The sequence below is a fragment of the Callorhinchus milii genome, unplaced genomic scaffold, assembly GCF_018977255.1.
Source record: "Callorhinchus milii isolate IMCB2004 unplaced genomic scaffold, IMCB_Cmil_1.0 Scaffold2, whole genome shotgun sequence".
Classification (NCBI taxonomy): Eukaryota; Metazoa; Chordata; class Chondrichthyes; order Chimaeriformes; family Callorhinchidae; genus Callorhinchus; species Callorhinchus milii.
In genome coordinates this window covers 38548783-38827896 of record NW_024704743.1, presented here as the reverse complement: position 1 = coordinate 38827896, position 279114 = coordinate 38548783, and the positions used below count along the sequence as shown (strand labels likewise).

The 279114-nt window shown below is 41.4% G+C and overlaps 2 protein-coding genes across 5 annotated transcripts; one reads left to right on the top strand and one right to left on the bottom strand.

The window, feature by feature from the left end:
- Window positions 1-11903: 11903 nt before the first annotated feature.
- Window positions 11904-19361, top strand: LOC121852908 (ankyrin repeat and SOCS box protein 1-like). Of its 4 annotated transcripts, none has more exons than XM_042346921.1 (4): window positions 11904-11960; window positions 14548-15284; window positions 16645-16831; window positions 18987-19361. In XM_042346921.1, exons 2-4 carry the CDS (start codon window positions 14649-14651, stop codon window positions 19118-19120), a joined length of 957 nt encoding a protein of 318 aa, XP_042202855.1. In that variant the 5' UTR covers window positions 11904-11960; window positions 14548-14648; the 3' UTR covers window positions 19121-19361. The 4 variants fall into 4 exon arrangements, with proteins under 4 accessions (XP_042202855.1, XP_042202853.1, XP_042202856.1 ...); XM_042346919.1 differs by having other exon boundaries at window positions 11905-11965; XM_042346920.1 differs by lacking the exon at window positions 11904-11960 and adding an exon at window positions 12090-12146.
- Window positions 19362-65167: 45806 nt separating this feature from the next.
- On the bottom strand, window positions 65168-214082 carry fbxl7 (F-box and leucine-rich repeat protein 7). Its single transcript, XM_042346917.1, has 4 exons — window positions 214013-214082; window positions 189678-189767; window positions 68003-68614; window positions 65168-66514 (listed from the first exon to the last, which is right to left on the bottom strand). The coding sequence occupies exons 1-4, from the start codon at window positions 214047-214049 to the stop codon at window positions 65778-65780; spliced, it is 1476 nt and encodes a 491-aa protein (XP_042202851.1). The 5' UTR covers window positions 214050-214082; the 3' UTR covers window positions 65168-65777.
- Window positions 214083-279114: the final 65032 nt, after the last annotated feature.

Below are 279114 nucleotides of genomic sequence, written 5' to 3'. Positions count from 1 at the left end.
ACCGCTCCCAACAGTCAACAAATATGACATAGGGATGTAGGGCCAAGATATATAGGGGGAGGGTATGGGGATACTGGGAGAGCATGCTCTTAACTCCCAACCTCGCCCCCCCCCAAACGCCCATCCAAAACAAACAAACAATGAGTTTGAAAATGCTTTGGTGGTTCTCAAACATAAATGGTATAATTACTACTGAAAATCATCAGTGCAAATTTGCTACATCTTGTATGTAGTGTCAATGTGCTTTCAACTGCATTTACGTGATCACAAATACTGTAGTTTGAAAATGAGCTCAGAGTGACTAAGGTTGTATAATTGCAATAGGGGTATTTGATAGGTATTTTAATAGGATATAATGAACACTTGTGTAAATGAAACATCAATTAGACATCCCCAATCATCAAGAAAAATCCCATTTGTTGTTCTTGGTGAATATTTGTTAAGAGAGAATTGCTTTACTGGATATAATGAAGATATAAGTGTACATTAATTGAATTCGTTTTTAATGTTATGCTTTTCAACAGGCCTAATTGTTCATGAAGGAGCAGCAATCTATCGAGTGTTTAAGCGCTGGAGGGCTGTTAATCTGCACTGGATGGTGCTGAATTATGACAAAGCGAAAGATGTGGAAGGGCACAGCAGCAATGCAGAAACCTCAGCCAATCAGACCTTTTGGGCATCTCTGAACCGATTCAGAACAAGAAACACAGTTACTTCTCCTCGGTTAATATCTGAAGGATTTCACTGCAGCTATACTTTATTGCATTTATTCACTCGCTTCAGACCACACGATGAGGAGTATGAGGACAACAGTTCTGCTGAAGTCGTAATGAGGGTGACTTCAGTATGAAAATACATTCCTCACAATCTAATAAACAGCCAATGAATTACATTTCAGTTTACTCCTACATGTGTGCTGCTGTAAGACCAAGCAAGTATACAAGGATAAATAAATGTAATATATTTAAAAAAGTACTTTTATAAAATGCATGCACTTTTGATATTGTGCTCATTTGATTGCTACTGTAATATATATATTTTTAAGACATTAAAACATTTTATTTGATAGTTGTTTATAGTTTAATATTTTATGCACATGATTTAAAGAGGCAGTGTTTTTTCTATGGCATACTTTTACTGCAGTTAATATTTTTTAGAAGAAAACAAAACACCACCAACAAACCTTATTTAAAAATTACATTGTTTTCGGCAAATCTTCCAAAGCCCAAAGAAAACACTCTTAAAACATTCCCATTCTCATATAAAAATTGTATCTGCATATTATACATATAATTCAGAGGCAGTTGCAAGACATTCTTTTATGTTAAGATTTATGCTTATAATCTGCAAGAGTGACTCTTAAGTGGTTTATCTATTTATCTATGTTTTACTTAATTTGATGAATTTAAGATTGGGGATTAGGATAGAATTAGCATTTATTAATTTGGTAATTGGAATCAGGATGGATGGCTTCTTGGAGGACCAAACACCAACGTGAAATAGTTGGCCAATTGGCCTCCTATTGTGTCATATGGTACTAAGGTACATCCAAAGTCAGCCTCAAACATTCCTGTTCTCAAGTCAGATACAGCATGAGTTAGATGCAGGGTAAAGGTCCCACTATACTGTTTCAACAATAATGTGCCTTAACCCCAAACTCAGATGAACACCTCCTTCTGCACCAACCTAACAATTCAATTTCCTACTTTTGTGTCTTCTCAGAGTGTAATTGCCAATTTCATGGAATTCGTGCCAAACAAGGGCAGTCTTGTGCTATAGGTTTGAGCTCACCGGGAGCTGGTTAAATCCAAACTAATTTCATTTGGAACTCAAAACCATAAAAATGAGAAGCTTTTATCCCTTCAGCCTACACTAAATTCAAAGCAAGGCACAAAGGATGAAAAGGCAGTGTGCTGAGCCACTGTGTCATTGAGTACCTCAAATGTAGAAGTTTATAGAGGAAATCTGAACTCAGAGATTTGAGCTACAGGCTGCAACTTTCTCTGAAATGTTTCTGATATGTAAATATAATTATTTTCTAAATTGATCAGCAAAATCTTCCTTTGAACCAAATTAAGGAACCTTTGTAGAACTGTGAGGTGTGAATCTGGTGCCTGAACAAATCTTCTCTTCTAATACACATTCCCTTTAGCAAAGAGTGCCCATTAAAAAGCATGTTCTGTATAAACAAAGTATTTGTGTTTGTGAACATTGTAAACCTGGGTGCCTTACTGGTATTCAGAACTGCCTCACACCCCATGGAATGACACCTGATAGTGCAAGCCATCATAACATAAGCAAATGCATGATATTGATCATGTGACTGGTAGAAAGGTAAATTTAATTTATACAGTGGGATACCGGGTCATTTACTCACTTGTGTACATTATAATGTAATATTTTTAGCAGGCTATAAATAAAAATGGAAGCTGGATGCTGTACAGATGCTGACATCTTTTATTTCTTTAATTTGCAACATATGGCAAACTTACGAGTCTTTTTTTTCACATGTTCTGGAACTTTCTTTAACAAAATCAGCCTAAAGAATGGGGAAAGGACATCACTTTCTGTGGAACTTCTGAGAATTTACAACACTGCAAGTTCCAGCAACAAACAACAACAACAACAAGATTCCATTTATAAAGCGCCTTTCACGTCAGGAGGACGTCCCAAAGCGCTGCACAGTTGGGTCATGACCCGAGCAGGGGGGAAATGGTCAGGGTGAGGGAAGGGAAGGGAGGGAGCGAGGAGGGGGGAAATGGTCAGGGTGAGGGGAGGGAAGGGAGGGAGCGAGGAGGGGGAAGAGAGTCGAGAGGGGAGCTGAAGGCTCGGTCAAAGAGAAAGGTTTTGAGACCGGCCTTGAAGGAGGAGAGGGAGGAAGCGGCGAAGGCACTGGGGGATGGAGTTCCAGAGCCTCGGGGCTGAGAGGCTGAAGGCCCGACCACCGATGGTAGGGCGATTGGGGCGGGGGACGTGGAGCAGACCGGAGCCGGAGGAACAAAAACAACTGCACTCAAATAGTACATTTCATGTAATGCGAACATCTCAGATAGGAATTACAAACACTATAAGGAGAAACGACTGATACAATACCAATAGTTAGAAGGAATTAGTGATTAAAGAACCCTTAATAATAATAACAAAAACAACTTGCATTTATATAGCGCCCCTCACGCAGGGTAACATCCCAGGGCGCTTGAGATAATAATAACGACTTAATGATAATCCTTGCTTTTGATATGGCCCCTTACCACATCGTTGAGATGCCTCAAAGCTCTTCGTAGGATATACTGTAAAGTGGATTGACTGTGTATTTTGTGGAAAAACGTAACGGCAGGTTTGCGCATAGCAATGTCCCACAAACAGCTGTGGAGTTCCAATGTGAGGCTTGAACTCACAACCATCTGACTCAGAGTTGAGAATGCGACCACTGAGCCACAGGCTGACAGACGTACCTACAATATCTCTACATGTTATAGGAATGATCCATCTAATCTAGCTGTGAATAAAATGATGTGCTCCTAGATCAATTATATAAAGAGGTTTTAAAAAATGAGTCCCAGGTACAGTTAATTGAAAATGTGCAGAGAATATATCATTTTAACTCTTAAACTCTAATCTCACATTTTACACAAGTTTTGAGGACGAGACAAAAGCAAATCAATATCTCACTGGAATGTGGGTTATTTACAGCTACACATAGTTAAGGTCTCAACATCTCAATGGATCATCTTATGCGACTGTATGATAAAACCTGGTTATTAATGTTAACCATTGAAATATTAGATTATGATGCTATACTTAGTTACAAATATAGGACCTCCCTGATCAAGATGATAGATACCTGATGAACTGGTGTGTTTAAGCAGGGTGGTACAGGTGTTACGTCAAGTCTCTGGCCACTTCTGGTCATGTCATCTCTCCAGTCTTTTTCTTTAGGGTATCTGACATTACCTTACATATTCTTAGCAATTCAGTGTTCATCAATCTATTTCTGGGATTTCCATGTGTAGGTGGGATGGATGGAAATCTCAGCTTGGTTTGGATACTCTTAAGCATGGTGATGCTTAAGCGCCTTGGGACGTCCTCCCGACGTGAAAGGCGCTCTATAAATGGAATCTTGTTGTTGTTGTTGTTGATGGATTTCCATATGTGTCAGACACCTGGCTGACCAAAAACGAAAAGTCTTAGACTGACTTATTTACTAACTTCAATACCAGAATTCTATTACAGTACTCCTCAAACTTATCATACTGACTGCTCCGAATAACTTTGAACGATTGACCCCGATAGGTGAATGCTGCAATTTAAATACCGAAACGTACAGAATTTGGACATCGCTCAAATCAACTGGAAAAGGAATTGATATACAGTATGTATATTCCTTCCTGTAGAATATACCCGGTTCATAACAAAGATTGAATTACTACTGTCTGTCCATTTTATCCGAAAACTTACAATTTCTGTGTGTGAAGCTTTAAGGAGTGGGTGACACAGTACTTATCTAATGGTTCACTTTTCAACAGACTTAGTTGATAATTGACCTTGACAAGTAGCATTTGCTGTATTACTTAGTTACAGGAGCACATCACTCAGACTGGTATGTGACTGCAGTTCTCAGGAGAATGAAACCTGGAATATCAGGTTTGTTGCTGTTTCTGCCACAATGTCAAAATGTGAATGTTATTTTTGGAGTCAAAATTACTGGTGCAAAAGTGATACCTCTCTGACATATGACTAATGACAATAATATGACCAAAAACAATAATTAAATTGGTCATTTTCAATCTACGACTGTTTGTGGGACATTGCTGTGCGCAATTGGCTGCCGCGTTCGCCCACAAATATACAGTCAATTCACTTTACAGTGTGTTCTGTGAAGCGCTTTGGGACGTCCTCCTGACGTGAAAAGCGCTATATCGAATGCAAGGATTATTATTATTATTATTATTATTAATGAGAAAACACTAATATATCCAGTGTACATAACCCTACCTCTCTCCCCACCCATTTCCCACCACCGCCAATGCACACTGTCCCTCAGTTTGTCTTAGGTTCTCATCTTCAAAACCTCAGACTCCCTATAACAAATATTTTTAATCTTTACCTCCATTTAACACTGTTTTAGGAAAAGAGGTGGTCGAAATTCCACGACATGAACATAGCTGCCATAGAGATGTTTGGATGGTTGCAGTGCAAGTTTCTTAACACCAAATTGTTAAACCAGTGAAATTGTGGTTTGTGAGTACTAGTCTCTGAAAGATCCCATCTGCAACCGGTCGCCAGATATCAGAAGTCATTTTGGATTGAGTTTCTGGTGTCTGATTAACAAGCACAATAAGGTGCTGATGATCTGTTGGATGGGCTCGCTGTATATAACGCTCATTTCAACAGGAAATGGCGCCGCACTCAATGATTTCATTAATGAACAAGGAGCATGTGATGAGGGAGCCCAAGGAGGCTGAGGCTGTGCATCAGTCATGATTGCTATTGCAGAAAATGGGATGGCCTCAATGGCACAGTCTTCTTACCCTCTCTTTATCAATGTCAATGAAGTGCCAGGACCTGCTGCAATATTCAGGATGTGACATCGGTAGTAAACGGATGAATTGAATGTAAGCTTTTTTTAAGCACATGGAGCTTTCTGCACACAGCCAGTCTCCCCCACCCCACCCCATACGCACACATGAACATACACAAACCCATCATTTTACGCACAAAATATACAGTCAATTCACTTTACAGTATATTCTGTGATGCACTTTTGGAAATTCCCTCCTCATCAGCCTTCCCAACTCTTCCCTTCACAAGCTGCAGATCATCCAAAACTCTGCAGCTCATGTACTCTCACGCACCAGGCTCCGTGACCCCATCACTCCCACCCTCGCCCGACTCCACTGGCTCCCCATCCCTCAGAGGATCGAGTTCAAAATCCTCATCCTCACTTTCAAGGCCATCCATGGCCTTGCCCCCCCCCTACCTCTCTGACCTACTGACTCCCTACCAACCTGCTCCGTTCAGTGGGCTCCAGCCTGCTCCATGTCTCCCGCCCGACCCGTCCTACCATCAGTGGCCGGGCATTCAACCTCTCTGCCCCCACACTCTGGAACTCCATCCCACGGTCCCTTCACCTCGCTTCCTCCCTTGCCTCCTTCAAAGCCGGTCTCAAGACCCTCTTCTTTGATCGTGCCTTCAGTCGCCCTTCCACCTCTCTGCCTTCCCTCACCCCTACACTACCTCTTCCTCATGCTCGGGTCCTGACCCACTGACTGTCCAGCTCCTTGGGACATCCTACCGACATGAAAGGCACTCTATAAATGTAATTTTGTTGTTGTTGTTGTATTTTATGGAGACCTCCGACTACCTGAGCTCTATTGTGTGAGGTTTGCCAGCACTGGGTGAAAATGCTTTTTCTGTTAGTCCATTTATTGTTTATCATTATACCGCCTCACACCATATGACCGGTAATCCTTTTTCTTCATTCCATATAGTTTATTGCTATTATTAAAAAAAGCCCAAATGAAATTGAAATGTCACTAAAATACATAGTACCAGCACTAACAATAACCTCTTGTTAAAGCAACAGCTGCAAAATTCACAGCGAATGTTTCAATAGTGTAAAAATCCCACATATAGCTAATAGTAATCTGGCTATTATTTTCTCCTGGTTGGTAAATTTATTGACCCTTGACAGTAGCATGTACTTCATTTGTTGGTAAAATTGCCAGCAAGGAGATTCTCCACTGCTCAGCACTGAATATATAACATAAATAACACCCTGAGCAAAGTTTCATCAGGGAAGTAAACCCAGATCAACACTTTAGGATGCAACAATACAGTAGAACAAGACAACAGAATGTTTAGAGCTGTAAAGGGCAATTTCAGGACAGATACCGGGATGTTTTTCTTTATGCAGAGGGTAATCAACAACTGGCCAGGAAAGGCGGTAAAGACCAGGACGCTGGACTCACTTAAATAGCAGCGTGATACTGTGAAGGGCAACAGTAGGGTGGGTTTTCTGGATGGATGAAGCCCTTCTTCATCCAAACCAATCTTAGGATCCCAGAATCCTGTGAAATCTACAAAGCAGCCTGGCTAATCGTGTAAAACTTTATTTGGTTTCATGCAAATATTTTACAAATGGATTTTCAAATAAGCATTTTAAAAACCTCCAAGTTAATAAAACAATATGAGGGGTATATGGGGGTGGGAAAACATATTCCAATTGCCAGTTATAAGTTATTGTCCATTTAAGAAGGATTTTGTGCAGTTTAGTAGTCATTGCTGTTAACACTTTTTGAAGAGGTTCAGATTGTTTCAATATTATATTAGGGACTGTTTCCCCTGGTAGGAGAATCTACAACCAGGACTCACAGTCTTAGAACAGAGTTCAGGAAACATTTCTTCACTCAGAGGGTAGTGAATTCAATTCACTACCCCAGAAGGCTGTAGATGCTCAGTCCTTGAACATTTTCAAGGCTGAGACTGATAGATTTTTAAAAAGTAGAGGGATTAGGGGATATGGGGATAGGACAGGTAATTAGAGTTAGGTCAGAAGATCAGCCATGATCTTATCGAATGGCGAGGCAGTCTCGAGGGGCCGAATGTCCTACTCCTGCTCCTAATTCTTATGTTCTTATGTTCTAATTATGTTAATTCTGCTTCACCATCGTACCTCACTACAGGAAAGATTTGCCACATATAGGGGTATAATATAATGAAACACATCAATACTGAAACAGAAATATAACAGTGATGTCTCAACATAACAGCGATGGTGTTATTTATGTTATATATTCAGTGCTGAGCAGTGGAGAATCTCCTTGCTGGCAATTTTACCAACAAATGAAGTACATGCTACTATCAAGGGTCAATAAATTTACCAACAAGAAGAAAATAATAGCCAGATTACTATTAGCTATATGTGGGATTTTTACACTATTGAAACATTCGCTGTGAATTTTGCAGCTGTTGCTTTAACAAGAGGTTATTGTTAGTGCTGGTACTATGTATTTTAGTGACATTTCAATTTCAAGCCCTGTTGAATTATTGCATTGGCTATAGAGCACTTGCTTTGCAAGCGAGAGACCTGGGTTTGATTCCTCGCAGGGTGAAGCCTTGGGCAAGTTTCCTTACTCCACACGCCTGATAATAAACCCTCAAAAAAAAAAAAAATTGGTCATTTCAATCCACGACTGTTTGTGGGACACTGCTTTGTGCAATTGGCTGCCGCAATTCACCCACAAATATATAATCAATTCACTTTACTATCTATTCTGTGAAGCACTTTGAGATGTCTAGAAGACGTGAAAAGCGTTATATCAAATGCAAGGATTATTATTTTTATTATTATTATTATTATTAAACTGTTGAAATTCATCAGCCTGGCCTGACTGGCATATTTTCACATTAGCAGGAATTCATATCTAGTAATTAGGGATAAAATGGTGCATAACAAGAGGTCGCAGATCAAATATCATTGAGATTATTATTTTTTAAATGTTGAAACATGTAAAAATTGTTAATAACATACCCTAAAATTACATACTGTATGTAATGTTATTGCTGCTAATGTAAATTCATTTTAATGAATCCCACCAAATATTCCACTCTTGTGCATTCCACGACTCAAAGCGCTTCACAACGTATACCGTAAAGTGAATCGACTGTATATTTGTCAGCGAAACGCGGCAGTCAATTGTGCACAGCAGTATCCCACAAACAGTCGTGGATTGAGTGACCGAATTTTTTTTCAGGGATTATTATCCCCGGAAAAGCAATCTGCCAATCGACTAAAAACCGGGTTCCTACTGACTGCTAGGTAAACAGGCTTGTGTGGAGAAAGGAAACTTGCCCAATGTATTGCCAAATCGAGGTCCTCTTGCTTGCGAGGCGAGTACTGTAAACACTGAAGCTATAGGACTCCACAGCACCTCATTGACAGATGGTGGAGGGAAGCAGAATAGGTCTATGAATTTATGGCATCCTTTGTAAAATCTGAAGTGAACCTTTTCTTGCTGCAATATGAATTGATAAAGGAATGGCAATAACACACCTAAAAGACAATAAGCAATTCGCCAATATTTTTTTAAAAAGTGGCTATAATAAATAAAAAATGGTTGGAAATAAGTTCACAGTTATCACAATGGGTTTGTGTGACTTTTAAAATTATGTTTAGCTCTCAAGATATATGTAGATTTATGAATCAACTTAAATGTGTTTAACCTTGTAAAATACTCACAGTCAATGTTATTTTCTGTATAATACTCAGACTGATATGTAATAGGATCTCTTGCCTCAGAAAAATGTCATTTCTCATATTCATTGCCGTTCTAAGAATAGCTTGGCTGTCCTTCAAACACACTAATCCTCAATAACAGTAATACCATCAAGAAATGCCATAAACTAGCATATAAACACATGAAAAAGTTCTGTCAGTACAATTTTAAAGAAACCACACAGTACAAAAGAAGACAATTATCAATACTTACTTACTGAGGTTACAGTTAGAATAATTAAAATGTTTCATTAAAAATATTAAATCACTCACTGAGAATGGTTAAAGATCAGGCTGTGTTCTGGGAAGTTATATAATGTAGAATCAGAGAATCAGAAATTTATAGTGCAGAAGGAGGCCATTGAACCTATTGGGTTTGCAATGGCTCTCAGGGTAAGCTGTTCATCCTACATAAGAACATAAGAATGTAAGAATATAAAAAATGCTAGACGAAAAAAGACCAGGGTCCATCTAGTTCGCCTTCCACTTCTTGGTGGTCATATGCACATATATCCCAAAATATCTATGTACTCTATCCCATGTTATTTCCTTAAAGAAAACTATCTAACATTCCACAAAGTACCACAATGCTGTGAAAGATTCCTTCAATGAGGTCAGTGAGGATCAAGGACAAGACATGGGAATGGATTCAGAATTTTATTGCTGGCTCACATTGTTTTAACCTTCAAGATTTCTTTTAGCTTCCCCCCTTGACAAGTTCTGAAATGTTGTACACTGTCCAGCGCCTTGGGAAGTCCTCCCGATGTGAAAGACGCCATACAAATGTAATCTTGCTGTTGTTGTTCTATACCATCCTTGTGTTTCTAATTCTTGCATCATTTGTAGTACCTTTCAATTATCTCTATTAAACTTAATTGGTAAGTTATCAGCCTATGTGTTACCCTATTGAGGCTCTCTTTGCAAAATCTTTGGTACTTAGAATCATAGAATTATACAGCACAGAAGGAGGCCATTCGGCCCATCATGCCCATGCTGGCTCTTTGAAAGACCTATCCTATCCAAATCAATCCCACTCCCCTGCTCTCTCCCCATAGTCTTGCAAATTTGTCCTCCCCAAATATCTATCCACTCCTCTCTTGAGAGTTGTTATCGAATCTGCTTCCACCACCCTTTCAGGCAGTGCATTCCAGATCTGAACAACTCGCTGTGTGTTCCTCTGATTTCACAGTTTCATAGATTCCTCTAACTTGGTGTAATTTGCAAATTAAACTAACTGACACTGGCTCTGCGAATCCAGTTCATTAACTTATAACAACAACATCTTGCATTTATATAGCGCCCTTCATGCCAGACGGTGTCTTGGAGAGCTTAAACAAGGAAAAGGAGGGATTCGAGTACAAACTTCTGAGGCCCTCCGCTTAATATCTTTCCCCATTTTTTGACCTACCTCCCCTAATTAAATACCCTCTGCTTCTTCCCTTCAACCAATTCTGAATCCACTTGCCAGCTATATTGTCAAATCAGTTCAGATCTGCAGATGTCATACTCAAGCTGTGAAGTGCTCAGGTCAGACCACACCCAGACTATGGCAAACTATTCTGGCCACCTTAAGAGAGGAGAGCCACAAAGATGATCCCTCGTGTTAGAGGAACGACGATGAAAAATGATTAGCAAAGCTGGAGCTTGTCTCAGAGGGGCCTTGGAGAAGCACATAACATTTTAAGTGGAATTGAAAAAGTAAACCCAGAACGATAGGATTCACCAAGACAACAGAACAAGAGGACATAGAGACAATTTCAGGAGAGTCAGCAGAAAATATATTTTTTTACCCAGAGGTTAATTAATGACTGGAACAGGTTGCCGGGGAGGGTGGTTGAATTCTGGATTTAGGCAAACGATTCATTTAAAAAACAATACAGTTTTGATGCTGTGATGGGAAGAAGACAGGAAGGGTATTAGAGAAGGAGGAGGTCAAATGAGCCATTGGACCTTTTCCATCTGAACCAATCTTGTGATGTTCCTTCGAAATAGCTTTACTGATCCTCACGGTCAGGATCAAACCACTGCCTGAAATACAAAAGCTGTTGCTGAATGGTTTGTTTGTTAACGGAATGCATTTCATGGAAAATCTGCCGCACGCGATTTACTTTCACAGGTAAATAAATATAAAACGGGGCAAACAAACACTGAGTTAACAACAACAACTTGCATTTGTGCGTCAGCTTCATGCAGGGCAGCAGTGGGGGAGGAGCAGCGGTGGGGGCGGGGCGGGGCCGTGTGGGGGCGGGGCTGTGGGGGCGGGGCTATGTGGGGGCGGGGCTATGTGGGGCGGGGCTGCGGGGCCGTGTGGAGGCGGGGCTGTGGTGGCGGGGCTATGGGGGGCGGGGTTATGTGGGGGCGGGGCTATGGGGGCGGGGCTATGTGGGGGCGGGGCTGCGGGGCCGTGTGGGGACGGGGCTGTGGGGGGCGGGGCTATGTGGGGGCGGGGCGGCGGGGCTATGGGGGCGGGGCTGTGGGGGGGCGGGGCTGTGGGGACGGGGCTGTGGGGGGGCGGGGCTGTGGGGACGGGGCTGTGGGGGGCGGGGCTATGTGGGGGCGGGGCGGCGGGGCTGTGGGGGGCGGGGCTGTGGGGCTGTGACAGTTAGTGCTGTCAGCAGGCGGTGGGGGGGGGGGGGGAGGCCCAGCTCTGTTTCCATGGCAACACTCGCTGCCCGGTATTGGGGTGAGGTTTGTAGTGACTGTGATTTATTGTGTATTAATATCAATATAAATACAAACGTATAAACAATAACAACAGATTAGACAGAGCGGTATCATGTCGCTGTCTCCCGGCACTGCCCGGGGGGGGGGACAGGGCCTTTGGGGGTTTGTTTTGCTGCAGGAATTGGTGCCTGAGTCTGAGCAGAGGGTGAGCTGCTACACACACACACACACACACACACACAGAGAGACACACACACAGACACACACACAGACATACACACACACACACAGAGACACACACACACAGACAGAGACACACACACAGACACACAGAGACACAGAGAGACACACAGACATACACATACACACACACAGACACACACACAGACACACAGAGAGACACACACAGACACACACAGACACAGGCACACAGAGAGACACAGACACACAGAGAGACACACACACACAGACACAGAGAGACACACAGAGACACACAGACATACACACACACACACACACAGACACACACACGGACACAGACACACAGAGAGACACACACACACAGACACAGAGAGACACACACAGACACACAGAGACACACAGAGAGACACACACACACACACACAGACACACACACACACACACACAGACACACAGAGAGACACACACACACAGACACACAGAGAGACACACACACAGACACACAGAGAGACACACACACACAGACACACACACAGACACACACACACACAGAGACACACACACAGAGACACACACACATACACAGACACACACACACAGACACACACAGAGACACAGACACAAACAGACACACAGACACACACACACACACAGACACACACAGAGACACAGGGACAGACACACACACACACACAGAGACAGACACACACACACAGAGACACACACAGACACACACAGAGACACAGACACACACACACACAGAGACAGACACACACAGAGACACAGACACACACACAGACACACAGACACAAACACACACAGAGACACACACAGAAACACACAGACACACACACACAGACACACACACAGACACACACACACACACAGAGACACACACAGAAACACACACAGACACAGACACACACAGAGACACACACACAGAGACACAGACACATACACACAGAGACACACACACACAGACACAGAGACATACACACACACACAGAGAGACACACACACAGAGACACACACATAGACAGAGAAACACACAGACACACACACAAACACAAACACAGAGAGAGAGAGAGAGACACACACACAGAGACAGACAGACACACACAGACAGACAGCGGCCACGTAGCCAAACACTAATGACGTTTGTTGAGCTGAATCCCAATGTTGTCCTGAACCCGGTGCCAGACGCTGAGCTCCTGCTCTCCTCCCTGTCCAGCCCTCACCCCCCACTGTTGACTGGCCTGTTGTCTCTCTCTATCCCCACTTGGCCAGTGGGTGGCTTTTGCTGCCATTCAAATGGCGAGGGTGAATTTACACTAATATGAACACCATGGCATTCCTGGTCTGTAAACACTGACTTCCTTAGTTTTCTGGTTTTAATTTGAGATTACTCATTTATTTCTCAGCGTTTTGCTCGTTCCTCACCGCTCCTTTAAGCATGTTTTTCCCCAGGCGCGGATCAAATCAATATGTGTGTCAGCCTGGCTCAGTTGTAGCACGTTTGCCTCTGAGTCGGAAGGTTATGGGTTCAAGCCCCACTTCAGGACTTGGAATCACATAGTCTAAGCTGACACTCCAGTGCAGTGCAGCACTGGGGTGTTGGGGTGGAGGGTTGCATTGTCCGAGTGACGTCCTTCGGATGAGACGTTAAACAGGTCCCGTCTTCCCGTTCAGGTGGACGTTAAAGATCCCATGGCACTATCTGAAAACAGAAGGGAGTTTCTCCCCAGTGTCCTGGCCAATTATTTCCCAAATAAAATTGATCACTCACTCCATGGCTTTTTGTGGGACATTGTAGTATTAAAACTGACTGCTGTGATTTGCCAACAAAATACACAGTCAATCCACTTAACAGTAATCATGATACATTTCACAGTGAGTTTATATTCCTCTAGTTAAATCGTTTTCAGATTTTTTTCGGTATTTTGTCACTTTGTTTATTTTTGAGAATTTGCTTATAAATAGAGTATGATCAAAGTTTGATGGATCTGCTGTAATTGTTGGCCAATTATGAAGCCAACAGCCTTGAGGCAGCAAACCAGCCACTGCAACTTGTATTGGATTGAAAAATCTGTAACAAGTGACAAAGAGCTGAGCTTTTCTCTGCTTTATGAGTTTGTAAACGAGCAGTTATGTATGATACATGTGATAACAGCTGATGTCTTTAGTGTCAAATAAGTACAGTACTTTGCACTGAAGGCCAAAGGAAAATGAACCCAAAGTTTAAAGGACTCAAATCGGACTTTGTGGTAAACATTTCACACCACTGCAGTTGACCATGGAACAATGAAATGAGAGATTGTTCCAGGTTCATGTTTTATTATTAATGCAGATAAGTTTGTAAAAAAAATTCACCCAGTGAGAAGACCAATATTTTCTTTTATTTTTAGGATGTTCAACACTGCTCCGCAACACTTAGTATGAAAAAGCAAATGAACGAGCAGGTCACAAACTACTACACGAATACCAGCTCTTCCAATCTGTTGCAAAAATGCAAAGGAAGCAGGTGACCTGGTTTGCCAATTCAGAGATCTTCAAGGACATCCCACTCTCATTGCATGAGGCCGCCTTCAGAGGAGATGTGGATACATTGAAACATTTAATTGATGATTGTGGGCTGATCTCAAACATTGACAGACACTTGATCTGGTCTGGAGGATCCATTCCTTGCGCACCACTACTGTTAGCTGTAATAGGGGGACATGTGGACTGTATCAAGTTTCTCATTCACAAAGGTGCAAATGTAAACTGTGTGGATGACAGGGGACAGTCGCCTCTTTACATTGCCGCAGTGAATAGAAACTTAAACTGCATACAAATTCTGTTACAGGCTGCTGCCAAACCCAATGGGAGTGCTCACAATAGGTGCACTCCTTTGTTTTTTGCTACCCGGGATGGGGAAGTGGACATCATGAGAGAGCTGATCAACCATGGAGCAGATATAAATTCTGCAGTTCATTTGTCTCCAAAGTTGTACCCAAATACCTTGATCAATACCCCACTGTATATTAGTGTTTCATACAACAAACTAGATTGTTTCAAACTGCTTCTCCAGAGTGGTGCAAACCCAAACTTCAACTGCAAGCGACTAGATGAACGCAACAGATTGCAGAGTTTCTATGGAGAGGTCAGTCTAGTTTTATTTGCTTTATTTATTAGATATTCAGGTTTAAAATTGTGTGAAACTCAAGTGCTCTTTTGCACTGCTTTGAAAAACTTATAAGGAACAAGATGTGCATCTGTCATCATTATTATGCAGTTCAATTTGTAAATTCTGGGTATATGTTGCAAATGTTGATTAATTCCAATATTTATATCTGGCTATCCATGCAGTGTAGGGTCTGGCCTGCACAGATATGCTGTGCTGCAAGGAATCTCATTTAGAAAATTAATTTGAAGTTTCTATTCAAATTTTGTAAAATAAGACGCACAGCTGTTTGGGGATAAAACTGAAGACCTTTTATGAGGATAGTGGTGGAAAAATCTATTAACTTTAATGGAACAACAGTGTTGAGCCCTTGCCAGATCAACATTAAAGTCCTGTGACCAAAATCAATTTCTCATCCAACCTTAAAGCATTTTAATTTGCAGTTAACCTGGTTGTTAGTCGATTAGCGGATCACTTTTCCGGGGGTAATAATTCCTTCAAAAACACGATTTGGTTACTGAATCCACTATTGTTTGTGAGACACTGCTGTGCACAATTGGCTGGTACGTTTTGCCCACAAAATACAGTCAATTCACTTTACAGTATATTCTGTGAAGCACTTTGAGATGTCTCGAAGACTTGATAAGACGCTATATCAAATGTAAGGTTTACTATTATTATTTGTTACAGAGATGCTTCATGATGTTAATCATAATGTAACTGGTTAACAGTCCTTGCAGAATTTGATAGTAAAGTTCATTTTGGTAAATGGAACTCTACGATTTCTGAAATTCATCAATGTTAATGGCCCAGTGAATCAGAGCTGGCGCTAACATTAGAACTAGCCCCGCAAGTACTCACCCTGGTTTAGCACAGGTTCACTTAGAACGTGGGTTTACTGTGCACCCACTCTATACCAGAGGCTGAGTACACCCAGCTTCCAGCACATACTAAAAAATCGCTGACATTTGAGTTGTCAGATAATATCACTTCCTGTGTATTGTGTAGTGCACAACAAGTGACGTCAGCAGGGACCTGACAATCGGAAATCAGACATTTTTTTCTCAAAGCAATTCACAGGACTTACTATAAAGTGTAGTGACTGTATTTTGAAGGTGAATGTGGCAGCTCAGTACTTGTGTGCGTGTTGATCTCTTTTGTAATGGGGGTCTGCAATTTCTGCGAAAACAATGTTCCTCTTGACCTGCACTAAGTTTTTAAAATGTTACAGTTTAGCACATTGCATTGGATTTATATATGTGTATACATTGGATTCAATGGTCTCCTACTGTGTTGAAGGTAAATGGGCCAATAATATTTCTGATTACTACATTTATAGCGTCCTCTACCAAGTTCTGCTACAAGCCTTCTGGATGCAGTAGTGAAGATGAATTGTAGGGAAGAATTTGCAAAGTTGTTGGTGGAGTTTGGAGCCGATTTGAGTTTATTCAGTTGCAACGAAACCCTTGGGAATAGCCATTTGATTTTGAATAATCCTTGTGCACTTTACTTCCAAATGGCTAGAGGTACGTTTGCATTTTTCAGGATTTACTTAACAAACTGGTGTGTGTATATGTGTCTGCGTGTGTGTGGATGTGGGAGGACATGATATTTTTGTTGTAAAACATTATATGAAAAGCATAGCTGGTGCTTTTGTTTCAAGCTCTATTGGTAAATGTGCAATGTGGTGATAGCATCAAATTGTGATCCCATAATCACATCTCTTACCCTCGTGATGAGCAACAATACAAAGAGTGCTCTAGAACTGAACACCTTTATTTTAATGTGCCCTATTGGTGAGAATCCTCTTTTTAAAGCAAGATCCATACCAGTAAATTGAGTCAAACTGACTGATCTTCAACATACAACAACAATTTATACAAATACAGTGTCATCCAATTAGGGAGAATGTCCCCAAAGACTAAGTATAAGCCTGAACTCAGCTATGCGTAGATGGTCAAAGCGATAGATCTCCAACTGGGATTTGAAAGCAGAGAGGCAGAGGGATTTCAGGAGAGGTTCAGAGGATGGCAGCAAAGTGACTGAAAACCTGCCTGCTGATGGTGAGGGGGAGCCGGCGGGGAGTAAGAAGCAGGCCTACTAAGATGGTAGAGCAGTGGGAGTAGTTGTGGAAGTCAGATCACAGAAGGTTGCAAAGGCAGGCCGCCATGCCATTTGACAGTAATGACGAGAATCTTAATATTAATCTTCTGGGGAATTAACCCACCTATCTTCAATTTCCGAATATATTATTGGGTGTGTTGGTGCTCCACAGCCCTTATCTTAAGAACATAAGAATTTGCTAGGCGAAAGAAGACCAAGGTCCATCTAGTTTGCCTTCCACTATCCTGGCAGTCTCTTGACATGTGTCCCAAGATATTATTTTCTAGCAGATACTTATCTAATTTGTTCTTAAAACAAACAGCATTTACTGCTTCCACTGTCTCCCTAGGGAGCCTGTTCCATAAAGTTTACTACTTGCTCACTGAAGTAGTGTTTCTGCAAATTTGTTCTGAATTTATCCCCTTTCAATCACAGGCCATGTCCTCTGATTATATTGTTCAGTATAAGATAAAACAGCTTATCACGGTCTACATTATCTATTCCCTTCAGAATCTTAAAGACAGACCGCAATCATATCGCCCCTCAACTTGCTCTTCTCCAGTGTGAACATGCCCAGTTTATCTAATCACTCCTCATAGTCCAATCCCTCCATCCCCTCAATCATTTTGCTTGCCCTCCTCAATGCTATTAAAGCATTCCATTGCAATGAACAGTTTCCTCTCTGATAGTTTTAATAGTGTTACGTATCAAGGAAACATTGTTGTCAGCCGTAACATTAAATTTATACCATGAAAGTGTATTTGAAACTAATGAATGCTGCAGCATGATGTCTTTAACTGGTGATTTTAATGTCACAACTGCCCATGGGAAGTCATTTCTGCTACATAAGAATAGTCTTCAGTTAGAAAACTCAGTGACACACAGTACATAAAATTCTAATATGCAGCAATAACAACTTGCATTTATATAGAGCCCTTCACACAGGAAGAGTCTACGAGTATTGCATATACAAAAGTATCTAATTTGATTACCAGAAATATCTTGTTGTGCCTCATAATCTACTTCAACCTCACTGTTTGTAGATCACCCATTACATATTGTAGTCAGCCTTGCCCTGTTGGTTGCACTCTCACCTCTGAGTCAGAAGCCTGTGGGTTTATAACCTTTGCCAGAACTCTGAATTCACATAGTCTAGGCTGACGCTCAGTGCGGGGGGTGTGCTGCATTTTTGGAGTTGCTGTCCTTTCAACTAATTCAACTGATATCCATTCTGCCTGTTGACCATAAAGATCCCATAGTACAATCAAAAAAGAGAAGGGAGTTTCTCCCAGTGTCATGGCCAACAATCTTCCAAATAAAATTTGTAATTTATTTCATGGATGTTTGTGGGGCATTGCTGTGCGTAAATTGGCTGCCGTGTTCGCTTACAAAACACCCAGCTTCTACACTTTACGGTAAATCTTGTCAAGCACTTTGAGACATTCGCCCAACATGAAAGGCACTATATCAAATGGAAGGATTATTATTTTATTTTTATTGTAATCAGAGATGCCTCTCCATCAAAACCACAACATATCCTGTATCTTTTATTTAAGTGATTCACATTGTGTTTTGCAGCAAATCCAAGGATACTTCAAAGTGCTTGTCGGCTTCTCATTCGAAGATGTCTGGGTGTGACAAGATTAAACTATATCAATGATTTACCACTGCCAAAGTTCCTCAAGAATTACCTCTTCTATAAACCTGTTTGATACGCAGTAACTCAATCAATGAAATGTTGGTACACCAACTGTGTGAAAGAATTAAGTTCTGCAAGATGTAACTCTAGTTTGAACAGAAACAAATAAATTGATAACCATAATTATTGTATTTCAATTTAAAAGCTATTGAGTGGCTTCCTGAACAGACAAGATGATGATTCAAACAGTGTTTTATTAATTTTAAAGATATTTGTTTGGATGATCAGTCTCATACTTTTGGAGTCCTGCAGCTCAGTGGTTAGAGCACTCGCTTTGCAAGTGAGAGACCTGAGTTCAATTCCAGGCAGGGCGAAACCTTGGGCAAGTTTCCTTACTCCACACGGCCTAATAATAATCCCTCCAAAACAAAAACAATAATAAATTGGTCATTTTCAATCCCTGACTGTTTGTGGGACATTGCTGTGCGCAATTGGCTGCCGCGTTCGCCCACAAATATACAGTCAATTCACTTTACAGTCTATTCTGTGAAGCGCTTTGGGACGTCCTCCCGACGTGAAAAGCGCTATATCAAATGCAAGGATTATTATTATTATTATTATTATATAGACACTACAGCACAATTTTGGGTTTGATCTCTATTTGCTGTTAAATTTACCACCATTGTAATGTTTGCTTATCTAGGGATTAAGTGCATGTGGCTTAGGTCAGTACATTTATTGATAGGCAGAGAATAAAAAGCATTAGCTGCCAAGGATGGAATACTTACAAACAAACTGAGACCCATTTCCCGTGTGCCTGAACCAAGGGTTAGTACGATTACATTACTTTCTGTTTAAGATTAAGAAATGATTTTTATTTGGTCAATTTTGGTCAGCAGTCAATTTTGCAGATGTTCTGATGGAGAAAGTGAAGCAAAATTTGAAAGCAGAGGGAACTAAAAAGTGTTGGACTTGTGTGTAAATAGCATTGGTTTAGCAATTGTTCCCCACTTGTTTCATAGGAAAATAAATCAACACAAGCACACGCAATGTAGTATTTTAATTACTATATAAATATTTTAATTTATGACATTTATTGTGCTTTGGGGTTTAATATTTAATGGTGATTGGAATCACAGATGTTAGATGTTTTTTCCTATGGTCTCAGTGCTTTTCACATAGAGTAATTCATTGCAGTAATTCTGCAAGTTAGCTAATTACTATGCGTACATATATCTTAAGATTCTAAAGCTGTCGTTATGGTATTTCTTACTGTAATTCCTTAAGAATCCCGTTAGAATTCCTGTCAATCTATTGCAAATCCACCTCGAAGCAATTTATTTCCAGAGCAGGGTTGCACAGGTCGGAGTGACATGTTTATGATTCAGATTACTCTATGGAGAAATTCTGGTAAAAAATGCTGCAAATTAGTCCCTGTTTTTACATAATGATGCACATTAGTTGCAGCCCCAACCGAGTAACCACTTTGCAAACATTTTCCTTTTCTGTGGGCAAACATCTGGTGTGAACATGAATATAAACCATGAAATGTCTAGTTTTAGAATTCCATTTTGGAAATATCGTGAACACAAAGCTTTCCTCCTTATTCCATCAATCTTTAGTTTCAGCTCACTGCACTAAATCATGCTTTTATCTGAGTGACAGCCTGCACTCCAGTCTGAGTAATCAGCTTCTATGTCTGGATTGTTGCCATCAATGAAATGTATGCAGAATGTAACTTTTGAATTATAATATTTGGACTTATCGTTCAGTGATTCAAATAAAGACCTGTTATAAATCCAAACACTGAAAATGTGATCTTTTCCTCTTGAATTACAATATCTATTGAAATTCAATATTGTAATACAGGACTGTGGAGTCCTGTAGCTCAGTGGTTAGAGCACTCGCTTTGCAAGTGAGAGACCTGAGTTCAATTCCAGGCAGAGGGCGAAACCTTGGGCAAGTTTCCTTACTCCACACAGAGCCTAATAATAATCCCTCCAAAAACCAAAACAATAATAAATTGCTCATTTTCAATCTACGACTGTTTGTGGGACACTGCTGTGCGCAATTGGCAGCCGCTTTCGCCGATATAGTCAATTAACTTTACAGTGTATCCTGTGAAGCGCTTTCGGACATCTAGAAGACGTGAAAAGCGCGATATCAAATTAAGGATTAATATTGTTATTATTATTATTATTATTATCTAATACCCCACTGACAGACAAAACAACAACAACTTTCATTTATATACAGACCTTCACACAGGATAGTGTTTTGGAGCATTGCAGATATGCCTTTACAAAAACATCTGCGTTTGGTCTGCTTTACCAAGAGGAAGAACAGAATATGTAGCTCCTCTGCCTCAGCTACTACTTGTTGGGTTTTCATGCAGAACACCTGGGAAAAAAATGGCATTGCTTTGAATTGTTCAGTGCCCTCATGCCCTTCATGCCCTCGCACCTCCCTACCTATCCGATTTGCTCACCCCCCACTCTACCACCCGCTGCCTCTGCTCGGCCGGCTCCAGCCTCCTGTTCGTCCTTCACCCCCTCTGCTCCATTATCGTCGGCCGTGCTGTCAGCCACTCCCCTCCCAAACTCTGGAACTCTCTCCATCAATCCCTCCGCCTTGCCCCTCCTTCCCCATTTTTAAATCTGCATAAAGACCTTGCTTTTTGATCGTGCTTCTGGTCACCTCCCCACTTCCCCTCCCCCTGGCTTGTTGTCAAGCACTCCGGGACACTGTGTGAATGGCTGTATAAATGCAAGTTCTTGTTCAGTTCAGAAGTTGAAAGACCGGGGGGAGAGATTTGGATAATTTTTCTTTAAAGAATGTGAAAAGCTGTTTTTTACTTTTCATTTATTGAACAACACAAAGAAGGCCCAGATGCAGAGTATATCCCAGGGCCGCATGGATGGTCCTAATGTGGGCAGCTGGTGACCATGTTTGTTCACTGTTGCAAATAAATGTGGGTGTGGGAGCCATCTCGTGGCAGGACGGCGACAAAATAAAATGTCAATGCACAAAGTTTGCCAAAAAAACACATAAAATGCTGGAAACCCACAGCAGGCCAATCAGCATGTGAAAGAGAAATGTTTTGAACATGTCTTGTTCGGCATCAAACCAGGTTGTTGTTCAGTGCTTTGAGACACCACCCTTAATGAAGGGCGTGATAACATTACAATGTTATTGTTCATTTGAGAGCGACGGCAGATCAATGTGGAGTATTGATGAGAGGGCTTTCTGACAAAATCCTTCAAGCAATCGCTGTCTTGTATTATTCACAAAATCTTTACAGAGCTTATGGTTACAACAAACTTATTTAAGATTTCGGAGTAGGTGCTTCACAAACGATTTGTAGGATGGAATCTTCTCATTTTTTAACCAGGTTTTAGGCAAATGGAGAGGCTGTAGATCTGTTGCCAGGTTTCTGCAATATTGTTTTCTAGGAGGTGTGAGTGTATCTCACAATATCTGATAATGTTCTCCGCCCAGCCCCCCATCCCCTCACACACATACACACACAGAGTAGTACTCTCTGTTACATGCCTTCTCAAGAGCGTATGATGCAAGCCAAGAACAAGATATTGGCTTAAAGGAGAGCCCACCTGTACCAAGCATTGAAAAACTGAACCAGGAGTTGTATTGAGGCTGCTTGCAGAGATAGATAAACCTGGCAGCAGCTTTTTCAGACAGAAATTAGCATCAGGTCATACAGGGCCTGGGAGGAGAGTTGATCAGCCTGGTCTCTAATACACTTGAAACCCACACGTCACCATACTGAACAGTTTCCCAAACAGAGTGAGAGTTCCATTCAAGCCGATTAGAGTTGGAAATTTCTCTGCGTCTGGAATGGAATGTGCACTCTCTCATGGAAGGACTAGAAGGACTCACCTGGGAGTGGGATAGAAAATGAGACATCAAAACTCAAAATTAATCTTGGGAAAATATGTTTTACCTCATGGCAATTCAAACTACTGAGATCATACGTGCATTTAGAAAGAGTCTGCTCGCGTAACATTTACTGAATTAGAAATCATTTTAGGCCATAGTGACTTAAATTAAGTAATTATTTCTATCACTTTCTGATCCACTTTCAGACAAAATTCCTCATCAACTGCGTTCTCAAAGGAGCCATTACACAGCTCATTTGCTGGTTTAAAATTGTTATTGATCCAAAGACATCAAAAGCCTTCTTCCGCATCTACATCGATTACAGGAAGAACTTGACATCCAAGTCAAATTAAATGACAGCTAATTTCAGCTTTTGGCAGGCCTTAATAATATTTTTATAGTAACAAATTCAATCAATAGTTTTTTATTTGTCCTTACTTCCTGATGAGCTGCAAATTGTTGCTTTGCTGAATAAACAAGAACTACATATGGCTAGCTTAGCACAAATCCTGATAACATTCACTGAATAAAATTTATAAAATGATAAAATTAATGATTTCATATTCAAACAAACCAACAGTTTGAAAATATTGAAGAGTAGATTTATACTGCAGGTTTTGTAATCAATTTCTGTGAGTTTAGAAGCAATTCACCACCGTCCAAGCAGTATAAATTGGGTTTGACCCACGGCAAATCATGCTGGAACCCTGGATCTGAGACCACTGAGTGAGAAGATTTGGTTTCAGGAGCACTACAATTTATCCCACTACAGGATAAACATATCAGCTATGAACTTGATCTCATTCCTCTGTTCAATGATCCTTTGCAAGTTAAACTCTTTCCTACACAAACTGCAGACCCCCCAGAATTCTGCAGCCCATGTCATCTCCCCCATCAGGTTCCACAGGCCATCTCCCCCATTCTCACTCAGCTCCACTGGCTCCCCAAACCCCGGCATATCAAATTCAATTCTCAGCCTCACCCCACTTTCTCTGATCTCCTACAACTCCACCGCTCCAGCCACTCCCACTGCTCAGTGAACACTGCCAGCTTCATGACCCCACCCAATCTGCCCACCATCAGTGGGTGAGCTTTGAGACATTCTGCCCCACTCTCTGAAACTCCGTCCCAGAGTTGCTCGGTCTTGTCCCCTCCTTCACAATCTTTAAACGTTTAAAGCCTGCATTAAAGCCCATCTTTTCAACCGCTCTTGTGGTCACATTTCCCCTCACCCTCAGCTCCCTCCTCCCCTGCCCAAAATCTCCAGCAAGGGCTCATAGTCAGCTGTGTGAAGCACTTTGAGACATCCTCCTGATTTGAAAGGCAATATATAATTTGGGGTGTTTGATATAGCATCCTATCACATTGTACCAGGATTTGTTGTTGTGATATTCCCATTTTCTAGCTGTTGGAGATTAGTTGTCAGTCTGACTCAATAGGTAGCACTCTTGCCAATGAATTAGAAGGTTGTGGGTTCACAGCGCCTTGAGGTGTCCTTCCAAAATGAAGGCTGCTATATCAATGCAATTTGTTGTTGTTTTTGATGTTGAGATGACTCAAAGCACTTCACAGAATTTATTAAGTACAGTGACTGTGTATTTTGTAGACGAGCACTGTGGCCAATTTGCACTGTAGAGCGTCCCACATTTTATCTGGAGGATTTGTTGGCCAGGTCCTCAGGAGGAACTGTTGTTGTTGAATAATGAAAATCTATTACAGTTTGAATCATAGTAGAAATCCTCCATTCTTTATCAAGTAGAATTGAATCTAATAACAACAACAACAAGATTACATTTGTATAGCACCTTTCACGCCTGGAAGACGTCCCAAGGTGCTGAGAATAATAAGAAAAATATTAAGACAAACAGTTTGGAATCTCAAAATTTCATTAAAAGCAGCAACATGACTCAACACTATAAACTTTCTCATTCCTGTAGGGTCATGCTCTGTTTTGCATTTGACTACAGTACTATTATAACATGCTATGTTCCAGCACAAATTTGGTTATAATTCAACCTGCTCTGTGGACCATATTCACAGCACATGAGTAACAAAGTAGGAAACTATATCATTGGTGACCAATGACCCAGCATGGGAACTGGTTGACGCACAGGGAGCAAACTGGCCGGGGGTACGCTATTGTGCCTCACTATAGAGATTGTATGGATCCGAAACTCCACTGTACTAATGATTATTGTTTGTTTCCTTTGGTACAAATAGTACTTGAGTGCACAACCTGTGTGCGGTGAAGGAATGTACAACAGAATGTTTTTGTATCAGGAGAAAGGGGNAAAAATTGTAACAGGAGATGTTGTACATTGTGTTTGTTTAGGATTTCTGTTGCACCAAATATATTTATAAATAAATATAAATTTCCCCCCAAAAAATAGTACTTTAGTGTTGTTACTTTTTTCTATCAGTTTTAAAATGAAAATTGTGGCAAATATATGATTTTACCTCTCCTTGGTATTCTACAAATGGCTCTGTGTTTCATATTTGTTGGACAGATGACTTTTCTTCCTATTTTGGACCCTATTTTGTTGCACTGTTCATTTATCAGATCTTTTATACAGCATTTTGAATACTTTTTGGAAAATACTTTTAATTGCAAGTGACCTAGCACCTTGGGATGTCCTCCTGATGTAAAAGGCACTATACAAATGCAATTTTTTGTTGTTCTTGTTGATCGAGCATTTTTCTGCTAGATCTTTATAGTGGGGTCAAGTTTGCGAAATGTCTCAACCCGCTTCTTCATAAGAAATGTGTAATTATTGAATTTCTAAAACATGTATTGCACAGAAGCACATTTCTATGTTTTAGAAATTCAGCATTATATTTTTTCATTAAGAAGTGTCACAAAGTATCAGTCCATAATTCATTAAATTTAATGGTAGTTAGGCGAATGGTCGCGCCCAGAAAACAAACTTGCACCAAGTGTTTCGAACAAAAAAAAGGTTGTTTTTTAGTTAGATAAGGAAGCCATTGCTTTGCACAGCCATCTTCTACAGAGCTCTCTGACCTCCCTCTAGTACCCAGCTCAAAACTGGTGCTGATTCCTTAGCAGGTTGCTGGTGCCCAATTAGCAATTAAGGCTGGAAATTCATACATCCTAAGCCAATGCATTATAGAACTCTGTAGGTGAAACCACAGACAGACTGACCTTTCAATACATTGGTATCCAGTCACAATGACATAAGATGTGTTTGGCCTGTTAACCAGTATCCTCCAGGTTTACAAGCTTATTACTGTTGACTTCGAGCTGTATGAAATCCACAGCACAGTCCAAAACTATAGATAGCATCCATTGTGCATTCTGGAAATAATTCCATCAAGATGATGTCTGGAACAGACATCACATCCTGTAGCTGAATTTAACTAATCGTGTACTAATGCCACAGAAACCAGGGAGAAATCAAAATGGAATATGAGCCAGTCTAGAACCTGTTTTTTCACTAACGTAGTTGAACATTGACCACTTCTGTGCTGTAAATTTCAATGATTCTATGATTACTTAATGCTCACTGAGGTTAAAAAAATGTCAACAGCTCCAATGAGAATAGGGTGTAAACAATAGTGTGTATTCTTCACACTCATTTATGCCTAACTGAATGTTCTGCTCGCTGGACTTCCTCCACAGCTCTTCCCTCCACAAAACTGCAGACTAACCAGAACTTTGCAACTTCTATCCTTTCTGCATCAGGTCCATGAGACTATCATCTCATCCTCAAGTGGCTTCTCCAGGAGTTCAAGATTCTCATTCTCACCTTTACATTACTCCATTGTCTTGCCTGACCCTATTCTGTGACCTCCTTCGCTCCTCCTGATCTGGCCACTCCTTGCTCTCAGCAAGCAGCAGCCTGCTTCATGTCCTCCTCCCCGTTGGTGAGCATGCTTGTAGATATTCTGCCCCTGAATTCCATCACAGAACCCTCCGATAAATGGAGAATAAATGGTATTGCAAAAGTCAGGACCTGCCACTCTTGTATTTCTTAAAATCCCTCATTTTCTTGGAGAAGGAATAATCCTTTAACACAGCCTCTGATTTCAGGAGAGATCTTGCAGCAGGTTTGAACCAGTGATAATGGTGATAATAACCCTTGCAAAAGGTGAGAATAGATTATCTTTAGGACCACCCCGGTGACAGTGATGGGTCTGCAAAGCAATTCAGTATTTTTTTTTGTTTCTAGTTTTTAAAAAGAAACCATGTGTTGTGGTTTACAGGTCACTTTAGTTCAAAGCAAGTGAAGCCAGGGCATTTGTTCACTGTACGCCAAACTGTGGGATTGCTTTGTTTACAATGGAAAATTTAATTCCTGATAAGAGCAATTTGCATCAAAAGAAAATATGTTGGAAAATTATATTTTCTCCATAGAGGAATCAGCTGTAAACAACTCTGTGACTCGTTTACAATCACAATTAGGATGGAGCACAATCCTGCCACAGCCAAATCTTTAAGTCTAAAATTTGTGTTTGATCTACTGAGCTGAACATACTGTGAGAGAAAGACATTTCTTTGCTTCATCTTTAAACCAGGCTGGCGTTACGTGACAGGCTGTAATGCTGTAATAGAAAATTTCAAGAATATACGAAGATATCCAGCAAATAATTCTTCATTTTATAACTCTGAATTTATTTTGCTGTTAGTTTTGCTGGACATTCAATATACATTGTTGTATTGATACACACTGACATTTGATGATGCATGAAACACACAAGCCCAAATGTCTCCAGAGAGCGGTAGGAAATGGAGGTACAGCAATTATGGTCAATTAAGCTGTAATTCCTGGAAGTCCATTTGGACGTTTGCCTTGGAGAGCTGAAAGATCAACTGAGAATAACCTAACATCCTGCCTATGTGGGAAGCCTTGGCTGTCTGGCGCACAGACTATGAGATGTTTTAATTCTCCCTTGCTCAGTTCCATCTGTTTGTGGCACTCTCAAATATCCATAGTGAGCATGAGATACTATATATGAAGGCTCCATCATGTCCAGCAGTGAGATGTGATTAAGTGAGGCTGACCGGATAACTCAGAATGAATTTGTTGCTGGTAATTTATGATTCAATATTGATAACATTCACTGGTCTAATCTATTTTTGCCATAGGTGTCGATGCTCAAGAAATGGTAATTCCCAATTAGTTAATGTAATACATTTGAAAATTCCAAACTGTTTGTCTTAACATTTTTCTTATTATTCTCAGCACCTTGGGACGTCCTCCCGACATGAAAGGCGCTATACAGATGTAATACAGTTGGAATTATTTTCTGATCACTGATGCACACCAACTGAATTTAATGAATACAATACAAATGAACACAGTCTCTCAGCCTCGGGGATGTGTTCAAATTGGTTTCAGACCAGTGTGTGTCTGAACGGTGCAATAATTCACTGCTTGACATTGTTTTATTTTCTGTATAGTTGCCAACATCTCTGTCTGTCTCTCAACATAATGCCCTGAATCTGTTTTCAAGATATACCCTCATACCTTTCAAAGCACTTCATCAAGTTATTTCCATGTTACCCCCTTTAAATAATTTAGTGCACAGGAGCTAGTGGTGGGTTAGGGAATAACAGTCCACTTTTGATAGGCATAGAAGAACCTGAAAGGTGTTGATTGATTCTTATATTCTTATTTAGACACCTGGTGACAGAGAGTGCTCCTGACTATGCCAATTGAAAGTAAATTCGGGGCCTTATATGATATGAATTGTTATGACATTGCTGGGGGTGTAGCATGCGACGTTGTAGTGTTTCATTTCATCTAATAAAAAGTAGATTTCCCAAAACATAAAAGTGAAAATGTTATTTTTGAAAAAGTTCTTCCTCCTACAGTATAATTTTCCTTCAAAGAGATAAGAATTTGAAGGATTGATGGGTTAGTTCACTGTCCTTTTCATCTCTGTAATCTCTGGGTTTGTTTTGAACCCAATCCTAAATTGATGGTAAGAACATTTGCTCTGTCTATTGGCTATGTTGTGTGTGGATTTGGACAACTTTGACCGATTTCATAGTGGGCACATGTCCAGGCCCATGCAAGGTATATAAGAGTAACAACACATTTGAAAGAGCTGTGACGGTCAGTCCTGTGCTCAATACTATGCCAAAAACTAACGTTAATGTAAGAAGGCCACAATGTATTCAGAATTGTCAATCTCATTCAGAAAGACTGTAGGACTGAATGAATGGTGAAGAAAATGGACAGGTCTGGAAAGTTGTTTTTTCTAAGGTAAGGGCTAAACCATGTTGTTGGGTAGTGTAAAGCAAAGATATGTTCTTGTTTAAAAAAGTTATTATTTTTCCCTTCTACGGGCTCTCCCATATTGCACACCTTCCCTACGCAAGAAAACCGCCTGGAGTCTTGCTCACAGTCCTGTGACCATAATAATAATTATAATTTTGCATTTGAAATAGCGCCCTATCATGTCATTGAGATGTCGCAAAGCGCTGCACAGAATATACTGCAAATTGAATTAATTGTATACTTTGTGAGCAAAAAAGGTTTTAGCTGACCTGGGAGGTGCCTGAGACCTGGAATAATTAGTTTAGTTATTGCTCTCTGTCCCAGAGTATTGCCTCTGCTTCAGCAGCACAGCACAGTTCAGAAACTTGCTCTGTGGCTAACTGCAGGCACAATCTGACATCCCACACCTCCAGCTAGGATCATGTTACCCATTAGGGTTTTGGATTGCACAGTTAATGGGAACTGAGTGGGAAAAGTCCTGTCCCCAGTGATTGGCCTGCTCTTCCAAGTCTTTCCAATGAAGCAGCATTGCTGAACTGTCATCAGCAGTACCTTGGAATACAGTGGACCTGTCTGGCTCAGGAATCAGACCAAGACCTTCACAGAGGGTGAACTCAATTCTGACATTCCACTGCCAAATGTGTCACCATAGCACCAGTTCAGCTCCAAGGAGTCCTGCTTACCTCCCACCAAAGCGGAAAGTCACGAGTTGGTCATTTAACATCTGACCAGCACAGGTTTGAGCCCTTCCTAGGTGGATGGTAGGACCAGGAACTGCCAAGTGCTTCCTGTTGGATAACACAGCTCAGCACGGATTATGTGAGAGCATTGCCACTGTCTTCCTGTCTGCAACTTGGACACACAACCCTTCCCATTGAGAAATGGTTCCAACAGTTGGAGGCCTGTTTGAATGGATTGACAGGGAAGTATTACAGAAATGCGTGTAGTCCTGAATTAATATGGTAGCAATACATGTCCAATAAATCTCAGCCTGATCTTCCTTCATCCTCTGTTTAAAAGATGACATTGGCAGTAACCTTGGTAGTTTAGTGGTTTCCCTTTCAAAAGACTGCGGTTGTCTTGAATTACCAAGGTTTTTGGAAACGTTACGGGAAAAAGTAAAGTCTGCTTCTATTTTCAACACTTTTAAAGAAAATTTTTATCTGAAACTATTATGTGAAAGAAAATGTGTATTTTACCAACTGTTAACAATATTCAGTTACAAAATGAATAAACTAAAGAGGTTACATTGGCAGAGTGGGTATATTGTGGTATATCCTGGTTGAATAGGTATATGCTAGAAAAGTAGGTCTATTCTGTCAGAATAAGCTTCCTGATGTGAAAGGTGCTATACAAATTTAATTTGTTGTGGTTGTATATTCTGATAGAGTGGGTATTCTGAAAAAAGTGGGTATAGTAATACAATAACATACATCTATATATTGCCGTTCACATGGGTAGCGTCTCAGAGAGCTTAACAACCGCGTGGTGTGACACCAAACTGGAAAGAGAGGGGAGAATGCTGAAGGCACGGTTGAAGAAGTGTGATCTCAAGACAAGCATAGAGGGGGCAAAATGAAGAATTGAGGCAGGGAGTTCCAGAGTTCTCATTGTATCGATCACAAAATATACAGTCAATTCACTTTAAAATATATACTCCTCAGACTGCTCCTCTCTCCTCTCCTCTCACAACCTCTCCCTCCACATCCGCTCTGCTACGTTCACAGCCACCCGCTCAACCAGGTGATTACCCGGGGCCTCAGCATCTCGGATGTCACCATCACTGACAAGGCCATCTCTGACCACCATTTCATCTCCCTCAACTCCTATATCCCTCTCCCCACTGCCTCCAAACCCATCACCATCTTCTACCGCCAGTGGAAGAAGATCTCCCCGCAATCCCTCTCCACTGCCCTGGAGTCCTCCGAACTCCTCCCCTTCTGGCCACCTCCCGCACCAACCCATCCTCTGCGTTTACTTTCCTCCACAGTACCCTCTCCACCATACTCAACGTCCTTGCCCTCCTCACCTCCCGAACTGCCTCCTATTTCCGATCCTCACCCTGGTTCACCAGCCATCTCCGCTCGCTCAAGAGCCAGGTGAGGGCTGCCAAACGCACTTGGCTCAAATCCGCCCTAACGGTCCACCACCACATCTGGCTGGACCTCACCAAAACCTACCGCTCCGCTCTCGCATCGACCAAATCGTCCTTCTATTCCAGGTTAATCTAGGAGCCGAAGGGCAACTCCAGGCTCCTGTTCTCCACCACCAACCTGCTCCTCTGCCCTCTCTGCCACTCCTCCCAGATTCTTTCCTCCGACTCCCACTCTGAGGAAATGCTGGACTTCCTCGAGTCCAAAATTGAGGGAATCCAATCAGCTGCCACAGCCCTCCCAACTTCCATCCCCTCCCTACCCCCCCTCACAATCTGAGCATTATCCATCCCTCCTTCCACACAGCCACTATCACCCCCACCCTGAAGAAACCTTCCCTCGAGCTATCACAGTTATCCAGCTACCGGCCCATCTCACACCTCCCTTTTCCGTCTAAAGTTCTTGAGAGAGCCGTGGCCTACCAGCTTCGCTCTTTCCTCTCCCACTCCTTTCATGAGCCTCTTCAATCGGGTTTCCGTGCTGCCCACACGGAAACTGCTCTGGTCAAGGTCACATGTGTGACCAGGGCTCCCTCTGCCTCCTCATCCTCTTCGACTTCTCAGCCGCCTTGATACTGTGGACCACTCAATCCTCCTCCACTGCCTCTCCTCCCACCTCAATCTTCAAGGTTCTGTCCTTGACTAGTTCAGGTCCTACCTTTCACACCGCCTCCACTTTGTCTCAGCAAACGGCTTCTCCTCCAGCCCCCGCACCGTCTCGTGCGGCGTTCCTCAGAGCTCTGTCCTCGGTCCCATCCTCTACATGCTCCCCCTTGGTGACATCATCCGCAGACATGGTGTAAATTTCCATATGTATGCGGAGGACACCCAACTCTATCTCTCTGCCTCCACCCTCAATTCCAGGACTACTGGTGTCCTGACCGACTGCCTGTCCGACATCAAGTCCTGGACGAGGGATAACTTTCTCCAACTGAACGTCAGCAAGACAGAGGTCCTCCTGATTGGCTCGCGCCAGCGCCTCCGCACCTCGGGCACTGGCAGCATCAGCCTCCACGACTGCACACTCAACCTCACTGAGCCAGTCAGGAACCTGGATATCTTGTCTGACCCTGAACTGTCCTTTCTCCCCCACATAAGCGCTATGACCGGCACTGCCTACCACCACCTCTGCAACGTTGCCAGACTCCGCCACTGCCTCACCCCTCAGGCTGCCGAAACCCGCACCCACGCATTCTTCACAACTCTTCCTTTCACAAGCTGCAGATCATCCAAAACTCTGCAGCCCGTGTACTCTCATGCACCAGGCTCCGTGACCCCATCACTCCCACCCTCGCCCAACTGCACTGGCTCCCCATCCCCCAGAGGATCGAGTTCAAGATCCTCGTCCTCACTTTCAAGGCCATCCTACCTCTCTGACCTGCTGACTCCCTACCAACCTGCCCGCTCCCTCTGTTAAGCGGGCTCCAGCCTGCTCCATGTCTCCCGCCCGACCCGCCCTTCCATCAGTGGCCGGGCATTCAACCTCTCTGCCCCCACACTCTGGAACTCCATCCCACAGTCCCTTCACCTCGCTTCCTCCCTTGCTCCTTCAAAGCCGGTCTCAAGACCCTCTTCTTTGATTGTGCCTTTGGTCACCCTCCCACCTCTCTGCCTTCCCTCACCCCTACACCACCCCTCTCCATGCTTGAGTCTTGACCCCTGACTGTTCAGCACCTTGGGACATCCTCCCGACATGAAAAGCGCTCTATAAGTATAATTTTGTTGTTGTTGTTGTTGAAGCGCTTTGAGACATCTCGAAGATGTGATAAGGCGCTATATCAAATACAAGGATTATTATTATAAATGGATATATTAACAATATAATGGGGTGTGCATTCTGGAATGATGAGATTAAATAGGCCAAAGAACTTTCTTTGCCCAAACATGTCATAATTTTTTGAACCTTTTCTGAAGCCACAACCTTGAGACAGGCATTGATATCAGCAATATGTCCACTAGATGGCAGGATGATATCAGCAACCAAAGCTATTCAGTTTTCATTCTAATCCATAGAAAGGAAAGATTACAGCTTTCACTCTTGAATAATTTATCTCTCTGGTTAAAGCATTTTATGGAGGCTAAATGAGATCTGCTCCTCCACCCACACAATAACTATGAGGATTTCCCTTGGAGATCTATGAGGAATACCAAAAATAGCTATGTGCTCTGGATTACTGTTGAAGTTAGGCTTTTATACCACAGTACTGACGTACAAGAAGAAACAGCCGTTAAATGTGTTGCTACCCTTGCTTAGCCTGCATTTTATTCAGCATGAAGTGTTACGTGCTGCTGCTAACACATAGCAGCTGGAATGCTGTAAAAATGTTTTTCATTTTGCCATTTTCCCTCCGCACAGATACCAAACGTCTGCCACAATACTGTCCCAGTGACCATTCTCCACTTTTTGGTCACCCTGCATAAGCATCAGAAGTCGATTCAGCATCTGGGGGGCATCATAGCCAAACTCGATCCTGTCCTCAACTGACACTCTTACACATTCACATTTTTCAGCCCCCGAGGCAAAGGGGAGGGACGGAAACTAAAAAAGGGAGAGGGAGTTGTACGATCGTGAGTTAGGAATAAACCCCGACTAATTTTTTCCGTATTGCAGCCTCAGAATGTGAAGGACAATTAAAAATCTGTACAGATGAAAGTGATTAATTCCATATACATTGGTGATTAACAACAATAACAACAACTTGTGTTTATACAGTGCACTTCACGTGGGGTAGAATCTTGGAGCAGGAGCACTAAACAATTGATAGTCTGATGCTTCGCCGGGGAAAAAGGGGAAGTGACACAGGCACGGTGGAAGAGGAAAGTCTCCAGGTGCGATCTGAAGATGGGCAAAGAGAAGGCAAGGTGGATGGATTGAGGCAGAGAGTTCCAGTGGTTCAGGCATAGTAGCTAAAAGTACGACTGCTGATAGTGGAGCGGAGGGATCAAGGGACGTTCAAAAGGCCTGAGTTGGCTGAGCAAAGGGGAAATAAAACTTGAGACTTTGTCTTACCTTTCCAACCACACTTTTGCCACCTTCCACCCTCTCCCTCTCCTCCTAGCAGCTACGTGAATGTCTTTGAGACTCCTCCCAAGGTGAAAGGCACTATATAAGTATAAATTGCTGTTGTTTCTGGTTCATATGACTCTGGTCCATATTTACCACAATACTGCAATAGTAAACAATATTTCCAGGCCTTTAGGGGAATCTGGAAATATTGCTAACTATGGGAGTGTTGTGGTAAGAAAGGGGCTAGAGCAGTTTGGAAGGAGATGTCAGCATTTCTGATGAAAACTCACATCCCAGCTTTAATTGCAAAGAGTAGGGGGGGGCGGTTACCTATGTCTGTGTCAATATTTCTCCTGGATATATCCTGTATTTTTCAGAGCTCCAATTTCAATGATTGTGCTATTTCCTTGCCTCCCTACTTAAATAATTTCAAGTAAATAAATAACGCTAGGTCTGACAGGGGCTTTGTAATTTGATAGGGTACTTTACAAAATAAGCTTAATTTCCTGGTCCTCCCTGGCATATCCAAAAGGACATGAACACTCACAAACCCTTTTGGGCCCAATTCTCCAAATATCTTCTCATGCTTTGTTTTTAGTTTAATGCAATAGGTATTCTTGCCTCTTGTGCTGAATTGTAGCTAAAGTTATAATATTATGACAGAATGCTTTAAATAAGACAATGAACAAACCCTTAAATCCCAAATAGAAAAAAAAACTAGCATTTTTATACCACCTTGTTATGCCTTAATTGGGCTATTTAAAATAATGAAACAAGTTGACAAGTTAGATAGTCAATGACTCTAGAAAAGGGATCTATTATAAGGCAGCATAGCTTTAAAACCCAAATAAAGATGGTTAGAGTTGTAAAGATATGGAATGCTCTGCCCAGAAAGCTGTAGAGATGTTTAAAAGAGTGATAGATAGACAGAGATTTGGGTAGAAAGACCATTTAGTCCATAGTGTTCGTACTAGAGGTATTAAAAAGTATGGCAAATGGGTGAGGTATGGGATAAAACTATATGCCAAGATCTAATAAACTAACGGAACAGGCTCGATGAGCTGAATGACCTCCGCCTGTTTCTGTTCTCTTGTGTTTCAATGAAACATCTCAAAATACTATCAAGTGTAGTTTGTTGTTTGCAGGCAACTCATTTTGGTCTTTTTTTTAGTCAGCCGGGTGTCTGACACATGTGGAAACCCATCACCATGATTAAGAGTATCCAAACCAAACTGAGAATTTCATGCATTCCCCCTACACATGGAAATTCCAAAGATAAATTGTTGGAATAGAATGTGCACTCTCTCTCTGGGGGGATGCATCCTGCTTACCTAATACCAGAAAGTATTAGGCTCAGGTTGGCAGGAACCAAGCCTTGGGAACCCCATAGTGTGGGTTGGGCTCCTGCTGGAGTCTAACCCGCTAAAACCACATAGCTTGCCATCAATAGCACTGTCTGGTAAGCTTTCCCGCTGCTTGTCCAGCTACGATGACCCTACTCATTAGGGCTTTGGCTTACATGGTTAACAGGAGCTGAGTGAGAGGACTCCCTGCACCCAATGCCTGTTCTGCCCTTCCAAGTCCTGCCGATGGCCAGGCTGGCTGTGCTGTCATCAGCAGTGCCTTGGAGAATTGCAGACCCGCCTGGCATAAGACCCAGTCTACCAAGACCACCACAGAGAGCTGGCTCGATTCCGATATTCCGTTGCCAAACATGTCATCTCGAAGCCAATTCATCTTACCTGCCCCCCAATGAGGATAGCAACTCATTTTGCATAAGCAAAGATCCAACAAACATCCATGAAGCAAATGATCAAATAATCTGTTGAACAGCTATTGGGATTTGCTCCCCTTCTTATTTCAAACAGTTTCATGGTAACTTTAATGTCCACGTAACAAAAGATGGGAACTAGATTCATAGTCTCATCTGAGAGACAGCACCTTTGACCGGAGTGCTACCCCAGTATTATATTGGTGTGTCAACCCAGATTATGAGCTCAATTCCCAGCAAGCCGTTGGAATCCTTCAGAAACACTGATCGGTGAGAGCGAACAAGACAACACAGGAAGATTGTGGCAGCAAGATCTCTGGAAAGAGAAAGGAAGCACACAAAAAAATGTTTTTGTTTATTTCAAGATTAAACTTTTTTTACTGAAGTCAACGTTTATTCTTTACACAAACCTTTATATTCTGTGCTGGACTTTATCTTCTTAGTATACCATTAAATAATTCTAAGTGGGAAACAAAACCAATGAGATTACTGATATCTGTGTCTCTTATATAGGAGGCTAGTTTGCAAATTGTTCATTCTGAACGAATCTGGGCATGTCGATCGCACCTTAGAGAGAGCAGTACACAGCATTTGAGGCTCGAGGCTATGGAGGTCATTCAATAAACCGAAGACAGACAAAGATACAAAGCTGTGACACCTTCTGATCCACAGGCGAGAGTGTTAGTAATGGAGCCATAATCACCATTAGAACATAAGAATTTGCTAGGCTAAAGAAGACCAAGGTTTATCCGGTTAACCTTCCACCATCCTGGCAGTTACATGCACATTATGTTCCAAACTATATGCAGTATCCCAAGATATTATTTCCTAACAAAAATCTAATTTGGTCTTGAAAGAGTAAACACCTACATTTTCATCGACTCCACTGGGCAAGTTTCCTTAGTCCACACGTTTCTGTTTACCTAGCAGTAAGTAGGAACCTGGTTGTTACTCGATTGGTGAATCACTTTTTCGGGGGGTAATAATTTCTTCAAAATAAATAAAAATTATTTGGTCACGGAATCCACGACTGTTTGTGGGACACTGCTGTGAGCAATTGGCTGCTGTGTTTTGCCCACAAGGTATACAGTCAATTTACTTTACAGTATATTATGTGAAGCGCTTTGAGACGTCTTGAAGATGCTATATCAAATGCAAGGATTATTATTACATCCCTCCAGAATCTTAAAGACCATAATCATATCGCTCCTCAACCTTCTCTTCTCCAGCGTGAACATGCCCATTTTACCTAATCGCTCATCACAGTCCAGTTCTACTATCCCCTCAATCCTCTGTATCTTCTCAATTAATCTACCTAAGAAGAAGATGAATGCTGAAGAACATATCCATTTTTACTGCTGTCATGCTTCTCCTCTCCTAAACATCTTAACTCTTTGCTGGGTGGAGTTCTACCTTACCCATTCCACCTTAATCACTTGTGGGCCTGTGGTGAATTTGCACCTTGGAAGAAAAAGGCATTGCATCACATGGTATTTAACGGTTTGAAAATCCAAGAATCCCTTTTGTTGCTTTCGGATTTTTCAGAATCTGTGTGCTGGTTATGGCAAACCCAAAGGAATTGAAAAGGATGATGTTGTAGAAATAATGTGGGCATTTCACCAGCATAATATACAATCAATTCACTTTACAGTATATTTGGTGAAGCGCTTTGAGACGTCACAACAACGTTATAATGCTCTATATCAAATGCAAGGATTACAGTTATGATTATTATAAATAGAAGGTGAGAATTTGTTGGAAAATAGTTGATCTTTCAAATACTTCACATTTTGTATTTTCTGTTCTCCTCATAGGATAAGCAGAGATTGTTCCATTATCTTGGACAATTCTATAGGCTGTGGTGCCTATAGATTTTTTTCCATTTATTTTATGACTGTAGTATCCTGAAATGTGGCTGTCCCCAGATATGCCAAACCTCAAACTGACCATTGAGGTGGAAGGTCACAAACAGTATTGATTTGACTTTTTATTTTAATAGATTCTAGAACCAGAAAGTTAACCAATCCGATTGATTTTGGAAGATTTGGTTTAGGGACTGTAAGTTTTCTGGAAATTAAAAGGATTCTGGCTCCTTAGGTGGTGAGATCGATATGTTAAAGCAATCTTTTTAGAAGTTGGTAGGTTAGGACAGTCGGTACGTGAAGTACTTTGAGATGTTTATCCTATTTGTTCAATGGCACTTGACAAAATAACAGATGAAAGACTCCTTCACAATTGATGTCACAAAGTATCAAGAGCAAGACACGAACATGGTTTCAAAATTGTTTGAAAGGAAAGAAGCAGAGAATAATTTTGAAGGATGCAAGGTCTAAATAAGAGTGATATAGAGCAGGTGGTTCAGGTGACTATACTAGGACCCCTCCTGTGATCGCCAGTATTAGAGGAATGAGCTATGAGCAAATGATTAGGTAAGCTAGGACTCTTCAGTGTTAAAAAGAGAGGTCTCAGAGAGGAGCTTTTAGAGATATATCAGATAATAATAGCATTGAGAAAGTAAATCCAGAACAATATTTTCGGATGCATCAAACCAACAGAACAAAAGGATAGAGGTTTACAGTAGTAGACGGTAATTTCAGGACAGACACCAATAAGTATTTCTTTACTCAGAGCGTACTGAACCATTAAAACTAGTCACTAGGAAGAATAGTTGAATCTCAGGAAGAGTGGTTGAATCTCTGGACTCATTTCGATGCTATGATGGGAAACAGTGGGGGCTTAGAGTCCGAGGGTATTCTGGAAGGATGAGATCGAATGGGCTGAAGGGCATTCTTCATCTCGTGATTTTGTGATAAAAGTTGTTATATGGAATGAAATTTGCAACATTTCTTGATATGTGCTAATATAATTATTACAAGCAAAACATTATGAAATTCTATATATTTAATACAGTTCAATGATCAATGTTATCTCCCTTTAAGCAGTCACCTCCCTCTATCAGATCTCCAGTTACAAAGAACATGTTACAAAGAATGTACAGCACAGAATTAGGCCACTCACGTCAACCATTCCGTGTTGGTGTGTATATTTCACTCAAGTCTTCACCCATTCTTTACTCTCTCCCACACACTTCAATTCCACTCTCCCTCATGTGAAGTGTAGCTTCCCCTTGAATTTATCTATACTATCTGATTCAACCATTGCTTCAGGCAATGGGTTCCACAATCTCAATACCTTCTGCATGGAGTCTGCCTCTTAAATTCTCTTTTAGATTCCTTAGTCGCTTTCTTATATTTGTGTCCCCTGGTTACAGACACCCCAACCAATGGAAACAGCATATTTATGTTAACCTTATCAACCCTTTTATAATTTTAAACACCTCTATTAGCCCTGACTCTGAAATGTCTCTTTTCTAGTGAAAAAAAGCTTAAGCTATCCAATCTATCCCGATAACATTAATCTGCCAGGCTTTATCTGGACAGATTCCCTGTGTCAGAGACACAAACTTTGTTTTGTATCCTTCAACGCCTACTCAGATCTCCTGTCCTGGCACAATTGACTGACAGATTGTGAGTCAAGGAAGTAGATTTAATTTGGCTGGTTTCTGAACTTGCTGCAATGAAATGCTGATATTTAGCACTAATAACAATAATCCTTGTATTTGATATAGCGCCTCATTACATCGTTGTTATGTCTGAAAGAGCTTCACAGAATATACTGTGTATTTTGTGTGCAAAATGCAGCGCACATCAGTGTCCCACAAACAGTCGTGGATTGAGTGGCCTTTATTATTTTATTTCGAGGGATTATTACCCCGGAAAGCGATCCGCCACTCGACTAACAACCGGGTTCCTACTTACTACTAGACAAACAGAGGTGTGTGGAGTAAGGAAACTTGCCTAAGGTTTCGCCCTGCCCGATAATCGAATACGGGTTCTCTCGCTTGCGAGGTAAGTGCTCTAACCACTGAGCTACAAATTTGAGTAGGGAGATTCCCTTGGACTTTACTGGAGAGATCAAGGGTATTTCACAAGCAGATTCACAAGCAGATTGGGCAGTTTCTCACTAAGTGTTTGCAACATAGAAAAAAAATACCCTTGATCTGTTACTAAGTTCCATTACATTGGCAATCTCATTCAGAGAAGTAATAAGAATAGTTACTGGCGTTAATAGAAATAACTATTGATACTGGGTGTTCAGGTTAGCATTAAGAGAGTGAGTAGAGGTAACCATATCCAATATTAGAATGAGGGGATGATTCTCTGATCATTTATAAATGCATCAATTTTGTCAAATGAAAATATCTTATTCTCTCATGCACAGTAAATTTACCAACCTTGAATATATGAGTTTGTAATGGTTGATGGAACTAATGCAACAAGCTTCTGTTCCATTTTTCCTTCCGCTGCTTGAACCATTGGCTTCTACTCTTCCTTAAGAAATTCAGCACAACTGCCGCAGGTCTCCAGAAACTATTTTGTGAGTGCCAGGAAAGGAATACTGGAAGCCAGCAACATTGGGTTTGTCTCAAATAACTAAACCACCCACAGAGAAGAGTAACTACAGCAGAAGAGGAAAAAAAGGACTTTTGCCAGGTGAGACAGTATTCTGCTCTTGAGTAGGAGATGTGAAAATTAGAGCATGTAAAGGATCTAATTTATCAGAATAAATCTTAAGCAAACCACAGGTAGTGAAGTAAATGATAGGGCAATGGCACAGGATACTGAAGCACTGATGCTTGGAGAAATGGAATGGCTGTTGCAGTGCACTATACAGGGTCTGAACAATGAGTCCAGATGGTCAGAATTTGATGCTACAATACTGACAAGTACTTTAAAACAAGCACATGTGTCATATTTCATTTCTGCAAATTGGAATTTGAGCACCAATTCACAGTGATGTAGAACTCCAGGAACCTCTCGGAATAACAGTAACATACGATAACAGGACATAGGAAGAAATGGCATATATAAGAATATTTTTCAAATGTAGCTTTTCATGCTTACAAGCAGTCAATAACCTCCAAAGTTATTCATGCTTTTTGGCTACAGCTTTATCTTTCCCTTTCTCTCTGATCAAGAACTGTCAGATCGGGACTTTAAACTTATAGTTTAGGCCTGGGGTGCACTGCATTGTTGGTGGTGATGTCAAACCAAGATCTCATCTGTCTGCTCAGGTGGGTGTTGAAGATCTCTGGACATTATTTGAAAAGAGAAGGGAGTTTCTCCTATTGTCTTGCCCAACAATCCCTCAAATAAAATTAATCATTGATATCTGGCTGTTTGTGAAACATTGCTGTCCGCACATTGTTTGCCACGTTCTAGCTCAAATATACACTTCACTGTAAAATCCTTTGAAATGTCATCATGACTTGATAAGGTGCCATATCAAATGCAAGGATCGCTATTGTTTCTCCAATGTGTGTGTATTTTGAATCATTTATCTTCTCATCTGAGATGGGGAATGGAAAAAGTAATGGGCAACAGTGAAGGGCCATTGAGAAAGCGTTGGTTTATAAAGCATTAGATCCATATGGAATACATCTAATAATACTACAGAATAAAAGTAGAAGATGAAAGTGGCAGGAAATTTGTAAAGTTGTTTCAAAGTGGAGTTGAAGAGAAGTGGATGGTATCTACTGTAATGCAATACTATCTTTAAAATAAATCAGAAGTATGTTGCTAGTACATCTGTTATCCAAAAGTTTATAATGGGAAAAATCCATGAGCAGTCACCTCGCAAGTGAGAGGAGCTGGGTTACAGGGCAGGGCGAAACCTTAGGCAAGTTTCCTTACTCCACATTCCACTGTTTACCTAGCAGTAAGTAGTTGATTGATGGGTCACTTTCTGGGGGTAATAATCCCTTAAAAAATAATAATAATTTGGCCACTCAATCCACGACTGTTAGTGGGACACTGCTGTGCACATTTGGTGCCATGTTTCGTCCACAAAAAGAATTAAAAAGAGCAAAAGTAAAAAACAAGCCGTTATTTTAAGAAAAGACAGGTTAAGCCTAACCAGAAGGGCAGCAGAGTCGATGGCTGAGGGTAAGGTCGTCAACATTAAATATGGAATTTCAGAAATCATTCGTTAAGACTTCTCGTGTGCCTAATTTTAAACTGAAGAATCCAGGATGAAGTTATAACTTGGATTATTCATTGGCTAGATAATAAGAAACAGAAGGTGCTTTTCAAATGGTAACAGTTGAAAATGGGCATTTGATCAAAATAGGCCCACAGGGATTTGATTTTGGAACCCTTTCTGCATTTATTAATGACCTCAACACAAGTGTTGTGACTGGAATGTCTAAAACTTCAAATGATACACGACTTTGTGGGAAAGTAGGTGTTCCAATGGGATACATACACTTTGTTCAAAGAGATCTACAGATAATTAGTGACATGGCAGATAAATGAAGAATGAAACTCATTACTCAAAACTGCAAGAGATTTCATACTGATGCTAAAACTTACAAATGTAATTACATACCAAAAAACTTATCATTCAGTAGAGTACAGTACAGGGGAACTAACAAGCTGTGCAAACATCAAATTTGTTGTCCCATTATAGGACAGCAGTTGCCAAAGGAAATATAATGCTCAAGTGTCTATCCAGAATCATAGAGGACAATTCCAATAAATTATATAATTATTATATTAATGAAACCGTGGAGTGAAAAATGCAACATGTGATTATTTTTGGCTTCAGCAAAGGTGTTCCAATTATTTTTGTTCACTATCCATGTGAACATAAGAATAATCCCTACATGTGATACAGTGCCATTCTCATTGGGATGACATCTCAAAGTGCTCAACAGGAAATACTGTGAAGTGGAGCGAGTGCATTTTTGTAGGCCGACGATGCAGTTATGTTGCCTACAGCAATATCCATGAAGTGAATGATGAATTTTATTAGATGGGGAATTGTTGGTCAGAACACCAGCAAGCTATCTCTTTTCGAAAGTGTCATGGGTTCAGATCTTTAATGTCCACTTGAATAGGCAGATTGGACCTTGGTTTAATGTCTCATCTAAAGAATAGAATCTCCAAAATGCAACTAACCCCAGCAGTGCATTGAAGTGTCATCTTAGACTATATAATAAATAATAATAATAATAATCCTTGCATTTGATATAGCGCTTTTCACGTCGGGAGGATGTCCCAAAGCGCTTCACAGAACACACTGTAAAGTGAATTGACTGTATATTTGTAGGCGAACGCGGCAGCCAATTGCGCACAGCAATGTCTCACAAAAAGTCGTAGATTGAAAATGACCAATTTATTATTGTTTTTGTTTTTGGAGGGATTATTATTAGGCGTGTGGAGTAAGGAAACTTGCCCAAGGTTTCGCCCTGTCTGGAATTGAACTCAGGTCTCTCGCTTGCAAAGCGAGTGCACTAACCACTGAGCTACAGGACTCCAAAGTTATATATATATGAGTTCAAAGTCTCAAAATGAACCCACAATTTTCTGTTGCAGAGCTGAGAGTGTTACAGCTTGAGTCAGGCTGACATAGAGCTATTAAATGGAGTTAAAGAAGACAAGTATTGGTCTTGTTGTTCAAGAAGTGAGATAAGAAGAGATTCTTGGAAAAAAAGCTAACTCTGAGAATAGAACATCATCCAAGCTTTTAAATCACCATGAAGAGAGTTGGTGTGGTGAACTTCTCTCTCTGGAAGAAATCTGGGATGGATGCTTCTAGATATAGGATCTTGTTCAAAAGTAATGAAAATAATGACAACTTCATATTTGAAACTGTTACAGTTATTTAGACTTAATTAGATTCTACAAATACACATTTACCTGAAGCACTCAAAAACAAATTGATAAATGCTTGATATATAGATTTTAGCACTGTGCCTTATAATGTCACGCCTTGTTGCATATGTTCGCACTTGCCATACTCCTGGGTGAGAAACCAACACACACTTCTCCAAATCCGGGAGAGCCTCAAAAGATTTCAATTATTTCTCTCTTCTTGCTTTAATTGAGGGTATCACTGCTGTTTCCATCTTTTTCTAAAAGCCTCTTTCGATGTATCCTTTTGATTATCTCTGTCCCATGCCCCTTCCAAACTCTGTCCATTCCCCATCCTGCCTGGATACTCCTTCCGTCTCTGTGAAACACATTGTGAGTTTTAACTACACGGAAGGGCACCAAGTACAAGCTGTTGCTGTTGCACAGTGTTAGATGAAAATTTTGCCTTTGCTTTGGAGAACAGATAGGAAAAAGACATTCATTGTTTCCAAAACTCCCATTGCTTTACTTTGTGACACTACTTGTGATATTAAACTATTTATTGGTATTTCCATGTAACGACTAGAGAATGTGAATCACTATAATGTTAATTGGATTAAAACATTATGCATCTTTATAATCAACTGTAGACTCATGTCAGAAAAGAAACTGTGCCATTGAACAGCTCTTGAGATTAGGGAATTTTAAAGAGCAAGTTTGTTTGACTTATTATATTTTTTAATTTTTTTTTAAGATTGGCATGGCTATGCTGATTTGCTTGTTTGAAAATGAGCAGCTATCAATTGTACCTCAGAAATAAACTACCCAATTGCACTGGAGACAATTACATTTATTACCTGACTACAAAGAGTACTTTCCTACAGAACAGATGGTCCCTCTGTTCCCTGCCAAAATTGATACTGAGAATGTACCGTAGATTAAGAATGGATTTTAAATACTGCAAAGTTCTGTCGAGTATAGCCTCTCACAAGCAATGAAATGGATACAGATTGCTTCAGATAAATTCTATATATCTGTAGTCTCTGCAGCCTCAAAAAGGTCACCCCAGGCTTACCTCAGAAGAAATTCCTGTGCTTTGACCTTCTCTGCAAATGTGCACATGCAGATTTTTGAAGCAGCAATTGGAGTGATTGAGACAGCAGCGCATCCTGAAACTCAGGAACATAGAAACAGGAATATAGGCCATTTATACAATGGAGTGTGTCCTGCAGTTTACTTCCTTTATGGCAGCTCTTCATCTATTTAATCCTCTTTACCCATTCCTTCTCCATATCCATTAATGGGCTATAATAATAATAATCCTTGCATTATCACATCTTCGAGACGTCTCAAAGAGCTTCACAGAAGAGATTGTAAAGTGAACTGATTGTATATTTCATGGGCTATCCAGGCAATTCAAAAATGAGTAGTGAGACTGTGTGTTAGATAAGCTGTGAGGAATGATTAGATAAGGAAAGGCTCTTTAACTCAGAAATAAAGATAAGAGACCGTAAACACAGAACAGGTTCGGGGATGTAGGATAAATTTTAGAACATACACTAGGAAGTATTTCTTTACCCAGAAATTGACACCAGTAACATATTACTAGTAAGATTGTTTGAGAACAGAATATTGAACAGTTTGATACATGATAGACAATAGGAAGATCTAATAATAATAATCCTTGAATTTGATATAGTGCCTTAACAACAGCAACAACAAATAGCATTTGTATAGTGCTTTCACGTTGGGAGGATGTCCCAAGATGCTGGACAATCACAAGCTTTCACCCGAGTTGGGGGTTGGATTAATGAGGGGTGGGGGCCACGTGGGCTTGGGTGGGAAGATGATTGAAGAAACGGTCAAAGAGGAAGGTCTTGAGACAGGTCTTGAAGGAGGCGAGAGAAGGGAGAGGCAAAGTAACTGCTTGCCGGACTTCCCAACTCTTCCCTCCTCAAGCTGCAGACCATTTAGAACATTGCAACTTATGTCCTCTCCCGCACCAGGTTCCGTGACCCCATCACCCCCCACCCTCTACCCTTTTTGAATAATACCATGGGATCTTTCATTTAACAGATATTCAAAAAAATATATTCATTATTATATATTATTGTCTGAATCTCTCTGTGAATATCCTTACTTCCCAAACATATGTTCTCATTCTTATCACTTCAAGTATTCCTCATTATCACAAAGCATACACTTTTAATTGTCTTAAATAATAATAATTCTTGCATTTGATATAGCTCTTTTCACGTCTTCTAGACGTCTCAAAGCGCTTCACAGAATATACTGTAAAGTGTACCGACTGTATATTTGTGGACGAAACACGGTAGCCAATTGCGCACAGCAGTGTCCCACAAACAGTCATGGATTGAAAATGACCAATTTATGATTGTTTTGTTTTTTGGAGGGATCATTATTAATGTGTGGAGTAAGGAAACTTGCCCAAGGTTTCACCTCTAAGTTTAGGATATTGGAGTTAGTGTAAGATGTTCCTTAACTGTTGCCAGTGTTAATTAGCAACCATAGCAGTAAGTGGTTTGCCCTTTTAAGATCTCGCCATCTTTTATTTTCAAGTGAGTGTTTTTAAATTGTAAATTCTAAGCCTGAGTGACTTTTTTTGTTTGATATTTATTTTGTATATTTGATCAGTCAAGGAGGGGTGAAAAGTGCTCTCTCCCCCAAATGTGCTCTCTCCTCAACCAAAAATTAACTGCTTACTGATTAAGGTATGTCTCCACAGCAAAAATTGGCATTAAATTGTCACTCATGTTCAGAGACTCTATACAATATTTTGCAATTTTATAGCACATTTCACACACCCAAGCTAGAGGGGGAGGAAAAATTATGTAAGCATATGTGCTGAAAATTATCACTAGTCAAAAATTGCAACCAAACCTGTCAATGATTAATACCTCTACAATCTCTGTGACCCCAATGCCATGATCTTTTACTCTGGTCAGCAAACACCAGCCTGTTTCACATCTGCCGCCCGCTTCTTATTTTGGATGGGCAAGTCTTCAAGTCTTCCTCTGTTCTGTGGAACTGCATCTCAGAGTGCCTCCGCCTGGGCCCCTTCCTCTCCATCTTCAAACCTCCTTTATCATGCCTTCACCACGTCCAGGCTTGACTATGCTAACTCCCTGCTCAACAGACTTCCTTAATCTTCCCTCCACAAGCTGCAGATTATCCATAATTCTGCAGCTCATGTTCTCTCCTGCACCAGGCTTCATGGGCATATCATCCCTATCCTTTCCCAACTTCACTGTCACCCCTTCCCCCAGGAGATCGAGTTTAAGATCCTTGTCTTCACTTTTAAATCCCTCCATGGTCTTGCCTGTCCCTACCTCTGTGACCTGCTAGAACCTTACCAAGCTGTCCACTCGCTCCGCTCGCTGGGCACTGGTCTGTTCCATGTACCCCGTCCTGCCCGCCACAACATTGGCGGTCGGGCCTTCAGTCTTTCTGCCCCTATCCTCTGGAACTCCATCCTGGAGTCCCGTTGCCTCAACCCCTGCCTTGCCTCCTTCAAGGCTCTTCTCAAGACTTCCGGCATGCGAACACCTTTCCTCTCCCCTCCGCAGCTCCCTCCTCCCAAGCTTGGGGTCTCAGTCAGTTGTCTGAAGCACTATGAGAAGTAATTCCCATGTGAATGGTACTATATAAATGTAAATTGATATCACATTATTTGTTATAATAGGATATATTATATTATAATATAATAATATAATATAATAGGAATGAAAAATTGTTATCACAGCAGAAACAGAACAATCTGTACATGGTTTGGGGTATCAATATACCTGATGTAGCAGAGCTTGATAGCGGCAATGTGTGCCAAAAATGGAAAGGGATAACTAAACATCTTGTTTAGTTTCTGAACACCTGTTTACAGTACACAAGATGAATCCAACATGTGTCCAGTTTGATTCCAAAGAGAAAACAGCAGAGCAAAGAAATGGGTCATTTTATAACCCTTTTGCCAGTATTTGCATTTATGTGAAGGATTACACTGGGTATTTTCACTGTAAATAAATATTTGATTTTTTTCAGCAGACTATCAAGCTACATCTTCATGTGAAGTTAATTTTTAAAAATGCCAAACATATGCAAACATTTCTTGGATCCCACAGAAAGTAAGAAAACAAGAATGCAAACCAAAAGTGTAGGTTTTATTCCATCCAGAAAGCATTTTCTTCCAACCTAAATACAGCTTTGTGCCAAAGAATTGGATGTTACGGGTGTGTTTTCAGTTAACAGGCTCAGGCCATTTCCAAGGTTGAGTACTTTTGTTCTGATTAGTAGTCGAATCAGGTTTAATTTTTGAACAAAAAAGTTTTTTTTTTTACTGACATCGAAAGCTGCCTGAGCCACTACAGGAATTATTCTCCCTCACTGTGTATAAAACAGAAGTGTTGATCCCTGTCTGCACAATTCCTGATACAGTCTGTCTTATACTGTTGCAGTGATCCTCCTGACCCAAAGCTGGTATGTGCACTGTTCAGGTGGCCTATCTGAGGCCCAAAATTCCACCCAATCTCATTTAGTCAGGCTAGTTTGCCTAAAAATTTAATATCGAGTAGAATTGTGGAAAATTCTTGAATGCAGTCTTTTATAGTTCTTTTAAGAGAAGCAGTTTTCAAACAAGGACTGAATTGAAGATTTTTCCAAACCTTTCCTACAAAATACAGTCAATAGACTTTACAGTAAATCTCATGAAACCTTTGAGACACCCTCCTGATTTGAAAGGTGCTATGTCAAATCAAGGATTACAGCCTGTATTACAAACAATACAAGTTTAACATTCCCTGTCATAACCGAAGATAAATAAAAAAATCCCTGAGATGTAATCCTCACACTATGTGCCTGCAAAGTAAAACATTTACTAGCTGCTATGGAACGTGTAAATTGCCTTGCGTAGGAACATATGAATACTGGATCAGAAAGAGGCCATTCAACCTACCAAGCTTGGCATTTGCAGATCATTGCTTTTGGAAGAACACCTATTTGTTGGTAAATTATGGCATTAGTGATTGTTTAATGATGTTTGGTTGTTATTATTTTAAGGAGTTATTGGGCAGTGCAATAGTTAGTTTCATCCAGATATATAGTGAAGTTGAAGTTGCCGATGATGGTAAAGTACTCTGGGATGCTACCCCGAGTGAAAGGCGCTATTATATAAATGCACGTTGTTGTTGTTGGTTGTTGTAAAGGGGAAACAAAGTGCAGTTACTGGAACAGTTCAATGATTGCTCTTAGCTTATCTTTTGCAACAACGACAACAAATTACATTTGTATGGTGCCTTTCAAGTCAGGAGGATGTTTCAAAGCGTTGGACAGTCAGGGATCCACACCAAGGCTGGTGGTTGGAATCAGGAGGGGTGGAGGGCGGGGTGGCTGGGGTAAGAGGGTGACCGAAGGTACGGTCAAAGAGGAGGGTCTTGATATGGGTCTTGAAGGATGCAAGGGAGGGGGTGAGGTGATGGGACTGTGGGATGGAGTTCCAGAGGGTGGGGACAGAGAGGCTGAAGGCCCACCCACCAATTCCAGCCTTCACTAATATCTTGAACTGGTCAGTATCTAAATCTCTATTAATGATAACACCAAAGATGTTCCTGGGATCCCCTCTACCTCTGTCCACTGCTGGAATGGGGACGGGCCACGTTGTCTCCAGGTGTTGAAATCTCTACAATTTTACTGTAACACATGATACAGTAAACAAGCCAAGCTTGTTGAGTGTATCTCAGATTAAACCCTCCAAATACCAGAAATCAAGGCCCTTAAAGAGACTGGACACAAGTGAACATGCATAATGAAGGCATTGTATCTGTCTCTCACTGTGATAGACTGTAAGAGGCACATTGCTGTCTGGAGATTAAGGAACAGATAGCTCTTCCTACTGAAATAACAAGACATTTATACTGGGAGACCCTTTAGCAACATGAGTGTAATTTGTTAAGAAAGGCCATTTAATACACTAGTGGATGCTGCTGGTCATTGTGAAACTTTTCATATCTAGAAGTTTTGATGAAACAAGACTCAATGAAGCAGTGCATTCCTCACCTGCTCCAAATATATCCAATCAGGGTTTGAAAGAAGCAGACAGTGCTGGATAGATGCTGGCTCCCAAGGAGTTCTTGCTCAGCAATATAATACAAACTTTACAACTGCTCTTAGAAATTTGTGTACTTGCAGCCACTCCTCAGTAGCTGAGGTTAAATAACATCAACAATTTACTAACAATTACTGAAGCAAAGGGAATTGCACATAAAACACAAGGCTGTCTAAACTCAGGTCATTAAATGACCTGATTTAGCTGGTATAGACTGAATGAGCCAAACAACCACAACAAAAAAGGCACACTTGAAGCAAAATGCCAATTACATTTTTGAAGGGGGCAGAATAAGTTGATAAAGCTGTTTAAAAAAAGTATATGGGTCCTTGGGTTGATAAGTAAAGGCATAGAGTACAAAAACAAGGAAGTTCTGCTATATCTTTACAAATCACTGGTTAGGTCTCAGCTGATGTATTGTGTCCAATTTGGGGCACCACACTTTAGGAAGGATGGTAAAGCCTTGGAGAGGATGCAGAGGAGATTTACCAGAATGGTACCAGGGATGAGGGAGTTTAGTTATGTGGAGAGTCTAGAGAAGCTGGGATTGTTCTCCTTAGAACAGAGAAGTTTAAGGGGAGATTAATAGAGGTGTTCAAATTTATGAGGGGGGTTGATAGAGTAAATAAGGAGAAACGTTTCCACTGACGGGTTGGTTAGTAACCAGAGGACACAGATTTAAGAACCAAAAGAACCAGAAGTGGTGGAAGCAGATTCAACGAATACTTTAAAAGGGAATTGGATATATACTTGTGAAAGAAAAATTTGCAAGGCTATGGGGAAAGAGCGGGGAAGTGGGATTAATTTGATAGCTCTTTCAAAGAGCTGGCACAGGTACGATGGGCCGAATGGCTCATTCTGTACTGTAAGATTCTAAGATTCTAATTTAATCCATGTGTAAAACAGCATTCCCAATTTTTCCTATTAATTAACATCATCTTCCAAACTGAACCAAGACAAGATTAGGCCTGAGTTGGATTATTATAAGGATTGAAAGCACAGAAGCCTCAATATGGCTTCTGTGGAGTCCTGTAGCTCAGTGGTTAGAGCACTTGCTTTGCAAGCGAGAGACCTGAGTTCAATTCCAGGCAGGGCGAAACCTTGGGCAAGTTTCCTTACTCCACACGCCTAATAATAATCCCTCCAAAACAAAAACAATAATAAATTGGTCATTTTCAATCTACGGCTGTTTGTGGGACATTGCTGTGCGCAATTGGCTGCTGTGTTCGCCCACAAATATACAGTCAATTCACTTTACAGTGTGTTCTATGAAGCGCTTTGGGACGTCCTTCCGACGTGAAAAGCGCTATATCAAATGCAAGGATTATTATTATTATTAATATATCTTGTAAATGAAACAGAACCAGTGTAACTGCTGTTACACATAGATAATGTGGAAATATATGGACCAACAAACATTGGGAGAAACTCCGTTCTCTCCTTAAACATAGGAACAGGAGTAGGCCATTCAGCCCCATGAGCCTGTCTTGCTATTCTAGGAGATCATGGATGAACAATATATGATTAATGATCAATCAAGAACAATAATAAATCTTATATAATAATCCTTGCATTTGTCATATCGTCGAAATGTCTCAAAATGCTTAACAGAATGTTACTGTAAAACGTAATAACAATGTATATGTAGGCAAACATGGCAGCCAACTCATGCAATGTCTCACGTACAAGGATTATTATTGTTATTACATTTGTGCCCTGAGCCATATTCCTAACTACTTCACATTTTTCATCAAAAAAATTAAGTTAATCCAATACCCCCCACGACCCCTCTTTGGGGGGCTGGAACTTGTGTTTTAATTATCACTAACTATCACACCAAAGTTGCCTTTTCCCACCACGACCCCCTTTCAATTTGTTTAATTTTGTCTCTTTTTAAAATAATGTAATTGAAGTCACCATATGCAGAAAGTGTCTACTATTCCTCCGAGTATAAATATAGCCTTTTTACTTCGGCGCTTTGCAACTTGTCTTGCTGGTGTGCCGGTTGGTTTGTGAAGGAGCTGAAATGCAAGAAAATAGGAGGTTTATACAGTTTCCTATAGCTGGTTTACTTATTCATGTCCTCCCACTGACTCTTGAGGGTGTGAAGATCCACCAGTTTGAATGGGCTTCTTACACTCGTCAAGTGGCAGTTCTTCAGACGTAAATTCAGGCAGTGAATGTTGGGCAGATTATAATCAACCATAAGGACATCATAACCAAGGCCAATCTTGTACTAGGTTTGTTTAATAACAATAACGGCATTTGATATAGCACCTTATTACATCATCAAAACATCTCAAAGTGCTTCACAGGATATATTGTAAAGTAATGTGACTGTGTATTTTGTTTCTTTTGTTTCCAACCACTGGATAGTGATCAAAAGTGAGAATACTGTCTGATTTCACCCATTCTCCCCCACCCAACACCATTTCTTTTTAGCAAAAAGGTATTGAGGCAAATTTGTAGAACCTTGAAAACAAACAGTATAGCAATAAATATGTACTTTTTAAAAAAAAATCAAATTGTATCCTGTGATAAAATAATTGCCTAATAATCCAGTAATGGATGTGCATTTTGAAGTTAGGTAGTGACAGACTGGTCTTTATGTGCAGTCTGGCTCTGGGTTGGCATCCTAACATTTTTGAAATGTTCATTCATGGCCCTTTAGCAATTGGGAATGTTCTTCAGTTTTGTGGATATCAGAATTGTTGCTGTATCCATACCTGAAAGTGAAAATTTCTTCTTTGAGCATTATTAATTTACCACTTCATATAACCACAGAAACTAGATTCCACATTTCCTTTGGAGCGATCCATATCATGTTTTACATCAACGTAATTCATTTCAGGTTTACACACATTCCTAGCCATAAACCTGCTTTGCTCCAGACCAAATCCAATATTTTATGATGGATAGTTGCCACAGCCTTTTGTTGCTGAATTATTCACTCTTCCTAATCTCCGTTTATGCACAAACTATTCATTTCAATCAAACTTGAAATAAGTTCTAGGTCAAATATAACTGCCTACATATGATCCTGACTAAAACCCATTTTGATATATACCTTCCCAAGGGCTAATGTATAATTAGTGTGGCACAAGTTTCAAATTGGATCTTGCATCTATAAACCTTGTGTGTAATCTAAGGGAGAAGTGGAAAGTGTCGTTGGCTAAGGTCCTAGTCAGAGTTACCAACCTTCTTCCCCTGCAGCACTTTCGTTGATTCCAACTCAAAGAAAGAAGATACAGTATAACACAAAATTGCATTTGTGTAGCGACTTTCACATCAGGGGGAGATCCCTAGTTGCTGGACAGTCAGGGATTCGGAGCTGAGCGGGGGTGGGGGAGGGTTAGGATCAGGGAGGGAGGAGGGAAGAGAGGGTAGGAGGGTGGCCGAAGGTGCGGTTGAAGAAGAGGATCTTGAGACCTATCTTGAAGGAGGCAAGGGAGGGAGCGAGGCAAAGAAAATGAGGGATGCAGTTCCAACGGGTGGAATGGAGGCAGAGAGGCAGGGCAGGCCGGAGCCTGCTGTGCGGAGGGAGCAGACAGTTTCATATATGATGAATAGGGATATTATGTGTGATCCTTGTTCATTTATGGTATAAATGTGCAATGGGCTCGTCATCAATACAACATTGAGTTTTAAAAAAAATCTCAAGGAATATCTGGTTAAGAATCTGGCTAAGGATAAGGCTATTTGGAAATGATCAAATTCTCTTTGGAAAAAAATCTATTTTTGGTCTTGGAGTGCCAACTGTAGAATGTAACTAGTCAGGGTTCAATAATATAAAGTGTCATGGAAGACTGATATCCTGGAGCCTTGCTTGCTTATCTCTGGAGACCAGGGAGAATTTTTAGCTTTCTTTTCTTGATGGTTTTCTCTGTGGTTGTTCACCTCCCTCAAGAGATTGCATAAATGAGGGAGAATTCAAGTGGAAATTTATAGCTGACCCATTGAGATGCCCAAATAGTATTTTCTGATTCCATATGTCATAGGCTATTTATCAATCTATACTCTAACCCAGATTTTTAATTCTAAAAGTAATTGATGGTTTGCATTCCCAGGAGGTACAGATGTTGGATACTCAAGGAAGACTGAATCCCAGATTGAATTGATCAGTCTAATATGTTTTTAGGGGGCAGATTGTCTGTTTCACCTGAATTCTCTGGGTGCTGAAGGAAATCTACTCACAGATGGAGGGATCTTTTCTGACATTACTGCAGTATGCTTTCCAGCAAGTTGTCTAAGGAATCCTACTGATGTCTGTAGAGATAGCTGTGGACCAGTGTATACAAGGAACATAACAAGAATGTGGCAGACCAATAACGTTTTGAGAGTAGGGACAAAAATGAGAAAAAAACATTTAGAAAAGTAAATTAAATATTACTGCTCCAAAGTGCACAGCATCTGAAATGAGAATTTGATTCAGAATGTTCCACCTTTTGAAAAACAAATGCCTTTGGAATATGTTTTAAGCACTGGCGTAGAATGACTGAAGACAAATGAGTTCAGGAATACTGGAGGAAGGCAGAGAAAGTTTGGGTTGGCATTGATCAAGTAAGACCTTGGAGGGATTAGCTTTAACTGGAAATGCAGAACAGACATGGCAAGGAATGGAAATCATTCCTGAACATGCAACATATTTGGGGAGGTAATGAATCAATGGAAGTATTATACCACAGATGGGGTAGATCCAGTAGAAACTTTACTTTTGGAAGTTTGTTACTCATGAGCCACTGCTGGATTCCATTGATTCCATAAAAGACTGATTTATAGGTTGTGAATGACAGGTGAGCAGTTGTTGGCTGAAAATCACACAACCTGTGCAGGTAAAGAATGACTACTTCCAGTGCTTTATTTTCCCATCAGGACTATTTCAACGTGTGAATGAGTGATTTGGAGCACACCGTGTTAAAGTTATTGCTTCTCTGTCAGGATCTCCTCCTACTGGTCTCACAGCTTTGCTTCTCTCCCTGCCTCCTATCTGAAATACCAGTCTCATCCAACCTGATATCCCAACTCATACTATTTTGAATCAATCTTTTGAGTTTAGGCTTTTCTCATATGTCACCAACCTCTGCATTTAAATTCCTCAGTCTTATCTTCCTAGGCTCTTTGTCCATCGACGAATTTAGTTCTTCTTGATTTTAAATCCAAATCATATTAATTTGCCTGTAATGCTCAGCGCATCAGTCAAATAAATTGTAATAGCTTTCCAACTGAAAATTTGAAGAAATATGCACATCATGTGTCAGGAGCCTCAATGCTCTCAGGGCGCTTGTCCCATCTATTCCATGGTTCGTTTGCTCCAGATTCATATCCTCTCTGTACCTTCATTCAACTAGCCTTTATCCTGGTCCAAAGGTACAACAAACCAATGTCCTTCATATTAATCCAAAACATGATCAGATGTTCAACACACTCCATTGACTACATGAACTTGAGTCTTCCTGGCAATCTACATGCCAGGAATGCTTTCCTTCCTGTTCAACTCTGTTGTAACATAATAACCTGATGTCCTCAAATATGTCCTGAAAAATGATTGAATACACAGAATACACAAGTGGAAATAACAATTCAATTTCTGGCTATGTTTGCCAGTGAGGAAAAGTAGGCCAGATTTCAATAGTGGATTACACGGGAAGTAAATGTAAACACCGGTGTAAAGCAACATCATCTTTTAATCTCAATTTCAAACAATTTAATAATAATAATCCTTGTATTTGGTAGAGCGTTTTTCATGTCTTCCAGACATCTCAAAGCGCTTCACAGAATATACTGTAAAGTGAATTGACTGTATATTTGTGGGCGAAACGTGGCAGCCAATTGCGCCCAGCAGTGTCCCACAATCATGGATTGTAATGACCAATTTTATTACTGTTTTTTTTTCTTGAGGGATTATTATCAGGCGTGTGGAGTAAGGAAACTTCCCCAAGGTTTCGCCCTGCCGGAAATCAAACCCAGGTCTCTTGCTTGCAAGGCGTGTGCTCTAACCACTGAGCTACAGGACTCCACATTTTACACTTTATGCCGTGACACAATGTATGTTTTAAAGAAGGTCCTAATGTTAAGACCATGAAATACATGTATGGAAAATAGACTTAAGTCAGAATTGAGATATAATTAAAGATTTGTTCATGCTCCTCTTCATGCCTTCTCTATGTTTGTGGCTGACGTCATCCTGTAATCAATTCAGTATATGCTCCACTGTGCACCCAGGACACCCACAGCCAAGAGCTGATGAGAAGTGTCAGTTGACATGGGAATTACAGGTTACTGATGATCCTTCCCTTAACCAGCATAAAACCTCTGAATGCAGTTATTTTTCTGAATGATCACTCAAGCATGCCAACAACAACAAGATTGCATTTATAGAGCGCCTTTCACGTCGGGAGGACATCCCAAGGCTAAGGCCAGCACTCTGGTTTGTTTTTATATAAAGCATTCTGTGATTGTACGAAATGTTTTGTTTTAACAAATTTACTTTCACAAGTAAAACATACAGAGATAGTCAATACCAAACATACTAATCCCTAGGCAGCTGTTTAGGCATAAATATAAAAATACTTCATTTTCGTTTTAAAATAACCTAACTACTAATAAGCAGTTTCATATACTGAAAAAATACCTAATCTGATTACTTCAGTTTCTTTTCCATTGTGATTGCAGAATCTCCATAAAAGTAATACAGATAGTGTTTCACCGGTAATAAACCTACTTAAAATGCAAATAACTTTCCCAAAAGTAAATGATCTCCTATGTAAATGTTGAATGACACTCTTAGAGGTTTTAAAATTAGGGGTTAATCAACACCTGTATTCAATAGAGAACAGATCACTTACAACACCTTCAGACATATTTAGTGCACTAAGTGTGTTTTCATGAACAGAAGTCCAACTACATGTCATGAAGTTGCCAGTCAGGCAATCTGTTACAAAAAGTCTTTTGGCAACACGGCAAAGCCTGTTGTATAGATTCGTATCACAAAGAGCTGGAAAATCTAGCTTTTTTATATTAAGTTTTTATGAATGTCAAATAATTCTAACAATGAAAACCATGGGTTCCCTTGCCTTGGGAGGCTGCGTAGTGACTTAGCCAATGTTAATTGGAATATCGCTAAAACTCACCGTAGCCCATTCAGTCAATCAGGTGGTGGGGACATTGGAAATACCAAATGCTTATGCAATGCTTGTCACTCTTTTAGCCTCTTTTGGGCTTCTTAGTTTCCAAAATTTGTCTTAGTTTACAATACATTCTACAAACTCTTTGATACGTCTCAACAACATGATAAGGCGCAACATCAAATGCAAAGTTTATTATTATTATTAGAGAAAAAGGAAGCCAATCAATGGGTGAAAAGTGCAACATTTGTGATGCCATAATTATCAGTGATGGTAAGTATAGCAGTGAAGATAATTATAATAATAATAATAATCCTTGCATTTGATATAGCGCTTTTCACGTCGGGAGGATGTCCCAAAGCGCTTCACAGAACACACTGTAAAATGAATTGACTGTATATTTGTGGGCGAACGCGGCAGCCAATTGCGCACAGCAATGTCCCACAAACAGTCGTAGATTGAAAATGACCAATTTATTATTGTTTTTGGTTTTGGAGGGATTATTATTATGATAATGACTGTTGTATTTTTCCTTCTTAATGTGTTTATTAATAGTTTATTATCTAGTTTTGATTTCTTTGTCTGGATTCATTTGCTGGTTTGAAAGACAGAGCTCTGCTTCTATATCCGAGATGACACATTAAACAACAACAACAACAACAACAAGATTCCATTTATAAAGCGCCTTTCACATCAGGAGGACGTCCCAAGGCGCTGAACGTTTCTAAACATTCTGGGGTCTTGTAGCGCATTGGTTTGAGCACTCTCCTTGGAAGCGAGAGGACATGTGTTTGATTCCCAGGCAGGGCGAAACCTTAGCTTCCTTAGTTTCCTTACTCAGCATGCCTCTGCTTAGCTCGTCGTAAGTAGGAAGCCGGTTGTTAAGTCAATTGTTTGATCGCTTTTTCCCGGAGTAATAAGCCCTTAAAAAAAATGTAAGTAAAAGATGATAATAATTTGATCACTCAATCCACAACTGTTTGTGGGACATTGTATGCGCAATTGGCTGCCGTGTTTTTCCCACAAAATATAGTCATTCACTTAACAATATATTCTGTGAAGTACTTTGAGATGTCTCAAAGACGTGATAAAGCACTATATCAATTGCAAGGATTATTATATTATCATTATTTGAGGTGATTTTTTAAATTGTGGTGATATTTTTACTGAATGATATACTATAATATTCTCAATTATACAATAATATTTGCACAAGGGCAAATATTTAATTTATTATTTGCACAAGGGCAAGTATTTAATTCTAAGAAGTGGGATGTAATGGGGAATAACACAGTGCATTCCAGTAAAAATAATGCATGTGGAGTCCTGTAGCTCAGTGGTTAGAGCACTCGCTTTGCAAGCGGGAGACCTGAGTTCAATTCCAGGCAGAGGGCGAAACCTTGGGCAAGTTTCCTTACTCCACACGCCTAATAATAATCCCTCCAAAACCCAAACAATAATAAATTGGTCATTTTCAATCTACGACTGTTTGTGGGACATTGCTGTGCGCAATTGGCTGCCGCGTTCGCCCACAAATATACAGTCAATTCACTTTACAGTGTGTTCTGTGAAGCGCTTTGGGACGTCCTCCCGACGTGAAAAGCGCTATATCAAATGCAAGGATTATTATTATTATTATTTAATAATAATAAATAATCCTTGCTTTTGAAATAGTATCTTATCACATCATCGAGACGTCTCAAAGCGCTTCACAGGGTATACTGTAAAGTGGATTGACTGTGGATTTTGTGGGGAGAACGTGGCAGCCAGTTTGTACACAGCAGTGTTCAATTTTATTTGGGAGATTTGTTGACCAGGACAACTGGAGAAATTCCCTTCTCTTTTTGAATAGTGCTATATGTTCACCTGAATAGGCAGATAGGAACTCGGTTTAACATCTCATCGGAAGGACGGCACCTCTGGAATGCAACACCCCCCACTGGAGTGTCATCTTCGACCATGTGATTCCAAGTCCCGACGTGGGGCTTGAACCCACAACCTCCTGACTCAGAGGCGAGGATGCTATCATTGAGCTAGGCTGACACACTGTTTTCCTTTGAGTGTAATTTTCCTTTAAGTGCAAGGTTAATCCTTTATGCAACCAGATTAATGTTCTTTAAGTGCTTCCAGATGTTTACCTTATGTAAAAGGCTCTAAATAAGTGCAATTTATTATTGTTAATGAGACATTTACATCATTTGGTTCAGTTATAGTTGGTGATGCAACAATACTGATAGTGGAGCTCTGTAGCTCAGTGGTTAGAGCACTCACCTCGCAAGTGAGGTTCAATTCCTGGCAGGGCGAAATGTTGGGCAAGTTTCCTTACTCCACACCCCTCTGTTTACCTAGCGATATGTAGGAACCCAGATATTAGTCGATTGACGGATTGATTTTCCTGGGTTAATAATTCCTTAAAAAAAATAATACTTGGTCATTTCAATCCACAACTGTTTGTGGGACACTGCTGTGTGTAATTGGCTGCCACATTTCGCACACAAAATATACTGTCAATTCACTGTCAGTATATTCTATGAAGCGCTTTGAGATATCTCAAAAATGTGATCAGGCGCTATATCAAATGTAAGGATTATTATTATTATAAACATTGCATTTGATATAGCTCTTTATCACATTGATGGAACACCTGAAAGGATTTAGTGTAAAGCGCAAAGACTGTAAACAATATGTGAAACTTGTTCATTGAAAAACATTAAAAAATTTATTTTAAAATAACAAATGATTTGTTCCTAAATGCATCAATTATTTAAATTACCATTGGTCATTTGGAAGCTCTTATTTGTTTTTATGAAATGATTCCAAATTCTCAATGTCTTCATTAATTTACCAACAGTTGCATTAAACCCTTTTAACCCTACAAATGGAAATTGTTTCTAAGATCCTTCTGAAGTATTTCAGTCTTTGGAAGGAGAGTCCTTTTGTAAGAGATGCCCATGTCTCCAAATCCATTTAAGATCTGTGTCTCAATACACATTTATATTTATATATAGTGCCTTTCACATCGGGAGGCCATCCCAAGGCACTTGGCAGTTCTGGTTTGGAACCTGAGCTGGGGGTGAGAGGCGACGGGGTGGGGAGAGGAAAGATGACTGAAGGCATGGCCAAGGGGGCAGACATTAAATAATCCAAAGTAATTGAAGCTGTTGTTTCATATTAGACAATTTGGTTGCATGTAGCTGTGAGAGCAGAAGCTGTACTATGGTGTCCCATTGATGTGATATTTATAACCAACATAATAATGCAGGATGGAGATAAGATGGAGGGTACAGAGTAGGGAATCGCCAGTAAGTTCTGTGAATGAAGAGCACTTATTAAATCACAGATGAATCTTCTTCACAAACACAATAAGGTGGGCATTGCACTATTTCTTGTTGTGTATTCATACAATGAATTAGAAGATAAATGTAAAAATAGGCGTCATTCTTACTCTATTTTATTTCAACTGCAGAAGTCATTAGATTTTCCTCAATGATTCTCTAAGTTTCTTTTACTCTCCTTTCCGATGCGACTGCCCACCACCTAAAAAATCCCTAATTAATTAAGTATTGAATTCATGGAGTAGTTTATACCTCAAATACCTCCATTTTCAGCAGTAGGTATGAATGTTTTACTCCGTAATTTGGTATTATTGACCACTGGCTGTTAAACGGAAAGAAGGAATGTACTTAATTATTAAACTCCATACATATCGTGTGTAGTGTAACATATTGTGATGTACTTAATGATAGCACCTTTATTAGGAAAAGCTGACAAATGCGTGAATTGTAATGTAATCAAACAAGCAAGGGATGGTTTCCACATCATGCTCACGCATCATAATATGAGAATAGCACACCTAAAACATGTTGTTTTAGTAAAGTATAAATCACATGTGACAAGATACAAGACCAGGTACTTTCTAAGTCAATCATATAACAGTGACAGCGTTAAGTTTCCCAGAAAGTAGCACAACAACAACAAAAATTACATTTGTAAAGCGCCTTTCACGTCAGGAGGACTTCCCAAGACGCTGAACAGTCCGGGATCAGGACCGAGGCATGGGGGGGCAGGGTTGGGGTGAGGGAGGGCAGAGAAGTAGGAGGGCAGCTGAAGGCATGGTCCCTTGAAGGAGGCAAGGGAGGGAGCAAGGCAAAGGGATTGTAGGATGGAATTCCAAAGGGTGGGGGCAGAGAGGCTGAAAGCCCGGCCACCGATGATGGGGCGGGTCGAGTGGAGACATGGAGTAGGCTGACTGGAGGGAGAGGACAGGTTGATAGGGGGTCAGCAGGTCAGAGATGTAGGAGGTGGCAAGGCATGGAGGTCCTTGAAAGTGAGTATGAGGATTTGAATTCTATCCTCTGAGGGATGGGGAGCCAGTGGAGCCGGGTGAGGGTGGGGTTGATGGGACACGAGCTGCAGAGTTCTGGATGATTTACAGCTTGTGGAGGGAAGAATTGGGGCAAGCAGTTTACAAATGTCCAGTAAAATTACAATTTACTAAACCTTAAGGACGGATTGGACTCATCCATGCCCCTTCATACTGCAGAGTTAATGTTTTATGCTGACTTTGAGTTGCATTAAACTGGATATGTATTATAAATCAGGTTGAAAATGCATCGATTCAACAAGAACAACAAGATTACATTTGTACAGCGCCTTTCACATCAGGAGGACGTCCCATTCCATTCCATGATTCCATTCCAATCATTTCCTGAAACCAGCTCCCGATGGTGATTTCTTTATGGAATCAATGTGATTGATAAGTTAGGCTTAGAATTAAATGTAAAAATCCATGGTTCTCTGACTGTCTCTTCAATAACATGGAAAAATAGTTGGCTGGTGCTCACCACTGGTGAGTTGAGTTCTATGTGTGTGCAACTGAACACATGACCAGATCTCGTCTTCCCCCTCATGGGAGCGATGTTAGAGTAGGAAATATAAATCCAGTTTCTTGTTCCAAATTGCTCTATTACTGAAAGCGATGCCAAATTGCTCTAGCAATATAAACCAGATTTTAGAATTATCAGTTAATATTAGTACTACATATTATAGAGAGTTTATCAAAGATAAAATCATGTCTGTGTGACCTGGGGAAGGGGAGGGAGGATAAAGGCTACTGCAGATTTTATGTTAAGGAGCCTGGAAGTATCCTGGATGATGTCGAAGGATCATATATGTTATCAAGCTTTAGCTTAAAAAGTATTTCACAGGAACCTTGACTTATTTTGCACACAGCATATGTTTATTCTGTTACTTCCCAGTTGCCACACAGATGGGAAGCAAAAGAGTCCAGTCAAACTGAACCAACATTGTTACAGACTACTGATGCTTCACGTATTTTATAAAGAAACAGACTTAATAACACGTTGAAGAAGCCTTTACCTTTTCCCCAAATCGCTGGGGGGCACCTCCTCATGAGAAACAGTTACTTGGGAAACATCTCTCTTCTTTCCTCTGATGTTGTAGTTAGCATTGAAATGCATCATTCTGTTGCTTGCATACACGAGAGACGATGATAGAGGAGTATGGGAGAAGGATTAGGAGGGATGGAGGCAGGTGTGGAGTATAAACACTGGCAAAGACGAATTGGGCTGAGTGGTCTGTTTTTGTGCTGTATCACTCTATGGAATTCTATGTGTAATGAAAATTATGGGCATCTGTCTTCCCTCTCAAAAGAAGTTACTTTTGATGAGCAGCAACACAGCGTCTTTGTAAATGCAGTAAACATGCCAAGCCAACACGCTCTCCTCCCTTGAGCAAATTCAATATAGAAAAGGTAACATTGACCAAGTGGAATTGTTTGATTGTCATTTCAACAATGCAATTGCACACAGTAACACAGGTAAAACAGAGTCAAATGCTAAAACTCTTACAGAATTGCACTTTTTATTGATGACTAGAACCCTTTCAAAATATTCATCATCTGCATTGTAGACTCTAATATCTGAATCAACGTGGTCACCCAGGCTCAGGAACTCATACATCTTTCTCTCAATCCTGAACGGAAATCTCAGCACTAAAGTAACAATACTGGCCTGGATCCTGGGTGGAGACAACCGAATGTCCCAGATGCCAAATAACAGAAGATGGTAGAACCTAGTTTGAACGTTCTTGTTTTAAAGTGTTACATTAAGAAGGTAAGAACATGTTACACAAACCTGACCATTAATTACTTTAAAGGCTGTTCTAGAATCTTCTTTTTCAGTTGATATTGCCCGTAACTGAATATTAGGAATACAGGTATTGATCAACCCCAATGAGTAATGAATACAAAGATTAATACCGAGAAACAAATTTGTTCATCAATGATTGTCTGAATCAACTATAAAAGCAGCACCCAGAAGTTTTAAACAAGAAGATAGCACTCAATACAAAGTCATTGCATTGTCTCTTCACACAGGACTCATTGAGCTTAAAAATAAGTTTGTCCTCATGCAATCATTTTAATCTCCATCACAAACACAAACTCCAATATTAGGCATGGAGGACCTGGTTTTCCTGTACAGTGGCCTCGAAGCATTTTTTAAAAAGAATTTGTTGAAAGTACAGAATGATTAAGAAATTGTACTTGTAACATTCATGGGCACAAATTTTACAACGGTTTCCATTTCCCAAACTGCTCTTTTTAACACGTGAAAAATGCAACATGTCATAAAATTCAACGTGAATTATCACATTGAATCTGTTATGAAATATAACATTTCCCCACCTATCATTTATGCTCTTTTTTCTTCTGAAGAAGGTTTGGTCCTTTAAAGGGGTATTGTCTTTACTGAAAAGTGTGACAAACTTTATTTGCTTACAAAGTGATCCATAGCTGCTTTGCCTCCCCATGAAAAAGAGAATGTCTCTTATAATTGCTGCCTGAAATAGGCTTTCAAAATGCATACATAAACACACACAGACACACACAGTAAAAAAAGTGACACATTGCCTGGAGATAATCTGCTGCTTGCTGTCTTTATCTGCAAGTTAATTGTCAGTAATGATCCTTTTTATAAAGCCACATTAGGTAAAGGACCGTAAGTGCCACACATCTTTTTAACAGTAGACAGTATTTGGCCAGATGTTTTCTTTCCAGACTCCTCTTTAAACTCCTTAAAATGACGTATAAAGTTGTAATGTTAAAACACCCTTGATTGACTATAAAGGCATGAGTGTGAAGAAGCCTTCTGCGTTCTGCTAAATCCTGGTGTAACACAATTCTATTCCACTAAGCTGAAATGAAACACAAGAATGCAACCAAACAGGGAGCATATAAATAATCCCACCGGTGTTTTGAGGCTTACAGCAGTAGACATTGAGCACAGTATTAATATGACACGGGTGGCTGAGTCCAATGGTTCACTAATCATTTTGCACCTCGGTGTAACCTGACGTGGGTTTAATATCACTATTCCTCAGACAAGTTACAGAACCAATCTCAACTGTGCCATCAGGGGAAGTGCAGAGAAGAAACCAGCCATGCTTCCCTGCATGGAGAGAGGGAGAGTTAAAGAGAGAGTCATTGTTAACTCTTTCCTGCACATCTCAAATGACAGACTAACTGCTCCACTCCCAGGCTACATGTTCCACCAGTGCAGAAGCAACAATCCCTTCATGGAAGTAATTCCATTCTCTACATTTTCAAGTACTTTTCAACACACAAGATTTTGCTTTCAGTATGTTTTTGTGTTCTTCAAGGTGTCAGGAAATAAAGAATTTTCCCATTCTGAACAACCAGTACCAGAGTCAAGCATTCCCAGGTCTGGAACAGCACTGCTGGATCAAAACTAAAACTCCCTCTACTCTGCCCTCTGAATGATATGCTTAGTGACCCTCCACCCCCAGGAAAGCACTCACTACTTCACTACTAACATTTCCATTTCATTCACCAAGCCAGTTTGGTGGCCTCTCTGAGTGATGTTACCAGAGGCGGCACTCTGAGATGCTATGTGTGTGAAGGGCACTATATAAATGCAAGTTATTGTTACTTATTATCAGTGAGACATTAACAGCAGTTTGAGGGCTGATGGGCACTAGAAACCGAGTTAAAACAGCTTAAAGACACTTTGTAATGAGCAACAAAGAGAGAAGACATAGGTCTGAGAAATAAAAGAGCCCAATTAGGCACCTCTCATTCACACACACACACACTGAAGAAATATCAACATCTAAAGAGAGCAGTGATGGATTATGGAAACACTTGAGTGCAACAAATGTTCAAATGTACAATCAACTTGCCTTTTAGTATTATAGGATTCTTAAACCTAAAATCAAAGCATTGTAAAGAAACTCTATCAAGATCCTTCCATTCTATAACCAACGAAAAGTAATGGCGTCTATTTCACAGATTCTGATAATGACTGAGGGTTCATGCTCCTTTTTTATATAAAACTGGAAAATGAAGAGGCAAACAGTATATCAAATGTTTCCTTGTTATACCCAATTTATGGTTTTATGGAGTAATATGAAATTTGATCAATATTATTTTGATCTCAATTATGCCTCGAGACAGCAATTTCTGTGGGGAAATTTGGCAGCTAAAAACTTACAAGTATGTTATAGAGAAAGACAAGCAACATATTTTCATTACCATGATTTTCAATCATAAAAGAGTTATATTGCTTAGGCAATGGCATTTTACAATATGAAAATAAAGTAAATATTTGAATGAAGGTGGGGGAAAAAGGCAAATCAATTTTGAGGCCTTACAATCTCTGGTCTGTTTGTGGTGCTGATGAGCATCCCGTTAGAAGAAGGCAGGGTTGGTGTGCTCTATAATGCATCGCTTGCAGTGGCGCTTGACAAAGCGTAGTGCCTCGACAGAGATGTCGCAGTCCTGCACGTTCAACATCTGAAGCTCAAAGCAGTTGGCCGCAACGATCTGTAATCCACGACCGGTGATGCTCTCGCATGACTTAAGGCTTAGCCGTTTCAGATTGTAGCAGTTTAACGCTAAAAACTCCATCCCTGCATCCGAAACTAAAGGACACTTCCCTATATCCAGAGATTTGAGTTTTGTGCAATTTTTGGCTAGGTACTCAATACCATGATCCGTTATTCCTTCACAACCTCGAGCATTGAGATACCGCAGTTTACTGCAATACTTTGCAATATAACGGATACCCACATCTGTGATCCGGCCACAGTGAGCAATGCTGAGATACTTCAGTTGCACTTCCAGCTTTGCTACCTCTCTCATGCCGAAATCGCTCACCGCCCGACAGTCACTGACACTCAGCTCCTTGATTGATGTACAGTAAAGCATCAGGTAACGCAGGCCCTCATCTGTGACTCGGATACACCGGCGCATGTAGAGGTGAGTCAACTGGGTGCAGTGAGCAGCTATTGTGTGCAGCCCCTCATCTTCAAGTACAAAGCAATCCGTCATATTCAGATAGCGAATGGAGATCTGTTTTCCGTGCAGTGGGGAGAGTTTGATGGAGGCCTCTCGAGTAAGACTAATGCAGGTCACCTTGGAACAACCTAGAGAGAGGAAACTGGGATGTTAAATGGGAACACAATGCATTTAGAGGATTAAAATTTCAATATGTAAGATTTGTTACAACATATGGTCCAAAAATCACTTTATTAAAGAAACTCTTTCATTTCAAAGGCCAAAGCGATAAATCAGCATCCAAAGATGTAATACTCATAATTTCATTACTCTTTGACCGAGCCTTCGGCTCCCCTCTCGACTCTCTACCCCCTCCTCGCTCCCTCCCTTCCCTCCCCTCACCCTGACCTTTTCCCCCCTGCTCGGGTCCTGACCCAACTGTACAGCGCCTTGGGACATCCTCCTGACGTGAAAGGCGCTCTATAAATGGAATCTTGTTGTTGTTGTTGTTGTTGTACTTCCCTCTGTCGTGTTCACGCCCCTCCCTCCCAGACTGTATTAACACAAGTTCAGTTAGGATCCATCCCAGCTTGTGTCTAATGTAACAATATTGTCACGGGGTGGGGGTGGGGGGTGGAGTGGCGTCACCCAATGTCACCCAATATTGATTGCTTTTGACCACATTGTTTGGTTGGTGTGATTATCACCAGTGATAATTTTGGCTCCATATATATGGAAAGAAGACAACCTCAATCTGTGCACATGATGATCTAATCCATTCCATTAGTAGTGCTTTCCATCATTCAGTATAAACAAAACTATATTTATACCATAATTCAATTTTATTTATTTGACACTAGAAGAATTTGCAGTTTTATAGCATCTTATGTATTGAAACATCTGAAGGTGTTTAAAAGTAATTATTGTTACATGCAGTGACCGTTATTCATTAGTTGTCAAGGTTAACAAAATGTCAAAATACTCTAATTTTGCCTGCCACCAAATTATAATTTTTGTAGGACTTTATGTCACTGCTATTCTGTAAAAATTGCCATTGTTTCCCATAATGCATGAAGGGACACCGTTATTCAGTAAGGTCAGTCTATCTCAATTGGTAGCATTAATAGGATCTGTATCGTGCTAATGTGACTGCTTGTGCTAGCTACTAAATTTTGCAACTTTACATAAAGCTAAAATGAAAATTCAAATCAGGTTATAAAACTGCTAGTTCTGCAGCATCGATCTGTGCTGCTGTGACCTTTTGTTGTCAGCCAATACATTGGATGTGAATTGCAGTTTTAGACTAGGCTTGCATTTCTGTTTAAACCAGGGGATAACATATTTCTCCATCCAACCAATAATTAACAACTGGAACAGGTTACCAGGAAGGCTGGTTGAGTTGATAATTCCTGAATTCTTATTCTCCTCCTCATTGAAGTTTATCCCACGGATTCTAACTAACTGCCTTCTCAGCTCATTGTTGTTTGCAGGACTTCGCTTGCACATCCTAGCTGCCGTGTTTGCCTCCATAGCCACATTCATTCTATTTCTTATTATTCCCATTCTGTAACATGCTTTAACTTATTTACATTATGTGAAAGACGCTATTTAAATGTAAGTTGTTGTTGTGTAGTTACCTGAAACATCCAGATACTCCAGGTTGGGACACCGTGAAACAACATCATAGAGCGCTTCATTGGAGATGTTGTAACAGCCTGCCACTTCAAGTTGACGTAGCTCTGGACAGCACTGAGCAATGGTATAGAGGCCTCTGTCTGTAAGCCGCCTGCAGCCTTGAACGATGACTGTTTCCAACATGAGGCATACATTAGGTGTGTCCTGACACAACCTTCGGGTGAGCACCCGCAAGGCCCTGTCCACGTTCATTGTTTCACCTGTCAAGCGAATAGTCCTCCACAGACGGGGGTCCCAGCACAGGTTGTACCAGCGCCGACAAACACGTGCACATTGACACAACAGGTTGGTGGGCAGGTGCGAGAAGATCTGGATCAAGGTTTGGTCCAGTAGCGTGTCTACAGGGGCCTGTTCCTTCTGCTGTCTCGATGCCGGCCTGATGATACACTGGGATTTATGGAGCAGGGGCTGGGAATGGATCATAGCGATGGTTTCCCCTGTAATAGAGGAAGAGGAGGTGGAAGATCCTTGGCCATTCTGAAAGAGCTGGACATTTGGAGGACACATCAGTATAGGGCTTGGCGTGCTCAAGGTCCGCATACTCAAATCCGAATCTGGAAAATAAACAAAGGGAATTCATGTGAGTAAATAATAACAACAGAACACGTTTTGGAAAATATAGGTTTACTCTCCGAAACTCTCCCTAAATGTCTCTATTTAGCTTCCTTCTCCTCTGGTTTCAAAACTTTTCTAAAAACCTTTCTAACACTTTGACTATGCTTCCGCCATCTGGCTCCTATCTGGCTCTATCTACCACTGGGCTCACACCTCAAATCTGTAAAGCCCTTTGAGATGTTTTTCTGAATGAAAGGTGCTATATAAGTATATATTAGCGTTGTAGTACATTTTAACATAACTGAATTGTTATTTTATCCAATACAGTGATAGCCATCAGTCTAGCTTATTTGATAGCACTCTCGCCTCTGAATCAGAAAGTTGTAGGATCAAGCTCTATATTGGGATTTGAGCTCATAGTGTATGCTAACACTTCAATGCTGTGTGTTATCAGAGATACTATCCAAAGTATAAGATTCTAACCGAAGTCCAATCTGCCTGTTCAGATCCCATGGCTAGATTAGAAAAGAGAAGGGGTCTTGGCCAATAATCCCTCAGATTGTGATAATGAGGTAAAAGAGAAGTTATAGGCTTAATCAATGAGGTCACTAACAATACTGGTCATGGGTAAGAATCATCTGCTTTTGATTCCGTCACAGTGGCTGGACCCAGCTCCAACCTGGACCAACTGTCTTGCTAGATACTGGATTACTGATTGCTTGTGTTACATTAAGATAGCATCATACCAACCGATACTCTGACAGTATGCTCCATGATCCAGCAATCCAATGGTGATCGAGGACGTCTTCGGGACCTACCATTGTTCATAACCATGGGCAGTCTTATTATCGACAGTTTTGATCTCATTTATCAATGAAGTGACAATTTTCACCAGTAATAATTATTATCCCACATTGAAATATTAACCCTATTGTTTCCAAGCCTCTGAGAGGCAGAGTGTTGTCAGCAGTAAACCTTTGCCTGTGCAGAAAGTATGTTCCTATTTTTTTCTGTACTGCTTTGTATATTTCCCTGTCTTACTCACATTGAAGAGTGCAACTGGCTCATAACCTCTCACAAAAAAGTTCCATGAAAAGAAATTGCACCACATGATCCCAGGAAGGTTGAAATCATCTTCTGTGAATTGGAGATGGTAGTCTTAAGAATAATATTCCTTGCAATTGATATAGTACATTTAAAACCAGGAGGATGTCTCAAAGAGCTTTACAAGATATACTGTAAAGTGTAGTCACTATATACTTTGTAGGCAAACACAGCAGCCAATTTGTGCACAGCAAAGTCGCCACAAACAGCCATGAAGTGAATGACCACTTTTATGTGGGGGATTGTTGGCTAGGACATTGGGAAAAACTCACTTCCATTAATCGCATTGCCACTGCCACATACACATACCGAGTGATAGATCAAAATTAGCAACAACTCACTCCCTCACTGACTTTCCTGATGTAATTCTCAAGACACTACATCAGCTCTTTATAAGCAGGAGAAAAATACAGCCTCTTGTCGATATTGTATAACATTGCTACATTCAGGAGTAAATGCCAGCTATTGCCAAAAAAAATCCCCTGCTGATCTTTTAACGCAGAAAGAATTTGCATTTTATAGTTCCTCATACAAGATTGCCAAAACGTCTCAAATCACTTCACAAACAATAACTATCAAAATTAGTGACTGTATTTGTTAGCAGATATGGTAGCCATTTACATGCAGCAAGGACCTACAAAGAGCTATACGTGAATGAACAGTTAACCCAAACGGTTGCCAAACACACTGGGAGAAACTCAACCATAGTGCTCTTATTACTGCATTGACAACTGACAAAAACGTGCATGTGTTTATTAAGCTTCCAGGACCTGCACACAGGAGCAGCACACTCATAGAATAAATAGAAAGTTGCCAGTGAATTCACTTATGTTAAAGGACATCATAACTCACTCATGCCTGCAGTGCTCATGACTCCTTCCAACTCACAAAGGAACGGGTCTAATTCACTGTCGGTTATTAGCAATCCTGAATTGGGGTAAGTGTCATAACAACGATTGGTTATTGCTGGTGAATAAATTGAACAGAGATGAATTTAAATTGCACCACATGACAAGCTAGCTGTAAAGCAGAGAAGAGTCCTGTTTTTGTTTCAAGCTTTGACCGGTGCAAGGCAGTGTACATCAACCATTGAATCTGCCACTTATCCAGAGCTCATAGCCAACTTAATATGCATTTATACTGGAGCATTATGTTCTTTTCCCTTAAGACTGAATTTTACGCCAGGTTCTTCTATGGTTTCAGGAAAGGTTATTTCAATCCATCATTACCACAAAAAGCAACAGAATTTGCAAAAATCCATGAAAGTGTCTTAAAAACTTTCAGTCAGTTCAGGACTTTGCCCCTGTGAAACTTGAGTAAATTCAGATGGATTTTGTACAGCCAACCAGTTTGCATTCCTTTGGTTGGCCCAGAAATGTTGAACTTGAAAATGGTTAGGACAAAAACCTACATACAACCTTTCCCTTTGCCCTATCTGGCTTTGCCCGAGTTTGTGGTATTACAAAAGGTTTAGTTACAGAGTATACGGTAACAGTTATCAAAATCAAATTCTATGTATTAAAAAAAACCTGGGGTCTGAGAACCCAATAATAATAATAGAACATAATTGTAAATGGAAAGTCTTATAGCTCTGGAATGCTACCACGTGAAGAGCACTATATAAATGCAAGTTGTTGTTACTGTTTGGGGACTGTGGAAGCAGTTGTGCTATGTTTATGGAGAAGGAATTTTTCTGTGAGTGTTGACTCTTCCTTTATGCATTTGGTCTTTTTTCTCCCACAACAGCCTCCTAAGTGGTCTGAAGACAGTGGAGGCAGACACTCTGGAGACTCATATAAAAACATCCGTGAATGTCACTATCCTGTGATCTGCCGGAATGAGGGGATGACTCAAATAATACAATACAATGTACATTTATACAGCAAAACTCATATAAGTCATATCAGGCAGGCCCATAACAATCAATATGACTTATACAAAGTCTACGTTGCAGACAAACTGTAGAAGTTGTAGAAAATCCGATTTAATCAATAATCTACACTTCGCATGAGTCATTTAATGTAGTCAGTAAGCGCACAAGTGGTAATTTATCATTGCAGCCGGTAAGTGCTCATGCAGTGATGGGTTAAGACGACATTCCCTGGGATTCAATATGTCTTGACACATCATCGCATACACTTACTGGCGAAGGTTGGAATCGTTTTTCTGTGCGTGTGTCGACGGATAAAGACCAGGTTTCCCGCAATTCAATACAGCCGGCTGGTAAGTAGACATGCATCAACCTATTTGCTTCTTGAGGTAAGATGAAGACCCAACACTCCAGTTGGCAACAGCACCATTTCATTTGTATTACAATATACATAGTGCTGGCAAGATTTAGTGAGTGGCAGTTCTGTAAGTAATACCCAACATTGGAGCCTGAATTTTCCATTAGGATGGGGTTACAAATTGTCTTTTGCTCCAGCGTAAATGTTGCTTGTGCTTTTCTCAAGTAGAAATACTAGAGTCAAATATGTTCATGTTTTCTCCTCCCTCTTCCCATGTGTGAAAGAAAGAACTTTCTTTCTTATCGTATCTTATTTTAGAAATGTGTCAAAGCACCATACAGCAATGATACCTGAAGTGGCTGCTGCTGTACGAAATGAAGGAGCCATGTTATGAACAGCAAGGTGAATAATCATCCTTTTTTTAATCTGGGAGGATTGCTGATGGAGACACCCGGAGAAACTCTGCTAACAAAAATCCCAAATTGTCAACTTGTAATGTTTGCAAAATGGTTAACCAAGATTTACAAAAGCCAAAGTGCAAAAAAAAAAGGATGGAGCGCGAAACAGCCAATGACACTGGTTGGGCCTCAGCTAGAGTACTGTGTTTAGTTCTGGGTACCACACTTTAGGAAGGATGTCAAAGCAATGGAGAGTGTGCAAAGGAGATTTACCAGGATGGTACTTGGAATCAGGTACTTCAGTTATGAGGAGAGGCTACAGAAGCTAAGATTATTCTCCTTGGAGCAGAGAAGGTTAAGAGGAGACTTAATTGAAGGTTTTGAAATAATTTAACAAAGGGATTGAGTATGTTCATCAGTCTTACTATAGACTTTAAACAGCTAATGGATTACACGGGTATGTACCACTTCACTCCTGTGTGCTTCTTCATGCCTCACTGTTTTTCCAAAGTCGCTTGTCAGGAATAGAAACATTTTGTTTACATGGCCTTATGATAAATAGGTAAAATGAGTCATGCAGCGAGGCCTTGTGATTTCCTGACTGACAACTATCATAATGCTGAACCACAGTATATTTCAGGCTTCTGCTGGGTCTATGACATTGCGATTACTTTACATATCGTACAATATGTGGCAATTGTGGTTATGATTTTTTTCAGGTCAGCCGGATTTCTGACACATGTGGAAACCCAGCACCATGCTTAAGAATACCCAAACCAGACTGGGAGTAATACATGTGTATGTCACCTACACTTGAACATTTTCTTAATGGATTGTTACCCATGGAAAAAGTGTTTTCCAGTTATATCTGCTACGAGTATCTTGTATAAGATTGTCCAACAGCAATATGTTTTCCTGAAGAAAACCTCAAACAAGAAAACTGCCCTAGTGGCCACATTGCCTTCCTATATGTCAATAAGGTTGACAAGATACCAAAGCCTATATGCACCATTCGGCCTGATAAATTTTGCAGTGTAATTTGAGGCATTTCTTAATGGAATTCCTTTAAAAATCCTATTAGAATTCCCAATGGCAACAAATCAAAGCTTCTCTAAGGAAAGAGATTGTGATGAAGTAGACTTCATGTTGACCGGTGTGCAGTACTTACACTATTTGCATGACTTTAGTTCCTTATTAACGAATCACATCAAGAAATACCGCAATTTAGATCCCGTTTGTGATCTTTGTGCTATTGGACCAAAGATCTTACACACAAGTCAAAGACCAAGAAACACATCAATTGCATGTGTGGGTCCAAGTCCATCAAATGGTTATAGTATTTTCCTTATTGACAACAGAAGATTACAAAGGTACTTAAGGCGTAAGAAAAATCCTCCCAAATCGAAACTGCTCATTAGGAACTCAGTGTGATGCCACAGATATTCTGTCAGTCGATTAAAATACTAGTATAAGCTCAGAGAAACCACTAGTTGATGAGATGTAAGGAAAAGGAAAGTGAATGTAGCAATGTGTGATTCTTTAAACAGGGGTACAGTCTTCATAAAAAAACTACTTGGTAAAAGTTTCAGTGAAAGAGAGACCAAATTTCATGTCAAATCTAAATGCCCAATAGCACAAAGTGATTTACTCCAAGTGAAGAGTTGCCAACTTACCCTGGTCCAACTGGGAACCAAGTTGGAAAAGGGTGTCTGGCAGGTAAGAAATTCAGCATGAGGTCTGTTTCAGGGGCCGTCATGTACTTAATGATCACTGAACATCATTAGCTAAAGCCAGAAAGAAGCTGGCTGACTATTTATCCCAATGTAATATTATTACATCAGTAATTCAGTGCTACACAAATAAATATTTCAATGGGAATTATTTTTTGCTTGTTTGCCGGTTCTTAACAAAAGTGGCTACACGTATGGACTTTGTTTCATTGACATGTTTGGTGATCCATTACTTTTCTTCTTTTAAGCTTTCTGCGTAAAACAATGAAACTGGCAATGGAGCTACAAATGGAGGCTGTGGGTGGTCCTTGCATGAGAAAGCTTACAATGTAAGTGGGATCACCCACCAGGTGACCTGTGGGGCTGCAGTAATGCTGAAAGGAAGCCTGGGGATTGGACACTGAGACAACGATATGACCCAACAAAAATAAGAAGACATTTTACTGGTAACCTTCCTCACACAAGGTTAAAATCTACAATTATAATTTATGAGTTAGAAAGTCAGGCCAGTGAGAGGCCCTCGGTATATTTAGGAATTTTTGCTACAACAATATTTAGAAGAGAATTTATAGCCAGCAGTGCAGCTAGTCTCATTACGCTGAGTCGCATGACTAAATCTTCCAGATCTTTCTCATGAGTTGAATAAAACAAGCTTTTATGTTACCTCGCTGAGCCAGCCTGGAACCTTGGCGTCTTGTTTGACCCTCAACTATCCTTTCTACCCTACAACCGTGCCGTTACCCACAAAACATCCAGGTTCGACTACGCAAACTCCCTGCTTGTCGGCCTCCTCAACTCCTCCCTCCACAGGCAGCAGATCATCCAGAACTCTACAGCTCATGTCCTCTCCTGCACCAGACTCCGAGATCCTATCACAGAGGATAGAGTTCAAAATCCTGGTCCTCACCTTTAAAGCCCTCCGTGGCCTTGGTCCCCCCTACCTCAGTGCCCTCCTAACCCCCTACCATCCTGCCCACTCCCTCCGCTCAGCGGGCTCCGGCCTGCTTCACATCCCCCGCCTCGCTCGCCCCACCATTGGTGGGCGGACCTTCCGCCACTCTGCCCCCACCCTCTGGAACTCCATCCCACAGTTCCTCCGTCTTGCCCCCTCTCTTGCCTCCTTCAGGACCCGTCTCAAGACCCGCCTCTATGACCGTGCCTTCGATCACTCTCTTTCCCCGCCTGCTTTCCACCCTCCCCGATCCCGACCTCCAGCTCGGGTCCAAAACACTGACTGTCCAGCGCCTTGGGACGTCCTCCCAACATGAAAGGCGTTATACAAATATAATTTTGTTGCGACAATTATTTTCTTCATAACTTTCTTTACAACTAGAAACAAAAAGTATTGCGTACCATAGTATTGATGGATATAATAATATAATAATAAGAAGAAGAATGATAGTATCACAGTAATGAGGATATAACATTTAGTTATCTATCAAGCAGTCACATAAACAAATTTCCTGTCAAGGCTTGATATTATTTGTTGGCTACCTTGGCCCACACTGTGATGGTGGTCCAAAGTGTTTGTCATGGAGGGATAGCTCACTCCTTTATAACATTTATGCGAGAAATTCCGCTTGGGTCTAGATCTACTCTTTGTAGCATTTTAGAGTGCCCAGAATTTGACAAATTATTAAATTTAATTTTAACTTTGAAAACCGCTTTCTGTAATTAGGTCGTCAAGAAAATTCCAGAAAACTGACTTCAAATTTAAGGCTATAATTACGAATTTTGCCAAATTCTGGACGTTCTGAAATGGAATGTCATCTTAAACTATGTGAGTTCTGGGGCTATGAACACACAGCCGTCCGATTCAAAGGGAGTGCTACCAACTGAGTCAGGTATATTCTTGCATATGAAGCAATGATCATCTGTTTCATGGGTTACTCCTATTGAACTGCATTGAATGCACATCAGGTCAAGAAGAGAACCACAACTACACTGTGGTGATACTGAATGAATACTGCTGCATTCAGAGTGGGGCTTTTAATATCATTAGCAATTATTTTCAAAGCGTTTCACCTCAACATTGTGGAGTCCTGTAGCTCAGTGGTTAGAGCACTCGCCTCGCTTGAGATCTGGGTTTGATTCCCGGCAAGGCGGAAAGTTGGGCACGTTTCCTTACTCCACACGCCACTGTTCTAATAGTAAGTTAGAACCTGGTTATTAGCCGATTGGCGGATCGCTTGTCCAGGGGTAATAATTGCCTCAACACAAAATAATAAATTGGTCACTCAATCCATGATTGTTTGTGGAACACTACTATGCATAATTGGCTGCCGCGTTTTGCCCACAAAATATACAGTCATTTCACTTTGCAGTGTGTTCTGTGAAGCGCTTTGGGACGTCCTCCTGACGTGAAAAGCGCTATATCAAATGCAAGGATTATTATTATTATTAAGTGCTTTGAGACGTCTCGAAGACCTGATAAGGCGCTATATCAAATGCAAGGATTATTATTTTTATTATATGAAGTATTTTGAGGTGTCCTCCTGATGTGAAAAGCATTATATAAATGTAATTTGTTGTTGTTTAAAAGTAGAACCAATATTTATGATACTACAAGGCTTTAATCCAGCCTTAGAAAGGTCCATATCTCAGATATCCTGAGTTTTGAGTGTGTCTGTTACCCCAGTTTCCACTGGCTCTCTGGCTCTCAGCAGATTAATTTCATGGTCCTTGCCCTGACCTATAAATCCTTTCATGCCCTAGCACCTCCCTATCATTCCAATGTCCTCCTGCCACATTCCTCTGCTCATTCTCTCCTGTCAGCTACCTCAGGCTTGCTGAACTTTATGCACCTACTACTATTGGTGGCCGAGCTTTCCAATTCTACATCTCTAACTTCTGGATCTCCCTCCTTCGACCTCTGTCTTGCCCTTCGCTATCTGTCTTCAGGTCTTGTTTTAACACCTATCTCTTTCACCACGACTATGGTCACCTCCCCCTTCTCCCCTTCCCTGTTTCTCAGCGTCTGTCCCTGCCACTGTAAAGCTCTCCAAAGCAATATTCTACATGATGGCACTGTATAATTGCACGTTGCTGTTTATTTTTCTTTCAGCAACTGACTGGGTTGCAAAATAGCCTTGCAGGTGGTTGTACTTCATACTTTGTGCCAATTGGATAGAATGTTTTCATATTGATTAATGTAAACTCCGTGGTGTGAATGCAGATTCAAATGATTTGAAAAGCTTATCTGAGGTGGGGTGAGATCACTTCACAACATGTGTCAGCCTGGCTCAGTTGGTAGCACTCTTGCCTGAGCCAGAAGGTTGGGTGTTGGTTCAAGATGCACATTGGGACTTTGAACTCACATCGTCTAGGCTGACACTCCAGCACAGTGTCTGGGGGTGTTCTGAGTGTATCCTCCTGGATGAAACATTAAAAACTGAGATCCCGTCTGTCTCTTCAAGTGAACATTAAAGATTCCACGGTACTATTTGAAAAGAGAAGGGAGATTCTCCCAGTGTCTTGGCCAACAAGCCCCCAAATAAAATTAGCAATTCACTACATGGCTGTTTGTGGAACATTGCTATGTGCAAACTAGCTGCTGCATTTCATCTAGAAAATATAGTCCCTACACTTTACAGTATATCCTCCATTTAGGAAGTTCTCCTGACATGAAAGCCTCTATACTAAATGTAAGGATTATTATTATAATAACTGTTGCAGCTGTGTGTTGGCTATAGTATAACTGCAGTCTTCCCTCAAAATTGACACCAGTTGACCACACAATATGATGTGCAGAACCCATTAGAGTCCAGTTTCTGGTTGCATTCTGAAGAAACTGAAAAGTCCACCTATCTGGAGGCATTTTGCAACTGAGTTGTTTTGGTCTCAAAATTATTATTTCAACTACTAATCATGCACCTGTAAAACCAACCCATCCCCCAATAATCTTCAGATTCCTGCACTTTTGCTGAGAGCAGACCTTTGGCTTCTTTGCAGACAAGAAAATAAGCTCATTGTAAGTTGAATGATGCCTCTGTATGGAAGGATACAGGAGATGCCAGTCACTGTCATACTTAACCAGTCAAATCTAATCTTTCACATCAGTATGAAAAAAAGGATTAAAGAGTCAATTTAAACCATCTGTGACAGTTAGGCGGAAGCATTAATATTCCCTTCAGCAATGCAGGCTTCAAATGTTTCTATGGTGGAGCCAGAGATCCAGTTGCATGCGTTGGATGGTGGAACTATAATTTGCAACATCATTCGGTTTGTGCACATGATAAAATGGATGGAGGGTGTATTATTCTACAACTATATTCTGCCTGTATAGATCTTAAAATGAACCGCTTTTCATACTATGGATGTTACGAACCTGCCATCACCTGCAATGAATTAAAAAATACCAAAGGGGGAGGGAAGATATGCTGGAGTAAGGGGAGGGGGGAGTGGAGGAAACCAACAACAATTATCATCATTACATTTCCTTTTGTTTTGAAAAAATATCATACAGTCCAACTGGCAAAGTGAACAATGCTTCTTTCATCTGATGTTTAAATATGGGGGGAAATATGAAGAGGGAAAGTCAGGAACAACTCACAGCACAGATAGCAACAAAGCTCTTCTGACACACATTTTGTTTGTAATTCAGAACTGTAATGAATAAAGTAGGACTAATGACTAATCTGCAACACCCTGTCAACATCACACATTGACCTTGTAAAGCAAGGTAGCTCATAGCAATTCCCCAAGTCTTTAACTGTGACTAGCTAAATGTGCTTATCTTCTTAATAGAGAAGGCCAGTGGACACATAAACTAGCATCTCAGCAGACACAGGGTATTTGTTTTGCCAAATTATGCGTTTCGCCCACAAATACAGTCACTCCGCTTTGCAATATATTCTGTGCTTGAGACGTCTCAATGACGTCATAAGGCCCTATGTCAAATGCAAGGATTATTGTTATTATTATTATAAAAGCTGAACTTGAATATCTTAGCCCTTCAAAAATTATCTGTGGGGCAAAACGAACTCGTCAACCCTTGAGAAGATATACTTCTCATATTTTCCTGAAGTTAATTCAATTATATTTTCTGTGTATGCGTTGGAGTTATTAATAATATTAATAAAAAGTCCCAGTGTCTATTCTGAAATTGCCCTTTGCAACCCTAAACTTACATCCACATGTGCTACTGCCTTAGTGCATCCGAGAGTATCGTTCTGCATTTACTTTCTCAATCCTAATTTAATCTCAATTTAAAATCTTATGTACCTCTGTAGGGTACCCTCTGAAAAGTCTTTTTTCATGGCTTCAAGCTCTGATTTTATAATAATAATAATCCTTGCATTTGATATAGCGCTTTTCACGTCGGGAGGACGTCCCAAAGCGCTTCACAGAATATACTGTAAAGTGAATTGACTGTATATTTGTGGGCGAACGCGGCAGTCAATTGCGCACAGCAATGTCCCACAAACAGTCGTAGATTGAAAATGACCAATTTATTATTGTTTTTGGTTTTTTTGGAGGGATTATTATTAGGTGTGTGGAGTAAGGAAACTTGCCCAAGGTTTCGCCCTCTGCCTGGAATTGAACTCAGGTCTCTCACTTGCAAAGCGAGTGCTCTAATCACTGAGCTACAGGACTCCACTGAGCTACAGGACTCCACTCCATTTTGTTTCTTCAAACCCAAATTTACCCAGCACCACACTGTCTGGCACTGAATCTCACTTCATTCCATCCTGACCAGTGGCATGGCACATTTCTAGCCGGAGTCCTACAGAGTATTTCATTAGTTACATTGATAAATATTGCCTTCAATCCCATTTAGAGACAGAAATTCAGTGCTTTTCCTCCTCCTCTCCCCCCTTCCTCCTGAATTTTCTAACGGATTATTCTCAAGGCTAACACTGGAGTACAGTTTGTCAGTAGCTCAAGAGAACCATACAGCTCTAGATAGTTGTGGAATGCTGTGAAGTCTGCCTTCCCTGATATGACTGATCAGGAACATGTTAGAGAGCTTTCATCTGTCTATTCCCTCTCTGAAACTCTCTTGTTACATTACCCTATCATGCTCTTTGCCAAATACTGGCTATTTTTGTTTAAAAAAAGAATAATTTAAAGTTAAAAAGCTGCTTGAATGGCTATGAAAGAACAAATTGCTTCCTTCATCAGGAACACATTAAATTCTCTCCTGTCTTTTCTCTTGAGGGAACTCTCTCATTACATTACCCTATCTTCATGCGAACTAAACCACACTCCGTCTAAATTATTTAATCTTCAACATTAGCTATGATGAGAAGCCTGGCAGACTGAATTTATACTCCTTAGAGCAGGAGTTTTAACTGGTGATTTGATTAAGCTATTTAAAATAATGAAAGGAATTGGCAGGTTAGATAGCGGATAACTTTCCCTTGGTAGAAGGATCCATTACAAGGGTAGAACAGGCTCAATGGAATTCCTGATTTCCTATTTTTCTAACAATCCAGATAAAATTGGTCATTCACTTCATGGCTGTTTGTGGGACATTGCTGTGCTCAAATTGACAGCCGAAGTTTGCCTACAACAGTCACCACATATCACGGTAAAATCCTATGAAGTTCTTTGAGACAATTCAATGATGGGATAAGGTGCTACATAAAATCATAAAATGTAGGGATTAATATTAAAAATTAAAACATAATCAGGACATGTTTGATATTAAAAGGCTTGGAGTGAAAAGCCATTCTCCTAAAGTCAGGGGAGATGTTCAACCCCAAATCTGTATCTAGTTCATAAAGCCTTCATTAATTATCCCAGCAATAGTGTATGAACAATGTCTGGATTCACATTCGAAGGTTGCCTGGCTGGCTTGGTGTTTATTGGGGTCCTTGCTGAGATGCTGGTAATAATGGAAGTGGCGGATTTCTTTGCAAGTGCAGGAGTGCTTCAGGACATTATACTTTGCACATAACACTCCACTTCCCTCCTGCTTTATATCACTGGAGTCACTTATTTTTCTGCTGTTGCAACATCTGCCTAGAATTTGGAAACCACATGAGATTTTGCATTCCAAATGCCTGTACCAAGGAATCTGGTTTTGTCCCTTAGTCAGTAACTCCAGTCTTGTTCTTTAAAACAGAGGTTTCCAAACTTTCTGGGCTCAAGGCCCCCAGCCCATTAAATATCCTGACTGAAGATCGTCCCACTCGGACTGCGTGGGCTTTCTATGGAGCAGCGAGCCTTCCCTCCCCCACAATCTCCACAAAAGGCAGCCCTTAAGTACTTTGCACAGGAACCATAGGAACAGTCTTTCTCATCCCCTCATCGGGTGGCACGGGCTTCCATAATCCAACAAGGCTTCTATAGCTCCCGACGTGAAAGGCGCTATACAAATGTAATTTTGTATTGTATTGTATAGCGTTGGCGCTTCTGGTGAATCTTCCGGCTCTACCGCCCCCCTGGAAAGATCTTGTGCCCCCCGCCCCCCACCACCACCCCCAGAGATCTGCTGATCCCGGCTTTAAAATAATAATAATCCTTTATTTCACCTTTCACGTATGGAGGGCTCTAAAAGCGCTTCACAGCCTATAGGGTTAAGTGTATATTTTTAGGCGAACATGGCAGCAAACTTGCACACAGCAATATACCACAAACAGCCATGAAGTAAATGAACAATTTTATTTGAGGGATTTGTGACTAGAACATTGGGAGAAACTCCCTTCTTTTTTGTTTAGTGCCTTGAGATCTTTAAAGTCCACCTGAACAGGCAGACAGGATCTCGGTTTAACATCTCATCCTAAGAATGGCATCTCCAACAATATAGCGCTCCCTCAGCACTGTACTGGAGTGTGGATACTGGAGACTATGAATTCAAAGTCCCGACCAGGAACTTGAGCTTTCAATCTACTGATTCAGAGTGCTACCAACTAAGCCAGGCTGAAACACAAAGAGCGTTCCCCTCACTTGAGAGCTCACCCTTGCTAATTCTGGAGATACTGCCATCATATTCAAAGCCTCCAGTCTTGAGGCTTCCTGTTTGCTGCTCAGTGTGACTCATTTAAATACATTAAAAGAGGGTTTGCATCTCGTTCAAATCCCTCTAATACGATGGTTCAGCACAACAAAATTCACGCAAAGCGAGGTGGCCCAGAGAATAGAATGCTAAAGCTGTGCAACAACTCAAATACGTGTATATTGATGTAGACACTGCATTATTTATGCATTGACTTTACTACAAAGATTAAGAATTTAAGATCATGGTATTACTGTACTTTTACCGTGCTTTCTAGAACAAACTTAAGAATATATTATGGATCTGACAAAGAGAGGGCATTGCTCTGCATCAAACCATTATAAACCCACACCAGACTTAGGGCAGAATTGTACTCAGCCTCAATACCTTCCTCCATTCTGTTTTGGAGTCGCTGCTGTGAGGATCAAGGCAAGTAAATGTGGCTATTTTTAATTCTTAACAGTAAATGCAACAAGAACAACAAATTATATTTATAAAGTGCCTTTCACAACGGGAGAAGGCACAAGGTGCTGAGTGCAATATATAATTTAAATGCAATAATGAAGTAAAAAAAAAGACATGCTGTTATTTTGGATTCAGTGCTGTATGATATGCTTGTTCACCTTTCATCATTTTAATAAGTTTTGCTTCATTTAAAATTATGTGTGTGCTAAAATGTGCAACAAACTTCCTACTCCCTGCTCTTGCTTGAATTCAGATGGGGTTGCAGCCTGGTTTGTGTACAGTGAGTCAGACATGTCTCAGAGGGGAAGTCTAGGCTATTTTCCAAATTAATCTTATTACCACAATTACAACTGTGCATATACTGTAATAGTGCTGTTCACATTTTTAAAAAATGTACTGGGGATCTAATTTGTGGCACAGCGTTTCATTAAAAAAATGTGTTATATGGAACTCTTTGTGAAATAACTTAATAAAATTCTTTAATAAGGAACCCCAGCAGAATTCCAGTTAAATTATGGGAACTCCACTCGCCAAGTGGATCACTAAGAAGAGCATTCCCATAGGTTGGCATGATGTCTGGTTACTGGACAAATAATTGCACAAATTGGGTTCCTTATTAAGCAATTCCATTAAGAAATACTACCAACGACACCACATTATTAACAGTGCATTGCGAGGCATCCTTCATAACAATAATCCTTAATAATCTTGCATTTGTATAGCATCTTATCACGACTTCAAGACGTCTCAAAGCGCTTCACAGAATATACTATAAAGTGAATTAACTGTACATTTTGTGGGCGAAACACAGTATTGCTGCCACAAACAGTCAACAACAACAACAACAACAAGATTCCATTTATAAAGCGCCTTTCACGTCAGGAGGACGTCCCAAGGCGCTGGCCTTGAGTCCTGGATTGAGTGACCAAATTATTAATACCCCCGGAAAAGCAATCCACCAATCAACTAAACAGAGGCGTGTGGAGTAAGGAAACTTGCCTAACGTTTTGCCCTGCCCGGGCATCAAACCCAGTGTCCTCTCGCTTGGAAGCAAATATTCTAAACAATATGCTGCAGGACTCCACAAATACATATCATTGTACTGATACTAGAAGCCACCAGCGTTTGACGGGAAACGTATGTAACTAATGACTCTGGGCCAAGGCGCATTGGATTTAGGAGGTTTATTCCATAAATTATTAGGGGTGAGTTATTTTTTATAGTTTAGGATTTAAACAGATTTTTTTGTGTGTGTGGCTCTGCTGTGATTACTTTCTTTAAAAATTCGTAAAACTTACATCCAATTTGTATTTTATTTTACTTTCTTTTAACTTTATTTTTCTCCCCATACTTTATTTTGGTTTCTCCTCCAGTTACTTCCATGGATAATTCATTGGAGAAAGGTCTCGAGAACACCCAAATGATCTACTTTCCACTCTCTGTCAATGCTGCTCTTGATCTTGCTGTGCTGCACAATATGATTTTTTCAATCTATTTTCTTATCCTGTGACCCAGCACCTATCCTCCCGTTGAATATCTTTATACAGACAACAAAACAACAACTTGGACTTATATAGCACCCTTCATGCAGGGTGGCAATTTGGTACACTTAACAATGGTGTAGTTTGAAGCTGAGCAGGGGAGAAATGGGAGATGATTCTCATGGTCGAAGAGGGAATTCTTCGCGTTCAGTGTGAAACGGGCAAAGAGAAGTAAGAGAGAGGGTTTAAGGTAGAGAGCCCCCTTTTCTTTCCCACTTACTGTACCCCAAAGGTTGACCTACCATATAGGACCCCATGTTCTACTATTCTGTGACATAATACATTGGAGAAATTATGTTATACAACAACATTAATATACATTTATATACATTAATCTAGGGCTTTCACGACAGGATGAATTCTCAAAGTGCTTTACACAGCCAACTCCATGCCTGAGCTGGCGGTTGGGGAGGGTGGGGGGAGGAAAAGTGATCGAAAGTGCAAATGCAAGAATGGGTCTTAAGACTTTAAAGGTGGAGGGGAGAGTGATTCCAGTATGGAGTTCCACAGAGCGGGGGCAGAGTCGCTCAAAGCTCGCTATCGATGATGGGGTACATAGGGAGGGAGGCATGCAGCAGGTTGGTGTTAGCTGAAGGAGCCGTCAGGAGGATAGGACGAAATTGAGGATCTAAATTGTGGGAGTTGAAAAAGGGATTTGTATTAAGTGAATCCTGGATGTGTCACAGCTGAGGGTCGGCCACAGTGCAGCCAGGATTCCAATTGTAATTTCTTGAGCTGCTCCTGAAATGTAGCCCCCATTATTGCTGTCATTGGCATTCGGCCATCAGATAGTTAGTTCGCCTGCCTCCACCCCCGTATGTCTTTCACAGCTACTCTTATTAGCTGCCATTTCATAATCAATTGCAACCCATCTCCAGATAACAAATAACACATCTCCCTTTTGGCTTGTACATTTTCCAACAAGCTTTTTTTTCCAATGTGTTGATTAATAACCTACTCCATGTTAATGAGATACTGTGTACTTTAACAGCACTGTGATGAGGTTTCATGTTATAATTGTTTATAGGTTCTGCATCCATACAAAACAATGACAAGCTGTATGATATCCTGTGCAAAAATTCCCACAGTCTCCATTCCTAGTGTTTTAACAAACAGTTTCAGTGAAACGCCTCAAGTTCAGTGTAAATTTGGCCTACATGCGTAAAATACACACACTTCACATTATGTTGTCAGAAACAAGCTGCTTACAAAACAGATTTTTGTTTCTCTCTTAAATGCTTATGAGATGCTCTGGTATAAATGAAACATCCACTTAGTATTTTTTTCCCCTTAGTAATTTACAACCAGTTTTTGGAAGAGCTCCAATTGCCAATGGATTTTATTGTAATTGTTTGCATAACTACATTAAACTGTATTTATTCTCCTATGTAGGTCTCCCACTGGCATGTGCCATCCCTCAGCCAAGAGCACAGGCTTGAAACATGTTCCCAGGCCTCTTGCAATGCACTGTGTAATATAACTCAATCCAAATCAAGGGTGTGTTAGTAAGCTTCTTTATTTGTCAATCCAAACTCTCAAAAGTTCACCATTCTAAACCACACACCTTGTTACACTCTCCATGTTCTTTTGTACTTCCTGCCTTCTCCTTATTGTCCTTTTATTAATTATCAATTTACTCTTAAAGGAGTATTCAACACTGTGCTCTGATTATATTTGCCCTCTGTTTTTCACTCCCTGCCTGTAAGGAAATAGTGTAGTTTGCCTTTCCCCTATCTTCCCTCCACTTGACAGATACCCATCATTGAAGACGAGGAACTTACTGAGGAGAAAAACTATGGATGCAGATTAATGTCTGAACCCTTCGAGGCACAGTGCACCAGTAATATCTGACAAGAGGCACCAGGTATTTAACCAAACTTTGTTTTACCCTGTGTCCTAACATTCATATTGTTTGGCTCAATGCCACCTTTCAAAGGAAACTACTATAATTCTATTCAGTCATGCCAAGAATAAAGGTTGGTTGGAGTAAAGTATTGTTAAAAATAAAGGTCCCCCCACAGTAATTGCAGTTGCAGTACTTGCATGTAATTGCAATAATTGAATGAATCTAGTCAATAAGGAACATCATAAGGGTGATGTACCTCTTGCCACTTGGTGTTGGTGTTTGACAATGTGCACTTCTTTTGAGATGTTCTTGTTCTAAGTATGCATGCTTAAAATCACCACACTAAGGACATATTTCTCTACAGGGGAGGACAGACATAACTTGTAGCATTGACTTTTGTGTGTACATTGTTGGGTACTGAGTGCCTGAAAGCAGTTGACAACTCCTACCCCACCAAACTCCTACCTCACCAACAAGTTTTTTGGTTTCCTCTTATGGCTGTTAAAAATTCCCAGGGAAATTATGGTACCTTTAATAACATTTGTTCATTTGTTCACTTTTGCAAACATGCTTTAGAAACAAGCAGGATTAATGTGCTGTTGAATTGCTGTATGGGCATGAAATTCCACATTGCCTTACACTTTAAGACCATTTTTAAAATTTAAGACTAAATAGAATTGTGGAAAATTCTTAAAATTCAGTCTTAATTTAGAAGCTGTTTTTCTGCAGTTCTTAAACATAAATCAGATTCAAAATTGTGATTGAATTTAAGAATTTCCATTAATATTTTAAGACAAAATAGTATTAAAGACCAAGATTAGATGGAATTTCAGGCCAGAACAGCATACAGCAGTGTCCATATGTGCCAGCTACTCGGTTGACCATGAAAACACCCCTTTCATGACTATCACAAATTAGACTCCAATTTATAAATGGGATTATATTTACACAACAGACATAAACACAAAAATGCTCCTTCAATATATGAATGTCATCCTTATCTCTAAAGATTTAACTGCATCTCAATCTAAATTTTCCCAAATGTAATTTAAAAATGTAAGGTTTCCTCTGCATGGCAATAATACTTGTTATTGTCTGGGTAACTTTAGTTATGATTTATTTATATTCTTTTTTTCTGACTGGTTCCCACGCATGGTGCTGAGGTTGGCACTCATTTCACTGGAATTCACTGACACATTCCTGGTGGTATATTATTTGGAAACACAGAGACAGTCGTAACTGAAGGATGTCTTCAAAGGCAATTTCCTTTCTCTGAAAAGTAACAGGTGTGTCTGAAAGAAACAGAATACTGGTACCTAATTTGAACAAAGCAGCTGCCTCAGGCTCCAGACGATAGCCTCCTAACCTAATTCCCCGTGAGACCATAGTAGTCGACTACAAGCTTTCCAAGTTACAGCCACTCTGAAATGTCTAGTCATTGGGTGACTGAGAACAGTCGTCACGCCCTTTCAGCAGTCTGGCTGAATTAGCAGGATCCTCTACAATTTCTCTATGAAAGTTGAAAGGTGTTTGATAGAGAATGTTAACTCAGTGTAAGTGAAGCTTACACAATATCCAGCTTTTTGCACCAAGCTGAAAGGGTGACACAAGAGCAGTTTTCTGCAGATGTTTTAAATGCGCCTTTATGTAAGTCAGACAAATGTATTATTTTACTTCTTTTCCCTTCTTTTAATAATAATAGCTTGAGTGACCAATTTATTATTATCTTTTCTTTGAAGGGATTATTATCCATGGAAAGCAATCCGCCAATCGACTATCAACAGGATTCCTACTTACTGCTAGGTATACAGAGGCGTGTGGAGTAAGGAACCTTGCTTAAGGTTTCGCCCTGCCCCAGTACTGAATCCGGGTCTCCTCACTTGCATTGATGTAATCAGATTTTCACGTGTGCACACACACGAATGACTAAGGCCTTTGGGCCCATTTGATCTCAAAATATCCACTCTACCAACCTCCCATTACATCATAAAGCTATTTCTTAAATAAGTCTAGTGTCCTGGTTCAATCACCTGGCCATATAACTTGTTTCAGTTATTGATTAATCTGGGTAAACAAATGCTTTTTGGTAAAAGGCAAAATACTGCAGATGCCGGAAATCTGAAATAAAAACAGAAGTCGCTTCGAAAGGCCATCAACCTGAAAAGTTAACTCACTTTCCTCTCTCCATATATGCCCGACCTGATGAGTGTTCTCAGCGACTTCTGTTTCGATTTCAAATGTTTTTTGGTGTCTGTCCTGAAACTGCCCTTTGCAATTCTGACGGTGAGGTGAAAATGGGTGCCTCAGGGGTCTGTACTGGGATCCCTCCTGTTCCTTTGTATATTAATGACCTGAATCCAACCTGGATTGTGTAAAATAGTTAAATTTGCTCCAAGTTGGAGGGTATCAGAGGAGGCAGTAAAAGTTTTATAGAGATCAATGCGGTATGACCATGGGCTGATAATTGCCAAATTAAATAGAATACAAATAAATGTAAGGTACTAGATATAGTAAGTAAGAATACAAAACACACATATTCCATGGAGGGAATAGAACTTGCCGTGAGAGAAGCTGAAAGAGATTTAGGGCTGTTAGTTGACTCACCGTGTCAAAGCAGTGTGAGGCAGCAATAAAAAAAAAGCAATCAGGATACTAGGCTATATTGGCACATCAGTTGAGTTCAGAACCTTGGGCATCATACTCAAACCATATAGTGCTCTGGTCAGGCCACACCTGTATTTCATACAGTTTTGGTCGTTGTAACATAACCCCAGGCCCTAGAGGTAGAGCAGAGAAAAGCAACAAGGGTAACTTCCAGTGTAAGTGCAATGAGCAAAGATCAATGATTAGACAAGCTAAGGTTCTTCAATATTAAAAGGAAACATCTCAGAGGGAGCCTTATAAATCGGATTGAAAAGGTAAACCCGGAACAACCCTTTCAGATATATCGCCAATAAACCCAGAGAATATAGGTCTAAAGTTGCAAAAGGCAATTTAATAATAATCCTTGCATTTGATATAGCGCTTTTCACGTCTTCTCGACATTTCAAAGCGCTTCACAGAATAGAATGTAAAGTGAGTTGACCGTATATTTGTGGGTGAAAAGTGGCAGCCAATTGCGTATAGCAGTGTCCCACAAACAGTCGTGGATTGAAAATGACCAATTTATTATTTTTTTTTGTTTTTTTGGAGGGATTATTATTAGGCATGTGGAGTAAAAAACTTGCCCAAGGTTTCGCCCCGTCTGGAATTGAGACCAGGTATCTCGCTTGCAAGGCGAGTGCTCTAACCACTGAGCTTTAAGGACAGACATCAGAAAGTAATTCCTTACCCAGTTCAATGACTGAGCCCTTATTTACTACATCCCTAGCCTTTGGAGCTCCCTCCCTCTACTCCTCCATCTCATGCTATCTCTATCTGTCTTTAAATCCTACCTGAAAATCTCTCTCTGACCATGCCTTTGGTCACTTCCCCCTTCCCCCTTACTTTTTGCAACGAGCCATTATCCTGCATGAAAGGCACTGCATAAATGCAAGTTGTTATTGTTGACATTTAACATTGTGGTAGTAAAGGATACATTACTGCATCTGTTAGATATTACAAGATCATTTCGGGAAAAATTCTTTACTGGCATTGCTTGAATCTGATCCCTGGTTGCATTCATGCTGCAAAAGATTACTTAGTTTCACTGGTTAATTGGACCAAAGATGGATGACCAAGAATTATCACCATGTGGTCCGTGTGCAGAACTGAAATGTTATCATTTTGAAGATTGATGAACATTAGTGACATAAAATATTAGAGTTAGCTTGTAGTCACTTGTACCTTCAGTAAATTTGTCATGTCCTTATAGTGGGAGATCCCATTAAAAATGTATGACAAAATATTCATTATACCCAGTGAATAAGCACATTACAAGATCGCAAAAGTGTGTAATTGTTAACTTTACACTAACAATTAATGGGTTTACTTATTAATCCTAGACTTCGGTGTTCAATTTGTCTTCAGTCTAGAAGATGTGCACTGTGGCAAAGTCTATGATTTGTTTAAAGTCTCAAATATTTTAGAAATGCCACACTAAAATAAGTCTAATTGTGGCTTGGTAGCACTTGCAACATACAGAAGTTTGGCAATAGGCATACACTGTAATTGGACCAAATGTATCAATCTGAATTATCCTGTACCAATTAACTTCAACCCGAGGAATTTCTAATCATTTTTGGGATGTTGATATGGACCCACAAAATGTGCATGGCTTCAATCAGAACAGAGTTGTTTGTGTGGGAGAGACAGAATCTCTCTGGGTCACTGTGAAAGCAAAACTTCTAAAATGCAGATTCCCTCCTCATCTGACTGTTGTAAAAATCAAGACAGATCAGAATCATAATTTCCGAGATTGCAAATGAATAGGTAACGTAAGACACATACAACATTAAATGTGCGTACAACAACAACAACAACAAGATTCCATTTATAGAGCGCCTTTCACGTCAGGAGGACGTCCCAAGGCGCTGCACAGTTGGGTCATGACCCGAGCAGGGGGGAAATGGTCAGGGTGAGGGGAGGGAAGGGAGGGAGAGAGGAGGGGGAAATGGTCAGGGTGAGGGGAGGGAAGGGAGGGAGCGAGGAGGAGGAAGAGAGTCGAGAGGGGAGCTGAAGGCACGGTCAAAGAGAAAGGTTTTGAGACCGGCCTTGAAGGAGGAAAGGGAGGAAGCAAGGCGAAGGCACTGGGGGATGGAGTTCCAGAGCCTCGGGGCTGAGAGGCTGAAGGCCCGACCACCGATAGTAGGGCGGTTGGGGCGGGGGACGTGGAGCAGACCGGAGCCAGAGGAACGGAGGGTACGGGCAGGTAGGTAGGGGGATAGTAGGTTGGAGAGGTAGGAGGGAGCAAGGCCGTGAATGGCCTTGTAGGTGAGGATGAGGATCTTGAAATCAATCCTCTGGGGGATGGGGAGCCAGTGGAGGCGAGCGAGGGTGGGAGTGATGTGGTCCCGAAGCCTGGTGCGGGACAGTACACGAGCTGCAGAGTTCTGAATGACCTGCAGCTTGTGGAGGGAGGTGGCGGGAAGGCCGGCGAGGAGAGAGTTCCCATAGTCCAGCCTTGAGGTGACAAAGGCGTGAACCAGGGTTTCAGCAGCGTGAGGGGTGAGGTAGTGCCGTAATCTGGCGATATTCCGGAGGTGATGGAAGGCGGTGCCAGTTGTGGTGCGGATGTGAGGGAGAAAGGACAGCTCAGGGTCGAACAAAACGCCGAGGTTCCTGACTGGCTTTGAGAGGTGGAGAGTGCAGCCTTGGATGCTGATGGTGTCAGCGCCTGAGGTGCGGAGGCGCTGACGTGAGCCAATCAGGAGGGCCTCGGTTTTTTGCACGTTGAGCTGAAGAAAGTTGTCTCTCGTCCAGGACTCGATGTCGGACAGGCAGGCTGTCAGGACATCGGTGGTCGTGGAGTTGAGAGTAGAGGAGGAAAGGTAGAGTTGGGTGTCATCCGCATACATGTGGAAGTTAACCCCATGTTTGCGGATGATGTCACCAAGGGGGAGCATATAGAGGGTGAAGAGGAGGGGACCGAGGACAGAGCCCTGAGGGACACCACATGAGACAGTACGGGGGGTGGAGGAGAAGCCATTCGTTGAGACGAAGTGAAGACGGTGAGAAAGGTAAGAGCTAAACCATTCAAGGACAGTGCCTTGAAGGTTGAGGTGGGAGGACAAGCGGTGGAGTAGGATAGTGTGGTCGACCGTATCGAATGCTGCCGATAGGTCGAGGAGGACGAGGAGACAGAGGGAGCCCTGGTCACAGATGGTCAGGATGTCATTGGTGACCTTGACCAGGGCAGTTTCTGTGCTATGAGCAGCACGGAAACCTGACTGAAGGGGTTCAGAAAGAGAATGGGTGGAGAGGAAAGAGCGCAGTTGGGAGGCGACAACTCTTTCCAAGACTTTGGAGAGAAAGGGGAGGTTGGAGATGGGCCGGTACAATGCCGTACAATGCATTATGGAGTTTTAGATGCAGTGCAATAAATCACCCAGTAAAAGATTCCCATTCATCTATTTTCAGCTACCAATACAAGAAGCACAGAGAGGAATGGAAGCAGCACTGAAGTGAAAACTGTGAGGTTTAATTATCATTGGGAATAATTATCATACCACAGCAAGTAATTTTCGCCCCTATCTACTTTGCCATTTTACTACAAAATGGCATTTATAGACTGTTCACGGCCCAATCTTTTGGAGCCATTCCCTTGAACCCCAAAGGCTGCCCTGGGTTCAAAAAAACAAGCAAAATGACAGTTTACCTGCAGCACCGAGTTGCTCCAACACAAAGCTTTCTATAGAAAGACCCTGAAAAATAATAATAATCCTTGCATTTGATATGGTGCCTTACCACGCTGTCGAGCTGTCTCAAACCGCCTCACAGGATATACTGTAAAGTAGTTTGACTATGTATTTTGCAGGCAAAAGTATACTTGGACAGAGATCCTTGTCAAAGACTGATTTGTATCTCTCACACTGAGAAAGTATTCCCCTGCTGATTACATATAGGCTACTCGATCCTGATCTGTATCGAGTACGCTTTACACTAAGAACACGGAAAAGAAAATGTCAAAAAATGAGGTGCACCAGAGAGCATTTTAAATGATACAAGCCTTTCGCTGATTGCCACAAGCTCACTCAAAAGAAGCCTGCAACCAAATCGTCTAGCCTTCAGGATGACAAATGTTCCAAATAAATGTTCAGACTCTGGAAGACCATGAGGGAATAAGGCTTTACAGTTGTTCATACATGTTTTTGTTGGTACAGCCCTCCCACTGGAATTACCTGATCTTGTTATCCACAAAAAACTAAATGTGTTTTTTATTAGATTTTATTAAAAACAATGTACAGGGCAACACAAGTACAATGTCCAGAATCAAACTGCTCTATGTAAATACTGTACTCAGGCTATAAAGAACACAAGGGAATGGATAATGATTGACCTGTCACTCCAACTAAAACACCATGCCACCCTGCAGAACGCAGCTGATCAGAAGTGGTGTACTTTTAGCAGCATCTTTTACTGTAGTAAGAACTTCCACCCTTTAAAAATAAGGTGATTACACACACTTATGCTTTAAAGCTTACAAACTCCATGTAAAGTTCTGGGAAGATGTTTGTTTTAGGTCAGGAGGCAACCATCAGGACAATGCTAAAAAGGAGTGCCAGAAAACAGAATGGAAATATATAGTGTTACAGCCAAATATCCTCTAAATATAAATTGAAACAATTGAAAAACTTTCCTGCATACTCAAATAACTGAAGTCCTAGCTGTACAAAACCATGAAAGCTGATACACACAAAGCTGAATGACTTACAGTAAATTGGCCTGATTAAATTTAGCAAATTAACTGAATTACCATATCCTGCGCATTCAGAAGGGAATAGAAGGATATGGGAGGCAGTAAGGAGTAGGTGGAGACTCATGTGGAGAATGAACACTTTGGGACAGCGCTTTGGGACGTCCTCCCGACGTGAAAAGCGCTCTATAAATGGAATCTTGTTGTTGTTGTTGTTGAAAACATGATCAACTTCCAGGTTGTCAGGCCGCTACTGATGTCACTTCCCGTGCACTACGTGTATGCATTTTGATTCAGTGCCTATTTGCTTTTATCTCTATGTTGAAGGTGTTACTTTTGGTTTGTGTAACAGACATATTTTGTATTCGTGTTACATGGAAAATGCATAGAACCAAAGTCAAGTTGACTGGAAAGACATAGACTCTTCCTTCAGTGTAATGAACGTATGCTCAGATGCTGATTCCATCTCAGATCTGCTCTTGATAACAACAACAAAAATAAATGGCATTTATATAGCGCCTTTCATGTCGGACGTCCCAAGCCAATTATGGGAAAGCATTTGTACACAGAAAAACTGATAATTAAAGGATCTTTGTTTGCGTGTAAGAAACGGCTGAAGAAAAAATATATTTGTGATAATATTAAGCAAAAGGATATTAACAGTGGCCTACAAAGGTATGCAATCATTTATAATCATCGGTCCTCAGACAACAACAACAATAAATTGCATTTATACAGAACATTTCACGTCAGGATAATACCCCAAGGTGATGGACAGTCAAGTGTCTGCACCCGAGCTGAGAGTTGCATTCAAGAAGGGAAGAAGGGATGGAAGGCAAAGTGATGCGAATGGGAAGAAGACTGAAGGCATGGTGAAAGAGGAAGGTCTTGTGATGGGTCTTGAAGGAGGCAAGGGAGAAGGCAAGGTGAAGGTACTCCCGGATGGAGTTCCACTAGGTGGGAGCAGAGATGTTGAAAGCCAGACCACCGAAAGTAGGGCAGGCAGAGAGGGAACCTGGAGAAAGCCAGAGCCTGCTGAGCAGAGGAAACCGACAGGTCGGTAACATTTTTATAGGTTACAGAGATAGGGAGGGGCAAAATCATTGGATTTAAACGTGAGGATGAGGGTCTTGAACTGGATCCTCTGGGGCATACGGAGGATGGGGATGATCGGCTCACAGTCTAATGTGGGAGAGGGCATGAGCTGCAGAGTTCTGAATAAGCTGCTTCTGGAGGGAGAGTTAGGAAGCCCAGGGACCAGGGAGTCAGCGTGGTCAAGTCTGGAAGTGATAAAAACATAGATAAGGGTTTCAACGACCTGAAGAGAGAGATAGTGGTGAAGGCAGGCGATGATGCAGAGGTGGGGGAAGGCTGAACAGGTCATGGCATGGATGTGAGATTTAAAGGACAGTTGATAGTTGAAGAAGTACTGGCTTGGAGTGTGCATCCATGAATAGTGATGCTGTCAGCACCTGAGATGAGGAGGTATTGACGGGAGACAAGCAGTTGATCCTCCAACTTATCAATATTCAACTGGAGAAACATTTCCCCCTCAGTTAAAAAGCAGTAAGCTTTGTGGTGACATTGAGAGAGGCAACAAGATCCAGGCAATGATTCAAATGCTGAGGCAAATGCTAGTGTTTAAGCACCAGACCATGTCTTTGTGTCACACTGAGTATGGTACAGGCTTCTACCATAAACAGAAGGTAAATAAAACACAACTATTGTCTTCTCTCGAGTGTGTTCACTTTTAAGGTCACATCATAAGCCTTGTTTCAGGTCACTGCAAACATCTGTGTTTGCTATTTGTTGGCTTGTTTCTCTGGATTGTGCTGGCATGGAGACCATCTATGCAGTTCTGAGCCTTTCCATAAACAAACAAGTCACCCTTTCTATGAAAGCATCTGTAGACAAAGTCATGGTGATGGGACACTGGCCCTTTCTATTGAAACCAAACCTTCTATCAAAATAATACCTTACAAAGGGAGGACTTACTGAGTGTGTGGCTTGACCAATACAACAACAACAACAAGAGTCCTTCGTTCACATACACTGCAGAGCAATCCTTCCTGATTGATCCACAAAAGTGTATAAAATATTTACTTATGGTACAAACTGGCTGGAAAATGAGTTTAGGAGCTGGATTTCAGCCAATTGAAAGCCTAATTTGTAACAGTACTCCCACCTCCAAGATAAAGACAGAACAAGGGATGAAATAAAGGGTTATTTTTTCCAAGTTTTTTTTAATAAATAGAGTATTGTATATTAGATACAAGTTAGGTATGACTAAAGCTAAAATATTAACAAAACTACATGAATAAGGAGGTGAAGACAAAACTACAAATAAGGAAAAAGGATTTGAAAATTACAGAATATGCCATCAAAGAAGTTGGTCTTGAGATGGACCTTAAAAAGGCGAGGGAGTTGGAGGGCGAAAGTTCCAGGGAGTGGGGGCAGACAGTTTGAAAGCCTGACTGCTGATGAAGAGGTAAGTAAGGCAGGGGCATGAAGCAGGCTAGTAGCCATGGAACGAAAGTAGCAGCTGGGCCAGTACTGTTTGAGGAGATTGCAGAGGTCAATTTGGTTTGAGGAAGTTGCAGCTGACATTTATTATTGAATTATATTTCTTTGTAAAGGTTCCCCTCCCCATGGAAGCATTTGACTGGAGATGAGTGATGTTTGCATCCTGTTAGCACATCTATTTGCCAAGGCCCCTCCACAAGAGGACCTGGATTAAGCAGCTGATGCTGAGTAAACCTGGTACACAGCATTGAACATGAACCTCAAGAGAACATCAAAGTGGCTGGCATGTTGCAGCTGTCCTGTAAAGGCCCATCTAACATGCTGAAAGCAGATGTCTGTCAAATAGCTGACGAGGAAACTCTGAAGCTCAGGATGACAGCTGCTGGAAGGTGTTACCTGGAGTCCAAGTTTGTGAACACACGTTCGTACATCCACCTTGATTGGTTTGGAGAGAGGTAAAGAGCTGCTGTTTAAACTCTGCACCTACAACTGGTTCAACCTTTGCTCAATGGGAAAGAATGTGTGTCCTAGCTATGGGCAGGAAGACGGTGGCAATGCTCTCATACGTTTCATGCTGAGATGCATTATCCACCTGGCAGCTTGCTGGGAGCTCCTGGTACCTGCCATTCACCTAGTGAGGGCTAAAACCCATGCTTGTCAGATGTTAAATGACCAACTAATGACAATCCCCTTGGTGGGAGGTAAGCAGAGTCTCCTTGGATTTGAACTGACTCCAAGGTTCACATGTTTGGCAACAGATTGTCAAAAATTAACCAGCCCTCAGTCGGGTCCTCAGTATTCCAAGGCACTGCTGATGACAGCGCAGCCAGTCTAGCTCATCTGCAGGATTTGGACGAGACACAGGGGGTAGGGACACTTCCCACTCAGCTTCCGTTAACCCTCCAAGCCAAAATTGTAGCAAGTAGAATGGTACCAGCTTTACAAGTAATGAGAAAGCTTGCCAGACAGTGCTCTCAATGGTAAGCTATAGGGTTTTTGCTGGTTAACTCCAGCAGTGCCCCAACACACTTTCTGGGATCCGCAAGTTCTGAAGTTGGTTCTTGCCAACTTGTGCCTAAAACTTTCTGGAATTAGGTAATGATAATAATCCTTACATTTGATATAGCATCTTATCACATTGAGACATCTCAAAGTGCTTCACAGAATATACTATAAAGTGAATTGACTGTATATTTTGTGGATGGAACATGGCAGCCAATTGCCCACAGCAGTATTCCACAAACATGGATTGGGTGACCAGTTTTTTTGGAGAGATTATTATCCCCGGAAAACGATCCACCAATCAACTAACAACCGGGTTCCATTTACTGCTAGGAAAACAGAAGAGTGTAGAGTAAGGAAACTTGCCTAAGGTTTTGCTCTGCCCGGGAATTAAACCCGGGTCCTCTCGCTTGCAAGGCATGTGGTCTAACCAATACGCTACAGGATTCCACAGGTCCTATAGGGAGAGAGTACAGATTCCACTCTAATAAATATCTCTGGAATTTCTAAGTATGGGTGTGATGCATGGAATTCTCAGTTTGATTTGGATATTCTTACGCACTATGATGGGTTTCAACGTGTATTAGACACCCAGCTCACTAAAATAAAATTGCACCCTGTGCCTTTCAAGAGTGACAGGCAAAATGATCTCTCAGAGATTTGCTAAGGCCCTCTTGGCCAGATTGAGGGAGCTCATGATTGGTTTGAAATAATGTAATAAAATAAACCCATAATCCTCCAAAAACTGTTTACTGTACTTGAGCTTTTGGATAAAATATGCTTTCACTTCTCCATTACTTGAATCAAAGCAACATGTCTTTAATTTGCTTCGCCACAGTACTGCAGACGTAGCTCATTTTTTAAAACAATATTCATTGTCTTTTAAAGCATATTTTAACTAATGAATCTTGTTTACAATGTCTTGTGCAAAGCAACATAATGAAACACCATGTAGTTAAATAATAATCCTTGCATTTGGTATAGTGTCTTTCACTTCACAAGATTTGCTATGAAGTGGAATGACTCTGTATTTGTAAGGAAATATGGCAGCCAATTGCACACTGCAATGTGTCACAAACAGCCATGAAGTGAATGACCAAATTTTATTTGAAGGGTGAAAACAAAAACCGAAGTCGTTGGGAACACTCAGCAGGTCAGGCAGCATTTATGAAGAAAGGAAAGCGAGTCAATGTTTCAGGTCCACGACCCTTCGTCAGAACTCGGGCATGTTGGGAGGGAGAGACTTTTAAGGGCTAACAGAGGGGGGGAAGGGCAGGGCGAGGAAGACAACAGAGAAAATTGGGTAGAGGACAGGGGATCATGGATTAAAGAGTTGTTAATGATGCAAAACAAAGGGGGGGGATTGCAGCAAAGGAGGGGAATAGAGGTGTTAATACTGCAGAACAAAGGGGGGGAAAGAAAACTTGCAACAAAACAGGCTGATCAGGGAGAGAAAAGGTGTGTCTAGGACCAAGATGATGTGGTCACAGAAGAGGGGGAAGGTGAGCTGTTATAACAACAACAACTTGGATTTATATAGCGCCCTTCACGCCGGATGGCATGTCAGAGCGCTTACGGTAGATCTCGGCGCCGAGCTAGAGGGATGGGGAGGAAGGTGACCAAAGGCACGGTCGAAGAGAAAGGTCTTTATCTGAGACCTGAAAATAGGAAGAGAGGGAGCAAGATGAAGGGAGTTCCAGAGCCTCGGGGCATAGTGATTGAAGGCACGGCTGCTGAGGGTGGAGCGGAGGACTTGGGGGACGAGGAGGAGGCCAAACCCGGAGGAATGAAGGCAACGGGTACTGTTTTGAGGAGAGAGGAGGTCAGAAAGGTAGGGGGTGCAGAGGAGTGGAGGGATTTGAATACAAGGGTGAGGATCTTGAAGTCGATGCTCTCTGAGATAGGCAGCCAGTGCAGTCTGGAAGGACTGGGGTGATCTGGGAGAGGAGTTTGGTGTGGGTGAGAATGCGGGCGGCAGAGTTTTGAATGATTTTATGGATGATAGTGGATGGGAGACCGGTGAGGAGGGCGTTACTCTTAGTCCAGCCGAGAGGTGACACAGGCATGGACCAGGGTTTCAGCGGCTTTCGGAGAGAGGTATTTGCGGAGGCGGGCGATGCGTCGGAGGTGGAAGAAGACGGTGCTGGTGAGGGACTGGATGTGGGGAGGAAGGACAATTGGGGGTCAAACCTGACTCCAAGGTAGCGTACGGGTTCGGAGAGTTTTAGGGGAAGGTCGGGTAGATGGAGTAGGTGAGAGCCGTGAGATTTTAGAAGTTGACGAGTATGGCCTCCGTCTTGTCAACATTCAGCTGAAGGAAATTTGTGCTCATCCAGCCCCTGAGATCTGACAGAACATCAGGGGACTGGGGGTCGCAAAGAGAGGTGGATAAATAGAGTTAGGTGTCTCCGCATACATGTGGAAATGTACCCCATGTCTGCAGATGACATCCCCAAGAGGGAGCATGTAGATCAGAAAAAGGAAGGGGGCAAGGATGGATCCTTGGGGTATCCCACAGGTGACCAGGTGAGAGCGGGAGGAGAAGCCGTTTGTGCAGATGTACTACTGGCGGTTTGTGAGGTAGGACTCGAACCAGGCGAGTGCGGTCCCACTGAGGTGGATGATGGAAGAAAGGCGGTGGAGGAGGATGGTGTGATCGACTGTGTCCAGGAGGACAAGGAGGCAGAGGGAGCCCTGGTCACAGATAGAGAGGATGTCGTTTGTGACTTTCACAAGCACAGTCTCTGTACTGTGGGCAACTTGGAAACCGGATTGAAGGGGTTCGAAGAGGGAGTGGGAGGAGAGGTGTGCACGAAGTTGATTGGCAAGAACACGTTCTAAGACTAAGTTATGGTCTGAAATTTTTGAGACCAGAAGGCTGTAAAGTCTCTAGCAGATAAATGAGGTGCTATTCCTCGAGCTTGCCCTGTGGTTTATTGGAACTGCATAGGAGACTGTGGATGGAGAGGTCAGAGTGCAAGTGGGAGGGAGAGTTGAAATGGCAAGAGACCGGAGCTCAGGGTTGTGCTTGCGGACAGAACGGAGATGTTCGACAAATTGGTCACCCAATCTACATTTTGTCTCCCCAATGTAGAGAAGACCACATCATGAGCAACGAATGCAGTAAACTCCAGTACAACCCTGAGCTTCCGGTTTGTGTTTTGTTTATTTGAGGGGTAGTTGGTTAGGACACCAGGAGAATATTGCTTCTCTTTTCAAATAGTTCCATGAGATCTTTAACGACCACCTGGAGAGCCAGACAGGCCCTCAGTTTAACATCTCATATGAAGGACAGCACCTCCAACAGTGCAATACACCCCAACACTGCACTGTCCGCTTAGACTATGTGTGTTCAAGTCCAAGGTAGGGACTGACCCAAAAAGAGGTGAGAGTGCTACCACTGAGCCAGGCTAACACATAATGCAATGTAACAGAAAGCAAAAATAAAACATAATAATATGTAATATTTGCATTATTTATAAGACCTATAATGTTGAAATGTCTTCAGAAGTAATTGCTGTCCATTTTGAGGGAAGTCTAAATTAAGGAAACACAGATAACAGGGCTTCAGCCCTGAATATAAGCGACAGCCTCTTCAAACCTTCAAACATTCATTCAAAGCCACTTGTACATGACAGATTTGCATCCAGAGGCAACCCACAAAGTGAAACAGACAAAATTTCCTAGAACCAAATTATCCCATTACCTGTTTGTCAAATATGATCAGAGTAAGTTGCTTCCGTCTCCCAGCGAGAGCATGCATGGAAATAATAATGTAATTGTGAAAGTGGTGTGATAGCATCAGATACATTATGCCTATGGAATTATTGTGGGATTCCATCTTCCTGTCATCAGTACTAAAATAAAGGCAGCAGAACTGGTCAAATGCCTGAGAGAATAGACGCCTGGTTGGTCTTCAGATCAATCTTCTAGCCTCCGCTGCCAGTATTTAGGTATTATAGAATCATGGAAATTTGCATTACAGAAGGAAACCATTCAGCCCATCGAGTCAATATTGGCTCTCAGAGCAAGCTGTTCATTCAATCCCACTGCTCATTCAATCCCACTGCTCTGTCTTATCCCCATACATCTTCAAGCCTCTGTCTACGTCCATCTTGAAACCCACATTTGGACTCTGCCTCTACCCCTTACATTTCCCTGTAATCTGTGTTTCCTTGCTTTAGACTTCCCTCAAAATTTTATTCCACATCCCAATAGCTCTCTATTTTCTCAAGAATCATGACAATAAAATTCTGAAGTTAGATGTCACCCTGGCTCAGTTGAGAGCTCTTGCCTTTGAATCAGAAGGTTCTCTGCTGAAGACCTTTCTTTTCGACTGCGTCTTTGGTCACCTTCCCACCCCTCCCCCTGGCTCGGTCCCGGATCCCAAACTGTAAAGCGCTCTGAGACCCCGTCCTGCGTGGAGGGCGCTATATAAATCCAAGTTGTTGTTGTTGTTCTGGATTCAAACCCCATATTGGATGTTGAACTCACATAGTATAGGCTTATACTCCTATACAATGCTTGGTGCACCACATTGTCAGAGCTCTTGTCTTTCAGATGAGACATTAAACTGAGGACTGTCTCATTTGCCTGTTCAGGCGCATGTTAAAGATCTAATTGCACTATTCAAAAAGAGAATGGAGCTTCCTCTGGTGTCCTGGCCAACAATCCCCCAAATAAAACTGGTCATTCACTTCATGGCTGTTTGTGGTAAGCGCAAATTGGCAGCCACATTTACCTACAGCATACACAGTAACTACACTTCACAAAAAAATATGATGAAGCACTTTGAGACATCTCAATGGAGTGGTAAGGTTCTACAGTATATCAAATGAAAACGTTGTTATATATTTTGAAAAGTTGAGATGAAATGGGCCTCTTTTGTTATCTTGCATGATATACTCCAACTCTACCATTTGCATTTAATGTCATTTGAGAAAGTTCTGAAAATAATTCATTTAAATCCTCAGAACATAATCAGACTCCAGACTATCTCCATCCATTCAAAATATTTGAATGTTTGATTGTAATTAACTATCCCAGCATTAACGTGTTTAAATAAATAAAGTACATGTTAACAAATATGCGAGTTGAGGCTTAGGGTCAGCATTCTAGGTCATAAGATATGGCAACATCTGATGGTATTAAATATTAATATTTTACACCACTTGTACCCTTGCACTCAACCAGAGTTAGATCTTACTGCTTAGCACAATTCAAACAGGACTTTATCAGATGGAGTATGATAGTCAGTGGTAAAGAAAATGTGTGCAAATAGTTTATGCTTGGTGTAAGTGGATACTAAAACATTAAACATTATTTAGCTGTTTCATACTGTCCTTGAATAGCTCTTAGTTGAAAGGCTCCACTATAAGCATAGAACATAGACATTTCCTCAAAAATGTATCCTGGAATAGTGAAGACAGCTGGTGGGAGTTTTGGTCGATTACCATTGAGGGTCAGGCAATCATTTTGCAGAACTTTCCCTAATGAGGTTATAATAATAATAATAATAATAATCCTTGCATTTGATATAGCGCTTTTCACGTCGGGAGGGCGTCCCAAAGCGCTTCACAGAACACACTGTAAAGTGAATTGACTGTATATTTGTGGGCGAACGCGGCAGCCAATTGCGCACAGCAATGTCCCACAAACAGTCGTAGATAGAAAATGACCAATTTATTATTGTTTTGGGTTTTGGAGGGATTATTATTAGGCGTGTGGAGTAAGGAAATTTGCCCAAGGTTTCGCCCTCTGCCTGGAATTGAACTCAGGTCTCTCGCTTGCAAAGCGAGTGCTCTAACCACTGAGCTACAGGACTCCACGTTATATGAATGAGGTACATTCTACATTGTGACCTAATTTACAAGATGTGTAAACCATGTACACAGGAGGAATTAAAGGATCCCCTAATTAAATAATGAACAATGAAAAGGATTAATACAGTGACTTGTTGTGATCAGCTGGGTGTTTGACACATATAGAAACACATTACCATGCTTAAGGATATCCAAACCTAACTGAGAATTCCATGCATCCCACCTATACATGGAAATTCTAAAGATATTTATTCAAATGGACTGCACCCTCTCTCCCTGGAGGGCACATCCTGCTTATCTAATTCTGGAAAGTATTAGATGCAGGTTGACAAGAGCCAAGGCTTGGTGACCCCAGAGGATGCATTGGGATATTGCTGGAGTCTAACCAGTTAAAATCGCATAGCTTGCCATTGAGAGCACTATCTGACAAGCTTTCCCTCTTCTTGTTCAGCTAGGACCACCCGACCAGTTAGGGCTTTGGCTTCCAGGGTGCACGGAAGCTGAATGCAAAAAGTCCCTGCCCCCAGTGACTGGTCTACTCTTCCAAGTCCTACCGTTGTGCTGTCAGCAACAGTGCCCTGAAGTCCTGCAATTTCCCAGGCTCAGGAACTGGACTACCGAGACGGCCACAGAGGGCTGGCTCGATTCTGACATTTCATTGCCAGGTACATCATCTTGGAGCTAGTGGTTTCAAATAATTAGAAAGAGTTATGATGGACTTGAACACCCCTTTGCTTTCTCTGCCCCTTCGTTTTGAGAAATTATTATTTAATCAGGTATCCTCGTGCCATCATTTGGATATTGGCGTGGAGGATTTATAGATTCCAGCAGTGAAAAGGAGCTGAATTAACATTGATAGAAACCCTCATTAACTTATCATAACACCATCATTAATTCTTAACCATCATGAAGTAATAATGTCCTGAGCTCCAGTTCTGTGTACGTTACAGTAATTTCATGGCCTCATATTGTTGCGAACAGTAATTGCTCCCGGCCTTTTTCCCTCTCAAGGTTCCTCAGTACTCACTGTGTGTTTGGAAAGAAAACAAAAGTGACAGAACTGATTTAATTGGCTTATTTTTCCACAGGAGCTCTGATGGTGACTTCCCTCTTTAAAGCGTAGTTAACCACAAAGAGTCTATTGAATGATTAGCCCGTTTATCAATAGCTATTGTTACACCCAACATTGCTCCTTTCTCATGCTGGAATTAATGGCCTTAATTACAGAAATGAACAGCCTCTGGCAAAGAAGATAGTTTGTGCATCGTAATAAGCTTGCATTATGTTTATTGTCAAGTGTGTAGGTCTGGACGAGAGACAACTTTCTTCAGCTCAACGTGCGAAAAACCGAGGCCCTCCTGATTGGCTCACGTCAGCGCCTCCGCACCTCAGGCGCTGACACCATCAGCATCCAAGGCTGCACTCTCCACCTCTCAAAGCCAGTCAGGAACCTCGGGGTTTTGTTCGACCCTGAGCTGTCCTTTCTCCCTCACATCCGCACCACAACTGGCACCGCCTTCCATCACCTCCGGAATATCGCCAGATTACGGCACTACCTCACCCCTCACGCTGCTGAAACCCTGGTTCACGCCTTTGTCACCTCAAGGCTGGACTATGGGAACTCTCTCCTCGCCGGCCTTCCCGGCACCTCCCTCCACAAGCTGCAGGTCATTCAGAACTCTGCAGCTCGTGTACTGTCCCGCACCAGGTTTCGGGACCACATCACTCCCACCCTCGCTCGCCTCCACTGGCTCCCCATCCCCCAGAGGATTGATTTCAAGATCCTCATCCTCACCTACAAGGCCATTCACGGCCTTGCTCCCTCCTACCTCTCCAACCTACTATCCCCCTACCTACCTGCCCGTACCCTCCGTTCCTCTGGCTCCGGTCTGCTCCACGTCCCCCGCCCCAACCGCCCTACTATCGGTGGTCGGGCCTTCAGCCTCTCAGCCCCGAGGCTCTGGAACTCCATCCCCCAGTGCCTTCGCCGCTTCCTCCCTTTCCTCCTTCAAGGCCGGTCTCAAAACCTTTCTCTTTGACCGTGCCTTCAGCTCCCCTCTCGACTCTCTTCCTCCTCCTCGCTCCCTCCCTTCCCTCCCCTCACCCTGACCATTTCCCCCCTCCTCTCTCCCTCCCTCCCTTCCCTCCCCTCACCCTGACCATTTCCCCCCTGCTCGGGTCATGACCCAACTGTGCAGCGCCTTGGGACGTCCTCCTGACGTGAAAGGCGCTCTATAAATGGAATCTTGTTGTTGTTGTTGTTGTTGTTGCAGGCCTACGACGCTTTTTGTATGTGGTTCCTATGACGCTTTTTGTATGTGGTTCCAGAAGAGACATTAGCATACATACTGCATTGCCAAACTAGAGCCAACCAGTTAATTCCTCCTCTATCCTTCCACCTTGCCCCCTCTCTCCCCTTTTTTAAGTCTCATCTGAAAACCTTCCTCTTCGACCATGGTAACGGCGACCTCATCACCCCCTCCCCCACCCCCCTCCCCCCCCACCCGGCTTGGAGTCCACACTGTTAAGCCTCCAGACAGCTGTGTCAGAAGATTGTGGGTTCAAGCCCCCAAGATGGGATTTTAGACCTTGTTTAGGGTGAAACTCCAGTGCAGTGCTGGGGATGCTGTCCTTTGGATGAAATGTTAAACCGAGGTCCATATGCCTGTTCAGGTGGATGGTAAAGATCCCACGACACAATTCGAAAACAGAAGGAAGTATCTTCCGGTGTCCTGGTCAACAATTTCCCAATAAAATTTAGCTATTTGTGGGATATTGCTCTGCATAAATTGGCTGCCCACAAAACACCCAGTCAATTCACTATACCGTATATCCTGTGAAGCACTTTTAGATGTCTTCTCTATGTGAAAGGTGCTATACCAAATGTATGGATTATATGATTAAAAAGGTGGATATGCTTCATAGTTCCATTCAACAAAAGAAGCCGCTCCTCCCACACAGAGTTAGCAGTCCTGTTTTTTTCTCAAAATCAACATGAGTCGCTGCAAGACCTTGCTGACAGTGAGGGAAATGCAAAAAATAGTGAGCATGTAATTGGGGAGTGAGGCAAGGGTTCAACTGGAACAACACAAATGCGACCTGAGACAGAGTGAGAACATCTGGCGATACCCTCTGGCTCACTGTATTTTAGGTCCTTGTTAATTCTTTAGTGTTGCAACCAGGAAAGGGGGTAAGCAGTCAAAAGGGTATGTGCTGAGGGAGTATGGAGGCATGTGACTTGCAAATGGACTGGTAAACTGAAGCAAAGAAGCAATTTCTGTTTATGCACTCATGTTTTGAACAACCCCTCCAAAGCTTTGCAAACCTGTAATAAATGTAAGTGCCAGCGTTTGCTGCATTTTGGTAAATGTTATTTACACGTGTTAAAAGATCTTACTTGAAAAGCAGCGTCATAATTTATAGTGTGTCTTTCAATACATCAGAGTAAGTTTTCTATTTACTATATTGAGTTGGTACCATATCATAGCCTAACATTATCACTTGATCATAAGAAGGAAAGCTTTGTGCCTGCTCCATGTAGTCCTGACTAAAAGCACTGTCAACCATAGCCATTTAAATATAAGCATTACCAAAGCAGAGACTACCACTGCCGTGTTAACTGTAAGTTTTAAGTTTGCTGGATATAGCTTTTACCAAATCACTAAGATAACTATTTAAATGTAGTCATTACCAAATCAGAACACCAAAGCCATTAACATATACTAACTATCACATTATAAAACATTGCCATTGCCAACAGACGAGGGATCAGCTGTGGTCATCAGCAGGTCACAGTTTAATGCTGGCTTTAGGCTGGCAAAATAGAGGTAGGTTTACATTGAGGCTCCAGGGACTGCACCTTAGCGCCCTGCTCACTTACCTCTACTAACTGGCACCACCACTCCTGTCTGATAAACGGCGGCATTCAATGAGGTGTATGGGGAAAGGGCAGGTAAACGGGATTGAAATCATTGCTCTTAAAAGAGCCAGCACAGACACTATGGGGCGAATTATCTTTTTCTGTGCTGTAAGTGTCGATGGTTCTATGTGTCGATCTTGTGACTTTTTGTGGAAAGTAGAACCTTGCTGGAGGCCACAGTGAGACTGGGATGTGACAAAATAACAGTTGCAGAAGTTTTAAAGCAAGAGCAAACCCGCCACAAATTCAGGCACATTCTGTTGATTTTTAGGTGCACTCTCATTTGGGACATCTTGTATCATCTTGCTTCTTGCATTTGCAATCTTTGCATTTTTATGTGACAGCACAGGCAAGAATTGGAATTTTTAAAGATAAAGTTTGTGGCTGAGCAGAAGAACGGTGTCTCCAAGTGGGCGGTGCTGTTTGTGCAGTCAGAAGCATAACCCAGCATAACACAACCATTAACATCTAGTCATTATTCAACAACAAGTTAACACAACCGTTCAGATACAGTCATTATTTAACCGCAGTCTACCACATTCATATAAAACAGACTAAGATAGGCTTTGTGTTTATTGTTTACAGCCATTACCAAATCACAGTCGAAGAATCAGTATGTATGTGTGAACTAGCTGCCATGCACAATTCTTTGCAACCCAGGCTCATACATGCTAAGGTGGACATTGAATGAATTCCTGCATTTTGACTTAATACAAAAGCAAAGAATGCAATTCATGCAAACAGATACCAAATGCTTGAAATTAAAATGACCTCTCCTGCAAGAGTATGGTTATGTCAGTTTTGGGATGTGGTTGAACGTCAGAGTTAATCACTTTAATAACATGGTCAACGGTGACACTCATGGCTGGCAACCATCACGTATGTCTGGGAATTATCCGTGGTGAAGATTTAAAATTACTCCTACGCGACCATTCAGGAAGGTAATTATTATGAACATTTTCTGGCTGCTTTACTGCCACTAACATGCTTGATCTCTTTTATGTTTACAAGTTGTCAATTTGATTCTTCCCAAATGTCCCATTTAAAAATACACAAAATACTATAAACCCCATCTTTGATAACCATCTTTGGGCCTATCTTATAAAACAAATTAGCAAGATCTGTTCCCCGATATCAGAACTGGAACTGAAATAGGTGACCACTATCAACCACTGGAGCATCCAGCTGTTGTTTTCTCTAGTTCAGGGGCCCCGTGACTATTGTAACATCCCAAAAGAGATGAATTAGCTTAGCACAGATTCAAACCTATGACCTTCTAGTCTAACAAAATGCTATGCACTCACCTGCATTCAATAGATGAGGAAGAAAAAAAACATATAATGTAATGTGTCCCAAATCTCCTTGAGGCTTCTCGGTTGTTAACTCTCTCACATTTGCTTGTCTTTCTCTTTGAATCTCTCCAACATTCTGCCTTTCTTTATTACTATCTATTCTGGTATTTCTCTACCTCTTGCCTGATAATGTATAAACATATCCAGTTACCATGTGCCTAAAGAAGATAGATGAAACTCCAGTCTCCCCCCACAGAATACCCATCTTAAGGTCAACTTTCTCAGAGAGAAAGTCTCTGAAACATGGACTTATAATTCTTGTATTTGATATAGCGCCTTATCGCGTCTACAAGACATCTTAAAGTGCATCACAGAAGATACTGTGAATTGACTGTATATTTTGTGGGCAAAACGCGGCAGCCTATAGGGCACAGCTGTGTCTCACATACCCCCTCACCATTTGTTTAATAGGGTGAAGATAATGTATCTGATGTGATAATTATCGTCAATGATAATTTTTGAAGTATCTGTTTGAATATCATTGCTGAGATTGCACATTTTCCAATCAACACGAAAGTCCTGGGCACATGTGGAATGTTTAAATGAGAAAGAATTGGACTTTTACTCCAAAGTAATCTTGGAAACAAACAACAATCCAAAGACGCTGTTTTCCACCATCCATCACCTCCTCCACGCATCCACTCAAGCCCCCTCTATCCTCACGTCCAACGCCAAGTGTGAAGAGGTCCTAAACTTCTTTGCCTCAAAAATTGAAAATGTCCACTTGGCTGCACTATCCTCCCCACCCCCCATGTCCCCTTCCCCCCCAACCAGACCATCCACAACGCCTTCTCCCTCCCCCACGGCTCCAGCCACTGCCTCATATCTTGTACACTACCATCCCATCTCCTTTCTACCTACCCTTCCTTTCCAAAATCCTGGAACGCATTGTTGTAGGTCAACTTCGGTTACACCTCTCCCTCTACTCCCCATTTGAGCCCCTGCAGTCTGGTTTTCGCTCTGTCCACAGCACAGAGACAGTGCTTGTCAAAGTCACAAATGACATTCTCTCTATCTGTGACCAGAGCTCCCTCTGCCTCCTCGTCCTCATGGATCTCTCTGCTGCATTCAACACACTCGACCACACCATCCTCCTCCATTGCCTCTCCTTCCTCTTCTACCTTTGTGGGACCGCACTCCCATGGTTTGAGTCCTACTTAACCAACCGCCTCCATTTCATCTCAGCAAATGGTTTCTATTCCCACCCCCGCACGGTCACCTGCTGGGTACCCCAGGGCTCCATCCTTGGCCCTCTTCTTTTCCTTATCTATATGCTCCCTCTGGGCGATGTCATCCACAGACCCGGGACAAACTTCTACATGTGTATGGATGACACACAAATCTACTTTGCCTCCTCCAGTACCAACTCCAGGTCCACCGATGTTCTATTAGGTTGTTTGGCAGACATCAAGGCCTGGATGAGTATAAACTTCCTGCAACTGAATATGGACAAGACGGAAACCATATGCCTTGGCTCCCGTCAACGTCTTCGCTCCTGCGGATCTAAACTCCTCAACCTCCCTGGGCTCTCCCTCAGACTCACTGAACCAGTAAGCAACCTAGGCATCCGCTTCGACCCCCAGCTGTCCTTCCTCCCCCACATCCGGTCCCTGACCAGGACCTCCTTCTTCCACCTCCACCATATTGCCTGCCTCTGACTGTACCTTACCCCAAATGCAGCCAAAACCTTTGTGCATGGGTGCACCTTCCAAGTGGATTACTCAAACGCACTCCTCCCTACCTCTCCGACCTCCTCACTCCCCAATCCACCACCCAGCTCCTCCGTTCAACTGCCACTGGCCTCCTGCTCGTCCCTCACATCCTCCGTCTCATCATCGGAGGTCGCGCTTTCAGCCACTATGCCCCAAAACTCTGGAACATTCTCCCTCAGTCCCTCTGCCTTGCCCCCTCTCTCCCCTCTTTCAAGACCCGCCTGAAAACTTTCCTCTTTGACCGTGCTTACGGCCCCCTGCCCCTGGCTCAGTCAGGCTCCGCCACTGTTAAGCCCTCTGAGACTCTACCCTGCGTGGAGGGCGCTATATATGTGCAGGTTGTTGTTGTTGCTTAGAAATAGCGGACACGTCAACCTTTAGCTCCAGGTCCTGGCTCTGAGACTGATTATAATAGTGCAGTGAAAATTAATAGCTTTTGAATCCACAATGAGAAATATCATAAGACATCCAGAATGAAATGTTTTGAGGAGTTAGCGAAAGGCAAGCATTAGAGCTGGATATCATAGTCATCTATGAATGCTTTGAACTAATCTCTTGGAGATAAATAATAATAATCCTTGCTTTTGACACAGCGTCTTATCATGGCATTGAAACGACTCAAAGCGCTTCACAAGATTTACTGTAAAATGCAGTGATTATGTATATCTGTAGGCAAACAAAACAACAGCCAATCTGCGACCTACTAAAACTTTACCAACCTGTCTGCTCTCTCTGCTTGGAGGGCACTGGCCTGCTCCGTCTCCCTCACACTGCCCGTTCCACCATCAGCAATTGTGCCTTCAAGTTTTCTGCCTCCACCCTCTGGAACTCCATCGCGGTGCCCCTCCACCTCGCCCCCTCCCTTGTCTTCTTCAAGGCCTGTCTCAAGACCTTTCTCTTTGACCGTACCTTCAGTCATCCTCCCACCTCCAACCACCTTGCCCATTATCCCTCTTGATTCAAACCCCTTCAGTGTCCAGCATTTGGGGATGTCCTCCTGAAGTGAGAGGTACTATATAAACACAATTTGTTGTTGTGTTGTTGATAAAATTTGAATGGGCTGAAAGGGGTGTTTCAGCTTTAACAGAGCGTAGCATTGAAAGGTACCTTCCAGGAAACACTTCAGATCATGTTCCAGAGATTTTTTATGTTTAATTTGCTTTCATGCAATGCAATAATACTTCATTTTGCCAAAGTCAACTGGCCTAATTATATTTGAATGCTCCCATTTCAGTTCAAAGCACTATTCGTGTGAGCTACTGCCAAGAATTCATCCTAATGATATCAATGAACTATTACCCTGTTCACCTTCAGTACAGGAGGTAACAGATGGTTTGTTAATGTGCGTCACACTTTGTCAACAGCTATAGAATTACAGACTTTCTCAGTAAGACACAGTGATAATAAAACCTGGGGAACAAAACCAGGATTTATTTTCACCGTGTTGCAGAAAGAAGAGACCACGGGGATCCAGCTTGGCTCAGTGATAGAACACTCGCCTCTGGGTGGGAGTTCAAACCTCACATCAGGACTTGGAATCACATAGTCTAAGCTGCTACTCCAATGCATTCCTAGGGGTGTATTGTATCATGGGGGGGGGGGGGAAGGAGGCATTAAGCCGAGGTCCTGTCTACCTGTTCAGGTGGCTGTTAAAAATCCCATGGCATTATTTGAAAAGAGAAGAGTTTCTCCCAGTGTCCTGGCCAACAAGTCCCCCCAAATAAAATTGGTCACTCAATTCATGGCTGTTTATGGGATGTTGCTGTGCACAAACTAGCTGCTGAGTTGCACCGTTAAAACGCACAGTAAAACACTGTGAAGCGCTTTGAGATATCTTGATAACATGATAAAACGCTATGTCAAATGCAAAGATTATTATTTATTATATCTAGATCAGCTTGTTCTGGAACAGCTCGTATGGTTGTAGAGTCATTTCAAAAATGCTGCATTTCTGCATTGGCTCGACTGCCAATGCATATGACTATGGAACCAGGGAATAAACACTGTTCTGTCAACTTGTCGGCCTTCCCAATTCTTCCCTCCACAAACTGCAGATCAGAACACTGCAGTTTGTGTCCTCTCCTGCACCAGGCTCGGTGACCCCATCACCCCCACCCTCGCCTGGCTCCCCATCCCTCAGAGGATCGAGTTCAAAATCCTCGTCCTTACCTTCAAGGCCCTCAATGGCCTTGCCCCCTGCTACCTCTCCGATTGCTGACCCGTTATCAACCTATCTGCTCCCTCTGCCCAGCAGGCTTAGGCCTGCTCCATGTCCCCTACCCAACCACCCCACCATCGGCAGTCCGGCGTTCAGCCTCTCTGCCCCCACCCTCTGGAACTCCATGGCACATTCCCTTCGCTCCCTCCCTTGGTTCCATCAACATGCACCTCAAGACCCTTCTTTTTGACTGTACCTTTGGCCGCCCTCCTACCCTCTCTACCCTCCACACTCCCTGATTCCAATCTCCTCCTCCCACCCCCGCTCGAGTTCTAAACCCCCTGACTGTTCAGCGCTTGGGATGTCCTCCCGACGTGAAAAGCGCTTTCCAGAACTAATTTTGTATTGTATTTCTATTTTTTTGTCACAAAATTTGGGTCAGATATTAAAGTATCTCGCCATTACTCAGCTTTTTTTTAAAAAAAATCACTATTAAGCATTGAAGTAAAAGGGCTATTAGCAGAATATTATTTTTAGCAAATTATTGATATCACCCATTACAGGCTGCACTAGTTAATCTATCCTCTCAGCTAAAGAGGGGCAAAGATAGAGGGGAGGGGAATTTAAACGTAAGTTTCATGTCATCTGGAGAGGGTAAAGGGCTTTGCGGCAATGACACCATGATCAAATGATACATGAATGTGCTTTAATGTGATTAATGCCATCGCTTCATGAGTTTGCAAACAAACACAAATATGTGGAGACATTGACTCGATGGTTGGCAAGCAGGAGGCCGACTCAATCAAAAATTGCCAAAATTAACTTTATCTTCAAAAACTTGTCACTTTGACCTGAGCAATGAATCCTAAAAAGAACTAACAATGTACTAGTAACATTGCCTCAGTGGTGTAGGGAAAAGCTGCAAAAGGCCAGAAAAGATCAGTGCGGCAAGAAAGCAGGCAAACAAACAAAGGGCTGGAACCAGAGAATAAACACTCTCATGTCAACTGCAAGCTGGGGAGTCACTTTGGTTTACAGTTCACGAGAGTTTGAAGACTGATTCATCCCAGTTGCTCAGTTCAATGTCCCTGTTCCTGTTTCATGTGCAGTAAAGCTACAGAGGTTTCTTCAAAATTTTAAAAATGATAATAATAATAAATGAATAATAAATTGGTCACTCAATCCACGAATGTTTGTGGGACACTGCTGTGCGCAATTGGCTGCCGCGTTTCGCCCACAACATATGCAGTCAATCTACTTTACAGTACATTCTGTGAATCTCTTTGAGACGTCTCGAAGACGTGATAAGGCGCTATATCAAATGCAAGGACTATTATCATTATTAGAGGTCGGTTCTTTGTTTGTTGGTCAATTATAATAATAAGAATTCTTGCATTTGAAATAGTGCTTCATCACGTCGTTGAAATGTCTCAAAGCGATTTGCTATGTAGTAACTGTATTTTTGCAGGTGAAATTGAGAGCTCGGGCACGTACATTATTCTCTGCATGTTGGAATTTGCTGTGCTTTGTTGTCGAGCATTTGAAAGCAAACGGTGCTAAGGGTAATTACTGCCAAGCAGAGAATATCATAATAACCCTTATAGTGACCTCTAAAAATGAAAAGTGACCTCTGCTAAAACTCTGGATTTTACATTTCTCAAGACATAAGATGATGGTAGTTCTACAGCTTTGTGTTTCAGGCAGTTGTTGTGGGAGAGTTTTTTTTAAGTGAAGTCATTTCTGAAAGGCTCCCAGCAAGATGTCTCGCACTGAGAGAGATTTAAGCAGTATTTTTTAAATCTCTCTTGTTTGTGCAAAGTATAAATTCTACACAAGCCATCAAAGGCGTTTGTTTCTGCCAATGGCCATATTAGGAAACTACAGTAACAGATTTTCATAATTGTCCAAGGAAAAGAATCCATTCGGAATCGGAGCAACCCTGCTGCTGTCTGACCTACATGAGCGAGGCTGAACTCTGAGCGCCCCTTTGTAATCTGGTGCTTGTCACGAAGTTTACAAATAGCTTCAATTACACTCACCAACTAATCAAACCCGCTGTGGCTCCAGCTTTTAGTTATTTTAGCTTTTATTGTCACTTTAATTCAACATTAAAATTAAAATTTTGCTCTCTCATGTTGGAAATGGCTAACAGTTTGGAAGTTTGCCAAAGGAAGTGCTGCAGCTGGACAGTTTAGGCAGTTTTAAAGAGGGAATTTGATTCTTTCACTTACAAGATAGACTTGAGGTATGTGAGACAGAGGGAAATGGTATTTCTTCATGCAGCCTGGTGAGCTCATTGGTGAAGCAGGAGCAACCAGAACTGGATAGCATAAATAGGCTATTCCCACTGGTCGGGGAGTCTGTAACCAGTAAAAGATAGCAACTAGGGGATCCGAAAGGTAGTAAGATCACATAGAGTGTAGTGGAACTTGCAGCCCAAAGTGGTGATGGCAAGGACGTGACTTTATCCATACCATCAGATGGTATAGATACATCCAGGATGAAGCCAGACCTTCACATGAGGGAGAGGGGAATAGAAAGGTGTGAGAGGGAATAAGGAGTGGGTGAAGACTCACGTGGAGTATAAACACTGGCATGCACTGGATCGGCTGAATGGACTGTTTCCGTGCTGTACATACTTCTTAAATCTTTGTAAAGAATTGGGGCATGGAAGAATGTGCAAATGATCACAGCTTTCAGTTAAAATCAGAAATCATATATGTTTTCCACAAAGTCTTGTCAGTCAGCCAAAAGAAATCTAACTTTTCCTTTCAGCCAATTTATTGCTCGTTAAAGTGAACACATTGGCATGATCTTATATAATAATAATCATTGGATTTAATATAAGGCTTTATCATATCATTGAGACATCTCATAGTGCTTCAAAGGATTTTACTGTGAGGAGTAGTGATTGTGTAGCTGTAGGCAAACACGGCAGTCAATTTGCACACAGCGATGTCCCACAAATAAGCATGAAGTAAGTGACCAGGAGAAACTCCCTTCTCTTTTAGAATAGTACTGTAGGATCTTTAATGTCCATCTGGACAGGCAGAGAGGACCTCAATGTAATGTTTCATCCAAAGGAAACACCTCAATAATGCAGCATACCATCAGCACTGCATTGGACTGTCAGTCTAGACTATGACTTTGAAGTCCTGATGTGAAGCTTGAACCCACAACCTACTGAGGCGAGAGTGCTACCAACTGAGCCAGGCTGACACATCTTGTGCAATACATTATTCATTCTAATGAGGAAAACTGTATGGGTTGTGATATTTCCTGTGGTGGGCAGTATTCCATACTCTGACAGTTGCCAGAACCGTACACCCCACTATCCAAACTGGAATTTTCCTTGCCTGGCGGAGCAGATTTGGTGGAAGGTATATAAAATGAGCCTGTGTTTGTTGATCAGAGGGAGCAATGGGGTGGTAGGTTTGAAAGCGGTTATAATAATAATCATCATCATCTTTGCATTTGATATAGGGCCTATAACATCTCAAAGCGATTCAGAAAATTTCTGTAAAGTCTAGTGACTGTTTTCGGAGGACGATTGAGGCAGCCAATTTCTACACAGCAATGTCCATAAGTAGCTACCAATTGAATTTGGCAGATTGCTGTCCAGGACACCAGGAGAAACTTCCTGCACTGTTTTTTGAATAGTGTCATAGGATCTTTTACATCAATCAGAAGAAACAGCTGGGACCTCGGTTTAACATCACCCAAAAGACAAAACATCCAACAATACAGCACACGGCCATGACTGAATTACAGGGTCAGCCTCGACTGTGAACTCAAAGTACCGACTTGGGGCTGAAACTCACAACCTTCTGACCCAGAGGTCAGAGTGCTACCAACTGAGCCAAACTAACACTTGATTGTAAACAACATAGCCGCAAATGTAAGGAACAAACTATAAAACATGCCTGACATACATTTTTTGAATCTTATTCACCCAAACCAAGGACACAGACAAAGCGGATTTTGAAACATGTCCCTTAGTGAAGGCATGTAGAGACACTGTACAGTAAATAGCCTTTGGTGGCCTGAGAGTATAAAGCTCCACTTAAAAAAGGCTGTAACGTGGCGGATACAGATTTGACTCATTTATTTAACAGCACGGCTTCCTTTGAGAAAAGATAAGTGAATGTATAACATTTTTGTAAAAGTTACTCATAAGAGTCTCTGGTTAATGTTCTGGGTAACCTCATTTCTCGTTCTCTTTATCCCCGCATGGACTTGAGGATCACTTCTTTTAATCCTGCAGTGTGATGCACTTGGTAATGTTGAGCAACCATTTTATCTGAAGCAGATCAATGACTCACATCGTCAACTAGTAACAGTACAGATTTGCTCACTTATATAAACTTCATTGCGGAAGCAATTGAACAAATACATTCTAAATTCTTAACACAGTGGGGTGTCCAGATTGTTAAATCATACATTTTTGATATTCGATGTTTTGAAAAAAGATGAAATGTTAAAAAATGTGAGGTGGGGGAGGAGAGCGTCATTCTGCTCCTCCTCGGGGGAGGACTGGGTCTATGGGAAATTGGGAAATTTCTGAACACCCCCATTAATAATTCCCAAGCGCCCTGTGAATGGATCCCGACGGTTACTACCCAGTGAAATTTAGTTTGTAAATTCCATTTAAGACCAACAAAGTTTTTAAACATGTGGATGTTTTATGCTTTTTGGCGCCCCGACAAATCACGGCCTCCATTTTACATGACAATCCAGAGCCCTTTCCGCCTCCCCCCAGCAGAGCTCTCAATTGTGACGTCCAAAAAGCCAGGCTGTGCATTTCACCTCCAGCTGTTGGATTGCAGCTATGGTGCAGTTAGCAGGATGTCTGAGTAATTTATTTAACAAACGGCCATGATCCCACTAACCAGCAGGCAAAAGCCAGGGAACAGGAAGTTACGAGGGATCATCCAGAAAAACACGCGGTCAGACACAACCCTTTTATTGAGTATACACACCATCAGTCACAAGGATGTTAGAGGAATCAGCTATGAGCAATGAGCAGACAAGATAGAGCTCTTCACTCTCGAGAGAAGATGACTCTGAGAGGACTTCATAGAGGTGTACAACATTTTTAATGTGTTCGAAAAGGTAAATCCAGATCAATACTTTAGGAACCAGACTGTAGAACAAGAGAACATAGGTTTTAGACTTGTAAAGGGCAATTTTAAGACAGATACCAGGATATTTTTCTTTACTCAGGAGATAATCGACAACTGAAACAGGTTACCAGAAAAGGTGCTACTCATTTAAAAAGCAGCTTGATGCAGTAATGGGTGAATGGTAGGTTTGCCATTTTGGAAGACTGAACCATCATCCCAACCAATCTTGAAATCTTGTAAATTTGAGACATTTTGGTGCTATATCAAAAGCAAGGATTATTATTATAAATGTCAAAAAGCAAGTTACTTTCACGGTATTCCTTACAATTGATATGGATTTTCCTGCTTTAAAATGTACACTATTATGTATGTGGGCTGAAAGGGATGATGTCTCTGTGACAGAATTTTCATAATGTTCCATATTAAGTATGGAATCAAGCAATTTCTTCATTCACACGATTTTTGGAGTTTGAAATTCAATACAAGTGGCCATTCAGAACCTTGTAGTAACCCCACTTGGAAGTTTCCTCAGGTGTCCCGCTTAACAATCCTTCAAATAAATTTGTGTCATGGCTGTTTGTGGGACATTTCTGTGCTTAATTGGCTATCACTTTCACTTAAAATACACATTCACCACAATCTATTGTAAATCCTGTGAAATCCTTTGAGGTATTTCGACAGCATGGACTGTATCGAAATGCAAGGATTACATATTGAGGCTGGATCAATAGAATCATTCAAAATGGAACTGGATAAGCTTTTGAGCGGGAAAAACGACAAGTGGTAATGGGGAAGAGCTGGAAACTGAGAGTAATGAAATCGGGCAACTTAAAAATGCAGGTGAGGTGTCCTCAGCTGGCACACATAATGGGTTAAATCCTCTGCGCTGAAAATTTCTATGATTCTTTTTCTATGTTTCAGTGACACCAGTCCGTGCCAGTCGGCATTGACAAAATATGCACTTGGTGACAAAGCTCTCCATTGAATTTTTGCTAGCGACTGGCAACAGTCCATCGAATGCGTCTGCTTTTCCACTCAGAAAGTCAAAACAAAGAAGAAACACCCAGCTGACTTCTAGCCTCTAACTACAGCACGTATTACATTCACAGACTGAGGACTCTCACCGAGCTTCCAACGTTCACAGCTGTATCCCTGGAGACTACCTGCCCCTCTATTCCGGTAAAGATATGGGATCCAATAATAGTTTTATATTCATTGTGGGAAAGGAAACAAAAGGTGCTTACTTTCAGAGCAAACAAAATGTACTTTTCAGACTGACGTCTCCATATAGTATCATGTTGAGAAAACACCATGACGTGAGTGTCTCTTAATTGCGATTTCCAGCCTCTGGCATGTGAGTCCACAAACTATGTGCCTGCGCATAAAGCGTTACTCTGATGAGATATGTTCAAATCCCTACACAGGATTTAACAGGATTCTATTTATAATGGAATTAAAACTCCAGAGCCAAAGTATATCCTCAGCAGCTTAAGGAAATTAATTTGATTTAATTTTGAGCCTGCACCAACCAGTCGGACGGGAGCGCCAATTTATTCATAGTGCTGATGTTCCGCTCTGTTTCCACATTACATTTGTGCATTGTTTGTAATAATATGCTTAACATAATACGATACTTTTCATTATGATTCAAAATCATACTACATAATAATTAGAAACTCCAATGCAGTGCTGGGGAGAGTTGCATTGTTGGAAGTGCCGTCCTTCAGAAGAGACGTTAAACTAAGATCCCGTGCTAGCTGTTCACGCGGACGTTAAAGATCACACAGCACCATTCGAAAAGAGAAGGGTGTCTTGCCCAACAATCCTCCAGATAAAAATAGGTTATTCACCACATCCCCATTCACCCCAATCCTCACCTGGCTCCAATAGAACCAACCCCGTCTCCAAAATGATCGATTTAAACTTTCTCACCATCACCAACAAATCCCTTCACACCCTAGCACTTCCCTACCTCTCTCACGTGCTCCACTCCACTGTCTGTTCTTCCCTTTTGCTCAATGGACACAGGCCTTCTGCAACGTTCTCCGATCCCTCTGCACCACTATCGGAGGCTGTGCCTCTTGTCACTAAACCTCTAACTTCTGGAACTCCCTGCCTCAGCTTCACCCCTCTTTACCTATCTTTAAATCCTGCCTTAAGATTACCTCTTCAACCTCGCCTATTGTTCCCTCCCTTGCTCAGTGTCCAACCTGCCACTGTGCAATGCTCCAATTGCTATCCTGCATAAAGGGTGCTACAAAAAAAATGCAAGTTGTTGTTATTGTTATTATGGGACATTGCTATGTGCACATTGGCTGCCAACTTTGCCTACATATCAGTCACTACACTTTATTGTAAACCCCAGAAAGTACTTTGAGACATCTTGATGATGAGGAAGGCGTTACATCAAATGCAATGATTATGATTATTATTACGAGAATAAGATATTAGGTTTATTATCCATAAGAAATCAACATTTTTACTTTCAATTTCATGGGTCCTGCTCCAAGATGCAGCCTTCTCCAATGCTTTGTTAAAGACTTTGTCAGGTCGGCTGCCTGCTCATTCCCTCACTAGCCAACCTTCCCAAACACATTACTTCACTGCTCTCTGATGGTCCTTCTGAATGAGACTAATCCCATCACAACAAAGAAGTTCAGGTTTGGAAAGACTTTCACCAACATCCAATCAAAATAGCTAATAATAATAATAATCCTAATAATCCTTGCATTTGATATAGCGCTTTTCACGTCAGGAGGACGTCCCAAAGCGCTTCACAGAACACACTGTAAAGTGAATTGACTGTATATTTGTGGGCGAACGCGGCAGCTAATTGCGCACAGCAATGTCCCACCAACAGTCGTAGATTGAAAATGACCAATTTATTATTGTTTTGTTTTTTTGGAGGGATTATTATTAATCTGGCCACAGGAGAAGAAAAACACCTTTCTTTATGTTTATTCATACCAAATGTATATATCTTTTTACATTTTGGGGGTAAATTTGTGTTGCTTAAACTGAAAGATATTAAGGCAAATGAAATAAATGAGAAACACTTCTCCTCCCTATCCCTAGTATTAGCACCCGCAAGCACTCCCAGGTCAGGTAACATTACATAGATGCTGAGTAAACCTGTACCCCCCCAGCACCCCCCACCCCCAATACATACACACACTTCAGAAGGACACCCCCTCCTGAGCCAGTGTGAATGCTTTGACTTCCAGCACCAGTTACCTATCCAACCCGGCATTGGGTTGAGACACTCAAAGGACAAGAATTTGCCAAACACTAACTCTCATATGAAAGGTCCGTTTCACAAAGGACGAGGAGACAGAAATACTGAATTTAAGAATATCTAGTAACAGAAAGCCCATTAGGTACAACAACTGAGTCGCTTTTATGATAGATCAACTTGTCTTATTTGACTTATATTCCTCAATTCCCTCTCTCTTCAGAAACACTTCTATTTCCCTCTTGCACCCAAAGATATATGATCTTCTTTAATAGCCCTCCTTGGCAACTTAATCGGCCAGTCGCTTAGTCTAGGAGTGATAAAGTTCTTGCTGACTTTTTAATCCTGTAGCCAATGTACAGTAGTTGAACCTTTCACCATAGCAAACGATTTACTTAAGTTTAGTCCCATCACATCTGAACCTGATTTAAATCCAGGTCCCAGAACAGAATGACAAAGCACATTAATCCACTGCACTAGGTAGTTGCCTATTTATAGTTTTTTTTAATAAAAACAAATACAGCAGTTATCTCAGCAAGTACGAACTCACTGCATTATGTTTGAGTTATTACTGCCAAACACTTTCATATGAATGTTAGTTTTTGGCAAGCACATTTGTGAAGGAATGTTCCTTTAAGGGTTACCATGCAATTTGAAAGTGCTCATGGATAATGTTTTCGCAAAGTGCACTCATTCTGCCAAAAAATCATTTTTTAATACTCTGCAGCATCTATTTTAAATTAAAAATGTATCTTCTCCTTCTGATCCCTGAAATGCTCTGTAAATACAGACCGGTTGTCTGGCTTAAATGAAGTGTTAGTGTATTGAAATTACACTTTCGCATTGTCAGGCACAGCAGCTTTTAATTGGAAAAGACTGATTTCGCAACAAGTGTAAACACGACAGGAAACATTTTCACCTTGGCACAACAGCACAAATATGGGGTGAAAAATGTGACATTTCATAACAGATTCAATATATCATGCATCAAATATTTTATCAGAAGTCATAGTTTATACCCCTACGCATGCAATTGGATGATTTCACCAGCATCAACAATGTGATTCTTTTTGCATTCTTTTTTAGTTAAAATGAAATTTTCTACCCTGCAGTTTTTGTGTCATGCTGTGAACTGATTTACAGATGCCGGCCACTTTCTGGTTCTTCAACCAATTAGCCGTTCTTTATGTGTGAGCCTGGACAGTGAGTGTCTGCAGCCTAACTGACTGTGCGAGGGCATCTCAGCTGAGCCCAATCTTGTCTTCAGCTCACATCCACACACGTGTTCACTACAACAACCCAAACAACTTGCATTTATACAGGGCCCAGAGCACTTAACAGCATCGTGGCTTAACGCCACGCTGAAAAGGGAGGGGAGGTAACTAAAGGCACTGTCGAAGTGGAAAGTCACCATCCACACACATGCATGCACTATCTATATACACGTGCACCCACCATAATAATAATAATCCTTATATTTGATATAGAGTCTTCTGCATTGGATGGATGTCTCAAATCGCTTCACCTACATAGTATAGTGGAGTTATTGTGTTCCTTGTAGTGAACGTTCTATCCACATACTTACATGTCCCATCCTTACATCCTGGAGGGGCTCTAATTTTCTCCAGTTGAATGTTAACAAGAAAGACTCTCCTGCTTGGCTTCCATCAGCACCTTCTCACCTCAGATGCTGACATCATAATAATAATGTTTGTATTTGATATAGCGCCATATCACGTTTTTGAGATATCTCAAAGCGCTTCACAGAATATACTGCAAAGTGAATTGACGTATAGTTTGTGGGCAAAACGCGGCTGTCAATTGCGCAAAGCAGTGTCTCACAAACAGCTGTGGACTAAGTGACCAAACTTTTATCATTTTAAAAAATATATATATATTTGAAGGGATTATTACCCCCTGAAAAGCGATCTGCCAATCGGCCAACAACTGGGTTCCTATTTACTGCTAAGTAAACAAGGCGTGCAGAGTAAGGAAACTTGCCCAACGTTTCGCCTTGAGGAGAATCAAACCCAGGTCCTCTCTTTTGCGAGGCGAGTGCTCTAACCAATATGATATGCTACAGGACTCCACAAGAACATCTGGCTCCACGATGCAAAGTGTGCATCCATAGATGACATCTATCTATATGGATGCACTCCACCCCATGGTACCAGTGCAGAATCTCAGTCTCTTGTTTGGCTTCCAAATATGCCTTAAACCCCAGATCCATGCCCTGACCTGTTCAGCTATCCCTCACCTCTGTAACATTGCCCACCTCCGCCCAACTCTCCCCACTGGCTGACAAGAATCACTCTTTCATCATGTTTAGTCTTGACTATGCTAATTCCCTGCTTGCCGGATGGCCCACCACTTTCCTTCACAAGCTGAAGACTATCCAGAACTCTGCAATCCATATCCTTTCCCTAATTAGGCTCCGCAAGCCTATTATTCTCATCCTTGCAAGTTTCCACTGGCTCCTCAAGCCCCAGTGTATTGAGTTCAAGATCCTCCTCCCAACTTTGAAATCCCTCCATAGTCTTGCTCCACCCTATCTCTGCGACCTTTTCAAACCATACAAACCTGACCGCTCCCTCTGCTAAATAGGCATCGGCCTGTTTCATGTGCCCTGACTTACCTGACCCACCATCATTTTTAGCCTATCTGCTCCCACTCTCTGGAATTCCATCCTGGAGTCCCTTTGACTCTTTCCTTCTCTCACCTCCTTCAAGGTCTACCTCAAGATCTTCCTCTTTGACCATGCCTTCAGCTATCTCCCTCACCCCCCCCATCCCTCCCGAACTGCAACTTGGTGCACACCCTGACGTGAAAGGCTCCATACAAATGCACCATCTTCAAAATCTACATCAGAATTGTAAGATCATAGGATGTCACTCCAATATACTGCTGGGGGAGCCACCCTTTTGATCAGAGGCTAAATCGAGGACCCATCTGGCTGTTCAGGTGGATGTTAAAGTTATCATGGCATTCTTCAAAAATAGGTTATTTTCCCCAGTGTTCTGGCCAACAATCGTTCAGATTAAAATTGATTATTCACCTCATGACTGTTTTTTGGGGCGAAACTTTGGGCATGTTCCCTTACTCCACACCCTTCTGTTTACCTAGTAACTACTAGAAACCTGGTTGATAGTCGATTGACAGATTGCTTTCTGGGAGTGATAATCCTTCCACCTCAAAAATCGTAGTCACTCAATCGGCAACTGTTTGTGGGATACTGCTGAGCGCAATTAGCTGCCACATATATACAGTCGATTCGCTTAACAGTATATTCTGTGAAGCGCTTTGAGCCATCTCGAAGACGTGATAAGGCGCTATATCAAATACAAGAATTATTATTATTATTATTATTTTGGGACAACAACAACAACAAGATTCCATTTATAAAGCGCCTTTCACGTCAGGAGGACGTCCCAAGGCGCTGCACAGTTGGGTCATGACCCGAGCAGGGGGGAAATGGTCAGGGTGAGGGGAGGGAAGGGAGGGAAGAGGAGGGGGAAATGGTCAGGGTGAGGGGAGGGAAGGGAGGGAGCGAGGAGGGGGAAGAGAGTCGAGAGGGGAGCTGAAGGCACGGTCAAAGAGAAAGGTTTTGAGACCGGCCTTGAAGGAGGAAAGGGAGGAAGCGGCAAAGGCACTGGGGGATAGAGTTCCAGAGCCTGGGGGCTGAGAGGCTGAAGGCCCGACCACCGATGGTGGGGCGGTTGGGGCGGGGGACGTGGAGCAGACAGGAGCCAGAGGAACGGAGGGTACGGGCAGGTAGGTAGGGGGATAGTAGGTTGGAGAGGTAGGAGGGAGCAAGGCCGTGAATGGCCTTGTAGGTGAGGATGAGGATCTTGAAATCAATCCTCTGGGGGATGGGGAGCCAGTGGAGGCGAGCGAGGGTGGGAGTGATGTGGTCCCGAAGCCTGGTGCGGGACAGTACACGAGCTGCAGAGTTCTGAATGACCTGCAGCTTGTGGAGGGAGGTGGCGGGAAGGCCGACGAGGAGAGAGTTCCCATAGTCCAGCCTTGAGGTGACAAAGGCGTGAACCAGGGTTTCAGCAGCGTGAGGGGTGAGGTAATGCCGTAGTCTGGCGATGTTCCGGAGGTGATGGAAGGCGGTGCCAGTTGTGGTGCGGATGTGAGGGAGAAAGGACAGCTCATGACTGTTTTGGGGGGCGAAACTTTGGGCATGTTCCCTTACTCCACACGCTTCTGTTTACCTAGTAACTACTAGAAACCTGGTTGATAGTCGATTGACAGATTGCTTTCTGGGAGTAATAATCCTTCCACCCCAAAAATCGTAGTCACTCAATCGGCAACTGTTTGTGGGATACTGCTGAGCGCAATTAGCTGCCACATTTTGCCCACAATATATACAGTCGATTCGCTTAACAGTATATTCTGTGAAGCGCTTTGAGCCATCTCGAAGACGTGATAAGGCGCTATATCAAATGCAAGAATTATTATTATTATTATTATTTTGGGACATAGTAGTAGGCAAACCCCAAACTGCATCTGCATCTATTTTGTAGGTGACACTTGCCCACTACAATGTCACCTACAGAATACAGTCACTATACTTTATGGTAAATCCTATGAACCGATTTTGAGACATTTGATGATATGGTAAAACACTACATCAAATATGACACACATTATATTATTCCCAGTGCTCATTACTGCTGTTGACACAACTGCTAAGAGAGGTATAGAGTGGCGAAGGCCCGTGTACCAATACCAACCTTTCTCTTTGTGAAGAAGTGAGTGGATTGACATTGCTCAGCACCAGTTCTCAATTGGGACCTTATTGTGTGGAGCCTTTCACTGTAGCAGCATGGGTCATTGGAGCTACTGACACACAATTCCATCATGAGTTGCTATATTTTTAATAGAAGTTTCTTACTCTTGGTTAATCGCAAGAGCATATAAACATTTATTTTGTAGCATTAATGTTGTAAAAACATATTTGAATTGTTGCAAGTTGCGAAGGATGCTAAGCAAATCAATTAGTGAACGATTGAATTGAAGGAAACATCTTTTGTTTAACGCTACTTTTATTGTTAGTGCAGTTAAAGCACTACTTTGCAGCATCGATCACAAGGGTTTCATCTGTGAAAGAGATGTCTTGTTCCCTCTGCACAGAATGGAGCAGTTAAAAGGAGAAGCTTGATCAAATGCCAGCAAGCGCATACAATTGCTAAGATCCCAAGAGTGGCAGGACAATCTGGGTTTTGTGTGTGTGAGTGTGTTGAGAGAAATTGCTATATACTATTAAAATGATAAAATTGTAAGGAGAACTCATTGAAAACACAGACTTGTGAAGTAAAAGTTTGTGGTATAACCCCGTTTTCTAGTGATCTTTCCTTTCATTCAACAAGTGCTCTATTATTTTGGACCAATGCCAACCCTGGTTCAAGTTTTCCCCTGATGTTGCACAATTTTGCAATGCGCAGAGGCCTCCCAGCATTCAACTTATTGAGCTGATGTTCTTCAGTATAATGGACTATTGAGTGGAATGTGCACGTCCACTTTCTATGCAGATGTCCTCACTTCTTTTACATGCGCTTAAACTGGAACTCATGGGGCAAACCACTTCTGTGCTCAAATGTGACTCTCCTCCACACACACCCCACCACCCCTCCCCCCACACCCCCATGAACACGAGATTAATGGTAATTCAGGAACTTCCCCATATGATTATACACAAATGTACCCACCAGCACAGGGACCCAGTAATCCATGTTACCGGTGCATAATTACCAACAACAAGTTGTATATCATAACCTCTCATACAAGGTCTAAATCCTAAACAGGTACACAAGAGTAACCAGTGGGCATCAATTTAAGATAGTTACCAAATGGGGAGGTTGTTTCATCCACAGAAAGTTAGGGCATGGAATGACCTCAGAATTCATTTTAGCTTTCAAAAGGGATAAGATAAAACAGATTCAACTAAAAGGGTATTGGGAAAGGGCGAATAAATGGACTGAAAGGATTGCTCTTCAAAAAGCCAGCACAGACATGATGGGCCAAATGGCCTTCTGTGCTTTAAATTTTTATGGTTCATTTTAAGTGCGTTATTCTGACTCATGGTAACTCTACTCTTTTGCAGGATCTACTTCCAGAGCAGATTTCCCATGGGTCAGTTTGACGTACTTCTAGTTATTTGATGGAGTCATTGTTTGTGACATGGCATTATTATTAAAGATTCCTGTTAGAATTTGCTGTAAATTTAGATCTTGCGTCAGCTATACAAGTTCAGGAGATAGTGAAAAAGAACAAAAATGAATTCCATGTCTTTCCAAAAAGTTGTAGCGCATCCAAGAACAATCACAATAGAAATAACTTTACATTCATAAATATTCTGACCTTTGCAATATTGGTCTCTTCACAAGCACAAAACCAAATGTTAAGATTGTCACCAGATGTACCCTAACATTCTTACATATAAAGATGTTGTGCATTCACGGAGAGGTCTGACAATAGCAATTTTTCATTTCTGTTCGTAATGTGTAATCCCACCACAAATAACAGATGATTGGTATTTTTTAGTATAAGGCCTCTCATGGGCCACGGAGAAACAGGCTATTGACATTGTGTATATTTTATGAGTTACAACAAGTTCAATAAACTTGTAAAGAATTAAATCACACAGAGATATCGCTGGGAAACACCTCCAATCATTCACAGACGTTTTACTTTATTGTTGAACAAGTAACAGCCAGTTATGTCTTGCTTTTGTGATCCCGGTTCCATGCAAAGTGCTATTTTCATTGCGACTGGGCAATTTTGTATCAACGATGTCAATCTGGCTCACTCAGTAGCACTCTTACTTCTCAGCCAGAAGGTTGTGGGTTCAAGCTTCGCATCAGGTCTTTAAGCTCACAATCTAAGATGACATTCCAAAACAGTGCGTACGGGAGAGAAGCTGCTTTGTTGAAAGGATGAGAAGTTAAACCCAGGTCCTGTTTGCCTGATTATTCACTTCATCATCTGGCTGCTAGTGAAACATTGTTTGGTTCAAATTAGCTACCATATTTGCTTTTAAAAGGACAAAGTCACTACACCCAGGAATGCATCATGTGAAGTGCTTTGAGACGTCCTCCACATTGAAGATGCCATATCAAATGTAAATATGGTTATTATTTATCCCTTCATAATCCGGTAGGCTGGATCTATAAAATCAGACCCCCTCTGTTAAACAAATATGGTAAAATGGCCAACTTCCGGGTTGTCAGGTTGCCAATGCCATCATTTACTGCCTATTACATGCATGCTACGTGCAGGGACCACAGATGGTGTTACTTCATGTATGCTGTGCTACTCTAAGCAACTCAATACTGTGTTGTGACAACTGGCTTGAAAATCACTAGTACTTAATGTAAAACAACCACAATTATTTAGTTTAGTTCTGCAGCAAAGTCTGTGTGAGCATTTTCTGGAAAAAAAACAATGAAAAGTTTGTGATTGTAGACAATTGGCTTGAGGCAGAGGCGGATGAGGGGAGAAGGAGATTTAGAACAAACCCAGAAATGCATCCTGAGCCATGTATGACTACTTGGGCAGTGCTGGATTCGATCACTGGTGAGGAGAGAGAAAAACGCTTTCTGTCAAACCTCATAACACACACACAAAATTTGCAGTGATACATCTGTTTGTTAGCCATTTCTTTTGTAACAGCTCAAACAATAAAACCGTGCTGTACTTTTCAGCAGCTGTTTTAATTTCCTTTACATTTACAAATCCTTTGTGACTAATTTTGCAACTGGCCCTGCAACAGTGGAGGGCTTCTCATAATGCAGTGTCAGACCCAGAATCATGCTTGTGACCACATTCTTATGACCACATTCAGCCCCGCGTAGAAAACATACTTCTGCCTTACCATCCAGCCATTCCTTTTTCCATTACCAAGCCTAGGCATTGGGTTTAAATTAGCGACTGTTTGCAGAGTTCAGTTTGTAATTAGTTTTCCCCTCAGGCTCCAGAGAGCATTCCTTGGCTTTGGCTGTTCTTGCTGCACAACCTTCTATGGGACAGATTTCCCCATAAAGCTGCTAACTGGTAATGATTGTGGTTTATCTGCAGTGTATGCTTTTCTGCAAACTTGTCTCTTTGTCTGCCATCGTGGATTAAGTTACACTAATTCAATCCTCATTGCTTCCCTTGTCAGCTCCAAATAAGCAATATGCACATCTGGTGATGCCATTACGGGTGATGTCATAGAAATTACACGCTTCCACTGAAATAAAAGGGCCCTGTTCACCTGCAGTGTGTACAGCAGTTTCACAGACACTCAAGTCACAGTGTCAGCGGGCTCCAGCTGGATCACGTAACTACAGTGTCAACAGAACAGACCCAATGCTTTTTGGAAAAGCATCCACCCTCAGTGTGTGGTGCTAGTAGGAACTTAAGACAATGGAACAACATTATGTAGCAGAGAAGCAGAAAGAAAAATGAAATCCACAAAGAAATAAGCTAGTGCATTTGCTGTATCCTGCAGATCCGTGATGGAAGCTCAATGACATAAGTCAGCAGTGGGCTTTACTTAAACACCTGCACCTGTCCTTCAAGTGAATGTCACTTCAGAATCTGGAATGGGTTGCAGTTTGGGATTTCCTGCAAACTATCTAAGAGCGCAGTCCAATTTTCAGCTGATTGTGTCTGATGACAATGGCCATTGCCAGGAGAAATTGCTTCCATCCAACATTAACAATGATGATAACATCTTCCTGGCAAAGAAGAGCAGCCGGTTAGTCAATGGCTGGCTGGTAGAATTACTCCCAAACTGTCATCTTGCTTTTTGTTCATAATCACTCAGCTGTTCAACAACAGTGGAGCCAGTAGAGTAGAATGGTAGAAATGGTAGAATGGTAGAATGCAACACAGAAAGAGGGCAATCGGCCCATCAGGCCTATCCTGCCGCAATGAGCAAAGCAATGTTGGATTCACTGCCTATAACACCAGGTAGAGATCACTGAGTAGAATCTTCAGGTTGTGATCTCACTCCAATGCTAGGCAGGGTCAGATTAACCAATAAACCAAGTAAGCCATGGTTTCGTGCCCTGAGGTTTGAGGGGAACAGAGGCGTACCTAAACCCTCCCAAACCGCCACAAGTACGGAGCTAAAGTCTGTTGTTTTCAGAAGGAAGTTTCTCTAGAAAACTGATCGACATAGCGTGTAAATAGAATGATTCATGATGGCAACCAGAGACACAAAAAAGCAGCTGGTAATCAGGGCTAAGAGAACTCTGGCAGGTTAGAGATCCACAATAACTTTACTCAATCTCAGCCAAGACTCTGGATGTGCTGAAATAAATGGAAACATATTCCCATGTTGCATTTTAACACTTTAAACTGGATATTTGAAAGCATTCAGGGATTTAAACTGGCCTGTCTTGGCTTCTCTGACATCTCATCAAATAAAGAAATGAATTTGATACTGTATCTTAAAACATCTCAAAATACTTTACAGAACGAGTTTTGTTTGCATTGTAGCAATTGACATAGGTGAATGCGGCAATGATTGGCCAATCTATCTTTCTCCAATCCCATTTCCCTATCTTGTCTCAAGCAGGAATACATGTAGGGCATTCAGTCCATTGAGCCTGCTCTGCCTTCCATTTGTACATAATAAATAATGCACGCAATCTCTGAGCAATGACAATTAGACAGCAGTGAGATTTGATACCACAGAGCATGGAGCTTTATCAGTGGTTAGTGGAGTCAGTGAAGTCCTGTAGCATAGTGGTTAGAGCGCTTGCCTCGCAAGTGAGAGACCTGGGTTTGATTCCCAGCAGGCAACCTTAGGCAAGTTTCCTTACTCCACACGCCTCTGTTTACCTAGAAGTAAGTAGGAACCTGGTCGTTAGTTGATGGCAGATAACTTTTCCGGGGATAATAATTCCTTCAAAAACAATAATAATGTTAATAAATTGTTCACTCAATCCACGACTGTGCGCAATTGGCTGCCACGTTTTGCCCACAAAATATACAGTCAATTCACCTTACAGTATATTCTGTGAAGCACTTTGAAACGTCTTGAAGATGCGATCAAATGCAAGGATTATTATATTATTATATTATATATTTTATTATTATCACTTTAAACTGCTCCATCAAAGTAGCCATAAATAAACCATACATCTTTTCCACAGCACCTATTAATGTTGAAAAGTCTCCAATCATTTTACATATAATTGTTGTCAAATGTTGTAACTATGTAAGTGCAAGCAAACAAGGCAGGCAATTTGTCCCACAAATCATTATGAAGTGAAAGACCAATTTATCTGAAAGGATTGTTGTCCGGGACACCATGAAAATCTCATTTCTGCTTTGTGAAAGATGTCATGAGACCTTTCACGTCCACCTGAACAGGTAGACAGGACATTGCTTCAACGTGTAATCTTAAAGGTGATTCCCTTTTCTATCAATCCAGATGCACTAGAGTGACAATACTTCCTGGGGGAAGGTAAACGTAATCTCCTTGGAGCTCAGCTGACTTCAAGATGACATGCTTGGCAATAAAATGTCAGAATCAAGTCAATCCTCTGTGGCAGTCTCAGTGGTGTGGTTGCTGAGCTAGGCGTGTTCACAGAACTGCAGTGCACTGCTGATGATAGACCGTCCGTGTCTAAATTGTATTCATGGAACCGTAGTTTGGATATTCTTAAGCATGTTGATGGGTTTTCGTATGAGCCAAACTTGCTGAACAAACAATTCCAATGGAGGACAAACATTTGACAGGAGACTGAAATTTCTCATGATCTTAAGCCTTAAATTTAAGATTGGGTAGAATTATTAAATTAAGAAGCCATTTTGTTGTGATCTTTTAGTTGAGAAATCCAAATGAAAACTAAATTTAAGAATTTTCTAAATTTCTAGATAATCTTAAATTTTAAGTCAATTTTTAAGTCAAGTTTTAAGTTAAGTTAAGGCTAAAACTATGAAAAATATTGTGGCTATGGAGAATGCTCATACATGTCCAGGATACACAGTTCACAAGGGTATTAACTGATCAAGTTATAGGTTAGTTTGTGTTTAATCTATGATTCTATATGCTTTCTGAATATTTTCTTTCTGTGTAAATCAGGGGTCTCCAACCGATTGATTGGCGCTAGGTGGTATTTCATGCATGCTCAATAAAAACAAGGTAGGAAGGAGCGATACTTACCACAGTTTAAACATTCCATTTTTATTTTGAAATTCATAAGGAGCCAGAAGACTGTGAGTTCAACATTGGAACCCATAAAGACCAGTCTTACAATCTAATACAGTGCTGGGGTGCAATGCATTGTTGGAGGTGCCGAACGTCAAATGAAGTGTTAAACTAAGGTCCCATCTGCCTGTTCAGGTGGACAATAAAGATCTCACGGCACAATCTGTACACATCAGAGTAACAGTCAGTACACATTAGAGTAAATGCTGTAAAGAGCTTTGAGTTGTCTTCTGGGTGTAAAAGGCGCTATATTAAATGTAAGCATTATTAGAAACATCACTTCCTGCAGTACAGCTATCTCACTCAAGCTACCTCCACATTCCCCACAATTCCCCATTCAAACAGATGCAACATCATAGAGATACAATCTAGTTCTCAACAGAGCTTCCATCCTAACAATAAGTTAGAAATCCTGAAAACAGGCAGCAAGGAAAGGGAGCCAGACAATCCTCACAACAACAACAACTCGCCCCTATATAGGCAGGGCAGCGTCTCAGAGCGCTTAACAGTGGCGGAGCCTGACTCTGAGTCGGTGGGGGTGGGTGGGGAGGTGGCCATAAGCACAGTTGAAGAGGAAGGTTTGCAGGCTGGACTTGAAAAAGGGGAGAGAGGGGGAAAGGTGGAAGGAATTGAGAGTGTTCCAGAGTTTCGGGGCATAGTAGCTGAATGAGCGACCTCTGATGGTGGGGCGGTGGGTGCAAGGGACGAGCAGGAGGCTGGTGCCAGTCGAGCGGAGGTGACGGGTGGTGGTTTGAGGAGTGAGGAGGTCGGAGAGGTAGGGAGGTGCCAGAGATTGAAGGGATTTGAACACGAGTGTGAGGATCTTGAAGTTGATCCGTTCGATGTTGGGGAGCCAGTGGAGCCTGACCAGAACTGGTGAGATGTGGGTACAGAGTTTGGTTCAGGTCAGTATGCGGGCGGCAGAGTTCTGAGTGAGCTGGATCTTGTGAATAGTGGAGCTGGGGAGACCGGGGAGGAGTGTGTTTGAGTAATCCAGGCGGGAGGTGACAAACACATACATGAGGGTTTCGGCTCCATTGAGGGAAAGTACGGTCAGAGCTGGCAATGTGGCGAAGGTGGAAGAAGGCGGTTCTGGTCATGGATCGATGTGGGGGAGGAAGGACAGATGTTGATTGAACCAGATGCCTAGATTGCGCACTGGTTCGGTGAGTCTGAGGGAGAGCCTTGGGAGATTGAGGAGTTCAGATCCGCAGGAGGGAAGGCATTGACAGGAGCAAAGAAGTAAGGCTTCCATTTTGTCCACGTTCAGCTGCAGGAAATTTGCACTAATCAAGGCCCTGATATCCGCCAGACAAACACAAAAAGGCAGCATGTCTAAAAATTACTTTACAGATATACAACAACAACAACAAGATTACATTTGTATAGTGCCTTTCACGTCGGGAGGACGTCCCAAGGCACTGGACAGTGTACAGGCATTTCAGACCCGAGCTGGGGTCAAAGGGGAAGAGGGGAAGGGGAGTGACCGATGGCATGGTTGAAGAGGAGGGTTAATAATAATAATAATAATAATAATAATAATAATAATCACTAAGCAAAGATAGGGGGATTTATTGAATGTACCATTTTTTTTAAAAAGAAAATTTTGAATGTAGGTTGAGACAAAGCAAGGCAAAGAGATTTTGTTCGAGAATTCCTGTGGATAGAGGCTGAAGGCAAAGGCGAAAGTAGTGAGAAGTAAGCATTAGACCTAAATTAGAAAGAAGAGTATGAGCAGGAGAATAGAGAAGGAAGAGATTATATAAACAGGCAGCGACGAGACTCTGTATGGATTTGGAGATAAAGCAAATGATCTTAAAGTGAATCCATTGGAGTACTGGTAGGCAGTGGAGATTTACAAAGATAGGAGTAATGAATATGTGAAACCTAATGTGCAGGAGAACACAGGCTGACTGCAGTGTTTTGGATGAGTTGGAGTCTCTGGATGGTGGAACTAGCGAAGCATGTTAGAAAAATATGTCCTGTTGGTGACAAAGACATACAAAAGGGGATTTGGGTATGTAGACAGTAAAAGTCTGTGAAGAGCTTTGAGACATTTTGACAATGTGATAAGATGCTTTATCCACAACAACAAAATATCAAACACAAAGATTATTATTATTCAGCAGTATTGATAATAATGTCCTCAAGGGGAAGCTTATAGCCAAGAAATAGGAGAGAATCAAGAATGGAGCCTACGGGGTGCCCTGCAGGTGAGTGTGTCGACATGAGATAAGAAGGGATTTATGTTAAGAAGATGCAAATGAAAAGATAGTGACTAGGGACCTAAGAGCTAATTTAGGAGGAACTACCTAACACAGAGGGTAACAAGAATGTGGAACTTGCTGCCTGAAGCAGTAGTTGAATCAGATAGTGGAGATGTATTTAAGAGGGAGCTGGATATATACATGAGGGAGAAGGGAATACAACAACACCAACTTGCATTTATATTGCACCCTTCACACAGGATAGCGTCTCAGAGCGCTTCAAAGCGAATAGCGAATAGAGGCAGCAAGTAATGGGTGGAGACTCATGTGGCATATAAACTCCGGCACAGACTAGGAGGGCCGAGTGTCTATATAATCAATGTAAATCAATAATTAATGTAAATCAATGTAAATCTATGTAGATGTTAGGTCAAGATGCAGATGAGCAGCAGTTCTGGGGGTGGCCTTGTCTCATCAAAAAACACACACAAAGAAAACACAAACTTCAGGTCTCAGCATTAAGCAAACAAAACATGTGTATTCAATTATTTTCAGATTTTTAACGTACAATAAAGTTTGTATTGTAAAAAACAGAGTATTTTTCCCCACTACTGAAGTATATATTTTATATTATCATCTGCCAGCTTTCTCCTATTAAGCACATGGAAATGTACTCCTGGGAAAGGCGACAGGCCCAAAGTAAATAAAATAAAATTGAGCAAATAATAAATAGTCCTATGTCCCTTATAAACCTCAAATGAATTCTTTGCCAAATCGTTATTTAATTCCCTCTTAAACTTGTTGACACAATCTGCTTCCAAGGGTAGTCTGTTCCTCATAATCACTACTCCTTGCTTAAAACAATTAAATCTAAACTGCCTGTTCATCCCACCCTTTTTGTGTATGCATCTGCTGAAGATGTGAACAATATACATCCAGTATAAGAAAATTTACCTAGAGCAATAAAAGAAATTGAATACCGTTCGCACAGAATATGTTCAAAGGTTACTGAAATGAAACTTAAGTTGACTTGAGTTGTAAAATAAATTTATCTTACTCAGTGCAAATAATTTTCCTTTTGCAACAAATATCATAAATCCAGAGATCTGTTGCCACCTTGAAGCACATTCCCCTTGCTTTATTTAATTACATTAAATTACTTTTAATTACCCCATATAGCAAAAATTACTATGAGATCTGTGCAGTAAGTTCCCCAGTTTAACTCAACGCTTCAGTGGCATGAGCTTTTAGTTAATTGAATGTTACAAAGGAATTATACTGAGTTAATTTAAGGCGTGAGATGCTCAAGGCAATGGACGCTGGCTTGCAACATCACTTCTAGCAGGTCAAATCAACTGTTTGGAAACAAACGTACTCTGGGGTTGGATGAAACACATTTACAAATAAAGGTTTCAGTCGCGCTCAGTAAACATTTAGTGAAATGATTCTTTCTGCCGATTAATGGCTGTTATCAAGTTAGGATGTTATCAGATTTGTGTCGAGCTTACTAATAAGTTTTTGTACTGTGGGACTGCTGGCCACACTATGATCTGACATTTCAAATTCCAACAATTTAAGATTCTGCAGACTTCCAGTTTTCTGCAGTTCTTGAAAAAAAAGCAGCTTCCAGATTAAATTTAAGAATTTGGTTCAATCTTCAATTTAGGAGAAAATGGGCTCACAGAGTAAGCAAGGTGGAATCTCAGGTAATATCAGCACAGGTTAGCCTTGCCTAGTCTATGTGGCAACTTCTCTACTAACTCTACTAACTAATTAAGTTAGTGGTAATAAAGTCTTATCGTTCTGTACCATTTGTGCTTCTTTCTACACAAACAATCCTTTTTTGCAAAATTATACTGAACTTTGCAGAAAAATCCACCTGTTATAAAATAAGTGTGCAACAAAGTGGAATTATGCTACTGTACAACAGGTAAATAGGATAAGCTGAGATGCCAGCATGGAATGTTTACTAGTAGTTTGTAAATTAATTTAAAAAAATTCTAATCATTAAATCTAATCTTGCATTTGATATAGCACCTCATTGTGTAGAAACATTTCAAAGCACTTCACAGTTTTTTTCTTTAAAATGTAGTGAATGTGTATTTGATGTGCGCAAATTGTTGCTATTCTGTACATGAACATGGCAGCCAATTTGCACACAGCAATATCCCACAAACAGCCATGAATTTTTTTTTTAATCTGGAGAATTGTTAGCCAGGACACCAGGAGAAACTCCCTCCTCTTTTCGAATCGTGCCTTAGGATCCTTAACATCCACCTGAACAGACAGACTGGACCTTGAGTTAACATCTCATCCAAAGGACAGAATTAAGGCATGGTAAAAAAAAATTGCAAGCGTTTTAGACTTAACACCAGAAGAAAAACAGAGAGTAGCTGAAGAGAATAAAATAAGTGTTTTTAATGAAGTTCTCATTCTAACTAGAGAGGTCACACTAATCTCTGCTGCTTACCACACCATCAATCCTCACTACCTGGTTCTTTACAAAGCAGAATAGAAACTACATGTTCAAATGTGAAACGGAAAATACATTGGAGTTTTCCACAAGATTCCCCTCCCCATCCCCATTCCTACTTTTTTTGTAAAGTTCCTTTCTCCCTGAGCTTTGGAATTCCAGATTTTCCAGGCTGATTTTCTCCAAGGTAATATGCCCCACATCGACATCCACAGGGATGCTCTTTTGATGTCCAAGCCAGATAAAGCGATTGCAATCTCTTGTGCTGATAATGCCATTCAAGCAAGGGCTGCCCTCTGGTCTCTAGAGTGTATTATTCTGCATGTATGAACTTGCGTTGTGACATTGGGAGGCATCACAATCCAGTCCGATCTTGTCCGCACCTGTTGTTCACCACACACGCAAAAAATAATAATAATTTGGCCACTCAATCCACGACTGCTTGTGGGACATTGCTGTGCTAAATTGGCTGCTGCGTTTTGCCCACAAAATTCACTTTACTGTGTATCTGTGAAAGGCTTTGAGATGTCTCAATGACGTGATAAAGTGTTATATCAAATGCAAGGATTATTATCATTCTAGGTATGGAGCCCAGAGTAAGGTCTGGCACACACAGTTTGGGATTGATCTCTTGATCAGACCCCAGAACTTTAAAGTACAATCTGTTGCAGAACCCCAATGCCCTTCCTGAATTTCATTCATGTTGAAGAAAGATATAAGATAGCAGCCAGTCTCTTCAATAGAGATGATAAACAGTGGGGCTGAGTGGGGCTAAACTGCCCTTGTCCTCATAATACCCCTTATTGGAAACAGTTGAAACCTAGTTTCTTTTTTAAAAAAAAACACATTTATGAACAGGAAACTGAGTATGAAGTTATGCAATCCAGAAGTTATAACAACACAATCTTTTCACATTGTAATTTGATACAGCACCTATAGCATCAAAACATCTCCGCATTTATAGTAAATTATTGTTAAGTATTGTGACTATATTTGTAGGTGGTCATCTGCAGCCAATTTGCACTCATCATTGTCCCACAAACAGCCAAGAAGTGAGTGACCTATTTTATCTGTAGCATCTGTGAAATTCGCTTCTCTTTTCTAATATTGCTATGGGTTCTTTAATATCCACTTAAAGAGGCAGACAGGAACTTGGACGAAGTAGCACTCCTCAACATTGAGTGTAGTCTAGTCTGTGAGCTCAAAGTGCCAACTGTGGGGATTGAACCCACAGCCTTCTGACCCAGAGACAAGAGTGCTTCTCACTGAGCTAACTAACAAGTCATTCTGTTGTGAAATACATTATTTTTTCATCCTACTTCGGGCGGGGAGGCGTGAGGGGTGGTGGAGAGAAGCGGGGTCTCCTTGAAGCTGAACTGGCTCCAAGGTGTCATGCCGCCAGGCAAGTCCACAGTAATCTAGGGCACTGCTGATGACAGCACAGCCGGCCTGGCTCATCAGCAGGACCTAGAGGGGTAGACCAGTCAATGGGGGCAGGGAGTCATCCCACTCAACGCCTATTAATCCTGCAAACCAAAGCCCTAATGGTTAGGGTGGTCCTAGCTGGACAAGCTTGCCAGATAGTGATATGAATGGCAAGCTATGTCACCTCAAGGCTTGATTACAGGAACTCCCTCCTCATCGGCCTTCCCAATTCTTCCCTTCACAAGCTGCAGATCATCCAAAACTCTGCAGCTCATGTACTCTCATGGACCAGGCTCCGTGACCCCATCACTCCCACCCTCACCCGACTCGCCCACTGGCTCCCCATCCCCCAGAGGATGGAGTTCAAGATCCTCGTCCTCACCTTTAAGACCATCCATGGCCTTGCCCCCTCCTACGCTCTGACCTGCTGACTCCCTACCAACCTGCCCGCTCCCTCCGTTCATCGGGCTCCAGCCTGCTCCATGTCTCCCACCCGACCCGCCCTATCATCGGTGGCCGGGCTTTCAGCCTCTCTGCCCCCACACTCTGGAATTCCATCCCACAGTCCCTTCACCTCGCTTCCTCCCTTGCCTCCTTCAAGGCCGGTCTCAAGACCCTTCTCTTCAACCGTGTCTTTGGTCTCCCTCCCACCTCTCTGCCTTCCCTCACTCCTACACCACTCATCCCTCATGCTCAGGCCCTGACACCTGACTGTTCAGCGCTTTGGGACATCCTCCCAACGTGAAAGGCGCTCTATAAATGTAATTTTGTTGTTGCTGTTTTACCTGGTTAGACTCTAGCAGTACCCCAATGAACACCCTTGGATCCCCAAGCCTTGCCAACCTGCGCCTAATACTTTCCAGAATTAGGTAAGCAGGATGCGTCCCTCCAAGGAGAGAATGTGCATTTCATTCCAATAACCTATCTCTGAGATTTCCATGTGCAGGTGGGATTCATGGAAATCTGAGTTTGGTTTGGTTATTCTTAAGCATGGTGATGGGTTTCCCAGACACCCAGCTGACCAAAAAAAAACTCTTAGAATTAAACACGTTTTCCTTAATTCTGCTCTGTGTAGTTCTACTTGTCTCATAAGAAAACATTTTAGATTCTGATATTTGCTCATTGAAAATTGTAAAATCTCTAAATTATGCCTAAATAAAGCAATCTATTGAAAACAAGCCAATTAAAAAACTATCATTCTTTATAGTTATGAGCTTGGCAAGCAGCCCATTCTACATAAATAAAGGGAAATCTTGTAGCTTTGCAGCTAACAATACGTTTTTGTTCTAGAATTGGAGATTAAATAGCCAGGCCTTTTTATTAAAATAAAATTCTTGTGTCTGAATCGAAACAATTGTGTGATCGTACATAGTGGCTAGCTCCCAACCTTCACACACCAAGCCGGTCACAAAGAAGCTGGGTGGCAGTTTCCATATCACGGAAGTGAGAGATATAGCACACAGGAAAGCAAATGCCAATACAGTAAAACACAATGAGCCTCATTACAAATATTTCCATGTAGCTTGCCAAACCACTCCTAACATACAATCTTTTCCCTTCACTTCCACACAGCAAAGGAGCACAGGTTGCGATAGATTTTGTATCTACAAATTCTTAAGCAATGATTGCATCTGTTGTACCCTTAGGTCTCCGCCACCCTGCTGCCCATTACAGATTTGCTGGAGACGTGTAGCTTATTGAGGGGAAAAAGGGTTAAAGGCCATGGGTGGTGTTGGAAAATTTCCATCGTGCAAGCCTGAAATTCTTGTTTACTTAGCGAATGACCAATTATAGTGTGAAAGATGTTAATAGAACTGTAAGTGTGCTGTCATTATAGAAGTTTCAGCTCAGTTTCAAAGGTGTGATTTTAAGATTACTCCCAAGCCATTCCAAGCAGGCGGTTGTTATGGTTGCAGTTTATGACGTATTAAAACAATGGGGTAAATGTTGCAGGATTCAAAATGTTTTTGAACTTTTTTCTTCATGAAGGCATTTAGGAATACCAATAGGTGGCGCTCCTTAGCAGGTAAGTGGTTTATCCTCATCCTCACTTTCCAAGCCTTTCGTGGTCTTGCTCCTCCGTACCTCTGTGACCTACCAAAACCTTACCAACCTGCCCATTCCCACTGCTCGACAGGCACTGACCCATTCAATGTCCCCCACTCTGCCCACCCCATCAGCGGCAGACAGGCATTCAAGGCTTTCTGCCCCCGCCCTCTGTAACTCCATCCCGGAAACCCTTCACCTCATTTCCTCCCTTGCATCCTTCAAGGCCTGTTTCATGACCTTCCTCTTTCACCATGTCTTCAGTCATCCTCCGATCCCACCGTTGTTGCCCTCCACTCCTCTTGATTCAAACCACTAGCTTGGGTGCAAACCCGTGGGATGTCCTCCAGACATGAAAAGTGCAAAATAAATGCAATTTGTTGTTGTTGCTCCACTCAGGGGCCGAACATAGCCATTGTGTTTTAACCTTGTATCTTTAAGGTCCTGTGGGATTTGTTTTCTTAGCAATAGTGTTCCAAGGTTTATTTGCCCTGGTCAGCCGAGATCCTCGTTCTCCTAGATCTCTCCTAGTCCCATTGACATGGCACCTAGTTTTTACTGAATGGCCAGAGTCTTCGGGTCTATCTTACTGGAAGTTAAAGGGAGTTTATCCCGGTGTCCTGGCCAAGTAATATGGTCATTGAAGCCATGGCTGTTTGTGGGACCATGCAATGTGCAAACTATCTGCTGTGTCTCTAAAACACTCAATACACCTTATAGCTATTACCTATGAAGTGTTTTGAGCAATTTCAATGTGGCAGGTGCTATATAATGTAAAAAAGCTGGATAACGGCCTTTCTGTTACATCTCTTCTCAAGCCTGAAGGGCCCTGGTTCAGCTTGTTCCTTATAGGGTATATCTCACCCTACACAACTGGAGATCACCTTATTGTTCTCTTCTACCACCTTTCATGAGGAGGAGGACCTCGAGGGCCTCAGAAACCTCTGTTGCAGTAACTGTAACTAAAGACATTGTTCCAGGTGTGACCTGGTCAAACCGTTGTTCATTCTAAATATGACTTCTGAGAATTTGAACTCAAATGATTCATTACGAATGAGAATGTTGCTATATGCAGATTACATACAAATTGACACAAGCACAGAGAATGAGTATATATCAAGGAAAATAGTTTATGTACAAACAAAGCAAGTGATATTGGGGCTGGGAAGCCATTACTTTAGAATGTGGTAGCTTATACCCTGGAAAAAAACCACCTTGCAATGTAAGTTAGATTTTCAGCAAGGATGACCTTGTACGTCAGACACACTGTCGCATAAGTCCTTGGCTCCCAAGTGACCTGGGTCAGAAACAAGGTTTCACAAAACAGTATGATGTAAAAGATTTTTCCCGTTGTTCATATCACAAAGCACGTATTTTGGTGACAAGGCACTAGTAACACAATATTTCAACAACAACAACAAATTACATTTGTATAGCGTCTTTCACTTTGGGAGGACGTCCCATAGTGCTGTAGAGTCAGGTATTTGGACCTGAGCAAGTGTATGGGATCAGGAGGGATGGAGGGCAGGGAGGGTAGGGGTTGGAGGGTAGCCAAAAGCACGATCGAAGGGGAGGGTCTTTAGATGTACCTTGAAGGAGGCAAGGGAGGGAGCAAGGTGAAGAGACTATGGGATGGAGTTCCAGAGAATGGGGGCAGAGAGACTAAAGACCTGACCGCCGATGGGGCAAGTGAGCGGAGGTCGTGGCGCAGGCCAGAGCCTGCTGACAGAGGAAGTGGAAAGGTTGATATGGCCTTAGCCGCTCACAGACCTTCAGACTCAGGCTTTCCCCAAGGAAGGGTTTTCAATACCATCTCATGATCGCTATAGTCTAAGGAGAGTCACCAATAGCAGGAGATGTGTAAACCACTGGTGCCCAACTTGAACTGTTGCATTTCATTAGTAATTACCGTACCGTGGATAGGAAAGTAAACCACCTTTACTGAACTTGCCTGCCTGATGTAAATGAATGAAGTAGGGTATATAACATACTATATAATCAGGCTGTTACCAAACTTGGTTTTGTTTTGCCATAAAGTGATATCAAACATTAAACCATGACATAAACCCACAAAATATACAATCAAGTCACTTAACAGTATATGCTGTGAAGTGCTTTGAAATGTTTCAAAGACGTGATAAGGCGCTATATCAAATGCAAGGATTATTATTATTGTTGTTGCTGTTTATTTATTCTACTAGATAATTTTTAATTTCAGCCAAGACCAATAAGTAAAAACCTAATAAATTAATTTTAGTTACCGGTTAGGATGTTTCCCTAATATGCATTAAGGACACAGGTAACAACATAAACCTTCCTAATGGTATAATAGAATGGATGGATCATATTGTGGTTTATAATAATAAAAACAATAATAAGAAGAATTCTTGCATTTCTTATAGGGCTTTTCATACCAGGAGGACATCTCAAAGCATTTCACAGAATTTACTGTAAAGTGTAGTCACCTCTGAGTCAAAAGGTTGCGAATTCAAGCCCCATTTCAGTATTTGAACTCACTTGCTCGAGTCTGACACTCCAATGTACTGCTGGAGGGTGCTCTGCATTGTCTCCTTTGAGTGAGTCATCCAGAGACAGCTAAAAGTAATAGAATTGCATTATATCTTGATATAGTGATACTCTTGCAAGCATATCACCTCCATCCTCATCCAGCTCCATTAACTCCTCATCCCCCAAAGGATTGAGTTCAAAATCTGCTTACTCACTTTCAAATCTCTTCACCATCTTGTTCCTCCCTGCCTCTGTGACCTTCTTAGACTCTATCAACCTGTCCGCTCCCTCTTCTCAGCAGGCAGTGGCCTGGTTCACATCCAGTGCCCTGCCTAGCCCACCATCAGAAATCGGGCCTTAAGCCTTTCTGATACCTCTCTCTGGAACTCCATCCCAGAGTCCCTTCTCCTCATTGATTCCCTAGCCTCCTTCAAGGTTCTTCTCAAGACCTTCCTCTTTGACGGCACCCCACATCACCCCCCCCCACCCCCTCCAACCCATCGCCATGGGCCTCAGCTTGTGTACAACGTCTTTACTGTCCAGCAGCCTGAGATATCCTCCCAATGTGATAGATGCCATATAAAAGCAATTTGTTCTACTGAGCTATATCTCTAACCATATATTATGTTGAGATCCTATTGCACTTATGTCCTGATATGTTGGAATATTGATGCACTAATGCAATACTGTCAATGTACTGATTACTGATATCCAGATTTATTGACATTTTGATGTACCAAAGAAATTACTGTCAGTTTGTGTCAGCCTGGCTCAGTTCGTAGCGCTCTTGCCTATGAGTCAGAAGATTGTGCGTTCAAGCCCCATGTTGGGCCTTTGTACTCACAGTCTAATTTGATACCCCAAGGCAGTGTTGGGGAATTGTTGCATTGTTGCAAATGCGGTTCTTCAGATGAGATGTTAAAACCAAGGACTTGTCTGCCTGCTCGGCTGGACATTGCACTACTCTAATAAATAAAGGAGTTTCCCCCAGTGTCCTGGCCAGCAATCCACCGGATAAAATTGATCATTGACTTCAAGGTTTTCTGAGTGCAACTGTGTGCAAATTGGCTACCACATTTGATGTAATGGTGCAGTAATATAATAACCCTTGCATTTGATACAGCACCTTCGAGATATCTCAACGTGCTTCATAGAATATACTGTGAAGTGAATTGACTGTATATTTTGTGAGTGAAACGTATATTGATGAAAGTGAGCATATATCATTATTTTAATAGACCATGCACATTTCTTCAATAAACTAAGCTCATATAGAGAAAGGGCAGAATGTTTAAAAAAAAACTTCCATGTATTCCTTTTCAAGGCTGACATTTCCAAACTCAGTATTTCACTCGTTGTCAAACACTGGTAGCAAAATGCATATTTTATAAATGTTGCCATTGAGAAGCAATCTCTACAGGAAGTTTGAATGTCGCGTTTCACTGTACAGTATAAATACAGCTACTGAAGAAAAGAATCAGGTTTCCACAGCCAACTCTTCCACTGTTCCAGTATCCGTATAGTGACTCACTGCTCTTCATGCTGCTCAGAAGCAAAGGTTGCTGAGAATCACTGGCCAGTCTGAGCGTCTCCTTCTGTGCATGCTGGCAAGGAGATTGAGCCAGTGTAGAGTATCGTTAATCAACTATGAAAATAACGCAGAGGCCGAACCTGAGCCAAATCTGCTCTGCTGGACTGGCTACATTTGCATAAACTCAGACTTGAGGCTGGGTTTTGTGTGCAGCCTGTCCCAGTATCTGATCCAAAGGAACACCACATTAGTCGGTGGATCTTCGAAAATGTGGTATGAAGATATTATTTTGCCATCATCTCAGGGTTAGATGATCATTTGTCACATATCTGTTATTTATTCAATTCTCCTCTGACCTTATGGGCGAGCCACCCCATAGTAGGACTGTTTACTGCTGCATCTGCCTCGTCCCATAGGATATAGTCTATCGGTTCAACATTGAAGATCGTTGCTGTTGGCAGTCCTGTCAGCAGCCTATAGTTCAGCGGTCAGCTGTCTTATCTGTGGGCAAGTACATGGGACTGAACTGCCATGACAAGAAAAAATAATAAAAGTAAATAAAACATTGATCCTATAAATCCTCTGTGCCATTCCCAGGAATCGTATAATTGCATTTCCAAGATGCTGGTGGAATCATTAGTTGTTTGCCAGCCAAACAAATATCCCTGTTTCTTTAGTCACTTATCACTTGGGTGTAAAACACTAAAAATACAAGAAATGATGGCTAAAAACACAATACTTGACAATATGTTCAAACTTCTAAAAAGTCAGCAGAAATAAAATATGTAAAATGTTATCAGATTGAATCATTTAGTAAGGCTCTTGCCTCTGGGTTAGAAGGTTGTGAGTACAAGCCCCAGGTTAAATCCAGAGCTCATAGTCTTGCAGCGAGACATAGATAGGTTAGGTGATTGGGCAGATAGGTGGCAGATGAAGTATAATGTAGAGAAGTGCAAAGTCATCCACCAAGGTAGCAAAAACAGTAGAGTGGGTTATTTTTTAGAAGGGGAGAGATTGGAATGTGTTAGCGTCCAGAGGGACTTGGGTGTCCTTGTACACCAATCACAGAAAGTTAGTTTGCAGGTGCAGCGAGCAAGTAGGAAGGCGAACGGTATGTTAGCATTCATTATGAAAGGATTAGAGTATAAGAGTAGGGAAGTCTTGCTGCAACTGTATAGGGCCCCGGTGAGACCACACCTGGAATACTGTGTGCAGTTTTAGTCTCCTTATTTAAGGAAAGATGTACTTGGCTTGGAGAGGGTGCAGTGTATATTTACTAGGTTAGTACCAGGGATGAAGGGGATGAGCTACAAGGATAGGCTGACCAATTTGGGCCTATATTCTCTAGAATATAGAAGAATTAGAGGGGATCTTATAGAAACCTATAAGATCATCAAAGGGCATGATAGAGCAGATAGTGGGAGATTGTTTCCCCTGGTTGGAGAAACTAAAACCAGGGGTCACAACCTTAAAATCAGAGACCAGCCCTTTCGCACTGAGTTGAGGAAGAACTTCTTCACTCAAAGAGTGGTGAATGTATGGAACTCGCTACCCCAAAGGGCTGTTGACGCTCAGTCCTTGAACATATTCAAGACTGAGATAGATAGATTTCTTATTGCAAAAGGGATTAAGGATATGGGGATAAGGCAGGGTTAGGTTATTAGCTGGAGTTAGATTAGAAGATCAGCCATGATTGAATGGCGGGGCAGGCTCGAAGGGCCGAATGGCCTACTTCTGCTCCTACATGTTATGTTATATTACGTTAGGCTAATTTTGTGTATTGCAGAGAGAGCACTGCATTGTAGAAGGTGCCCTTCAGATGAGACGTTAAACCATGGTACCATCTGCACATTTTTCAGATAGACGCTAGTGATCCCATGAGGCTATGTGAAAACTGTCCTCCTGTCCCAAATGGATTGATTTCAAGGTCCTCACACTCAGATGTAGATCTTGTATCTCCTTACCTCTCTGATATGCTTGTACCCCACTCCTCTGCCCATCCCTCTACTCAGCTAACACAGTTCTAGTCATGTCCCCTGTCCCCTTTGTGAAAACAAGCTTGTGACATTTTGCTGAATGCTTTACACCTACAATATCTCTCCTGAACACAAGCACCAACCTGGCTCCATTGGGGACTAATCATTGAGGGTATGTTGGCCTATACCACTGTTGGCAGCAAATTTACCAATTGAGCTACCGGGGAAGCATAATTTATGATTTAAACAGCATTTGTGTGAGAATTACATGCCTTAGTGGGATATTGCAAACAGCTGATTTCCCCCAAATCAGAGAGATCTGTACCAGTTCTTAGTCACTTCTTGAAAACTAACTCCAGAAAGGAACGTTCTCGATAAAATTATAAAATGCTGAAAACTAAAGGGGTTCTTCTAATTTTACAAGTGTTATAACCTGTAATAAAGGTAAATAAACATGTCCCATCAATTGTGTGATCGGAGCAGCTATCTGTATTGTAGTAAAGCTCTGGAGGTACAATTCTCAGTAGTCTATGGGGCAAGGGAATGCATCAATTTTATGTTTACCTTGTGATTGCTGCTGTAGACTGAAAGCGATTATTCAGATTATCGTTTCTAATGTTAATAAGAATTTTTATTAGGGCTTCCCAATGGTAATGCTGAATAAAGTAAAGATATAATAACCAAATCCAACTATATTACTCCCTTACAATATTAAATATTATGAATATGAGTACAAATTTTTGTAATCCTATTCACTTCATGACTAAGTGTGTACTTTGCTGTAAGCAAATTGGGGCTGCCACATTTTACCTACAAATATAGTTATTCCACTTGACAGTAATTGCATGTACCTATGATACACTTTTATATGTTTGAAGTTATAGGTACTATTATTTTATTAACTATTATTCAGAACATAAGCAAGGAAATATCTATTCTTGGTAATTCTCGGTTTTGAAGTTACAGAGAGTAAAATACTGCATTACAGAATTACCCAAGCAGATAGTAGATTGTACACATTCTTAACATCTCAAAGAAAGGCTCAATCACATCTAGCACTGGGATTGCCAGATTGAAGTTATTTGTTCATTTCACCTTCAAAATCTAATTAAAATCCTTTTATGTATAGATTTTTCCATTGGGAACATCTGTTGATTTTCCATCTTTGCAGAATATCCACTGTTCATGTGGATTGTTGATGCTATGGCCACATAAAATCAAAATGTTTTCCTTCATCGGTCTACAGAGTGTGGTAAAGTTCATCACTGAGTGTGTCTATGCCTGCAGGACATCACATCACACACTGAGAGGTGCCAGGATGAACTAACAGTACACTTGGATTCTCTCTCAGCAACACTTGGCCTGTCTCGTCCAGGCCATCAAGCACAATACAGAATCAAGGAAATCACAAAACAGCAGGATAAGAGGGCACAGATAAAGGGTGATTGTCAGTTTTCAGACAGACATCAGGAAGCATTACTTTACTCTGAGGGTGATCAACACCTGAGCTATTTAGATATACAAATGTACAGAGGAAATCTTCTAATGTAGAACAGGTGAGCAGAAAGGGTGCTTGAGATCAGGACACTAGGGTAAGAGAGTCACTTTGCCTAAGCAGTAAAGACATCCAAGGATGTCCATGTATACTCTAAAGGTGCACAGTGCTCCCAGGCATCAAAAGAATGAAAATGATATTGAAACACAGGGAAAATGAAGAATGTTCAGCATTCAATAAATTAAGAGTACGTATTTATGCCTACTTAAGTTTGCATTATATTAGAACAAATAATTCATTTCTGCAGAGTAAGGAATGGGCAAAGACTTGTGTGCAGTATAAATACCAACACAAACTGGTTGGGTCAAATAGCCTGTTTCCGTGCTGTACATTCTTTGTATCAGCTTACGCCATTTCGTGCATTTGAATGCATTCTGTCTTACACATCTGCTGTGCCTACTAGACACAATGAACAATACAGAGTGCCTGAAATAGTCTCCATTTGAAGGAAGGATATGACAGGCTTTCCTTTTGTACTTCTATTATAAGTAGCACAGCTGGAAGTTTTCAGAATGTCTCAGAATGTGAGTTGACAGTTAAGTCCCAGACTGGTGTTTACACTTGTGGATCCAGCTTGCAGCTTCATAGAGTACTGTTAAACAATGTACTCTACACAAGAAATAGGCTAACGGTTAAATTCCTTCCACCACTTGGTCATACAGTAAGACTAAAGATTAGTGCTGAAATGTGCTCATGAAGATGAGGCACCAGTACTGGAGAAAGAAACATTCTAAATTTGCCACCAAGTGTTGTTTTATGTACCAATGTTGACTTATGTACCCAGATCCAAGCAAGGAATCTCCAACTCGCCTTGGAACCATCTTCCAAGCACTATCAACATAACCCTCCCTGAAACATGCACTCCGTCAAGGTTCCAGAGTGCAATTGTGGTATCTCTCCACAAGAAGGATGACTCTAGTGAGACTGAGAACTACAAAAGGATCTCACTGATTTCAGTAGCTCTTAAAGTGGTGCTTCAGGTAGTCACTACACATGTATTGCCTGCATTGGAGGTTCTTTGAGGTTTGATCAGGAAATCTACCTACGTTGCATTCATTGACTTCTACAAGGCTTTCGACCTATTACCTCTTGAAGTCTCATGATGAAACTGGAAGCCATGGGAACACATAACCAAATTTTACATTTTATCCAAAATATCCTATTCCAGTGTGAGGATTGGGGAAGGGTTAATAGTTGACTCACTGAGCCCAACCCTCTTGAAATTGGGGTAAGGCGAGGCTGGCCATTGCCACCCACCCTATTTGATGTGTTCATCAATGACGTGTTGGATGGCATTGAGGCGAACGGATTTGGTGTATCTGTTCCAGGCCTTTCTGACAGGATTGCAGCGATTCTGTTTGTGGATGATATTGTGCTGTTGGCTGACTCACCCGTGGACCTTCTGCAGAATCATGGTTCTGCACGGCTTAAGAGAAGACATGAGGTGTATTGATTAGAAAATATAAGGGGCATCAGTCCCAATTGTTGATTCTTATCAATACCTGGGGATTATGGTGGACACCAACTTTTGCTTGACTGTTGTGAAGGACATGCAGAGAAGGGGTGAAAGGCAGTCTGGTCATGCTCATCTGTCTTCAAGGACAGCAAGGTCCCAATGCAGGTCAAGCTTAAGGCATACAAGACCTGTGTGCAAACAGTCCTTTATGGATCTGAACTCCTGGGAATGCAGTGGAGGTGCTTCTTATGGCCCATTTGCAAAGTCCAGGATCAAGCAGTGAGGTGGATTTGTGGAAAACAAGGGAAGCGACTACAGGGAGGGAGAGCTCTGGCCTACACTGACCTGTCACTAAGTTCCCTGGAGGTGGAGGCGGCTTCACAGTGATCAAGTCTATTTGCCAAGGCCCCACGCATGAGGACCTGGATTAAGCAGCTGGTATTGATCAAACCTGAATCACAGCATTAAACTGGGACCTCAAAAACATCAAGGTAAGTAATTGGCACATCACAAGCTGCCCTGTAAAGGGCCTCTCACCAAGCTGAAGGCAGATGCCCCTCAGATAGCTGATGAGGAAACTCTGAGATTTGGGGTGACAGCTGCTGGAAGGCGTTACCGTGCCGGCTCGGAGTCATGCTCCGCCATTTGTCAAGCACTCGGTGGCTCTACCCTGCGTGGAGGGCACTATATAATTGCAAGTTGTTATTGTTGTAACACGTAGATCAGTCCTAGATAAGCTGCAGGAAGCTTGCCTTTGTTTGCAATGGTAAGCTGCACAGTTTTAGCTAGTTACACCAACGTACAGTCAGGGTCCCAAGTCTTGGCTCTTGCCAACAACAACAACAACTTCCACTTATATAGCGCCCTCCATGCAGGTAGAGTCTCAGAGCGCTTAAAGGCGCTTGCCAACCTGCACCTAAACTCTCCAGGATTAAGNAAAAATAGTCCGTTTAGGACCCAGTCGAATTTTGTACCAGATAAATGGAAACCATACGTACTTAGAACTCTCAGTAGTTTGGTTGGGATATTCTTAAGCATTGCGATGGGTTTCTGTATGTATAAGAAATACAGCTAACCAAATTAAAAAAACTTTTTTTTAACTGACTTATACAATTTGAGCATTGAAGTAGATATCTGAGTTAGAGACAGTGCTCCAAATTTCTGAATTTTAATACAACACAAGTCACCATGCACCAGCTTTAACAAGCAAAAGACTTCAATGATACTGGCAGGTCAGCACACCATAAATACTTTGTTGTTGAAACAACAGTCTGTCTGAGCACAATGATATCTAAACTTACCATATTTTGTTTAAAAGGTTCAGTCCAAAAACTCTAAGTGACATTTTGTCATGTAACAAGACTAGCTTTTAGTCTTGTTACATGATAAGGATATCATTCAAATGGTGATCCCATGTGCTCAGGATTGGATCAACATCACTGAAATTTTGTTGAAAATAATTTTAAGGTATGTTTTTCGATATATTGTCTCTCAGAATGGGAGTTTTCAGAAAGAATCAATAATGATCATTGAATTAACAAACTATTGTCCAACTCTTGTAGAGCAAAAATACCTCATATGAGGATGTAGATTAAACTAACACTGAGTAAACGGCATTGGACTTGAATCTCTAGAACATCAATGTGGCTGGTATGTCACACACTACCTTTGTGTGTCAGCATGGCTCAGTTGGCCACACTTTTGTCTCTGAGTTACAAGTTTATGTGTTCAAGTCCCACGTCAGAACTTAGAACTCATATAGTCTAAGATGACACTCCATTGCAGTGCTGGGAGTGTTCTGCATTGTTGGAAATGCCGTCCTTCGGATAAGACATTAAACTGAGGCACCGTCTGTGAGTTCAGGTGGTTATTAAAGATCCCGTGGCATTATTTGAAAAGAGAAGGGAGAGGGGAGTCCTGATCAAAATTCCCCAAATAAAATATTTCTGACAAAGGGTCATCGACCTGAAATGTTAACTCATTTTCCTCTCTCCATAGATGCTGCCTGACCTGCTGCATGTTCCCAGCAACTTCTGTTTTTAATTTCCCCCAAAAAATTTGTTATTCACTTCATGGTTGTTTGTGCGACACTGTTCTGGGCAAATTGGCTGCTGGGTTCGCCCACAAAATGACACAGTCACTACACTTTGCAGCATATTCTGTGAAGCACTATGAGACTTCCTTCCACCACAAGAAGGTGTTATACCAAATATAATGATTATTCTTATTAATCTCCTCCCACCATGCTGAAGGCAAATATCCATCCAATAGCTGATGAGGAAACTCTGAGGCTCTACTTGGAGTTTGGATTTGTGAACACACGTTCATGTATCCAGGGCTTGGAATCCATCTTGATTGGTTTGCAGAGAGGTGAGAAGATGATGCTCAAGCTTTCCTACCTCCAACTAGTGAAACCATTGCTCAATGGGAAGGGTTGTGTTCTGAGTTGTGGGCAGGAGGTTGGTGGCAATTATCTGATGTATTTCATGAAACCATTGCCACCATCCTCTTGCCAAGAACTCAAGTGTGCTGCTATAAGGAAGCTTATAGAAAATTTCTGCTATCAGCTATCTTCCTAGTGAAGGCTCAAACTACACTTCTTGGATATCAAATGACAACTAGTGACCATCTTCCAGGGGATGGAACTGGCACATGTGTGATATTCTTGGCAGCAGAATGGCAGAATCAAGTCAACCCTCTGGGGCAGTCTTGATAGTCCCATTCCTGAGCCAAGAGGACCGGCATTTCAAAACTATTGCCGGTGTTAAATTGTTGGTCACTAGGTGGCAGGCATGCCCCACCTCCCTTTTCAGATACAGCCTGCTATCTTTGATTTCATTTAATAACAGCAATAATTATCCTTGCATTTGATATAGCACCTCTGACACTGGGAGGGATTCTCAAAGTGTTTCACAGGATATAATGTAAAGTGTAGTGACTGTGTATTTGATAAACATGGTGGAGGGAATACTATTGTAAATTCTAGGCTCCTAAACAGTTCCTAAATTATTTTTGTGGTCAATACTTATTTTCTATAGCTGATCTGCCAAGTTGAGTGAATTCTATTTCTATCAACCAAATATTTGCCCTTTTCTGAGAATCTGCGTTTAAATAGAATCTGAATTCTCATCAATATCAACTGTAGATTTCCACTATCTGAATCAAATCCCAGTTAAACCTTATAAGACATCATCTGAAAGCAAAAAAATGGTAAAAGTAAGCAGCAATCAAACCCATGTAAAATCAGCCAAACCACCAAGATGTAGGAGAATGTAAAAAATACTTGTTGAAACAGACCATAAAAACATGCTATAGATTCAAGAAAAAAACATGATATGAACCATGCATTACTGTCAACTTGAACATATTACTTTGTACCTCTTTGACTATGCGTTTGGCCATCTTTCCCCTCCTCACCCCCTTTAGCTCCAGTCCCTACCCAGAATTATCAAGCACGTTGAGATGTCCTCCCGACATGGAACGAGCTATATAAGTGTAAACTGTATTCTATTCTATCTAATTCAAACTGGTTCAATATAAACTATAAATTTATAGTATGTGCAATTGGCTACCATGGTTTGTCCACAAGATACACAATATATTCTGTGAAGTGCTTTGAGATGTCTCAATGACTTGATCCGGGTCTATGTCCAATGCAAGGATTATAATTATTACTAATATAAATTCTTCTATTGAGAAAGATCATCCTAAGAGAGCCTATATCCGAATGTGAAGATACCTGGTGTATCTCTCTCCCTGCGATTTGCACAAATCCAAATCTGAATTAGAAATAGTAGATCCAAATTGGAAATTCAAGACAGAGCATTTCCATGAATAGATGGCATAGGTATGTGGAATGCTCAGTCTGGATTAGACATTCTTAATCATGAGGACCCTAACCCTAATATGTCAGACATTGGGCAGATGAAATACATCAGAATCTGAAGGAGCCTGGGTTAACTCACTCTCTGGCAGAAGCACAAATCCAAATTTGAATTGGTCCAGTGAGGGATTTAACTTAATGTCTTGTAGTTGTGATGGGGCAGTCCAGTGCCACTATTGCTGGTGCTGGCTGCTCTAATGGAAATAATCTGTGTTGGCAGGCAGTCGTGAGCATGAATCTTATTTCTTTTAAATCATATAAGAAGTGTTGAAAAGTAGAGAAATACAACACTCATAATTTCTTCTGATGAACTGTTAAAACAATCAGCTTCACAGCCAATATCAACTTGCAAAAAAAATCTTCTCCTATAGAAGTAATGTGAAACTTTGGAGGAGATATCATTAACATTAAAGAGTGTTTTCTGGTGATTTAAGATGAGAAGTGAAGACGCCAGAAGATACAACTTTTACTATACAAATGTGCTGGACAGAAATAGATTTTACACATATTCTGTTAAACCCAGCTATAATTCTAGGGAAAGAGAAAAGACTTGGCTCTGAAAATCAATATGACTGCTTTACACAGGGGGTGAACTCATTGTCCTTTAATTTCTGGAATCCGGGTTTAAATCCAATTCAGGTAAATGAGCATGACATTTCACCTCCACACTCACTATATGTAAGGGTGAGTTTTCTCCTGAGCACCAACTCAGCATGGGTACAAATTATAAAATGCTCCCAACCATAACTCTGCACAGATTAGCTCTAAATGAACAGTCTCTCAGAGGACATGAAGAAGGCTGAAGTGAGGAATAGGAAACTTGGCAGCAGAGATCAGCAGCTGAGATTCTGAACTTGGGGGGTAAGGCGCCTTGTTGGAGCACATAATTATAATGTAGCTTAGACCTGGCAGTCACTTGACACTGATACAAGTGAGATGAGTAAATAAGGTGATCCATCACTTAGCATTGATGGCTCTCATCCTTCATAGAAACCCACAACAAGTACAAAAAGGACAGCCTCTGCGGAATTTGGACCAATCAGATATGACTTTAAGAAGTCACCATATTTTGTAACAATTAACTACAAGCCAAAACATTTGCAGTGGAGTTTGCCTAAAAATACATAACATCTGCTAGTCACTGTGAATCAGCACAAATGAGCAGAAAACGGGGTACCGTATTTGATAAAGCTGAAGATAGTAAATGTTCAAATGTTGATGGCATAGAGCTGCTAAAGTGACATGGAGCAGGTTCAATGATGTACAAAGGGGTATAGCTAACTAAAGGGAGGGTCATTGGGAATAAAAGATCTGCCAACTTCCAATAAACAAGTGGAACAGGATCGATGAGCTGAATGGTCTCCTATTGTTCCTGTGTGCCAATACTTCTAATCCCTTACCAAGACTCCAATCTCAACCTTGCTGTTTAGGGAAACACATACCCAATCCAACCGCAGGCGCAGAAAGTGGAGGTTTTGGAGGCCCCTGTTGTACACTATCCAGTAGTTTAATTAGAATTGCATTGGCAGAGGATTAAAGAATGTTTGCACACATGCTTGTCGTTAATGTTAAATCTATGAAGGAAATAGGAAGAGCATAGAGAGATCTCATATCCTCCAGACTATACTGTCAAGCGAGGATAAACCTCCATCAGGGCAGGTCCTGCTCTCTGCTAATGTGACAAATATTTGCAATGCAGATTTCAGAAGTATTCTTATTCCTGAAGCAGTGGGAGGGAGGTGGAATTTGCGTTACATGACATGATAATTGTCAGTTGGCTCAATTGGCACAATGTCACCTCTGGTTATAAGTTTTTGAGATTCATCTCCACATGGGGAATTTGATTTCATCGTCTGGGCTAACTGGGGAGTACTACATTGTTGGAGATGCTGTCTTTCATATGAGGTGTTAAACCAAGTCTCTATCTCAACAACAACAACAAAATGACATTTATATAGCACTTTTCACGTCGGGAGACGTCCCTTGGCGCTGGACAGACAGAATTTCGAACCCGAGCTGAGGGTTGGGATGGGGGAGGGCATAGAGATGTCTCATATCCTCCAGACTATACTGTCAAGACAAATGTTAATTATTCTGTGATACTATTCAAAAAGACCAGCAAGTTTCTTCTGTGCAACAATCCTCCAGATAAATTGATGATTTATAGTATCTTGGGGTGCGCAGATTGCAATGTAACATGGAGTCCTGTAGCGTATTGGTTAGAGACTCGCCTCATAAGCGAGAGGACCCGGGTTCAATTCCCAGGTTAGTTTCCTTGCTCCACACGCCTCTGCTTACTTAGCAATAAATAGGAACCCGGTTGTTAGTCGATTGGCGGATCACTTTCCGGGAATAATAATCCCTTAAAAAAAATTAACAATTTGGTTACTCAATCCACAATTGTTTGTGGGACATTGCTGTGTGCTGTGGCTGCTGCATTTCGCCCATAAAATATACAGTCAATTAATTCACTTTACAGTATATTCTGTGAAGGGCTTTGAGACGTCTTAATGATGTGAGAAGGTGCTATATCAAATGTAAGGATTATTAATTATTATCATTATTATTATAACTTCACTCTCACACCTAACTCCTAGAAAGTTGATTTGGAATTATTTGGATTTACATGGAATATTACAGCATGGAAACAGACCATTCAGCAGAACTCCCTAACGCCCTCCCATACCTTTCCATTCCTTTCTACGTAATGTATGCTGTGTTTGCTCTTAAATATGTTGATGAATCGATACAAATAGCTGAAGTGTAATCAGATTTTCCTCCAGGCACTTCGAAAATTATTTTTTTAACTTGAACTTGTATTGGAGGAGGAAAGGACTAGTTTATGAGTTGGGGAATTTAAAACATAAACTGCCATTTGACACCAGTTAGTATAGTTCTGTACTTCCATTTAGGATCAAATACAGAACTGGCCGGCTCACTCTGCTGGGCGGCTTTGGGGGAAACCTTTTCACACTGAATCTTAGTGTTATTTGTAATGCGATACACCCAGAGCTGCTCTTTCCTTGAACACGGCGTCCCAGGCACCAATGCTTCCGGCTGCTGGACACTCTATTGTATATCTCAAGCACAAAAGTAACTAGGGGGTCAAATTTGCAACATGTGATATGATATTTGTCATGGATAAGTCAGTATTCCCTGAACTGGCACTGGAATGTTGGGTCATACTCAAGCTCTGCTTAGGCCATACCGCGAGTACTGCATACAATTCTAGTTGCTGCAGCATAGACCGTAGAGGAGAGGAGAACAGGAACGCGGATGATCCCCAGTGTTAGTGCAATGAACTTTTGGCTTTGTACGTGCACCGCACCCAGGAAGGAACACCAGCAACAATCTAGATGTCAGTCATCTTATTTTTTAAGCCCAGGTTCGAGCTGGAGTGCATCAAGTGATCCAGCCAGGCTGTGAGCATGTTCAGGAATTTCACAGTAAAAACAGCTATCTTGCTTCATTAGAGTGTGATTCCGATTTTATGGATTGCAACCAGCATCTTACAACAGCGGTCCAAGACGAGGATGTTATATTCCAGGGTGAAATGCATCATCATTTTGAGAGGTGGCAGGAAGGAACATGTTTAAATAGCCTATCTTGCCGTTGCTGCTCCAGAGTGACAACAACCTGCACTAACTCCTTCCTTTTAGGTGATGAAAGCCAATATTTATATTTGCTGCAGAGTTGAAAAAAAACTTGTTTTCCTTGGAGCTGTAATACTGGATGTGAAAAGAAAGCTATCTGGTACTGAGGTTACAAGCCACCTCCAACAAGAACGACCTGGGACCTGAGTCGCACAGTGTACAGAGCCAGTGTACAGGATAACGCAGCGTACAGACCAGTGTTCACCGTCAAACATGTTATTATTATAACTTCTCTCTCACATCTAACCCTTAGGAAGTATACAGGGTCAAACAGTGTACAGAGGTATTTGCTCTGCCTCATTTAACTAGTTCCTTTTCACTGTATGTGGAGTCCTGTAGCTTAGTTGTTAGAGCACTCACCTCACAAGCAAGAGTACCTGGGTTCGATTCCCAGACAGGGCAAAACGCTGGGTTTCCTTAAAAAAGTTTCCTTACTCCACACGCCTCTGTTCACCTAGCAGTAAGTAGGAACCTGGTTGTTAGTCGATTGGCGGATCGCTTTCCTGGGGGTAATAATTCCTTCAAAATAATTTTTTGTAATTTTGCGTTTTTTTTATATTGGACTGTTCCTGAGATCTGTTAAATAATAAAAGTGCATTCTTCCACTGAAGTACAGTAATTATTCGATATCCAAGCCAAGTAAATAGCCCATAGCCAGTGCTTACTGAGGGCCAAAGCAGGCTTACATCCCGCTGAGGTCAAAGTGCAGGAACTATACAACACTCATTTCATAAAGGAAGAACACACATTTTATTTTGTAATAACTATTTAACTATCATCACATCAGCTCGCGAAACCTAATAATCTTTGGGTTGCAGGTGCATATCGGAGGTATCACAAGGGTTTTCATTATTTGAAAGATAGCGCGGGGGATGGGAGCCAAACAGAGCCAGGAAGGTCTCAGGTACACTGCCAAGTCTGAGCTGAGTTACCTGATCTCAACCAGTGCAGCTGTTGAGGCTCGACAATTTGTACTGCCTTCCCACCACCACACCACCCCCCCTACAGAGAGAGGAAAAAATTAGCCAGTTTCCCCTCCCCAAATGCTGTCTAAGAAATTCTGCTGGTAGTTCATATGTGTGAACAATACAATACAAATTTACATTTTATATAGCGCCTTTCGTGTCTGGAGGATGTGACAAGGCGCTTGACAGTCCAAGGATTGCGCCCGAGCTGGAGGTAGAAGCCGAGCAGCTCGGGTGCAATTCTTGCACTCTAAACCCTGTGCCTTCTTGTTCTGCTGTTTCAGTGTATCATCTTTCAGGAGATAAGAAAATAAGAGATCAGGGGAGAACGATCTATGAAATGTGTATCTATAGCCTTTCAGAAATACTGATAAAAACAGTGCTCTCTTACTCATGTGAGAATAGATTGTGGATAACCAAAAGGAAAGTGTATGGGACATTGTCCGTTGATCATGGAATTCAGTACAACTTTCAGTGTGGGATGAAATCCTCACTCACAGAAGACTAAGGGCTTTTCCTGATATCCTTACCGAAGCTTCATCGTTAAAATTTGCTTCTCAGAATTGTTGTTTCTGTGGGAGCATCGCCAACTCCAACACAAAGTGCTGGGCCTCTCCTGGCAAAATTGACTGCTGGGACCAAGTGTGCTAAATCCTGAACAGAGACACAATTTCTCATTATTATTGGTCACCAAAACCCTTCATTAAATATGATGTAGGATCACACCAGAAACTTGCAGCGTTCCCTCTGTCACCTAACTGCAATTCCAGCATTGTGGTTTTTATTTCAGATTACTTGTTCTCACAGGATTTTTTTCTTCCATGTTGGTGGCATCAGAGAAGAGGGAGCTTTACTCCACATCCAATTGCGTTATACCTGACCTCAGAGCATTTGATGCTAACTGTGTGGTTCAAAACTCACTCTTCAGGAAACAACATTAATTTTTTTTGGTCTCCCTCCTAGTGTCATTTGTGGAGACCCAAGTCCATGCTTAAGTGTATCCTATCCAAACTGAGAATTCTGTGTGTCCCACCCATACATCGAAATTCCCGAGATATTTGTTGGAATAGAATGCATACTCTATCCTTGGAGGGACACATTCTGCTTAACGAATTCCGGAAAGTATTAGTCACACATTGGCAAGGCTCGGAGATCCTGAGTGTGTGCTGGGATACTGCAGGAGTCTAACCAACTTAAACCGCACAGCTTGCCATTTATATCGCTGTCTGTCAAGCTTTCTCGCTGCTTGTCCAGCTAGGACCACCCTATCGGTTAGGACTTTGGTTTGCAGGGTTAATGGGAGCTAGATGTGAAGAGTCCTTGCCTTTCCAAGTCCTAACTATGAGCCAGTTTGGCTGTGCTGTCATCAGCAGTGCTCTGGAATACTGTGGACCTTCCTGGCTCAAGAACTGGACTATCGAGACCGCCACAGAGGGTTGACTCGATTCTGGCATTCTGTTGCCAAACATGTCACCTTGGAGCCTTTTAGAACAAACCAACATTACTGGTGTCTCCTTACTTGGAATGTGCTCCACAACATAAAGATAACTCAGCCCAACACAACACAACTCCATTTACTGCAGGGAAATTCAGGCACACCACACTAATTTGTGAGACCTCATCTCCAGCCGGACATCTGTACAGAGCAGAGGTCTTTTGAGTCGGCTCAGCATGACCAATCTTCCTGTTAAAATCAAAATGAACCTTATCTGACGATGAGGTATCTGGAAAGCTATTGCTTTCCATGGGAGCATTTTCTCAACCCTGCTATCCAGGAATATTAAAATTTCCAGCACTTACCTCATTCTTATAAGCATAAAATTCACTAAAACCGAAGAAACAACTGTCAACCCACTTCCATCTCCTTCCACCCGTGGAAAAAAACTGCTCCCCATTCCCTTTCCACTGCCCTAAATTCATCTGAATTCCTATTTCTCTTTCACAACATCCTTTCCTCATCAGTCACTCTCCACCACAACTCCCTCTCGAATAGAAATCCTTGCCTCCATCATTTCCCGCACCGTCTCCGACTCCTACAAGTCCCCCTGGTACATCAGCCATCTCTTCTCCCTCAAGTCACAGGTGCGTGTTGCTGAACGCACCTGGCTCATATCTAATTTAATGGTCCACCGCTAGTTTGGCTGAACGCACCAAATCTACTGCTCAACCTTCACCTCAACAAAATCGTCCTTCTACTCTGTGATCATCCTGGAGGCCAAGGACAACCTCCTCTTATATAATATAATAATAATTCTTGCATTTGATATAGCTCCTTACCACATCACTGAGACATATCAAAATGCTTCACAGGGTATACTGTAAAGTGCAATTTGTGTATTTTAAAATATTTTAACATTGTCCGCCTCTGCCAATAACTCTCCCCTCGAGACCCTTATCCATGATTTTATCACCTCTAGGCTTGACTATGCTAACTCTCTGCTCACTGGTCTTTCTAACTTTTCCCTCCACAAGCTGCAGATTATTCACAACTGTGCAACTCATATCCTCTTCCTCCCCAGACTCCACTAGCCTATTACTCCCATCCTTGCCCGGCTTCCCGCTCCAAGTTCAAGATCCTCACACTCACTTTTAAAGCCCTCCACGGTCTTGCCCCATCTCTGTGACCTTCTAAAATATACCAACCTGCCTTTTCCCTCCCCTCTGCAGGGTCCCCTGCTCTGCCCATCCCATCATCGGTCTTTTAGCCTTTCTGTCCTAACCTTCTGGAACTCCATCCTAGAAGGCGTTTACTTTGTCCATTACCCCCTTCAAGGACCACGTCAGGAAATTCCTCGTTGACTGTGTCATTGATCATCTTCCACCCCACCCTCCCACTTGGTCCCAAAGCTTCTTGAATTCACCCACCAGTACAAACCCTCGACTGTCCAGTGCCTTGGGATGTCCTCATGACGTGAAAGGCGCTATATAAAAGCAATTTGTTGTTGTCTATCCCCAAATTTCATTAGAACGATAGTAAACCTCAGTAAACCTCACGCAGGTCATATCAGCTGGGATCATACACTTAATATGACTTGCATTGTCAAACTTGCATAATTCATATCATATATGACTTATATAAAGTTATGTAGAAGTCGGATGTTATATGACCAACACATAACAAATACACAAGTACTGAACTCTCTGGTGACATTAAGGCAAGGTTTCAAAATGGGAATTTTCAGACCCACTATTATCCAGACCAACTATTTTCATGTACTTTTCAACCTGTTTTATTATCTGTAAATGTTTTATTTGAATGTTTCTGTTGTCTGATTTTATTGATTTTTCTTGCAGTGGGGAGATGATATAAATATGTGAATTATTTAAGAGTTGAAGGGGAATGTTAAGAATCCATTTAATTGTCTCAATTATGAAGGGAGATAGATATGTGTAGCCTTATACTTTACACAGCTGTCAGTTGGAGGAAACCATATTAACAATCACACAACTCATAACATTGGTATTGAATTTACCAGCTGACAGGTCAAAACTTTGTTCCCCATGGCCTACCTCAAACGGAACACCGCCCATGCACTCCCCGATGCTCAGTACAGCACTGCTCTTGTAGTCATGATGCTGTTCTCCACTCATGACATGAATTGGCGAAAATCCCATTCATAATACACAGTGACGGGTCCCTTTCCCTCTCCACGTGATCACTTGATTAGATGACACTCTCTCATTTAACTCTATTTCTCTTTAAACACCAACACATCATGTGCATTAGTGACATCTGAATTCTGATCTAGTGCAAGCATCTTTGAGAAAAGTTTCATTAATATGAGCTCAAATGTACAATTATCTCACCAGGAAACAGAATAATAGCTTCACCGAATAAATAAATAAATATTGTCGTCATAAAACATATTCTAGCCATCTGAATCGGCATATAAAAGCCACATGAAATCAGAGAGAACTTTATGAATAATGCAATATGTTATGAGGTAGGAATGGTAGAGATTTGTCATGTTAAAAACAGCACTTCATCATGGCTGATAGATATATAAGCTGGCTTTTAGTGGATGACCTGTAAATCTTTCCCATTGCTTTAAAACAGGAACCCCACAACTCTTTCACTAGAAACAAAATCGTCAGGTTTGCTGGGGAAGTTCTTTCAGAGTACGCAACTGTGGCCTTTCTTAACAGGAATTCACATCCAAAATGCATTTCCATCTGGATGTAAATTTCTCCATTTGTGTAGCATTTCAAAGGTCCTGCATTTGGTAAAGTCTTAATATTGAAGCTGGTTTTCTGTACGTTTCTTTTTAAGAACGACCGAAAAACGATTTCAAAGCCAAGGCCAAATTCAATGATTTGCCAAATTCTGCACTCTCTAAAACACAACAGATATGGAGTAATTCTAGACCCAGGTGAAATTTCACTCCCTGCATGAGAAGTGCACACAGACTAGAGAAGAATTACCAGTGCAAACAGTGGAGTTGCACATAAATACTAAAATCCCGGCTAGACGGACTAATAGATGGGGGGAAATCCGATCCGGCAATCCAGATTTTTTGGCTAAGTGTAATTACAATACCAGTTTACGGGCTAGTTGCGAATTCCGGATACCCAGAGTCCGGTAAACTGGGGTTTTACTGAATACGCAAAAAAAATCTGGGTTTAGATTTACTCTGTTGACATTCAGAATTTGGCAAAATGTTGAATTCATTCTTAACTTTGAAGTTGGTTTTCTGTAGTTCTTAAAAGAATTTTGAAAAATCCATCTTCAAAATTAAAGCTGTATTTAAGAATTTGTCAATCTCTGGACGTTCTAAAATAAAATAATAATAATCCTTCCACTTGATATAGGTTATTCATGTCAGGAGAACATTTCAAAGTGATTCACAGGATTTACTATAAAATGTGTATTTTTACTATAAAAGAGATTTAATAGAGGTGTTCAATATTATGAAGGATCTTGATAGAATAGATAACGAGAAACTGTTTTCACTGGCAGGTGGGTCAGTAACCAGGGGACATAGATTTAAGATAATTGGTAAAAGAACCAAAGGGGAGATGAGGAGACATTTTTTTTACACAGAGAGTAGTTATGGTCTGGAATGCACTGCCTAAAAGGGTGGTGGAAACAAATTCAATATCAAGTTTCAAAAGGGAATTGAATAAGTCCTTGAAAAGGAAAACATTGCAAGGATATGGGGAAAGAGTGGGGGAGTAGGACTGATTGGGTAGCTCTTCCAAAGAGCTGGCACAGGAACGTTGGGCCGAATGGCCTCCTTCTATGCTGTAATAATCTATTATCTCAAGAAAAAAACCAATAATAATTTGGTTACTCGATCCACAACTGTTTGTGGGACACTGCTGAGCGCAATTGGCTGCCGTGTTTCGTCCACAAATATACAGTCAATTCACTTTACAGTATATTCTGTGAAGCGCTTTGAGAGTCTAGAAGACGTGAAAAGCGCTATATCAAATGCAAAGATTATCATTATTATTATAATATTCTATGATTCTAGGTGGAATTTCTCCCCAATAGTGTTCAAATCATTGAATCTGATCATGTCCATCTATGTTCACAGGAGATAAAGTGAAAGGTTATTCAGCCAACCCTGGAGGTTCACTTAGAAACTAGTGAAGGAAAGTCCATACCACCATCACTAATACTGATATTCTGGAGTCTTTTCATTGCTGTTTAAGGCACTTATGTCGTCAAAGGGAAAGGCAGAGTTTTATTTTTCAACAATGAGATTGGGTTGTGAAAGAGGTTTGCTGAGTACTCAGGAAATGCACGGCTTGGAACTCCTTATTTCTGAGCAGCAGAAAAGATTTGCATGCAATGTGAGAAGATTTTCAATGTCCTCTCTTGTAACCACAGTCAATGGTATCTGATTCGATTAAGGTCATGGAAAAAGAGAGTGAAGATTGAGTGAAAATAAAATGCCCAAACTTCTAAAAAAAAAGCAAAATAAAGAAATAACCAAATCCACAGAATTAAAACATGGCATGCGTCACACCGAGTCACGTCATATGATTTTGATTTCTGCAAAACAGGCCAGGAAAAAAGGACAATGCACTTTAGTTATGAATTAAACTACTCAAGCAAAGTAACCTAGATTTCATCCTGTACAGAAATCTATGTCTGGCACTGGCAAATTTGTGTTGATTCGAAACAAAAATCTCATTCAATCAGTGCAAATTGTGTAGTATAACTGGCCTATACATCATTTTAAGAAATGTTGGGTTCTATCGCATACCAATCGCTAACATTAGCAATCTTTTTATTATCATTATAAGTGCATAATGTTAAGATCAGTAGTGTTAGTAATCAACATGATGGACCCCAGAGGTTTAACACTGAGAATGTTAGCTGGCGTCACATTTTTTTCAAGTTAAAAAAAAACATGGATGTAGACAAAATAGCCTCCATATGTTCTCACTGTACTGGAATCATAGTTGTCAGTTTGGTAAATTCTCACAGGCTTGCGTCAGTTTGTTCAAAGCACAAAATCTTATTTTGACTGAATATGTAACTCAGGTCACGCAGGCTGCTTTCTAACAGCTAGTAAATGCCAGTCAGTGAGTTGATGTTTCAGGCAAGAAATTCCTCACCTGAACATGAAGAGAGAAGACCACTGTAAGCGCATAACACCAAAGCTGCTATACGTAACAGCAAGAGGAATATCTGTCACCTGCCCCAAGCTTAAACAAATGTGCAAATCTGTCATCAATTTGCTTAAATGATCCAAATCAATGATCTCTAAGATGCAAGCAATTTGACTGTTGTTCTGCTTTTTTTATAAGATTTATAGAGATTCAGGAATAATACATTCAAAACTTACAGCTGTATGCATGGCATCCGTGAAGAAGCACAAGAATAAAACATTGTAGTTAAATATACATTTTCGATCAGCCAGGCCCTCGTGAAGACCCATCACTGTGTTTAAGAGTACATAAACCAGACTGACAGCTCCACATAAGTATGCCACTTATCCAAGGAAATTCCCGTGGGTCTGGAATGGAATATGTCACTCTCTCCCCAGAGGGATGCACCCTGATTAACTTATTTTGGAGAGTATGACGCATAAGCTGGCAAGAGCCAAGGCTTGGGGACCCAGAGTCTGTGTTAGGGCACTGTTGTAGTTTAACCAGCTAAAACTGTGCAGCTTCCATTGAAAGCACTGCCTGGCAAGCTTCCCGCTGCTTGTGAGTGAGGACCACCCTACCCACCAATAGGGCTTTGCCTTGCAAGGTTAGCAGGAACTGACTGAGACAAATCCCTGTGAATTTACCTGCAAGTCATGTAATAGAAAGTTTGTTTTATGTGGTTTCTTCTTTAATGTGCGAGCCCTAAACAACGCAGACTATTGTCACAGTTCATGGCGTAACATAAAGTGTTAGAGAAAAATGCTGCTTTCCAACCCTGTGCCAACCCAGTGCACACTTTCCTGTTTATTTACTGTTTTGCACTTTCATATATAAATGACGCTAAGTTACTAGGATTTAAATAGAGCATGTATGGCATACATTCAAGTAAGTAGGCTCAATGCCCAAAAATTGTTCTACTATTTCAATAGTCCCCCATCCCCCTCGCAGCCACCACCCTGTTAAGAGTAGAGGAAGTAATTTGTAATCATGTTGCTTTGGAGCTCAATGGGCCATTAACTAAACATGCATTGTGTTCATCTGTCCTAATTGCCTCAAGCACACACATGAGTTCCATTGATACTGTGAACTGGATTGACTTTCCTGCAATCAGTAGCTACACTGTACAGTGCTTTTACTGCTCTCAGGCCATTAAACCTAGATAATGTACATCTGATAACAGCGGTTTCATCCTCGTCCAAAATATTGTTAGAGTACTGTACTTGACATTCATAGCATACAGTATATACTTAACCCTTTCCCACTTAGCATGGACAAATCCAGCTGTCAATTCTCAGTGAAAATAATGCAAGATTTAAGATGTGAGTGTTATACTGTCTTAGATACTGATTCCTCTCTTTTGGGGGGAGAGATGGCCTAAGTGTCTCAGAGCCCTAGGGTTCGGCGCTAAAGTCCCAAACGTCAGAATAATTATGATGACACAAACGCAATTGCATTTCCAATGAGTGTGGTATGGTATGACCATATGATGATCACTAAAAATACAAAATTGTTTAAATATTTCAGATTGGAATTGCCCATTAAAAGATACAAGGAAACGATTGCTAGACCCCAGTGCATATCAACAGGTTGTTTTACTGTGCTGGAGCTGAATATGATCTGGTCCTCACAAGCAGCTATCCACACATGCACACTTTTTCTGCATGAGTCACTGGATAAAGATCAGAGGCCCCAAATTCCAACCAGTTTTAACTCGTGAGACCATAATTGTCTAAAATATTTTTTTGTCAGTCCAGTAGTTTCGTCCACAAAATACACAGTCAATCAACTTTACAATATATTCTGTGAAGTGCTTTGAGATGTCTCAACGATGTGATTAGGCACTGTATCAAGTGCAAGGATTTTTATTATTAGTGTAGTAGTTTAGCTCAAAACTGCTCAAAGCTTCCCGGCTGCCACCAGTATTGTAAGTAAATTGTGCAGTAAATTGTGAACTCCCCAGAGTCGGGTCTGGGTATCTCTTGAGTTAATTCAGCAGCCCCTGAATTTGGAATCGCAATGAATCCAAGATAACAGCACCCAAGCTTTTCAGCCAAAAGTGGGCACTAATACTATTCAATTGATGGAGGGACGGATGTATTTTAAATAATTAAAGGGTTTAGGAATACCACAATTTTGACCCGAATTTTCTTTGTATCTTCATTCTTCTTGAGTAAGGATTAAAGTAATTCAACAATAATGGATCTGATCATCACAGTGTAAGAATCTTACTAGATCAATTGATGATAATAATAATAATAATCCTTGTACTCAGTATAGCACATCATCGAAATATCTCAAAGCTCTTCATATTCTTTGCTGTAAAGTGTAGCAATTGTGTATTTGTAGGTGAACACCACAAAAATTTGCACACATGTCCCAGATATGAAGTGATTGACCAATTATATCTGGAGGATTGTTGACCAGGGCATTGCACTTTAGTAACTTCTCTTTAGTAACTGTCCAAGCCAATACTGATAGTCCATTATACAAGTATGTTACAGTGTCAGCTTAGCTCAGTTGGTAGCACTCTTGCCACAAAGTCAGAAGGTTGTGGGTTCAAGCCCCATGTTGAGACTTGGAACTAAAATAGTAATTGCTGACATTCCCAGGCAGTACTGGGGGGATGTTAATTATTGGAGGTGCCATCGTTGAGGCATTAAACTAAGGTCATGTCTACCCGTTATGGTCAACGTTAAAGATTGCATAGTACCATTTGAAAAGTGAAAGGAGTTTCTCTTTTCTGCGGGCCTGGCCAACAATCACCTAAAATAAAATTGGTCATTCACTTCATGGCTGTTTGTTGAATATTACTGTGCACAAAACTAGCTGCCACAATAAGAAAAACAATCAGTTTACATTATATTCTATGAAGTGTTTCGGGATGTCTTCCCATCTTAAAAGGCACTAAATTAAATGTAAGGAATATTAATATTATTTATCTAAGTAATTAGAAATGTAATCAGTAGACAATTGCATAGTCAAATAATTGCTCTATTTGTCAACAGTTTGGACATAACACAGTGTTGTGTACAAATCTGATATCAGGGTCCACATCCTGTTCCACTTAAGACTGGCTGACAATTGTTTCATGAGCAGACATGCTTGAAAATTAGCCGGCCAATTGGCATGCTTTGTGTAATGTCTGGGACCATGACATAAAAACAAATTCTGGCACAAAAGGCCAAATGGTTATCCATCACAGGAACCTTGATTGGGAGAGATAGATCTATCTGGGTAATCCAAATCAGCACTGCAAGCAATCCAAATTTACAAAAACTTTTTGACACAACCACGCAATTGTCCTTGCAATGTCCCCAAGAGGCTTTAGCCTATTGCTGGGCCCAACAAATGATAATATTGCTCTAGTCAGTGCTTCAGTATTATCACAGCTGCGGACCGTATGGCTGAACTCTGCCTGTGACTTTACAGACTGTAAATTGCTGATATCATTCATTTGCTGCTACTATTTGTTTTTTGAAGAAGCAGTGACCCTTTTGATGAGGTTTGCGTGGGTTTAATATCAAAACTATCCTGAACTAAATCTCCGTGTTTTCTTCTAGTTACGATATTTTCTCATTCCATAGAGTTCCTTTGTGTTAGGTCCTGCTGGTTCCCAAGAGCCCTCTCCTACTCCAAAGACTAGTCAGTGCACAATAGTCTCATCCTACAATTACGCTGCCTGGTGCTGTACAAATCCAGGAAGACAAAACAAGTTGAGCTCAGACCACCTAGGTACAAGTCTGATTTAATCGTAAGAAGTAGCATCCAGACCAAAAGGTTTGAATCCCAATCTGCGTGTTGTTAGTTGTTCTCATCTGGAGCAGCGATTGCAATGCTACAATTAGCTTTAGCACCCCTTGGGCTAGAAAGGAGGGAAAAAATAATACATGGGCCTCGCTTCCGAATGTTAACCAAAGACATTAGCAGAAAAGTAGACACGTGTGAACATGAGTACAAAGAGGATTGCACTCTGCTGTGATATGCCTCACAGGATTTAGTCTGGGAACATTCAGTGACATCTATCAAAACCTGATTTTTAATGCTAACAATCCTACAGGAAATCCCACTCTAAAGACAAAATGTCTCACACATGAAAAGTAGGATTTGGGTGAGGTACAGGAGGACAGGCATCACCTGTGGAATATCACACCAGCAAGGGAGAAATTGAGGAGGCAGGAGATATGTCAAATATCCAAGCATCTTCTGAACTAATATTACTTGCAGTAGGAGCTATTTTTATGATTGGTTCATTGGAGACCTCTCACAGTTACCATATGATAAGACTATCTGATATGGTGGTAGCCACCTCCCCTCACCCCAGCTCCCCACTCACTGTTCAGGTCCCCAGTCAGCCGTGTGAACTCCTTGAGATGCCCTCCCAATGTGAAAGCCACTATATAAATGTAAATTGTTGCAGGGTTTCACTTAGATAATGGCAGTCACTGATATCACCCTATGGGGTTGGTATGATGTACTTCTGGTTAATAGATACCGTCCCCATTTGCAGGGCTTGTATTCCTTATTCAGAAATCCCATTTAAAAATCCCACAGTTTTGACCTCCTATGGTAGTGGGTTACTCTCTATCACCGAAACTAAATATTCAACCATGAAATAGCCAATGATTCCATTAAATAAGTCCACAAAAACGATAAAGCGCCATTGCAAATACAGGTTTTATCATGAACAAAACCATGGTGCAGCACTAATGATACAAGGTTAGTGGATGTTGTTCTATGCTGGCCTGTAAAATTTTGCCAGTGTAAGCCTATAATGGGAAACAGATTTCATTGCAGAGATTTTCATTCTGCTACGCTTCCTGCTGAAAGTTAGTTTGCCTTTGTTTGTCCCATTGGGGATTTCATCTGGGGGTTTCGTCACCTCCCAACTTGACTTTCAAATGCCCTCTTCCCCCGTCTCACCAGCTCCACCGTACACAGGATTCAGCTGATCCAAAACTCCGCTACTCATGTACTTACCCTCACTAAACTCTGTACCCCATCACACCAGTTCTAGCCAGGCTCCGCTGGCTCGCTATCACCGAATGGATCGATTTCAAGATCCTCACACTCATTTTCAAATCCCTTCATGCCCTCTCTAACTTTCTGACCTGCTTACTCCCCAGCCCACAACCCGCTGCCTCCGCTCAACTGGCTCCGGCCTTCTGCATGTCTCGTGTGCCCTCTGTTCTACCATTGGCGGCCACTCTTTCAACCACTATGCCCCGAAACTCTCGAACATTCTTCCTGCATCCCTCCTTCCCCATCTTCAGGTTGCTTATGAAGACCTTCCTCTTCAACCGTTCCTACGGTCACCATCCCCCCCCCTCCCCCCAGCTCAGCATCATTCTCCACCAATGTCAAGCGCTCTGGGATGCTACCCTGCGTGAAGGGCACTATATAAATGCAAGTTGTTTTTGTTGTTTCCCATTATAAACCCAAAAAAATCCTTTTTTAGCAATCAGCGTTAGACAATCGGGAGCATCCTAGTAAAGATTCATCCTGTCTTCATCTAATGAGAAGGGAGTCTATCAATGGTTCATTGATTCATTGGAAACTTCTCACAGTAACCATATGATCAGACAAACTGTGACATGCATATGATGTACTTTCCATCTAACGTCTTTGATTAACATTCAGGAGTGTCTTATTTTTCTCTCTCTTTCCCAGCACGAGGGATGCTAAAGCCAATTTGTCTGTCAGGCAAACAGCATGCAGACATCATCTCCCGATGTCCTGCCAACAATCCCACGATATAATTGGTCATTTGATTCATATCTGTTTGTGGGATATTAATGTGCACATATTGGCTGACTTGATCTCCTACAAAATACAGTGACTACATTTACACAGTAAAGCCAGTGAAACGCTTTGAGACGTCCTCACGATGTGAAAGGTGTTACATCTAATCAAGGATTATTACTATTAAAATGTCATACACATGTACTGATCATCAAGTTTCACATGATAGTGAGCATTCATAGGGAATATCCAGTTACCTTTTCCAGCTTTTACCTTGTCCAGCTCAAGGACAGTTGAGCTCAGATGCCGTGTCCAAACCGCCACCCTGAATTAGAGCACATAAATCAGCACATACCCACAAACTTCAGGTCGGTAAGGCCTAGTCCACCTGGTATACTGCGTTACCATCAGGAGAGTTACAGAAGGTGTACATTATTATTATTATTATTATTATAAGTTAGTAGAAGAAACATTCTGTTGTCTGATCATGGTACAGTAAACCTCATATGAGTCGTATTAGTTAGGACCATACATTTAATATGACTTATACAAAGTATGAATTATGTCAAACTTGCATAGAATATGATTTATACAGATTAGACATATTCGAGTTATGCTATGGATAGTGGATCTCCTCAATATGGGATGTAGGATGCATCTAATGAAATTAGAGAGTCACAATCAACTTAGTGACGGAACAGGATTGAAAGGTTAGTATTTTCCTATGTTCTATGTACTCTCAAATTCATCCAGAATCATAGACCCTGGAAAATCCACATTTTGCCTTATTAAAAATGTGCCATTGGCAACCTTCAGATAACATTGTTAATCACCAAAGCCAGACCCCTGAGAATACCCCTCAGTGAGTGAGTGTTGGGGAACAAATTAAAGCCACCTGGAGTTTGCATTTGCTGTTGATTTGCAAAAACAAACAAATCTGAAAACACTTATTGAAGAGGGTGTCAACAAAGAAAGATACTAGGAATATTTACCCTAAAAGCAGTTTGGTGTGTTACTGATAAAGTATCGTGCTTACACAAGAGATCAGTTTGTGATAGACAGAAATTATTGACAGCCAGCTAAAACACCCCTGAATACAGTAAAGTTTTGTGAGAACACTTGAATCATGAAGATTGGTGTGAGCTGATAGCTTGCCTCTAAACAGCATTTATGGTTTCTCTCTGAACTTATCCCCTTGTGAATATGTGGCCATTCAGATTTAAAGGTCTAGTTTGAGGTTAACCTAAACGAGTCAAACAATCATTGAAGAACGGTATTCTGATCTCTCTGTCTGCTCAGGCTAGGGATAAGTACTTAAGTGTCATGTCTTTGTAGTTTCCCAATGAGTCAGAGTGATTCAAAGGAACATTGAAGCAACTATTTCTGCCTTGACTACTAGAAATTCCTGCTGAAGAAGCCGCTTTAACAGGTACAATATTGCCTTTCACTCTGGGTCAATTATATCATGCAACTCTGGAAGATTTCAAAGCATACTTAAAAAAGGAGGAAGAAAGAGCATGAAAGAGAGAGCTTGCATTTTTATAGGGCCTTATTACCTTGAAAATAGCTCAAAACTCATCATGATTGATTACTGATAACTATATTAGTGATTGTAAATAAATTAGTGATTGTAAATAACTATATTAATGATTAGTAAGTAAATAAACTAACAATTTGGTCACTCAATCCACGACTGTTTGTGGGGCACTGCTGTGCGCAATTGGCCTCCGCGTTTCGCCCACAAAATTACAGTCAATTCACATTACAGTATACCCTGTGAAGTTCTTTGAGACATCTAGAAGACATGATTGTATTAACTGTTTTTGTAGGCACACAATACAACTTAGAGACTGGGATGAGATAGTTAGCAACCAATGAAAGAGGACAATTTGATCCTAATATTCTCTGGAATATTCAGGTCATTGAAACGTGTTCTGAATCAGGCATCTGTTCATCTCCAGTCAAATCGTACATCAGCCCAAAAATCAACTGTTGACATCTCCTGGTCCCATTGAAGAAACAGCCAATCACACAATCATTGGTGACCACAACCAATGTTGTGAACAAGAACTTCAAAACACTTATTAACAACCTCTTACTAGCACAATTTGTTTCCGTAGGCCAGTGGTTCAACACTTAAATTCACATACATCCAGAGTTGGAATCTCAAAGTACATTTATGATCAATTTGTGGGGTGTAGTTCATTATTTTATTTGTTTAAAAAATGAATATTTAATGCTGGAATTTTATCCTAAGCAATTTTTTAATTTTAAATTCTTCTGGAAGTACAGACATATCCTTTTCGGGTAAAGGGATATATCATGATTACGATGGCATCTATTGGGAGGAAGCTTGACACCAGTGGTTTTATTACCTTTGGATATCTGAGTGGCCAATACTTGACATTTTCACTATGTTGCAGCAGTGGAACAATGCACATTTGATTTCAATCAGGTGAAGTCACCAGTAACTGCCATCTCCTGCCAATTACTAACAATAGACTTTAAGTCTTAATAATAATTCTTACACATCAGGAGGACGTCCCAAAGCGCTTCACAGAATATTCTGTAAATGCAGTGATTGTGTTTGTTTTGTTGGTGAAAACGGCAGCCAATTTGAGCACAACAATATCCCACAAACAACCATGGCGTGAGTAACTAATTTTGGGGGGCCAGAACCAGGAGAAACTCCCTTCTCTTCTCAAATAATGCCATGGGACCTTTAATGTCACCTGAACTGGCAGACAGGGCCTCATTTCATTAAAAACACTCATTCTTTTGAAAAAAAACTTTAGGAGTTTTGGATTGTGATGATAACGTATAAATTTTAAACCAGCAACTCAAAGTTACTTTTCACTGTTGGTTAGCAGGATATCATCTTAGGGTTAGGTTTTACGTTCACTAAAATGCCAGGAACCCACAAATCACCTCAAAGCACTTTGAGACGTCTCGAAGATGTGATAAGGCGCTATATCAAATGCAAGGATTATTATTATTATTATCAGCAGTGAAAAGCCACAAACTGCAAACTGGAAGTCTAATGCTATGGGCTTGGGAAGGACACATGTAAGGAAGGGAATAGGGTACCACAACAAGCACAACCAGGTCCACTCCTTGGCAAATATACCACAAAATTTCCCACCGATTAACGTCCCACCAATTATCCAACTTCCCAAATATTCCAAGCAATTAATATTCCACTTTACAAAGTGATACTGTATATGAATCAGGTGCATAAACTTTCAGCAAAATTATGCCGAAATGTACATAGGAGATAGGTAAGCATCAATGGATCAATGTGTCTTATGACCTTTGCTTTAAGACTAGCAGCTCTTAAAATTTAAGATCATGCAGCAATTTGAAAAATTCTTAAATTTAGTCTTAATCTGGATTCAATATTAATGTGCAATTTTTAAAGAAAAACACCTTCCAAGTTAAGGCTGAATTAAAAAATTTCAGATCTAAAATTTTAAGACGATGATTTAAAGTTCAACATCATGAAAAAAGTTAGGTCTCTTCTTCCACTCTTTCAACTCCATTCTCTGGTGACGCACTCTTAACATTTGTTTTATCCTGTTCATAACACAGTGGTGAAATTCTTAACCCACTTCAAATGTTATGGACACTGTTTGTCCTGGACTAGGCGTTTCCTGTGTACAGCATGTGGAAATTATTCTTAAGTTTCAAAGTAAGCTGTTTTGACCTGATGTTTTGCTCGTAAAACACCAGTCAACTTTAATTTGCAAAATGGTGCTAAAAAGCTTGTAGAATCTCACAAAGCAGACACTCAGTGTATCAAATTACTTATGATAATTTCCCTATGTTCAGGTAGGCAACAGGAGGCCTGATCTTTCCCATAGCAACCGGCAGAAACAACATTAATCACACGAAGGAAATGTTAAGAGATACCACAAGGTACACCTGTCAAGGAACTGTCTAGATAAATGATCCACATGGGAATTTGCTGAAAGTCTGTAAAAACAACCTTCCACGTCTGTCACCTCTGTCAAAGCAACATGTCAGAATAAACTGAGCTGGATATTATGAGTTACTGGTTTGCTTTACTCTCATTTTGCTTTTATTACATATTTTGTCTCTTTTGTATTGTACGTCCTGCCTCGTTGATTAGGTCTCCAGACACCTCCTGCCTTCCCCCACCCAGTTCAACACATGGTCTATCTTTGTGAAGCACTTTTAGACATTCAACTATATGAAAGTTGAGTTAATCGAGTTCTATTGCAATGTTTGGATTCACTGGTGAGCACTACACCAATGCCACAAATGCAGCAAAATGCTGTCAATATCACAAAATTGGGTATTTTGTTGTGAGATCTGAAAATGTGCTGTTGGTTGTCAATAACAACAGCAATGTAACTGCTGAGAGTCAAATACACAATCCTGGACACTGCATCAGGACGGGATAACTGCAGGAATCATCCTGATTTTACGTTCTTTCGCACAAAAACACAAGTGTGCCTTTCACAGGAACTGAAGTCTACATAATGTTAATTGTGGTTCAAAACCTTAAAACAATACTGTTGAGTTTTGTCTGAGGGGTTTAAATTCCAAATTTGCAACAGAATTTAAGAACAATTCACACGTTCATGGTGATCTACTAGAGCTTTATTCCAAATGCAATCTGATTCCTGGTGCACTGAAGCGGAACTTCTGTGTATCGACACGATACATAGCCAGTTACAAATCCTTTGGGAATTTTGATGTGACTGGCATTTTAGAATCTACCACCTATAATGTGACCACATTTGGAGTTCTTACCTAAATACAAATTACCAATACAGGATTTATCCCATCTTGATTTAAACCACTGAGACTGAAACAATCCAATATTACACATGATTTAATGGTTTATCTCCTACTGTGTTGGGGTGGGGAAGAGAATATTTTCTGGAAAGCGTACCAGGGCAAGTCTGATCAATGGAGTTATGAGGATGAATCACTATTCTAAACGTTTACTAAAGTGATAGGATGTGCAGTGTATGAGCTGAGGTGTTCACAACCTACAGTATTTATTATCCATGTTCTTTAAACATGCCATGGTACTGCTCTATTAGCACTCTCTCACTATATTAAGGACTGTGATTAATATCCAAATAGCAGATGTCCTTACTCATGTATTTAAAATAAAGAAGATTAAACAGAGATATAATCATGGTATTTATAAATCTGTGGGCATTGGACAGTTTATTGAAGCAGATTATTCAACCTAGACCATGAACACAGAGCTGGAGAAGATTAATAATAAAATTAGCAAACCTCAAGCAAAATTTCAGATTAGAATGTCTTATTTTACCCTCACATAATCCCAACTAATGTGAAATAGATTCCTATTTAATAGTGTGTGGATAATTGTTAGAACAACAGCTGGATGTACATTTAATAAAGAATAGAAATGAAGACTCAAAGAATAAGTACATAGAGACACTCACATTCCATGTAGGGTATGATGCTGGGGTCATGAAAATGGCATCCTGAGAAAGGCTATGCTGTATAGCATATGGTGTAAAATTGGACACCTTTGGGGTTGCCAATAGAACTGTTCCTCTCCTCGGGAGGTTGAATAGATTGTGTGGAGTCCCTAATGCAGTGGACCATTAATGGCCTGTGAAAGGTTGAAGAGCTGAAGGCTTTTTCTTCTTCTACGCCTTCTCATGATCTTCAACATCAGTGAAATCATGTAATTAGAGCCGTCTCATCTACAGTAATAATTGTACTTCACTAAAATAATTTATTTTCCATTCTTCCTATCCTTGTTGAACACTTTACCACCTAAGGATTTTGGTTAATTCTAATTGGACTATATCTACTCACTGACTGTGTGTACTTGCCAGACCAGGGAAAGCTCTTTAATTTCAGATTGGCACAGTGGTAAAATTGCAGGATCCCAAATCAGACCTTACAAAGCCAAAGTCCTAATCATTCAAGCAAAACATTCAAAGTAATTTAATGTAGATTAGCAAAACCGTCCATATTACGCACAACTGCATGCCTTGCATGACTTGCAGGAGCACTTCTGAAGATCCTAATGGCTAGATGTTACCGTTATTATTATCAGGATAGAGTGAGGGGATCTTGTAATTCTGTGGATTTCCAGGAAGGTGGTGGAGGCCAGGACCCTTGACTCATTTAAGAAATAGCTTGATGGTGTGATGGAAGGGTAGTAAGGTAGGGATTCTGCAAAGGATGAGATCAAATAAGCCAAAGCGCATTCGTCACCTAAATCTTTCTTGTAATCTTGTGTAAATTGTGAGGATTAAAAATGGGGTCTCTCACCTAACGCAAGAAATAGGTTATTCCTTAAATCAAACCATTGCTTAATCAAGACTTACCTGCACTCGATATGTTGCTCTCAGCGTTTGATCCCACATGGCTGCTCTTCCTCGTCAGCTGGCTGCTTTTCAGTAAGAAAACATTGGAAACTCGGCTGTGACTCCATATAAAGAGTCTAACCTAGGAATTCCCTTATCCCAAGTTAAAATTCCATACACTTCCAGTATGTGCACTCCCCCCACCGACCGACAAGGGGCCAGTTGACAGGGAGGAACAAGCCACATAGGTTCAGAGTCCGAGAGCAGTGAGCTGAGTACAGATATGTTTTAATTAAAGGAGAGCTGGTGTTAATTGAGGAATAGGATGAGATTTGTGTATATTCTTTAAGATACTGCCCATATTGTTTAGCCCTGAGAACAAATGTACTCATGAAAATCTGAGATAAACAGATACTGCACACCTCTGTACAACTGCCTGAGGGATCCATGGAATGTGGCTAGATTTCATTTTAGGAATCTCAATTGAATCCAGTTTTTTTGAATATTTACCACCGTAAAAAGAAACACACAGCAGAAAGATGTCATGGCAGGGGGGAGGTGGGGGTGAGGGGCTGTACACAATACTAAATAAATGTTTCAGACTTAGATGTATAATACAAATCTTCCCAGAATCTTTATTTTCTTTGCTATTAATTACATTTGGTTTTGATTGGTAGACTTAACACTGTTGCATGAAAGGCTGTTTCCATGTTTTTGCTGTAAATCAAAACCTCATTCCGCACTTTAGCTGCCCAACAGGTCCCAACAGTGGTATTACCATTTATGGCTCTAAAACCCAAGCCCAAGCAATAATGCTGCAGTATCCCTTTTCACTGCTCCCACCAAGCCTCACTACTAAACACTCACAGCATCCTGAGGTCTGAAAGGAATCATTGCTCTATAAGACCCCACCATTTGCCTGTGAGAATGGTAACAGCTGTAACATCTCAAATACACGGATGAAATTTGATGATCAAATGCAAACAAGGCATGTTCAAATTCAGCTTGATACGGATGATAGTGAGTGAAAATTTAATGTCTCAATTTTTTCACTGATAACTTTTCACTTTCTATTTTCTCCTCTCCTGGCTTATGATAAGATTTTTTTTCCTGCAGAAACCAGCCACCTCCAGTATCTAGCTCAAGTGGACATTCGTCTTGTGTGAGCCAAGACAGTGTGTTCACAGGCTGCTCCACCAAGCTGGGCATCACAGCCAAGTATGATGTTTACACATGTTCACTTTATAGCATGAAGCACTGGACAATAATGGCAACAAGAGGGATTGGATATAAGGAATTGGACTGTCTACTGGCTTTTCCTTTCCTAGGCCAGGGTAATTACAGCAACCCATATTCCTGATTCCTAGCTCATCTCAACTAATTCAGCACAGACCACAAATGAAGCCTGGGACTTTCCTGATCTAGTTCAGTTTTCCACTGGCCAATGCACCTACCAACAGACCCAATGACAGGGGTTTTCTCCATCATTTGCAAAAATCAAGCAGATTCGCAAAAGCAGCCTTTGTGCCACATTTAATTGATAACAAATAATCTATTATCACATCATTGATTTACAGACTATCATTTGCTCTACTCAGCAAATCAAACCAAATGGTTGCAGTGCGCAATCAATAATACTCACGATGCATTGTTAAAAAAAAATCACTTTTCACTGCATGAAGTTCTACACTGAAAATAGAATGTAACTCAGACTGCATAGTACAATAGAAATTTACATTCTTTAGTGTCTTTCATGTCAGGGGAACGTCCCAAAACTCTGAAAAATGAAAGAAATCGAGCTGTGAAACCTAAATATGTTTCTTATACTCTTCTAGATATTAAGGCTGAAACTGGGGTCTAATTTCTGGGTTGTGGAAAATATTCGGGTGGTGTTAATCATGCTCAAGTACTAGTGTATGGAAGGAGTCGCAGATGTCCTTAATTCTAGAATGAGCAATCTTTTAAAAGGGATTACAGATGATTTTATTATCCTTTACATTGGTTGTTAATTAAATCATCAAGCGTACTGATATGGATTAGCATATGGTTAGCCCCAGCTCCAAGATTGGGTTGTTAACGAAGATATTAGATGCTTGTGTTTTTCTTCACAGCTGGAACTCAGTCAGCAAGAACTGCTATCAAGCTGCCCTGAGTCAACTGGAGATGCATCAGATCACGCACGCAGATTCTGTACATATTCATTAATATCATGGTGAATTAAACAGAAAATTAATGCGCAACATGCAAGCAGTGCACACACACCAGATCTGAAGGCTGCAAATACAGTGCAGCAATATATCATGGTAGTTGGAGTTCATATAATCCCAACTAGCATTATAACAGGATACAATCACTGGTCAGCACTTATGGATTAACTCTGTCCAGACGTGCAGAAAGCCACTCTTTTCAAAACCTGTGTTTCGAAATGAGCTGGCCAGCTCTCTGACCTATTTTGGATTTTTCTTGGTAAGAAAATGTCGTCTCCACACATGCTAATACGAGCAAACTCAATTTATAATGAAATGGGTTACAGTAGGGGTTTTACTGTGGTTTGCCCAGTAAAGGAGCTGTCAAGCCATTTGTGCAGTTTACATCTGTTGAAGGCTGTTCTTTTATATTATTCATGGTCTAAATTGATGCAATATCAGTACAAACTACATATTTCTTCCATGTTGGTATAAAGTCACATGAACCAATAGGCCAGTAAAGTGTCTTCTGTAAAATACATTCTGTACATACTCCTTCCATTCAATCAAACGATACTGGCCTTATAATAATAATAATCCTTGCATTTGATATAGCGCTTTTCACGTCGGGAGGACGTTATATATACAACATAGGATTTACTGGCGTATTCTTAAAAAGTAGTCCGGTTACCCCTGTGTTTCTGAAACCTCAATCTTGTTTCAGAATCATCGACAAATCGAGTTGACTGACAGATCACATAATGTCATGGTTCAATTCAGTCGGTTCCCGAGCTTTCAGTAAAACTTCTTTTTAATCCCTAAATGCCTGTTCCAGGTTAGCGGATGGATAGAGGATTGAGAAAGTAAACTCAGAGAATTACTCTCGGATGCATCATGACAAACACCAGGAATTATTTCTTTAGCCAGAGGGCTTTAACGACTGGAATAAGTTACCAGGGAGAGTGAGGCTGGAACATTGGACTCATTTTAAAAAAATGTTTGATGCTGTGATGAGGATAATAATAATTTAGTCACGCAATCCTTGAATGTTTGTGGACACTGCTGTGCGCAATTGGCTGCCGGATTTTGCCCACTAAAATATACAGTCAATTCACTTTACAGTATATTCTGTGAGATGTCTCAAAGGCATGATAAAGCACTATATTAAATGCAAGGATTATTATTATATTATATTAATAGTGCTCAGTCTTTGTAAAACTCTCCGAAAAGTTCACCCAATGTGAAAGGCATTAAATATTTGTAAATTGTTGTTGCTGTTCAATGTGCTTGTTGTGTTCAGACAGAATACATTTGCAAGACTCAGCCTGACATAAAATCAGAGGTTTTAGGCACAGTATGTGAGCTGCCTCACAAGCCAGCCCGTAACACTAATTTCAACACCTCACTCTATCACTGACCTACACCTAACCCACTGAGCAAAACTGAGAAACAATGTCTCCAGACAAAATATCAAGTTTCAAGGCAGATACTCCTGGTGCCACCCTGCAAAATGCAGAAGATTTTATCAACATAACAGATTGGGCTTTGCGAACAAGCAGGGGCTGAGAGCAGTGTAATCCAAAGCATATGGTCTCGTTCAGTACCTCAAAAGGAGGCCCAGCCAAACAGATTCACTGCAAGGGGAAAAAAAAGGTACACAACATTCTTCTGAAATTTTCATCCCAGACAGCAATTTTTACTTACATATTTGAATGTTAGAGGCTCAACATGTCACGCCACAGTGGTCTGTCAGAACGTAGATTTCTTTTCAAACGTCACCACAAATATCTCCCTTGTATGGAAAATGAGCATTTTGGACAATGAGGTTTCATTCCAGATGTTTCTTACTTTGAACACTACAAAGACATAGCTAACAGTTTAGACATTAGAGCAGAATGAGCGCATGAAGGATTATGATGTACTTATCTGTTGGCAAAAGTTGATTTATACTCAGGAATTTCACAGGCTGATCTTCGGATTATTCCACAATTGTTTAAGAGATGATGTCAGCCTGGCTCAATTGGTAGCACTCTTGCCTCTGGGTCAGATGGTTGTGGGTTCAAAGCCCTCCACCTGAACTTGAGCTCGTAGTGCATAGGGGAGTTTTGTTTTGTCAGCAGCATCTTCCTTTGGATAAGATTTTAAACGAGGTCCTGTCTGCAATTCCAGGCAGAATTTAAAAAGAGGGGAGTTTCTCCCATGATACTGACTAATAATACAGTATCTGACTAATTTTGTCTCCTCTAATGGTGTCCGCCCCCCCCCCCCCCCCCCCCCCCACCCCTTTACACGCTTCCTCTCTGTTATCCGCAGACATAACGTCAACTCCCACGGATGACACCCAAATCAATTTTTCCTCTTCTAGTCGTGACCCTAGCCCTACCAATGTTCTGACTGCCTGCTTGTCTGACATCAAGGCCTGGATAAGTACCAACATTCTGCAGCTTAACATGAACAAGACAGAAGCCATCCTCTTCAGCTTCTGTCAATGTCTCCTCAACCTGCCCTGTCTATCCTTGTCTTCAAGCCCTGGCACCTCCCCGATCTGATCACACCCTACTCTCAGTTTCACTCAGTTGACTGGGATCTCCTGCATGTTCCTCGTCCCCTCCACTCCACAATTGATGGCATGCTTTCAGACGTGATGCCCCAAATCTCTGGACATCTTGCCTCAATCCGCCTGTTTTGCCCCCTCTTTGCCCCGTCTCAAAATCACACCTGAACACTTTCCTCTTCGACTGTGCCTTCAGCCACCAACTTTCCTTTTCTTGCTCAGCATCAACCCATGCCACTGTTAAAAGCTCCAGGATGCTACCCTCATGAAAGGTGCTACATTTATTCAAGTGTTGTTCTTATAATAATCTTCCAGATAAATTGATCATTCCCTTCAATGGCTGTCATAACACTTTGGCTGTCTCATTTGCCTGTGTAAACTACTCACTACACTTGACAGTAGTTGCTGCAAAGCACTTTGAGACATTTCAACATTCGCGTGCTATTAAACTAATATCTTTCTGTATCTTTTTAAAAGTACAATATAACATTCAGACACAGTGTGAGGGTTTTGTTGGTAGTACTCGGCTGACAATACTGTTACCAACAATAGTCTTTTGTGTGGCTGGTAAAACAGTCCACAAAACTTGCAGTTGCTCATTCTTCTGCATCCCTAGTGTTCCTTCCCTCCAACTCAATTGATGGAAAGGAACTGTCATCTTTTCTTGAACAACAACACAACTGTTTTACAGTTGTACAGGGGCAGCAAAAATGGCCAGAATAGTCAAATATTATGATACTTTCCATAGGTTACAACATCCACATTACTAAAGCTGTCTGGGTCAAATCGCACCTCAGGTTCTGGCATAACAGTGAAATTCGTCCTTGTTCCTGAAGACAGAGGCTTCTATTTTGATCTCTTAATCCCTGGGCTACGATAAGGGGAACTTCCTATACGGTTATAATGTGTTTTACTTAATTGGTAGCGCGCGCAGAGCTAAGTTATCACAGCCTGTCTGTCATATTCCAGATCAGAATCAGGTTTCAAGTTTACAAAACTACCAATATACATTTCTAGAAAAGCAGGATTTGGGTTATATAGACTTATTGATTCACATCAGCTGTGAATAGCAAGGCCTCTGAAGGGCTTGCAGTAAATTCCATTAAAACGCCTCCCCTATAGAGGAATTCAGTGATCTCATGTTCCTATGAGTGACAGAAAGATATTCCTGTTGCTAGTTTAAAACCAATGTTGTTACTTTAGAACTTGATTCCTAAACTCCCTTGTCCACAGCAAAAAGTGTTACTCACTTCTGTCAGGAATAATAATAATAATCCTTGCATTTGATTTAGCACCTTATCATGTCTTCGAGATGTCGCAAAGCACTTCACAGAATATACTGTAAAGTGAATTGTCTGTATATTTTGTGGGCGAAACACGGCAGCCGATTACGCACAGCAGTGTCCCACAAACAGTTGCGGATTGAGTGACCAAATTATTATTATTTATTTACTTTTTCGAAGGGATTGTTACCCCCGGAAAAGCGATTTGCTAATCAAATAATAATTATGTTCTTACTTACTGCTGGGTAAACAGAGGCGTGTGGAGTAAGGAAACGTGTCCGACGTTTCGCCATGTTGGGAATCGAACCCAGGTCCTCTCGCTTGTGAGGCGAGTGTTCTAACTACTAAGCAACAACAACTCCAGAAAAGTGATTTCAGGGAAGTCTCCAATAAACAATGTGTCTTATGTCCAAGTCACTGAAGGCACTTTATAAATGTGAATTTGTATTTTATGATATTGTATTGTGCGGATTAAATTTAGAAAATCCTGAAGTATGGAACAGCAATTACCCAGATGTGCTAGAGAAACCCTGCCCCTGACACTGTGAAGCTGGGTTATTCCACCTAATACTTCTGGCTGGTGGATCATGACATTTGACTGCCAGTTTGTGGGATTTGTTAGATTTTAGTTCCCTCTCCTGCAGCAGATTGATTTTAAGATCCTTATCCTAGTTTTCAAATGCCTTCAGAGTTTCATTCTACCCCTATTGTTATAATCTGCTCCAGCTTCATGTCCTACATGATACTCTTCGCCGTTCCTTCTGCTCTGGTTTTCTGCTTCCGCCCTTTGAGCGCCTAGATAAGAGCCTCTACATAAGTATAAGTTGTTCGCATGCAATTTGCAGGTGGAGGCACCATTCACATTGCACAAGATTTTTCAACAGCACCAACACCCCTTTATATTGTAATCACTCCATGGTCTTGCCCCACCCAACCCCTCTGCGACCTCCTCAAACCATCAGTGATCTGGCATTCAGCCTGTATGCCCCCATTCTCTGGAACTCCATCTCAGAGTCCATCTGACTTGTCCTCCTCCCTCACTTCTTTCAAGATCTGTCTCAGGACTTTCCTCTTTGACTGTCCCTTGTTCCATTTTCCCCTCCCTACTTCACTCGGCTCCCACCCCCTGCTAAGGTGCCAAGCCCAGACTATCAAGCGCCTTGGTGCGTCCTCCCAACAGTATGCAACTGGACAGAACATAGATAAACTGGTGAGGAAAAGTATAGTATTTACTTCAAAACTATTGCTAAACTGTCCAGTAACAGGGAACGAGAAATTGGCCGCAATAGAAAAAGTGTGGCATTTGGAAATTCTATTCCAAAATACACGCTTATCAGTTTAACAAAGCTGGAGTCGACTCTTCAGTTTCTTCAATGTTTTTAAACTCGCTGTTTATTACCAAATTGAAGCCAAGAGCAATGTAAAACCTACGTCTGTAAATCTTGCCTTTTTAACAGAGCTGACTGAGCATTCCAATCTTTTATGAACATAGAACTCTGCAAATCTGCAAAGCTGAACTCTATTCTACACTGTTATCTTCCACCATCTGGGAATTCAGTAGGCTGCATGTTTTATTTGAATATTTGGCTTGCTCCAACCAAGCTACCCCAGTTCAAACATCAGATGTGGTATCAGTGCACATCAAGTGTTTGCACAGATGCTCTCTACGTAATAACTAGCTCTTCAATAAAGTTTTACAACCAAATTCGGGAATGGGGAAGGGGTTGAATATTTGAATGCTGATATTAGGGTCCAGTATTGGGATGGTCAAGCAAAGGACTATGACGACGATTTATATTTATACAGCAGACACAGAACGGCTAAAAGCTCACCTACCGATAGTGGGCAGATTGGGCGTAGAACATGAAGCAGGCTGATGTACACTGAGTGGCAAGAGCGGACAGAACAGTGGATCAAGGTACACTGAAGAGAGACAGGGTGGACCAAGGCAACAGAGGGCAGACAAAACTTAAATTTGATCCGCTGCGGAAAGGAGAGACAGTGGAGCCGATCGAGAATGGAGGTGATGGGCCTGAGAGCAATTTGAGCAGAGAGTTTAAATTTGGCTGGTTATCAGGGTTAAAGGAGGTTGAGGATATTAAGTACAGACGATGGATAACATAGCTTTCACCTGCCAGTCTGAGTGCCTGACACCCCATTTATCTTACAGGGATGCCTCCAACTGCAGCCTTGCCCTCAGTGCCCTGATCTTCATCAGACAGCCTTGTTGCCTCAAAAGGTGGTTCCTGACATCTCCCAAGGTGGTTCTTCATCCAACCTGTGAAAACTTCAGTGACAGCAGAGCAAGGTAAATCGTGCCACCTGGTATGCTAACCCCCATATTTTCTAGCCGGGTGGGCTGAGCTACCTGCCTTTATTTGGGATTTTTAATCACTATTTGAGGGAATACAATCAGGGTTTATTTACCTCTGATTCATCACCAAATCCTTTTGTTGGGGCAAACCCATGAAAGTCGGTATATAAATGTAATTTGTTGTTTATGTCGTCAGTGTCCTCTTAATTGACTATTTTTTACTCACACGACTATTTTTCTATATGTAATACATGCAAAGAAATGGTTCAGGAATTTTAATTAAATGTATGACTTGTTTAAAAATAAATCAATGCAAATACATTAAATACATGGTCAGAAATTTTAATCACAGAATACCTATTGTCCACTTGTGACCGCTTATGTTGACAAACTGCTTATGTTGACAAAACTGGAATGGTCCCCGGCATGTCGAATTAAGTGTAATAATAACAATCCTTGCATTTGATAACATCAGAAATGTCTCAAAGTGCTTCACCAGATTTCACCAAGTAAAATGTATTAATTGTGATTAGAATAGTCAATTGGCGCACAACAGTGTCCAACAAACAACTATGAAGTGAATGACCAATTTTATTTGGGGGATTATTGGCCAGGACACCAGGAGGAACTCCCTTCTCTTTTCGAGTAGTGCCACGGGATCTTTAACATCCACTTGAGCAGGCATTCATATAATTAGTACTTTTGCAGCTGAATTGCCAAATTTATCACAAGTCAGAGCAGCTGCATATATCCACTAAGACTGAAAAATTGCATTTGCAATTGCATTGCTCGTAGTACAACCTTATTTAAACTAAAGGAGGCATTATAGGTCAATTCTCTGAAGACTTTCTTTTACAGAGTTTGCCAGTGCACAATTTATATTGAGAAAACATATTAGAAGCTCACACAGCCGAGGTGTTTAAATTTATCAATAAGAGAGAATTAAATACTCATCTGCCAAGATTTATAAATTTGCCAACCACTGGAAATTAGCTTTCAAGTGGGAAATAAAGTATAAATATCTNAAAAAAATTGAAGTGGGTATGGGGAAGAGGCAGGTAAATGGATTGTCTTTGAAAGAGCCAGGCTAGACATTTTGAGCTAAATGGCCTTCTTCTGTGCTGTAAATGTAAGAATGCGCCTACATATACACAGTAACTACACTTCTTTATATATCCTGTGAAGCACTTTAAGACATTTTGCGGATGTGATAAGGTACTATATCAAATGCAAACATTATTATTGTTATTAAATCATAGAAACATATGAAACAGTCCATTTCAATTTGAAATAGGTTCTTTGAGGTGGGCAAATTAGCCGCCGCATTTGCCCACAAAACACACAGTCACTCCACTTTACAATATATCTTATGAAGCGCTTTGAGACTTACTCCTGACGTGAAAGAATATAAGAACATAAGATGCTAGACGAAAGAAGACCAACATCCATTTAGTTTGCCTTCCACCATCCTCGCAGTTGCATGCACATGTCATGTCCCAAACTATGTATTGTATTCCACAATGTTATTTCCTAAAATAAATCTATCTAATTTGCTTTTGAAAGAATCAACATTATACCAATATCCCCACAAGAGCCATCTAATTCAATCCCACTCTCCTGTGGCTCAAACTCTTTTAATATTCCTCCTCTTTAATCATCTATCAAATTCCCTTTGAAAGGAATATTTTGGACTCTGCCTCAGCAATGGTTTGCCTTCCCCCCACACTTGGGTAGTTTTATTGCTATAATTCAGGTCAAAAGTAAATAAATACAACCTCACAACATGTAACTGCCAGCAGTCTAGGGTTAATATTTCTCTCTTTTATATATTATTATATATTATAAATAATATATATGCACACACACACACATTCACAAATATTTTCAAATTGTAAAGAAATGTTTTGTATTTGACAAGTCACTTTATGTTGCTCTAATTTACAGAGTTGGTATTTTAAACCATTTTCACCATTTTTTAAATAAAACTCGAGCCAAGCAGTAGGTATTTTAAACACTTGGCTGGGACGAGTATTTCTAAGTATAAAAGTTAAAAAACGAATTTGTCTTGTCTTTTCAGTTTTCCGCCACATTATACAAGAGTTATGTTGTGGTTATGATGGTCATAAGCAATGCAACTTGAGATCAGTCAGAAAATTGTTTTGGTCAGCGAAGCATATCACCTTGGAGCCAGCCCAGCTCCAAAGGAGCCCCTGTTCACCTCCCCCAACCCAATCCCCCTCCCCAACCCAATCCCCCTCCCCAACCCAATCCCCCTCCCCAACCCAATCCCCCTCCCCAACCCAATCCCCCTCCCCAACCCAGTCCCCCTCCCCAACCCAGTCCCCCTCCCAAGGATGATCAAACAGAAAGATGTGAATATCCACACATTGAAAGTTTTGGTTAGAGAAACAAAAAGTTCACATTACTAGATATGTAATCATCGCAAACTATTCCTGACAATCTGAGGTATATACGTGAGGGGGAGTGAGGTAAAGCAATGAGACTGCTGGAGATTCAGTGATTCTGGTCTAACAGGGACAAATTGTTTATCTAGTTAAAGCAACTGCCCCACACATTTACACTGCTACAGTCACTTCATACATCAAACTTTCACATTTACATTTGGGGCTCTGCTGGATAAGTGGAGAGAAAAGAGAAAACTACAGAAATAAAACACTTTCACATCCCTGTCTTATAGTCAAATCATTTTCCTAAAAATCAATAATAACTACAAGTTCTATGGTTCTACAGTGTGACTAAAATAGAATGATTCGTCATCAAAGTTTCAATATTAATCCAGTTTCACTCTTGAATCTGCAGGTATGAATGAAAATGAGCTGGTTTACTGTTGCAAATTGATTAACCTTTGGTGGTGTCAAAGGTGAAATGTGAAAGTAAGTGACGGGGGGTGGGAAGGGCGAGATGTCCTATGCGGAGGCAGTGTAAGAGCCAATGGTGAGGCAGGAGCCATGGAGTAGATTCCTGTGAAGGGGAAGGAGTTAGTAAAGGATCCTGTGGTCTTGTGGAGGAGATGGATCCCATGGAGGGGAAGGAGCTTGTGGAGGATCCTGGTACAGTTGCAGATCTTGGTACAGTTGCAGACTTTTTACAGCATAACAGTCACTGAGATATTGGATTCAGCTGAGCATGTTATAGTGTGGGATGGGGAAGTTAACCTGTACTCGATTGTAGAAGGCGAGGGTTGCAAAGCAAAGCAAGTGATGTATGAATCTTTAATAAAAGAAAGACATTGTGAAAATAAATTTTACTGGTCTCTTAAAAATTCCTGGTAATATATTTGAAGCAGGCCTAAGGTAACTCTTACTATTTTAACACGTTTTGTCTTTTGACAAGTATAATTTTGAGATTTGATGTTAAATATATGCTTAAAAGGCCGGTAGAAGGAGACACTTTAGACATCCCCAGCGTCAGAATATCCTGAATTGATGTTTCCTGCACTGGAAACTTCTCCTTCCTCAGAGCTGGAAAGCTGCCCCTTTGCCAAGAGTTTCTGGCTGGATCACAACACAGAACTTGTGAACTCTCAAGGGGATGAGGTGGAGGTCGATGTTCTACGTGTTTGGTTTTGCAGCAGCTGGTGTCAACAGTCAGATGTCTATCTCACCCTTACAGTATTTCTTTCAAGCACAAGTTAACTGAGATTTGGCTTGTACCTTAATTTTTTCATTCCTTGTTCTCTCCCCACAACCCCTGGACATTCACCCCCTGATACAAGACACAGTTATTTCCAGCTGGGATGGGGGAAGGGGAATCGGTTAACAATGAAGAAGACCACAGTTTCCACTACAGCTTGTAAGAGAAATCCGCTCCATATTTAGCTGCCAAAAGAAATCCTTTCTAAGCCATAACAGACAATCTTAGGGGAGAGACAACTTTAGAAAAGAGACAGCTTTTGGGAAGAGTGCTATGTAAGGGGCAGTGTAAGAAAAGAGACAGTGTTAGGGAAGCGACAGCACTCGGGGACAGTCAGTGAGGAAGAATTAAAAAATGTTATATCAGACATTTGCTCTGGAACATCCCAAGTTCACAAGTCAGATGAATTCAATGTTAAAAATTAAACCAGAAATGAATGCTGTTAAGGGATTGTTGCTGGTAATTCTAATGCTGAAAAGGTTTCCAAAAACGTGAAAAGCAATAATCGGACTATTGTCAGTCAGAACTCTGATACATTGTAGGCACCAGAGATTGGTGTTCCTGAAGTTATTTTATTATCCACCCACATGATCAACTGATTGGCAGCTCTTAAAAGAAACAAGTACAGCAAACACAAACAACCATTGCATCACTGAAGCAACTGAACCAAACTACAAGGGCTTCGTTTATAATGAGCTTTTGCCGCTAAAGTTAATTTGAAAAGTGCTTGAATACCAAATTAAACTGTGGAAGCGTACTGGAGCTTTTCATATTCTGCTCTCCAATTACAGCTCTATCTCCAACCTCCTTTTCCTTTCCAAGGTCTTGGAATGAATCGTTGCTTCGCTCCTTCTTCTCCCGCCACTCCCTCTACTAACCCCTCCAATTGGGTTTCCGTGCCACCCACAACACAGAAACAGCCCTGTTTAAAGTCACAATGACATTTTGTCCATCTGGGATCAGGGCTCCCTCTGCCTCCTCATCCTCCTTGACCTCTCTGTTGCCTTTGACACAGTTGACCACTCTATCCTCCTCCATCGCCTCTCCTCTCACCTCAACCTTTATGGTCTGTCCTTGATGGTTCAGACTTTACCTTTCACAATATCTCCATCTTGGCATCTTGTTTGACCCTCAACTGTCCTTTCTACCACACATCCGTGCCATGTCTCGCTCTGCCTTCCCCCAACTCCGCGACATCGCCCGGTTCCACCAGTACTCTTCCCTCAGGCCGTTGAAACCCTCATCCATGCATTTATTACATCTTGGCTCGACTACACCATCTCCCTGCTTGTTGGCCTCCCCAACTCCTCCCCCAACAGGTTGCAGATTATCCAGAACTTTGCAGCTCATGTCCTCTCCTGCACCAGGCTCCATGACCCTATAATCCCCACCCTCACCCGGCTCCACTGGCTCCCCATCATCCAGAAGATAGAGTTCAAAATCCTTGTCCTCGCCGTCAAAGGCCTCCATGGCCTTGCTCCTTCCTACCTCTGTGACCTGCTCACCCCATATCAACCTGTCTGCTTCCTCTGCTCAGCAGGCTTTGGCCTGCTCCATGTCCCCCTCCCAGTCCGTCCCACCATCGGTGATCAGGCCTTCAGCCTCTCTGCCCCCACCCATTGGAACTACATCCCACAATCCCTTCACCTGCTCCCACCATTGCCTCCTTCACAGCACGTCTCAAGACCCTTCTCTTCGACCACGCCTTCAGCCACCCTCCTATGGCTAACCTCCATGCCCTCCACCCCTCCTGATCCCAATCTCCAGCTCAGGTCCAAATCTCTCACTGTCCAGGGCCATGGGACATCCTCCCGATGTGAGAAACAAATGTAATTTGTTGTTGTCATTGTCGGTTTCCAAATGTTGTAATAACTGCCCTTACGTGAAGTAGCTCTGCCTGACTCACATATAACTTCACATTGCTTTCTTTTTCTCCTGAAAATAAATCCTGAACGCTAGTAAAGCCAAGTTGGTTTTAATTAAAATGTAAAATGTGTTCTTTCCTCTCCATCCCCACCAACTCCTGCCAAAAGAAAATTCAGCACAAAAGGACAAAAAGTTTTAATGAAGACCAGATGCCTACCTTCGCTGGTAGCTGCATTCCTTCTGCCTTTGGTCGGTGTATGATCTGTATTTGAACTCACGTCGGATGAGATGCTTGAGCTGCCTTTGCCTAAACAACAAGAGCAGATCAGACTGTTAGAAGAGAAGAGAAACCAGCAGCACAGCTCAGCAATGTCACAGAGGTGGAATCACAGCAGGAAACAGATCTAAGCACTAGGGTTCTTATATCAGGGCTGATGATTCAAGCTCTTTAGATTCCTTCTCACTGAATCCAGAGCTCAGACAGTTTTTTCATAGTATTGCTGATGCCTATGGAAGAAAGTCATTTTCACAAACTGCTGGAATTCTAAAGGTAATAATTTCTGGAGGGTACCAGTCACCTTGTGACACAGGTTAGACTGCTACCTCCACTGCAGTGTTGATTAAGGACCACATTGTTTTCTGGATCGGACATTAAGCCAGTGTTTCATCAGCCTGTTGAGCTGGTTATTCAACATCTCATGAGTTTCTCCCAATATCCTGGCCAACAATCCTCCTAATAAATTGATCATTCACTTCACTTGCAAATGCATAGTCGCAACATTTGATGGCAATTATAATAATCCTTGCATTTGATATAGTCCCATTGTCAAAAAATCAAAACATCTCAAAGTACTTCACAGGATTTTTACTGTTAAGTGTAGTGACTGTATTTGCAGGTGAATGCAGCAGCTAATTTTCACACAACTATGTCCCATAAACAGCCAATGAAGTAAATATATAATTGTTATCTAGGGGATCTTTAACCAGAACATTGAGAGAGACTCCTCTTTGTTTTTGAGTAGTGCCACTGGATCTTTAAAATCTACCTGAAATGTCCAAAAAAACAGCGAGAAGGCGGGCCTTGTTTTAACATCTTATCTAAAATACAGCACATCTGGCAAAGGAGTGCACACCTAGCCCTTCAGCACTTCATTAGAGTGTCAGCCTAATCTGTGAGCTCATAGTCTCGGCGTGAGACAAGGAACTTGAACCCACAACCTCTTGACACAGACAAGTGTGAATTACGAATTCATCCAGCTGTTGGGAAGTGCACAGAAGGGCCTGTGGGCTGACGTGCCCTCCCTCCCATCTCCTTTCCTTCTCTGTTGAGAAGTACCTCCTTCAGATGGTTCAGCAAGATTGTGATCTCAAGTGGGGCTTTTGCAACAGATGGCTGTTATATACGCTGTCACACAACCTCATTTGCCATTGTATAATTTGTTGCATCACCATGACAACTATAACCAAATCTGCTTACTTTCTCCTCCACTTCAGCACTCCTCTCCTGAAGGACTACTGTTCCAAAGGCACTGGTGTCGCTTACTCCATGTTCCCATTCATTACATGTGAAGCACAGGCCATGAATGGCAGCGGGCTATTTAATTGTAGGAGGGAGGATGCTGAGGGGAATGCTGAGTACCCCTGTATTACCTCCACCAATGGCCTGTCATACCACAGACATGGGGCCAAATCAAAACCCCTTTTTATCTATGTAACACAGCAGCTAACAAGATCAGTGCATTTAACAACTGAGTCAGTAGGTAGTGGACACCTGGCTGACGATACACATAAATATATATAAATGTAAAGTGACGGAGGCTCCTCACTTTAGCGTGAAATCCGAGCTCTAACATGCATTGCCCAAACATTGTAAAATTAAGATCAAAGCTATAACTCTTTCGATTAAAAGTTCTGCTCAACTCCAGCGTTGTAAAAAGAATAAGGTACAATTTTTCCTTTGGGTATCACACTAAAGCAATTTCTCACATTACATAATGCAAATATAACTCATAATATCAGGCCAGCACTCAGAAGTACAGTAACATTGGAAAATTATTAGAATACAATAACTCATACTAAGATTCACTTTCAAATGAACTTTTAAACTTGTCACAAATAATATTTAAACAAAAATGAAATTCCAGAAACAGATTTGTTTTGATGGTGATGATTGTGGGGTGGAGTGGTGACGGGAAACTAATCTGCAGCTGCCACTGTCTCCCTCCACACAGTCGCTGAGAAGAAAGATCTGTGAGTGAAAGGATTAACAACATGAAATCCTTTCCACATTTCTTCAAAGTGTTAACTGTGGTATGTGACAATCATAAATGAAGAACACTTTAATATCTAGTTGGGCTTCTTTTCTCTTTAATAAAGTATGCTTTGGAAGTCTTATTGAGGACAACCTCATGGAATTTTATTTTGGGTTTTGGGTACTTGGAAGGGATTTTATAAACATTTTAAATAGTTGTGAAACACAAGGCAGGCAGACACAGTAAGGAAGCTGTCCGTTTCTGGATAACATGACAGGCAGGCATGCTCCAGTACTGACAGTATTTGCTTTGCTTTGCCCAGAATCTCGTTCCTTAACAGGATTATTGTTTATATTTCAATAATAAAGCCTTGAAGCTTCTCTGAAATAAGTTATTAAGATCAGGATTGTAAGACACATTTGTCTTCTATATTTCTAAAAAAAATACACAAATGTTTCTGTGGAATGTGGACACTTTTGTTGACCATGCTTTTAGAATCATCAGCATCTGCAACACAAGGTCTTAATAATAAACATGACAAATTAGATCCCAATATACTTCAAGCAGTGGACAGATGTGGAGCTGGAAACCTGGATTTTAGTTCTCCTGCTCCTCATGAATGTGTGTCACTGGATAGTACAGTAATCATGAGCTGGGACCCTGGCTGATTTTTCCTTTCCTTGCTCCAGAGCTACTGAGGTCAGTGCTGAGATCAGCAAACTCAGCCAGCAGAAATTCCACATCTGTAAGGTTTAGCTTCACACTGGCCAGTGCCTTTACCAATTGAGGCATTTAAGAGAGCGTCACTGCACTCCTGAATGCACCTGGCCGCAAATTGGTTTTCCAAATATTTGTTCACTCACATACCCCTTATCCCAATGGCCCTCCTCAGTGGCCTTCCTGCCTGTTGTTCCAATATTTTTTTATTTGCTCTGACAACCTAGGGAGGAAATGGCCTTGTTATTTTTACTCTACCACAACTGGCTATTTCCTCCCCGGTGTCCCGAGGAAATTGTGGTGCAGTAATTTGAAAGTATGTCACAGCTTCATGTAAATGAACTGATTTTCTAGTTATTTAATGTCGCGAAAAGGCTCTTTGCAACACTAAATACCATCTCACAGCCATGCAATTACATCCACTGTGATTTTCCCCATTGAATGTGGTCGAACATATAGTGAATTTCATGTGCACAGCCAGATTAGCAAAGTAACATTCTGCACTGCATCTCCTAGTTTTACACCTCACTTCCTTGCTAAGAAGGGTGAAGACTTCTTTCTGGAAAGACAGAGAGAGACAGATAGATTGGAGGGAGGGAGGAAAGTTCCAACAAACCGTCATGAGATGCACAAACAATTTTACCTGGTAAGATTATTGCTGGTCAAGTTACCAGGAAGAGCTACCGCCAACCCACCCCACCCCAACCCCAGCACTGCATTCGAGTATGTCTGCCTAAATCAAACACCAAAATCAGTTCAGTAATCTCGTGCCTGCCAGAAACAGCTGTGGATTCATTTTGTATCTGATTTCTCCACCGTTACTAAAAGGAAGGACTCTAAATTCTCTTCTATCTTCCTGTTCCATGCACCCACCTCAGGTGTACATTTCTGGGAGAAAAATGTATGTTCCAAACCTCCCCATGGACTTAGCCACAACCATGGTATTGTCTTGAAATCTAAGATCGTTCAGTGCCTTGGGATGTCCTCCTGATGTGAAAGGTGCTATACAAATATAATTTGTTGTTCTCTACAAATATAATTTGTTGTTGTTCAGAATTTTAGAAAATTGTTCAAGTCAATCTTAGGTTGGAAGCCTGTTTTTTTGCTGTTCTTTTAAACAATTTAATAATTGAAAACTAGCTTGAAATTAAAACTGAATTTAAGAATTTGCCAAAATTTTGCATAACTTTAAGACTAAGAGAATGAGAAATGTTAGGCCTTTTCTTTTCATCATTCTGCAATACATTTCCATGAGGCCGCCCTGTTCTGAACATTCTACGAACCCGCTCTGCAGCACACAACAAAATGTAACATTTTGGCATTGACAGGCAATCATATTTGCATTTTTTATTCTCTTTTATTTTTTTTAATTCATTTTATTATGCACCTATTTCAAAGGACAATCGATCATCACAGTTAATCTATTTCCATGTTGTTTCTATTTTAACTACTTCTATAATTCTTCATACATCCAACAATCTCCCAAATAAAACTGTCATGGCTGTTGCATCTGCCTACAAAATACAGTCACTTCTCTTAGAAACATAGAAACAGGAGTAGGCTATTCAGCTCCTCGAGTCTGTTTCGCCATTTTATAAGATCATGGCTGATTTGTACCTCAAGTCCAGTTACCTGCCCTTGCCCCATTTCCCTTAATACCTTGACATAATAAATATTTATCCACCTCTGTCTTGAAAATGTGAATGGATCCAGCTTCCCCAGCCTTTTGGAGGAAAGAGTTCCAGCTTTCCACTACCCACTACCCAGATCGTCACAGTAAAAACCCTGTGAAACAGTTTGAGACATCTCAATAACATAATATAAAATACAAGGATTATTATTATTATCCAAAATAAGTTTAGTCTCTCTACCCAGAAATTTCAAAAATATATTAAGGCACCTCCAAACTTTACCAATGCTCACTTATTGTAAGCTTGTGCAAGTTTAATAATGTTGTCACGTTCTACAATGGATCCAGATTGTTTCAAAGTAATCCTTATCCTGCTGAACAAAGGAGAACTGCAGACAGTTGGCATAAGTTCCATAGCAAGCGCATCAAGGATTAAAGTCTTAAAAGGGCACCACCATCTTAAATAAAGAAAGCGTTCAGCAAATCTTTCCACTTACAAACACAAGATCATGGAACTATACAGTCACACCGCATGAGCACGATGAGGTGAAAAATGCAGCATCTCATAGCAGATTGGATATGATACATATTACTTATTGCTTTCCCACCCCCAGCTATTACTGTATTTCATTAAAGAAACCAGGTTTTCGTAGGTGCTTCCAAGTAGACAGTAGATATCCGTCTGTCAAACTCCAAGCATCCCAGTGAATTAGCTGTTTCTGTAAGTGGTATTTACATTACGTGGTGGAATCAGACTTTTTAATTTAAGCCATTCATTTCCATTTGTCGTAAGTCTATGAGGTAATAGTTGTTCCTCCACTGATTACAGAGAAGGTATGTGCACAAATCAGGGCCATTTAACCCATTGTGTCTGATACATGCAGAGTCTGTTGGTTGAGGGGCTGAATAAAGAGCAAATCCACTAACTATCAGCTTGGCTCAATTGGTAGTATTAATACATCTTGGGTTACAAGTTTGTGTGTACAAGCTCCATGCTGGAACTTTGAGACTCCTAGACTAGGCTGACACTCCAGCGCAGTAGCAGAGGTGTGTTGCATTATTGGAGGTCTCATCCTTTATTTAAACTGAGATCCCTTCTGCCTGCTCGGTTCGACGTTAAAGACCCCATGGCACTACTCGAAAAGAGAAGAAACTTTCTCTAGGTGTCATGGTCAACAATCTTCCACATAAATTAATCATTCACTATAAGGCTGTTTGTGGGGCATTGGTGTGCATAAAATTGGCTGATGTGTATTTGCCTATAAATACAGTCACTAAAATTTACAACAATTACCTTTGAAGCAATCTGAAATTTGTTTTGACATTGTAGGAGCTTTATAAAATGCAAGGATTATTACTAACTAGTATAGAGCAACTTCTTCAGTCAGCAAGCACCTTTGATGCTGCTACATTATAAAGGAGCACCCTCTAGCTAATAAGATAGTTACCCTAACAGAGGTGTGCTGCATTGTTGGAGGTCCCCATCCTTCAGTTAAACTGAGATTCCATCTGCCATAGTTTGCCAGGGTAATAATTTTATTATATGACTTTGGCTAACCTCAGGTATGACTTTGGCTAACCTCAGCTCATTTCTGAACAGGCATCGACATATAGTGCAACCTGCCAAAACTTGATAGAACCGAGAAGAACCCAATATGATGACAGAACGAGTTTCAACATATTGCTTCAATGCAATAGCACACTGATACAAACATCACATGATTCTTCAGTCTTTACTCCCCAACGGAAAATAATGTCAAACCCTTTCCTCCCTCTTCCGATACAGGATTAGCACCCCAAGAGCATTTATTATATGAGGCAGTAACGGTCTAATGTAAAATGTTTTAATAACTGCCTGCTACAGCTCACAAGACATTCTGTTTAGTGTTAGATCAAAAAGCCACAAAGCACAGCTCCTGTTAATTTCAAAAAGCCAATTACATAAAAAACAGAAGAGTGAGCCAAAGTCCAAATAAATCCAAATCCTAATTCCTTCCAGACCCTGGGTTCCTGAGTTGCTGGAGCAACACTGAAAGCAGAGAGAGATACTGTATTAGCTCACTCCCTTTTCAACTCTGAGGCATGGGGAGAGGGGTTTAAAATCCGGGTCAGACTGGTAGGATGTAATTCTTCTGACTCCAGGAGTCCTGTGAGGCATGACTTTGGCTAACCTCAACTCATTTCCTAACAGGCATCGATCGGATCTTAGTGCAAACTGTCAAAACTTGATAGAGGCGAAAAGTCGAAGGTGCATTTGCTGGAGCTCCACAGCAAGTCGACCAGAGTGTTATAGGAGGAAGAAACGCTGATTCAGTTGCTGAGGTCCTGCTGTGGATTTCCAGCAATTCTGTTATCATTTGCTCTTAATTGGAAGTGGGGAACATCACTCAGTGGAAAATCTTACACTGGAGATTTAAGGCTGAGGCATGGCACATTGATTGGGAGAGTGTCTCAAGTTTTACATTGAATCTAATCTGTGCTACATAGACCTAGAAGTGCTGCTTAATGAGGCCATTATCTGGAACAACCCAGTTAAAAACACAATTGGTCAATATAGTTGAACATCACTGTACTGGGGTCGAAAAGACGGTGTTCGCCAACCTGAAGTCACTGCACTAACTGTAACTTCTAGAGAATTTAGGCAACAGTCAAAAAAAAACAGAATAACATGAGGCTAAACTGATGTTCCCTAGCCTGGGTCAGTACAGCAGCCTCATCAGTATACAGTCTGAGATCAGTGAATTCAGCTCAATCAATGGATCAGACCTATGCTACTCACTGGGTAAACTTGCTAAGCCATCAGTGAAGCTCTTTCACGCAGGTTTTTATGACTCATATATTTGGGCCCAGCTTCAACATTGTATTTTACAGGCTCCAAATTTGAACGACAGCAGACAAAGTGCAGTCTAATTTGTGATATTCAATAAGATTCCTTAATACAGAATCTGAGTCATGCAAGCGGATTTCCTGCAGATTGACAGGAATTCTAACAGGATTTTTTTTATTAAGGGATGCCTTAATCAGTAATAACAGCAAATTAGACCCAAGTGTCTTCTTCGCGGAAAACCATCTTTATCCACCATCCCTGAACAGCTTTGTCTCCGAAACTAACTAGATCTGAGCCTTGCTTGAAATAGTCCCCAACCAGACAAAACAGCTGCTTTAAGATTCATCTGCATTGTCTCCTCCTGCTGTCTTGATCCTCTGCTCTTGGGGATTTCCTCAGGAACCATCAATCAAAATAGGATTCTTTGGAACGCTAGTTGAAAAATGTAGAAATATGGGCAGAATGATCATACTCCAGTACTACAGAAAGGTGTGCGTTTGAAAAGTAGATGCAGTTCAGGCTGAGTTCAAGATATGAGCAAAAATAATCCAAATGTAAATTTCATATGAATTTCCTTTCGGTGTGAAACACTGATGTGAAGAAACACTGCCTGATAAGAGAAGACTAATTGTGCAGTTTCACCTAGAAAATACAAAGATTCACTGCACAGTAAAACCTGTGGAACACTTGGAGAAGCCCTCCCAATGCCAAAGGCCTGGTATTAAATGCAAGGATTATTATTATTTATTTATATCAGTAGGAACCCCTGGTGCTTGTCCAGCTGGGACCTCTCTATCTATATGACTTCAGCTCAATAGGTTCAAGACATGTCTACACCTCCAATGCTCATTGTTGAGCCACACAGGATAGTCAAGCACCAACAATCCCTTGGATTATTGAGGACCTTCCTGATTTCTTCAGGCATATGTTCCTGAAGCCAGTTCAACCCCAGGCAGACTCCCATTATCCTCAAGTTACTTCCCTCTCCTCTCCCAGGGAGACTATTAATAATTCAACTGTCTTTCAGTGCCTTGGGACGTCCTCCCAATGTGAAAGGCAGTATATAAATGCAATTTATTGTTGTTGTTGTCTAATCCCAGGATACATTTCAAATTTTCAAACAAACAAAAATTGTCTCGCTGGTGGTTTCTTACTTCTTCCCACACATGTAACCTCTCTTGATTGTCTACATAAATCTTCAGTCATTCAGTTTGGTTTCACCAGTGCATCATTCTCACAGGCCTCCAGTTATCTTTACATTCCTCCCCGAGCAGTGTACATGTCATTGTGGACCTTCCTTATCCAAATTTATTGGAGTAAAATTTGTGCTATTGCTAAAAGTATTCCATTCCAGTTTAACATCTCATCCAAAGGATGTCGCTCCAACAAAGCACCTCTTCTACCACACTTGAGTGTCACCTTAGATTATGTAAGTTCCAAGTCCTGACGTGAGGCTTGAACCCGCAACCTTCTGACTCAGAAGCGAGAGTGCTACTAACTATACAGGCTGTCATTTTACTCCTATTCTGTTCAAATCTAAACAAGTGGCTATGGATATGAATGGGATTAAACAGGCAGCTCACATTCTGACTCTGACTAGTATATTGCAAAAACTGGATGACAAATCAAGTACTGAACAAGCTGGTCTTGTGCCAGTTTGTACAGCAGTCTGGCCTGCATGCTTTCTGAGCCAAGGATATCTTATTATTTCTGTTAAGATGTTGAAGTCATATTCTGTGTTGCTATGAAAAATGTCTGCACAAGAAAGCTATTTTATAAATATGTCATTCGGATTATAACACTGGAAGATCAGAGGCTTGAATCTTAGCCTTAAAACCATTGTCTGTTAATGCAATTCTGTGCAAAATACTTAAATTCAGTTTTAGTTTGATTACTTTTCAAATTAAAACTGAATTTAAGATTTTCAAAATTCTATATGATCTTCAATATCCTGGCCAACAATGCCTTCCCCCCACCACCACCCCAAACCCGTCAAAAAACATCATTCACTTTGTGGCTGTTTGTGGGACATGGCTGTGCACAAATTAGCTTCTGAGTTCGTCTACAAAATAAGAGTCACAACACTTAACAGGAAATCCTGTGAAGTGATTTGAGACATTTCAGCAATGTGATAAATTGCTATATTAAATGCAATAATATTTTATTATAATCTTAAAACAATGGCTGAGATTGTGAGAATTTGTGGGCCATGTTTATTTCCCACTAGGTGAGGGTGAATGATGGAGTGCCACTGGAAAGAGATCAAGGGCTGACCCTGTCTGATCTTCCTCCTTCACAGTCTATGGTTACTGACACTTACTGTCAAGCTCAGCACAGAGCAGAGACCAAATACTTCTAAGTCTCTTTACTTGCATTTCATCATAGGCAGTGGTGGAACAGTTTTCTAGTTCATTAATCAGAAGGGCTGATGTTTATGTGAAGACTTGTCTCTAATGTTGCTGAATCTTCCTGTTCCTTTTATAGATTAATGACTAAGTGTGAGGTTGTTACATTTGCTGATGACACAGAGTAGAGGGGAACTGTGGAATCAGAGAAAGCAGCAATGGTCTTTACAAAGAGAGCTTGGTATGGTATGCGCATGTGCTAATGACTGGCAAATGAAGTTCAATACGGATAAATGCAAGGTATTGTATACAGGAAGTAAGAATAGCAGGCACATGTTCTCCAAGGACAAGATAGAAACTGCCAAAGGGGAACCTGAATGACATCTACTGGTGTCAGTTGACTCATTGCTCACCATATGGAAACAATGTGAGACAGCAATAAACAAGGCAAACAGGATGCTGGGCTATATTGTCAAATCAGTTGAGTTCAGATCCTCTGAAGTCATACTCAAGCTATACACTGCTCTTATCAGGCTGCGCTGAGAATACTGCATGCAGTTCTGGTCACTGTGACCCAAGGGGCTGCCAGGCCCTCGAGTCAATGAAGAGGAGAACAATAAGGATGATCCCCAATGTTAGAGAAATTAGTGATGAGCAATAATAATAATAGTAATAATCCTTGCATTTGATATCGCGCTTTTCACGTCTTCTAGACGTCTCATAGCACTTTACAGAATAGACTGTAAAGTGAATTGACTGTATATTTGTGGGTGAAACGCGGCAGCCAATTGCACACAGCAGTGTCCCACAAACAATCGTGGATTGAAAATGACCAATTTATTATTGTTTTGTTTTGGAGGGATTATTATTATTAATAATAATTATTAGACAATGATTAGACAATCTAAGCTCTTCTGCCTTGCAAAGTTACAACTCAGAGGGATATACATAATTTTACATGGGATTTAAACAATAAACTGTATCAATGGTTTCTGAATACCAGACAGTAAAACAAGGGCCCATCTGCCTGTTCAGAGGGACGTTTGGCACTATTTGAAAAGAGAAGGCAGTTTCTCTAAGTGTCCTGACCAACAATCTCTCAAATAAAATTGGTTGCTCACTCATGGATTTGTGGGACATTGTTGTGAGCAAATTGGTTGCCATATTTGTCCTCAAAATACAGCCACACCACTTTACAATATATCCCATGAAACACTTTGAGATGTCTCGGCAAGGTAATAAGGCACTATATCAAAAGCAAGGATTATTATTATTAATAAAATAAGAAGGTACATATTTATGGTTGCAAAGGACAGATACCAGGAAATATTCCTTTACCCAGAGAATAATAACAGCTGAAAGAGGTTACCAGAAATGTTATTTGGGATCAGGACACTGGATTCATTAAAACTGCTAGATGCTGTAATGGGAGAATGGTAGGTTGGGTTTTCTGGAAGTATCAGATCAAATGAGACAAAATGCCTTCTTCATCCAAACCTTTCTTGTGATTTTATATAATATAATAATAATCGTTGCATTTGATATAATGCTTTTCACATCTTCTCGACTTCTCAAAGCGCTTCACAGAACAGACTGTAAAGTGAATTGACCGTATATTTGTGGGCGAATTTTAAGGAATAAGTATACCAAAATATTTTTGTTTAAAAAATAGCTCTGCATTAGCCCCATTTAGCCCACAAAAATATATAGTCAATTCACTTGATAGTGTATTCTGTGAAGCGCTTTGAGATGTCTCAAAGATATAAGGCCCTAAATTAAATGTAAGTATTATTATTTATATTAAATGTACATTCTGCACACAGCTTTGGTGCTAAACAAATATAAATTATATTATAATGATGTTGTATTGTAGCTCTCTGTTCAACAGACAAAATACTGTTAAAGTTCCTACTCTATTGGCAAACCCACGACTTAGCTTACACTCCAGATTAAAATGTTTATTGTCAATTTTTTCTGCTAGGAGTGTATTCAGTAAAGCTATGCTCCAATAAAAAATTCTGATCACACTCATCCAGTGAAGCAAATGTTCATTGGAATGAAATAAACACTGATCTCACCCCACTTAATTCTCTTAACACATGATGCATGCAGACTCAGCAGTGGTTATTGTAAGGGGGTTCCAGTAACTATAATTTCAAAGTGGTCCAGTGGTGAAGTCATAAGGTACTCGATTCATACCTTTCAGACCTCATGCTGTCATAGGCTTAGGTTTCAATAGAGCCAGCACTCCAATGTGCCTAACATCTGTGTGATCGCCTTTCCTGGTTCCCAGGCTGGCTGCTGGTAAGCACATCCCGCTTAGAGCATTGGAGAGGGGAGTTATTACTGTCAGCAACAGCTGGCAACAGCTGGGCAGCTCGTTTTAATCTTTTTCCAATTCATTCCTTTTTTTTGCCTTGCTCTTCTGAATACTTTGACTTATAGTAGAGTATTATCTTCCACAGGTATTGGCAACACCCTAGTGTCATGCCCGATCAGTCATTTTTCACCCCTGGATTCTGAGAACCAGCAGAGTATTTCACTGTGGGGAGGGGGGGCTTCATAACCAAGCATGTTTTTGTCCTCAACCAAAGCCCCACATGTGCATTTTCCAACAAGAGTCCTAGATAGTGGGGCTGAAAATGCCAGCAGACCCCACTCACAGCATATTCTTGTCAGTGAATGAAATTGGAAGATTTACTGTGAAACTTCTGAAATCAGGATAGCATCCAATCCCAAAGGGCTGCAAAGGTCGTCTTACACCCAGAGTTTTTGTTCCCAACATTATGTCAGAGTTGACAGTCTTTTTCTCGGCCGTGAAACAGCTTGAAAGCAGAATGCCAAGTGCTATCACAAATGGAAGGTGATATTAGCACGGTCACTTCCGGTTTGAATGTAGCACTTTCAGCCCCAATGATTTGGAGCAAAAACCAGACTGATATTTCCTCTCCTTAGCATTGGTTGAAGTGTCCTGGAACTGCCAGGTACTTTATTTCAGTTCTTACCTGATCTCCTACTTTATAATGCTATTTCCTTTTGCCCATCCAGGTAAATCCTGTTCCCAATTCCCAAGTGCAGCTTGTATTTTCATCCCTGTAATGTGCCTTAAATTCCCCAATCTTAAACAGATTGAGAACTAAAGATATCATAGATCACACCCTCAATATTGGGTAGGAATAAAGACTGACTCCAGTGTCCATGTCATTGCCTCTGTTATTTACTGACCAAGAAAAATAAAACTCTGAACAATACTCTCTTGTTATGGTTTGAAATTCTGAACTAACCGTACACAATGCCATTTATCCATTTAATATTATTATTGCAATGCATTTTGCTAAATGCAAGCGTATGTTGATCTCAAAAGGAGCAGTCACTGATACTAACTCAGCCTGCTCCTCAAACCATGTAAACTTTCGAATACCTGCGCTTAAGAAGAGTCCATACAAAGTATATTTCCTACACTAATGTAATTTGTTTGCTTCATAGACATTCTGTGTAAAACATGCCTTACACTATAACAGTGCGACTTTGGGATCCAGTATGAAACCAAAGCAAAACATTTGTTGATAATGCTTCATTTGGTTCTTATTTCCATGCATTATAGCTAAATACGTTTATACTGCAGAGTAATATGCTACTGTTTCCAACAAGATTTCTCAGTAAGGAAAGTGAAAACGTTACACCGTTGAAACAACTCGCATTTTTATGTTGCCCTCCACATCGGACTATGTCTCAGCCCGATTCACCAATATAGGGCTGGACAGCCAGCAAGAGGGGTAAGTGGGAGGAACGAGGTGATCATTGGCACGGACAAAGAAGTAGGTTTTTAGGTGGATTTTAAAGGCAGATAGAAAGGAGGTGAGACAGAGGAGTCGAGGGAGGGATTTCCAGAGGTTAAAGTTTAGCTGCTGAAAACTTGGCAACTAGTGGTGGCCTAAGTGCAGGTTACATGGGAAATCAACTCCTGCGTGATGTAAGCTCCCAACGGAGCTGTCATGTATATTTTAAACGCTTTGAGGCATCTTCCTGATGTGAAAGTCACTGCATAAATATAAATTGTACTAGATTGTATTGTAATTCTGGGCTACCAGAAGGACTCCCAATCAGGTTCTTTATCAAGGAATCCCATTAGAAATACTGCCATTTAGACCCCAGTGTCTAACAACAGTTTGTTGAATGTTCAAATGTTAGTGGCCATCTTACAACCAAAATACAGAAGTATTTTCAACGATCAAATATACAAAGAAACACATCATTTTCTATTAGTGTATTTTAAATCATTTTAACCAAGATTACATTTTATTTTTAATAATAATCCTTGCATTTGGTATTGCGCCATTCATGCCAAGATGGCATCTCAAAGCACTTCCCAGGATTTTATTTTACTGTAAATGTGTGTAGTGATTGTGTATTTTGTAGGAGGGTTTCGTGCAAAATATATATAATATACTATAATATATAAAATATATATAATATATAATATAAAATATACAAGATATGAAACACTTGATGAGCTCCTCTCTTTGAATGACTAGTTAAATGTCAATATTAAATATCAAATATTGAATATCAAATATTAAATAGTAAATAGTAATATTAAAATATAAAATATTAGTTAAATGCGGCAATTGGTTCCCCTGTTGCGCCTACAAAATATATTCTGTGAAGCACTTTGAGAAATCTCAACGATGTGTTACGGCACTATATCAAATGCGAGAATTATTATTACTATGATGAATGAATATTTTATAATTCTAATTGGGCTCTGCCAAAGGGTCATAATTTTGAATGTGGCCAGAACGGCAAACATTTCTTTATACATTGGGAAAATATGTCATGCATATGTCTATTCCAGAAGGCATGAGAGGCAGAATAATTCTGGAGTTTAAAAAGAGAGTTCGGTATGTGGGAAATAAAAGTCCTGAAGGGGTGTAGAGAAATGGTGGGGAAGTAGTATTAAAAGATTTTCCGAGATCTAATAAACTGTTGAATCTGGTGGAACTGTAAGTGATAGGTTTGATGACATCCTCCTTATCCCTTTGTTTCTAGACCAGAATTGTGTGTTCCACCACTTAGCACACTGACCCCACTCGCCAGGCAGTTTGTGAGAGACATAATTGGTTCAGTTTTACATCAATTGCTTAATCTAGCTTGGAAGTAGTGCAAAGAAAGGCAGGACCTCTCTATACAGGAGCTCAGGTGGGACAGGTGGAACCTCTCTATTTATAGTTATATTAGGGGATCAATTCCCTAAATATAAAATAAAAAGGGTGAAATTACTAAATTTGGCAGTGTGCACTTATAATGGACTTATAATGGCATGTGCTAGTTTTCTTACATTTACTGACAAGCAAAAAATGACTACTTAAAAGTGTTTAAAATAAAATATAACAGTACCCTGAGGAGGAAATTACACTATATACATTCAATATGAGCTTTATTTAGCCCCTTCATGTTTTGGAATGGTAGGACATAAGAGGTTTTGAATTACACAGAATAAAGTCTATTTTCTAGTTAAACATAATGTACACCAGTTACGTATGCGGTCTTCGATGGGATCATGGGAGTTGCTTTAATGCTCCTTAATATGTTCTGTCAGTCGCTCGCACCTCCATCCAGATGTGACTAACTACCATCCTGAAACTTGATTGAACGAAGATTGGCTGTTGAACTTATGGGTTGTCCCAGCTCCAAAAACTACAACTCTTGCCCATAGAGTATGCAGGTGTTTTAATACTTAGCTCTGTAGCTCCATTTAAACCAAAACAGCAAAATATATTTATAAATAGCTATTAATTGCTGTGCAGGAACAAAAAAAGAGAATTATGTCCTCTAAGAGATTTTAGTTTGATATAACAAGTATTGGGGTCTAAATTTCAGAAGAGGAACAGTGACAAAACAATAGAATGACAGTATATTCGTGCATTTTTCAATGCTGATGGTTGTGTGGTGGGAAATTCTGGGATTATCATAGAGTTACATTAAGAGGGTCAGTAAATCATAAAATCAAAAGCAATTCGAATACATTTTTCTAAAGACATTTCAAGTACCTATTGAGCATTAGCAACTGGCACAGAGAGAGTAGCTTATGCATTTTTGCTGCCAGCAACATCAAACAGCTCTCTCCACAGCTATTTTATGATATCTCAGACATGCTCAGTCAAAGACACGAAGCAAGAAACAGACTATTTTCTCCTTTGTGTCATGCTTCATTCAGTGGGCTCTATGCCATGGAATCCACATAGTGAAGAACAAAAGAAAATCCTTCCCCTTCCCCCCTCCAAACTCCTAATGAAGAAGTTCGAGTTAAAAATTGTAAGATGTTAGAAACTTTTATTGTGCAACCACATATCAACGAAAAACGTAGCAGGATGCCTTTTGAGCAATCTATGCTCTCAGGTGCAGTCGACTACTTCCAAACATTAAGCTTTCACTTCTCCCATTGTGACAAGTTGAATTCACCATCAACACATAGGAACGTAATAAAGAGTCACCATGTGCAAAAGAAGAAATAAATCACTTTTAAGACTACAGTCACTTACTCCTGCTTCTCTAACACATTGCTACATGAATTTATTAAAATTAAAAGCTAAATCGTTTCATAAATGTAAAGGATACAAATGATCGAAAGTAGTGGAAAATTTCAACATATCACTCTGCAACAGTCAAGTTACATTAATGTTTGCCCATGTGCCCATTTCAATACCAATCCACAGACCTCTTTGATTTAAGTTAAGAATGTGAGGTAGATGACTTAAAAGTAAAAGTCCAAATTGTGCTGGGGAAAGATATCTTCTGTTTCTGATTTGTTTTGTAATCCAATTCTAGGGTATGATTGATCACTTCATTTCATAAGCTCTGTTTCAGGTGAAGAATACAGAAGACTAGTTATGGGCTGTCGAAGGTGAAGGCACTATCCTGCTATTGGCTGGAATATGTAACACTTGCTCCCTTGACACTTGACCCATTTTGAGAAATTCCATTGAAGGAGGGCAACTGATCCTGCGGGGTTTCACAAAGTCGAGGTGTTTGTTCCAGGAGGGGGATGACATTGTAGCATTAGAAGGGAAGGAAGCTCTTCCAATACTAATCTGCCTCATGAAGGTGGTGGTGCTTGTAGGATTAGCAGATATAAAGTGTCTTCCTGGGAGAACGTGGGCATTTAATGAAGCAAAATTTTGGAGTCAATGGAGTTTTTCCTGGTGTCCTGGCTAACAATCCTACAGATCAAATTGGATATTCACTTCATGCTGGTTTGTGGGACACTGCTGTGCCTAAATGTGATGCCATGTTCACTTTCAAAATACCTAGACACGACATTTAACAGTACAATACAATACAAATTGACATCTATATGGTGTCTTTAACATTGGGAGGACCTCCCAAGGCGTTGGTGAAACCTGTGGAACAACCTGAGATGTTCTCCCAACCTGAAAGCCATTATACTGATTTCAAAGATTATTATTATTATTGGTTGAATTTTTATAGTTTTCTTATCACTAGTACACTAGTAGGTAGAGTGTACCACCCATCATCTAGCCATGTCGTATGCCAGAGCCTTCAATACTGGAGCAGAATGCTAGTATCTCCCCCAAAGTCTCAGTGCAGGAACAGATACGAAGTTAGAATGATGTGTCCACCTGCAACTATTCCAGACTTGTAGACACACGATTTTACAGGTATAAGATACAATGGAACGTTTGAGTAACAAACGTTTGAAGAACAATTTTTTTTGTTTTCCAGACTGACATGTTCAGCCATCAGCTTATAAAACATCCTTATCGCAAAACTAAAAACTGCAAACAAACACTGATATTAAAGCTGCTCAAAGGTACGGAAATCACTGAGTAAAGTAACAGTGGTTATAGTCCAATTAAACTTTTTATTTTTTTGCAAAAAAGGGGCTTTGGAATCCGAGCCATGCAAATTTGGAACTTTGGAACTCCTTCTGCCAACCAGAAATGTATTGTGTGACCTGCAGGAACTATACTCTAATCTAATGGGATTTAGAGTTTGCAATATTTCTTAGTGGGTATTATATTCTTTGCTAATATATGTATAGTCGGAGCTAAACCATTGACAGACAGCAGTGGTTTGTTGAAGTGAGAAAACGAGTGAAGGGTTTTGAAAAACATTGTTGTGTCAGTGTGACGGAAAGGCTCAAGAGACAGAAGGATTGGCAATGTCAGAGGAAACAACAGGAGACCGTCCTCACCAGGAACGTGGTCATGTGTGGCCTGAGGTAGATAATATCTGACACATATTAGCCTGCATAGTCATCAACCTATTCACCTACCATAAACTCATGTTCTCTTCATTGTTGGCACCATCATCCTCGAGTACGAGGAACAGAACAACAATATATTATGTAAAGCAAACAAAACAAGGACACTTGAAAGGATACAAATGCTCCCCTATTAGGGAGATACAGTGAGGCTTTTGTTCATTGTGTATTCCTTTTTTCTCCAATTCCATAAAAGACAAACTACTTCAAACAATATCTGCCTCTTACTCCAACATATTACAGTGGGGTTCCATAAATAAATACCACAAGTTATACCATAGACTATATTTCCAAAGACACTTGCCTACAGAACTAGTCTTGACTTTGCATTATCTTTGTCTGCGGCTATAAAAAGAATATGAAGATGAGGCTGCACCATCAGGACCTCTTTTTAACATTTATACCACTGTGAAGATTCCTGTTAATATTGAATATTGAAGAATTTTTAGCCATTTAGTTTGGTTGATTTTTTTAAACGTTATTAGTTAGAAACTGAGGCCTGGCAACATCATCAGCGATACTGATTTGAACAAATTACTAATCCCAAGTGTGAGATAACTGATTAATTAATATCAGTGAGTACTGTCATTAATGTGTTTCTGTTGTGTACATGTCATAAAGCCAAATGCTTTGAGACAGCCTCCCAATGTGAAAGGTGCTGTGTAAATGTATATTGTATTGTATGATATCATAGTTCCCTCATTCAATTAGGCTTTGTAACTCCTTTAAGTCAGAACCCAATAACATCACCAGAAGTCCAAAAATAATTTTTAAAAAGCTGAAATAATTTTAAAATGGACATTGTGATTTACCTTGATTCTTTCAAACCACTTGCTGTTTTAAAAGGGTCCTAACGGCAACAGTCTGTCTTCAGGTATATTGATGAGAGGTAAACTGCACAGTCGGTTAGTGTAATAAGTTATTCTTTCATCTATGAGACATGAGCTTGAGCCAGATCTGCTGGCTGAAAAAGTGCAGTGCTAAGCAAAATGAGTTTGGAGAGTCCTGATCCAGTTTCTAGTAGGCGTAACATAACTATGGACATAAAACTGTCTATAGTTCTACACTAAGCCATCTACCATACTCACACTGAGGAGCCATAAAGATATCTGGTTTGCAAAATGGAAAATGTCACACTGCTCCAGGAAGGATATTCTTCTGGCACTGGAAAGGAAATGTTTATTGGGGTAAAATAGAGGGAGCTTTGTCCTACATATAATCTGTACTGCTCCTGACCTGTGTGCTTTATATTGAAACTGGGTGTAAAAAGTGGAGGAAATGTTCCAATTCTCCCCTTGGTAGACCCCAACTCAAATATAAAATTTAATTGAAAGAGATCACAGATTACAATAGGAAAAACATAAGATGAACAGTGGAAAAACTGTACTGATAGAACCATGAGTTCCATTTCTGTAAAGGTTTTATTGGATGGCGGATGGATAGGAAGCAGTAACAATCCTGGCTGAACTCTGTTTTCTAACAGTAGGCCTCTTCATGTAAATGTTCCAAGGTTCAACAGTTACAACATACAGTTTTAAACATGTTATGTCGTTTTTATGAGCCATTGCACAAGGATGATAATTAAAACTCCCTTGATAGCTAGGTGAGGAAATGTACTGTGGACAATGAGCTGGACACTCAAGGACACGTTTCGCCCACAAATATACAGTCAATTCACTTTACAGCATATTCTGTGAAGCTCTTTGAGATGTCTAGAAGACGTGAAAAGCACTATATCAAATGCAAGGATTATTATTATTATTATTATTATTATTATTAAGGAGGCTTCCAAGTTTAATCCTTGGTCTGTGTTGAGTTTACCTAATAAATATACAGTCGCGATACTTTACAGTAAATCCCATGAAGCGCTTTGAGACGTTTCAATGATTTGATAAGGCGCTCCATCAAATGCAAGGATTATTATAGTTAGTAGATCTCATGCAGAGTATGAGGGGGAGCAAAATCGCAATTGGCTTCATGATCCCTAAGTTGGGAAGAGAGAAATTCAGCCAGGATTCCTGTTTTTGACTGTTATCCAATGACCCACCACTGGAAAAAGTACATATGGATGTAAAGTAAGGACATGGCCATGCCACCTCTGTAATAGAATTGCTTGCCCACATTCACTGACTGAACGCATGAAGAATGGCCACTTAGTCAAACTGGAAGAGATCTGGTGACATCTGTATAACTATATCTACCAAACATTACAACCTTTATCAGAAGAGCAGACTGGGGAAATAAAAGGTGATGCTCAAATTCTGTCATTCTAGTGTCACCCTGTTTAAAGTACCCAGAAAATTTCAATCAGATTAACACTTTCAAACAATGTACATCATGTTGAAAACATAATAACTGGTGTTGATCTTTAAACCAACTAGCAGTCCTATTATTCCTTACTGGTAACCACTGAATATCAAATTCATGATATTCAACATTCAAATATGTTTTCTCCAAGAATTAGTTGGGAGCAATATTATAGTACTTGAAAGTAGAGTTACCACGATATGGAGTAGGCTGTAATTAGAGAGATTACAGTACCAAGCACTGAACTGCAAATATAATCTCTCTGTCTTCATTTTTGTTGTAGATTCATATTTAAACAAATTCCTGTCAGGCAGAGAATCAGAAACACATTGACATGCCCTTTCAACTTTAAAAGGCAACTTTTTTTAAAAAAATAATTTTCTAATTCATATTCCCTGAAAATATTTTTTTAAATGTAATCACAACTAGTTAATGTCATATCTGAAAGACGACACCGCCAACATCCCAACTCTCCCCCAGCACTGAACTGGCGTGTCAACCCAAACTGTGAGTTCAAAGGCCCGACGTGAGGCTTGAAACCACAGCCTTCTGATTCAGTGGCGAGATAGACAGGCTAACACCTGGCACAAAATTCCTTTAATTCCTTTTAATGTAGATTTTTCTCCTAAAATCTATGCAGCAATTGGATAAAGCCTTCCTATTTTGGAAAAACTGGAGGGAAATTGTTTCACAAAAAACGGGGTGCCGTTCCCCCCGTAGCCTAGTAGATAAATGTACCGCCACCCAGTGAGCACTGCACCATATGAACAGGAATGTTGCAGATTTAAATCTCCATATGTACCGAGTTAGCCGGACTTAGACAAGAAACATGTGGACACAACAATTGGCCTTAGTTGACCTTACGTTAGGATGGGGGAAACTAGCAAGTGTTCGTTCTCCTGAGTCCTATCTGAAAGCAACCCCCACCCCCCACCCCACCCCCACCCAGAGCTTTGGCAAGAATTTGATATCAAGACCTGTCATGAGTTCCAAATGTAGCTGCTATTGTAATAAAGGAGAAGTGAAGGGCAGGATGCGGTGTTGTAAGCAGAGGACTTTCCGAATGAGACTACATCTGCAACAGAGGGGCTTCACACCCAGATTGTGCTGCGTTACCTCCCGTGGTCTCCTTGGAGCTGATTTTATTTCTAAGGTGACATGTTTGTTAAAATCGAACCCACCCTCTGTGGTAGTCCAGTTCCTGAGCCAGGCAGGTCCGCAGTATTCCAGGCTCATTGGCAGGACCTGAAAGGACAGACCAGTCACTGGGGGCAGGGGCTCTTCCCATTCAACTCCCATTAACCCTGCAAGCCAAATCCCTAACGGGTAGTGTGGTATTATTATTATTATTATTACTAGCGGGAAAGCTCACCAGACAGACAGTACTATCAATGGCAAGCTATGCGGTTTTAGCTGGTTTAACTTCAGCAGTTACCCCAACGCACACTTTGGGGGGCTCGAAGCCTTGGATCTTGCCAACCTGCACCTAATACTTTCCGGAATTAGGTAAGCCCACAAAATAAACAGTCAATTAACTTTACAGTATATTCTGTGAAGCGCTTTGAGAATTCTCGAAGAGGTAATAAGGCGCTATATGACATGCAAGTATTATTATTATTATAAGCAGGATACATCCCTCCAGGGAGAGAGTGCACATTCCATTCTATCAATCTACCTCTGGGATTTCCCTGTGTAGGTGGGATACATGGAACTCTCAGTTTGGTTTGGATACTCTTAAGCATCGTAATGACAGCGGTGACGGGCGGGCAAAGCTTGGTCCAGGCATTCGCAGGTGCTAAAAGCCTCAGGCGTCACTCGTCTCTGCTCAGTGTGTTGTCCACCAGCGCAGATACAATCAAAGAACTCTCCATATGAGGAACCCGGAGCAAGAAACTGCTCGCTGCAGTCTGCATGCATAGGATTATGTGGAAAAAAAGCAGTGCGATCCCTGAATCTAGTGCCTTCAAAATCGATTACCTTAAGTGTGTGTGTGTGAAATTAAATGTGTGCCCTCTTATTTCTTTCTGCTCCTCAAATCTGATTCTGTGGCAACTATGAGCCAGTGCAGCTTTAAATGTCAAGGCCAAGCTTTCAATGCTGCACGTCCTAAATATTCAGTACATGACGTGTGCCATAATATACCCCACACTGCAAGTCTGAAATCTGAAAAACAAATGTGCATTTACAATTCTACTGGAAAAAAAGAAGCCACAGAAACTGGATCGTTTGGGTCAAACCTTCTCAACACTGTGTCACAGCAACAACTGAAACCAGGTGTCTGACTCAGGATAGACAGACATCTACAGCTTTTGACACCTCAGGGGTGTGTGTGTGTGTGTGTGTTTTTTGTGTGTGGGAGGGGGGGGGGGGAAATGTAGCATTTTTTTTTAGGGAAACTTTCCTGAATTGTTTGATTGCTGTTAAAGCATTGCACCGAGAGAGAGAAGAGACAGAGAGAGAGGAGGGGGTCTGTGCCAGTCACACACAGTAACAATGCGGTTGTGGAGACCACATCAGCCACCGATGGCTTGGCTTCTGCTTCTCTCTCAGCAGTGCTGTAACATGTCTGGTGGAAGGGGGTGAAACCCACTCAACCCCTCACTGTCCTGAACCCCTGTTGCCCTGCACCCACTCCCACTGATCACCCCACCCCCCACCCCCCCCCCCCCCCCACACACACACACACACACCTCCACACACACACACACCCACACACACAGTTAAACTTTGCTTCTTCCCACGCAGTTCATTCAGATCGCTTTTTTTTTGCTGGGGGTCTGGGGTTTACTTCCCGGACCCCCAAAATACAGTGCCGAAAGGGAGCCTTGAGCACAAGGTGCTGGAGCAGAGCAGCTGTACATACCAGTGTTGTCCTTAACACACACCCCGACACGACTGCAGGCAACTCACTCACTCACTCACTCACTCACTCACTCACTCACTCACTCACTCACTCACTCACTCACTCACACTCACTCACTCACTCACTCACTCACTCACTCACTCACACTCACTCACTCACTCACTCACACTCACTCACTCACTCACTCACACTCACTCACTCACTCACACTCACTCACTCACCCACTCACACTCACTCACTCACTCACCCACCCACTCACTCACTCACTCACACTCACCCACTCACTCTCACTCACTCACTCACTCACTCACTCACACTCACCCACCCATTCACTCACTCACTCACCCACTCACTCACTCACACTCACTCACACTCACTGCAAAGGATGTGCTTCGGTCTATCTCCAGTAACTTTATTTTCTCTCTGTCTCTCTCTCTCTCTCTCATTCGTAAAATACCTCCAGCAATCAGGGCTTTTGCGATTGTAAGGTTTTCTATGGATATTTATATATTACATTGCATTATATATGTGAGTGTGTGTGTGTGGTGTGTGTGAGTATGTGAGTATGTGTGAGTGTGTGTGAGTGAGTGTGTGTGTGAGTGAGAGTGTGTGAGTGTGTGTGAGTATGTGTGAGTGAGTGTGTGTGAGTGAGTGAGTGTGAGAGTGAGTGAGTGTGAGAGTGAGTGTGAGTGAGTGAGTGAGTGTGAGAGTGAGTGAGTGAGTGTGTGTGTGAGTGAGTGAGTGAGTGAGTGAGTGTGTGAGTGAGTGAGTGAGTGAGTGAGTGAGTGAGTGAGTGAGTGTGAGAGTGAGTGTGAGAGTGAGAGTGAGTGTGTGTGAGTGAGTGAGTGTGAGAGTGAGTGAGTGAGTGTGTGTGAGTGAGTGTGTGAGTGAGTGAGTGTGAGAGTGAGTGTGAGTGTGTGTGAGTGTGTGTGAGTGTGAGTGTGAGTATGTGTGAGTGTGAGTGAGTGAGTGTGAGAGTGAGTGAGTGTGTGTGAGTGAGTGAGTGTGAGTATGTGTGAGAGTGAGTGTGTGTGAGTGTGAGTGAGTGAGTGTGTGAGTGTGCGTGAGTGAGTGAGTGAGTGAGTGTGTGAGTGAGTGAGTGAGTGTGAGTGAGTGTGTGTGAGTGAGTGAGTGAATGTGAGTGAGTGTGAGTGTGTGTGTGTGAGAGTGAGTGAGTGAGTGAGTGAGTGTGAGTGAGTGAGTGAGTGAGTGAGTGAGTGAGTGAGTGAGTGAGTGAGTGAGTGAGTGAGTGTGAGTGTGTGTGAGTGTGAGTGTGAGTGAGTGAGTGAGTGTGAGTGCTGGAGTTGGTTGTGTGACACTCACTCACCATCACTGCCGCACTGTTTCCCATTGTTCGCTCCCATCCTCCGGGCTTCATACTACCCCATCCCACAGCCTCCCAGACTCCAGGCGGGGGGGGGGGGGGGGGCACCACACTCCAGACCCCGGGCACAGACCCCGGGCACAGACCCCGGGCACAGACCCCGGGCACAGACCCCGGGCACAGACCCCGGGCACAGACCCCGGGCACAGACCCCGGGGCTCAGGCTCCGACACCGGACACGAATCGCTGCATTTCACACGAAACTCTGCAGCCGCCCTTCACACCCCGTCACTCCGGCTCTACACAGGCTGTGAGCACTCAGCCCCCCCCCCCCCCCCCCCCCCCCACCCCCTCCCTCCCTCCCCCCTCCCCACACAGCACAGCTCAGCTCAGCTCAGTTGGAATCCACAGGCGCTGCCCCTCGTCCCCTCTTCTCCTCCTGTTGTTCTTCTCCTCTTGTTGTTCCTTTCCTCTCCTCCTCCCCTCCTCCCCTCCTCCTGGTTCTGGTCCTCCTCCTCCTTCTCCTTCTGCTCTGTGGAGGGGGTGTGGAGGAGGGCATCAGATACCCCTTAATGTGCTCCTCACTCACCCATCCTGGTGCAGACCGGGGCACTGGCACTGGCCAGTGTGGGGCGGGAGGGGGGGGCGGGGGGGGAGGTCCTGGTGTAGATGGGACAAGGAGTGTGAGTGAGTGAGTGAGTGAGTGTGTGAGTGAGTGAGTGAGTGTGTGAGTGACTGTCTCCTCCCTCCACACTTGTTGCTGTGTTGCCCCCCAATCGCCCAGTGGGGGGGTCAGTGCTGCAGCCGCAAGAGCGGAGATGCCCCGTCACTGAGCGACCCCCAGTGGGTATCACCGCCCCCCACCCCCCACCCCCCCAGACAGAGGGGGTGGACAAGAACCCTTCCGGCCCTTAAAGGTAACTTGTCCTCTCTCCAGCCCCTGACCAGAGAGCGAGAAGGGTTTTCCCGTTTCCCTGTTCTCACAGTTTCCCTTCGCGAGTCTATGCCGAAGGCGCCCTTTTCTCCTCCGCTTTGCTCTTCCCCAACTGCAGCACTTGCAGGCACTTCAATTATTGTCCATAGATGGAAATTGTGCAGTCCACCAGGGGGTTAAAAAGGAGGTGGATGTGTGTAACGGTGCCTTCCCCCCCCCCCCCCCGACGGTTATGAGGAATTGCACCCACGATATGCCATGATATGATTAAAATGGGCCAATCTTTGATGAGGACAGACACCAGGAAGTTGGTCTTTACTCAGAGGGTAGTTAATGACTCCCCAACAGGTTGCCCAGGAAGGGTGGTTGAGGCCAGGACACTGGGCTCATTTAAAAAAAGCCCACAATTTACACAGTCAATTCACGTTAGTGTGTATTCTGTGAAGCCCTTTGAGACGTCTTGAAGACGTGATAAAGCACTGTATCAAATGCAAGGATTGTTATTATTAAAGCAGCGTGATGCTGTATTGGGAGACGCTAGCCTGTGGGTGTTCTGGAGGGGCGAGATCAACTGGACACAACCAATCTTGTGAATGAAGATTCTGGCCAAAAAGTGGGCATGCCTCCTCACACTGGAAAAGAGGAAAGTTTAGGCAGAGGACACCATTTGGCAGCTCGACGTAATAAATATTTCGAAACCATCCTACAACCGAATGAATTCTGCTGAACACAACCATGTCCAATTTTCTAGAGCTCAAATATTTCACAATTCCGAAATGACCCTCACACTCTATATAAAATGTGCTCCGAGACATTGTCCTAAGTGAAGGATGCTCTATAAATGCAATTGTTCTTCTAATTGTGGAAGTGCAGTGTTTATGCAGCAGCAAGAACTTGCATTGTTTGTAGATCTCAGACAGCGTCACGCAATGGCATGGAATGAGTCTAAATGGCTCTTTAATGGAATAGGCACAGACTCGATGAGCCAATTGTCTCTTTTGTGCTGCAAAAGTCTATGATTTCAGTGGTGCTATGGTGCAATTCTTGTGCTATTTAATGGCAAAAAGAGGTACCCATTATGAGCGTGTTAGAAAGACATAGATGTCGTCTGGACTCCCTTTAGCCTTTGTTTCTGGCCATTTAACATGCACACAAATTTCTCTCTATTGTCTCTCACATCAGCATGTTTTGTTCCTTTGAGCAAATATTGCACAACTCCACACTCCACTGATAATCCAGATGCCAAACCATAAGGTTTATTTTATGCTGCTGAGGGCAATCAAAAAGAAATGAGAATTTATAGCCTGTCCATTAATTCCCTTGACTACCATTCTTATCCTCTGAATCATTGATAATTCCATAAAATCCTGTAGCACACTGACCTCACAACAAGAGGACCCAGGTTTGTTTCCCAGGTGGGCCGAAACCCCAAGAAAGTTTCCTTACTCCACATGCCTCTGTTTACCTAGCAGTAAGTAGGAATCCAGTTATTAGTCGAGGGGGCAATAATTCCCCCACAAAAAAATGGTCACTCAATCCATGATTGTTTTTGGTACACTGCTTATTGTTATTGTTATAAAAGCCTCTGCTCTTCCAGCTGGGTACTGACATTGCTCCCAAACCATATAAGTACAAGAAAAACGTAAATGAGTCTGAAATTAATCAAAATCGTTCGCCCTATCATGCCCAGTAGATTTGTCTGGCATGATCTTTTTTTTATGTCTATCTTAAATTTTTCTTATAGCCTGGAACTCCCTATTTCAATCTCTCCCCTTTGCTCCATCTTTGCCTGTCGTTAAATCACACCTGAAGACCTTCTTCTTCGATCGTGCCTTCAGCCACTTCCCCTCACTTTCCAGCTTGGTGCTGAACCACCCCACTGTTAAGTGCTCTGAAACACTACTGTTACCCATGTGATATGGCACTATATAAATGCAAGTGGCTGTTAAAGCCTCTTTGCTTCTTGGGGAACCAAATAGTTTGATCATTCAGTTCCTGGCTGTTGGGAATATTCTAGGATATTGATGTATGCAGATTGGCTTCCATATCTGCTTGAAAATACGTAGCCAGTACAGCAATTATCTACGAATTACCTGCTTCGAGATGTTTTGACATAATAGGTGCCATATCCAACACAAAAATTAGTAGTAGTAGTACTGTACTATAATTAAGGATAACATGCGTTCACCTCCGGTCCTCAAGTACACCCTAAGTTTTAATGAGCTCCTAAAACTAATAAATAAACCTTATCTCTCACATTTCTTAAGATGGTTTTTGAGTGTGGCTTCTCTGTCCCAGTTGGCTGTAGACATTCATGGAGTGACATTTTGATTGTCAGTGATTCGATTGATCTTGGTAAATATTCACCTGTTATCTTCTGGGGTCAATGAATTTCCTTTATGAAATTTCTTTTGTACTCACCCCTCTCTCCCTCAGTTCCTGAGTTGAACGAAATGTTGGCAATAATTTTTTGCTATTAATTGGAGAGTGAGAAAAGGAAGAAGAGCATTGTGTAATTTTCGTCACAGTGACAAAACTTGGGAGTTGACCCAATAGTGCATTATAGTGCAATGCATAATATTCCAATGTGAGTTCAGAAAGCAAACAATATAAAGTTTTACTAATCTTACAAATTTTAGAAGCTTAAAACACTGTAGCTTTATTTGAGGTTTGGAGGAGAGAACACATGTTATCCATAATAAAACGTTTTACAAATATAAAGTTTTGCATTTTATATTAAATTAGCACTCATTAAAAAATTGCCTTAATTTATAAAATAATAAGGAATTCCATTAACCTATCCACATCATCTTAAACAGGTTAAAAGCGCTGTCACTTCAAATAATTCTATGGTTTATAATAAACTTCTGTGAAATAATTTTGGATCAGCCCAAACTCAGTTTTCCCATTGCCATTACTGTTCATCCAGTCTAATGTTAAGTGTCAGTGGTTGCTGGATAGCAAATGTGCAGCTAATATATTAGAAAAGTATGCTTTCGGGGTCTTGTGTATTGTGCAGACTGTGGAAAGAGTTTGATGGGCCAATTGGCTCTTTTATAGTTCCATGCTTCCTTATACTGTATTCTTTATACTTAAAGTATAAAAAAGCAGAACCAATTGTGGCAAAAAAGAATGATGGAAAGATAGATACTTGGGAACTAAAGGAGTTAACGGGTATAGAACAAAAGATGGGGAAACGAGATTAAAAGACTTGCCATCAAACAAACTGTCAGAAGGGGCTTAACTTGCTGAATGGCCTAGTCCTGCTCCTATGTTCTAAAATATTTAAATGACTCAGGAACATGTAAAAATATTTTGGTAAAGGACTAACCAGGAACTGGGCTGCCCAGGAATCATCTTTGAGTTTTTATTCCTGATCAACCTGTGTCTGCTTAAATGAATCATGCCTAATGCCTTGTTTAGAACAGCAAAAGGAAGCTGCATTCTCCGACCTCCATTTGCCACTGTAAATTACTGGAGCTGCAAACTCCAAATTGGCATCAGCAACAATGAGAACCACCTCAGGGTTAGGTCTCATTCTGTTGCCAAGTTAGACGTCTGCCAGTATAAATTGGCAACCAAACGCACGCCTTCAAACTCCACTGCTCCTGCTTGTTGCTCTTTCTTTGAATAGCTACCAATTATTAAAAATGCCCCCCAGACATCAACACACGTATACAAATCTTGATACAGCAGGAATATGGAGTGTTTCATCTTAGTTAAGATCCCGAGTTTGCTTCTTAAGCTGTCACCATCACGAACATGGAGGGCTAATGTAATGAGCATAGGCAGACGTACATGCTGAGCTTAGAATACATTGCCATGTCTCAGTACGAACATGACAGGAATTTACTAATCCTGACTTTTGTAGCTGGCTTCTAGTTAAAATATAGTATAATTATTTTAAGATGCAAGTGGGCAACAATTGCTCAGTTTCAACTGATCTGAGTGTCTCCAAAATCCTTCACTGAAAAGCCTATGTTACGGTCAGGCCTGAATAATACAATACAAAACATTGTGTTCGTTTTTTTTACTGCTTCAGCAAACCGTAGCAAATTATCGCTGGTCAAAATTACAGCACTGGGGAATACTTAAAGGAGTACAGTCTTGGAAAAGTGTTTGGCAAACCGTTCTGTTATTCAGGGAGAAAGACAAGCAGGAAGAGTCAAGCATCAGTTTCATTGGCTTTAAAGGAACACTCTGGCACAATTTCACAGAATTTACCTTGCTGTGCTGTATATTTACGGATAAACGAATGAAAAGCGAATTTGCCAAACAGAAGCGGATGCCCTTTTAAGAAGTACTACAGTCTAAAAGTGAGATGTACGCAACAAGGAGCCACAACTAATGACTCAAAATCATAAACAGCAATTGTTGCAGATAATAATAATAAATAATACTAATCTTTGCATTTGATCCAGTGCCTTATCACGTTGTTGAGACGTCTCAAAGCATATACTGAATATACTGTAAAATGAATTGATCTTATATTTTGTGGGCAAAAGCCGGTAGCCATTTGTGCATAACAGTGTCCCACAAACAGTCGTGAATTGAGTGACCAAACATTTTTTTAAGGTAACCAGATGTACATCATGCCAACCCGCAGGGATCTCCGCTTCCATACATTCTACTTTTGTTGACTGTCAGAGCAGAGTTGCTGTGGTTGGCATGATACATAAATATAAAACAATACAAATTTACTTTTATATAGCACCTTTCACTTTGGGAGTACTTCTCCTCTCACCTCTGTGGATTTTAAATACTTAAATACATCTGATTACATACCTGAAGGAGTTACGATTTGTGTCGCAACATTTTCCCTCCTCTTCCCATTGAAAGCACTGATCAATGGAGGGTTTTACAGCCAATGCCCACTATGTGTAACTCTCGGTTGTGCGTACTGTATTTTGAACCCCATGATGGCCACACACTAAACTGACGATTACAGATGGACTACACAACCAGGCTGTTTTGAAAAAACATTTCTAGGTCAAAATAATTGTGAATGATATGCCTTCACCACTGGGCCTCTTGCCCTCTTTACTTCCCCAAGAATCAGAAGCCCAAAGTTTCTTGCACCTGGAGAAACTCCCTTCTGCTTTCGAGTGGTACCATGGGACCTTCAATATCCAGCTGAACAAGCAAACAGGACCTGAATTTAACATCTTATCTGAAATTTCAGGCCTATAATCTGGAATCTTGGGCTCAGAGATTATCCGTTAGGATATAAATAAATTATGCATTGCTATATTCACAGTTGAAGCAAATAACAACAGAAATTAAAGAAGGTTCAATGTATTTGATGCAAAACAAGAAGTCAACACGTTGATCATTGTTATATTGACAGAAGGGAAAGATTAGCTTGTTCACTGTATTGGTAACTGGCCAAATGTCCTGAAATAGCCGTTGTTTTGCGTCAATGTAAAGACTAAATTCCCCAACAGACCTCAGCAGTTATACAGCAAAGTTTTTAACATATTCACCATCAATGACTTAAACAGATCGCAGAATTTTTTTTAAATATCCATATGTTTCCCCCAAGATATTTCAATAAAATCCACAGAGGTAAGAGGAGAAGGACAGTGCACAATCTTGATATTATGCATTAATCCTTGTAAATAGAGCAAATATATTTTGACATCAATTTTGTCTGTTTTGGGTTTTTTACACTCTCTTTTGAACATTCTCCCTCAATCCCTCTGCCTTGCCCCCTCTCTCTCTTTTTGCAAGTCCCACCTCAAAACCTTCCCTTTCAACAGTGCTTACAGTCACCTCCCACACACCCCCGGCTCGGAGTCAGGCTCCACCACTCTAATGCGCTCTGAGACACTACCCTGCGTGGAAAGCGCTATATAAGTGCAAGTTGTTGTAATTTTTAGAGAATTTCAAAGTCTGCACAGGTCTGGCTAAGTACGCTTGGCTCACAAAGTGCAGCTCGTGTTTTTTAATGACTGGCTACTTCATATAGGGATTCAGAAACAAGCAGAATGTCGTTTTACAAATCCAAGTTGTTGTTTTCATTGAATGGTCGCAGACACAGTTTGTAGCTAAGGATGGGAGAGTGCTTCTGAAGACCTCCACCTGACCTAAAATGTGGCATAAATAGTCAGTCAGTTTTCAAAGAGATGACTAAACTCACCAAATATTTGAGTATTCCCCCAAAATATTTAGGCATTTACTAATTTTGCAGAACTTTGAACTCGTGGTCTGGGCTTACACTCAAAGATAAAGGTGGTAAAGGTGCCATCCTTTGCATAATATGTTAAACATAGGTCCTGTTCAGAAGGACATTAAAAATCCAATTGCACAACACTAAAAGAGAAGATTCTCCCAGAAACATGCCAATGATCACCAAATAAAATTGGCCATTCACTTCAAGGCTGTTTGTAGCAATTGTGTGCAAATTGGCTGGCCCATTAGCCTACAAAAATATACAGTTACTACATTTGGCAGAATATCCTGTGAAGCACTCTGAGCTGGCCTCCCTACATGAAAGGTACTATATTAAATGCTAGGATTATTATACTAATCCTAATTGGATTTAATATAGCAGTTTATCAAGTTGAGAGACATCTGACATCTGAAAACGCTTTACGGGATATAATGTAATATGCGGTCACTGTGTTTTGTGGGCAAGTAATAATTGTAACTTGAATAATGTTAGGTTTATAATCTGTGATTGAGTCTCATTCCTGACAATATGGAGTGAAATTTGCAGATGTTCTATAATCTAACTCCATAGTTAATTATTAGTGTTAAATTATCAAACACCTACATGTTTTACCCTATAGATCTATCAGTGAGGATGTTATCCCAATGAGACTGCTGCCAGGACTCAGAGCACTGACCTTAATGGTTGCTGGTGGTGGAGAGATCTGGTTTGGTTTCATTTGCCCTGTAGGTTATGCACTCCAGCAGGTACAAATAATAAATCATAATAATCTCTGCATTTGATGCAGCATTTTAGCAAAGTGTCAAAACATGTCAAAGTGCTTCACAGGAACTTACTTTAAAATATAGTGACTGTATATTTGTAGGTAAAATATAGTGACTGCATACTATGAAGGCTTATTAACAACACGATGCTCTGAGCCTTTCCCTTAACAGAATCATAGCTGTTCCATTGTATCGATTAAACTTGATATCTTGCCAAATCTACTGTCTCTGAATTAATACAGTTAAAACGCGACACTTTCAATTTTTTAGTTTGGGGGGGGCGGGGGAATAAAAGATTTAAATGATTTAATGTAATGCCAAAATAGCTATGTTCTAGTACATTGTTTCTTGCTGCATAGTAATATGATTTAAAACACTGAATTTAAAATTTAAAATGTAAAAGATTACGTTAAAAGATTGGGTTTGATTCTCATATCTAACATAATTTTAACCTTTACTTCTATTCTTTTCAAATACAGTTCCAAACCGATATTGATGACCTTTTTATTTGGGCTGGCTTTCTACTCGTTTCCTCCCCCCTTTTCTTAAGGTGCTTATTTGTCCTGAGTCAGTTCCAAAGGCACCAGCCTCTCTCCGGTATGTCATTGAAGTGTGTGAGCCCAGCAGGCAATGTGTCTTGGCAAGACATTCAGCCCCGGGGGAGAGGATGGGTTGGAGACAGGGGCGTCACAGACACAGCAAACTCCGTTCCGATCCGTCGAACAGACTGGTACACTTCCCAGGAATACGTTTTGTTTAAAAGCGAAAGTGCAGTGTCTTTATGCAAAAAAAGCTGCAAAATCTTTTTTTGGGGGGGGAAAAGGAACATGAAAACTTATGTTGTTTCCCATAGTGACATCATATTTAAGTGATACCATGCTTAACAAACGCACCAATGAACCATTTTGGACACAACTCACTATTGCGACTTTGTACGGAATGGGAAAAAAAATGTGCCCCTTTAACAGCATGAACAACCAGTCCTCTAGATTTAAAAGCATTGAATGCAATGTCAGTCATTGAGCAGAGAGCAGATCTAAGCAATAGGAGGGGTTTAACACGACTATCAAACAATAGGAAAGTTATGTAAAGTGCAAGTGCAACACTCCCAGTGGGTATTCTTCATGCATGGCAGTATTAAACCACTAATTAGAAGCAACCTGGAAGAGTGTGCACTCCTGCAGGCCTGATCTCAGAATAAACACACAAAACAAGCTCAACATCTTGGGAATTGGGACGTTCCTTGTGTGACATTAAAAACGGGAAAGTTATGTAACATGTGACCTTCTCAGTGGGGTGTTCCACACACGTGGCCAACCTAAACCACTAATTAGGAGCAACCCTGATGAGTCTGTGTCTGCGTGGGTTGTCTCATCTCATGGTAAAAATGCACAAAAGTTTTGAGATCTGGAATTTTCCAGCCAGGTTTTCTGTTCAACAGATGTCATCAATGATGCATTCTGGCTCGAAGGAGTCCAAGTGTTTTGGATTTAAAAGAGGTCTTCAAAATTCTGAAAGGTTTTGAGAGGATACATAATGAAAGATTGTTCCCGCTGCTTAGCAAATCAATAACAAGGGGCATCGACTCAACAATGTTATCACTGGAAGAATTAAGGGGGAGTTTAGAAGAAACTTTTTCACCCAGAGCAATCGCTTTGAATGTGCAAATCTTCATCAAACTTCTACCTCCTGAATTTTCTGCCAGACTCCGGGTGATTGTACGCCAAACACCACCACCCCACCCAAAACCAGGCTATGGTGGCTGATTTTCTCCACCACACGCTTGTGGGCAGCTTTCCATCCAAGATGCAAGGAATGAACAGGTTGCGATTGGAGGAAAGGCTTGAGAGGAAGCTATGGTGTACATTGCTGTGTTTTTGGCACATGCTCACAGGAACAACCTTTTGCCACCTTCTTAAAGTGCAAACTACAGCTGAAACTGCCCAAGAGGATAAACTACCTCAACTGACCATCCTATTCATGACTCCTGCCTCTTCAACTTGATTTACAAGTTGCTTTACAGTTTTCAGACTCCAGAGACACATGGACAGAACATTTTGACTGTGTTGGAGATGTACCGTGCCTGAATAATCATCCCGCAGTTCTTCCAGATAAGAATGATTAAAAAAAAGCTTCAAGGAACTATCTCCAGATTAACTGTTGATATGTATATTATTATCGTTTGCTGATGAGAGCATTGTCATAAGGATAACATTATTTTCATTCTTTCCACATTTGTAGTAATTTTGAGGGTATGTTTATTTCCCTGTATATAGGTTGAACATGTAGAATTACATAGAATTACATAATAATACGTATATTTGGTACAGCATCTTTTGCATTAGGTGGACGTCTCACAGCTCTTCACAGGTTTTGCTGTAAAGTTTAGTGACTGTGCATGTAGTAGGCGAACATAGCAGCAAATTGTGCACCACAATATCCCACAAATACGAACAACTAGAAAGAGGATTTCTACATGTAGACTCACATTAGAGCTCCATCATACATTTCTCACATTTCTCTGAATCCAATTCTTTGGCAGCATGGGAAAAAACAGAGGTGGGAGGTGTCCATTTATCAAGATCATAATGTGGGAGAATATAAGCTCACACCAACAAGGTCAGTGCATTTACCAACCCGACAGGGGAATCAATTTCTCACAAAGAAAATACAAGAAATGTATCCATAATCTTGTCCTGATATTTCAATACCTTTAAGTGAGATGCTTTTAAATCTCTCATCGATACCTGTCACTCTTAAAGCAGTCTTTATCCCTCACCTCTGTATTTTAAGATTTCTTTTTTTTAAAAAACTCACAATCATATCCACAAGAAATATCACTTTACATCTTCTAATCTCTTTCTAAGAGCTTTACTGCGTCTTTTTAACAGATATGAATTTCTTAAAGAACCTATAGACATGGTTTCCCACGAGGAAAACAAAGTCTAAGGACTAATCTTCACTACAGCACACTTCTCAACTTTAATGAAATGTCTTTACGCAGTTAAAATGAAAGAAAAATAGTGGACTTTGCGATATGTTTTTATACTCATACCACTGAACTATGAGGGTCAGAAAAATGGATAGTGCACCTTTAAACAAAAATGAATTAATAAAACCCAGGGGTGTAGCTCTATTATTTTTTCAGAATAATGTTGCTGATAGCTTCACTCTGTAATTTTTCCAGAGGGGACATACAACTCCCTCAGGGGACTATAATAACACTGGATCACTGGACATAGTCCAATAAAACCTGGAGCTGGACCAATTAAAACTGACATCAGCCTTGTAAATTGTCAGCCATGCAGGCTAGTGGTTTTCAATGATGACATTTTCTACTCTGTCTCAGTGATTTCTGCATAACAGCCAACACCAGATCAACTTTATGTTATGAGCCATTTCATTCAAGATAGAAATACATGAGGCAGAAGGAAATAGCAGGGTATGGGAGGGCAATGGGGAGAAGGGCTCAGGATGGGTGAAGACTCATGCGGAGTATAAACATGCCTGTTTCAAAGCTGTAAGAGTCTATGTAACTCTATGCAATGTATGAACTTGTAAGACAAGTAGTTTCATAAGCTTTGGTAGAATTCACACAGATTTTAATTATGCCAGTCGTGCACCGATCCATGTCTTCTTCTTCACCTTTGGGCCAAAAGATTGCGAATTCAAGCTCGACATCAGGAGATGAGCTCATGGTCTTGGCTGACACTCCAGTGTAGTGCTGTCAAAGCTCTGGATTGCCTGACATGCCAACTTTGAATGATACATTAAACTAAGGTCCTATCTGCCTGTGCAGGTGGACGGTAAAGATCCCAAGCTATGATTGAGTGCTCAGCCAACAATCCTCTAGATAAATTGGTCATTTACTTTTACTGCTGTTTGTAGGTCATTTCTGTGTGCAAAATAGGTGTAGTTTCTGTCTACAAATGCAGTTACTGCATCTGGCCACAATTATCTGTGAATTATCTGGGATATTACAAGTTATATCAAATGTCCAGTTCCTGATCCAGACTGGATGTGCAGTCATCGGCAATGCCCTGGAGTCCTGTGGATCCACATGGCTCAGGAACCAGACTACTTGGACCTCCACAGAGAGCTGACTCACTCCCAACATTCTGTTGCCAAATATGTCACCTTGGAGCTACCTCAGCTCCAAAGAGACCCTGCTCAACCTCCTCCCCCAGGAGGATAGTTACCAGTTGGTCGTTCGACAGCCGAGAGTATGGGTTTGAACCATCACTCGTGATGGTAGGTACCAGGAACTCCTGCGAGCTTCCTGGTGGGCACCATAGCTCAGCATGAAATATGTGAGAGCATTGCCGCCATCTTCCTGTCCGCAGCTCAGGCACACACGCCCCTTCCCATTGAGTGATGCTTCCACCAGTTAGAGGTGTGGAGTTTAAGCAGCGGCTGCTTGCCTCTCTGCAGGCCACACAAGGTGGATTCCAGGTGCTGGATGTGCAAACATGCGTTCACGAATATGGACTCCAGGTAATGCCTTCCAGCAGCTGTCTCCCCAAGCCTCAGAGTTTTCTCATCAGCTATCTAGTAGGCATCTGCCTTCAGGGTGGCGTACTCAGCACCAGCTGCTCAATCCAGGTCCTCACATGAGGGCCCTTGGCAAATAGACGGATATAAGATGCCAAATGAGTTTGAGAAAGTAAATCTGAAAATAAATTTCTACAGACGCCAAGGTGGCAGACGAGCAAATAATCATAGATTCAGGGCTGTGAAGAGCAATTTCAGGACAGACACCAGAAGTGCAGAAAGCAACTGATAAATCATCACTCCAGTGGAAAATAGCTCTATTTCTCCAGATTGGCGAATTATGCATAGGTCCTCCGGGGATACAAGGGGGCGCTGTTGCCGGGAAGGCTTGCACCAACACACAATGCATCTCAGCGTAAGAGGTTTCACATCCAACTCAAATGATGCAATATAAATCACAAATTAATATCTGATGCATATTGCTTTTTTCCTCGATTATTAGAATTTTTCTAAAACAAATTATCAGGCCAGGGACAGTTTACTTTTTAAACCAATCTAACCTCTACCCTCTATAGATTACTTTTTTTGAAAACATTTTATATTTTTTTCACCAGTTTATATAGCATCAGCACAAGGGTCACATTGAAGCTCCACTCTTGTCCTGGTGAGGACTGGGCAAAAATTACACTTCAAATCTCCGAGCTGGTTGGGTCAGAGATTTCAGTGGACCTCCTTTGCTGCACATTGCTTTGAGTCCCAACAATTTTTAACTGGTTGCTTTTACAATGAGTGCAATTGCAAGAATTTCTAGAATGCAACTATTTAAGTATTAAGCAAGACCGAGGCCCTCCTGATTGGCTTCGGTCAGCGCCTCCTCACCTCAGGCGCTGACAGCATCACCATCCATGGTTGCACACTCCACCTTGATAAGCCAGTCCAGAACCTTGGGGTCTCGTTTGACCCTCAACTATCCTTTCTACTCCACATCTGCGCTATGACCTGCTCTGCCTTCCCCCACCTCCGCAACGTCGCCCGGCTCCGACACTGTCTCACACCACAGGCCACCGAAACCCTCATACACACCTTCATTACATCGAGGCTCGACTATGCAAACTCACTGCTTGTCGGCCTCCCCAACTCCTCCCTCCACAGGCTGCAGATCATCCAGAAATCTGCAGCCCGTGTCCTCTCCCGCACTAAGCTCCGCGAACCTATCACCCCCATCCTTGCCCAACTCCGCTGGATTACCATCACACAGAGGATACAGTTCAAGATCCTGGTCCTCACCTTCAAAGCCCTCCATGGTCTTGCTCCCCCCTATCTCTCCAACCTCCTAACCCCCGACCATCCTGTTCACTCCCTCCGCTCAGCGGTCTCCGGCCTACTTCACGTCCCCCGCCTTGCTCACCCCACTATTGGCGGGCGGGCCTTCCACCACTCTGCATCCACCATCTGAAACTCCATCCCGCAGTCCCTCTGTCTCGCCCCTTCATTTGCCACCTTCAAGACCCACCTCAAGAAACTCCTCTTCGACCGTGCTTTCGATCTCCCTGCTTCCCTCCCTACCCTCCACCCTGACCCCCAGCTCGGGTCCATAACTCTGTCTGCTCCAGCGCCTTGGGACGTCCTCGCGACATGAAAGGCGCTATACAAATGTAATTTTGTTGTTGTTGTTGTAAGCGGAATGACTAATAAAGTGGAGCCTCGTATTAACATTTTGCATGGGATGTGGCCAGGATATTGAAAACATGGCTTTTTAGGTGATAATGACTAATTAAGCCAGTGACTTATTATCCAGAGTCTACTGTATTTCTTTATGTAGAAGGCAATAAATAGCTGGAATGCAGTGCACAAATTTACTGCTGCATTTGCCTATAAAGACACACTATACAAATACAGTTCCCAGTAAAGCACTTTGAGATGTCTCAATGGCATGATAAGGCATTATACCAAATGCAAGGATTATTATTATTATCACGAAGATTATTATAAAGTATCAAAGGGAGGGTTTGTGCCTACGATTGCCCATATTGTGACTTGAGTGGTCTAGCTGGGTGAGGGGATTAATCAAGGCATGACTTCGCTCACTGCCAGGGTGGGAAAATGAAAGGGTGGGTTATTCCAAGAAGTACTTTTGTATTTATTAGCTGTGATTAATGGAACGACATTGGAAGAGGATTGGGATCAAGCCAGCTTTCCACCCATTTATTCGGCGATCGCTGCTGAGAGAGCCTAAACTCATGAGAAAGTACATTTTTAAAAAAGTGAAATAAAATAATAAGTTATTTTTAATATATATATCAGCATCAACACGAAGGCTAAAGTAAGACACAATTTTATTCAAACTTCGTCCAGTTGGCAGGGCTAAATAAATTCAGTATCATTGTGTTTTATAACAATCTGGATATGCAGGATGTTGTGAACAGATGTACTGTCTGTAATGTTTTAGTGGCAATGCAAAACAGGTGCTAATAAATCATAGGCATGTAATACATCAATTTAAGAAATATAAATATATAAATTATTATTATGAGTATTAAACAGTGGGCCAATATTAAGCAATAACGTGTCTGAAAGCTAACATACTGAGCAGCAAACAGCAAAATGGATTGGGAAACAGATGTTGGTACGGTACTAATAGAATATTTGATTGAATATTAATAGGGTATCTGTATGTAGGTGCTGCAATCTGTGCTAGGGTGGAAGATATTACCAGGAATAACACTCAATCATAAATAAAGATGCATTCTTCCTATGCTTACTTTTTGTATTATTTAAGTACTGTCTTTTACTTCTAAAATTCTACCTGGTCTTAGTCTGGAAACCTTTTTCAAATTTTAAATTCTGCATAATTGTGTAAAAGATTCTTAAATTGTCTTCATTTAGAAGTCTTTTTTTTAACACAGGTTTTATAAATCCACCAGCTTCCAAATTAAAACTGATCTTAAGCATTTTTCCCAGTCCTGAGCGATTTTAAGTTTTAAGACAAAATAGTCTTAAAGGGGAAACCCATGTGGAATTTCAGGTTCCATTGTACTTTACATTAAATCCTGTGAAGTGCTTTGAGACATCTCGATGACATGAAAAGGCACGATATTAAGTGCAAGGTTTATTATTATAAATTACATTCTATACTTTATGGGTTGAAAAATGTGTTATGTGATGTGCTAATTTTTCACACTGTGGGTCTTTTCCCTCCTGGAGATGGTCCAGGGAAACACCGTCTCCCACTTCTCTCCCAGCTTTGTTAATAATAATAATCCTTACATTTCATATAGCGCCTTATCACATAATTGAGAGACGTCTCAAAGTGTTTCATAAGATATACGTCAAAGTAATGGGACTGTGTGCATTTTGTTAAAATAATGTCACTCAAACGCTAGCTGCTGCAGCTATTGGACCAGCCGATGGTGATTTGATCCTGTCACCACGCAGATGCCAGCACTTCTATAACACTTCCTTAACTCAACCTTAATAGTAATAATGCTTGCATTTGATATAGAGCCTCATCAGGTCGTTGAGACGTCTCAAAGCAATTCACAGAATATATTGTAAAGTGGATTGACTGTATTTTGTGGGCAAAACACAGAAGCCAATTGCGCCCAGCAATGTCTCATATACAATCATGGTTTGAGTGACCACATTTTTTTTGAGGGATTATTACTCTGGAAAGCGATCTGCCAATCGACTAACAAACTAGTTTCTACTTACTGCTAGGTAAACAGAGGCGTGTGGAGTAAGGAAACTTGCCTAAGGTTTCACCCCACCCGGGAATCAAAACCAGGTTCTTTTGCTTGCGAGGCGAGAGGTCTAACCACTACACTATGGGATTCCAATCTTAAAAGTCATTCTCTGTTATTCCCTGAAAATTATCACAACGCATGTTGTATTTTTCACCCCAGTATGCTTGAGTAACCTTTGTTCTTCACCTGCAGGCTAAACGGAGTCACTACAACCTGTTTGTTTTGCTTGATAAAGTTATTTTCTCTCACAAGCTCATTCCAATGCTCCATCTGAAGCTGGGTACAATTAGTAAAGGGTCGGCCACTTTTCAAGAGGAAGGAACTTGAGAAATTAGTCCAGGCTTTCTTGCATTTGTTGCTCCACTGAAGCTTGACATAATAATAATAAATAATAATAATACTTACGCTTGATATGGTGGATATAACATCAACATTTCTCAAAGAGCTTCACGGGTAATTTCTATCAATGTATTTGTAGGCAATGTATGAGGTTATATTTCAACCTCACAGCCTTCTGATCTAAAGGTGAGAGGACTACCCACTGAGCTGAAAGACAGATGCTCAGTGGCAAATTCTAATAGTTATACATAAAAGGTCCACACTCCCCAATAAATGCATGCACTATTCTGGAAATAGATTTATCATCAAATCCCTTCATGCCCTGGTATCTCCTATCTCCGACCTGCTAACTACCCAACCAGCTACCTGCTGCCTCTACTTGACTGGCTCCGGCCTCCTGCATATCCCTCGTAATAATAATAATAATAATCCTTGCATTTGATATAGCGCTTTTCACGTCGGGAGGACGTCCCAAAGCGCTTCACAGAACACACTGTAAAGTGAATTGTCGTACTCTCCGTTCCACCATCAGTGGCCGCACTTTCAGCCACTACGTCCCGAAACTCTGAAACACTCTTCCTCTCACCCTCCATCTTATCCCATCCTTCTCCATCTTAAGGTCGCGCCTGAAGGCCTTCCTCTTTGACCGCGCCTACATCACCTGCCCATCCCCCGGCTCAGGGTCACGTCAAGCACTCTGGGATGTTCGCCTGCATGAGGGGCACTATATAAATGCAAGTCACTGTTTTAGATGTGGAAACCCAATATGCTGCATTGGCCTATTCTGGAGCTATAAGTGCTTGGGATATCTGGCAGTCAATCTTTTTTTCCCACTCAATAACATTGTGCAGCCTCAATAAGAGAGCACAGAGCTGATATATCACAAGATTATGAAAGAGGTTCAGAGGAAGAAGGCCCTTTGGCTCATTTGATATCATCTGTCCACCTTAACATCCAAGAAACATACCCAGAATATTGATACCTTATGTGCCCCACAAGGAGACGTTTTGGCAAAAGCAGTAATCCATCTGGAGAGGGATTAGTGGGCTAGGAGAGGTGTACTCATAAAAAAGTTACATTTTAGATTACAAATCATGGCATCTGGTGTATTTGAAGAAGTCGGGTCACTGTACATGACGAAGTTGGATTTGCCAACAAACGGAGCTTAACATTTTTTAAATAAAGAAAATTCAGGAAGGTCTTTTACTTTTCTTTCTTTTTGTCAGCCAGGTGTCTGACACATGCAGAAACCCATCACCATGCTTAAGAGTCTCCAAACATATTGAGATGTCCATCCAAGTCACCTACATGTGGACATTTCAAGCCTCACGTTGGGTTTTTGAACTCACAGTCTCTACTGACACTCCAATCCCTGCTGAGGGTGCGCTGCATTGATGAAGGTGCCGTCTTTCGGATGAGACATTAAATTCAGGTCGCTGTTAAAGATCCCATAGCACTATCCAAAAAAGAGAATGGAGTTTCTCCTGGTCAGTGTCATGGCCAATAATTCCCCCAAATGAAAATGGTCACTCACTTCATAGCTGTTTGTGGAACATTGCTGTGTGCAAATTGGCTGCTGTTTTTGCCTTCAATTACACAGTTATAACACTTCACTTTAAAGTCCCGGGAAGCACTTTGAGTCACCTCTACAATATAATAATAAAAATCCTTTCATTTGATATACTGCCTTATCATGTTATTGGTACTTCTCAAAATGCTTCACAGGATTCAGTGTAAAATAAATAGACTGTGTATTTTGTGGGTGAAATGTAGCAGCCAGTTTGCACACAGCAATGCCCCACAAACAGCCATGGAGTGAGTGACCAATTTTACTTGGGGGATTGTTGGCCAAGACACCAGGATAAACTCCCTTCTCTTTTCAAATAGTGCCCTGGGATCTTTAACATCCACGTGAACAAGCAGTTGGAACCTTGGTTTAACATCTCATCTAAAAGATGGCACCTCCGACACTGCAACACATCCCCAACACTGGACTGGAGAGTCATCTTAGATAATGTGATTCCAAGTACCGACATGGGGCTTGAACGCACAACCTTCTGACTTAGAGACAACACTGCACTTGGCTGACACACAAAATGATAATGCACTTTATCAAATGCAAGAATTATTACTATAAAATTGCATTACTGTCTGGCAGGCTTACAGCTATTTGTCCAGCTAATACCACTCTACCCATCATTAGGGCTTTAACTTGCAGGATTAACATGACCCATGTCCCTTCAAGTCCTACCAATGAGCCCAGGCTGGCTGGTCTTCCTCATCAGTGACCTGGAATATTACAGACATATCTGGCTCAGGAACCAAAACCATCACAGAAGATTGACTCAATTCCAGCATTCTGTTACAGAACATTTCATTTTGGAACCAATTCAGCTCCAAGGAGACCCCCTCCCCCCCAAACCCCGGATAGTTATTAGTTGGTCATTTGACATCCGCCAAACCCTTTCTTGAAGTAAATAAACTGTGGAAAGCAGGAAGGAAATAAATTGAGGTATTTCTAAATACATTCCATTATCCTGTTCCTTAATTAGCAATTTTCCTTACAAAACTGAGCAGAAAATATATTTGAAAGATGTTCTTAAAATCTGTCCTGAACAACAGGTTTGTGATTGAATTCCCACCCGCTCCCAACCTTTCGGCAATGGCTTCCCTGGTAAAGAAATATTGACCACAATATGATTAATGTCTTCCCATTGTTCTGGTCCTGGAGAGACCTCAGATACTGAAAATATATTCCCATTTTCCAGCACAACAACTACACAAATCATATCAACATAAGACACAGGACAAAAGATCCAAACAGAGCAAAATGTTATTACTGTAGCAACGACGAGAAGTTGAAATGGTTTGAGAAAAGGAAATAACATCTAGAGTCATGTCATTCGTGACGTCACAAAAGGGTTGAAATTGCATATAAATATTAGTGATGGAAATTAAGATGACTGCCGTAATTTGGGAAGTAGAAAAAAAGTATGTTATTCATACACATAATATTCCTCCAGGGTTTCTAGTACATGCTTTTTCAGGGTACTGGAGCTATGTCCACTTCGAGGAAAAGGCCTGAAATATTCATGTGTTTTTGGAGGTTTTGTGCCTTTCTGTCCCTGGACCCTGGTTTAAGATCATAAAATATTATGGTCTCACTCTAACCAATGACTCTGAAAATGTTGACCAGAGCAGTTATGAAAGCTGCCCGGGTGCAATAGAATACAGTTGAACGCTTCATTTAATCTCTGACTGTTAAAGAATGGAAAGCTGCACCACATGGAGGAGGTGCTCTTCTCAGTGTAGTGACAGATTGACATTACTGAGGCATTGCTGAAGTCCTTGGCATTGCTAATGACTGGAGAGAGGATTGCATAGCGGTGACAGAAATCATGTTTGGTGCATGATTGAGTAAAGAAATAAAACACTCAGAGTAGTTTCTATTAAACATTGTTTTTAAAATCCTGCAATTGTTTGTATTATGTCTCCATGGGATTCAAATACCACTTGTTGACCTCTGGGGCCTTTGAGGACAGGATATTCCAGGCTGTGGATCATTTATTGGCCTCAATGCCATTACATGAGACAGTCAGACGATCACACAGCAGATAATGATGTCTAATGAAGGAGGTAGCTCCATCTGTTTCTCCACATCCATCTAAAGAAAGCCTGTGTAAGTGATTCAGTCATCCAGTTACAAGGTTTGTATGCTGCTCATTGTGGTACTGAGTCGTCAGCAGCCATCGTTTCAAATCAGTTTCTAAATTATGAGAGAACATCTTATAATAATATATAATAATCATTGCATTTGATATAGCGCCTTATCTCGTTTTCGAGATGTCTCAAACCGCTTCACAGAATATACTGTAAAGTGAATTGACTGTATATTTTCTGGGCGAAAGTCCTAATTTGGTATCTTTTCGCCAAAGAGATACGAGAGCAATCATCCAGTTCCCCAAACTTTGCTGTTAAATGTTATAAAGCTGAAAGTAAGACTAAAACAAGCTCACCATTTTCTCATCCTTTCAAGATATTGCTTCAATGTATTATAAACATTGTTCTGGGGCACAAAATTCTATTGTTCTTAAGCCTTAAGACTAGTGCCTTAATACATAAGATTGTGCAGAACTTTGGAAAGCGGTCTTAAATTCAGTCCTAATTTGGAAGCTGATTTCCCGGAGTTCTCTTTGGGTACTGCGGAACATTGACACCCAAGATAAGATTAAATTTGAGGCAGTTTTCCAAAATTCTTCACACATTACGGGTTAAAACAATAGACTTGTGCTAAGTGCCCAAGGAGTTTCAGTAATTTGTTTCACTAATCTGCCACGCTGATCATGATTTCGCCTGAACGACATGCTTCAAGAATCTGTTAGCAGTGTCACTATTCTGCTTAAAATGGTAGGAGTGAACCATTTGTTGAGTGTCTGGGGTTCTGTATAACCTATAAATCCCTTAGAGTGCAAAATTGCTATTACGGGTAACATCCAGTACCATATCCCTGTAGCAGTTTATTTTGGGAACGCCCGCCAAGATTGTGCTCCGAAATGTTTGCTTTGGTTTCTTGATAAGCCTCGCTTGTTTGACAGAAACAAAGCGCACCCTTTAATATTGTTACTCACTCGTACATTAGACATTGCCCTAATGGGTCAGGATCAATAAAATAATTTTTTTTCTGGTGGAGCTTGAGATGAGATTGGCGTTGTTTAATTTTTTGAAGTTTTCTCCCGTAGACCGCTGCCTCATATTTCATCTTAAAAACACTAGGAAGAAAATGACTCGTTGTTGCAGATTTTTTGTTACCATATATGTCAATGAATCTGTTAAGACATTTTGCAATGTTTACCTTATTCATAGTTACAGTAGTTTTTCAAATCTTGTTTGTGACCTGCTAAAACCTTACCAACCCGCCCACTCCCTCTACTCGGGCACTGGTCTGCTCCATATCCCCGCCCATCCCATCACATCAGTGGTCACCTCTACAACCTTTCTTCTGCCACCCTCAGCAACTCCATCCCGGAATCTCTTCACCTCACCCTCTCCCTTACCTCCTTCAAGGACCATCTCAAGATGTTCTTCCTTGACCGCACCTTCGATCATCCTCCCACCCCCAGCCCTCTTGCCTTCCACCATTCTTGATTCCAACCACCAGCTCGGATGTAAACCTTTGATTGTCCGGTGCCTTGCGATATTCTCCCGATGTGAAAGATGCTATATAAGTGCAATGTTTGTTGACCGTAGGTCCAGGTTGAGACTCCAATTAAGTGCTAGGGAAATATACAAGGTCAGGGGTGACATCCTTTGAATGAGTCATTAAACAGTAGTCCTGTCTTCCTGTTCAGGTGGGCATTAAAGATTCCAAGCCACTTGAAAATAAAAGGAGTTTCTCCTCATGTCCTGACTAATTATCCACCAGGTGAATTGATCATTCACCTTTGAAATGTTTTGACATTTAGGCCCCAATCAAATGCAAGGATTATTATTATCTATTATTGATGGGCAATGCTACCTCTTTGTAAGTAACTGTATAAACACCTAGTTGTTTATAATATTACTTTTGATTTCATATCCCACATTGTACCTGTGCATAATATCTCTCAGTAAAATTGCTCTCTTGTACTATGATCCAAGTGTCAAGATTATTTTGGACATTAATAGCATCTTTACTGTTGAACGAAATATAAGGTGCTAAGTGGATATCCTGGTCCAAATGCTCTCAACAATGGCTAGAGAATTCCTACTGCATGCAAGTGGAAAAAATGACACAAACTCATAAGACTGAAAAACAAACATAAATTCACTGAATTTTATGAAAATGAGCAATACAGATCAGGAAGGTCTCACATTCAGTGAGTCAATGCTGATCTCAGACTTTCAGGGGCGAGCTTGCAAATACTCTGGAGGTATCTCCATTTGTTGGTAAACTTACCAATCTTAGCATTTATAATGGAAAAATAACATTATAAGAGCACGCAGTCCAGGTTAGTACGGTTAACGATAACTAGATCATAACTCTCTCCCTATTTCTAGCATTCCAAAGACATTACCACACATGAAAGGCACTATATAAATACATTTTGTTATTGTTTTTGTTCTAGGCTCGCAACTGAAAAATGACAACTTGGGTGAGGTTCTGGAGGTTGACTGGCACAATATTCCAGGAGTCAGTTAGTAATTCAGGGGGAACAAATAGAAACCAACTAGGTGATGAGATGCACAGTATTGAGTATGTAATCCTCTTTTATGAAATCCTCTTTTCAGAATGTTTATTCTGGCAGTAAATTAGTGCTATACTCGCCACTGATATAAATAACGGTATCAATAAAAACGGCAATTCTCATTATGAAACTGATTCAACAGCAGATTCCCTCGTGTTAAAGAGAGTTGTCAACCACTGAACCTTCCTGAACGCTGCACATTCTCTAACAACAGGATCTATCATAAAGTAATAACTCAAAATAGCATTTTTGTTCCTAATGTCTTTATAATTGGGATTTCCCAATGTCTAAATGTAGTCTTGCTAAATTGTACCAAACATAATTCGCATGGAAATATTTTTTCATCCCATAGGAGCTTTATTGACAGCAGCCACCAGTTCATTTTTTAGTTTTTATTTATATAGAAGTGATTTCCTCACAAGTATTTCACTGACCACTGCACCCCATTGTAATGCACTATTACTGATGTGTTGCCAGTAAAGCCTAGAGGATTACGTAGGCAAAAGCTGGTTCAAACATTAGAAAGAGGATAATAAAAGTGGACATTTGGAGAACTGAAGTAAATTTGAACCGATAGCTTTACTTCTTGAACCCAGAGGAAAGGTCAAAAACATGGATGCCGCAGGAGCCAATTTGTGTTAATCCTTTGAACTACTGAAAGCAAACGTGTCACAAAAATGAGATTCAAATGAAATGGATTCACAGAATGAAACGCTGTTAAAGAGTAAAGGGAAGACTCAAGAAGGGACAGATAGGAAGCAAGACCGACTGGTGAGATTTTGGATAAAAGAGGGCAAAACGACCGAGAATTGTGCGGGGTTATGTCTTAATTATCATTGGTGATGCTTATCACATCACTCATCTATGTAATCTCAAAAATTTATAACAAATTGACAATTAAAATCTATGCCCTCCTTGGTCAAAAATTAACTTTGATCAATAGAATACAATTTACACTCGTACAACAACAACAGCTTTCATTTATAGAGCGCCCTTCATGTGGGGTAGCATCCGATCAAAAAAGGAAGATCTCTCACACTACCTTCCCATCTCCAACCTACCCTTCCTTGCCAAAGTGCTGGAACACATTGTTGCAGGTCAACTTCGGTCACACCTTTACTCCCTCCTCGAGCCCCTGCAGTCTGGTTTTCACCCTGTCCAGAGCACAGAGACAACGCTTGTCAAAGTCACACATGACATTCTCTCCATCTGTGACCAGAGCTCCCTCTGCCTCCTCATCCTCCTGGATCTCCTTGCCGCATTCGACACAGTTGACCAAGCCATCCTCGTCCATTGTCTCTCCTCCCTCATCTACCTTAATGGGACCGCACTCCCATGGTTTGAGTCCTAGTTAACCAACCACCTCCATTTTATCTCAGCAAGTGGTTTCTCCTCCTGCCGCCACCCGGTCACTTGCGGTGTACCCCAGGGCTCCATCCTTGGCCCTCTTCTTTTCCTTATCTATATACTCCCTCTGGGCAATACCTTCGCAGACACGGGTAAACTTCCACATGTATGTGGATGACACACAAAGCTCCATTACCAACTCCAGGTCCGCAGATGTTCTATCAGCTTGTCTGGCAGACATCAAGGCCTGGATGAGTGTAAACTTCCTGCAGCTGAATAGGGACAAGATGGAAGCCATATTCTTTGACTCCTGTCAACGTCTTCACTCCTGCAGATATAAACTCCTCAACCTCTCTGGGCTCTCCCTCAGACTCACCGAACTAGTGCGCAACCTAGGTGTTCGCTTTGACCACCAGCTGTCCTTCCTAACCCACATCTGGTCCCTGACCAGGACCACTTTCTTCCATCTCCGCCATATTGCCCACCTCCAACTGTACCCCATATGCAGCGCAAACCCTCATGCATTCATTTGTCACCTCCCGCTCAGGGGGTTAGGGTTAGGGTTAGGTAGTGGAGTGGGGGGTAGGCAGGTTGGATAGGTCGGGAGGTTCGAGGGCATGAAGAGATTTGAAGACAAGTGAGAGGATCTTGAAATTGATCTGTTCAGTGATTGGGAGACAGTGGAGCCTGGCAAGGACTGATGTGATGGGGGTACGAAGTTTTGTGCGGGTGAGTTTTTGAACTAATTGAATTTTGTGAATGGTGGAGCTGGCCAGAGCAGCAAGGAGGCCATTGGAATAGTCCAGATGCAATGTGACAGAGGTGAAAAAAAGCGGTCCTGGTCAGGGAACGGATGTGGGGTAGAAAGAAAAGCTGGGGATCGAACCTGATGCTTAAATTGCGCATATCGTGTCTTTCACATCAGGAGGATGTCCCATATTGTTTGACAATTCTGACTGGGCACTGAACTGAAGGTGAGAGCTGAGGGGGGTAAGGTGGGCAAAGATGGTCGAAAGCGCGGTCAAAGAGCTAAGTTTTGAGGCAGAGTGGAGGGAGCAATCAAACAGACTCCCAAGACAATCGATAAAGGTTACTTTTTGGCCAAGATGAGCACAGATCTCACATCAATACTGCACAATTAATATCTGGCAAAAAAAGTGCCCACCTCAGATTTTAAAAAAATGGTGGGTATTGGGATCTCAGAAGGACGCAACCATTTGCCTGGAGGATGTACTGCCACCTGGTGGTAATAATTTATGTCAGCATGAAATAAGGAACGTTGCCATTTTCCTCCAGAGAAATGTTGGCTTGGTCTTTATATCTACTCTTCAGTCGCACAAACCCAGAAAAGATTATGTCAGCCTGGCTCAACTATCCTGCTAGCATTCTCACCTCTGAGTCAGATTATTGTGGGTTCAAGGCTGACGTCTTGAACGTCATCCTTGACACTCCAATACAGTGCTGGGGTGAGCTAAATTGTTTGAACTGCCATCCTTTGTTTAAGACATTAAACCCAGGTCCCGTCTGCCTGTTCAGTTGAACGTTAAAGATCCCACAACAGTATTTGAAAAGTAAGAGGAGTTTCTCCTGGTATTCTGGTGAACAATCCCCCAAATAAAACTGGTCAATCACTTTTTGGCTGTTTGGCTGACATTGCTTTCACAATTGGCTGTCATATTTCTCTGCAAAATATATTCACTACACTTTACATTAATATCCTGTGAAATGCTTTGGGACATCCTCCTGATGTGAAAGGCACTATATCGAATGTAAGTATCAACATTGTTTTGGTTCACTTTGTGTAAAACAGACTAGGGTAAATGTTTGAGTGTCAGCCTTTTCCAATCACAAGTTGCCCCGAAATTACTAACTGCTAAAATGCCACTTGGCACCAAGTTTATTGACACTTGTGATAACAAGAAGATATTTTATCATATCAATTCACAGGCATTGGGTTTCTCAGGAAATCCAAAAGTTAACATCTCAAGTGATTCCCTGATTGGAATGTATACATAGCAATGGAAACGAATGAAGAGTTGCTGACTTATAATAATAACTCACAGTTATATAGCGCCTTTCATGTAAAAATAAACATCTCAAAGTGTTTACATAATCTAATTGATTAGAAATGAACTGAATATTATTACATGGACAAAAGCCACAGCTAATTTGTTACTTAACAATGTCCCATAAACTGCAAAGAGATGAGCAGCAAATTAATTTGAATTCAAAGTTGAATTTGGATTAGGAGGGAAATTTTAATAAATAGGATAACCGGGAGAAAGATTTCATGTTTCTTTGAATTAGCACCAGCAGGTTGATTCATGCTATTGATTTGATTATTAATATTCAATTGTAATTACATTATTCCACCAAATAGTCTCTGTTTTCGTTATTTCCAAACCTGGACATATGTTTCCAGAATTATGGAAAATTAGTTTTGAAATGTAGCAAATGATTTTTTTAAAAAAGCAACAATACCTGAAATGTAAATTTTTAAACTCCTAATTTAATTGAAAGCACTTTACAGTTAATAAAGATCTATTACAAACGGGCAGATCAAGACAAACCTGAAGCACTACAAAAAGTAAGCCTGAATATGGCTCGTCTCATTCACTTTGTTAGCCACGGAGCTTTACTTCGTGTTATTTTATAAAATTTAATAAGAAATGTCACTGCCCTCGGCTGCAAAGCAGTAATATTAGACCATAGAAATGGCAACCATGTCCGAGAATGGCAATCAATTGAGTTCTCATTTCCTGCAGCTTATTGTGGCTCTTTGTGTTTGTGAGAATATCAATGGGATGACTTAAATACGTTATTACTTTCTGAAGGAACTTTCTGTGACCTGAGCCTTCAACTTCATAACACTGAGCACCTGATTTAGATTTCATAGAGAAAGACTGAGAAATAGGAAATGAAGATGCATGGTATGAGCTAACAAGTAATAGATTGCTCCAAATATGACTTGATAACAGCAGGTCTCAATAAAGTAATGCTTGCCTAACTGACACAAAGTGGGAACATGTTCAAGGAATTAACAAGTGGTATAACCATCCGTAACAAAAACAACATTAGAACGCTTCTGGATTTTCACCTCAATGTGTTTCTTTTCAATATATTGAAACAAATGTAAATATTTCCAGTGAGCACTCCAAGATGTCTCATCTTAACAAAAATATTTATATATTTACCTGAATTAAATATTTCCTTTAAAGAAATATTTAAAAATATATCAAACCAAGAGATACAGTGATGATAATGTTATTATTATCCACAAGAATTATAACCCGGCTTTATCATTGTACTTGTTTCAGCTAGGATCTTCTATTAAAACCAAGTAAAAACAAAACTCTCTTCCTGGCAATGTACAGCTAAATTTGTTTGATGTTAAATGGGAGAAACTCTGCCAATGGAGTGAAATTGCAGTATTCCTAAATACATTCATTTCCTTAGATAATGCTGCTGATAATTATGGAATGGTACAGAAATTGTGGTTAAGAAGGGACCTTATAACCTGCCTTTATGTAAATCCACATGCCATGACTTGTGGGAAAACTCCTAACTTTTAAAAAAGCATTCTCAAACAATGAATGTTAACATTTAATATGTTTTCTGAGCAGTAATAAAGAGTAATTACCGAAGAGGGACAAGGAGCCATTCAGTCTGTTGAGCCATTCAACATCTCAATATGAGTTCTTTGAAATCTTGAGGTCTATCATATAGGTTTATGTTTCTCATAGCTAAACGTAAATTTAGAGATGAGGCTTAGAACAATAAAACATAAAGGGCCTGGTATCATCATGAGTACTTTGTTGGATTCAATCCAAAATAGCTCCACTTGTAGAGCATCTAGTTACATACATTAAGTACCCATTCTGTCTGCTCAGCTTTCGGAGATTTGGCCATGACAAAAAGTGCATTCCCTTTGTGAGAGGGTAAAACAATGTTGGAGGGATTTTTGATATTTTCAATACTTATCACATCAAGTACATGTGGATGTGCTGCTAAGAGGACATCGCTACTCTTAATGGTGATGCCTATTCAAATTGACTGCTCTATTGACCTACGAATACAGTTGCTGCTTTTAATAGAAAACTCTGCAAAACACTCTGAGATGTTTTGAAATAGCACATCAAATGCAAGGACTTTTTTTAATGTTGTGTATGTTTGTGTATGTATTTCTGTGTGTGTATATTTGTGTTTGTGTATATGTGTATTTGTGTATGTGTATTTGTGTATATGTATAGTCCTGTAGCTCAGTGGTTAGAGCACTCGCTTTGCAAGTGAGAGACCTGAGTTCAATTCCAGGCAGAGCGAAACCTTGGGCAAGTTTCCTTACTCCACACGCCTGATAATAATCCCTCCAAAACCAAAAACATTTTCAATCTACGACTGTTTGTGGGACATTGCTGTGCGCAATTGGCTGCCCCGCTTGCCCACAAATATACAGTCAAATCACTTTAGTGTGTTCTGTGAAGCGCTTTGGGACGTCCTCCCAACGTGAAAAGCGCAATATCAAATGCAAGGATTATTATTATATTATTATTATTTGTGTATGTATTGAAACAGACAGTGTTCTCAATAGCAAACTATGTGGTTTTAGTTGGTTAGACTCCAGCAGTAGCCCAATACACACTCTGGGGTCCCCAGGCCTTTGCTCTTGCAAACTTATGCCTAATTGTCTCCAGAATTAGTTATGCACTGTACATCCTTCCAGGGCAAGAATATGGATTCCATTCCATACATGGGAATTTCCAAGTGCAGGTGAGGTACATATGTGAAACACTGTCTGGTTTGGATAATCTTAAGCATGGTGCTGAGATTCTGCAAGTGTCAGACACTCATCGGAACAAAATAAAAGTTTGTGTGTGTGTATTTTGTGTGTGTGTATTTATGTGTGTGTGTATGTGGGTGTGTGTGTGTGTGTATTTCTATTACCTCTCTCATGTCTGAGGGATTCCTAATTTCCTGCAATCCAGGAGAGAATTTCCTTCAAGGCATATTGTGGTAATCACAGGTAAGGAATTAATTTAAATGTTGTCATAAATATTAATTCAGAAGTCACAGCCGCCTCTTAGGCCCATTAAATTTAAAAAAGCATAATCTACTTCGTGCAAATGCAACAAACAAATGAAATGTAACAAAATATGTGTTCTGGGCTTGTGCTCATAGTGGTCAAAAATGCTATAAATCCAGTCTGCAGAGTTTAGTGTAAGAACATGATGGTATTACAATTTCCAATAAAGGAATCTTAACTGAAAATCCTATATCAAAGCAACCTACAAAATATTGTTTAAAAAAGCTGTAATTGTATTATTTGTAGATAAAGCATACATTAATTGCATATTTAGGCAGAACTACATCAAAGTTTCATCATACTGAACACTTTCTGTTGCTGCCACATACTCCTGCTGTTATTTAGGTCACTGAATTGCAATGAACATGACTACATAACAGTGGGATATCTGCCAGTAACAGAGCTTTCAGTGTTTTTACTCTTGAGATACCTTGGTCTACTTTTGTTTTGTTTAAAAAAAGTGAGAAAAAACTGTAAAACAAATTTATTAACAAAATGCAAATTATATTTTATTAATCCCCGGAGTTCCTAAAAGCAATTTGTAAGAAGTGGGATGTAATCAGTGTTCAGGAAAAAAGTATCAGTCAATGATGAGGCTCCTATAAAAATGAGTATTCCATTCTTGTGAAGCAGTCAGCGAATCACTTGAGTTGTATAAAATTGCATAAGCCTCCAAAAACAGAGGCGACGATCAGAGGTGGAGGTGAAATGGCAAGGTTCGAAAAGTTTATATTTGGGCGAGGCCCTGCAAGTCCAAGTGAAAACAGGAATAACATTTGTCTCCGTGCAGGAAGAGTTTGAATACTTCCACCTCCATCCACCCCCACCCATCGAATATGCAAAGGAGATGCTAAACATGACAAACAGTGACGTGCAACACATGGGGGATATGGTTTGAGGTTCTTTTGGGAACCTTTGTTCTACCATTCGTAGCCATGCTTTCAGGCACTGTAAAATTCTGGAACATTCTTCCTCTATTCTTCCGCCTCGTCCCTTCCTTCCCCATTTTCAGATCGCGCCTGAAGATCTTACTGTTCAACCGTGCCTAAGGTCACCTCCCCTCCCCTGGCTCAGCTTTGCGCTCTGTCACTATGAAGCGCTCTGGTTGCTGTCCTACGTGAGGGGAAAAGTGAATTTGTAAATGATTTATTCTAAAATGTGGTACTGAATGAGAATTGTTGACAATAATGCCAAAAGCTAATAATGTTAAATAAAAGGGCCCTGTAATTAATAGTGAACATGCCATGAGCTAGAGTGTAAAAACGCAGCAAACATTTTGCATGAACCAAACCACGATAGCTCCTATATCAAAGGAAAAAATGGCACAAACCTAAAGGGTACAAGGTGATTAAAAGTGGTACAAGGGGGCTAAGAGGCAATACAGTGTTTGCAAACTGATTAGTTGAAACCTCCTGATAACTCAAATCTGGCTTAACTTGTCACAAACACTTAAGTCATCATTCTGTCAATATCGCTTTCACACTTATTTATGTATTTATCCATATGCTTAACTTGCCACTCGGATAACTCGTCGCTGAGTCCTTTACCCGAGGAGTGATGATTTATCAGAAGTTTACTGTAGTTCCTTTTTGAAAGCTCATATGGATTCTGCCGCAATCACTACTCCCATACCTTAACTATTCTGTACATGGAAGTAATTCTCTTACCCTCCCGATGTGCTCATTTTCTAACTATCTTAAATTGATGCCCTCTCTCCTATAAACCATTGACAGACGTAGCCCCAAAATGATAAGTTCATCATTGTAAATGAGTACATTGCAGGTACTGGCCAAGTCAGACTTATTGTCCAATATGTAGTAAATCTTAAGGTGATCTTTAAACAACTAATTCACTGTTGCAGCAAGCAGGAAGCTTTAATGGCTACATTTCATCTACAGTCTGAATGCAGTAACTCAGAAAATAGTAACTTGATACTGCACTGAGCAACTTTATACATAAATGATGATGTAATGAGCGTACAATCATTTCAGGCCATGAAGTATAGCAGTTGCACTTTGCCCAGAGTCGGTTCAGTCAGAGGTCAGACTTATTACCACTAGAAGCATTTTTATAGGTAGTTTTTGTGCTTTGTTATTTGTAGTTCCTAAAATGTGTTTTCACCGGAATTTCAAATCTACCAGAAGTGTTTAAATTCAATTTAGAAATCTATCTCTCTCACCTAAAGTTTCCTCCGTGTAGACTGATCTTACCCGTTTCTTATTCTGAACCCATATCCTTTAATGTTTCTGCTGAATCAGGAATTATTCTTGAATGTGTAAAGAGTTCAGACTTACTCACCCACAAAATATATAGTCAATTCACTTTACACTATATTCTATGAAGCGTTTTGAGAAGTCTTGAAGATGTGACAAGGCGCTATATATCAAATGCAAGGAATATTATTGCGCCAAACTCTTAATTTTCACTTGTCCAAACCGTATGCACCAGCAGTGACCAGCAGCCACATTGAACCGAAATGCTGAAGAGATGGGCAATTTAAATAATAATAATCCTTGCATTTGATACAGTGCCTTATCGCGTCTTCGAGACATCTCAACGTGCTTCACAGAATATCCTGTAAAGTGAATAGGACTGTATATTTTGTGGGCAAAAAAAATAAGGAAAGCATTGCCAATTAATTAGAACAACAACTTTCAATTATATAGCTCCCTTCAAATGGGGTAGCGTCTCGGAGTGCTTAACAATGATCCTGAGATGGGGAGAAAGCTGCGATCTGAAAGTGGGCAAAGAGTGATGCAGTTCCAGAGGTTCAGGGCATCGTGGCTGAAACCACGGCCAACGAAGATGAAGCAGAGAAGTTGAGGATATACAGTAGTATCAGCATGCCACCAAAAATAAAGTCTCTTGATAAAGCTGACAGGGCAATGCCACAATGACAGGATAAAACTCATCCCAAAGCTACTAGCGTAAAGATTGATGTGCTCCTAATCGTGGAGAACTGCAGATGTGATGATCTGAAAATAGGATATCAGATTAACTCAACCCCTATCCTATAAAGCAGCATTCAGATGCTGTCTTCTCTGAGCTAATACAAATTGACTATCCTCCCTGGTACTGAGCTAAGCTGGGTCTTCTAGGAGCTGAACTGGCTCCAAGGGAACATGCTTGGGCAGCTGGATTTTGGAATTAAGTCACTCCTCTGTGGTAGTCTCGGTAGACCAGATTCTGAGCCACGTAGATCCACAATAGTTCAAGGATGACAGCCGAGCCAGCCTAAATCATCGATAGGACTTGGAGAGGGACATCAAGCACTGGAAACAGGGATTCTTCCCATTCAGCTACTGTTAACCCTGCAAGCCCACACCCTACTGGTTAGTGCTCCTAGCTGGACAACCAGAGGAAGCTTGCCAGACACTGCTTTCAATAGTAAACTTTAAGGTTTAGTTGGTTAGACACCAGCAGTTCTCTAGTACTAACTCAGGGGTCCCCTGGTCATGGCTCTCGCCAACTTAGCCTTTTTCCAACCTAAACCAAATACTCTTCAGAATTACCCTAATACTCTCTGGCATTTCATTCCACACACAGGGAATTTTTCACATGTAGGCAGCATACATATGTGAAACTCTCAGCCCAATTTGGGTAATCTTAAGTGATGGATTTCTGCATGTGTCTGACACCTGTCTGATCAAAAGAAAATCCAATTTTCTTCACCAAAGTGCCATCAGAGTGGGGGTGTTCAGACCTGAAACTAATTGATAATTATCGAATGAAATTCTGAAAAATTCCAACAGAAAAATGTTTTTTTATTCAATCTGGAATAATGCTGTGATGTAGCCAAGAGTTTTGCTTATTCCATTTCCCTGGGAGAGTATCAAGTTGGTAATGTTCCTTCACAAACCTGGCCAATATTTTTCATGCCTAGAAACTCACCAAGCACAACATTCCACCAAACATGGTGAACTATAAACTGCTATGCTGCAAAGAAATCCATCTGGAGCCTGGTTGAGTTGGTAGCACTCTCGCCTCTGAGTCAGAAGGTTGTGGGTTCAAGCCAAACATCAGGACTTCGAACTCATATACTCTATGCTGACACTCCACAGCATCAGGGTGTGTGCAGCATTGTCGGAGGTGCTGTCGTTTGGGTGAAATATTAAACCGAGGTCCTGCCTGTTCAAAAAGAAAAGGGAATTTCTCCCTGTGCCTTGGACAACAATCCCCCAGTTAAAATTGGTCATTCACTCCATGGCTGTTTATGGGACATTGCTATGTGCAAAATGCCTGCTGAGTTTTCCCCTAAAATACACACAGTCACATCACTTTATCCTGTGTAGGGTTTTGAGATGTGTCGACAATGTTATAAAGCGCCATTACAAAATGTAAGTATTATTATTTTATTATTATCATGATTATTATTAAGAATCTGTAACACAGCACTGAGCAGCACCATTCTGTCTCACTAGGTTAGAAAGACAAACTAGTTTGGCAACCAAGCATTTTAAGCATTATTTCCCACCCGGATTATTGTTATTCATGCCATAAAGTAATCACAGGATAGAGTAATCCCTGCAATATCAGCCAGTACAGTATTGGAAAAGAAGACAAGAATTAGCATGTCAATCTGGAGCCAGTTCAACTCCAATGAGTCCCTGGACCTACCAGTTGGAACTGTGAAGCTTCAGCAGTAGCTGTTTACTGCTCTTTATACTAATCAATCTGGATGCCATCAATATATGATTTTTAACATGAATACAAAATATTTGGAACTCAAGCAATAAAATCACTGGAACATCATCACCTCCGAAACGTGATGGTTGGTTCAGTGTTGTGTGAAACCTTACGTCAGCACATTTTCCATTTGTGTTATGCTTCATGGGTCAGATCAACTCATTTTTCAAGTTTTGAAAGTTTCTGTTTGTACTTCAGGGACTATGAATAATATAGACTCTGCTATGTATAAAAGAGGGTGGAATCATGTTTGTGGTTCTTCAGTGACATACCTCACCATTCTCTGTGCATATTACAGTAGTATGTCATATGTAGCAAATGCATTAAGGAGACAACATTCAGTGACAGTGGGAAATGGCTGGGCTATAGTAATTCTCATAAGCTTTTAGCATATCTTTTTAAAACATGTTGTACCTCATGTTGTGGAACAGTCTATGGTTCAGAACACTACTGCAATATGATAAAGAATGCATTTATATGTAAACTACTCAAAGGGTGCACGAGGATGAGGAGGAGAGATTAAAGGTCAGAACAAAAGCCCCAATGATTCAACTCTTTTTGGACATTCTGGGCCCAAAATGTTGTCTTTTATTTTAATAAAAGATTGCAAGACTGCTTCATGGATCTAATTCTGCTGAGTATTGTTTCCTTCTAAGATAGATGATCCATTTTATTATTAAAAATTGTTCTAATTTATTTTATTGACCATACTTTATTTAGGAATCTCTTAAATGTTAGTTGTGCCAATGCAGGAAAGAATGGAATACAACAACAACAACAACAAGATTCCATTTATTGAGCGCCTTTCACGTTGGGAGGACGTCCCAAGGCGCTGTACAGTTGGGTCAGGACCCGAGCAGGGGGGAAATGGTCAGGGTGAGGGGAGGGAAGGGAGGGAGCGAGGAGGGGGTAGAGAGTCGAGAGGGGAGCTGAAGGCTCGGTCAAAGAGAAAGGTCTTGAGACCGGCCTTGAAGGAGGAAAGGGAGGAGGCGGCGAAGGCACTGGGGGATAGAGTTCCAGAGCCTAGGGGCTGAGAGGCTGAAGGCCCGGCCACCGATGGTAGGGCGGTTGGGGCGGGGGATGTGGAGCAGACCGGAGCCAGAGGAACGGAGGGTACGGGCAGGTAGGTAGGGGGATAGTAGGTTGGAGAGGTAGGAGGGAGCAAGGCCGTGAATGGCCTTGTAGGTGAGGATGAGGATCTTGAAATCAATCCTCTGGGGGATGGGGAGCCAGTGGAGGCGAGCGAGGGTGGGAGTGATGTGGTCGCGAAGCCTGGTGCGGGACAGTACACGAGCTGCAGAGTTCTGAATGACCTGCAGCTTGTGGAGGGAGGTGCCGGGAAGGCCGGCGAGGAGAGAGTTCCCATAGTCCAGCCTTGAGGTGATAAAGGCGTGGACCAGAGTTTCAGCAGCGTGAGGGGTGAGGTAGTGCCGTAGTCTGGCGACATTCCGGAGGTGATGGAAGGCGGTGCCAGTTGTGGTGCGGATGTGAGGGAGAAAGGACAGCTCAGGGTCGAACAGAACGCCGAGGTTCCTGACTGGCTTTGAGAGGTGGAGAGTGCAGCCTTGGATGCTGATGGTGTCAGCGCCTGAGGTGCGGAGGCGCTGACGTGAGCCAATCAGGAGGGCCTCAGTTTTGCGCACGTTGAGCTGAAGAAAGTTGTCTCTCGTCCAGGACTCGATGTCGGACAGGCAGCTGTCAGGACATCGGTGGTCGTGGAGTTGAGAGTAGAGGAGGAAAGGTAGAGTTGGGTGTCATCCGCATACATGTGGAAGTTAACCCCATGTCTGCGGATGATGTCACCAAGGGGGAGCATATAGAGGGTGAAGAGGAGGGGACCGAGGACAGAGCCTTGAGGGACACCGCACGAGACAGTGCGGGGGCCGGAGGAAAAACCATTTGAGGAGACAAAGTGAAGACGGTGGGAGAGGTACGACCTAAACCACTCAAGGACAGGGCCTTGAAGGTTGAGGTGGGAGGACAAGCGGTGGAGGATAGCGTGGTCGACCGTATCGAATGCTGCCGATAGGTCGAGGAGGACGAGGAGGCAGAGGGAGCCCTGGTCACAGATGGTCAGGATGTCATTGGTGACCTTGACCAGGGCAGTTTCTGTGCTATGGGCAGCACGGAAACCCGATTGAAGGGGTTCGAATAGTGAATGGTTGGAGAGGAAAGAGCGCAGCTGGGAGGCGACAACTCGTTCCAGGACCTTGGATAGGAAGGGGAGGTTGGAGATGGGCCGGTAGCTTGATAGCTGCGACGCATCAAGGGAGGGTTTTTTTAAGGTGGGAGTGATGGTGGCAGTTTTTAAGGGAATGGGAATAGAGCCAGAGGAGAGGGACAGGTTGACGATGTCTGTGATATGTGGGGCAAGGAGGTGGAGCTGGGAGATAAGGAGTGGAGTGGGGATGGGGTCAAGGGAGCAGGTGGTAGGTTTCAGGGAGAGGATGAGTTTGGTGACAGAGGATGGGGAAACGGGTACGAAGGTGTGTAGGGGAGGATGGGTAGGAGTCGGAGTGTGGGAGGGAAGGGGTGGGTGGTGGGTGGATGTTGGAGGGGAAGTGACCGCGGAGCGGATTCCCTTGATCTTGGATTCAAGGAAATCCAGCATCTCCTCGCAGTGAAGGTTGGAGGAGATGACCTGCGCGGGGTGGCGGGGGGGACGGAGGAGTTGGGATGTGGTAGAGAACAGTAGCCTGGGGTTGTCCTTCGCCTCCAGGATTATCCTGGAGTAGAAGGACGATTTGGCCGAGGCTAGAGTGGAGCGGTAGATTTTGAGGAGGTCCAGCCAGATTTGTCGGTGGACCGTTAGGCCAGATTTGACCCAGGTGCGTTCAGCAGCCCGCACCTGGCTCTTCAGTGAGCGGAGGTGGGTGGTGAACCAGGGGGAGGAGCGAGAGTAGGAGACAGTACGGGAGGTGATAGGGGCAAGAGTGTCAAGTGTGGAGGAGAGGGTGTTGTGGAGGAGGGTGAGAGCAGAAGAGGGGTCGGTGAGGGTTGAAGGCCAGAGGGAGAGGAGTTCAGAGGACTCCAAGGCAGCGGTTAGGGATTGAGGGGGTAACTTCTTCCAAGGGCGGTAGAAGATGGTGGTGGGTCTGGTGGAGGTGGGGAGGGGGGTGGAGGTGGTGAAGGAGATGAAGTGGTGGTCGGAGATGGCCTTATCGGTGATGGTGACATCCGAGACACTGAGGCCCCGGGTGATCACCAAGTCGAGTGGGTGGCCGTGACTGTGAGTGGGGGAGTTGATGTGAAGGGAGAGGTTGAGCGAGGAGAGCAGGGAAGAGAAATCTGAGGAGATGGAGCAGGAGGGGGTGAAGTGTAGGTTAAAGTCGCCCAGGATGATGAGGCGATCAGAGCAGAGGCAGAGAGATGTGAGAAGTGTTGAGATATCAGAGATAAAGGTGGGAGAGGTTTTAGGGGGCCGGTAGAGGAGGAGGATTTTAAGTGAGAGGAAGGAGGGGTGGGAGAGGGTGAGGTGCTCAAAAGAGGGGAAAGAGCCAGAGGAGTAGGGGGATAGGGCAAGTGGTGTCCTTGAGATAAGGGCAACACCACCGCCACGGCGGTTGGGGCGAGGGATGTGGTGGGAGGTGTAGCCGGGTGGCGTGGCCTCCGTGAGGGGGAAGGTGTCGCCTGGGGTGAGCCAGGTTTCCGTTAAGGCCATGATATCAACGCTCTCATCAAGGATGAGATCGTTGATGACCAGGGCCTTGTTACAGAGGGAGCGGACATTTTGTAGTCCGATGTGGATGGAGCGGTTGACAGAAGGGTGTGTGGGGAGGAAGGGGGGTCCTGGTTGTGAGGCAGGGGTGGGGGAAATGGGGGTAAGGGAGGAGAGGTTGGCTCCCCGGGTCTGTGTCCGGGGTGGCTGGCGAGTGTGGTGGGGAATGGGGCAGTCGGTGTGGCTGCTGCTGGACAGCCAACGCCGAGTGCCACGGTGAGCCCGGCGGAGGATTCCCAGGCTGGAGCAGAGGGAGGTTGTGTGAGGGTCAAGTGGGGATAGAAGGCGAGAGGGACGGAGAGAGAGGAGGAGAGAGCGGGAGAGATGCAGAGGGGGGAGGGTTTGGGGGTAGAGAGGAGGGAGGAGGGAGGGAGGGGGTGAGGGGGTGAGGCTCATAGCGGCAGCCATATTGCGCACGCGGGGACCGGGAGCGAGCGGTCAGGTGGACGGACACATTATCCCATGGGCTGGAGCTGGGGTAGCCAACCTAACAGGACCATGGTGGGCTCTGAGCCCTGGGTGGGGGGGGGGGCGCAGAGGATTTTTTTAATATTCATCGTATGTGTGTGTATGTCTATGTCTTTGCACGCGTGTGTATCTTTGTGTGTGTGTATTTCTGTACGTTTGTGTTTCTTTGTGTGCAAGTGTTTTTCTGTGTGTGTGTCTGTGTTCCTTTGTGTGTGTGTCCGGCTTCTCTTTTCCACCACTAACCGTTTCCTCCATCCACCTTCCCATACCTACCCATCCTCTCCTAAAATTCCAACTGTGAGTAGATGCTGGGCTTCCTGAATCTAAAATCAAGGGGATACGTTCAGCCACCTCAGCTCCATCCACAGCCACCCCCACATCACCTCTCCTTCATGACCCATCCCCCACTCATCCGCCCTATATTCCTTCGACCCTGTCTCTCCCTCCTCCCTCACCACGGGAGGTGTCTTGTTCGACCCTCAACTGTCTTTTCTCCCCCACATTCAAGCCATGACCCGCTCTGCCTTCTCTCACCTCCGTAACATCACCCGACACCGCCACTACCTCACCCCTCAGGCCGCTGAAACTCTTGTTCATGCCTTCATCACCTCCAGGCTTGACTATGCAAACCCCCTGCTTGTTGGACTTCCCAACTCCTCCCTCCACAGGCTGCAGATAATCCAGAACTCTGCAGCCCGTGTCCTTTCCCGCACCAAACTCCGTGACTCCATCTCCCCCACTCTCGTCTGACTCCACTGGCTCCCTATTCTTCAGAGGATCCAGTTCAAGATCCTGGTCCTCACATACAAAGCTCTCCACGGCCTCGCCCCACCCTACCTCTGCGACCTCAATCCCCTACGGCCTGCTCCACGTCCCCTGACCCACCGCCCCACCATTGGCGGGAGAACCTTCAGCCACTCTGCCCCCAACCTCTGGAATTCCATCCCCCAGTCACTCCACCTTGCCCCCTCCTTCAAGTCCCGCCACAAGACCCTCCTCTTCGACCATGCCATCGGCTACCCCCTTCCCCTCCCCCACCCTTCCCGCCCCCCACCCCAGCTTGAATCTGAAATGCTGTACTCTGTCCAGCGCCTTGTGATGTCCTCCCGACGTGAAAGGCACTGTACAAATGTAATCTTGTTGTTGCTGTTGTGTCTGTGTTTCTTTGTGTCTATGTATTTTTGTGTGTTTGTGTGTGTGTGCGCAAGTGCAATATGATGAAGAATGCATTTGTATGTAAACTATTCAAAAGACACATATTTTAACAAAATGAGATCTGTGCTTCAAATTTCTCCATGCAATGCCACATTTTTGTTAGAGTAAACGTTTGCTCACCAAACTGCAAACTAAATTGGCCTATGGTTCAGTGCAACCATCAGTATTGGCAGTATCTCAACTCTCCTTTCTCGAAAGAGTTTGCAATAGTTAAGCTACGATGCTGAACTATCAATTCTAAATCAAGCAAAATGCTTCCATTAAGGGTGAAAGATCTGTGATTGTCTGTTTATGAATCAGCCATGCTTTACATTAGGTATCAAGTAGAAAATTATTTTTCCAACATAATGTCAACTCTTACAGTTTTCGAACCTAATACCAGAATATTGTTGACCTTAAACAGTTGGGTATCATCAGGGAAACTAAAGAATGGCCTGTCACAATTTATTTAGTTCAAATGGAAATAAAATATGCTGAGGGCCAGTTTTGATTGAGAGTGATGGTGTCTTATTTTCTATTGCACCACATATGCCATAAATAAATGGTATTTTCAAAATATATCAAGTGGACTTTTTGGCAAGCGTACGAATATACAAAGACTGCTATTTGTCTTCACCCCGAACCTAGCCCCTCAACTGAGTTTACTGAGCCAAGAAATGTAAGTTTCCTGCAAGTCAAATCAAGAGGCAGCATTTAGCAACACCACATCAGGTTTCGTCCTACACATACTTTAAACAAACCAATTCACAATTCTGCTTGAGTACTGATTAAGTAAGTGTTTCATTGAGGAAGGCCAAAAAAATAAAAGATTGCTGTGGTTTATGTTCCAAAAACTTGCATTTCTAACCGCACTGTTGAGCAGCAACTGAGATAAAGTACTGGGTGACATGCTGCCGATACTTTTGCTGCCAGTAGCTAAAATAATATGAAAAGGCACATGCCAAGAGAGGCTCAATGCTCAAAACTCAATCCACTGGTTCCACGTTTCTAGCAGTCATGGGTTGAAAGATGCAGTGCGTGATGTGATGATTATCACTGCTAATTATCGCATCAGTTGTCTTGTCTAATAGAGACACTCCTGAAGTCAAGCGATGTAATCCTGGAAGGTCCCAATTTCAATCCTCCTACTTCTGCCGAGTTAGCTGATCTTACCTCAGAACAGTACGGTCAATTTGATTGTCCTTCATGCCCCCTGCGATAGGGAGAGGAACAAATAGCCAGAGTTCCTCCTTCTGAACATTATCCAGTGACTCCTGAAGAGTCCTGCACTGAAGGGTGACCCCTCCCTTGCCTCCTTCAAGACCCATCTCAAGACCCTCCCCTTCGACCGTGCCTTCGGTCACCTCCTACTCCCACCCTCCCCACCCTCCACCCCTCCTGATCTCAATCTCGAGGGTGGGGACCCCTGACTGTCCAATGCCTTGGGACGTCCCCCTGACATGAAGGGCGCTATACAAATGTAATTTGTTGTTGTTGTGTTTGAGTAGATGTTGAGTGTGAACCATATCCTGCCTTCGATAAAGGCGGACGCGGAAAAACAAATAAGCCTGATAGTGTGGGGTTATGTCCTGTGGCAAAACATAAAATTATACAATAACAACACATTGATATAGAGCCCTTCATGCAGGTAACATCTCAGAGAGCTTAACACACACAAGGTTCTGTGCCTTTAAGTGGTATTTTAAGAATTGTTTTACTGGTTATTTTTTACCCGTTGTTATACGATAAATTGTGCATAGAATAAATTAAAATGCACCTACACTCAGTAATTTACACAATACTGTACAGTTCCTTGAGGTTCAGGGATAGAAGGGTTGTACTGTGGATAGGATTGGGCTCAGCTATGATGCTTTACTATGGTCATATACCTTTTGTGACAGCACCTCTAATTTGGTTCATACATGAAGAACAGCCACTTGGTCAAGTTACCAAAGGGCAGAACCATTCACCAACACGAGTCAGTATCTTCACTGGAGGAAGGGAGAAAATTGGAGGGGAGGGGGAAGAAAAATTATCTGAATACATTCATTTAAAATCTGTTTTAAATGCAACATAGCCTTTATCAGGTTATAGAATTGATGGAAACCACATATAATGTCTGTCTATTAAACAGAATTGATCAAGATGGAGACAAAATGAGATGGCTTTAATAATACAGGAATGGCTGCACCAGTATTAACTAATTCAGAGCAAAATAGGACTTGGTATAGATTTCTCTAAATCATGACCTTGTTTATATCAGTTTACACATAAATAGATTTTGACTGTTTTTGTATTATAAACTATGATAAAGTGAGTAGCAAGGTTTGTTGAGGGTATTTTCAACATGAAATATTATACTTGGAAAAGATGCTAAATTAGTCCTTATAAAAAAATAATTAAAACCATGAGTTCTAGCTGTGGTTGAGCTGAAAGATAATTAGGTAGTTTTTGTGTGGAGTCAACTGAAGAAACCAGAAACTGCTCGTAGCCTTGCCTGGGATTTTGAAAACTGGGTGATATGCTTTGTGTTGCCTCTGGGCAATTATGAAACACTGGACAGGACGTGGAACACTTATGGAAACATAGAAACATTCTGCTCAGAAGGACTCCATTCAGCACCATTGATGGTATACAAATGTAATTTGTTGTTGATCTTGTCTGAGCCACTACTACTTGGTTTTCCAGAATAAATGTTTTTATTAATCCCACTTTCCCTATCTATTCTTTTCTTTACCCATCTTATTTTTGAACAATTCTATCAAACCAGCTTCAACAGTCACTCATGTTGATGCATTTCAAAACTTACTGTTTTTGAAGGTATGCAAACTGATGAGAGCACACTACCTCTTTGTCCCTGTTTCCTCTCCTCCACCCCTTCTCTTCTGAAAAGACAGGATAATGAATATTTTGTAATGCTACTCTTGGACAGGCACTTGGCGGTTCAGAACATTGAGCCAATGAACACACCCAGATCACACCAGATTATAAGAGATTTATAGACGAAGAAGTACCTTCAGCTCATTTGAAATTACCCTTCCAACATACCCACCCTACCATCTTCCCATGATAGATTCCAGCTGTTTCCTAAATGAATAGTTTCCTGGGCTGAACCACTCTTCCTGGTAACCCATGGCAGTCATTAATTACCTTCTGTATGAAGAGACACATCCTGGTGTTTTGTTATGAAATTGCCCTTCACAACAAGGAAACCATGTCCTCTTGTCCTGCTGCCTTGATGTACGTAAAGTATTGTTCTGTGTTGATTTTCTGTATTGCATTTAGTACCTTACAGAGCTCTAATAGGATTATTTCTGAAAAGTCTATTTCAAGTCTGAAGAGCCACAGTTGAGCCTAATTAGTCCTTATATATGATCCCTTTGACACTGGGGAAAATCCTCATTGCTTTCCTCTGCATTGCCTCTAATGCATCATGTCACAGTGACTAGAACGGTAGAGTAAACACAGGGCTGGCCTGATCAGAGTACAGTTTCAGCATAACTCTGAAAATCTGAACACAGTTGACTTGCAATTTCATCCAGCCTTACTTGCCGTGTTTATTTCATCTGATTTGACATTATCCAGTTGGTGCTCCAACTGTTTGTCTAACCAATGGATATCATATGTGCTCGTCTTGTTTTAAGGTCATCTTCTGTATTCAGATTCTCCTCATCAGGTGCGTTTTATTTACAGTTATTAGGTTCTGCAATACATATCTTCTCTGACTGCTAACTTTTGATTATTTTGTGGTACTTAACTGCTTATGTGCAAAGAATGCTCCCGTTTGTCGTATATTTCCTGCCAATTGCAATGTGATGTTCTTTTTGTGCTGAAAAGCTCTATGATGTGAGGGTTGCTGGGTTTATTTTCTTTCTAATGGATGAGCTGATCAGGTTGCCTGTGCAGAGAAGAGAATTATTCCACCTTCACTATCAACAACAACTTGCACTATAAAAGCCTGAAATTCTACTCTAATCTCAGCCTGTGATACCATTTTGATTTAAAAGTTATGGTTGGGTAGGTTTGAATACACTAAACATGAACACTCCACACATTGGTAGCATTCTTCCCTCTGTGTCACAAGGTTATGGGTTCAAGTCCCACATCAGGACTTGGAATCACATTGTCAAAGTTGACACTCCAATGCAGTGCTGGGGGTTTGTTGCATTGTCAGAGGTGCTATCCTTCCTATGAGACATTAAACCGAGGCCTCTTCTGCGTGTTCAGGTGGAAGCCATGGCACTATTTGGAAAGAGAAGTGGGGGATTCTCCCAGTGTCCTGGCCAACAATCCCCTGAATAATATTGGTCACTCACTCCATAGTCATTTGTAGGACATTGCTGTGCGTAAAACTGGCTGCCAAGTTTTGCCCACAAACCACACTGGCAAAGCACTTTACAGCATATCTCGATGACATGATAAGGCACTATATCAAATGCAAAGATTATTATTATTATTGTAGAAGCAAATTGAGAAGGTTCTGTTTAGTTTAGGGGGGAAATTCATAAGCATAATTCAAGGCAAAGAATTTGGACACTGCAATGCCCCACAAACAGCAATTTATTCTGGGGAACTGTTCATCGGGACACCAGGAGAAACACCATTCTCCTTTCAAATAGTGCCAGAAATAATTAAATAATGAACAGGCAGATAGGACCTTGATACAATGTTCCATCGAAAAGATAGCACTTCTGACAACAAAGTAGTCCCACCAACAATGCACTGTCAGCCAAGACTATGAGTTCAAAGTCCCAATATATGGCTTGAACCCAGAATGTTCTTTTATATTAATCAAAGGCAAAACACTGCAGATGTTGGAAATCTGTAATAAAAACAGAAGTCGCTGGGAATATTCAGCAAGTCAGGCAGCATCTATGGAGAGAGGAAGTGAGTTACCGTTTCAGGTTGATGACCTGCTGAGTGTTCCCAGCGACTTCTGTTTTTATGTTCTTTTACATTGGTTGTCAATTATATATTTAAAGGAACATGTACGAGTTTGCAAATAGTTAACTCAACGTGTAAACTTCGTACATGGATTGTTAACCAACCAGCAAATTAGTCCCAATGTCATTATAGAAGCAGATAAACATACCAGTAGCCAGATCTATGCAGCTGTTTCCATCCAGTGTCTTGGAATGTCCTACTGACATGAAATGTAAATTAATTAATGTAATTAATGTAAATTTGTATTGTATTGTATCTCCAAGACCTTCAAACAATTAAGAGTTTCTTTCCTCACCTTCTGATAATACAGTACTTTCAGTCCTATGATCCTGTTCCAATGCTTTGACCTATTTATTCAGGTTAAATGGAACAATCTTTGGCCAATTCTTCATAAATCAGTGCACTGTTTCCTTATATACTGACAGATTCTTTTAATTGTGGAACCAGCACTATGTGATAAAATCTCATTCTGGATTACAGTTTTGAGAGTAGGGACTTTGTTTTTCCAAAGAGCAGAGTTCTTTTAGACATGATTTCCCAAATCAAGAGTTTGAGTTCCTGCTCCTTTATGATTTCCACCCAGATTTAGATAGGTTCAACACTATTTCCTATGCAAAATATTCTTTGCTTTTTTTTGCTACAGCACTCAAAAGGTCACTTCTTGTTCATTTACACCAGCATTATATGAATGCTTGTCCTATTTTTCTGGAGCAAAACGTTTCCATACTCAGATTTTATAGTCCGTTTGGCTCCCATCAGTCTTGTTTAGTTGGCAGCATTCTTGTCTCTAGGTTAAGAAAATTGTGTGTTCAAGTATTGCATCATAGTCTAGGTTGGCACTCCAGTATAGTACGGGATTGATAGAAGGAGCAACTTCCACCACCATTTGTTGCACCATGCAATGCTGGCTCCCCCAGCACTGCATTGGTATTCAGCCTGGACGATGAGCTTGAAGTCCTCATTTGTAGATTTGAACCCACATCCTTATAATCTGGAGGCCAGAGTGCAACCAATAGAGCCAAGCGGCTTAGCATTCACTTCTAAACAATCATTTACATAAGCGTGGGATTGGATTCACCTACCTGGTCAGGAAACAGTGTATGAACAGAGAGAGACAACAATTTTGAGATAGCAATCTGTTAATGAGCAGTGATCACTTTCCTCATGATATTATCTGCTAACTTTATTGGCCAGTTCTGACAAAAGATCATGTTCTCACCATAAACCATTATTTCTCTTTCAAATGCTAATTGATGTGGTATTTCCAGGGCGGTTTTATTTTTAATTTTTACTTCCAGCATTCCTTCCTTTCTTCCCTGCTTCCTTCCTTCCTTGCTTCCTTCCTTTCCTTGCTTCCTCACTTGCTTGCTTGCTGTCTCCCTTTCTCTCTTTCTTTCATTCGTTTATTTGTTCATAATATTGTACCAGCCCATGGCATAGCCAGCAGCTACATGAGGCAATGCACTTGGTGGATCCACAGGAATGGCTTGTAATGCTTACAGCCTGAAACCAATTCCAATGAGGATATTTAATACAAGCTGTGATTGCGCCCAGTTTAACAGCATAAGGCTTGTCTATTCAGAAAGAATGCCACTACTACATATACCCAAATAAAGTTAAGCCATTCTAGTTTATCTGGTTACATTTACTGAATACATTTAATCTTTTCAATTATAAACTGTAATTTTGCAGAGTTTTTGAGTACGGTATCATTCTACCTTTTGTAAAATTAACTTTGGACATTATTCTCTCTGTTACTTGTTAAGAACTATTTTGTAATTTAAGAGCCAGCACAGACACAATAGACCAAATGGCCTTGTTTTGACCACTTGACTGCTTGTCCCTCATGCCCTCTGTTCCACCATCGGTGGCCGCACTTTCAGCCACTACATCCCGAAACTCTGGAACGCTCTTCTTCTATCCCTCCACCTTGCCCTTCCTTCTCCATCTTCAGATCGCACCTGAAGACCCTCCTCTTCAATCGTGCCTACGTCCACCTCCCCTCTCCTCCCATTTCAACGTCGTGCTCCACCACCGTCAAAAGCTCTGGGACAAATGAAGGGCGCTATATATAAATGCAAGTTGTTGTTCTTCTCTACTATGAACCTCTACGGTTTTAAGAAAATCGACAGTGCGTCCAGAGCAGAAGACTTAAGCATTCAAGCCCATTTGGTTCATAACTAAAAATAGTATTGTGCTGGTGAAATGGTTAACGGGTAACTAAACATAAGAATGTCGCCGATTGACTACTTTAGAAATAATTTTAAACAAAAATTCAGTAATTGCTCCCTCATTCCCAGATTATATGTACCATTAAAATAAAACTGGCACTGTGGTGGGAACATCTGTTGTGCAGCTGAAGACTTAAACCCTGCAGTTTTTGTATCTTGAGGTTCTGAAAATATTACAGTAGTAATAAGTAGTTGATAATAATTATAAGGTAGATATCAAAGCAAGGTCCTGCTGTTTTGATTGTTTTTTGTTTTTTGTAAGAGACCTTGGCACCATCAAGAAATGCCAAACTAAATATATTTAAGAGAAAATAATGCTTTTTTGTGTTAATTAATTATTAAAAATATTATAAACAAAAGACAAAATACTGCAGATCTTGGAAATCTAAAATAAAAACAGAAGTCGCTGGGAACACTGAGCAGGTCAGGCAGCATCTATGGAGAGAGGAAAGTGAGTTAATGTTTCAGGTTGATGACCTTTCATCAGATCTCAATATGTAGTTGTGAAAGTGAGTTTTAGCAAACACAACATCAAACCCAAGAAGGGAAACAAATAGCAAAGAAGGTGAACAGGGTAAAAGAGAAAAACAAAAATTATGTCGAGGAGAAGAGTAGAACTTCTTCAAGGTAGGCATTCCTGGAAGAGAAGTGGCAGTGAATTAAGCAATAAACAAAAGGCCTGAAACGTTAGCTTATTTTCCTATCTCCATAGATGCTGCCTGATCTGCTGAGTGTTCCCAGTGACTTCTGTTTTTAGTTAAAAAGATTATAACTGGCAGAATAACCATATAGCACCATCACTGCTGACGTTTGCCGTACGTACACAGTTGAAGGATACTTTATAATAAACAATAATAATAATTATTATGTTAGATATATAGCCTTTCAAATCGACAGGATGTCTCAAAGCACTTCACAGGATTTTACTGTAAAGTATATTGACTTTATTTTGCAGGCTAACGTTGCAGCCAATTTGCACAGCAATGACCCACAAACAGCCATGAAGTGAATGGCCAATTTTATCTGGGGCATTGTTGGCCTCCCTTCTTTTAAAATCTTAATGCTGAGAATATGACAGCAATGCATTTCATAGCAATTTCACCATTAGCACTTAAAATGTAAGCTCATCTGAAACCTTGGCTGGAGCAATGAAGGTTTTGTGATAATATTGTGCTTCCTTAATGACTTGATTGTGGAACTGAGGGCAGAGATTCCAAATAAAACCTGAGCATTTTCAGTCAGACTTGACAAAGCCAAAGATATGTGAAGCCTGAACTGGCTCCTGATCTGATTTTCTCTTCTGCAACTAATCTAGCTGGGCCTATACTAAATGTTGTTATGCTCAGCCTGGCTTAGTCGTCTACTTCCCTGAACAGTGTTATTCAACCAAAAGATGGAATTGAAGCTGTTGTAACCAAATAGAAATCAAGTCTTTTGGAGATTCAGTTTGTACGGCAAAATCATAATTAGATGCAATGCATGTAAAAACAATCAAGCAATCTCATTGAACGGCCCAATACTTTATTAACAGGACAGACATTGTAAAGGTATAAATCTAAATGTCATTTAACCTTTGTAGCACTGTTAATTTGATTAGCTTCGTATCAGCCATACAGAGAACGACCTGTAACCTCATAATATTATTCAATGTTAGCGGCTCAGAACTGTCATTAAATACAGAGAAAGAATCAATATATTTTTCAGTCATTTCTGAAAATACCATACCATTTCATTTATTTTAAGAAATATATTGTGTGAGAGAATTTTAGTCAAGTTTCAAATGCAGCTACAAGCCATTGTAATGGAGACATACATCATAATAATTAGTAATAATCCTTGCATTTGATGCAGAACTTTATCACATAATTAGCCATCTGAAATCATTTCACAGAATGTGTTTCAAATTTATTATTGCAGGACTCAGCCTCTCTTAGCATTTGGACAGTAAGTAAATCCAACATTCATTTTACATTTTAAATGTTAAAATATATCGATTCAGAAATTCTCCTGATGCATCAGAGCTGTTTTCAATGTTGACATCCATGAAACCTAGTAATACATTCAACTTGTTGGATCACTGCATTCAGCTGCTGGTCATTGGCACTACTCTGAGGTTTCTTTTGCTCAGCAAAATGTTGTTATTCCCACTAATTGGTAGTCAAATGCCAGAATACATGAATCAGAATTCAGGACTTGAGCTCACAGTCCAGGCTGACATCAGTGCAGTGCTGGAGGAGATCTGCATTGTCAGAGGTGCTATCCTTCACATGTGCACTTCCCATCCGCTTGTTCAGGTGGATATTAATAATTCTACAATGCTATTTGAAGAGAGAAGGGAGAAACTCTGAATGTCAGCACAGACAGTCAAGTGAACCCTGACTTTAATGAGTTTGATCTTATTAGGGCCAAAACCAACCTTTACCCGGATCCTTTCAGTCACTAAATTTATAATCAGCTGGGACACTTGCTTTTGATGGCAACAAAAATCTGGCAAAAACTGACTCAATTTATTTCACAAAGCTGGCCCTCAGTCCCTTGGAGTAAGTAAATAATGTTTGGACCCAGTGCCAATCATCACTTTGAGTTTTGTCTCAGTAGCGAAAAAGATATATTTGGTACTTGTTTAAGGCAGTCTGAATAATCTTTCCCAGGGTACTGTAATCTACACTGTCCTGTGGGGAACGAATACTGCTTTGTTATTTCCTCCAGCCCACTGTTTCATTCATTAAGTTGTAATTTTCTTTACTAACTTGAGCTAAAGCCGATTTGATAACAGTTTTTAAGCGAGAAGTAGATAATTATTTGGGGAGGACAAGTTTGCAGGGCTATGGGGAGAGAACAGAGGTCTTTAGGTGGGATGGGAAATTGGGGAGGGAGGGGCCAAGGCAGAAGGATTGAGGGAGAGAGTGCCACAGCTTCAGGGCATAGTGGCTGAAGGCATGGTAGGGGGATAGTGGAGCGGATTGACCAAAGGACAAACAGGAGGCTGGAGCTGGCCGAGTGGAGGCAGTGGGTGGTGAAGTGAGGGGTAAGTAAATTGGATAGGTAAGGAGGTGTGAGGGCTTGAAGGGATTTGAAAATGAGTGAGAGGATCTTGAAATCGATCCGTTCAGTAATTCGGAGTCAGTGTAGCCGGGCAAAGACTGGTGTGATGGGGGTACAGAGTTTTGTGTGAGTGAGTATCCGGGCGGCGGAGTTTTGAAGTAATCGTATTTTGTGTATGGTGGAGCTGGGGAGACCAGCGAGGAGGGCATTGGAATAGTCCAGCCGGGAAGTAATGAAGGCATGAATGAGGATTTCAGCTGAGTTGGTTATGAGGTACAGACGGAGGTGGGCAATGTGGCGGAGGTGGGAAAAAGCAATCCTGGCCAAGGAACGGATGTGGGTTAGAAAGGAAAGCTAGGAATTGAACCTAACGCCTAAGTTGCACATGGATTCGGTCAGTCTGAGGGAGAACCAGGAGAGGTGGAGGATTTCAGACCCGCAGGAGAGAAGACATTGACTGGAGCCAATGAGTATAGTTTCTGTCTTGCCGACATTTAGCTACGGGAAATTTGTGCTCATCCAGGCCTTGATGTCCATCAAACAAGCTGACAGGACACCAGCGGACTGGGAGTCGCAGCTGGAGGAGGAGAGGTAGATTTGGGTGTCATCTGCAAACATGGGGAAGTTGACCTCACGTCTGGGGATGAATCGCCGAGAGTGTGCATGTAGATTAAGAGGTTCTAAGTGCTTTTCAAAAAAAATGCAATTGACTTTTTGATTTAGCTTCCCTGTGCAACCCTGGCTGAGACCAGCAAACTCACTACAGACTAAGATTCAAACCAGCGCACAATATTTCGATCTTCTCACCGGTAGAAAACTATGTTAAAATGTAGCTCTTCCCAACACAGGGCATTATTTATCTGGCATGAACCATTTATTTTGTCAGTCAGGTGCCTGACACAAGCAGAAACCCATCACCATGCTTAAGAGAATCCAAACCAAACTGAGAGTTCCATGCATTCCCACTTACACATGGACATTCCTGAAATATTTATTGGAATGGAACACTTACTCTCTCTCTCCCTTGAGGGACATATCCTGCTTACCCAGTTCCAGAAAGTATTAGGTGCTGGTTGGAAAGAGCCAAGGCTTGAGGACCCCAAAGTGTGCGTTGGGGTACTGCTGGAGTCTAACCAGTTAAACCCACTTAGCTTGCCATTGAAAGCACTGTCTAGTAAGTTTTCAGGTTGCTTGTCCACAAGGTGTGAACCATTCTCACATAAGTTCAGTTTTGAGCGCTCAGGAAAGAAATCTGAATTGTAAATCCAAAGTGGTTTGAATCAGTATTTTTTACTCTAACATAATATATTCACTATAATATACTTTCTGCACCTATCTAAAAATAACAGTTTTGTAGAGGCTTGCCGTGAACCATGTTGATTAGAAATAGTCAGCCTGTTTTGGCATGAAAACAGTGTAAGTAAGCAATCTTTCAGTTGCTTGAGCATTAATTACATATTATATATCTGTCCACCAGAGGGCGCTTAATGTGGACATTAATGTGGCATTGGCACTTTAGTTCATTTCAATCTGTCAAGCTTTGTCAATTTTAGTTAATTAAAAACTATTGCTGCTATTGGAAGAAAATGTCCATACATTTTTTGACAATGCCTTCCTCTTCTTGCACAGTAACCTGTTCTATCAGCCTTCAGTCGGAGATGATCATCAGGTCTCTGACTGTGCTGATAACAAGAAAGCAGATTGGACACTTTCAGCCACTATGCCCCAAATCTCTGGAACTCCTTTCCTCAATCCTCCATCTTCCCCCCTCATTACCCATCTTCAAATTGCATCTGAAGACTTTCCTGTTCGACTGTACCTTCGGTCTCCTCCCCCCCTTTCCAGCTCAGCTTCAAACTACACCGCTGTTAAACACTACAAGACGCTACCCATGTGAAGGGCGCTATACAAATGAAAGGTGTTGTAAAAAAAAAAGTGTCAATAATGAAGCTGGGTATCCATTCAATGAAATCAATGGATTTTTGTCCTAACAAACTGTGATATTCACACTTTTCCGATGGTAAATGGACTGCCAATTTATATAGTATCTGCTGTAAATCCTATTAGTGTAAGAAATATCTTTCCAAATTATCTTACAAAATTTGGTGCAATTCATCTTTTACAGGAGATTTTCTATTTAATATATCAGTGGGTATTGGCCAGTCTGAATGAATATCTCCTCCAGTGGGAGTGATTCTGTCAAAGAAATTACAACGTATGTCTTAGTAATAACAAAATAATACACTAATATACTACAGTAACCAAACTATCCCAAAGCCTTCTGACCCCAGAATCATACAGTTTGTATAATTTGTACAATATGAACCAGACTTGATGTAATCAAGGTTGCCAAAGAATGTCATGCCACGATGAGGATATATTTTCAGCCAAGATCAAAGCTGTTGTTTTGCATGGCATTGTTCTTCATTTGTTAATATTGTTATATTTGTATTTGATTAAATGAATAATGCAATTTCTGATCCACTTTCATATTCGGGATGCTGGTACAACAAGGAATGGGCACTCACAGCACGGGTAGGTTAACAGTTGACATGAGTCGCCTGCATGTGCCAGGAGCCTCCTTTGACTTCAATAATGAAAGTTTTTTTTTGTGTGGGCGAAATGCAATAGCCAATTGCACACAGAAGTGTCCCACAACCAGTCGTGGATTAGTGACCAAATTCTTAGTTATTTATATAAGGGATTATTACCCCCAGTTAGCGATCTGCCAGTCAAATAATCTGCTGATACTCGGCTCTCGCTGTCAAAGTTCATGTTGATTCACATGAATAATGGCCACTAGAACAACATGCTCGATGGTGACTGTGGAATTGTAAAAGGAACAAAAAGGAGTTTAAAATGCCTCCAGAGGATGAAGAGAGAATATTGGCAAGGATAAAAGGAGGTTTTTGCAGGTCTCTGTCCTTCTGTTCATGGAGAATCATTAACAGAAGAAATTCAGTAATAGCCTAACATGTTCGTTTCACAAGCAGTGAAACTGAACATTAAGTAGCACTGGACACTGTTAACACGTAAAACAATCTGATGGTGTATGAGCTTGATTCATTCTATGATCTAATTTTCATTCTAATCTCTTGTTTGTACATGTGTCTGGATAATATGCACGTGGGTGTCTAGTACTGTATTGTGCACTTATAAAGATATTATTTCAAGCACAACTAATAGTTATAACGAGGGAGTGGATGGGATTTCTGAGCAACATCCTTGTGTAATGTTTGCTATTAGAATACCAAACATTGCACAAGAAAGTCTGGTACTTCACTTCCTTAATTGATTTTTAAAAAATCTTTATTTGGGATCGGAGCTTCAGTTAACAGTACAACAATAACAACAACAACTTGCATTTATATAGCGCCTGTCACGCAGGGTAGAGCTTCAGTGGCGGAGCACAACACTGATGCACAGAAGTGGGGAGGTGACCATAAGCATGATTGAAGAAGAAGGTCTTCCGACTTGATCTGAAGATAGGGAAGGAAAGGGCAAGGCAGAGGGCTTGAGGGAGAGTGTTCCAGAGTTTCGAGGCATAGTGGCTGAAAGTGCGGCCACCAATGGGGGAACTTAGGGCACGAGGGACAAGCAGGTGGCTGGAGCCAGTCGAGTGGAGACAACAAGTAGTGGGATGGGGAGTAAGCTTTAGCTACTGCCTCACCAATGATGGAAGTGCTTTTGTGAGTAAACAACTGGCATCTCAGCTGATTAAAATATCTATTTCACTGCAGAATATGTACTCAACTCATTTTACACAGCTAGTCAACATTAAGTCTGCCTACTTCTGACAAGATTAATAACCTGACAACAATCATTGGGTCTATCATGTGCTGACTGCTAACATGAGCAATTTTTTCATGTATTTGTAACACATAATAAGCATGTAATCAAAATTTCGTAGTTGATGATGGGTTCATAATATACCCCACTATCTAGGCTTATTCATACAGAATGATCACTTACATGAGGTACTGAAGAACCAAGGCTCTTTGTTACTCAGGTAAGTTAACCAGCTTGCTTCATGTCCCCGCCCTACCTGCTCAACTATGCAGGGGTTTCAGCCTGTCTAAGTCCTTTGCCTCCCACCCCCAGCTTGGGTGCCAAGCTAGCTCTATTAAATGCCTTGGGACATCCTCATGATGTGAAAGAAGCTATATAAATGAATATCAATTATATAAATTTGTACAGTATTGTATGAGGAAACTAATAAAGCAACTTAATGATTACCTTTCTATATTCCCCCTCCGCTATGTTACGAGAAGCAAGCTATAAACCAGAAGATGGTAGGAATGGGGAAGCAAGCATAGAAGAATGTACTTAAGTGTTTCTTTCAGTTTTAACAAATGAGCACAGATTTCAAAATATTTTTGTACACTTTTTAAAATCGATGTTATCCATTGATTTAAATCAAAAGCACAGAAACCTAAAGGTGTCAGTAAATCCTTTAATGTTAATGTACAGTTTAGAAGTGCCAGTGTTTCTTAAAGAGATTGCTGGTCAGTTTGAGACAACTATTTTTTAAATAGACTATTATTTCACAGAGTAAGGAAAAGAATTGTGATGTATCTAGTATTACAACATGTGCAGGGAAGCCTCTATGGAGCTGCTATATCAATCACAGTGAGAACTAACACTGCAGTTTAACACCCTGCCCACCCCACCTCCAGAGATACAACAAACCCATGCCCTGAGCTCAGAATATCCAAAGTAAATATGGGAAAAAAGCCATTGTATCTTTCTGATCAATGCTGTTTCCATTTGAATCTATTGCTCTCTTAAATGACTGCATTAGACTATTAGTTATTAGTAGTGTACCTACATGTTTCTTCTGTAGTCTTTTAGCTATCAGTAGAATGTGTAGATGTACAGTAATGATCTACTATCAGAGAATGCTTCATTGGGCTATGACTCTTAATTCTAACTGACAGCCAAACCACCTCCACTCCAACACACATTACATTTCAGTGACAAGGGAGAGGATGGCATAATAAGTAATTTCTGGAAAAATAAGCCCCTTTATTAAATCCACAGGCAAACTAAATAATAATAATCTTTGTATTTGATTTAGCACCTTTTCACGTTGTTGAGACGTCTCAAAGCGCTTCACATGATACACTGTAAAGTGGATTGACTCTGTATTTAAATGTGCCGGGAAATACTTTCTTCGCCGTTCTTTCCACACCAATTTCTAAGGACCTTACTTTTGATTCCTCAGTGGCTTAGTTGGCTGATGCATCGCCTGGTACAGAACTAGGTCATCCATATCCCTGCACCTTCAGCAATTGGTGGGCCAGAGGCTATCCGTGTTCCAATCAGGGTCAACAGTATATTTGAGGATCTAAAGAAAGAGGACGTGGATTAACTCAACTGGTTTTCTTATAAAGCAATATTCAGGTATCACCTCTGAGTGGTTTTATTCAGTTTGGTACCAGTCCAAAATGGCAAGCCAACAACTAAAATGAAGAAAGTTATCAGTACCTTCAAAGTGATATTGTAGCATTCACTTACAAAGTACACAGACACTGCACTTTACAGAAAATCCTGTGAAGCACATTGAGATGTCCCCAACAAATAAAAAGTGCTATATTAAATGCAAGGATTGTTATTGGCTAGAGTTAAAAGAAGAGTGACAAAAGTGAATCCAAGACTTGGAGGTGTGCATTTTGAGGAGGGATTCGGAAAGCTGAACTCCTTCTCATTGGAAGCAAGATTGAAAAGGGACATGATCCTCATCTATAAAATAGACAATGTAGATGCTAAGCAGTTATTTTATGTAACTTAGAAAATGGGAGCAAAATTACAGACTGTACATTCAAAATTAAAACTGCACAACATTTGCCTAGTTACCTTTGGGAATTAAGAAATTATCCATATATTTGTCCAGGAGACAATGTGGCTGGAGTGAACTACATGGTACAATAGATTTTTGCATTTTCTGTTGGATAAAGATCCGAATGGTCCATTCTTGTATCAATATTTTGTTCTTTACAATAATTCATTGTAAAACCAGCAGAGGGCACTGGGCCCATACTGTGGTGTAAATAGGGTCATAATTCACAGTCAATGTACAGTGTTTCTGGTCTAGTTCAGCCAGCCCTGGCTCAAAATGTAAAGTAATCCACCTATCAGCACCAATATACGGATTTCTAACTTCTATCCAGAGTCGTTAGGTTTGGGGAGAGGGAGAAGGGAGGCAAGTTGTGGAAAAGCAAAAGAAAAAAAGAAAAACAAAGGAAAAAGAGGTAAAAAAGAAAATTCTCTATAATATTAATGATGCAGTTTAAAATGTCACATACATTCAGTATTCACATACTTCAAATAGGATCTGTGCTGACAGGCTTCATGAAGAAGAGGGTTCGGGTTCACCTGCTGACCTCTTGGGTAAAATGATGGATGAAGGCACACAGCTCAGTTGGATGCACTTTCAATTCATAGTAACATCTGGGACAGCAATGGGGGCATAACGATGCTCTCTGCACCCCACTGGCTAGAGAGGAGAAAGATCAGCCAGAGCTCCTGATCACTATCTGGTGACCTCTGCTCTGCTGTCTGTGGACTTATTCAGGTAAGAATAAGATCCGATCCCCTACGTCTTTCACTGTCTGACAACCCACTAGATCGATTTGAATGAAGAAGGTCCTTAGGCCCATTCGATCTCATTCTTCCAGAACACCCACCATACCATCTCTCCACCACTGCATCAAGCTGCTTTTTAAACAAATCCAGTGTCCTGGCCTCTACCAACTTTCTTGGCAACTTGTTCCAGTTTTTGATGACTCTAAGAATATAGAAAATGGTCATCCTGGTATCTGTGCTGAAATTGCCCTTTACAACACTAAATCCATGACCTTTTGGTCCACTGTTTTGATACATCCTAAAGTATTGATCTGGTTTAAACAGATTCTTTGTCAATCCCATTTAAATATTGTTAGGTTTAAAAGAGGTCATTGTCTTCATGAAACCATATGTTGTTAATTTTTCCTTTGATTAAAATAGACAAAACATGTGTGTTGAACTATCAGTACATCAGAAAAATGCATGATTCATTCTCACAGAATTATATTCACAGCATTTCTGCCACTTTTTCCTTGCCAAACCTAAACATTTGCCAAGTTCTTTTTTGAAAAAAAACATTACCTATATTGTCCTTCCTCCTTTCCTGAAGCTGATGATTTTTCCTGGGGTATGTTTGCCTGAACACTGAAAACAGTGAGCGTTGACAGAATTTTAAAACATCTGATGTGTGTGTGTGTAGGATGGGGGAAGGGGGGGGTGAGGGTCACAATCAACCTGTCCTTACCAGCTATTCTGACTTGTATACCTGCAGAAATGGTCACAGTTTAGCGATCAGGATCCTGTGTCAACTATAGTGTCCTGCGATCAACTACATCCCACATTCAACTATAGTGGTGTCCTTAGTTCCATTCCAGCTGAGACAGCGCAAACCAAGAATTAAATCTTGAACCTACCGTTCGATCTGCATGGGTCAGTGACTCACCGAATAAATTTATTGAGACTGAAAGAGGTTATTTCTATCATTTAAATAAGAATCGCGAGGACGGTATGCAATGTGGCTGTCAGGTACAGGCAATGTGAAAAGTGGATGTAAAAACATTTACAATATATAATGTACTCACCAACAGTAAGCCGCGAAGGTTATTGAAGTTCAGGAAATATTTATTTTTTTCTGCGCAACTCAAGATGTTTAACACCAACATGGCTTTCCAGCTCACGATGGAGAGTGGAAGAATCTCATTTACTGATTTATAATTAACTTTTACATGTATTATTCAGCCCAAGGTTTGAACTAAGTTATTAATAATAAAGCACTTCACCATTTTTGATAAATTGCAGTGAAATTACAGTATTGTAGGAAAACACGGCACCCAATTTAAGCACAGCAATGTCCCGCAAACAGCCATGACATGAATGACCAATTTATCTGGAGGATTGTAGGCCAGGTCATATACCCTTCTCTTTTCAAATAGCGTAACTAACATTCACCTCAACAGATAAACAGGACTTCAGTTTAATATCTCATCTGAAGAACAGTACTTTCAACAATATAGCACTCTCCGGCACTGCATCGGGGTGTCAAACAGACCATGAGACAACTCACAACTTCAAGTCTGAACCCCGTTTTACCAACCGAACACATTAAAGCAGTAGGCAGCTGATTTAAATTGTAGAGTCCTGTAGCACATTGGTTAGAGCAATTGCCTCGCACCCGAGAGGACCCGGGTTCGATTCTCAGGCAGGGCAAAACCTTAGGCAAGTTTCCTTATTCCACATGACCCGTGTTCCCAGGCAGTGAACAGAAACTTTCCAGGGGTAATAATCCCTCAAAAAAATTGTATTGTATTATAAAGTGCTCTGAGACATTTCAACATTATAGGCACTATATTAAATGCAAAGAATATTATTGAAATACCCTGGAACAGTTATCATCACCACTGGCAACAGCTATGGTCTTCTGTTTAGTGGTGGTGTGGTTCAGGTGTGCTGTTTGTCAGGAAGTTGGAACCAAGCTTCCAGAGGTAAAGCGTTATCCTGTTCAAATATCACTTCACAGGGGAAGGTAAACTGACCATGTTTTCTTTCTGATGGTAAATTAAATCAGGTGACACACAAAGATATTCCTTTGCTGATGCTTTGAGACGCGTTCTTGTGATAGAGTGGAGAACTCCAGCTTGCAAGAGTATTTTTCCTCCTGTCAGAAGAATTAAACTGCTTCCTCATCATATATTCTGGGCAACATTATATGGTTTCATTAAATAATGCGCGGAATTAATTTAGAAAGGCCTTGGGTTCCGCTCCTTCCCCATTCCTCTGCTGTCAACATTATAGTTCTACTAACCAGTTCCCAATTTCAACCACATTAGGAACTTCAGTATTACGTTAGTTGATTTTATTGAATTATTTAAGAACTGCTGTAGTGCATTATTCTGCTCAAACCAGAAAGGATCTTTGGCACAATTTATATTGGTTCATTTTCAGGATTTGATGTAGTGACATTCTTTCATACAATGACCCAGATATTAAAGTCACAATTCTGACAACACCATCATTAATTTTACAAAACACAAACTACTGCAATTGCTGGAAATCTGAAAACAAAAACAGAAGTGGCTGGGAGCACTCAGCAGGTCAGACAGCATCTATGAAAAAAGGAAAGTAAGTCCCTCTGCCTTGCACCTCCTTACCCATCTTGAGATCACACCTAAATCTTCCTCTTCGACCGTGGTTAACTCACCTCTCCTCGGCTCGATGTCAAGTTCCCCCCCACTGGAAGCGCTCTGAGGTTCTACATTTCGTGAAGGGCACTACATAAAGACAAGTTGTTGCTCTTGTATCAAACCAACTGAAATTTCTCATGGTCCCAACCTTGAGACAATTGTCTTACAATGTAAGATGGTGCAGCATTTTGGAAATTTCTTGAATTCAGTTTTAATTTGGAAGCCTCTCCAGTTCTTTTTAACAACTGAAAACCAGCTCAGTGAGACTGAATTTCCAAAATTCTGCACATTTTAATACAACAACCTCAAGCCAAAAGAAATGTCAGGCCTCAAATCCCTAGTACACTGAATTATTTTTCACCATCTGACCAAAATGCAACTGGGGAAATGGGGTTAAAAAAAATTTATGTCAAAAATATTTGTCACAGCGAAAAGATGCAACATAATTGATAAAAACGTAACTAATAATAATCCTTGCATTTGATATAGAACCTTATTATGTTGTTCAAATGGTCATGAGGGTCACTCTGATCATTCTCATCTCTCTTTATTGACAGCAATGTCACAAAGCAGGTTAAGTCCCATGTAAGATGTATGTTCAAACAATTCTTCTTCATGGTTCTGAGCTTCTGGGCATGCAGCAGAGGAGTTTCCTTTGGCCCATTTGTGATGTCCAGAACCAAGAGGAAGGTAGATTTGTCGTTGAAAAAAAGGAAGTGGCTGTATAGAGGGAAGCCACCTGACACTGACCCATCACTCAACCCTCTAGACGCAGAGCCAGATTAACATCCGACACGTCAAAATGCCATGAGGACATGGATCAAGCAGTTAGTGTTGAGTAAGGGTGGTAAGTGGCATTGGACCTGAACCTCTAGAACAGAGATTTCCAACCGGTCGATTGCTGCTAGGTAGCGTCTCTCGCATGCTCAATAAAAGCAAGAGATACTTACCGAAGTTTTAACATTAAAGTTTGTATGTTTATTTTCAATTGCTTGAAATAATTTAGGCATCTGGCTTCGTGTTCAATTTAACTCAATCACAATGCAGCCTCTTTTGCTCCTTCCTCCTGCCTTTTTGATCACAACACTGTGATTAAAACATGGTCTAAAACATCAAGGTGGTTGGCACATCACAAAGGGCCCTGTACAGGTCCTCCCACCCCAAATAGCGCTTGTCAAAAAGCTGATAAGGAAACTCTGAGGCTTGGGTTGGCTGCTGGAAGGCTATCGTTCAATGGGTAGGAATGTGTGTCCTTGGAGCAGAGCTGACTCCAAGGTGCCATGCCAGACAATGGAATGTTGGAAATGAGTCAAACCTCTGAGGCAGTCTCGTAGTCCATTCCTGAGCAAGGATTACAATATTTCAGATCCTGCATTTGGAGGAGCAGATAAGTCAGAGGCAAGATACTTTCCTGCAAGACAAAGCTCTAATGGATAAGACGGCTGTATAAGCAGCGGGAAGCTTGCCAGTCAGCGCTCTCAATGGCAAGCAGTGTTAATTCAGTTTTAACTTGTTAAATTCCACCACACATTCTAGGTTCCCAGGACTTAGCTCTTATCAACCAGGTACTCTTAAGAATCATAAGCAGGATGCATCCTTCCAGGGAATGTGTCTGTATTCCATTCCAGACAAAGGAAAATGTCCATGTGTAGGGGGCATATACAGGTGGAACTCTCAGTCTGGTTTGGATTTCCTTAAGCCTGATGCTGTGTTTTCATATGTATCAGATACCCAGCTGACTAAAATGAATTGTATTGATCCAATGAAAAATCATGCAACTTACATGCAGTATTTCACTGGAAAATTGCAAACCACTTTAGCATTATACTGGATGGAACCCATTAATAACATCAGTAGTACAGCAAATACATATTCCCCACCAGAATATTTGTCCTTCAAAGTTATTCTCCACTGGATTCTAACATTAATGCTTAAAAATGTTCTGACAGGGGCACATAGTTTTAGTATGCTGGAAAAAAACTTTACTGGCAACTAGGGCAACCCATGGTCTCTAAAGACCAATGATTTTCATAGTGTTAAACTTGCCTTAAAAAAATAATACATTCTTAATTCAGTCAGGTTGGAAGCTAGTTTTCCCCAGTTTTTAAATGAATTCAATAATTTCCCAAAACTCTACATGGCTTCAAATTTTAAGACAATGGTCTTAAGACTAGCAGTATTTATGTTCCTTCCAGCTGCATTGCAACAGCAAAAACAACGCTTCTAAAACTGATGCTCTGTGTCACTGCGGGGAGCACTGCCAACTAATTTAACTTACAGCATACTGCAGCATAACAGGAGTGTGAGTAAACAGCTATTGTTATACTAAATCTCACACCACTGTGGAGCTTTCAACGTCATGGAAATGTTCAGAATGAACCTGAAGATAATAAAGAGTGGCACTAGGGATAGTAAAGGGTGGCAATGTGGAGCGTAATCAATGGAAAACCAACTTAAACATATTGGACTAAGTATTCATATTTCTGAGAGAACATACATCAAAATATGTCACCCCTTCACTCCTGGAGAGTAGAAGCTGTATTGAGTGGGCAAAATGTCAAGTCCAACAGAACTGCATGCTGTATGACAGACAATGCAACAGTACTGGATAATTTGGGGAGGACAAGTTTGCAGGGCTATGGAGAGAGAACGGGGGAGCGGGATTGATTTGGATAGCTCTTTTTAAAGAGCCAGCACAGACACGATGGCTGAATGGTCTCCTTCTGTGCTGTATAATTCTACGTTTCAGTGAATACACCAACTCCAAAACTATTTACACAACAGGCTGCACAATGAGCTAAGCAACAGACGGTGTAATAAACTGCAAACAATATTACATTTTTATAGCGCCTTTTATGTTACAAGGATGTCCCAAGGAGCTGGTCAGTGTACAGCATTTCAGACCCGAGCTGGGGTCAGGGAGGGAGAAGGGAGGAGAGGGGAAGGGGTTTGACCGATAGCATGGTCCAAGAGGAGGGTTTTTAGGCGGGACTTGAAGGAGGGGGCGAGGCGGAGTGATTGGGGGATGGAATTCCAGAGGTTGGGGGCAGAGTGGCTGAAGGCTCTCAAGCCAATAGTAGGGCGGGTGGGTCGGGGGACGAGGAGCAGGCCAGAGCCGGCTGAGCGGAGGGAGCATTTGGGTTGGTAGGGGATTAGGAGTTTGCAGAGGTAGGATGGTCGAGGCCATGGAGGGCTTTGTAGGTGAGGACCAGGATCTTGAACTGGATCCTCTGAAGGATGGAGAGCCAATGGAGTCGGGTGAGAATGGGGGAGATGGAGTCGCAGAGTTTGGTGCGGGAGAGGACACGGGCTGCAGAGTTCTGGATTATCTGCAGCCCGTGGAAGGAGGAGTTGGGAAGGCCGACAAGCAGGGCATTTGTATAGTCAAGCCTGGAAGTGATGAAGGCATGAACAAGAGTTTCAGCGGCCTGAGGGGTGAGGTAGTGGCCGAGTCAGATGATGTTACGGAGTTGAGGGAAGGCAGAGCGGGTCATGGCTTGAATGTGGGAGAGAAAAGACAGTTGAGGGTTGAACAAGTCACCGAGGTTCCTGACTGACTTGGTGAGTTGTAGTGTGCAACCATGGAGGTTGATGCTGCCAGAGCCTGAGGTGCTGAGGCGCTGGCGCGAGCCAACCAGGAGGGCCTCAGTCTTGTTCACATTCAACTGTAGGAAATTTGCCCTCATCCAGGACTTGATGTCCGACAGACAGTCTGTCAGGACAGCAGTGGTCCTGGAGTTGAGGGTGAAGGCAGAAAGATAGAGTTGGGTGTCATCTGCATACATATGGAAGTTGACCCCATGTCTGCGGATGATGTCACCATTGGGGAACATGTAGATATTAATGAGGAGAGGGCCAAGGACAGAGCTCTGGGGGACGCCAGACATGACAGTGCGGGGGCTGGAGGAGAAACCGTTAGAGACAACAAAGTGGAGATAGTGAGAGATAGGATTCGATCCAGGCGACGGCAGGTCCGCGAAGGTTAAGTAAAGAGGAGAGGCGGTGTAGGAGGATAGAATGGTCGACAGTGTCGAAGGCAGAAGAGAGGTCGAGGAGGTCAAGGAGGCAGTGGGAGCCCTGATCGCAGATGTTCAGGATGTCATTCGTGAATTTGACCAGGGTTGTTTCCATGCTGTGGGCAGCGCGGAAGCTCGATTTGAAGGGTTCAAAGAGGGAATGGCGAGAAAGAAAGGAGCGGAGCTCGGACGCAACGACTCGTTCCAGGACCTTGGAGAGGAATGGGAGGTTAGAGATGGGGCGATAGCTGGAGAGGAGGGATGGGTCCAGGGGAGGTTTTTTCAGGATGGGGGTGATGACGGCTGTTTTTAGGGGGTGGGAACTGAACCGGTGGACAAGGAGAGGTTGATGACATCGGACAGGAGAGGGGCCAGAAGTTGGAGCTGGGAGATGAAGAGAGAGGTGGGGATGGGATCGAGGGAGCAGGTGGTGTGTTTAAGTTTGCAAACGATGGCAGTGGGAGAGGAGGGATTGAGTTGTAGGAGTATAGGGGGGGATGGGTGGGAGGTGGCTCATGAGGGAGAGGTGATGTGGGGGTGGCAGGGGACAGGGCAGAGGTGGCTGAACGTATTCCCTTGATTTTGGATTCGAAGAAGTCCAGCATCTCCTCCTGGCGTTTGAGGAGAGGATGGGCGAGGCATCAATAGACTATGTCGTAAACTCTGTGATAGACTGCATGATAGACTGTGTGATAGACTGCACAACAAACTGTGTGATAGATTGCACTACACACTGTGCGAGTGGCTGCACAAGAAAAGACCGAGCCACCCTCCCCCATCCCAATCCCCAGCTCGACAAGAGAGGGGTAAGCACTCCACTTACTTTCATGACTTCTGCTTCCCAGAAGCTCTCGCAATCTTATTCTTTTTTCTTCACAAATCATCCAACTTGGTCACTTCTACCAACAGTCCACTCTACACTTAACTTCCTTCAGGTTGCCTACTCAGTGGACTCAACCTTCATCGCTCTGCATTGGTTAAATGACAACACCTTGATCGCTTTCATGTCCTTCTTTACAACAATGAAAATCTTATTTCTTTCAATTCTTGGGGGACACATTTTCTTCCTTTCGCTGGTCAGTCTAAATCAACAGCTATTACTTCTTTATTCGATTGAAAACAATATTCCTGCATAATTTATCATGAATTTTACAAATCATATCTCTAACTCTTCCCCATGGTAATAGGCAGATTGTACGCAACAGGTCTCGGGAAGGTTATGTGGATGGGTATGTATACAGACATTAAATGATTAACTGTAACCCTGTATGAACTGGAACCATAGAAATTTACAGCACACAAGGTCATTTGGCCCATCGTGTCTATGCTGGCATTCTTTCAGTCCCATTTATCTTTACGCAGCTTAACATGAACTTTAAATTATATATTGTGGGTGCATTGGCAATTTTGTTAATGCAATCCCAAATCATGTTTCTCAGAAGCAATTTTCAGGAATGTTGAAAGTTTGTTACCATTTCTTGGAAATGTTTGGTAATAGCGCCCGGAATTCAAGCTAGTCTTAGCCCGTAAAACCATCTTAATAATAATCCTTGTGTTTAATACAGCACTTTATCGGGTCTCAACACCTCAAATCGCTTCACAGAGCTTTCCGTGAAGTGCAGCGACTGTGTATCACAGTAGCAGGAAAATGTTATTTTATCTTAATACTTGAGATTGCAGAGATTTGCGTGAACCCACTCAACAACTGTCTTAATATGGAAGATTTCGAGACGCTTCAGATTCGGGTCAAGTGTCAGGACTTTCCACCACCACCACCACCACCACCACGCGGGCGGGCGGGCGGGCGGGGGGGCGCAATCTTAAAACGTCAAGACAGAACAGCGTCGGGGAGTCGGGGTAAAGACTGGGCTGATTGTGCGGAGCAGGAGATTCCCAGCCTCTCCCCTTCTCTGTAAGGAACGCCAAAGGAATCAGTCAGTGAGTGAGTCAGTGCTGACTGAAGGGAAGAGGCAGCTTGTGGGGGGAGGGGGTTGGGTTGGGGGGGGTTGGAGGTTGGGTGGGGGGGGGTGGAGGTTGGGTGGGGGAGAGGGTTGGGTGGGGGGAGTTGGAGGTTGGGGGGGGGGGTTGGGGGGGGTTGGAGGTTGGGTTGGGGGGTGGAGGTTGGGTTAGAGGTTGGGTGGGGGGGGGGGTTGGAGGTTGGGTTAGAGGTTGGGTTGGAGGTTGGGTGGGGGGGGGTGGAGGTTGGGGTGGAGGTTGGGTGGGGGGGGTTGGGTTGGGCGTGTTGGTTGGTGTCGGTGTCCAACCCCACGTGTTGGTGGGTGTCTCAGCTCATAGCTGTGTGCCATCCCTGAGCTTCCGTGCGATCATTCCTCCTCCTCCTCCTCCTCCAACAGCAGCAGCAGCAGAGGCTCTGCACATACATCACATCATTCCCCACAGCCCCGACCTCCCGACCTGCAGCTGCTGCAGCATCATCATCACCATCATCATCATTATTATTATT

Coding starts and splice junctions, on each gene's coding strand:
- LOC121852908 (XM_042346921.1), top strand. CDS start 14,649: ATGCAAAGGAAGCAGGTGACCTGGTTTGCCAATTCAGAGATCTTCAAG. Junction 15,285..16,644: donor TGCAGAGTTTCTATGGAGAG/GTCAGTCTAGTT, acceptor CTACATTTATAG/CGTCCTCTACCAAGTTCTGC. Junction 16,832..18,986: donor TTACTTCCAAATGGCTAGAG/GTACGTTTGCAT, acceptor TGTGTTTTGCAG/CAAATCCAAGGATACTTCAA.
- fbxl7 (XM_042346917.1), bottom strand. CDS start 214,049: ATGGGAGCGAACAATGGGAAACAGTGCGGCAGTGATG. Junction 68,615..189,677: donor GAATGCAGCTACCAGCGAAG/GTAGGCATCTGG, acceptor TTTATTTTCCAG/ATTCGGATTTGAGTATGCGG. Junction 66,515..68,002: donor GGAGTATCTGGATGTTTCAG/GTAACTACACAA, acceptor TCCTCTCTCTAG/GTTGTTCCAAGGTGACCTGC.